Source organism: Pelmatolapia mariae, linkage group LG14 (assembly GCF_036321145.2).
Source record: "Pelmatolapia mariae isolate MD_Pm_ZW linkage group LG14, Pm_UMD_F_2, whole genome shotgun sequence".
In the NCBI taxonomy this organism is placed as follows: Eukaryota; Metazoa; Chordata; class Actinopteri; order Cichliformes; family Cichlidae; genus Pelmatolapia; species Pelmatolapia mariae.
Window position 1 is genome coordinate 17,068,061 of NC_086239.1, and position 260,063 is coordinate 17,328,123.

Sequence of the window (260,063 nt, forward strand, 5' to 3'; positions counted from 1 at the left end):
GTGAGTCCGGAGTTAGCGCAGTTAGCCACGACTCTGTGAAGCACATCAGGCTGCACTCCCTGTAGCTCCTCTGATGTCGGGTAAGAGCCGCCAGTTCGTCTACTTTATTGGGGAGAGATCTCACATTCCCCATAATAATAGATGGAATCGCTGGCCGGTACCTCCTAACTTTACTGCGACGTCCGATCCCGGCCCGAGTACCGCGTCTCTTCCTCCTCACCTCACAGGGGATGTTGGCTTGCTCGGCGGTAGGCAGGGCAGCGGAGGCCCAGAGGGCTAACAGCTGATCCCAGCAGTCCACAATAGAAAAACAAAAACAAGAAACACAAGAACAACAAAGAAGCATATATTAAAGAGAAAAAAGGACTCGGTCAGGTCGGAGCTGCTGATGCCGGCTGCCAGCTCGGAGTGGCGCCGGAAGTTATATTATATATAGTTCTGTAATTTTCTCAGCAGTAAGCAGGAAGTGGTACAGCATATTGCTCTTCATGATCATTGTCAGCCATCTTGTGAGTCTAGTTAAATGTCAGTCAATGCACTAAGTTTTGATTTCAAAATACTTCTTTAAATTTGTAACTTATTATACATAACTTGAGTATTACTTTGGGATTACTGTTACTATATACTTTAGCTATAACAACTTTCATTCTTAATATATGTGTACTTTAACTTGAAGAACTTTGTAAACTTCACTGTAGTTTTACCTTAAACAAACACACAAAACACTTTCGTAAACTACAAAGCATCACTTTGAAGTACAGTAGAAATTAAGTAACCTTTGACAGATGTGTTATAGAAATTCACTGTGGATTTAAACCACTCTTACTCTACTGTACCGTCACTCACTGCTCTTCTTAATGAGCGTCTCACCGGCGCAGGCTGGGGTGAGTTTTCACTGCAACTCCGAAACAACATCACAGGCACAGCTTCTTTTACTTATTGAACACCGTGAAAACTACAAACATAAAACACAAAAGATTTAGGCTCTTTATTCATTTGAAAGTAACACGTGTGCTTTAAGAAAATATTACCTCGTGGCCGCCTTCGGAGGTTCTAGACAAATAATCTTATAGTCTTGTGCGTTCAAAATTAACATATAAAGTAATTTGAACACCATACATTACAAATTTGCAGACTATTACAACACAATTATAACAAATACCTTGTACAGCTAGTGGATGAACCGCAGGCCTCACAGCTTCTTATAATCACGCCCAAACCTCGCGATAATAGCGGGGCAACAAAAATTGTTCTTTGTGCCAAGATAAACACATATCATAAACAAGAGAAAACAGCAATTTACAAACAAAAATATTTTAACTGCAGGAACCTAAATATTAATCTCTTTTATACAAAAGCCATTTCAGTGACAATTACATTAATAATTAATTAAACGTGTTATTAAAAGAGGCTGACAGTATTATATAAGTCACAGAACTGAATAAAATTCTGTTCAACAGGGAACCCTTTTTTTGTGTCTTTGTCCTTCTCAACTTTATGAAGAGCAAGTCTTACAGACAGCAGAGGGTTGAGGCCTTAGAATATGAGAACCAACCCATGAGTATGAGATTTATTTTTTCCTAAATAGAAAGCATAATTAAATTATTTATGTATATCAAAGAATGAGGCATAGGTAACGTCTCTGTTTTGTAAGTCATTTATTGGTCTTAGATGTTTTACCTCAAATACACACGTGCAAAGGTTTGTGTCATGATTGTCAGGTTGTCATTGTCAACACTGAGAATATGTAGAGATTTAAGTTTTTATCACATTATTAAATTAGCACAGAATTGTGTATCAGACAATATAAGAGTTGATCAAAAAGCTCCACAACTCCACTCACAAGTGGAGTGATCACCATCATGACTTCCATGCATCGATCTAAAAATAACAGTATCAAGCCCTAACTGTATGGTTGATCAAAAAGGAAAGCTTTAAGCCTAATCTTAAAATTATACAAGGAGTCTGTCTGTCTAATCCATGCAGGGATCTGGTTCCACAGAAGAGGGGCCTGGAAGCTAAAGGTTCTGCCTCGCATTTTACTTTTAAATACTCTAGGAACCACAAGTAAACCTGCAGTCTGAGAGCAAAATGCTCTAATGGGGTGATATGGTACTATAAGATCATTAGGATAAGATGGGGTCTGGTTATTCAAGACCCTTGGATGTGATGAGAAGGATTTTAAGTTTTAAATTTGATTCAGGATTTAACAGGGAGCCAATGAAGAGAAGCCAATATAGGAGAGATATGCTCTCTCTTTCTAGTTCCTGTTAATAATCTTGTCACAGCATTTTGGATCAACTGAAGACTTTTCAGGTAGGTTTTAGGTTTCCTGTTAATAACAAATTACAGTAGTCCAACCAAGATGTAATGAATGAAGTAATAAGTGTGTCAACTAGTTTTTTATTGTCACTATTTAATATTTATTTGCTGCCCCCTACAGTTTATTCAAGGTGTTCTCTGTTAAATGGCTCCTGGTGGCGCCTCCTGGTCTTTGGATGACATCTGGGCTCCTTAGGTCTGAGGAGCTGAACAATCTGGCTTCTCAGTGCAAGCATGCCCTGCTGCTATTCTTTGATTTAATATTTGTGTTAGTTCAGGAGGTAGAGTTCTTTTATTATTAAATTAAAGTCTTGCTTTACTAGTCTCCTATACAGTGCTTTCCAGTATTCTTTTGAAAAAGATTTACCACTTTTTTAGACACAGCGTTTTTTGTCTTTTGTTGTCAGAAAGCATTATTCAGCTGTGCAACCATTGCTATCTTTTAGGGACAGTGTGCAAGGTCTGAAGAACTTGGAAAGACAAGCATCTGGACTTCTTGAAGTTGCTTGAAGATGTTTCACCTCTCATCTGAGAAGCTTCTTCAGTTCTAGGACTGAAGAACTGAAGAAACTTCTCAGATGAGAGATGAAACATCTTAAATCAACTTCAAGAAGTTCAGACAGTTTTCTTTCCAAGCTTCTTAGACTACGATGACCTGGATGACTGAGAACCTTCACAGAGATACTGTGCAAGCTACAGTTGTGAAGCTGTCCTTTGGTGACATCTGTAGGCAACACTGAGGAGGTGCAAACTAGTGTGTTTTCCACTAATTCAACCAGAGAAATTATGTCTCACTCAGTTTGAGTTTGGGGCCAAAAACCTTAATGTTGTGTTTGTGTTATTACACTCTTGCTTTTAATATTGGCAAAGTATTTAATATTGTTACTCTGACAATTACGTTAACAAAGTTACGTTATCATAGTTATGTTAACATAAGAAGTTTTAGTAGTTGTAATACTATTTACATTATTTACATTATATCCACAATGTTTTAAATTATAAAGGAAAATAGAAATACAAATTCAGATCAAAACATTATTTTCTAAATTGAAATAACACACGCAGATATTAATTTATCATTCATCTATATGAAGTATACATTAAAAATGCACTTCCACAGCTAATGTTTAAAAATTATTTGTTCAGCAGAAAGTTCTTTTTTAAAATCTGATTATTTCAATGATGTCACCATGAATAAATAAAACTATATTAACCTACAGCTGGCTGACTAAATCCCCTATCTGAGAAAAAAAGTAAGGAATGCATTTCACGTTGGCTGTGCTGCAATATTTACACAATCTGTGAACAAGAACTGATCAACTGTCACACAGCATCTGTGCAAGTGTCTTCACTGTGTGTAGATGTGTACATAGGAGCGGTACAAAAGATCACACCCAGGAAGCAACTAAAAGGTATGATAGAAACAACACATAATTTCTTATCAACATCTTTATTTGAAGTTTTTCAAAATCACATAAAGTATGAAAAACAATAGTGTCAGAAGATGACACTGAATGCCCATTTCATACACGAGGTGTCCAATATTTAACAATGAAAATCAAGCACAAACAGACCAACCGTTCTGAATGACTGCAGACTTTCTTTTTTTGCTCAGTTCAGATCAAATATTATATTACAAGCAATTTTTCTTCAAACTTCATGTGTAGCTAGGTTGGCTAAGCATTTGACCTTGACCTTCATTGTTAGTGCCCAAGGTCAAAGTTGACCCAGAAAAATTATAGTATATATTGTTTCAAGGTCAAAGATCAGACATCACTGTGTTGTTATAAAAGCAGGCTGATGTAGCATTTTATAATAAAACCAGCCCAGCGCCAGTGTGATGTAACAGAAACGTCATAAATTACCAAAGTTTTCGTATGACCACTTCCTCTCTGTAGGGATTTGTGCTCTCTGAAGCTCTTGTTCAATTCACTTAAATTCAGTTCAGTTGAAATAAATTCAGTTTAACTATATAATACCAAAACAGAACAACAGCTGCTTCAAGGTACTTAAACTAAAACATACAATGAACATTTAACAGTATTTCTAAAGAACACAGCACAGCACTGGAAAACACTAGATGTCTTTCTGAAGTGATGTAATCAGATTTAAAGAAGTGCTCCCTTCTTTGTTATGCTCTTCAGTGGGATGTGCGAACACAACACAAAGCAGCCCAAGGGCGTAGATTTGGCATGGACATGTCCCCACCAATAATTTGATCTCTTCGAGTAAAGAAAAACAAACCCGATAGAAAGAAAAAAAACCCGATCGGTCAACGTCTTATTCACCCAGCGGTGCAGAAAGAGTTAAATACAAATATGGCCAATGTGATTGGCTGTGCCTTTCAGGGAGCTCTGTTTAGTTTTAGCAGCGGCAAGCCTGCGCTGCGAGAACCTGCAAGGAGGAGAGGAGGATGGCAGCAAAAAGGAAGAACCTGGATATAAGAAAGTATTTTTCAAAGAAACCTGTAAGTCACTTAAAGTCAAGTTCACTCATAAAATGTGTCATAATAACGTTACAGGCTATGCTAGGCCATACATGCCAACCCTCCCGATTTTTCCGGGAGAATCCCGAATTTCACTGCCCCTCCCAAAAATCTCCCATCCAATTTCATTCAGTCGCTCATTTCCAGTCTACCTGGTTTTCGGAGGACCCGGCCCACTTAGTTCGCGAAGGCAATTGGTCCTCAGGTGGACACAGCCTCTGAATTTGGACACCCCCAGCCTGTTTCCGGCCGGACAATAATAACGGTGACATTAAACTTATTTTATCCGATAAATAAATACTGTAAGATTCAAGTTTTTTTGTATATATATGTATACCACTCCCCCCACCAACAGCCCTTTTGAATGTCTTGCTAATTCTGAGGTCTCAATGTTGGCAAGTATGTGCTAGGCTTTGGCCCACACCAGTCTAAAATTGTATGTAACCATGAATAACGTGTTGCCATGTCCACCAGGAGAGACTGGACAGTATAGATGTAAAACAAATATGCCAGCAGTTTATCTCAGTTAACGAGAGGAGAAGGCATGTGTTTGGCTCCTTCACATAGTGGACATTGAGTTGTTGTGTGGGGCACCAGTAGTCCATGTCTGTTGCTGTAACAGTAGTTCATGTTTAGAATAAAAAATCCCAGCTCACTGATTTATAGGGGCAAAAGTGTGTCTAAAATGTTGCATAATTTTGCTGAGAGATCTTTTACTTTGTGGTAATCTTAGATGAGTAGTTTTATGGACAAAAACCACCAGGTCATTCAGTGTTTCCTTAGTGCTAATGTATCAGAGATGTTGGTGTAATATAACTTAACAACATTACTTAAGTCCTTAAAGTTATATTCTTTTATTGTCACAACTGTATTTGAAGCTATTTTTAGTTTTGTATGATACCTGATTTATATGGAATATGGCTGAAGTAAACTAAAGTCCAAAATACTTAGTCATTTGTTTAATAGTAATTTAACATTATATAATTCACATATAAAACTATGAATTGTGATTTTTAAATGGTTTAAAAGCATGTAGAATAGCATATGTAGGCAAGTATATTTCTCCTTTTTTTTTTTTTTAAATCAAGAAGCAAAGACGAAAAGGGAAGAAAAGAAAAAAAAGAAACAGGGCAGGGTTCGTTGGTTGAATCATCCGTCCCCACCAATTCCAAAACCAAATCTACGCCCTTGAAGCAGCCACCTAAAATTTGGTCCCACAGAGGTTGATCTGGTTGGTTATAGTGGTACATGCTCAGTGCAAATTGTTTGTTACTCTATTAAAACAAAAGCCCTCCATGACGCTTGGACATCCTACTGTTCATCACACATTCATGGAGTTCCACAGGGGTCTGTGCTTGTATCAGTGCTTTTTACATTATACATGCTTATACATCGTTAGGCAATTTAAATAAAAATGTAGGACTGCTTTCTTTCATCTAGCTTTCTTATATAGTTTATGCTTGCATTTTTTGTAGGCTGGACTATTAATCCAAAACAGTGGAGCAAGAGCACTGACAGGGACAAGAAAAAGAGATAACAGTCCTAAAATATTAACTTTTTTTCATTGACTCCCTGGTAAATCCAGCATTGTATTTAAAATCCTTCTCACTTATAAAATCTTGAAGAATCTGGCCCCAATCATATCATATCACTACTCACATTCCTTAACTCCCCAAGTGTTTACATATCACTGCAGCATATAATTAGATTTTCGCATTCTCTTTCCCTGTGTGTGTTTGTCCCTTTTGTCCTATGCTGTCTTTTTCTTCTTTTGTCTTTCCTCTCACCCCCAACAGGCCACTGCAGATGGCTGCCCCTACCCAAACCTGGCCCTGCCAGATACCTTTTTCCTTTTAAAAGACAGTTTTCCCTTACGCGTGGTGTTTTCTAGTGCTTTAAGGACCTTGCAGTATAAGGCCATGTCCACACTAATATGTTTTTGTTTGAAAACGCCTCTTTTTCTCTCTGTTTTGGCCTTCCGTCCACACTGAGATGGCGTTTTCTCTGAAGGAAAACGCAGTGTTTTGAAAACGCTCTTCAAAGCGGATACATTTGAAAACGCCGTTTTCACGTCGCAGTGTGGACAGTGAACCCGGAGCCTTTTTGAAAACGATGACACATTTTAGTCATGTGATGCAGTCATGTGACCAATTAAAATAAGATAGCGGAGGGCATTATACAGCATTTGTTTTGTTTGCTCTCAGTTTTGACAGCCCTATTAAAGATTAATATCAGTTTGTACATGATCCAGTTAGCTTTTCTTCAATTTCTTTAATTCTCACTCGCTTTTGCAACTTTGTGCTTTTGTGTTACTCGCAGCAACAACTCCACCTCATTGTTAGTCCATTTAAAAAACTCTGTGCTTTTCCTCAACATTTTTTGCAATGTTTTAAAGAGCCGGAAAGCAATGTTCCCTCTAAGCTGCGCACGTGCGCAATTGCACACTGCTGGCATGGTCTCTGCGCACAGAAAATCTGCTTTGCGCACAAAAAAAATCTAACCTGAATTTAAATTAAAATTAAAACTTTAACAATTCTGTTTTGCAGTGTTAGTCAGTGAATGACTGGCTGCTCCCGTATGGGATTAGAACGATGCCACCTTATTCCATAGTCCAGCCAATAATGCCTATATACGCAGCCAATCAACGTCGTCGGCAGGCTATGACAGCGTCCTTATGCGCCGACACCGGTGTTTTAGCTAGCAAAGCCGCGTGGCTGATCTGGAGTGAAGCCACATTAATGACAACGTGTACAACCATTGGAGATGTGAGCAGGACAGACGGAACAATTGACGGAAAAAGTGTGGACTTTATACCAGTTTTTAAATTGTGTTGGTAGGCCACGTAAAACCAGAGTTGTGATAAAAAAAATATGCAGTGTTTGGTTTTCTTCCTGAATACTGTCGTTGTTTATATTTACTGCAGGAAGAAACCGTAAAAACGGCGTTTTATAAGAAAAAAAGGCTCGAAAGCACTCTCCACCTGTGAGCAAAAACAAATCCCACCCCCGTCTCCCTTTCCTATTCGTCCAAAAATGTACCATGTCGACCAATCAAAAAATGATATGGCAACGTGGCATCTAGTTGTTTTAGGAGTGACGGCGGTGCTTTGAGATGTGAGAGATTTGCGACGTTTAGCGCAAATCTTGTGTAGTTATTGTGTAGTGTAGTCAGTAGTTTTGTTGTGTGTGTCAGAACAATGAGGCGACTGCTGAATGTTACAGGTGTTACAGGAGTGATACATCTCCTGTTGTCAGGCCTGCAGGTATCAGGCTGTTGTTCTCCTTCTGTCCATAGTGGACAGAAATTATTTTTTGGAGTGGCACAAATAATTTGTGTGGCATCAGATTTGATGCAGAACAGCTGATTGTTCTGTAAATAGTTTGAAATGTTTATTTAAAAATGCCTTGGCTGCATTTAAAAAAATAGCTGCAAAAAAACTTTGTTGTTTGCCAAACTGAGTTACTTTGTTGAAGAAGTAACTATATAATTAATTGCCCAGCATTGGTCATTATTTACTGTATTTTGCAGACAGAGAGTAACAGGACTCTCTCCCAGACCACAGAGTCATACTCATAATACAAGTCAAAGCTTTATAAAAAAAAAAAAAGAAAAAGAAAGAAAGTTGTGTTTTCAAAATTGGAGTTCAAGTTATTTTTACTTCCAATAGTGTTAACATACTACACAGGTCAATGACTTGATTTTTTTTTAATTTTCATTGTAAGTGGGCCAAAGCAGTTAATTAAAAGTAGTCTAACATAAATGTAAATGCTGTAGTTTGATTATTTTAATAAACCATGTAACTTGGATGGATTAGATGCTGGTGTGACCACAGTGCACACATCTGATGTTGCTCACAGTGGTCCAAGGGATCGCTCAGGGAGTTTGTGTGTTCGCTCAGACACGTGAAAAATTAGAGGGAACATTGCCGGAAAGTAAATAAATGGCAGACAGATATGAGGTAGGTCAAATCGTTCTGCGTTTCATGTATGCACAGGACTGGAAGTTTTGGCCGTTTCAATGAAGGCACACAACTCTGTGAAAACAACTGAAAACGATAGTGTGGACACGGAGCATTTTCAAATGAAAACGCCATTTTCAAATTTATCCGGGCTAGTGTGGATGTAGCATAAAGCACCTTGAGGTGACTGTTATTGTGAACTGGGGTTATATAAATAACTCTAAATTGAACTGAATAGTGTTAAAAGAAAAAAGAAGTCACAGCCATGAAAGTAAACAGATAAAAGTTCAGTAAACTTGGTTTGTGTTCTTCATAATGATGCTAAAATATTTTATGGTTAAACTTGTGAAATGAGGTTAGGACATGACCTGTGTACACTTAATAGTTGACATGTTACACTATTTTGATTGTCCTTTTCCATTTTGTTCTTCACATCTTTCATGGCACAGTTTCTGCAGATCAGAGATCTGTTGTAACAAATAGTAAAGAAGCGTAAATTAACCACAGATCACACCAGAAATGCATTTTTCTAGTCATAAATGAACATATATCCTTAACTAGAAATCAAAATCCACACAAACACAAACACACATGCACACGCAACAATACAGTCTTTAAAGACGAATGAGAGCAGATTGAAACATACCCCTCTGACAGCCCATTACTGCACGTTTCCTGGACGTTTTCACCTTTCTTCACTTTTTCCTGACTGAAAATTTGTAAAAACTGTATTACTTCAATAGTTAGATAATAATGAATGATGTAGGATCTTTTTATTAACAACAAGTAATAAACCACAATGAAAACACCTCACAACAAATGAAACTGGGAACTTGTAATAAAGTGATTATCAGTGTTGTATGGTTCAGTATAACTCCTGGAAATGTTTAAGGTTAAGCATGTTTTATGTCCTGTGAGGACCATAATAGCTTTTAATTAACCCCAAAACACAAGCTTATGTCTTGATTTTAAATAGCATATGTTATTAGACTCAATTATTAAATCAATCAAACTATTCAAATTATATATCATATTAAATATATGTATTTTAAAAAATCTAAAGTGAAGTTATCCTAGCTCATTATTCTCTATACACACATACTTTGGTCCTTTCAATATGGAAAAAAACCTAAGAAATGTCTACATCTGTACTCGTGTGTTGCTTTTCATACTTTAAGACTTCAAACTTCTGGTCTTTGTAAGACTTCTTCCCCGTAGTTAAATAGAGGAGAACAATGTCGCAGAAGAAGGTTCCCTGTTGAAAAGAATTTTATTCAATTCTGTGATATATTAAAAAAAAATGCTGTTCAATTCATTTAATAACATGTTGATTTAATTATTAATGATACTCACAGCTCCCATCACAGCCAGTCCTGAACCAATATTGACGACCAAGGGGACAATGGCAAACTTTCCAGCCTGTGGAGGAGATCAGAAACCCAAGAGATGTTTTTAAATAGGAGTTTATTACAATTTATTTTTGTTCAAAGAGCAAAGACTGCAGTGCTGTGTCAAATCATTCCTTTTTTCTTTTTTCTTTTTTTTTTGCCTGTCCCATTTGGTTCTTTTGCTATCAGAGTTATTGTCTAAAGGCAAAGAAAGATGCCCAACGGATTTACTTTACCAAATGGACCACCAGCCTTGCCGTAATGGTCTATTTGATTCACCTTTGCTTTTATTGTTTATTTTATTTTATTTTCACTTGCTACACACGAGACAGACATGACTGGGGGAAAGAAAAGGGAAAGAAAAACAGCGGGGAAGAGGAACGGTGAGAAAGGGCAAAAAACAAAAACTAACAAAACAAACAAACAAAAAATACATATATCAATCACCTGGATCACCTGTTGAGAAAGAAAAACGAGAAATCAAGCAAAAAAAAAAGAGAGCAATATAATAAACAACATCATCGCGATGATCTATGTGAATATAAGAGTAAATACTAAATATTGAATATTATTGTGCAGCACGTAGGATCGACAGCGCACAGTGTGCTTTGAGGTTGGAGCCAAAAAGGGTGTAGTTTGTTTGTGTGAGCACCCGTGTGTACACCTGTGAGCATGAGCGCGCTTGTATGTAAAAGGTTCCTTCATGTAATGATCTGCTAGTGGGTGTGGGGAGCCATAGCCCCGTCCTCCAGGGCATGAAGCAGGTATGGAGGAGATCCAGGCTCCAGACATCCAGAGGCCCTCAGAGCACAAGAGACCAAGGAAGACCAACAGAGGAGCAACTGTGCCACTATCCCGGAAAGAGCTGAGGAGAGCCCCAGATGCTCCGCCGGCAGCCAGCTGTGCCAGAGTGACCGAGCCCCAGGCTGAGAGGCCGAGGGCACCCCACCCCCGAAGGGGCCCGAGCGAGCCCCAGGCTCCAGCCACCAGGAGTGAGCCGGTGCGTACCTGGACGCCCATCCCCGGACACAAAGAGCAGCAGGTAAGCGCATAGCCCCTCCTGATAGCCCTCAATGTATACGTGTATTTAAAATTGAGAGGTGGGCAACGACACCAGGGGTGAGGTGTACACCCTGATGGTCTTTTGGATACCGTGTAGCGTGCCCACCCCCAAGATCCTATATGTATGTGTAATGAGAGTGTGAGTAATGTGAATGTCTAAGTTGTGAGATAAAATTGAGGCACAGGCAGCCAGAAGGGGACAGAGGGGGGGATGCCTCCCCTGCACCCTGGTGACACACCTTTACCCCAAGGCCCTGCATGTGTGGGTGATTGTGGTGGAGCGGGAAGAGGGAGGCAGCTGGAGATGGGGAGGGAAGGAAGGGAGGGGCGAGTGGCCGAGTGGCGAGTGGCTCTCCGGGCGAGGGGCCAGCTCCCTCGCTGACCCCAGTAGGCACCCCCATACTCTGCAACCCGCCAGGGAAAGGGGGCCCAGGCCCATCCAGACCGGGGCCCAGTTCAGCAGCACCGCCCGGCCCCACAGAGCCCGAGACAGCCCACCCGACCCCACCACAGAGAAAACTGCACCCGCCCCGTCATCCACTCATCTTCCAGACTACACAAGACAATAGACACCCAGGCTGAGATCTTCCTCCACCTCTCCTATATCTCCCCCACCTGCAGAGTGAGTTCCTGGAGAGAGGAGACCTCCTGCAAGATATAACAGCCTCCCCCACCAGTTGAAGAGCCCCTCAGGCGGCTCGATGTAATGGCGGCACCCCGCACCAGGGCTGAGCCCCCATACACCCACCCACTCACAACCCCGGCCACACACCAACCAGGACCCAAGCCCCCAAGGCCCAGCCAGGGCCCCAGCCCGGAGACGGAGCACCCCCAGAACCCCACGCCCGCCCCGGACCCACCCAGGGGCAGCCAGGCTACCAGGTCAGTAACCCACGTCCGTCAACACAGACCATCCCCTAGCCCTGCTGCGTGCAGCCATGAGGAAACCATCACCTAAGAGCCAACAGAGTCCTTAACAGACCATGACCGCAACCCCGGGTTGAGCCCTCCAAGGAAGACACCCCTGGGGAACCCCCCGACACCCCAAGCCTGTCCCTACCCCCACACCCATCACAACAGCGAAGGTGGGACCAAACTATGACCCCCCACCCCCACTAGGTGATGGAGCTGATCAAAGGAGCCCAGAGCAATTGATCTGATGTGGTGGCAGAGGCTGTATCAAGACTAATGTAATCTAATAGATAATTTCTATATTGGTTAGAATTAAGATTATTTTTATTTTTCCAGTTCATGAGGACTGTTTTCTTGGCTATGCATAGGGCAGTGAAAACCATATGGGCTATATTCTTTTCTGTAGTGACATTATCTAAGCTGCCCAACAAACACACTAAAGGGGAAGTTGGAATGTTACATTTCAGACACTTCGATAATTCTTCACATATCTCGCGCCAAAGCTTCTGAACTGGTGGACAGAACCAAAGAGCGTGGATATAATTGTCCGGTGAATTGGTTTGGCAGTGTGAGCAGTTGTTGGTAGACGTAAAGCCCATCTTGAACATCTGATGACCTGTATAGTGCACTCTATGTAGTATTTTGTATTGAATTAATTGAAGACTGGGATTTCTAATTAAATGAAAGGTTTTTAAGCAAATCTGAGACCAGAAGTTTTGGTCTAAGTTAACTGATAAATCCGCTTCCCATTTTGCAATAGGAAGTGATATTAATTCATCTGTTTTAGAAAGCATTCTGCATATTTTGGAGAGTAATTTGGGGGTTTTAAGAGTAAGAAATTGTACCACACTTGATGGTGTTTGTAGTTCAACTTGACGGGGTTTAAATTTTTTTTTTACTATGGATTTAATTTGTTGATATTCTAAAAATCTTTTCTTGTTGATCCCATATTGTGTAACTAGTCTGTCAAATGGAATAAATTCTGTTCCTTCTAATATATGTTCTAAATATTTGATTCCTTTACCACTCCAATCTGGAAAGTTTATCATATTATTGTTTTGTAATATGTCAGGGTTGTTCCAGATAGGTGTACGTTTGCATGGGATTAATGAAGACACCGTCAATTTTAGAAACTCCCACCATGCTGTCAGAGAAGAGCTGATGCTGACGCTTTTAAAGCATTCATGTTGTTGGATGTTTGAGCTGATAAATGGTAGGTCTGAAATCTCTAGATTATTGCAAAGTGCTTGTTCTACATCTAGCCAAGGTTCATCTAAGAGGGTATGTTTTAGCCATCCTGAGATAAATTGAAGCCTGTTGGCTAAGAAGTAGTGCTGAAAGTTAGGTAGTTCTAATCCTCCTTTATCCTTGGTCTTTTGTAGTGTTTTTAAGCTTATACGTGGGGGCTTATTTTTCCAAAGGAATTTGGACATATATGGATCTAGAGATCTGAACCAATCTTATGGTGGTTTAGTTGGGATCATTGAGAATAAATAATTTATTTTTGGTAAAACCATCATTTTTATAGCGGCAACCCTTCCCATGAGTGATATGGGTAGACATTTCCATCTAGCCAGATCGCCTTCTACTTTCTTTAAAAGTGGGATATGGTTTAATTTGGTTAGATCTGCAAGCTTGGGAGAAACATTAATACCTTAAATATTTTATATTTCCAGATTGCAGAGAGATTGGTTTGTGAGTTTTGGAGAAAAAGTAACACATCATCCGCATAAAGGCTGATTTTATGTTCCACGTTCTTGCATTTTATGCCCTTAATTACTGTATTCTGTCTAATTGTCAAATCATTCCTAATAACTCCTCTCCTAAGAAGATAGGATACTACTACTAATAATAATGGTATTTTTGCATTGGTGTTATATGTATTGGCTTTATTACATAAATTATCTTATTGTAATGCATTGGCACCATTTATGTATTCATTCTGTCTCTGATGCATTTTACATACCTTCCCATATACCAGGATATGAAATCGTATGCCATAAACTTTGTATAGAGATCGATAGCTTTCACCAGCAGCATTTTTAAAGTATCGTGCATGTCTGTTAGAGAAGAAAACAAAAGTATAAAAAATAAAATAAAAATAAACAATAATAACCTTTAGGTAATTTAGAATGGTTATGGTTCTTTATTCCTTTCATAAGTTGTAAAGATGATTACATGTCTGTGCACCATGCCAATAAAGATGCTCTGCAGTGAGCCTCACCTGAAGTTAAATCCTGCTGCGATGCTCTTGTTGGAGACAGTGGCATCCAGGCGAGTGAATTGGTACTCTGGATTACAGTGAGAGGCGCCTTTGTCAAGGTCACAGTCCCACTGTATCACAATGCCAATAGCGCCACCCTAACAAAACAGCCAAAACATGTTTATTCTAAGATTTTTATTTTTATACATGTATTCAAATTTGGATACCTGTATGCATTCCATTAGTGGTGTTTTACCTGCGTTCATTCACAGCTGTATAGAAAACATTTGTTAAACATTAGTTACATCCTGCTAGTACCAGATCAGACCCCTTTAATCCTTCAGAACATGAAGAACTAATTCTTCATGGCACTGAACATTCCACAGAGAGTTTGGTCCACATGACATGATAGAACCACACAGTTGTCATCTCACCACATTCCACAGGTTCTCTGTTAGCTCTTGTGACTGGAGGCCATTATAGTTAAGTGAGCTCATTGTCATCTTCAAAAACAGTTTGAGATCAGGTTTTGTCAGAGTTTTGTGACATGACGCGTTATCCTGCTGGAAGAAGCTATCAGAAAATGGGTACACTGTGACTATCAAGGAATAAAACTGCAGAAAGTAATCTTGATCATGTCTTAATTCCTAAATGCATTGACTTGGTGCATTGTGATTGGCTGATTAGATATTCCACTTAATGATCCCAAATCATTAAGTGGGACAGTTGTACCTAATGAAGTAGGAAACATGAGAAACTTTGTTCAGTGGGACATGTTTCTGTTGTCTCACAATTTCTCCCAAGAACAATGAGCAAAGGTCATGACTAATAACAGTAACTAAAAAAAAACCTTTGAGTCATGGATTCAGTCATCATAATTATTTGGGGGTATAAACTCTGTGAAAAATACAATGTAATACTAACCAGTGTGGCCATGTCTTGGAAGTTGCATCCAGCTCTTCTCGTAATGTCTCCCAGGCGAAGGATGGGGCAGTAGGGGTATTGTTTCTCATCATATCTGCATTTCTTCAAGTAGGATTGATCAGTTGTTTCGAGGATGTTGGACCTCAGAGTTAAGAAAAACACATATTTATGGATGTGAACTGCTTATTGCACACAGAAATTTCCAGCTAGTCATAAAGTACAAGGAGATGTTGTTGTAAATGTTAAAGAGGACTTACTTTGAAAATGAGAATTTAGGAAACTGGATGAAATTCTTGACGTAGATGGTGAAGTTTTCAGCATTTTTGAGCAAAGGCTTTCTGTGAAAACAAAATGTTAAGTAAATATAAATGTTTGTGAATAAATGTATAAGAAAACAATTAAAACAAATCAAAGTCAAACCTTCCTGTAGCAGATATAGAGGGATTGTGATTGAATTGCTGAGTGGGAAATGAACCCATCTATGATCCAGTGCTGTTTAATGTGAGCTGATATAATACTATTATAAGACTGGGTCATGAACCTGAGTGTCTCAGTGTAGGACATCCTCAGTTTAGATTTAGTGCCAAACCTGCTGTGCTGACCTGATAAATGACAACTACACATGATTTGCCTGAATGTTTGTCCATGTTAGTGCAGCGAGAAAGGAGGATCGGTCATTTCAAATTTGTCCTCACTGTGGTTTGATGTTTTTTTCAGTGGGACACCAGCCAAAGATTTCACAGGTCCCATTGGAGTTTTCATTGTTTCTTATGCATTTGCCGCTCATGACTCCTTTAGACAATGGACAAAAAAAGAAAAAAGAAAAGTTTAAAAACATGATCATCTAAATGATCATGTGAAAAGAGTTTCTGATTCAGATGTGTTTCACAATACTGATTTAATATCAGGATGTTTCTTTCTCACCATGACCAGACTCCACCATCTTTCCTGTTTTACAGTCCTCGTCAACACTACAGTGGGCATTAAGCACTTTGTGGCTCTGAGAACAAAAAAAAAGGACAGAGGCAATGTAAAAAACACAAAACACCGAGCCAAGTTTGATATAGTATCGAACTAAATGATAAATAAATATGTAAATATAAGTCAAAAATAAGGGATACAAAGTCAGAATTTACAAATATAACACAAAAAGTAAATTTCAGTAAAGCAGTCAGAGCTTGTTAGCAATCAAGAATATCTTAATATAAAATAGAAGATTTGTGTATTCTAGCAACATGGTGAATATGAAAGTCAAATGAAGTTAAGGGTGTTAAATGGATGCGTGTCTGTGCTTTTTCTATTTTACTAGAACTCGACCGTTAAAAATGGCACATGCTGCATGATACCAAAAGGCTCCCCTGCAGGTGCCAGACCCTGCTCTTGGTTTCAGTCAACATTTATAAGAGCACATTTTTATGGCTGTTTGTTTGGCTCTTCTTCTTAGCTGATGGCTATCAGTCAGGCAACCAAGAGAGTCTTCTGGGTTTACATACTGTATATTGTGAGCTGAAAATAAATCATGAATAGTGACACACACGCACACACTCATATGATGATGATGGAGGTGACAAAATGGGTTAAGAGGTGTGAGGAAAACACTTCTCTGCTACCCTGCAAACAATATGTTACCATGCAGGAGAGGAATTACAGGTCAGCCACAAACCAATGTGTATAAGTTTAAACACATCACGCTGTTGTCAGGTGGGCCATGAAGCACTGGAGGAAGCCTCCACAGTCTGTTACATTCACATGCAGAGTGATAAAGTAGTTTCATAAAATATCATTCTTCCACATTCTGGCACTTCATGGTGTTACTTATCTCATGTAATCACTTATTGAGCAAAAAGGTTTTTCCCTGTAAGTAACAGACAAAATGAAACAAATCCCTAAATAAATAGTGGATACTCTCTTTACAGTTAACATCATTTACTTGCAACACAGTATGACACACTCTATCTGACCCGTACTTGCAAGAGGAAACTGTCTGTGGTGTGGTGCATGCTAGAAAAATTGGGCTGGCAGGTGAAAGGTTAAAGTGAAAGTGAAATCAACAGGAGAGGCAATATTTCCGTTGTCAGTAAAACAAGGGAATGTTAGAAGAATTGTTTTATTTGATGGCAAATGTTTCTTTGGGCCAGAGTCTGTCAAATGACCTCCAATTAAAACTGAGACAATGACCTGATCATCACCGCTGTCATTCATCACATCTGAAAACAATGAAAACACCTCTAAGCGTGCCATTTCATATAGTTAAAGTTAGAAATACCACCACTGTGGTCTAATACACCCAGTCAGTGATTTAAAGTGAAAACAAAATGTTCTCACCTCAGCACAGTAACCCATCTTCTGGTTTGGTGTCTCTAAGAAGCTGGTTACAACAAACAGAACATCTTCACCCTGAATGACAAAAAGAAAATAACAAACAAGATGCCAAAGTCTCATCAGCAGTGCATGGCTTTAATCCAGCGGTCCCCAACCCCCGGGCCATGGACCAGTACCGGTCCGTGAGTCGTTTGGTACCGGGCCGCGAGAGTTGAGGTTCGGGTGTGAAATGTATGGTTTTCAGGGTTTTTATCGGTTTTTAGCGTTATTTTGTTATCGTTTTTGTCGTTTACTCGGTTTTTCTGGGTCGTTTCACGTGTGTTATGAATAAATCTTCTTTTTTCGGTACCGGTATTAGTTTTATTTTGTTGTGTTTATCTGCGACACCTTAATGGCCGGTCCGTAAAAATATTGTCGGGCATAAACCGGTCCGTGGCGCAAAAAAGGTTGGGGACCGCTGCTTTAATATAGTCTGAAATATTAAAAGTGTTCTCACCTGTGGGGGGATGACATACTCCTCAGGTCCCCACACAAGCAGGCCAGATTCACTGGTGTTGGTCACCGCAGTTCCCTTCACCTTAGTTAAGACAGAACTCTGGATGGCATCATCTATCTCCTGGTAGCCTTGCTTGACTATGAAAACCCACCTTTAAATCAAAGCAGAAATACCCAGTGTTCTCGCAGGTCTTTGGTAAAAGCTTTGGTGCAAACCTTATGAAAATATTTTATATGCTTTTGCCTTTTTCAGCTGTCTTTTGTGACATACAGTATGCAGTGAGGGGTGATACTGCTAGTCAGGTGTATCAAAGTGGTTGGCTTAGTGGGACTCTCTAACTTTGCAAGGCCTGGAATGAAGAGTTTGTTTTTTGTTTACATTTTTATTATTATGAATTAAATAGTTCCATAAGTAATCTGCCCAAATGAACTGGCTGTGTGACTGAACTTTGATTTCAACATATTGTGGAGGCTCAGGGGCCCTTTCACCTCTTAAAAAGAACCAAAATTGTTTAGTCCACACTGCGGTTTACATTGTTTGCATAGGCACAATAAAATACTTTAGCATATTTAGCAGATAGGAGCTTATACTGAAAGCTTACAAATACTAACCTCAAGTAAAATTTGGGCTTATTGAATGTGGGACCAGTGGTTCTCAGAGGATGTGCTGTGAAACAATGAGAACGCTCGGAGGACTTTCCGAACATTTCCTGACTCTGTGCTTGCAAGGGGCACTTTAAACCACGGCCAGCTACTGCCTCTGAGATTGTAGCTGTTCTCCAGGGCAATGAACTTGGTGTAGTTTAGTTATCGCTTCTCACGTTCTGCTTTATTTTGATAGTTAATTGTCCCTTGTGCTTTTCATTTAGTTTTGCTTTGCCTTCTCACATCCTCCGTGATTTAGTTCAACTGTCTCTACTTCCCCGATTGCCCTTCGGTGTTTATAGAAAATGCCATCTTCCTGTCTCATCTGTCCCATCAGTCTCCTGGTCCCAGTCTGTTCCCATGCCTCAGTTTAGTTTCTTCTCTTAGGCTTCTGTTTTGCCTTTTGGACTTTTTACAACAGCCAAATAAAACGGATTGTTTTGTTGTTAACCCCTGCCTGTGTTCTCTATTTAGATCACACTCAAAACAGACTCCCAAATCAGCAAACTTTGACAATATACAAGCAGTCTGAGCGACCCTCTTCCATGTTGACCCACATCTCTGACACCTGTTTTAAACGAATAAGTGAGCCAGCGGCTGTACGCGACAATCAGTGGGTATTGTTGGGGTGGCCAGTAATGAGCAGTTCATATGCCATGTTCAATGAAAATCAATGATAAAGGTTTTCCACAAAGTCTGCATAGTTTGAAATCTCCCCACATCTGCAATCCTCAAAAATGATTCCTAATAATACTTTTTAGTTGCCACGATATGATCTCACCTTCTGTCACATCATTTGGAGAAGGACCTGCTGTTTCATTGTGTTCAGCTGTCCTCATTAACACAGTGTCACATCTGATATTAACAGCAGCTCATAGCCAAATCATTTCTTAATCACATTTGTGTGGTTTTCATATTCTTCTTTATTTGAGGTAAGACCACAGTCACAGTGTGCATTAGCAGTAACCTAATATCTTAGCTGTGAAAGTGGTCTAACCCATTTTTCTAATTTTTCTAAGGGATAAAAGCAGCATCAAAGCCTCCACTATTAATACAAACAAAGTTTTGATTAAAGCCCCCCCATCTTTGTGCTGATAACATTAAAGGAATCCCAACAGATCGTGGTTCAATCAATGCAAGTCATAAACCTAATATAATCTGACTCTGTGCATTTTCACACATCAAAACATTTAAACTCAGTTATAAAGATAATTGTTTTGTAAAAATTGTTTTGTGTAGACTTATATGCACGGTTCTCTACGTTCTACCCACATGACCGCTAAAGATTGCTGTGTGCAGTTTTCGGCTGTCATCGGTAAGCCAGGAATAGACCCCTTGTGTTCCGTTTTCCGCCCCTGTTGTGTCCCAGGCAACACCTTTGAATTGTGTCGGGTAAAGCGAGACGCTGAACCACATGCCACAAGTGCGCGTAGGTTCAGGAAAAAAAATAAACAGAGAGAAAGAAAACGTTCATGTGGTATTTGCTCAAACGCACAGGTCAAGATTCTGACATTTTAAGCATTTTATTTTTAATTTTGCTTACTTATTTAAAGTATAAAATAAGCGTGTAACGTGCGAATAGCCTACTATTTAATACAATCAATGAACCGCTCGTTCAAAAATTATTATTTTTTTTGTTTTAGTCTGTTTAAGCCCAAATGTTATTATATTTGTTCAGTGACTTATTTTAAGTTAACCCATTAAGCAATAACATATACAGTGCAGGAAATTATACTTTGTAATAATGCACTTACCCTATTATGTAACCAATGACAGACAACTGAAAAAGTCTGTGCAACACTCCGACTGCCTTGTTTTTTGTATCAATGTATTTTTCTGTTTTGTAGTTCAGTAAGGAGTTAATCGCGACCGTGGCCATCATGCAGCTCTTAGTCTGCAGTTTGATGTCAGTGTTCACACGAAACTTGTAATGGAAAGATTCGATGCGAGCTCTTACAGCAAACACCCCGTGGGAGGCGAAAACACACCTCATTGCACAACCACCGACAAGCGTACATTAGCCACAATATGTATTTAGGTATTACTGTTGGACTTCCGTTGTATCAAAGGCAAGGCAGAATGGAAAAGGTAAAAGAAAATCAACACGCAATAATTAACTGTAAAAGCAGATTAAGCAAGGAAAAACAGGAAAGGGTCTCCTATAAAATGCCTGATTAAAATCTGTATTCATTATTACGTTTGTTAATCCAGTTACTTGTTTTTAAACTGCATGGCAAATGGATTTGTTCTTTTTTTTAATTTACGTATTTATTTTAATATCATATAGGCACTGACGTTGTGTTGTTTTTAAGCCCCCCCTTAACTGCTTTTCTGTTTATTTAATCTGTAATGTAATCACTTATAATCCCGCCTTAATCGCCCATTAAAATATAAAACGGAAATACTTTGGATTGTAAACAGACATTTTTCCGTGATACTAGATTGTAACTACAGATATTTAGTTGGAAATTACTCACAGGTAAAGTTCAAAAATTAAAATTGCATTTAATAAAACCTGTCATTTGTTTTCATCATGACAAATCTGCCTCTGCAATACTGTTCAGATCTATTTAACAAATCCCTGTCTTAATAATAATCAATAAAATGAGAAAAGAAATACATTTTCTAGAAAAGAAATAAAATAAAATCATATCACTGGATGTATGGATGTATAGTAGGGCTACTGTTAAAAAATAACGAGTCATTCATGAAATAATATTGTTGCACTCACATTGTCGTCATGGGCCTGGGTCTGTGAAGTGTGTGTATTTTGTAAATAAACACACTTTTTTTTTCCATTCAGAACATTCTGGATTTTGGTCCTCCTTCAACCAACCCTGACAAAGGTGGTTCCTAAAGACCTGTAAGCAGGAAACTTGGTATATTTGGTTACTGTGTTCTTTTAAACAAATCTGTGGAAGCTGGACAAGTGGGGGGCAAAAGAAGAAGCAACAGGCCCAAAGAACTGTCTAGATCACACTTAAAAAGCCTATGAAAATCCCATGGGGCTCACCCATCTTAAATCTGCACTCTAAGCAAAATATACAGGAAATCAATGTATTTTCTGGAACAGTTTATTCAAAAAACATTAACAGCACAGGCTGTTGGCTATAAATTGACAAGTCACACGCAAAATGGGAAGACCAATGTTTGACCGACCTGCCACTGGGACACAAGTGACTACTTTCTATTACCAGTTTTTATTTATTTATAAAAATATGTAACTCTACCTACCTGTGAGCAATTTCCAACTAAATTTCTGTTGAAAAGCGTATACCGTGACCATTTCACAAGAAGTTGCATTACCAGCAGGGGGAGATAATATGCTTAAAGCAATACAGTCATTGGTTTAAAGCCAAGAACTCGGTAGAGAGCAAAGAAACATATGGGGTGCAATCCAGAGTCATTAGTGTCAGAAACTATTAAGCTAGGCGGCTGATATGTATTTACATTTGAATGTGTTAATAATGTATATTTAAATGCTTTGATTATTTTCATGTTGGCTTGATATAAAATATCTCCCTCTACTGTTACTGCAGTGTACTGCAACATACTGCAATTCTGTATGCATGTCCTCAAATTGAGATGACCAACGTCCTTATTACACGTTTTGCCCTGATTATGGGTTGGTTATTACTGCTGCCCACCTGGAAAACATTCGCAAAAGGCTCCGACCACACTTTGGGAATCAAACTCCCACAGTAAGCCCACCTTTGCAGATCCCAATGCTTATTGTTGGCCCAAACCTGCTGGAGCAAGGATTGTAGCTCTCATGGTGAATGGCATAATGTAACCTAATGGTTAATATTAAGATGCCAATACTTTGTTCACATTTCTAGTTGTTATGGTTTGGTAGGGTCTGTATATCGCCCAAGGTGACAGAAACACAGTACCAACACAGTTCTACACCCTCTGTGGGCTCTGTTTGTCTTTGGTTTAGCCACAGCCCTATTTCAAAACCACCCAAAACCTTGCCATTCATAAACAGCTGGAGTCTCTTTGCCCTGCATCTCACACCACAAAACCAGAGTAGTGGCTTGTCTTCTGGTATCAGCCTTACTTGATGTCTTATTTGATAAAACACGGTTCAGTATTCATTTTGGATGCATCCTTCGTTTTTAGCAGGGGCGTCTCTAAATTACCCGTGACCCACACAGCTTAGCACCTGAAGTAGATCAAGAGTGTCCTTCTGCATTCATGGAGGATACAGAACAAGATCACATGTTTAATCACTGATAATGCACCCAACATGATTACCTGTGCACAACTTTTAAGTGCAACATGAGCATTTTTAAGTTCACCACAAATGGTTTTTTTTAGAAATTGGCAGGGAGCATGGGCATCACTTTCTCCTAAAAGTAAAGTGACCATTCTGTGTGTTCACATGGATTACTTTGTGTGTGTGTTTTCAGAGTCTGTTATTCCTTATAACCTGTTCACATCTGTCTTGGTTTTGATTTTGCATCTCAGTCTCTCAATCTGTCTCCAACACTGTAATAAACGTCCATTTCTTTAATGATAAGGAAGAACAAGGATCCTCTGAGTTGTTGTTCTTATCATCCAATTAGCTTATTAAATTAAATTATTAAAATTATTAAATTGGATTTTAAACACTTGTCTAAACCACTGGCCTTACATTTGAAACCATGTTACTAACAATTATTTCCCCCAATCAGATTTGTAAACAAAAAAATAACAGTCATTCCTTGTTTCTTTTTTTAAAGACAAATGTTTAATATAATTTATCGACCCTCTGAGGCACCTACTCTATTTGTCCTTATATTTGTCCTTGTTGTCATAGGTTGGGCCAATGTCTCTTCCCTCCTGATTAACCTTCCTGCAGACAGAATTTAGGAATTTTGGATACAATTCTTGATGTAGACGGTGTAGCTTTTAGCATTAGTGAGCATTAACATTCTGCCAAAACAAAATGTTAAGTAAATATACTTTCTTGTGAATGAATGTATAAGGTGTAAGACTTCAGTGGAGTATAGAGATAAAATCAAGGGGCTAAGGCACATCAGAAATCAAACCAGATCATCAAGACACGCTATAATGATTGTAAATAGGGCAATTTTCAGCATAACTGTGAAAAATTAATTAAATGTCCAAACATATTTATTTTTATGGAACTGTAACACTGATGTTAGAGTCACTTATTTGATATAATGTCACATTTTGGTTCACTGTCTTGAACAACTGCTGACAGCTAAGCCATTCTTAACTTGTTAGTTGTGCTCTGTTCACCTTTCTTTTAGAAGAAATCAAAATGAGAGAAAACAAACTGTGGGAAGTCAGTTGTTAAAGATCAACATCCTTCAGTTTGCTTTCTCTTTCTTTTCTTCTTTGATGTCCCCATTTTGCTTTCTCTGGGAAATATCAGACTCACAGTGTGCAGTCACTTTATAACTAAAGTGTTTTGCATAATTTGTTTCAGTTGTGGTTTTTTGCATTGAAGTTTTTGACCATTGCTGTCCTGGACAGTCAGTCCCACTTTTCCCACCATTATGACAGAATAATTACATTGTTTACTTTTCTTTATTAGTATCTGGCCTAATGACATCTGAGAATTGAGTTGTCTTGTTCTTGAGTTCTTTGTTCAGAAAAACCAAAAAAGAAACTACCCCACCCAGCTGACTTTCCATCCAGCATTGCATGCTACTTTCTCCTGCTAGCTTTTGTGCTATAGGTGCAACACCTTTGAACTGTGTATATGCGGGAACTAAACTGCAAGCCACAAGTGCACTGTCAGAACAAAAAAAAAAGTAAAAGACTTTTCATGCTGTTTGCTCTTGTGTATAAAACTGTAAATATTTAATTGTTTATTTTAAAGCTACTTATTTAACATTAGTTTCCACCTTTTTAAGACCAACACTGTTTAAAAAATTATTTAGTCGGTTAAGTAGTCAGTAAACCCTCTGGGGTCGATGGACAAGCCGGCATATTTATCAACCCCAGAGAGTTAATTAATCAATTAGTTATTTACCCAGAGTACATATGATAATTTTGACCCTACTTAAATAAACCCATCACCAATGATTTCTACAAACATCATCATAATTATTTGTGGAATGAGTTCTTTACAAAGTTGCCTCATTGAATAATAAGATATACGATGCAGAAATTACACTCCATAACAATGCACTTATCCAGTTATGCAACATATAAAAAACAATTGAAAAGTCTGTGCAAAACTCAGATTTTCTTATTCTTTGTATACATTATTCCGTTCTGTCGTCAAATAACTAGCTCTCCTGGCCATCGTGCAGCTCTTTGTCTACACTCTGATGTCAGAGCTCATACAGGAACCTTCTTAATGGAAAACTTCAATATGACCTTTTACAGTTAACAGTTAGCAGGAGATGAAATCATATCTCACTGCACACTACATCTCCAAGACTCTGCTCAGCACCTACTGCAGCAGCGACATGCATCGCAGGCAAAACAAAGAGATTTTAAAAAAGACTAACAAAACGCAAAAAAAATAACGGAAGCAAGCTAAGAAGTGAAAATAGGAAACAGTCAATTATACAATGTACATATGTCTGTTTTCAAACTGCATTGGTAAATTGATTTTTTGTTACTTTTTATTTACTTATTTGTATTTGATATAACATATGCACTGACTTTGTGTTTTTTATATATGTACACTACCAGTCAAAAGTTTGGAAACACATTCTAATTTAATGGTTTTTCTTTTCTTTCCTCACTATTTACATTATGGATTCTCAATAAAGACAGCAAAACTATGAATGAACATGTATGGAATTATAAAGGAAACAAAAAAATGCAAAGTAACTCAAAACATGTTTTATATTTTAGATTCTCAAAACAGCCACCCTTTGTGTTGATTAATGCTTTGCACACTCTTGGCATTCTCTTGATGAGCTTCATGAGGTAGTCACCTAAAATGGAGTTGCTGAGATGCTGAGCACTTGTTGGCCCTTTTGCCTTCATTCTGCGGTCCATCTCATCCCCTACCTACCCACCCAACCTCCCACTCTCCCCTCTTGCCCCTGCGGGCGGTCTATCCTTCAACCTCGGGTCCTCTACCAGAGGCCTGGCTCTAGCTGTTCCTAGGACTGCACTCTTTGCACTCTTCTGGACAGAGATTACATTTTGTGTCCTGGAGTTTGCATATTGGGTCCTTTTCCTGCCTGCCTGCACACAGCCATGACAGCAGAACAGCAGTAGGGACAGGGCATATTCTTGTTAGATCCCACACTTGATGGTAACCTGTGTTATAGGCTTGAAGTTGGGCTCCAGTGTTGTTTGCCACATCCCCATTAAGTTCCCAATGAGGGCTTTAAGTGCCTGTTGATCTTTTATAGTTCTAGGAATTGCAGGATCCACATGTGGGACATCGAGTCTTAGAGTTTCTTGTAATCAATCCAGGCTGTGAACAGGTTGGTCAGTCTACTCCTGCAGTCACGGACAACTGCTCTGTCTACCAGTAGCTGGTCTTTCGCTCCTCTGGTATTCCTTTCTGTGCCCCACTAATGTATTGAGCCATGTGCCTGTTCATCTTCACTGCTTTGAAGGAGCTTTCATGTGGTACTTAGGCAGGTTATTGGCCAGTAGTTGGATGGAACTGGTCCCTTCTGGGTGCCCTTTGAGATCAGGTCAGTCCGGCCTTCAGTTAGCCATTCTGGGTGTGTCTCAATGGCTAGCAGCTGGTTCATTTGTGCTGCCAGACACTCATGGAGTGCAGTCAGAATCATGTCAGATGTGAATCATGTCAGGGCCTGGTGCTGTCCAACTCTTCTTACTGGAAACCCTTTCTTGGATGTCTGCTTGGATGTCTGCCACTGTGATGGTTACTGGGCCCTGTTCAGGGAAGCTATGGTCTACTCTTAGAGCCACTAGCCACTGAGCGTTGTGGTTATGGGTTGCATCCTTTGCTTGGCAGTTTCCAAAGCTTCAGATATGGACAGCTCACCATACTTCTTAGGCATCTTCTTCATTACACCTTTTTGTAACTCCATTAGTTGGATAACTTCCTCTAGTTTCCTTCTCCATGGAGGGTACTGCTCTTTGTCGCTTCTCTTTTTGTAGCCAAGCATCTCATTAATCACTGCTGCCACAGTGTTGATCAGCTGATAAGTCTCGGGGATGGTCGCAGTAGGAATTGTTCATAGTGCTGTATTCACATCAACAAGTAGACCTTTAGAGGGCACTTCATGCAAACTTGGTAACCGGCTACGGAGGGTCCAGGTTTCAAGTGTCGCCATGATCCTATCTTTCAGGTCAGTTCCTCTCACACTTAACACCCCTTCCACTATTGTATTTGGAGAAGGATAATGTCACAGAAGAAGGTTTCCTGTAAACAGAATTTAATTCAGTGCTGTGACATTTTAACAATCTTGTTCCAATCTTTTAAGAACATTTATAATTATTAATGGCACTCACAGCTCCAATCAAAGCCAGTCCAGAACCAATATTGATGACTGTGGGGACAATGCTAAACTTTCTAGCTTATGGATGTGAGTAGAAATACAATAAACATGTATTTAAATGTGATTTTATGTGAATTTATTTTATCTCTTTTTTAAGAGAGATAAAGAGAGTTGCATTGTAAATCATCTACGTGCATTTTCTTTTAAATTAACCGACCACTTAATTAGTTAAACCTTGTTAATACTTGTCCCTCCCCTAACGAGGATATTAGTTTTTTTTTTCTTTGTGAAATAATGTCTTGTGTTTTGTCTAGGCTTCACCTCCTCTGTCCTGGGTGCTGCTGCCTTAATCAAGTTTTTTTTAACAGTGTGAATGGCCCAAGAGAAGAATCTGTGAGTCTGGAGGTGCACAGGAGTCAATTTAACTAGTGATTTCAAGCCTTTAATGCACTGGACATTTCCTTCTGTGCGTTTATGAAGCAATTGTGAACAATAAAAAGATTATTACTGGCCAGGACCTTTGAGGTTATTAGTTGACTGCAAGACATGAAATTTGTATCGAGGGGAGTTACTGTGGAAGCTAACTGTATCTTTGCATTCCATGTGGTAGGTATCATCCATATGCTAGTGTAGGCAATCTATTAAATGTTCTTGTGTTACCAAGATGAGCCTGTCTAAATGTGTTATTACTTGTTAACATTTACCAGTTCTATTTGCATTGTTGTTGTCATTGTTTAATGAGTAATATGTAAACTACACATATGTTTCTGGGAGAATCAAGAGTGCTTACTAACAGATGCTACTGTTTTCTCTTTTCACAGACCACACACATACACACATGTATATACAACCCCATCAATAGTTGGAAGAGGATTCACAGGAGGATTAGGATTATCAGCAAATTCAAACCCATGAGAGGCTCAACAAATAGAGGCACTAAAGGCCTTAATTAAGCACCTGGCAGGAGTTGTCACGCACAACAGGAAGGTTAAAGGAAGCAGAGGAAGCGTTGAAAGTGGTCAAACTTGTTACTTCTCTCCTCAAACCATCAAATCCAGCGCAATTATATTCCACCCACTGGGGCAGAAATGCTAATTGCTTCTGCTTATGGCATTCCCAGACCTACATTGTCGTTGTTGGTTTTTTTTGAAAGCCATTTCATCAGCCTGAAATGCACTGGCTTCCTCAGAAGGCCTACTGGGCCTCAAAATAACTGAGTTGAGAAACACTGGTCCAACGTACAATAATGATTTTATTTTGGAAAAAATTTAAAAGAAAGAAAGAGAAAGCAAACTAAAAGAAGTCATCTGCTAACGGTCGACATCCTTCGGTTTGCTTTCTCTTTCTTTTCTTCTTTGATACCCCAATTTTACTTTCCTGGGGAAGGATTGGACTCAGTGTACATTAGCAGTCCCCTAATACAGTATTTGTGGTGTAAAAGTGAGTCTGAGGTGGGTTGGACTAAACCCTTTTGTATAATTTGTAAGAGTTGAAAGTGGAATCAGAGAATCTCCGCTTTTTCCATTTTTTGGAATCAAAGTTCAGTCACTTAACCCAATTATTCAAACAATACAGACCTCAACTGCTTTGGGAGTTAAAAAACCCCACTAATATAAGGGCCCCCCTGTCACTGAGGTCCCATGACTATGACAGAACCTTTGTAACATCTCTACATTTTGTAATAGAGAACACAATAAGCAATACTAACAGAAATATCACTATCACTGCATCTTAAAGATGTTCTACGACACTGTGGTGGCATCTGCTATCTTTTATGCTGTGGTCTGCTGGAGTGGTGGAATGGCAGAGAGGGACAGGGGGAAACTTAAACTGGTCAAGACGGCCAGCGTCTAGAGCAGGTTGGGGAGGAGAGGATGTTGTCTAAGCTAACATCCATCATGCACAACACCTCCCACCCCTTGTATAAGACTGTAGGAGTACTGAGCTGCTCGTTCAGCAGGAGACTTTTACACCCACAGTGTAAAAATTACTGCTACTCATTTGCAACACCCCCCCCCCCCCCCCCCCCCCCCACACACACACACACACGTACACATACACATATTTGTGTACATATATTTCTATACATTCTTATCTGTACATGCGAATCTCGGTTTCTTATATGTATAGGACTACTTGTGTTTGTGTTTATTGTGTAACTGTCTAACACCCAAATTTCTCATTCATGGGATAATAAAGCTCTATTCTATTCTATCTCATAAACATCTGAAAGGATTTCAACAGACTGGCTTCAACTAAAGTATTTTAATGTTACAGTTCCATAAACACACAACAGTTATAAGGCGGATTTGACCCAGCGTTCTGTGCTACCTCCTGCTGCTAGCACAGGGGATAGCACTGAACTACAGGTGCTGCACCTCCAAATTGTGACATCAATGCACTGAACCACAAGCCACAGGGGCAACTTCAGGGAAAGATAGAAAGTGAATGAACAACTTTTAGTGGTATTTCCTCTTGTGTAAAGAACTTTAAGATTCTGAAAATTAAACTATGTTTATTTTAAGTCTACTTATTTCAAATTAGCATCCAGACTTTTAAGGCAAGCAGTTCACATTTATTTAGTCAGTCAGTTAGTTACTTAAATAGATTTATAAACAATTATTTGTCCAGTGAATTGTTAACATACAGAAATTACACTCCATAATAATGCACTGACCCTATTATGTAACAGATGATAGATAATTGAAAATTCTGCGCAAAACTTCTTTTTTTTTGTGTCAATGTGTTTTTCCATTTTGTAGTCATAATCAGCTCTCCATCATGCAGCTCTTCAGAGATGTCAGCATTCATAGAGGAACCTGGTTTATGAAAAGCTTGAATTTGAGCTTTTACAGTAAACAGCCTGCAGGAGGTGAAATCACACCTCACTGCACACTATATTATATTATATATTACTATTATTGTACGATCCACCTTACAATATAAAGCGCCTTGGGGCAACTGTTGTTGTGATTTGGCGCTATATAAATAAAATTGATTTGAATTGAATTGAACTATATCTCTGAGATGCTGCTCAGCACCGTCTCAGATAAAAGATAAAAGACTAACCAAACACAAAAACTTAAGATGAAGCAGCAAGGAAGCACAATCAGGAAAGAAGCTGTAATCAAATGTCTCATTAAAATCTTTGCTTGTTTTAACATTTTTACATTACTCATTTCTGTTTTTAAACCGATGGATTTTGTCCAGTTTTTTCACTCATGTGTTTTTCATACAAAGCACACATTGACTTTTTTGTTTTCATAATTCCCTTTTTAATTGTAATAGCTTTTAAATTTAAGCTTTTAACAGTCACCTCAAGGAACGTTATATAACATATGGTAAAGACCCTGCAGTCATACAGGTCTCAACATACAGTTATTAAAGTCTTTCAGTATTCAATCCCTGTTTTTATTAATGAACGTGTTACTCAAATAACAAATAATTTTGGTCCGATATTAAAAAATATAATATCTTGTCAATCACATGGACCACTGAGGTATCAAAGACTCTAAACGTGACAGTAAGCCAACTTTCCATGGAAGATACTTTTCATACTACCATAACCATAAGCTTTGCTCTTTTGCACATCGACAATTTATTTCAGTGCAAACATAATAACACAGCTGCCAGGAAGAGCAAAAAATGCAAAGAACAGTGATATAATTAAAGTAAACACTGAGATTGATCGTTGATACCACATGCTGACAGAAAAATAGAACATACTCAAAATTAACTGAAACACAGAGTCTTAAAAACAGCAGTGAACATTTCCTACAAGCATGCATTGTAGAGATTTTTATGGGGTACTTGTACACTCAACTTAAATAAAGGATGTGACACCTTGACCCGTATAAAGAATTTCCCAACAGTAACCATGCGCTATCACTGAGTATTGCAGAGGTGGGTTTTGAGTGGTGGAAGTATGTGACCTTTAATATATTCGCTAGTTGCAAGGTAACAAAACCACACAAAGTATTACCACATTTGATACAGTGTAAACAAACAAACTATTGTCACGTTATTACACTGTCACATTAAGACTTACATTTTGATGCTCAGTTTACTCTTGAAATATATTTTTTTGATGAAAACTAACATTTAGTCTCAATAAATGGGTGAAATCTGAATAGTACTGAAGTAATGAAGCCTTTTGATTTTTAGCGGAGTTTGTTGTTGAGATATTTTTATTAAACAACTTGCTACAACACCCACAATTAACTTCAGCAGTTTGCCTAGCAACACAGCCATTGTGACTGATGTGGGTAAAATGTGCTACTTGTCTTTTGATTATAGTAGCTAATGATCACTTTATGTATTCATGCGTGCCTTTCATAAGGGGGCCTCTTGCCCAGGAAATATCAGCAAGCTTCCACAGGAAGTGGTCTAAAGACGAATGTCGCAGCAGGTGCTTTCTGCTGTCAGTCAGAAATACAATATCACTCTTTGAAATGTAATTATTTACACATTTCAGTTAAAAATTTAACATTACTAGCATTCAGTTCAGATCACTGATTTTTGTGCTAAACATATAACTCCCGGTAATATAAAGGTAAATATGGCAAACCATTGCTTTAAACAACTGAAACTCGTGGTCTTGCGGTTTCTTTCTGTGATGATGAATAGATTAATATAGCATCGTGCTGCTCACATTGTACGAGATGCTGAGGAAGATGCACGCTGCCAGGTGGCCGCTCCTTTTTACCCTGTGCCTCACGTGTGTGTCTTCAAATAGTAAGTTTTTTTAAAAAAAAATTATCTATCTATCTATCTATCTATCTATCTATCTATCTATCTATCTATCTATCTATCTATCTATCTATCTATCTATCGATAGATAGATAGATAGATAGATAGATAGATAGAAGTCGGCTAATGAAAAGTTAATGAAAAATTTAATGTATTTAGACGGTGATTTTGTAACATTCCAATTTTACTCATATTGATAGAAAAAAGGCATATCACTGAATATATTTTCTAATAAAATAATTTTGTCAATAGTTAAGGAAACATAAACTGTAAATGATGCGAGAAAGGTTAGTTGAATGGCATATTCAGATCACACAAGTTCAGTGAAAAAGTGAAGCACTGTCAGTCTGCATGCACTTTTTTGTGGTCTTCATTTGGTTTTTATCTTCATCTTAATCTGGTCTTCACAGTCAGTATACTTTCAAAAATGTCTAAACTTGTGTGACATGAATGTACACAACGAGAGTAAGTAAGAATAAGATGTTTCTAATTAAATATAATAATCAAGTGATTTAAATGGTAAATGGACTCATTCTTATGTAGTGCTTTTCTACTCTCCTGGAGCACTCAAAGCGTGTTATATGCGCTTTATTTAGAAAGAGTGAAAGTGTGAATTCAGCCTACAGGCATGCGGTGATTAAAATGTTTGTATGATGAACTGCAGCCAGACTTCACAAAAGAGCACAGAGGAGAACCATCTATGCCTCGTTTTTGGTGACAGTGATCTACATGAATCTGTACTAACTGATGGAAGTGTGAGCTCTGAAGTAGGCAGAGGGAAATTGAAAAATAAACAGATAAATAAAAAGACTGACAAACTGCTTAAAAGACAGAATAATTATTCTCTCAGCAGGATCATGATCCAGGGTGTGAGAGCTACCTTTTGAAAGAATATTTTCTCACCTAATGTCTCACTTTTCAAATCAGTACTGTATACTTTGACGTTTTGTTGTCTAATACAGAGAAATGCTTATTCACTCACCGGTCACCTCTTTAGATATATTATTTTTATATTGCGTTGAATCCGGGATTTGCCTTCAGAGCCGCTGTAATGATCTGTGTAATAGATTAAACTCGTTGCTGTAAGAGTTCCCCAGATATTTCACTCTATATTGACATAATAGCATCACACAGTTGCTGCAGATTCATCGCATCCATGATGTGAATCTCCTGTTCGACCATATCCCAAAAATGCTCTAGACTAAGGTCCGGTGACTACTTGACTACAGTGATTCTGTTGGAAGTAGCCATCAAATGACGGTACATAGTGGTCATAAAGGTGCACTGTGGACTTAGTCAGCAACAATACTCAGGTAGGCATTTATGCCATATTCTGACCCTAGCATCCAAATGTTGTGGCTGAAATTAAAACTTATCAGACGTTTTTCCAATTTGCTTTGGTTCAATTCTGGTGACCCTGTGTGACTTTTGGCCACAGTTTCCCATTCTTAGCTGACAAAGTGGCCCACAGTGGGGTGTTTGCTGTTCTAGCCCATCTGTTTAGGGACCAACGCATTGTGCATTCAGAGATGTTCTTCTGTATACTTTGGTTGTAGCAAGGGGTTATTTGAGTTAGCGCTGCCTTTCTGTCAGCTCAAAGCAATCTCTAACGTCTGGCATAAACAAAGCAATGAACACTTGCTCACTGCATATTTTCTTTGAGACCATTCTCTGTAAAACCAGGAAACGGTTGTTTCGAAAAATCACAATATATCAGCATTTTCTGAAATACTCAGACCAGCTGCTCTGTCACCAACAACAATGTCCCATTCAAAGTCATCATTGCTGTTATGTCACTGGTTGATATTTGCATTAATGAAAGGTTGAATTTTACCTAACAAAGTGGTCAGTGTGTGCACATTTCCTTATCAATATTTTTGCACCTAATTTAGACTGACCACAAAGAGTGGTCAGTCTAAATGTTTGTGTGTATGCAGACATTTTATGGGTATGCAGAAACTAAATGAGTTGTTGTGAATAAATCGCAGAGCAGTTGTTTTTTTCTAAAGCATTTCTAGTATCTTTATCCACTATATAATATATGACCCATCAAGTAATAAAAAACTTCCCCTTCATACTCTATATTGTTTTTATGTTGTTTATTAGTGGATTATCTCTTTTATAATATTTATAAGCATTTAGATTTCTTTTGTCGTCAGCTCTCTTCAGCTAATCTTATCGTCATCATAAACATTGTTCGCTCATAACTGAATTTTTATTTTGCTGTGGTAAGACCTATAAAAAAATGTCTGTTCTCATTCCCTATAACAGCTTTTTAAAATATCAATATTTCCGAGAAGACAGTAAGCACACAAAATTATTATGAAAATTGATTTGATGTGACTTTGTTTCACGCTTTGTGGTTTTTGTATCAACAGATCCTTTGCCGCTTCAGTTTTTAACTACTTTTGGTGTAACTGTACATTGGCATAAGATATGGTTACTCTGTTGAAACATTTAAAATTGCTTAAATCATTTTAACATTTTTACTAAAGATCATAAATTTTTACACTGACGTAGTACCACAGGCCAGTTTTAATCAATGTGCAAGGGTTGTATAATATAGTTGTAATTATTGTGGTGACTTTTTGGTCGTTTGAATATGAAATAACTAAACTTGATTGTATTTCATTTTTTCCTTTAAGATGAAAAATCTTGTGGGGATTCAGGAGACTTCTGTGAGAAGATCATTCTGAGAGTTCCACTTGGCTCGTCTAAGCTCCTACCATGTAACCTTCGACCAAACAGCTCCAAATGGGTGACATGGAGACACGCTGCCGCAAAGCAGGCAGAGATGGTCCAGCTTTCATCTGAAGGGCATATTAAGTTCCTGGACCCCAGAAATGGTCGAGTCAAAGTCTTTCCAAACAAGCAAAGAGACGGAAACTACTCCATCAAAATCGAAGGGCTTGAAAAATCTGACCTAGGATGTTACCGCTGTGGATGGCAGTGTGTTCAAGTCATGGAAAGTCGTAAGTGGAGTTTTATTTTAAGCTATGCTAAATATTCAATACTAAACAGCAGCCTGTAGAGTTTCTTCCTTTCCAGGGTCACAAACCTCAAGACCCATTACATGAGAAGGGACAAATGATTAAGCGACTGTTTCCTGTGACACATATTTTGTAAAACCACAACTTTTCATGCAGGTGCAAGTACCGCCGACATGTGGCCAGTCATTTACATCTCTATTGGTGTGGCTGCACTCCTTCTGATGGTTGTTGTTAGCTTCTACATCTACTGGAAATGCATAGGTGAGAACCTGACATGTCAGACACAAAGCTGAAACTGGGTGGTTTAGTAATACACTGTTTGCTTCTGTTTCAGTTTGCAGTAAAAACAAAACACAGGGCATTGCAGCGATTCCCACCAGTGCAGGTACAGAGTCTATGCCATACATTCATATCTGTGTTACATCCTTTGTTTGTGATTTTTTTTCACTTGTTACCATATTTTCTGAACACTAAAAAAAGGGATTCAATTAAATTAAAAGGGAATTTAAATTGGGATTACAAAGATATGTATATATAATATATATACTAAAATAACATTGCTGTTTCACTGGAAAAAGGTAACAGATGCAGGCCGGTTTGTTGTTTCCTACATGCAGCTCAGTGTTTAACATGCTAACCTGCAGTAACTACCTGCTGGCTTCATATTTAGCAGACAAAATGTTAAAAATTTGCCAAGACATGGAATAGCTGTCTTCCCAAAAATCTCTGAATAGACCCTTAAGTTGCTCTGACTAATGTGCCACTGCAGATCCCAGTGCTCCGCCTATGCCAGCAGTCAATGTACCAGTAGGTGTACATGTGCGTGTACAACAGGCAGCAGGAGCCTACGGTAATAATCTCGTCTACGGTGAGTTTACTCATCTTTTCTTCCCTCCTTACTTGCTAAAATACAATAAAGTAACTGTCTCCCACCTGAGAAATAATGATGAGTACATTTTAAACAAATCTTTTTTTGAACAACAGAAAATGATAACCTGCGGCCAGCAAGTGCAGAACCCCCCAGAAATCACTATGACTCACGTGGAGCTGTGCAGTATCTGGACAGCATTCAGCCTCAACAGCCCGGTCACAGCAGCGGTGGGATTTATCCAAACGTGGATCAGTTTCACTTTGAAAGGGTGGAAAGTCAGAGAACCAGACAGAGATTTCATTTAGGTGCTTGGAAAAAGTCAATTTACTTACTGCATTACTGGTGACTTCTAAATTGTAACAGTGTGAAGTAACTGTCTTCTCTCACCCCATTAGAGCTTTTCAGCAGATTACGCCAAGCAAGTCTCAGCCGGCATTATTACGGTAATCTTTAATTATACTTACATTTAAATTATTTTATTATTATGAGTTCAGTTCTATCCAATTTTGACTCATCCACTTTATTTCACAGTTAACCAACGCGATCTCCGCAAGCAACACGCCGCGTCAAAGCAGCCGGACAATCAAAAGAGAGGTAGTTTAAGTTGATGAGAAATGATGAGAATGTCTGACAATAAACACAAAACACAGATTCCTTTATTAACTCACATTTCTTTTCCAGTTGGCCACGCGAGGAAGAAAAACAAAGACAGTAAGTGTTGACTTCATCTGTGGGCATGTTACTAATCAAATAATACTGTGCACTGAACTGCTGTTTCTTCCTTTTCCTTTTTCAGACTGTGAATACAATAACCCGATTTACAACACGAGCACAGACCAGCTCAACCGGCTGTAGAGAATCAAGGACAGAGATTTAAACTCCTTCCACAGTGAGGATTACTGATTTGTTTATTTTATTTCTTTGAAGTGATTCGTGTCTTATTGTATTTGTTTGTAGTATCACTGCACTTATTTCACTCCCTGTACTGTTCTTGTTTCTGAACTGCTGATGTTTGTATGCTCTTCACATATAATATATTTGCAATCTAAATGTACACACATTCAGAGATGTGTGTTACTTAAACTTAATAAAAGAACCTGTATGTACTAAATTTGCTTTGACTTTTATCACTGCATGTTAAAGCAGTTCTACGGTGCTTTCACTGTCAGTGCTTATAATTTCTGTCATAATAACAATGAGATTGCATTGATCTGGATCCCAACTTTTCATTATCTCACCAAGAATTGCTGCATCATTGTGAAAACTATTGCTAACTAAATAAAAGAGTGGCAGATCGTAGAGTTCTTTGCACACACACACAAACAATCACACAAATATTACTGCTGAGTGCCAACCAAATGCCTGATCCTCTAAATCTTCCCAAAAACCGATTCTGGTCGTCAGGACGTAGCATTACGCAGCAGTAGAAACACTATATCACTCTATGTCACTCATCCAAGTGACCTGACACACCATTTGTTTCAATTTTAACAGCACACTTGTGAAGTTTGATGTAGGTCTCTTATGTGGTTACAGTGCTATTACAATGACAAAAATATTTCCTTGTAGACACACAAACTGAAAACTAGGTTTGTGCTAGTTTTTGTCACCAGGACCACATTTTTCCATGATGTCAGCAATCATTACATTTTGTTAAACTTACAGGCTCAGTGCAAAAATACTTTAGAACGTCATATGTCAAACAGCCGTTAATTCATTTATTAACATGACATACTTTAGTACTGAATAAATCCCACTCCTATTTCCATAGGTAACAGAGCTATAATATACAGCCTAACACAGCTGAACAACAACAACTACAGCCACAACTCATCTAAGATGAAAAACGAATTAATATAGTTGACACCTGGTTAATATACGAGCTCAATTCAATTTTATTCTTATGGCACCAAATCAAAACAACAGTAACCTAAAGCATTTGATTTCAGTATAAATTGTATGTAAATGTAAATTATTATTCCCAGATACATTGTTCAGTTTGCAGTCATATGCAGTATTAATGCTGCCTACCAGACTCATATGCCGACAGATAGAGAAATGCTTAAAAGGAGCAGAAGCAAAAACAAGAGAGCAAGAAAAGCATTGTAGGAAACCATGCATATGAATTCATGAGCAAGTTGGTCTTGGCAAAGCATCATCCACATGACTTGATGGCAAAAACAAAAGCCAACACATCACAATCTGAGCAACGCAAAACAGTTGATGCGATGAAGCTAGCTGCTGCTCAGAACAAGAGGGGAATGCTGAAAAAACAGAATGGCAGCTGACCACACCTTCTTTATTTCTGTTAGAGAAAACATAGACAAAAAACATTTTTACAAAGCCCATGAGAGAATTACCCTACCAAACCCAGGAAGCACATAAGTCCTTTCTTAGTTGGGGGGCAATGGATATTCAGTGGCAGCGTCCTTACATGACCCAACACAATGTTATTAAGTAAAGCCAGATCACAAAACCAGCAGGTGATAAATTTCACATAGTTTAACAGCACAGGTCGAATGGGTGATCACACTTGCTCTCAGTTTCACAGATCTGCCTTGGTGTGAAAAAGGTTTTTGCAACCTAACACGGCAGAACTTAGTTTGTGAAATGGTCTCAGCACTTTCTGTAACTTATGATTTAATGGTCCGGTTTGGTTTTGCAGTCACCTGACACATATGAGAGGTTCTAATATTAAGTGAGGTCAAAAATACTTCTGAATATAGCTGCAACTCTTACAGAGCCATGATTGATCAAGGGACATCCTCAGCACTTTAGTGGGTGCAACCACCTGAAACACTGGCCTACCAACAAAATGTTCCCCCGAGCAACTGAAATCAAAGAAACTGTTTTCTTCCTCTCCACTTGCACAGCAATCGATTGATTTTAGTTCGTGTACAAAAGTAGAATCGCTGTAACCATCACTTTAAAGTCTTTTTGTGCTGGCTTACATTATTGTTTTGTGTTGTCGGCTTCTTGCTCATATGTGAACACTAAAAGAAAGATGATATGTGTGATCTCATTAGGATAGTGATTTGTACTAATTTGTGGGCCTATAGCCTAAGGCTTACATTAACTGGTAATAATGTAGCAATGTGTTTAAGGTTATTTTAATAACCTGTAATAATGAAAAAATAATGTAATGAGCAGAGCAATGAATTACTGTCTCCAATAAGTAATTATGTAATGTACTGTATTACTGTGATGTACTTTAAAGAAAAAAAAGTGTATTCTGCAATGCATTACTTTTCTTGAGTAACGACCCCAACACTGGTAACTACACGTGGTGGCTTTAAGACAGATATCTCTGCACTACAGATACCATGACTGCAGGAGGTAGTGAACACAGCATTAGACCTGTCACCAATCTTTAATTTTAGTTTCATGTTTCACATATAAGGATTCTGATGACAAAACTGGGACGAAGATTTCTCCTTAATCAGAAGAAAGTAAAGGCCCAGGAGAAACAGAGACGTGACCATCAGCATCTGTGTTGCTCTTACTTAACGTGCTCATCTCAAGTTGAATTTCATTTCCAACCACAACAACAGTAGTTCCTTCTACTGCTCAAAAGTTAACCTAATTTCACCAGATGCAGATGCAACAATAGCAGCCATAACCAGGAAACAAAAGCACTAACCCCAAATGCACAAACTGACAAAAAAACAAAACAGGCCCAAAACAGCCAGAGCTCAATAACCCATACAACAACAACTCCCCACAGCACAGCCCTGTTCCTCTGCCTAACCCTAATCTAACTGAACCTACCGCTTAGTTTTCAGGTGCTACTTAAGTTGGGTACTTATGTATTTAAAACCACAAAACTGGTAAAATATAAATGGCGAGAAACTGTTGTATCCTTGAATGTGTCTCCAAGGCAACCCTTCTAACCACTTTTAACATTACACTATCAAGACCTTGCAATGAAGTCAAAAGGGAATTCCCTCTCACACCCAACAGCAATTTTCTACAAACCAAGTACAGGCCTTAGCTCAAAACCAGGAAAATCCCCTGCAGAAGAGAGCTTACTGAGCAAACACACAGCAGAACAAATCACATTTTGTTCTTCACTGAAGCTGCTTCAGTTACCTCAGAACTAGAGCCCAACCGATGATCTGCTAATATATCGGTACCTGCATTTACTGTGGCTGATAAATGAAATTGTAAGCATTTTATAAAGAAGAGCTGGACAGGCATCCTTCAAACATGAGTGTTAATTTAGTTTTGATGTTTGTCCACCAGAGGGCAACAGGTATCTGTATCTCCACCAACAACATCCAGCTGAACCAAGGAGAGTTGAGTAGAGCACAAACAAGTAATCCATGACTTGTTGTGACAGTAAAAACAAATACATTTTAACAGCATTGTCATATTGTCTTAATGATGATAAATAACTACACACAAAAATTATGGAAGCCTGTCTATATTTTGTGTGTTTGAAGGAAAAAAGTATTGGCCAGTGTTGATTTTTTTTAAAAAATCACAAAAAAATTGTATCAGTCAGGCTCAGCTTATAAAATCCTGCCTACTGCTCATCAGTCTCCCAAAGAGCTGGATTGTGCTCTTATCCCAAAACAAATCTGCACAAAAACACACACTATCAGCACACTACAATGACTGATCAACCATTGCAGTTATAGAAGTTAACTTATTCCATCCTTCGTCTAGTCTACAGTGCATTTGTCACGGACTCTAACACAAGAGAAGATGGTAATTAGACAATAAAATTCATTCACAAAAACATAATGACATGAAGAAAACCAATGTTTGTCAGTACATTAGTAGTACGGTAGTATATGCACGAATGAGTGGCAGAGTATGCAATGTGTAACAAAGACAACAACAAAAAATCCAAGATATCATGCTGATATCTGCTACAGCAGATGAGTTTTTTATCATTGGTGTTACAATCAGAAAGAGAGATGAAGGGAGTCTACAGGAAGAGTGGAGCTGTGATATACCAGCTCACTGGGCCAAGGTGTAGCTCATGCTCATGCATGATCATCCAGTAAGCTCAGAAAACACCAAAATAGAGTCACAGAGTGCCAAGGAGTAGTCCTAACTACTCTAAATGTTTCTTATGTAGCGTCAATAGAATATACCGTCTTTTGGATCAAAATATCACTGGAGGAAGATGGAAATGCAAGTATTAACATTTGCATTACCTTCTCATTCGTCTTGTCTTTAATTAACCTCTTTAAGTGAAATGCTAAATTTAACAATGATTATGCAATGTAATTTTTATATTTATGTTAAAATCATTTTTGTGCACCCTTTCTGTCAATGGTGTTTCCATCTACAGAAGTAAATGTAATGAAAACTCTTATAAGACAAAAAAAAGACATAAGTTGCACATGTAAACACTTTAAAAATCCATTTACTGGATTTAGACTTTCATATTATATGAGATATGACATCAACGTTCAACATTCTGCTAGAGGCAGCTTTTAAAAAAAATAAATTAAAAAAATAAAAAAAAAAACGTCCCATGATGAAGATTACAGGGACACCAGCGCCATCTTTCTGCAGCTCATTTACAATGAAGTGTTTCTGGTGTCACTCAATCAGCCAGTGACACTGATGGAAATGAAGTACCTGAACTGTTTTGACTATTCAGTGTGCACTCAGTTTTAGTATTCGCAGCCTATGAAAATATGTCCATTACTGGACATCTAATATTGGATTTCATGACAAAGAACAGTAATAAAATTTCTGTAGGAAATTTTAATATATTAGATCTCAATGACATTTAAAAACAGTAATAGTACTAAAGTAAGTCATCTTAATTCCCAACAACATTTCCTCCAGCATTACCAGGATCAAAGAGAGAATGCAGTCACTGGACGCTAATCTCAAAATATAAATAATAACTTTTTATGTAAGAAACCTTACAATCTTTAGTGAATTAAGCAGTTTTATTATTATTAATAATAATGATAATAATAATAATCAGCATTGGGTGCATACAAGTAATGCAATAAGTCAATAACACTGACATGCCTCAACAATTTAGGCTATTAGGTGGTGGCCATTTATGGCACCACCAGTGAAATGAAGAGCCTGAACTCCCAAATCATTGAAAAATTTATTTTAAAAAAATCAAAATACAATTGCAGGTCAAAAAATATCCATTTCTGCAATGCCATTTAAATCGATTAACTGAAAAACATGTACATATAATACAAAGATTAAGAAGCAAAACAAACATGGAAAAAGAATGATGAACTGTTAAAAACAAAGTCCCATTGAACTATTTGTGGCTGAACGGGAGGATGTGGGGGGCTTGACCAGTCTTCAGACTTTCATCCTTCGCATCATCTGTAAGTTTGAAAGAAAAGAAAAAGACAAAGATTAAACCAAAACTCAGCAAAATGCATTTCAGCAACACTGCTACAAAACAAGATTTAATAACATCTGAATACAATAAAATGTTGTTGCACATGTCAGAAATAAAAACCACACACTGTGCTGTTGTCCTTTCATAAACCACTGCAGTGTCAGATATTTACCTTGCGAGCGCTGGCTGTCAATCCAGGAGACTTTGCAGATCTGCTGGCAGCTTGGGGAGATTTCCTCGATCCTTTCGTTACCACCTGAGGTGATTTAAAGTTTCCAGTTCTCCCGGCTTGTCTCACACCACCACGTGAACTCCCTGATGGCATTTTTTCCTGGTACTTGCGTGCACTTGTCTGAGCAGGCGACTTCTTTAAGCTGTTGCCTGGGGATTTTCGTGCAGAGCTGCGCAGCTTGTTCAGATGTTTCTTCAGGTAGTTATTGCTTTTAGGGGTGTTTTCGATGGTAAACATCATTGACTGCCTCCGGTCAGCCTGAGAGTAATGCAAGTGAAACTTAGCAAAGCGCTCAAAAACAAAGTTTTTTTCACAATTTTGTGTGAGCTAAAATTACACTCACTGGGCTGAGGGCAGCACGAAGAGTAGAGCTCGAAGCACCACTGCTCATGGTCCTGTTTTTCGGGGTGAGTGGACGAGGGAAGCAGCTGGCTTTCATCTTTTTCTTCAGGTTGAGATAAAAAGCAAACATGAAGTTACATTTTAAACATTTTTCTACTTATTTTGGATGACTATTCAATAACTATACAATATACTATCCACCAGTAATAGTATACCACAGTTTCCTGTTCATGGTACTGTTCAACCAACCTCAGGTGAAGTTTGGTGTAGGGACAACGTGGATGAAGACTGCTTTGTGCTTTTTGGGCTCCTCAGCTGATAGGAGCTGGCGGTCCTTGAGGGTAGTTGGCCTGGCATCAAGGACAGACGGTCGGAGCGAGTGCCAGCAGCAGCACCCACCTGCCCCAACATGAGTGACTGTCGATGGGAGATGAGCGAATCCCGCAGCTGGCTTGGAACCATGGATGCTCGGCGGATTGTGTCCGACGGGTCACCTGTACGTAACTCTTCGTCTGTGAAAACCAATGGACCGCTCCTTCCAGTCTAGAAGAAGAAAGATGAAAGTGTAGTGTATTAGTGTAGTGTAGTGTATTTAGTATACAGACGTTTAATTAGGAACAAACAGCTATTTGAGAAATTTGGCATCCAAGTGCTTCTCTTATCACCTCAGACTCAACAGGGTAGCTGCTCTTTAGATGAGGCAGACAGGCCTTGTTCCTGGCCTGGAGCTCCGCAATCCTCAGCCAGTCTTCAGGTCCACCATCAGGTTCGTTTTCTGCTCCAACGCAGAAGGTACTGGTGGCTGAAAAGAAACAGATGAAGCAAAACAGTTACACATACACACGAATCTCAGGTTTTACAGTTGTTATTATGAACCTGCAGTTCGCAATTTTAATATCAGCTCCAATTTCAGCTTCCACCAAAAACAGTGATTCCCAAAGTGTGGGCCAGCGTCCCCTTATGGGCCACAAAGGTACTGCAGGTGGGCCACATCAGTAACAGAAATTTAGCTTGAAATCACTCACAAATACGAGCTACATACTTATATAAATTTAGTTATATAAAAAGTGAATTATAACTAGTAAAGGGAGGTGGTTAGTTGAAATAATTTTAATTAAATAATCTTTACAATTGTAATAACTGTAATTATGATTTCTTCCATAATCAAGCAGCCTGAGTTGCTCCAACTATACAGTAATTGAATAATGCAATAACTGCATTATGAATAATGCTGTTTCTCTCTGAAGGCTTATTAGAATTACGATTTAAAAAACTCCAAACTTAAATGAAGTTTCATCATGATTCTGCAACTCTTTCCTTTCAGGAGGGAAAACTGATTCTTTTACTCACGCTGTACATGGATGGTGCTCCGTCTGTACCCTGGAAGCCCAATGAGTTGGTTGCTGGCACAGCTGGTCCTTCTGGCGGGAGTGTCAAACAGCTCCATAGACACGGGCCGGGCGGAGTTTGCATTAGCAAGGTTTGGCTGGGAGCGAGCTGAAGCCAGGCTGTAGAAGGTCTCATCAGCTTCACCGCAGCCCGGGGTCTTCTACAGATCAGACATCAACAGTCACAACTACAGTAATACTTGGATGGAAGTTTTGGGATATTTAGAAGGGGAAACGTTGGACCACTTAAATGTATTGTTAAGGTGCTGCGGTGAATTATTATGTGCTGCCAACAAGCAAGTGATGTACACAGAGATCTATTAGTCAACTACTCTTTTAGTATGATAGTTAAAACTTGAGACAGTGATTCCTTGTTAGAGAAAGGCATCATCAGAGAAATTTTAGAAACTGGTTAAATGAAACAATAATAATAATAATAATAATAATAATAATACTAACAATAATAATAATACTAACAATAACAATAATAATAATAATAATAATAATAATAATAATAGTACACCATCAGCATAATGACTAAATTACATAAAGAGTAAAGTTGAAACACCAGTGATTTTAAAAAGTACAGAGAATATTAAAAATGAACCAATTTTATCCATGTGTATTATTGTGAACATGCAGTAAGCGTGTGTGAGTTTCCTCCACCTTGGTCATAGTGATGTTTATAACCTGTGTGGTTCTGCGGCGTTTGACTGATGAAGTCGGATTTTTTTGGGTTGAATCCATAATTTCCTCTGCACCGGTCCTGGAGGATGAGAAAGAAAAAGAATTTGAAAGCAAATAAATCAGTGTTGTTTCTAATACATGAAATAAAATTTAGACACAATTATCTGTACAATTGTGTCTAATTCAGTTTTATACATTGCAATTACAAATGTACATTTAAGAACAAATGTTAAAGGGTCTGAATAATAAATTATTTTACTACAGTAACCAGGAAATAAAGTACTCACTCCTTAAACAAGTAAAGAGTTTCAAAGTGTTTTGTAATCGCACAATATTAGGGGACAAGATATAATCACTGCTAATTCTTAAATCTTGTCTTGATAATAAAACACGTCTTGGTAACATCACAACCAATCTAGAGCTAAAAAGGTGTAAGGAGTATGACCACAAACTCACCTCTTGACTTGTCTGGTGTTTATAGGAGTAAAGTACAAAGTTTCCAGTGACTCGGCCTTTAGACCCCGGCGTTTGGCTGCCAAGCGTTCTGAACTGCGTACAAGTGGTGTGCTGGATTCATCAGGTGCTGAGAGTTTTCTGAAAAAGTTTGATTTTAAAAAAGAAAGAAAACAGTGTGCATTAATCACTGCCCCAACTAAATCTTTCCAAATCCAATATAACACTTCACCTTCTACACAGTGTCTGCATGTATACAGTTGTTTTTGTGAGAACTACCACAAAGGTGATATTCAGAATTTTGGCAGGTGTTTGTGTGTCTAGTGGGACATATTGTGTTTTGTCAGTACTACAGTAGTCATGAAACATCACAGGTGTGTCGTTGGGATTGAAATGAAGTTTGAGGATGTGTGTAGGAACGCAGAGTGGAGGCATGTCAGAATTTATGGGCCACAGCCCCTGAAACATGGATATCAATTTGTCATCCCATTTGGATTCTTTTCCATTTGTAATGCATTACTGCATCATCGTGTGAGTCATGTAATGCATTTTAGTCCAAGAACACACTGACTTCAGCTGGTGCCATCCTTTACAAGATGGGCTTCAGTTATCTGTTACTCAAGTCACAGCTTTTAAAAGATTTTGCATCTCCTCTTCTTTAGAACACCAATCTTTTAACTTTGTTCTGTGCGTTTAATTTATTTTCCCGTCTGTTTGGTGAGCAAGTCCTACAAAAAGATTCTGAGAAACCTTAACCCAACACTTACCTTGTGGAGTTCAGAGAGTCTTCCAGACTGCTCTGGTCCAGGCTATCTGAGCTCATAGCTCTCTTCACCTGTGCTCTAGTGCAAACCCCCGAGTTTGAGTAAGGCACCTCAAAGAAACACGAGCTTGTTGCACTGCCTCCATTGGCATGAATCTTGTTCTGTACTCTTAAATTCTGGTCAGCACAGGCCAGCTGAAAGCAAAGAGATTGTGACAGAACAGGTTAAAATGCTAAAAAAAAAATTCAGGTGTGGTTTTAATTTCTTCTGTGTTTCTGCTCATTGTGTTCAATCGTCATGCTTTAAACTGCAATACTAACCTGTGCCTCCAAGCTGGCCACCCTGTGTGAAAGTGTCTTCTCATTGGCTTGAGCCTTGTCCAAATCAAGCTGAAGTACTTTCTTTTCCATGATCATAGTGTGCATTTCACGCTCTTTAGCTTCAAGAGAAAGCTTGAGAGCATCCACTTCTTCTTGGCTTTTCTGGAGAAGCTGCTTCTTGCTGTTGTAATGATTTGCAGCCTTCTCCATCTGTGGTATTCAAAACACGCATCTTAATTTTCTAGTCCAGATCATTTATCACACACACAAAAAAATTCACATGAACAAAACAGTTATTATATTAAGAGATAAGCAGAAATAAAAATGATTACATTCTCAAACAAATCCAAACAGATGTTCAGTCACAAGCAGTAAAATATATTTTGTAACAGTTTCTGGTCACACCAACCTGAGCCTTGTAGTGTTCAGCAGCCTCTGATTTAGTGGCAAGCTGTTCCTGCAGATCTCTCTTGATTAGCTCAATTTCTTCTGCTTTCTCTCGCTCTTTCAGCAATTTCTCATTCTGCATTTTCAGTATTTCCAGCTCTTGCTGCAGTACAGACTCAAGCTTCCGTGAGGCTACATTCTCCCTCTCTAGGGCCAGGTTGGCTTGGAGAAGTCTTTCCTTCTCAAAAACTATGGCTTCGTGATCCTTTTCTGCCTGGAGTATTCTAACCAAAAGCACCTGTTTTTCTTGGACAACAGTCTCCTTCTCTTTGAGTGTGGTAACCTGCATCTCCTGCACAGTCTCTTTCAACCTGATGTTAGCAGCTTGTGTTGCTTCATGTTGTGTCAACTCTGCAGTTGCGGATGTAAGTTGTTGCTGAAGGAGGCTTATTTGCTGAGCAGACTCTTGCTGAGTTTCAACTAATTTCTGCTCTTTGGCCAGAAGCCTTTCCACCTCCTCCTTCAAATTCTGGATCTCATTTTGGAGAACATAGGTCTGTTTGGAGCTCTCCTGTTTTATCTCAGCCACAAGTTTCTCACTGGCTTCGGCTTTAGCTTTTGTTTTTTGTATCACGTTAGCTTGAGCATTGACCTCCGCTCTGAGAGTGTTTATAGTTTGGTCTTTATCAGCTGCAAGTGTCTTGACAACTGACAACTCTGCCTGAAGGACTTTAACCTTCTCCTCTGCCTTTGTGAGAGCCTCTCTCATGTCACATACTTGGTTTTTCAGAGTTTCGATCTCTTGTTGTAGCATGTCAGAGTGGATTGAGCCCTCTTTTTTAAGTGTAACCAGTTGTTCTTCTTTGGCCTCGACCTGCTCCCTCAGCCGCTTTACCTCATCTTCTGAGGTCATCATCATGTTTTGTAGAGAGTGCTTTTCCTGAGAAAACTCAAATTCCTTCTGTTTCAGCAGGTTTTCTTTAAGCTGAGCCTGCTCTGTTGCAGTCTTCAGTGATTCATTCAAACACTGTACTTGACCCTGAAGAGTTTGAATCTCATTCTGTAGAGCCTCTGACTCCTTGCAGTTGTCGGTCTTCATCTCATCCACCTCAGCCTCTTTAGTCTGGATTTCCTGCTTCAGTCTATTTACTTCTGCCTCAAGAACTGAAATGTGTTTCCTAAGCTCCTCAATCTGCAAAGTGCTTTCCTCTTGTTGTTTGGCAATTAGAGCTTCTCTGGCTTGAGCCTGGTCCTTGGCCATCTCAAGAGAATGGGTCATGCTTTTTATTTGGTTGTTCAGATCATCAAGCTCTTGTTGCAACAATTCAGAGCGTGTAGAGGCCTCAGTCTCTAGCAGAGCCATCTGTTCCTCTTTTGCCTGGACCTCATTTTTCATTCGCTTCATCTCTTCCTCAGAGGCAAGCAGTTGTCGCTGCAACAGCTCTTTCTGGACGACGCTCTCCTGCTCCTGTTTTTCAAGTGCAACTAGCTGCTTCTGAAACTCCTCCTCTGCCTTTGTGAGAGACTCTCTCATAGTTTTCACGTTGGATTTTAGAGTTTCGATCTCTTGTTGTAACATGTCAGAGTGGATTGAGCCCTCTTTTCTAAGTGTGACCAGTTGTTCTTCTTTGGCCTCGACCTGCTCCCTCAGCCGCTTTACCTCATCTTCTGAGGTCATCATCATGTTTTGTAGAGAGTCCTTTTCCTGAGAAAACTCAAATTCCTTTTGTTTCAGCAGGTTTTCTTTAAGCTGAGCCTGCTCTGTTGCAGTCTTCAGTGATTCATTCAAACACTGTACTTGACCCTGAAGAGTTTGAATCTCATTCTGTAGAGCCTCTGACTCCTTGCAGTTGTCGGTCTTCATCTCATCCACCTCAGACTCTTTAGTCTGGATTTCCTGCTTCAGTCGATTCACTTCTGCTTCAAGAACTGAAATTTGCTTCCTAAGCTCTTCAATCTGCAAAGTGCTTTCCTCTTGTTGTTTGGCCATTAGAGCTTCTCTGGCTTGAGCCTGGTCCTTGGCCATCTCAAGAGAATGGGTCATGCTTTTTATTTGGTTGTTCAGATCATCAAGCTCTTGTTGCAACAATTCAGAGCGTGTAGAGGCCTCAGTCTCTAGCAGAGCCATCTGTTCCTCTTTTGCCTGGACCTCATTTTTCACTCGCTTCATCTCTTCTTCAGAGGCAAGCAGTTGTCGCTGCAGCAGCTCTTTCTGGACGACGCTCTCCTGCTCCTGTTTTTCAAGTGCAACTAGCTGCTTTTGAAACTCCTCCTCTGCTTTTGTGAGAGCCTCTCTCATGTCACATACTTGGTTTTTCAGAGTTTCGATCTCTTGTTGTAACATGTCAGAGTGGATTGAGCCCTCTTTTTTAAGTGTGACCAGTTGTTCTTCTTTGGCCTCGACCTGCTCCCTCAGCCGCTTTACCTCATCTTCTGAGGTCATCATCATGTTTTGTAGAGAGTGCTTTTCCTGAGAAAACTCAAATTCCTTTTGTTTCAGCAGGTTTTCTTTAAGCTGAGCCTGCTCTGTTGCAGTCTTCAGTGATTCATTCAAACACTGTACTTGACCCTGAAGAGTTTGAATCTCATTCTGTAGAGCCTCTGACTCCTTGCAGCTGTCAGTCTTCATCTCATCTACCTCAGCCTCTTTAGTCTGGATTTCCTGCTTCAATCTATTTACTTCTGCCTCAAGAACTGAAATGTGTTTCCTAAGCTCCTCAATCTGCAAAGTGCTTTCCTCTTGTTGTTTGGCAATTAGAGCTTCTCTGGCTTGAGCCTGGTCCTTGGCCATCTCAAGAGAATGGGTCATGCTTTTTATTTGGTTGTTCAGATCATCAAGCTCTTGTTGCAACAATTCAGAGCATGTAGAGGCCTCAGTCTCTAGCAGAGCCATCTGTTCTTCCTTAGCATGAATATCTGCATTTAGCCTCTTCATTTCTTCTCGAGATGCTGTCTTCTGCTTCTCGAGTGCTTCCATATGTTCAGCACTTTGTTGTTGAAGTAGCTCTCTTTGTTGGACATTCTCTTGTGTGTTTTTATCCAGTAGGTCTTGCTTCATGTGAATTTCCTGCTGCGCCTGTTTGAGAGATGAACTAAGGTCTTCCACTTGAGCTGTTAAGATCTGGATTTTGTCACTGAGAGTTTCTTGCACATTAGACTTCTCAAGAAGTAACTTGGCAAGCTCTTCTTCTTTGGCTTGAATTTCATCTTTGTTTTTGTTAGTTTCATCTGTAAGAATGTCAACTTCATCTTTGAGACTGGTAATTTGCTGCTCTTTAACAGCCAACAGAGAAGTAGCAGCAGTTAACTTTGTCTCAAGATCATTCACCTTTTCTTCAGTCTGACGAAGATGATCTTCCTTTGCTTGCTTAATTTCCTGTAGTTTTTTAATTTCTTGTTCACAAGCAGCAATATGCTGTTGTAGCCTGTCTGTCTGCTCATTTTTTTGCTGCTCAACCTGCTCAAGCTGAAGCTTAAGGACTCGGATCTCTTCCTGAAGAACTCCCCTCTGCTCATTTATCTCCTTAATTTCTTGGTGGCATTCCTCCAGTTGCTGAGTTTTAGCATGAATCTCCAGCTCAGCCTTTATCAGGGAGAAATGTGTAGTCTCTAGCTCATTCTTCAAACCCCTGATTTCAGTGTCCAACATTTCTCTCTGGCAATTTAAGAAGAACCAACAATTATAATCAATGAAGTAGAAAATAAAATTTCCAAACTTAAACTGAAAATAAACAATTCAAGATGTTTATCGTTTACCATAATATTTTACACATTTTTTATATTTTATATATTTTTCAATTAAGTTTGATTTTAAAATTGTTAGCTTTTACATATAATTACCTCTACTATGGGTCCCATATTTTCCCCTACTTCGTCCTTACTGGCCTTGCTTATTTCATCCTCCAAACAGGAAATCTTTCCTTGAAGGATTTGAATTTGTTCTGTAAGGAGTTCCTGAGAAATGAGAAAGGGAGCAGCTTACAGTAAATTCATTTGTATAAAACCCAACATTTAATGAGATCAATGGAGAAATAAGATTACTTACAATCAACACAAAACTAATATAACTACTCTTCTTTATTTATAATAAAATAAGCAGACATGAGCATTTAAATGTGCTTTTCTTCTGAGTCTTTAACAGACGTGATGTTTCCAATTCATTGCCCTTTTTGCATTTAGATTTCTCTGAATGACACAGGAATGCATGTTAAACAATATCTCTTGTGACTCTATACCTTTTGAGCAGTTGCTTGGTTGAGCTCAGACTGTAGGTGGTTTGTTTTGTTTCTCCACTCCTCCTGAGCAGACGCCTGATTTTCCGTCAGTGTACCAACTTCTGTCTCAAAGACGGCAAGCTGTGAGCACACAGCTCTCACCTGAGAAATTTTAAAAAATACAAAGGTTTTTCAAATCCAAGTTTTGAGCTCAAAACTGACACACAGAACTCCTCAAGACTTTAAAAGGTTTCTACTAGTGCAACACTCTCCAGAAACATGAAATGCACATGATCTTTACTGAATCCTGTCATGAGTGAGAATTCACTATCACAGATTTGCCTCAAAAGGTTTGGAAGCCATAACAGCAGACACTGTCATTAGATCTTTAGTGTAAATAAGAGACCCTCAAGAAAAAAACAAAACAAACAACTTAAAAAAAAACAAAAACAAAAAAAAAACCCAGAATATTTTGCATGTTATTACCTGAGAAGAAAGCACACCGTTTTCATCTGCAAGCTCATCCACTTTGCGCTCCATGAGTGAAGTGTTTGTCTTGAGGTCTTTATTTTGCTTCAGCATCTCATTAAGACGCTTTTGTAAGCTGGAAAAAAATAAATAAACAAAAATGTTACTTTAAACACTTCTGTACAAAGGTCTTGAAGTACAGACTATTAGTCTGCTGTACAGAATTTAGTCTATTGTTAGGGGGTTGCTAGGCAACATGATGACAAAATATCGTGTAACTTTTGTGGATAGAAATTAGATGTTATGGTTGTGATATTAAAATGATGATTTCATATGGTGTTATAGGTAGGGATGGGAATCGAAAACCGGTTCTTGTTGAGAACCGGTTCCCACTGTTTCAATTAATTGGAAGCCCTAGGCTGTGAATCTCTTAAGATCTCACTGTTGGGTTTGTAAGGCCATGTTACTCCTAAATTTCTATCTTGTTCAAAGAGAAGATATAAAACAAAGTTATCAGCTAATCGACCTGTGTGTTCTTCTTTTTTTAAAACAAGAATCGATATTATAAGTTGTATAGCTCCGATAGTACCAATGATTCTAACCTCCTCTCTGATTTTTTTAGAGACCTAAAGATTCCAACATTGTCCCCAGATGAGGTTTCCACCCTGGATGCACCTCTGCAGCAGCAGGAGATTACAGTCTCGCCGATCGCCAGGCCCTGATGGCTTAACGAGTTTTATGCCGCCTTTGCTGGAAAACTAGCCCCTGTGTTAGCTACATTATATACTGACTCTCTTGCCAAAGGTGTTTTGCCTGAGTCTAAATCAAGCTTGTATAACATTACTTCCCCAAAAAGATAAAAACCCTTTGGAATGTGGATCCTACAGGCCGATTTCACTCCTGAATTCAGACTATAAAATACTAGCGTTTTGGCCAACCGATTGGAAAAAGTTTTACCTAACATAATCTCTTCAGATCAGACTGGTTTTATTAAAAACAGGCACTCCTTTTTTAGTATTCGCCGACTACTTAATATAATGTACACCCCCAGCCAAGCTGCTTCCGAATGCCTTCTCTCCATGGATGCGGAGAAGGATTTCGATAGAGTAGAATGGGAATATCTATTCGAGGCCTTGCAAAGGTTTGGGTTTGGAAGTTCCTTTTTATCCTGGGTGAAATTCCTCTATGCCTGTCCTTCAGCCATGGTACTCACTAATAACCATTATTCTAAACCGTTCCGCTTGCATCGTGGAACCCGTCAGGGCTGCCCCCTCAGCCCCCTCCTTTTCGTATTAGCTATTGAGCCGTTGGCAATAGCTATAAGAAGTAATCCTGCTATTCAAGGCATTTTGCGATATGGCACTGAGCATAAACTATCTCTCTATGCCGATGATCTCCTGCTGTTTGTATCCAAGGCTGAGGTAACAATTCCCTCCATTCTTGAACTTTTTGATACATTTGGGCTTGTGTCAGGCTATAAATTGAATCTACATAAGAGTGAATTACTGCCTCTAAATATGCATCTCTCCACATTAGCAAACATTACTGTTCCCTTCAAGATTGCAACACACAGTTTTGTCTATCTAGGCATAACTGTGACGAAAAACTTCAGTGATCTCTTTAAAGAAAATTCTTACTAAGTTACACCTCAGTATGCAACAAGACTTGTCAAAATGGTCGCCGCTTCCTCTCTCGTTAGTTGGAAGAGTGAATGTAGTTAAAATGTCTGTATTACCCAAATATCTTTATCTGTTTCAAAGCCTTCCTATATACATTCCGAAAGCTTATTTTAAGAAATTGGACTCTGTAATCACATCATACCTTTGGAACAATAAGAAACCACGTTTGCGCAAAGACCATCTGCAAAAGTCAAAGCAAGATGGAGGCCTGGCTCTACCGAATTTCCGTTATTATTACTGGGCCTCCAATTTACGCTGTCTGACCTACTGGCTGCACTATCAGCACGATTGCAGTGGACCCATATGGGTAGAAATGGAGAAGCTTTCTTCTGGTTCTTTCTTGCTATCGTCTGTCGTAGGTGCAGCTATCCCATTACCCAAAAGCCTGACAATTGAGAATCCAGTAGTTAATAATACTATCCAAATTTGCTTTCAGTTTAGAAAACATTTTAATCTTCTGAAGATGTGCTTAGGCAGCCCGGTAGCTTCCAACTATGTTTTTTCACTGTATGATGCCACATTTCAGGGCTGGCAGAGGCGAGGGCTGAGATCTTTAAAAGAACTATTCATTGACGGCACGTTTGCCTCATTTGAACAGCTGACTAATAAATACAACTTACCCCCCTCTCATTTTTTTAGGCATCTACAAATACGACACTTTCTTTCAGGCTCTATTCCAGGGTTCCCGAATAAACCCCCTAGTGATGTAATGGATGACATTATGTGTTTTAACCCGGTTAAGAAAAAGGCCATATCATCAATACTTGTTCTGATTTTGCGCCTGGGTTCTTCTTCTATGTCTGCAATTAAGCGATCCTGGGAAGAGGATCTTAAAATCTGTATTACTGAAGCAGACTGGGGCAATGTTTTAAGTAATATTCACTCGTCCTCCATGTGTGCAAGACATTGCCTTCTACAGTTTAAAATAGTGCATAGGGTACATCTCAGCAAATCAAAATTGGCAAAGATGTATCCTCAGATTGACCCAACGTGCGAAAGATGTAAATTGACAGAGGCCACCTTGATCCATATGTTTTGGTCCTGTCCCAAAATACAAAAGTTCTGGACGGATGTCTGTGAGGCTTTGTCATGCATAATTGGAATGAGATTAACACTCAATTAAGGATGTATTATTTCATCTTAAATTAGAGAAAATTAGGTTCGTTTTGAGAGGCTCTGTAAATAAATTTAATAAAGTCTGGAAACCCTTTTTGATATTTTTTGACCAACCATCTGCACAGATTCGGGAGTGACCTTTATTTATTTATTTATTTTGAATTATATTTGTTTGCTTACTTTTCTTCCTTCTTATTCTGTATGCCTTGGCTGGTGTTATTTTGCACTGATGTGAATTGTTTTTCCTTTTAAACTTTTGATTACTTGGCAGCGAACAGGGGTGCTGTTTGTTAGGGTGGGTTTTTATTTTAATTTTTCTCTCCTCTTTTACTTTTATTTTACACTTTGTATTTTTGTATTTCATTGTGAAAAATAATAAATATATTAAACACTAAAAACAAGAATCGAATTGTTAAACAGAATCGAAAAAGGAATCGGAATCGTGAAAATCTTATCAATTCCCATCCCTAGTTATAGGTTCATAAATCACTGTTCTTGGGTACTTACTCATTGTTCTTGATCTCAAGCTCATTAATTTGTTCTTTGGTAACATGCTCCTGATCACCTTGTTCTTCCTTTAGTTTATCCAGGCGGTACTGCAACTGGTTAATGTGAGACTCTGGGAAAGAGAGAGAAAGAAAACCAAAGCATGAAGCAAAGTCTATTTTGAAAACACGGCAGGTATAAAAAGCTTAAATGACAATGCAGATAATTTTAGACAAAATATGGAGTGGTACTTTAACAAGAAGTTTGCAATTTCTCATACAAGTCTAAGAAAATGCAAACCACACATTCAACAGATGGTACCTCTTTGTTCAATGAGCACAATCTTGCTGGCCAGCTCCCTCTCCAAACTATCTCGGTAGTCTCGCTCCTTGATCATCTGTCGCTGCATTTTCCTCAGCTGAAATTTCGGTGTGTTCATTACATCCTCCAGAGGAGAACTGCTGTGTGAATTAAGCAGATCAGAAAGGTAAAGATTTTCAACGAGATGACAACCTGTGGATTTTCATCATGTATATTATAAGATAATATAAAACGAGGAAGTTTGGATTAACATAACCCATAAAACTGTCTTATATCTTTAAATGAATATTGTAACATAACCTGGAAATATTTAAGTCAAATCTGGTACCTGACTGAAGAAGAAGCCACAGTTTCTATGTCCACAAATTTAATTCTACTGGTTCGGTGGAAGAAAGGAGACTCATCACCCAAGAAGGAAGAGACGCTTGACATGTTGGAACCAGAGGTAGCTGCTGATTGCTCAAATATTTCTTGAGATAAAGTCAAATCTGAGACAAAGATTACACGATAAAGTCAAGCCAGTTAGTTTGTTTTGCTAAAGACTTCTTATTACAGTGTACCCCGGAGGGGAAAAACAAAAGTGACATATTTGTGACTTACGTTTTCCTCTCAGATGAGCATCAAGTTCCTCGCTCAAATAAACACAACCCTCACTCTCCATCACAAAGGAACTAGTTAGGTGTGCTAGTTCCCGCTAGCAGAGTGGGAATAAATAAATACACACAGAATTAAAAATAATAGCACCAAGCAACTCATGATAAATGAGATGAGATGTATAAGTGTGACTGCAACACACCAGCAGCTCCCAGCTTACCTCCACATCGCAGTCCAACATGTTCAGAGTGCAGTGGTCATTCATCATATCATGGTATACAAGCAACAAAAGCACCTAGTGATGTCGCAATAAAAAAGTATGATAAGTGCTCTCTTTGGGCCTTTAAAAAGAAAAATGAAAAACAAAGTGGACGTTTTTTTACCTTTGAAATTTCAGCTGTTAGGCTGATGCCATCTCTAATGTGGTCCCAACGCAGAGAAGAGCTCTTGCTTGCATTAAATCTGCAGTCCCCTAAACAACAAAACACACACAAGCTCAGGTCAGTAATATATTTATCACCCATTATAATAAAAATGATATCAGTGAGGAAGTTTTACAGTGAGGCTCAGGAAGTAAAGTCAATCATCTTTAAACATGAAGGTCAGTTGCTCACATACTGAAGCATCCTTGTGTAAGACACTAAACCCCAAACTAACACTTATCCGCTAGAGTTAATGTGTGCTATATGAATGAGTGAATTCGGCTTGTAGGCTAAAACACGCCCTGTAACAGTAGAAAAGTGTTAAATAAGTAGCAGTCCATCTACCAGGACACAATTTGGATCCCACCCAGGAATGCAGGGTGTGTCCAAAGGTGCAAAATATCTGTTATTTAAGGCAGAGAAAACAATGTGTTTAAAGTAAGGATGAGCTCTAAGTTCCTACATTAACACTTTCTGAAATACAAAGCGCTTTAAGCCCGATCAGACCATGAAATCCCCTTTAATCATATGTACTTCAGTCATTGGTTTAGAACAACATAAGCCTCAATAAGCTAAAGTGCTGTGATTCACCAGCTGGAGCCTTTATTACATATATCTTGTATTAATATCAAACTCATTCAAAAAGACACTCTTAAGAAGTCTCTCCAGAAGGAAACTCACTTTCTAGGAACTCTGCAATTACTCTGAACCGATCCTCAGTTGCATCATTTAGACAGGGGATGGGGTGCTTTTTCCTAAAATGACAAAGAAAAAGAAGAAAAATATAATAAAATAAAAGGTTTGCTGCAAGGAAGTAGGAGCTCTATATTTTCCAAAAGCACACAACCAACACGTTTAACACCCTGTCAGTCGCTGACACTCCCTGTTTACACAGGCTAAACATTACACCGCATTGCCAGCATACTTACAGCATATAAACAAGTCTAAGTACGATCACTCCGTCCTGCAAGTCATCGATGGTCAGCTCTGAGTCACAGAGTTTTAAACTGTTCACCTATAAAATTATAGTTTGGAGAGAAAAAAAAACAAAAAACAAAAAAGGGTGATTAAAACTTTAAACATTAGTGCAATCATTTCACCGTAATGTCCACTAACATAACTCAACTTACCCAGGCAAGTAAAGACTTTACAGCCAAGTTCATCTCCATCTTGGCTGACCCTTTATTCAAAAAAGGGATTTGCACTCAGGAAACTATAAAACAAAAAGCTATGTTAAATACTTGCAAGCTATCCAATTAGCACCGATTAACATTGTTGCACGACATTTTTTAACTACTACTACTTAACAAGTACCTGACAATAATATCTACACCAGGGGTGCCCAATCCCAGTCCTCGAGAGCTACTGTCCTGCAGCTTTTAGATGCGTCCCTACTCCAACACAGCTGAATCAAATGGTTTGATTGCCTCTTCAGCATGCCATCAAGTTTGGCAAATGCCTGATAACAAGCCATTCATTTGATTCAGGTGTGTCGGAACAAGGATCCATCTAAAAGCTGCAGGACGGTAGCTCTCGAGGACTGGGATTGGGCAACCCTGATCTACACTATGTTTCAGCAAAGTTATTTTGACCATAATGTTTTAAAGCACCAGCTGCCGACCTACTGTTGCGCCGAAATAGAGCTGCCAAAGGGTTCAGTAACGTCTATTAAGTCGAACGGTAGTAAAAATCGTGACTCACCTTAAAGGTTAGCAATTCTTGCCACTTTCACAGCAGTAGTCTGTAGTGTAGCTTATTAGTGTCTGAAGATACGCCTGCCTGTCTACAGTACACAGAGTTACTGGTAGAAAATAAACAGTCCCATGTGAACTAACACCAAATTCAAAAAGAGACGAAGAAAATTGAACCAGCCAATCAGTTTACACGTATACACGCGTCTGAAAAATAGGCAAAGTTGATTGGTTCACAAAGCGGAAGTTGTTCTCGATCATGTCCGGGCAACACAGGCACTGCGGAAAAGTTAAATAAATAAATTACATCCTATCTAATTTTTAAACACTTTATATTGACCTCCATGCCAAGTGACATGAGTTACGGAAAACGGCGAAGGAGAATTTGTAAGGGCGTAAGAGAACCGCGGCGTTCGTTCGGCGGCTCATGTTGATGACGTTTGCCAAGGTGAAACTACAATCTTCCGAGGAAGGACTACAAGCGCAGATGTCAAAACGAAATGATGACTTTTTTGGGGGGTCACTATTGTTAAAACGTGGGAAACCCAGTGAAACATAGATCCTTACAGTGGATGGAATAGAAAATAGATATATACACTCAGTGGACACTTTATTAGGTACACTTTGCTAGTTCTGGGTGGAACTACAGAAATACTTAAATGCTACCTGGCAGAAATTTAATTAGATACTGGAGTGTGGGAAAATCCCAGTAGATCAGCAATTTTTAAAATACTCAGAGCTATCATTCAAAGCCATTTAAATTATCTTTCTTTCTTATGGCGATGCTTAAACTTTAAGAAAGAAAGGTAATCATTCATCTTAACCATTTCAGATGCTAAAATGCAATGTGATTGTCTGGTTACATATTTGTATTAGCGAGAAGTTCTAATTTGATCATCTTTGATACCAAGTGAACATTTTTGTCAAAATACAAGACATGTTCCCAAGAAGTATCAGTGGCACTGAAAATACCTGAATTTAAAGGTTAAGAGATGTAGCCCAATAATTTTATCCTTACAGTTTGTGCAAAAGCCCAACTTTTATTTCTTGAATTAATTACATTCTCCATTTTGTAGACAAATTATGACTTGTAGAATAGCTGAGAGCATGCAGGTGGCAGGCTAAACTATGATGACAATGTTCACATGACATTTTCTTTAAATGAGAGATTCGGCACAAGCTTTTACAGTAAACAGCCAGTGGGAGGTGAAAAAACACATTTCTCAGCACTATAGCTATATACTATACTATTTAGTTACTTCTGGTTTTAAACTACACCGTTTGACATTTTATTTTATTTTTTAATCTATTAGCTATATATTTTTAATATTTTTTGGTATGATGTCCAGAGGTACCAAAGAAGTTCAAATGTTTGATAAAAGGGTCTGAAATCCAACTTTCCCTGTGATGAAAGTGACTGTTTTTATGTTAAGGTTGGACTCCTGTGACCCTGTAGGACGTATTTCAGTCAAAAACTAAGGACAGCTGCCAGTGACAGCTAAAGGAAACACACATGGCTTCAGCTGGTTAACCTATGACCTGATAGATGAAGTCCCTTTATTTTGGAATTGTGAATCTCTTGTTTAGCGGCTCTTTAAATTCATACAGACTGATATTTCATACCACACAGTGACAGAAAAACACCTTAGACATATTTAAATATAATCCTAACCCACGAATTCTCAAAACAGAATCAGCAAAATTAGAATTGAGGTGGCACTGAACCTTGACTGACTTGGAAACTTTCCCAACCTTGTGAAACCTTAAACCATGATAAAACACTGCAGAGGCGTGGTTTTGAGTGACAGAGGCAGTGACCTTTAGTTACTTACAGATTACCAAACCACACCAAGTATTAATGTACATTTAAACAATTCTACAAAAGCAACCAATAAAATGTGAACTTACACAATATTATACCATGATAGTTATATTAAAATATACTTTATAATAGATTAATATTAGAATTTTTATATGAAAATTTAAATCTGGATGTAAAGCATGGCCCATCTCAGAGTCTTTGTCTATTGCTGAGTAACTGAAATTTTGATTAACCAATTCACTTTAAAACACAACACCCGGATCTTATGTTGATTAAAAGAAAACCTGCACATGACATTGCACATGACAATGATCACTTCATATATTTATCTTTCTTTGTGTCTCGTACTCCGGAAACATCAACATCATTTCCACAGGAAGTGGTCTGAAGCAGACTTTTGCAGCAGGTCCTTTCTGCTGTCTGTCAAAAGCACATTATCACTGTTTGAAAGATTTGTTTTTAGTCATTTGGGTTCATTTGTTTTTTTCTATGACTGCTGCTCAGTTAAAATAATGGTTGTGTTAATCTGGCTGCAGTTAATATAAAGAATTTCTTCAAAGAAGTGAAACTGGTGGTCTTGTGGTTTTGTTCCGTGATGCTTAAACAGGTTAATATATCATCGTCAGGGTGCTGCTCACATTGTACAAGATGGTGATGAAGATGCACGTTGCCAGGTGGACTCTCCTTTTTGCCCTGTGCTTCACTTGTGTGTCTTCAAATGGTAAGTTTTTTGTTTTTTTAAGAAATCTGAAAATATGATATTTAAAAATGTAAAAAAAAATAATAACCAGTTTTAATGTAATATTTAGAAAAAATGTCTACATAAGTCTGTCAGGTTTTCTTCCAGTCCTTTTTTCTTTTTTTAAATATTTGACTTTACCGAGTGAAGAGCTCAGAATCCGGCCAATGAAAAGTACACTTAATGTATTTAGCCCGTTAAACTATCACTTAACTGTCATGAACTTCATGACATTATTCCCTACCATGTCCAGTTAACTTTGGTTCATAGAGAAACACATTTTGCTGAACATATTTTCTAATAAAATAAGTAAATCAAGTTGTCAGTTGTGAAGTTCAGGGTAAAATCTTCTATAAACTATCTTAGAGCAAGCTGGTTAAAACCAGTTGCAAAACTGGGACATGACACTGGATTTAAAAAAAAGAGACATCTACAGAGTTAAATTAAATAATAAACTTGGTCTGAATGACCACCACGTTCAGATGAGTCAGTTTAAACTCCAGGGATCCAATCACTAAAATGCTTAAATGGAAAAAAGCAGGTGAGGGATTCCAACCAGACCTCAGTGCGGAGGTGGGAACAATGTGGGTTTTTTTCTGATAGTGACACATGGCAACTTGTGTTTATTGGAGAAAGGGTGAACTCTATATCATGCAAAGGTATTTGAAAAGCAAATTCACAAAATAATATTATTATTAAAACTATTCTGAAAATGAAACAAGGTAAACTTTCAGCAGGATTTTGATCTAAAGTCTACCAGCAACCTCTTTCCTAAAGATGAAGTGATCTTAAGATCAGATCACTCATAACACCTGAAGAAAACACAAAGGAAATGTTCAACTTTGGCTTAAACTTAACTAAACTGTTGTTTATCTGCATTTTAAAGAGTATATCTGTTTGATTTTTAACTTTATTTTAACATTTGCATAAAAGATCATACTTTTCTTCTTGATATAGTAACACAGGGTCATTTTTTACCTGTGTGTGGGCAGGCCATGTAAGATTGTTAATGGTTTTAATAAGCATGATTAAGGCTATCACTTATACATTATTAGTCTTTGTCACATTCACTGAGTTACATTTCAGAAATCCACATCCTTTAACGGAGTGACCTAAACTTTCTATTTTGTTTCATTTTTCCCTTTATGATGAAGAATCCTGTGAGCATTTGGGAGTAGGGGCTCCACTTGGTTCATCTGTGCTTCTACCATGCAACATTCAAACAAGCAAATGGGTGACATGGAACTACAGTGGCTCAGGGCAATTGCTCAATCTCTCATCTGAAGGGCACGTTACATTCCTGGACCCCAGAAATGGCCGAGTGAAAGTCTTTCCAAACCAGGGCTCAGAGGGGAACTACTCTATCAGAATTGATGATCTTGAAAAGGCTGACATAGGATTTTATCATTGTATACAGGAGGGAAAATGTGTTCGAGTGGTGCTGTATGAAATAGGTAAGTGGATTTTTACTTGTAGATTTTAAGTTTATTCAATATTAAGCAGCAGCCTGTACTGTTTCTTCCGTCCTTGGATGACAAATGTCAAGGCCCAGCACACACGAAAAGGACAAATAAATAAGTTTCTGTTTCCTGTGATATAGATCTTGTTAAACCACAACTCTTCATGCAGGTACAAAAATCCCATGGCTGGCGATCTACATCTGTGCTGGTGTGACTGCTCTATTTCTGCTGGGTATTGGTGGCTACTACACTTACAAAAAATGCAAAGGTGAGAATTGCCCTGTCTGAAATTTAAAGTCAAAGCTGAGTGTTTTAGTGACTGTTTAGGAGGCTCATTGTATATTGAACTCACTTTTTGATTCTGTTGTAGATATCCATAACAACAAAAGCAACAGCAAAGTAGAGAAGACTACGGTCATTCCCAGTAGTGCAGCTGCTCCGGGTAAGCAACAATTTCAACTCTGTGTCACTCCTGTAATGTTCATTTGTTGGGTGTAAACTAGAAGACATTTGAAATTCGTATTCACACAGAATAACGTTTGCTTTAAAATCATTTAACTATTTTCTTACTGTTTAAAAATTGTATGACAGATGCATAAAATACATTTAATGAAGCATCACTTTCATGGCTATCCATTATGTTTAATGTTCATGTGAATTTGCATTATAATATCAACAATATACATAACACGCTATACAGAGGTAAAACTACAAAACGTGTCTTTATCTATCAAATCATAGACTGTGTACTACTTTTCAGCTGTTCATTTATAGTTTTACAAAATAATTTGATGTTTTTAATCAATATTATTAAGTAACTGTTAGGTCAACTGTTAACCAACGTACTTTAAAGGTGCTATTTCTACTGTTCATTCACTCTTTGACAGTTATTTACATATTTAATTCATCCCTTTTTTGTTTGTGAAGCTGTCCACCTGCTGTCTTCATGTTTAGCAGAACCAAACAGAAGTTACTCTGCTAATGTTTCACTGCAGGTCCCAGTGCCCCACCCGTGACAACAATCAACATACCAGTAGGTGTGCATGTACATGTACCACAGACAGCAAGACCCTACACTCATGATCTTGTTTATGGTGAGTTTAGTCATCTTTTTCTTCTCTTCCTCACTATTAAAAAAACATTTTGAAGTCATTGTATATCAACTGAAAAATGAAAAAAAAAAAAGTTCAATATATAATGTTCTCAAACAATAGAAAATGATGACCAGTTCCCAACCAGTGCTGACCCCACCAGAAGTAATCCACACGGAGCTGTGCAGTATCTGGACAGGACCCAGCCTCAACAGCCCGGTCAAAGCAGCGGTGGAATTTATCCAAATTTGGATCAGTTTCGCTTTGAAAGGGTGGAAAGTCAGAGAACCAGACATAGATTTCATTTAGGTGCTTAGAAAAAGTCAATATACTTACTGCAGTTTGCATTATTGGTGACTTCTAAATTGTAAAAGTGTGAAGTAACCATCTTCTCTTACCCCATTAGAGCTTTTCAGCAGATTACGGCCACCAAGTTTCAGTCAGCATTATTATGGTAGAATGAGCAATTCTAGTCATCTTTTATTTTTATAATGATGCTATCATCATTTCAGTTCTGTCCGATTTTGACTCATCCATTTTATTTCACAGTAAACCAACATGATCTCCGCAAGCAACACGCCAAGTCAAAGCAGGCGGAGAATCAAAAGAGAGGTAGTTTGAGCTCACTGAGTTTTCTCTAAGTGATCAGAATTATTTGTCACTGTGTTACAATAATCACAAAACACTGACTTCTGTTCTTTCCTCACCTGTTTCTTTTCCAGCAGGCCGCGGGAAGAAGAAAAACAAAGACAGTGAGTGCTGACTTCATCTGTGGGCATGTTAGAGATGGAATAATACTGTGCACTGAACTGCTCTCCCGATTTTCCACTCTTTCCCTCTCAGACTGTGAATACAAAAACCCGATTTACAACATGAGCACCGAACAGCTCAGCCACCTGTAGAGAATGAAGGGCACAAATGAAGGAGTTTAAATCTCATTTGAGAATGAGGGCTATGAATTATTTTCTATTTTACTCCTTTAAGGTGATCCATGTCTTCTTGTATTTGTTTGTACTGTAAGTGCGCTGCATTCCACTATTCTCTTGAATGCTGTTAGAATAAAGTTCATCAGTGCCTTCACATATAAACTGATTGCATGATGATGATACTAAAAATGGCTTCTATTGATATGTTTACCATTATGTACAGAGTTGTGTGACTGTAGAGATGTGTGCTGTTTAAACTTACAGATTGTTGTATTGAGTGTGTATGACATTGAAATAAGACTTTCTAAAAAATAAAAACTGCTTTATTGTCTTTCCATTATTTGAAAGAGAAAAATTCAAGATGTTTTTTCTTAAAAACAAAATCCCCCCCCCACACACACGCAGTGACTGTAACTTTAACAAGTTGGGGGGAAACCCATCTTGAAAACCTCACTGTCAACTGGCTGCATCAGTTTGCAGATCACTTTCTGATCTGCTGGGCTGCTTTTACCCTCCTGGTGGGAGAGGTGCCAATTAAAGCTAACAACAACCAGCTGCGCCCTCGCACTCAGTCTCAGCAACCACAAGTGAAGACCAACTTTATTCTGGTGACATTTACTTTCTTTTCACTGCCTATTCTGAAATGTGAAACCCTGGCTGTTTCAAAACGATTTTGAGACACTGCGAAAATCAAAAACGCCACCTTAATTTGCTGTGAGGAGTTCATGTCTCTCTATATATCAAAGATTAAATTCACAGATCTTTTTAATGGCCATTTACGTTTATGGTAAGTCATGCGCTGTCAATATATGTACAGGTATGTAGCTTTCAAAGTGTGTGGAGCTTTGAAATGTTTGTTGTGTCTGTGCTTCTATTTCTATCAATTAACACTCAGATGACCACAGCGGATATTACCAAGTCACTGCTATAGCAAAGCAGTGCCACTACTTCCTGCAAGAAAGTATACAACAGCTTGGTTATCTTAACAGTTGCATCCTGGGGATGTTTTGTGAGAAAGAAAAGTAAGATAAACCCATTGTGTATTCTTCTATAATAGTAAAAGGACTTTTAGTTTCCAAACTTTTCTTTAACTCAACATAAATATACCACAAATCTAACCATTTTCATTGAAGCACGTGCCGGCAGTGGCAGAGTTGAGTCAGAAAAGTGTTGAGTCTTTGCCTCTAATCTGTGAAAGGAAGATGAAAGGTAATGCACAGAAATATCACAATATATTTTAGTTTCTGTTTATCAAATAATTCAAGCATGTTTTCCACAGACGTGTCATCAAAGCAGTTTCTCTGCAGCAAAGATGGCTTCAACATTACCATACACAAGCATGCAACAATGCCCCCTCTGAATCTGGATACAGTCTGGATTCATTCTGGCCAAAATCCCAACTGTAAACCCAAGAAAAGATCAGCTGATGCCATCACTTTCATCTTTCTGACTGTGGCACTCGGTCTATGGTAACCATCAGCCTTTAGAATATAAATAATGCTATATATTTACAGTGTGAGTTATTGCATGTAAATTAAGTACTGCACAGTGGTTGGTCAGATTGCAATATTACCTATTGGATCCCCATTCAAGTGAAACATCACCCCTGGAAAGGCTTCATAATTCATGACCCTCCTTTCCAGTAAGATTTGGACGATGACACACTTCACACCTTTTTTTTTAAAGATAGTTGTCACTCATTCTAGTTTCCTTTTGTCTCACTGTGCAGTGCAGCTTTGCGCTTACTCAAATGACTCAACTAGGCATCAGGGTTCAGCAAAAAAAAAGTCAGAGCGCCCACCAAAAATGAGGAGCAAAGGAACAAGAACTGAACTGAGGATTGCCAAAAGTCAAAGTTTCATTCCTATTTTTGTTTAAAAAAAATTTTTTTGTATTTGTTAATATGATTAAAATGTGGTGGGTCTTACTCAGATATGTTTATCTGCAGATTCCTCATATAGGTCTTTCTATTCCCATTTTGACCATCCAATAGGAGCTGAGCGTGGCCAGCCTGTGTATGTGGAGCTGTTTGTAGTCAAACGTGAGGACAGGGACTTTGTTCTGCTGCCGGAGGACAGCTGGGCTAAACCGACCGAGGACTCAGATGGCCCACAAAGATGGAAACTGCTGCTAGTGATAGCCACAAAACAGTTATGCTGCAAGTTTCCAGTACAGAACTAGGATAATCCTCCATTCACAAGTGGTTTGTGGTTAGACTTTTCTCTTTTGTGAAATCCCCAACAGCTGAAAACCTAGTATGTTAAAGAGAATTTGGAGAGAATTTGTATCATTTTATCGTTAAGCTTTACTACAGTTCTTTTTCTCCTACAGGTGTATTTCCACTGAAATGTCAAGATCTCTAAGGGGCCAGGGTGCCTGCAGCCTTGCAGCAGTGGGAAATCGACTTTTAAACTGTTCATCTTTTGTCTTAGAAATCTAAAAATAACACTGATCTCACACATTAACATGTAACACTGTGAACAAAAGATTGTTTTCTTTGTTTTGGGGGAGTGCATAAATCAGGAAGACGTCCTGGATCACTATATGACAATCAAATCAACCAAGAACTGTACAATTTGTAATGAATATTAAATTGTACCTTGGCTCCCAAAAGATGTTTTCCTTATAATATTTGATCACATATTTAATTCTATAATCCTTCAGTCACTGCACAGCTTTATTGTCACTTTGGGTTCTTTGTGTCAGCAGCAGGGCTGGACTGGAAAAAAAATCAGCCCGGGCATTTTGACTAAAAACAAACACACCAGGTATTATAGGAAAAGCCATAAAGCCTTTAAATGAACACAAACGCTTTTGTGACAGTGATGCACACTGTCTTGTTGGTATATATGTATGATTTCTATATATTTTGCATCAGATGACCACTTTGATTGTAAGATTCTGATAATTATTTATTAAAAGCTAGACATTCTAAATGAGAATAAGAAAGAAGTATTTCTTTGTGCCCCCCTTTCCCTGTTAATGCCCTACCTGACCCAAGGCAAAACTTTCTTAGACCCGCCCCTGTACAGTTACCAGCTGTCAGCAACTGTCAGAAACGGTTCGTAACTTCCCTTCAACTCATTCGTCACCAAAGGTAAACCTGTTTCTCCATCACCTGTCCAGCTCTGATTCAGTAAGGACAGCTCCCGGTTTCATCTTCATGTTTCCCTCTCACCACATATCCAAACCGATATGACCAGCAGCATGTACGGCTGTGGCTCCAGCAAACATCAGCTGATAGAAAGTAATATTAAATAATATCTAACAACAGCTTATCAAGCTTAAACGTGCTACTGTTGTTTAGCGTGACAACAGCTGGTTTCCTCTTTATGGCGCAAAGTGGGCGATAAACAAGAAAGACGGGACTTGCGACAAAAAAGCTCAGTTTCATGATTGAAGTAGCGACAGGAGAGGGAGACGGCGAGCAGAGGCAGCTGCTCAGCGTAAAGACACAGAATAACTCCAGCTTTGTGTCTTTTTTTTATTCTAGCTGAAGTACGGGAGAAATAGCGTTCCTTTTCACCTCAGTACCATTTTCTTTTGTTTGTCTGTGATAAGATTGCTTTCAGAGCCGTTGCCCAAGCAAGGGGACGGTGCATCCGACCTACTCGGTTATAATTGGCCCAGCCCAGAGTCGATCGTGACCAATTGGCCAATCCACCACTTTTCATTGTTTATACCGTTACAAACAAAACAAAACAAACAAAAAAACATCGGCCCATAAAAACGAAAAATCACCATCGGCCCGGGCAAATGCCCTGTATGCCCGATGGTCAGTCCAGCTGTGGTCAACAGGTTGTCTGCTCAGATGCACGCAAGGAACAGATGTTGTGTAAAGGACGGTGTTGTTGTTACGAGTAGTTACGATAAAAGACCAGCAGATGTCGCCCTATGTCAGCTAGCACATTAACATTTTCAGTGTCTGATTGAAACAAATATGGATCTGCAGCTTTTGTTCTGTAAATCTGTTTGACTCATTCAGATTGTATCAGAATCGATCTCTAATGAACTACATCCGCTAACAGCTGACATCACGTGGAACCAAACGAAAAAGTACAATTTGAAAATATCCATTCAAATTCAATAAAAATTGCGAATCTTCACATTTGTGCACGGGTTTAAACAAACAAGCATTTTTTTTTAATAATGGACAAAGTGGCGCTCATAGAGAGAGAGTGATAGTGAGGGGGGAGGGCAGAAAGTAAAAGTCACAGCAAGATACCAGAGACAACATCTGTCAACAGGAATCGACCTCAAAAATCATCTAAACATGGATCCCGGTATACTTGCACTTATACGAACACTTAAACAAAGAAACGATCAGAGACGGAGTAAGACTGAACAAACTACACTCAAGAGCTTCAAAATTAAGAATTTAAGGGTTTAAGATGAGACACTTAATCTTATTTACAAGCATTCAAACTCCCTAAACAACAAATGGTAACCAGAACTCAAATAAAGCAAGAACCCAAACTCCATACCTCACATAGCACAAAAAAAAAAAAGAAAAGAAAAGAAATGAAGCGCAAACCAACACAAAACAAAACACCGGGGGGAAAAACCAACAACTTCGAAATAACTTTTTAAAAATTATGTTGGTTTGATACCATTGATACAGACTCAGTTATCAGCTATATCATGCAGAATGATGATGTGTTATTTTAAACTATAGTTTTAATTGTATTGTGCAGGGTCAGCGCCAGAGCAGATGGACTGGATGGGTAACATTCTTTAACAGGCGGACATTAGATTCAGCACACCTAAAAATGCATAAATAAAAACATTTTAATTTTACTTATAACTGTAAAAGTAGGTCAGTAGAATTCAGCTGAGGGGGAATAGTGACCTTTTTGGACAGCCTGGACCCCTGGAGCCCGTCCATAATGCAGACACTGGTGTAGATTATTATGATAACACTAATTGTTAAGATCTCCCTCACCTTAAATTTAACACCACACATCGCACACTGAACAAAATGACAAACTGATGGTCTTTTCTGTCCTGCTAGCAAAAAGTAATTTAATGATTAATGTGTTTCTTCTGCTTTCTGTTTTGCAAAAGCAAGCTTGGATATGATGCATAATGAGATCATAACAGGATACACAAGAGAAAGTTAAGTTAAAAAAAGAAGTTAAAAATCGCCCACTAAAGGCTACACTGCATAACAAGTACGTCTCTGTTTGGCTGTTTTCTCTGCACACACTGCACCAAGGAAAAAATACCTTTATTTTGAAAGTTGTGTTCGAATTAGGCCCACCCACCCGTTTGTTTTGTCAGTGCCAAATATACTTCCGGATGGACCCTTTAAATAGAACCTGTGGTCTCGCGTGTTGTACCGTGATGCTCAAATAGGTTAATACACCATCACCAGGGTGCTGCTCACATTCTACTAGATGCTGATGAAGATGCACGCAGCTGGGTGGACTTTTGTTTTCTGTCTGTGCTTCAACTGTGCGTCTTCAATTGGTAAGTGACTCTGTGGAAGTCTAAAAAGTATGAAACTAGTCTAATTAATTAAAAAAAATAAAAACAAAATGTGGATTGAAATATTTTGGCTGAATATTTGGACTGCTGACCCAGTGGATAGTTCAGAAAAATATTTTTAATTAGACTTAAGATATATTAATTAAACTAATCAACTAACATTCATGAGGTTGATTATTTTTGCATTTATTATTTATAATTGCATTTATTAAAGGAAGTGTGAACGTCATATGCAAAAGTATTTAAAAAGCAAGTCTAACTCACAGTTTACCATCCAACTGATAAAAGACAATCAAACCTAAATCCAACAGTCACGAACCCTAAAGGAAATACAAAGGAAACTTCTGTGATATGTTTTACTGAAACATAACCAGAGATCTTTCTTGTAAAATACAGTGCTTGTGTCTTTAAAATACCTTTAAAATACCTACTACTTGCTTTGACACTTTCTTGTTTAATGCACTGAAACAGACATATGTTTAATTGTACTTTAGGTCTTTAATTACCTAGATATGATTGTTATACTGTTTAAATATGTTTAAAACTGTATTTTTATCACTGTGTGGCTGGGTTGTATAAGATTGTTAGTGTTAAGGTCTGTGCAGGCAGACCATGATGAGTGGAAAGTAGTGGACCCAAATGCAGATTAACAAAACGTGGAAACGGAACTGGATTATAACAAAAGTTGCACCTTTTATTGAGGCCGAAAAACAGAACATGAACCAAAACACTCCTGCTTCTTCTTCCCTGTCATAATCATTCACTTTTATTGAAGAAATGAACATGTCATGAGCTCTGAATACCTGCAGTATGGAGGAGTAAGAGGTTGTTCTGTTGGCTCTGATCATCTGACCATTAGATGAGTAACCTAAACTTTCTATTTTGTTTCATTTTTCCCTTTTTGATGAAGAATCCTGTGAGAATTTAGGAGAAATTGGTGAAGAGCACAGACTGAAGGCTCCATTTGGTTCATCTGTGCTTCTACCATGCAACATTCAAACAAGCAACTTCAAATGGGTGACGTGGAACTACAGTGGCTCAGGGCAATTGCTCAATCTCTCATCTGAAGGGCACGTCACATTCCTGGACCCCAGAAATGGCAGAGTGAAAGTCTTTCCAAAACAGGGCTCAGAGGGGAACTACTCCATCAGAATTGATGATCTTGAAAAGGCTGATATAGGATTTTACCACTGTATACAGGAGGGAAAATGTGTTCGAGTGGTGCTGGAAGAAATAGGTAAGTGGATTTTTATTTGTAGATTTTAAATTAATTTAATTTTGAGTTGTAGAGTTTCTTCATTTTTGAATAACAAACCGCTGCTCTTCATGCAGGTACACAAAGAATCCCGTGGCTGGTGATTTACATCTGCGCTGGTGTGACTGTTCTATTTGTGGTGGGTGTTGGTGGCCACTATTGCTACCAAAAATGCAAAGGTGAGAACTTGCTGTGTCTGACTGGGTTGTCAAGTGATTGTTTTGGAGGGTGGATTGGTCACAGAAACATTGTACCAGACAAATCATTAAACTGCCAAACTGCAAGATAGCCCATGTTTACAGTCCCGTAGAATTTGTATCACAGAGAAAATGTTTTGTTATTTTTATTTTTTTTGTTTAGTTGTTGTTGTTGTTGTTGTTTTTTAAAGTTGTTTCAAACAGTAATCAATTAGCTAATGATTCCAAAATAAATAGGATCTGTTGTCCCACAGCATGATGCTAAAAGCACCTTTAACACAAACAAATAAAACAATAAATGTCAGACTACTGGAATAACAAATGTGAAATCTAAAATAAAATGTATTGTTTGTATTCGTACAGGAGAAGACAGGTGAGAGGCCACAGAATCTTCCTTCTATAATTAATCCTCAGAAGAGGGAAAAGAGAAGAAGGATCAAGAAGAGCAAAAATGAAAATACTGAAAAGTTACTAAATTACAAAATTCTATAAACAAAATTATTCATTAACTAACTGCAATTAATGACATCTAAAGCCATTTCTAAAGCTTCAGGATTTCAGAGAACCACAGTGAAAGCCATTATCCACACATGGAGAAAACTTGGAAAAGTGGTGAGCCTTCCCAGGAGTGACCGCCTAACAAGAAGACTCCAAGATCGCATTGACCTGATCTAGGAAGTGAAAAAGAAAACAGAACATCATCTCATGAACTGCAGGCCTCACTTGTTTCAGTTAATGTCAGAGGTCATGATTCAATAATAAGAGATATTGCTCCTTATCACAACTGTTTGGTTTGAGAGTTTTGCTGCTGCCGCACAACCAGTTATTAGGTTTAGGAAGCAATTACTTTTTTCACACAGGGCCAGTTAGGTTTGGATCATTTTTTTTCCTTTAATAAATGAAATCATCATTTAAAGACTGCATTTTATACTTACTCAGGTTACCTTTGTGTGATATTGAAGTGTTTGTTGGTCTGAAACAGTTTGACAAACATTCAAAAAGAAATCAAGAAGAGGGAAAAACACTTCTTCACAGCACTGTATGTATATATGCAGATTTTTTTTTCTTTTTTGACACTTCCCTTCCACAACCCACTGTGGCTTATGGTTCTAATTTAAACTCTTACAGAAACCTGACATTTATGCAGTGTGTGCATCCACGTGTAAATTGCATTGGCTTCTAAAAGAGAAGGTTTGCTTATCTGTTGTTTACTAAAATATAGCAAGTGACAGCAACCACCAAATAAAACTAACAAAGAAAAGAAATATGCAAGTTATATATATTTCAAACATATTAATTTTACTTGACACATATATACTCAGTATGCATGTTTTTGGGGGGTTTTTTGGGGTTTTTTTGCAACGGATTATCCAGAACCAAGTTTACTGGGTTCTGTCAAGATCAATAAGTTCAGCTGCTCAGTTCAGTGTTGAAAAAAGGAAAAATAAGTTTTGTACACACCTATTTGCAAACCATCTATTAGCTTCTTAATTTGTAGCGGAAGCGGACATATACCAGAAGAGTTTAATCTGAGACATTCCTTAGCTGCTGCTTTTAACCGTGTTGAATTACAATATGTCTCTCTCCTTTTTCTCATGTACTCCTATTACTATGCAATATTTAGAAAAAAGTGAGAACTGTATAAGTCAGCTGGGTACATTAAAGTTGCAGGTGATGTTTCTGTGTGTGAGTTTCAGCAGCTTCGTGCAAACCACTAGTTTTTATTCATACACTGTATTTTACCATAATGAGGACAGTGGTTTCCATTCTCTTGGCCCTGAGGCATTAGTGCTAGCAACAACCACCATCTGTGACCGAGAGGGCTTCTTACTAGCTGTTGCTGTAAAAAACTCTCTGTTAAAGGTGGAGCTGCTAACATGTGACTTAATTTGACACATTTTGCCTCGATTTCTAGTTACTATTTCTTTTTCTCTGTCAGCTTTATAGGTCTCTCTTGTTTCTCTGTCGATTTCTCGTTGAAGTCATGATTGTGTTGCTTCACCAGCAGTTCCCCTCTGTGATCAATGGAGATTCAGTTAACTAACGGTGGGGTCACTGCTCCCCCCATTCATAGCCTTCTTTTAGTGGTCCATGAACAACTCAGCCCAAAAAGGTTTTAATACCATAAGGACCTTCACCCTTGTTACGTGCCACCTCTTTGGTTCCATTACCTTTGAATCATTTGCTGGAGCAGTGAATACGTGGGATCATTACCCTAACAGCAGTCACTAAGGGTCATCGCTTCCATAGAAGTTGTGAAGTAGAAGATTTGTGAGTAAAACCAGCTTGTCCCTGTGCGCCGGATTGGGAATTTAAAAGACATCCAGTGGTGAGCTGTGTGGTTGTGATTTCTGGGAGAAGGTTGTCATTGGAGAAGGGAGCCGGAGATCGACAGACGGATTGGTGCTGCTGCACCAGTTCGTCGTGGTGAAGAGGGAGCTGGAGAGATTATATCTCTCGGCTGGCCTGGGAACGCCTTGGTGTTAACCCGGATAAGCTGGAGGAGGTGGCTGGGGAGAGGGAGGTCTGGGCTTCTCTGCTTAGGCTGCTGCCCCCGCGACCCGGCCCCGGATAAAGCGGAAGAAGATGGATGGATGTTTGTCATCATCTGAATTAAGTTTTGAGGAGACTGGCCCTTCCTGCTGTTCAGACCTTTTTGAAACTGTGTTTCAGTCTTATTCTCTGTAAATAAAGCACCTTATTCACTTGGAGCCCAGAGTCTTGCCTGTAAATAGGTCTCCATGACAAATGCACACTTGTTTTTGAATGAAATGAATAATATCATTGAAACCAGTTTGGTGATTATATTTTTTTCTGTAACTCATAAGCAGTTTCTCTCTAACTCTCCCTAAACATATCAGGTAACTTTAAGATTATGGCATTCATATTGGATGGCATAGTCATTTCTGAAAGAAAACCAATGGCATTACAACATGCATGTCGAAACAAGACAAAAGCCTGCAAGACTTTAATATGCTCAGGCTTAATTGTCAGCCAACCAAGTGTTTTCTTCATATTTGCAGTGGCTTTTTATGCTCATTTCCAAAATATTCTAAAAGCATCTTTGCTCTTTGATATCCCGTATCAGCTGGCATGTGTTGACAACTCTTGAGAAATTCCTTAAGCTGTCTTCGGGTATATTGCTGCAAGAAATACAAACAATCCACACTGCTTACAGCCGTACCTTCGACACTACTCAAATATTCTGATGAATGTTCTGTACTCAAGAGGTTTTCGTCAAAGATTGGTATGTCTCTGTGCAGCAATGACAATGAAGACTGTTGTTAAAATAACAGAGCTGTAATTCTCATTTTCATGATGTTCATTCATTAAAATTGCTTTGATCAACATTTGGCTGCATAGGCATAGGCATGCTTACGAAGACCCAAGACTGTAACGACAAGCTGACAAACATGTTTTACCAACAACAATGGAAATGCTGTCATTTGGTCCAACATCATCATTACCCACATTTATAGTTGGCAACCTTATTATCACAACATCCATTGTTATCACTATCATGATTATCATAGTCTTTGTACTGGTTTTTGACATCAAATAGCCACTTTCCTATTTTGCGCAATATCACTTTATTACTGTGCATTTGAGTTTCAAACCATTCATTTGTTTCAACATTTTCAGAAAGCTTCAAATGCTTTCTGTTTGGCTGACCTTTACCAGGTTCATTGTCCACTGTGAACAGCAGTTTTCACATTAGTCATTATAATGAATTACTGCCAAATCCTTTTATAAAAGTTGTGATAGGATTTAAATGTCCTTGTTGTAAGAAGGCCAATCTCTTCCAAAGATCTTGAAACAACTTTAATCCTACCGTGACTCCGTGACCTCAACAGAGGTTCTAGGGAGTTACCATGTCGGACAGATCCTTCTCAAAGAATACATTTTTACATTTGTCAGTGACACTTTTTAACTTGATAGATAAAGTTTATACAAAAGTCACTCTGGCAAAAACTGATTGCAGCTTCCATCTTCTCACAGGAATGTTGTTTGTGGCTCATGATGACTTGTTATCATTCATGCATTTGACATATGTTTCGCATATTATGGGCCAACAAATCATTTACAGCTGTTTAAATACTGGAAATCACTTTCTGGCACAACACCTGTTGTATAGAGATTTTGAAACAGTGTAAAACCCATCTTCACAGTGACACCTACTGGGCAATTTGGCAATCGGCACTTTTTTTTTTTTAATTCCTCCAACTTTATTTCAACAGGAACAACAACAATAAGCATAATACATGAAGGAGACATTGTGCTATTGTGCAAAATTATAGTACAGTGGAAGAGTATGTACAATCAAATAAGACAGATATAGATTAAAAGGGAGAAAATAAAGTATTTGTTTTGAAAAAGGAAAAGTAATAAATACAGTGACATTGAATAATTAAATAAAGACAAAAATATTATTAATATTATTATTATTAAAATATTCCCAATATTAATGATTTTTAAAGCTTTCTTGTTGTGAGAGGAACAGATTGTGGTCACCTAGAGTACTATTTCTTTCCTGAAAGTGGAGAAATTTGGTTTCTTGCTTGAGAACTTACATTTATGGATGTGGTATTTGGCGAGGAGTAAAATCAAATTAATGTGGTAAAAAGCATTGCAGTCTTTCTCAGGGGAGTCAGTATAACCAAATAACACGTTTTGGTTTAAAAAGAGAGAGAGAGAGAGATGAAGCTACACAGATTTACATAAAATCTGTGTAAAGGTACAAGATGAAAATAAAAACTAGCAAGTCTCTGGGACGATTTTACCAAAGGGACAAAGGGTATCTATATCGCTCTTATATTTTTGAAAAGAGCTTTTAACAGGGTGAAATCTATGAATTAGTTTAAATGAAATTTCCTCACTTTGTTAGTAAGAAGGAATTTTTGTAAAACTGAACATATTGCATAATGTTCTTCAGATTTCATCACAGGTGTTGATTGTTATACTCTTTAAATGTAATGAAGGTTAAGGTGTCAAAAAAATAAAAATAAGGGAAAGCGAGCAGCATGATGGGTTGGGAAGAACACACATGGAAGTACGAGGGGAACACGGGAACAGAAAAGGGAGACAAGATATGGACATGATGTGACATGACAGACTCAAATAGGAAACAGGGAGTAGCATATCTGCAAAAAACATGGAAACAGAAATATAATTAAACATAGAAGCAAAACCAGGACTAAACTCAATACTAAATGAGAAAAAACTAAAACATTAACACAAAGAAATCACAAAACAGCATAAACTCAAAATGCCGGGTCAGTTTACCCAGAACAATGACATAAGAAGAGAAACTTTAGTTAGGCTTGTATTTTTAACTGATCCACCTCATGTTGTGTAGCCTTCTGAATTTTAAACTTATTGGGCTACATGCTTGTTTATTACATAGGATATACAGTACACAAAATCAACATTCACATTTTTTAACTGAAGTGTTTAATTATTTGAGCTAAAGCCAATAAGAAAGTTACAAACTATGCATATATGAAACGTGTATACTTGCTGCATTTAATGTATTTTAACCATATATAATATATATCACATAACGTAACACCTGGAAGTGTAAAGAAATGCCTCTGATTTCCATGCCACTCTAAGCCTCGGGTACGCACAGAATGTTTTTGTTCACTGTGTGGTTAAACTTGGCGCGGTTCTAAGCTTCGTTTCTATTGGTCACTTGGGTCGCTATTGCGCGGAGCAAGCATTACAAAAGAATGGGTTTCGGAGCGCAGCGCTGCGCATGCCGCGTCCCACGTGAAAGGGCCTTAGGAAGAAATCTGAAGCAAGGAGGAGGTCCAAACCCAAACTTCGTGGTTTTGTTGTCTAAAGACGTTATACCATCACCAGCGGGATGGTTTTATATAACGAGATGCTGATGAAGATGCACGCTGGAAGGTGGATTTTTCTTTTCGCCCTGTGGGTCGTCTGTGTGTCTTCAAATGGTAAGTGCTTCTGTGAAAAGTGTAAAAAAAAAAAAAAGAAAGAAAGAAAAAGGTCTAATCAGTAAACCTTTTTGATCAATACACGCTTTTTAAGTTCTTTTGATTGAATATTTAAACTTAGTGAACAGTTCAGAAATCTGTTGATGAAAGTTACTCTTAATGTATTTACATCGATAAACTATCAACTAACATTCATGAGCTTCGTGACGTTATTTCATAACGTATTAAATTCTCTACCATTTGATTAACAAAAAACTCAGAGCAGAACTCTCAGAGCATAGCTTTCATTGAAATAAAGCACATAACATAAACTCAGTGAGAATTTTCCACCCGCTTCAGATATTGTCACTGATAACATTCGAAGCGGATGAATTTCCAGGATTTTTGCAACCTGTTTATCTTGCGTCTTCCGCAGTTTTGCTTTCAAACATGTCTAAACGTGAATAGAATTTGAACAGACAAAATAAATAGAAACTTTTTGTCCAATATTGTGTGATCGTGTTTTGTTTATTGTAGGAGGAAGCTTGCACTCTGAAGTATGAAGAAGCATTTAGAAAGCAAACTCAAAATCACTATAGTCATGATATCCTGGAGTATCAAACCGAAATCCTACCGATTAGTCACGAAGCTTGAAGAAAATACAGGAGAAACTTTTATCACAGCTCATACCAAACTAATAATAATACAAATATTTTCTCTGCATTTTTAACTATATATCCGTACTACCTTTCAAGATTTTTTTTTAATACTGAGCAATACAGAGAAATAAGATTTATATTTCATAGATTCACATCCTTTAATGCTTACTTGAAGATATAAAGTCTGGATTTCTACTGTAAGGAGGAGAAACAGGTTCTTCTGCTTGCTCTTTAGTCATTTGAATATGAAATGAGTAACCTGAACTTATTCTCGTATTTAATTTTCCCTTTCAGATGAAGAATCATGTGAAGATTTAGGAGAATTTTGCAGCATGAGCAGACTGAGCATTTCACTTGGCTCATCTGTGTTCCTACCATGCACTGCTCGACCAACCAGTTCCAACTGGGTGACATGGAGCCACATTCCCAAAGGGGAGGTGGTCAACCTGTCACCTTTAGGACATGTTAAGTACCAGGACCCCAGAAATGACAGAGTTAAAACCTTTCCATTTTGGGGCTTGGAGGGAAACTACTCCATCAGAATTGATGATCTTGGGTTAACAGACCTCGGATGTTACTCCTGTATACAGGGTGAAAACTGTTTTCAAGTGGTGATGGTTGAAGTAGGTAAGTGGATTTTTATTTGTTTAAGTTAAGTTAAGCAGCAACCTGTACAGTTTCTTCCTTTTTATGGTCACAAACCTCAGGCTCAACATACACAAAAGGACAAAAGAATAAGCTACCGTTTCCTGTGATTAATATGTTGTAGAACCACCTGCAGGTACAAGAAGGGACATGCAGACGATTTACATTTGTGTTAGTGTGGCTGCTCTCCTTCTGCTGTGTGTTGGCGCCTACACCTGCAAGAAATGCATAGGTGAGAACCTGACATGTCTGACATTTTCATTCAGTAGAGATGGTAAAAGAATCTGGGTGGTTGAATTACTAAGTGGGTCAAAGTTACCTTACAACGTTGCTTATAAAGCAATATTGTATGCTTCCTGTATATAATGATGTGACTGTCAACATTTTTATGTGTATTTTCAATAAACTGTGTGACTCAGGCAGAAACATAATGATAATGATTTTGTTTGGGAAGTGTAAAATAAAATCTTTTCTTTGTTTGTGTACAGGAACAATACAGTAAAGTGCCACGGAATTTTACTCCTACTCATGTTCATCTTCAGCAGAGGGGGGAAAACAAACAAAAACTAAAAAAAAGCAAAAAAGCCTAAAAAGAGCGCAAAGAAATACTAATGATTAAATTCTACAAATAAGTAAATTATTCACATCTAAAAATAAAAAAATCATTGTTAATTCTGCTCTATTACTTTTTTAGTTTTGTATATAATCCAACTTAATTTCTTGTGGTTGTTTTTTCCTTGAAAATTTCTTGGTGAACTGTGTGTTCCATCATTGTAACACAGGTCTATGCCTTACTTTCTGGTTGTATCATTATTTTGTTCTGTGAACTGTTTTGTACTATTATCAAATAAATCAAAGAAGAAAATTGCAGGATGATGATCAATGGAATTGCAACATCTATTAAACCTTAATCATATTTGTATATAGTCTATAGTGTAGCTTTGACACCCTCGAGCTCAGGAGGAAAATTAATGAGGGCACGCTGTTGAACAAAACATGCTACAGAATTATTTCCATATATCACCTGTACTCGCTGGTTAACGGGACACACAACAACAGTCCAAAAAATAAAGAACTAAATTCACACCTCTTTTGTTACACAGCATTTTGAGATCCCACTCTACTTTCTAGTCTGTCACTTTGGACTGTCTTCAGGTTTTTCTTTATTCAAGGATTAAAATGGGGTTTTGGCAGGCAAACACAGTCCAAACATCAGTGATAGAACTAATCAAACGCTATTTTATTTTTTATTTTCTCTCTGTACTTGTTGTAAAAAAAAAAATAAATAAATAAAAAAAGTACTGCCTGAACTTACTTAGACATTTGGCAGCTGTTGTGTGAAAGTTAATAGAGCAAAGCATTCTGTTAAATGCACGAAGCTGTCGGTTTTGTGGTTTTCTTCTGTGAAGCTTAAAGGGTTTACTAAAGCATTGCAGGTAGCAGCTTACATTGTTAGAGATGCTGATGAAGATGCACGCTGCCGGGTGGAGTTTCGTTTTTGCCCTGTGTTTCATCTGTGTGTCTCCAAATGGTAAGTGCTTTTTTCAAACCTTTAAAAAGTGTGAATACATGCTAATAAAATTTCATGTCACAAAAATCAGTTTTGCTAAAAAATGAAAGAAAAAAAAATACTACAAAACATCAGCTTTTAAACAATATATATTGTACATTATTCTTTTGATTGCATATTTTTGGTTATATGTTTCATGAGCTTCATAGCATGGTCTAACATATATTTAGAATTTGAATATATGTTGTCAAAATTCATGAAGACAACCAAGATCCTTTCAAATTGTAGTTCAAAGCAATAGCAAAATAGAGAACCGCATCTGCTTTCTCTGGTTTTTAATCTGATTTCCATCTTCATTTTCATCTTCATCCTGTATTCCCAGCTGATATACTTTTAAAATTGTCTAAACTTGATAGGAAGAATAAACATGTAGATAGACCAGTGTTTACAATTAGTCTGAAATTAAACTTAAAGTCATTTGTGTAAATAAGTGATTAAAACAGTAATTAAAACATTTATATTGAGATAGCAGGAGTGTGTGACTTAATTCATATTATTTAACCTATTAATGTATTTTTTACAGTAGTGGATGCAAAGTTTTCTTTATTCGGTGCAACGGCTGTCTTTATTAGTGTGAGCTCTGAGGTGTGCAGAAATGATTAGCAAATATTGTAAACTCTATACATATTTCAACATTTTTACTCAAAAAAAAAAAAACAATGAACAAAAAATGCATTTTTTATATATATAGTATCACAGGGCTTTTTTGTTGTTGTTATGTAAGCAGCTCATATAAATGACCTAAATCAGCTTTATCATTGAAACATTTCATTTTAACTCACCTGCTGAATTCTGTCATAATAATTAAATTACATTTTAAAAATGTACTCTTTTAAAGTTTATTTGAAAATATAAGAGTCGTGAATAGCTGCTGTGGGGATGAAAAATAGTCTTGTTGTGGCTTTTTGGTCATCTGAATATGAAATGACCAAACTTGACTGTATTTCATTTTTCCCTTTAAGATGAAAAATCTTGTGGGGATTCAGAAGACTTCTGTGAGAAGATCATTCTGAGAGTTTCACTTGGCTCGTCTGTGCTCCTACCATGTAACCTTCGACCAACCATCCCCAATTGGGTGACATGGAGCCACGCTGCCACAAAGCAGGCAAAGATGGTCCAGCTTTCATCTGAAGGGCATGTTAAGTTTCTGGACCCCAGAAAAGGCCGAGTCAAAGCCTTTCCACTTCAGGGCTGGGCTGGGAACTACTCCATCAGAATAGTTGAGCTTGAAATATCAGACCTAGGATGTTACCGCTGTGGGTGGCAGTGTGTTCAAGTGCAATTGCCAGAAACAGGCCAAAGTAAGTTCATGTCTGTTTGTTTTTTTAAACTATTCAACATGAAGGAGCAGCCGCGGTCACAAACTTCATGGCCCCACACAGGACAAATGCTGTTTCCTGTTGATGACAACTTATAAAACCACAACTTATCATGCAGGTTCAAGCGAATTGGTGATTTCCGTTGTTACTCGTGTGGCTGCTCTCCTTCTGCTGTGTGTTGGTGGCTACTGCTGCTACAAATGCATTTGTAAGGAGACACTACGTCTGACATTCTCTATCAATAAAGATGTAAAAGAATCTGGTTAGTCAGGGCTTGATTAGTAATTTAAAACACTTTTCATTTATATTTCAGCTCACTGTAACAATAAAACAAAGGACAGTGCAAACAGTCCCACAACTGCAGGTACTGAGGGTAAGAATTCATTTCAGATCTTGTAATTTAATGTTCTTTTGTCTGGTCTGCTCTACAGAGAGAAAATTGTATCTTTTTTTTCCTGTCAGAATTTTGTACAACAGATACTTAATAATTCATAATATAAATGTATTTTCAAATGAACCCCAGCCAGTCTAAAATTTTAATTTTATATTGTCCAATAGCCTGATGTAAAAAAAAGAAAAAAAAAGAAAAGAAAAGAAAAAACGCAGGTGCATCAGGGAAGAAAATAGATTAGACTACTGAAATAATTTGGCTTACACTGTGGTTTCTTGGGCAACATTGTAAGCCTCATATATGTAATAGTACTTTTGCTGTAAATTTCAAATAATCTATAATTATCAGTCAGGCAAGAAGATATAATATGCACCATATCTGGGAAATCTATTATTAAAAAAACAACTTTTTTTATGTACAGGAGCAGAAAAATGAAGAGCCACTGAAACTTTCCTCCTCTTCATTTTCATCTTCAAAAGAAGAAAAAACCCCAAAAAGAAGAAATAGAAGACAACAGACAAGCACAAAGAATTTTTTAGCTAATTATGCAGATAAAAAAAAGACAATTACCGTAGATTGTTAATTCTGTTGTAGCATTAAACTACCCTGATCTAATTTCTTGCAGTTTGTTTCTTTACAAACGTCGTTATGCTTATAAAAGAAATAGAAAATAAATCAGTGTAAATTTGCACAGGCATTTGTCTTCCTTTTTCCCTGTATAATTATAAAGTAGGTAAAGGTGAACAGCTCTTAATGTCATTTCTTTCTATACATGTGTAGCAAGTAACGTCTAGTACTTTTCACCTCTGAAAAGAGATATGGGAGTTGATCTTTTGTTTCACACATCACTGTGGTTTATGCATAGCTCTAACTCTTTGATATTATATTGAGACCCAACTTTCTTGCATTGTGCATGCGTATGTGTAAACTGATTGCAGTGCTTTCAAAAGAGAAGGACTGTAGTAAAAATACAGCAATTATAGTTGACACTACAACTACAAAAAGACTAAGATAAATAGTAGAAATGTATATGTTACATTCAATTTAAACATACACAGACCTTATTAACTTCACTATTCATTCCCAAAAAGACCTAATCAAATTTGCAGTCTAGTGACATCTTTTCACTTTTAGTTTTAAAGACCTCAGCTGCAGCTTGGAAATTGGAGGAGCATATACAGACGTGGACAAAATTGTTGGTACCCTTTAGTCAATAAAAGAAAAACTCATAATGGTCACAGAAATAACTTTAATCTGACAAAAGTAATGAGCCACAAAGCTTCTGGGAGAATGTCCTGTGGACAGATGAGACAAAAATGGAACTTTTTGCCAAGGCACATCAGCTCTATGTTCACAGATGGAAAAAATGAAAAATGAAGCATATCAAGAAAAGAACACTGTCCCAACTGTGAAACATGAGGGAGACTCGGTTATGTTCTGGGGCTGCTTTGCTGCATCTGGCACAGGGTGTCTTGAATCTGTGCAGGGTACAATGAAATCTCAGGACTATCGAGGGATTCTAGAGAGAAATGTGCAGGCCAGTGTCAGAAAGCTTGGTCTCAGTCGCAGGTCATGGGTCTTACAACAGGACAATGACCCAATACACAGAAACACCCAAGAGTGGCTAAGAGGAAAACACTGGACTATTCTAAAGTGGCCTTCTATAAGCCCTGACCTCAACCCTATTGAGCATCTTTGGAAAGAGCTAAAACGTGCTGTGTGGAAAAGGCGCCCTTCAAACCAGAAACAACTAGAGCAGTTTGCTCATGAGGAGTGGGCCAAAATACCCGCTGAAAGGTGCAGAAGTTGCAGTGATTGCCTCAAAAGGTTGTGCAACATAATATTAAGTTGTGGGTACCATCATTTTTGTCCAGGCCTGTTCCATGCATTTATTTTATTTTTTTTAATAATTCTGTTGAAGCATGGTTGAATGGTGGATTTTGATTATCAGTTCTATCTTGGATAAAGTGATATCGATTCATTAAAATCCTGAATCGATTTTTTAATATAAATTTATTTTGCCCAAAACGCCAGAATCTCAGGTTAAAGCTCACTAAATTTCAACAACTACCAAACAGCTAAAACAGTAAATAAGAGCAGGTACACGGATTCTGCACAAAGATGTAAACACAAAGCGCGGACCGCCGACGGATCAAAATCAGTGAGATGTCGCCTTTCTCACCTGAGGGCACGGTCGGGGCTGAAAGCCGACTGCTCACTGATTCTGGTGTTTCGGCGGGTCCGCGCTTTGTGTTTATGTCCTTTTTGCGCTGATTCGGAAGCTGCAGGTTTTATCTCTCTCCAAACAATATTGACTGAACCAGCAGCAAAAGAAGATCCAAACTACGCTTCACATAAACATCGTCATGAATTCCCTCTGACTTTTACTGTTTTGCTTCCACCACGATAAAATCACACTTCATGCACAGCTCTCTCTCTCTCTCTCTCATTCTCGGTATACTTCAAGAACAGTTTCCCATCTAAAAATCTGTTTTCTGCATTATTCGCTTGCTTGTTTCACAAGTCTACCATTGTTTACAGCGCTGTCGGCCGCTGTTTTTTTCCTTTTACTTACTTCCGAAAAGAACGCCTCATTTCTGCTGTTCAATACTGAACAAATTTAAACTTTAAATTATGCAAAATTGCAAAACGCTTAGCTGTGTCTCTAAAACCTCTGTAACTTTGCTCTGCTTCAGCATAATCAGGTAATGTTCATATGTTGATTAATGGTTTTCTTTCGTTTTTGATCTACTGTAGAATATTTAATAAAATCCCAGACCAGTAAAATCGCCTTCATGTTTTTCTGTGTTTTATCCTCAGTTACTTTGACACAAAGGCATCTGCTGTGATGCTTACACCTTTGATAAAGTCTGGCAAGTGTCAGTTTTCTTTTTATAGATATAAAAATATGGAAATGTACTGATGCATGATCTGAATTATAATATTTCTGACTGTCTCTGGCAAAATTTCCCCGATTCGAATCGAATCGAATCGATTCTAGAAATCAGTGACGATACCCAGCCCTAGTGTGTAAGACATCCCGTTACTGCTTTTATAAAGAGTAAAGAGAAAATATTTTCATGCATGATGAGGTTAAGGTTTTATAAAGATTTATGGTTGGATTGGCAGCTTTCCCTCTCAGTAAGTTTTAATTTCAATAAAAGTAAAAAAAAGGAATAAAAAAATTCAACTACTTTTATTGTGAAGGTGCCTAGGTCATGAGTCCAAAAAAGGACCAATAGAAATGGAGAATGACTTTAGTTTGCGGAAGTCGCGGAAGTAGCGTGTCGCCTTCGAAACGAGAGGATCAAATTTTTAAATAAGCTGATGCTCTGTAAATTTTTATAAAGACTCTGGCCACAAAGATTAATTTAAGTGTGCTCGGCACTGTTAAGGTCAGTGTTTCACGTGTTTAACTGCTCACACGGCTCAACACATTCAGCTTTGTCGGTTATGTCCAAATCAGCGAAATGGAGCCCAAAAGAAGACGGGTCAAAACGTCTGCCCATCTATCAGCACAAAAGCAAACTAATTCAAGCTGTCAGAGACTGCAGCTTCCTGGTGGTCACCGGTGAGACTGGCAGCGGGAAAACCACACAACTCCCACAGTACCTGCGTGAAGCAGGTAAGCTGACTTTTACTGTCAAACACACAGACATGCTCTAATTCTGCACGTAAAGTCACCATATAAGTGCAGTGTACCTGAACTGAACCGTCTGAATAGTGCGAAGTTAGTGTGGCGACCATTAAATGAAAACGATGACCAACTTTTGTCTGTTTGTTTTTTTTCCAGGTTTTTGTAAAGATGGCAAAATTGGCATCACTCAGCCGCGCAGGGTAGCTGCCATCACTGTGGCCCAGAGGGTAGCCCAGGAGATGCAGTGCACTCTGGGAAAGGAAGTTGGCTATCAGGTCCGCTTTGATGACTGCACGTCACAGGTAAAAATAAAAAAATATTTAAATAAGTATAATACTACTACTACTACTACCTCTAATAATAATAATAATAATAATAATAATAATAATAATTTATCACCTGCAGAAAATATGTGTTTTCAGTATTTTTTTGACACACACTTGTTTGTGCCTGAGCCAGGACACGGTGGTGAAGTACATGACAGACGGCTGTTTGCTGAGGGAGGTCCTGGCAGACCCTGCACTCTCTCAGTACAGTGTTATAATCTTGGATGAAGTCCATGAACGCAGCCTTAACACAGTGAGTCACCCTCCTCACCCAGAGTAATTAAAATCATGTTGTTGAGACACTGACACACAACAAAGCTTATCAACTCCCTTAAACCAAAACCTCCAGTCCTCAAACACAAACAAACAAACGAAACAACTAAATTACAGCCTTTAAAAAAAAAAAACAAATTCTGTGACGTCATATGGGCCAAGGTTTACATGCACCCATCATGGGCGCTTCACGAAAAGCTGTTTTTAATTTGGTCCAGTGAGTCAGTGTGTCACCCAGACTGCCCCGATACTAACATGGGATGATTATTTAAATTAGTGTCACCTCAGCATTTCCACAGAAGTCCTGCTACAATCGTACTCTGCAAATGTTTTGGTAGTTAGAGGAGCATGCACTATGTAGTCTTTAAAACAACATAGAAACATTAGATTAGTTAGAACTCATCTTCCAAGATAGCAAATATACAAAATGATTTAAAAACAACATAGGAGACTGAAACGCTGAATGGGGTAAACAACTGCACTAAAGTTATCCATTCAAACACTGCCACCTTTTGGTGAAAGTTTTTTTTCCCCCTTTTAAGTTTGTTTCTCTGTGTGTTTTATTACAAGGACATTCTCCTGGGTTTAATAAAGAAAGTCTTCACTAACCCAGCCAAGGCCACCAAGGGCCGATCCTTCCCTCTGAAGGTGGTGGTGATGTCGGCCACTTTGGAAACGGACAAACTATCAGCTTTTCTTAGTAACTGCCCCGTCTTCGCTATTCCTGGGAGGACATTTCCTGTAACCTGCACGTTTGGATCGGCTGTTGGACCTAAAGATCTGGAAAGCACTGGTTATGTAAAAGAGGTACTCAGGGTCATCTGGAAATCAGGCACTGCTTTCCCTGCATATTTCTGCAATTGTTATATAGCCAATAATAATTATTAGGGATTAGGTAAGCTTAGATATGTTGTAGATTGATGTGTTTGGCTGGCGTTTATCAGATTTTACACCTTCTGCTCCACAGGTTGTGAAAGTGGCTCTGGACATTCACACTAGTGAAATGGCTGGGGATATTCTGGTGTTTTTGACAGGCAAATAATGATTAGTCTTCATCAAATATCAAGACTGCAACATACCCATTAATATTAATAACAATAATAATAATAATCAGACACATTATTTCCTTTTATTTTGACAGGTCAGTCTGAGATTGAACACGCCTGTGACATGTTGTTTGAGAAAGCTGAGTGTATAGACTATCGCTATGATGTAACAGACCAATCAGTGGATGGCCTTCTCATTTTGCCCCTTTATGGATCCATGCCTACTGGTAAACACACAAAGCTACCGTGTCAGATTGAAGCCAGTGTCAGCTTTGTGTGTGGTGTACCTGTGATGTCATCTTCTTTTCTTTCTTTCTTTTTCCTTTCTTAGATCAACAACGGCAGATCTTTCAGCCACCACCTCCAGGAATAAGAAAGTGTGTCGTGGCCACAAACATTGCTGCAACCTCTCTCACCATTAATGGCATAAAGTGAGTAAAGACCGTGGGTCCAGTGGTTTAACAGTTTCTCTCACACCTTTTTGCAAACACATCGTCACACCATTCTCGTCCACATTTAGGTACATTGTGGACAGCGGCTTTGTGAAGCAGCTCAACCACAATTCGAGGGTGGGCATGGACATCTTGGAGGTTGTGCCCATTTCAAAGTGAGTTTCTGAAAAAATTAAGTAATTTTAGACCTGCATACAGCTTTAACAGAAACTTGATGTATCTTTTTTGTAATCAGGAGTGAGGCGCAGCAGAGAGCGGGTCGAGCTGGAAGAACTTCAGCTGGGAAATGTTTCAGGATCTATACCAAGGAATTCTGGGAGAAGTGTATGCCTGAATACACAATTCCAGAGATCCAGAGGACGAGTCTGACCGCTGTGATACTCACGCTGAAGTGCCTGGGAATTCATGATGTCATCAGGTATGTTTTTACCTCATTCTGTCTCAGTTTCTTATTCAGTGTAGTTTAACTAACTTTGCCTTCCTGTTGTCACCGATTTATTCATTAACAAGGTTGATTTGTTTTAAAGGTTTCCTTATCTGGACTGTCCAGAGGAAAGGTTCATATTAGAAGCACTAAAGCAGCTCTACCAGTTTGATGCCATCGACAGGTGAGTACAGTGGATTTAAAAGTCTACACACCTCTATAAAAATGACATTTTTTGCAATGTAAAATAATGACAGCAAGATAAATCACTTCTAAACTTTAATGTTAACTATAAGATGTGCCACCCAATTAAAAAAACAAACATGAATGCATAAGTGTGTACACCCTTTTATAATAAGTGATATGATTATGGTCAAAACACACCAATCACCAATCTGCCATCAGTTAAAGTTCAGCTGTTCTTGTAGGATTTTGCTTGCATACACTTTAGTTGCATCTTACAAGCTGGTCCACAAAGAGCTTACAAAGCATCATCGTTGGAAGGACAAAACTTTAGGTCATTAAATACACCACAAAACACAGCAAAGATTATCATCAACAAGTGGAGAAAATATTGTTCTATAAATTTCTACTCAGTTGAGCACTCAAAGTGCTTTCTACCACAAGTTTCATTCATCCAGTCACACGCATTCATACAGTGATTTTATGTATTACCTAAGTGCTTTATAACACTCACATACACTTTACGGATGCACTGAGGGCAACTGAGGGTTAGACATCTTGCCCATGGATACTTCGACATCAGGATTCGAGGAGTCGGAGCAATCCACCAACCATCTGATTGGTAGATAACCCACTCTACTGCCTGAGCCACAGTGACATTACTGTGAACAGGACTACAGGAGCATTAAAGGAGCTGCTGGGACTTCTGGCAAGAAATGGTTGTGCACTACATGTGACAGCAGTCCCTGTGGTTAAGGATGGCAAGACGGAAGCCTTTTCTTATAGAGAAAAACATCTGATCCCAGCTAAATTTTGCATACATTGAACAAACATGAAGTCTTCCAAAAGTGTGTTGGAAAATATGTTATAGTGTGATGTGGCCAAGGCTGAACGTTTTGGTCATAATTCCAAAAGGTTTGTTTGAAAAAACAGCATTGCACATCACCAAACGAGCACCATACCCATGGTGAACCATGGTGGTGGCAGGAACATGCTTTAGAGGCTGTTTTTCTTAAGCTGAGACTGGAATTTTAGTCATTGGGAGGAAATTACAAACCGTTCCAAATATCAGTCATTTTTGTCATAAAGTCTTCAGGTGTCTGCTAGAAAGATGAAGAGGAATTTCACCTTTCACCACAACAATCCAAAGTATACACCCAAATCATCAAAGTAATGGCTTCACCAGTAGAAGATTGAAGTTTTAGAATGGCCCAGCACGAGCCCAGACCTAAATTCAATGAAAAATCTTTGAAGTGACCCAAAGAGGGCTGTGCACAGGATACGCTCTTGCAATCGGACAGCTTTGGAGCGCTTTTGCAAGGAAGAGTGGGCAAGTTACCAAGTTAACAATTGCTGTGCTGACTCCTACCCAAAAAGGACTCAATTTTGTATTAAAATCAAAAACGTCAACAAAGTGTTAGAGTGTTCATATTTATGCAACTAGATTATTGTACTTTTTTTTTTATCTAAGTTTATATTGTTTATCAGTTGAATTATGTGTTCTAGATGACATTAACCATGGAAACAATTCTGAAATGATTTATCTTGGTCTTGTGTGTTTTTTACATCACAAAACTATGGCATTTTATCAAGGATGTGTAGACTTTTTAAATCCAGTGTATTGTTGTTTTTCCAGGGGCACTAGTGGCAGTCTTGTGTAAATTTCATGAGCTCTTATCCTCTTATCTCTTTGATGTTTGGGCTGTAGAAGAGGAAATGTGACAAAGCTTGGGGAGCTGATGGTGGAGTTCCCCCTACACCCAGGCCTCACCAGGGCCCTGCTCAAGGCTGCCTCCCTCGGCTGCCAAGACCTGTTGCTTCCTGTGGCGGCCATGCTGTCGGTGGAGAACATCTTCATCAGGCCAGGTCCGCAGTAAAGTTTGATGTTGATGATTTAAAGGAAATGTCTTCTAACAGAGACAATAAGCTATACATACAATACAGTCCATTTATTTACTGATATGCTAGTTTATTTGTGTATGTATTTCACATTCTACCAAATGGGGAAGGCAGGTGACATGGTATGAAATAAAGCTTTCGGCTCACAAAGTGTTGGCTGATCTCTTGTTCCCCTCAGGCCACCCTGATAAGCAGAAAGAGGCCGATAAGAAGCACCGAGCGCTGGCTGCAAAGACTGGCAGTATGAACGACTTTGCCACACTTCTCAATGTCTTTCAGTCCTGCAAATCCAGGTGAAGAAAATAATCAATTAGTACTACAAGATGCATTTCTATTTTCCACTTCTTCCTCTAGAACTTCACATTGCATGACTTTATCTGTGAGCCGCTGTGTGAGCCTCTTATTTGCTCTATAGTGATCGACCTTCAGCGTGGTGTAAAGAGAACTGGATCCACTGGAGGGCGCTGAAGTCAGCCTTTAGTGTGGAGAGTCAGCTACGAGACATCCTCCACCGACTCCAGCAGGTAAAGCTTTTTGACATCACTGCGACACTCTTCTAATTTGTTCATATTGCTTCTCATTGTTTGTGCTTGCTTTCTGCTTGCCTTCTAGAAAAAAGATTTCCCTGTAGAAACATTTGATGGCAACAAGAGTGAACTCTTTAGGCGATGCCTCTGCACAGGATACTTCACTAACGTTGCAAGAAGGTATCTGCAATGATGCTATGCGGCCTCATTTAGGGATTCATTATATATAAAAGATAATAAATTCATGGTGGTTGTTGATGTATTGCTTTATCCCATCCCACATAGGTCTATTGGAAAGGTGTTTTGTACAATGGATGGCCATGGATCAATGGTTCACATTCATCCATCCTCATCTGTAAATGATTTTTAAAAATGTTTTTGGTTTAAATAATTCTCTATATTCAAACTGCAACATAAACTTACTCTGAGTTTTTCTTGTGGCTTCAAGCTATTTGACCAGGAGGCAGAGCTGAACTGGGTCATCTTCCATGATGTGCTGGCAACATCACGGGTGTACATCCGGACTGTTTGTCCTATTCGATATGAGTGGGTGAAAGATTTATTACCCAAGCTCCATGAAGTGGACGCCTATGAACTGAGCAGTGTGGCGAGAGAAGAAGTTACAGCCGAGGAGATGACAAAATGGGAGTCCAGAGAAGCCGCCAAAAGACAATCAGGTTGTTAAAAGTAGAATCTGAGGCATAGCCATCAGCTTTCAGGCCCCTCTTCTGTGAAACCAACTCCCAGTTTGGATTTGACTTCTCTCACCTCTTTTCACCATTTGTTATACACCACTCTAAATGTAATCATTCTGGTTCTGCAAGAGATTTATTCCTCTTAAAAGGGAGTTTTTTCTTTCCACTATGACCAAGTGCTTGCTTATAAGGGGTCCTGGGATTTTCTCTGTATTTGTGTAGGGTCCTTACCTTACAATATAAAGCACCTTGAGGCAACTGTTGGTGTGATTTGGTACTATATTAAATTGAAGAGGATAAAACTGAATTGTCAGAATATGTATTTATGATGTATGTATTTATTGTTATAAATATCGTGGTTCTTGGTCTGTACTCACATTACTGACAGATACCATCAAAAATAGCTCAAAGAGGGTGAATTTAAAAGGGTGCTTTCCTGTTTGTTTTTTTTTATCTTCCAGAGGTTTCTAATGAGGATGCAATGAAGAAGTTGGAGAAGCGAAACAACGAAACCACAGTGAGCGACGCTCGTGCTCGCTACCTGCAGCGAAAGCAGCAAAGGCAGCAGAGTAAAGCTCTCTAATGTTTTTAAGGAAGTGATTCATACGCTGGAATACAAAGGAGCAGTTTTAGAATACATTTGAATAATAAAATATGTAGTGGTCATAAAATCGCCTCTGTCTTCTTTAATCCCTCCACTTTACAGGCTACACTGCAACTGTGACTCTGTGCTTGCTTTTTAAACTCCTAGCTGACTGACTTGAGAGCCATTAACATTAATTTGGCTTGTTTCACACGACCGCCTCCCTGTCACTCAGTCCAGCTCTTTCAGGGTAAGGTTACAGCAAAGCACTTGATGTACTTTCACACTGACCGTTCAGGTGCAGTGGACCCCTCTCTGGTCTCGTACGTCACTTCCTTTTAGTGTGAGTCTGCGGGGCCACTGTACTGTCTGGCTGGGACGGAGGGCTTCAGTGCTAACCTTATTAAACTCCAAAGAGGCGTTTTCTTTTCTCCTGGATTGCTCTTTTTAATTACTTGTCATCGCATTTACCTGCCCGGCACTTCGCACCTTAGTGGAATCTGTTCCCTGGTCTGTTCGCACACGTTTCAACAGAGCACTGCAGCAGCGACCTGAGCAAGCACGCCGCCGCTACCGCTGTTGTTGTCAGAGAAGAAAACAAGCTCGGCGAGCAGTCCGCTAAGCTGTGTGATCATTGACAGAGTTCAATACACACACGCTTCCAGTGATAACTGAGGGTAGCTCTGCGATAGCGTAGCTCCGAGCCTTTTCAAAGAAGCGTCGGCTGGGACTTCTTCGTTGTCACCGAAGCCGAGGTAAGAACAACCAGAGTAACGAGAAATACCGCAAACGGCTAACTAACATGCTAACTAGCTGTTAGCTTGAGGGATATTTTGGCTAGCTGCCTTGTTTGGTCGTAATGCGGTCACGGTCAGTGTCCTCGCTGCTACCTGACGCGCCACTTGGCCTAGCTGCACATCGGCTATAATGTTAGCTGGGAGTGTTGTAACTACTCTACTCATAAGCTAGAGAAGCTTTGAGCCCGCTTTGGACTTGGAGGGGTAGCATTTGTTGACTTTGTTTCAGTTAGCTAGCTACACCACTGGAGGATGTGGACGTGTTAACGTTTACGGTAATGTTTACGTTTGGCAGCTTGTGGTCGCGCTGAGTACGGTGCTTAGTTTTAAATTTGAATTAAATGATATTTTCCGACAGAGTAGCAGCATATGTGTCGGCTTGCCTCCGTTTCTTTAAGAGTTGTTGCATTTTAGGGCAAAAAACAACCTTAACGCTTGGCTGGTAGTGTTGGGAGGAGAGGTCACGTCTGTAAAAACAAAGGGGTGTAAGTTTACAAGGAAATGTCCTCCTTGTTTATTATCTCAGAGAGCAATTACCTATTATTCTGGCCAAGCTGTGATAACTAAGGATAGTCATAAAAAAAGAAAGTCTGAAGTCGAGGGGAGCCTTATCTGCTTCATCTTTGTAAACAAGGCAGTTCAAACAGTCTTTGTGACTGTACGCACTGTAATATTCAACCCCATCATTTTCACCGAAACGCTGCGAAATTCCGGTAAACCTATTATCTAACATAAGCTGTTGATTCAGGACTGACCCTGGATCACCAAGGCCTCTCCACAAACATTTAACAAGAGCCGTTGTTGCTTTTTGACATTACACAGCTTTTCAGCCATTTCACTGTTAGATGAGCGGCATTGATTTCCTGATCACTTTCACTTGGCCATTGCTCGAATACGAGGATCTACTACGTTTGGCTATAACGTGACAGTAAAAAAAGAAAAAAAAAAACCACCGGGGGTGGTAAAGATTTGTCAGAGAGATTTGCATGAGATAATGATGACGGCACCCGGAGTGGTCATGATAATGATGTGCAAATTGCAGCAGTTTTCTTTTGTTGTTGAGTTGCTTTTCAAAGCGGCAGAAGGTGGAGAGTTTACTCAGGCACATTGCTGCAATGACAGCAGTCAGATAGGCATCAAGAGCAACACTTTTTTTTTCTTCTTTGTGCATGTGTGTCAGTTTCAGTTTATGTCTTCACCGTTTTGCTTCCTTTAGGCACCTTCTCGTATTCATTTTCGTTCCCCTGCACCTTAGTGAACATTAAAAACAATTACTTGAGGCTATGTGTTCCTATTCAAAGTGAGGAACCAAATTGTCCATTCAGGGAACATTTTTAGTAGTTATCGACAACTAACATTACACTCTTTCCATAATCCTGTGCAGCTCTGAGTGTTTATTGCACTTCTTATTTAAATGAATGTAGATAACCTATTTAACTTGGCTTTTTAACTGGCTTTGTTGTATTTTACCTTTCATGCTCTTCTTGGTTATTCTCAATTTAACTGGCGTGCTTGGTTCTTTCCTCCAGGTATTTCTTTCTTTTCTTTTTTTTGTTATCTGAGCCACAGTGAGGCACTTGACCAATAAGAACAGCTTGCACAATTTCCACCAACCTGTCTGCAGCCCCCTCCCTACCCAGACAGTCTTCTGCCCCAGCATGAATGAAGTCAGTGTTGTGAGAGAGGGATGGCTCCACAAGAGAGGTAAGGGGACCTTTGTGTTCAACATCCATCACCTGAGTCTGCATTAAATGACATAATTTTATATTTTAAGTATTAGCTACTTCTCGTGAGCTTGTCAGGGGTTCCTTTATTGACAGAGAACAGCTGTGACAGCCTTATTGGATTCCCAGTGTAATGATGTTCGAGTACATCTATAGGAAAGTCAGACATCACTGGCTTCTCTCTTTAAAAAAGTTAATAAATAAATAATCTGTTTTTCAGGTGAATATATTAAAACATGGCGTCCTCGTTACTTCATCTTAAAGAGCAATGGCTCCTTCATTGGCTACAAAGAGAAGCCTGAGGTGTCCAGTGACCACAACCTCCCACCACTCAACAACTTCTCTGTCGCAGGTCAGCTTTCCCTTCTGGCTGACAAACTTGAGTCGGTGCAATATCTAAACTCTGTTTTATTGTTGGTGCCTTCAGCTGAAGTGTCTGTGCTTTTGCAGAGTGCCAGCTGATGAAGACGGAGCGCCCCAAGCCCAACACGTTTGTCATTCGGTGTCTGCAGTGGACCTCCGTTATTGAGCGGACTTTCCATGTAGACAGCAATGAGGAGAGGTAAGACTTATGCTCTCTGTGGGAAAAGTGTCGATCACAGTGGCTTTAGGCTGGTGCATCTTAAAATTCAGATTACTTGTGAAAATAGCTTTTGTCTGTAATTTGTCTCTCCATACTACATAAATATCCTAAAAATGAACTTAAATATTGTTCAGAGATGACATAAACTCTGCTTGAGCTCAATAAACCTTGTTTTCTTTATCATCATTTGCAGAGCGCTGTTTCACTAGAGCCAGACTCCAGTTATTTATTTATTATTTATATCCAGTTATTATTTAATTGCTCTGAATAGGATTTTGCCCTTTCTTTTGTTTCAGATACATAACAAGTTTAAATAAGTGAACTGATCATACATGTGCGGTCTTGGTGTCCACTACGATAGAGATTACAGATTTAAAAGAACTGGAGAGTTTTATATAGCGTTGCCATGGTATCCCAATGTTGGCAATATGTTTTTAAATTTATATGATACAAAATCCTTTGTGTAACCAAGTTGATTTTAGTATGTAGTTTTGATCACATCTTAAAACGGCTTTAAACGAATAAAAACGGAAAGACACAGAATGGACCAGAATTAATCCAGAGTCGATAAATGGGTCATTGTTAACCACACTCACTGAAAGCCATTTAGTTTCCAAGTATGAGCAGCCATCATAATCTAAAGAGAATTCAGGGCCAGATTAGGCCTGATTATTCACCTCTAACCCAAGCATTCGTCATTGGGTTTTGTTTACATCGTCTCTGCCAAGTAGCAAATCCCAGCAGCCCCTAGATGACTAGTACATGGATTATTCTCTACCTTCTAAACTTAGCATGCTAGACTAGAGATTTTCCCACTGAGATTTATTTAAATTTTGACTACTTTGATGCGTGTGTGTTGCTCCAATCAGGGAGGAATGGATGCGATCGATCCAGGCAGTAGCAAACAGCCTGAAGAGTCAGCAGCAGGATGAGGAGCCCATGGAGATCAAATTTGGCTCCCCGAGTGACAGCAGTGGCATGGAGGACATGGAGATTGCTGTGTCCAAATCCCGCACAAAAGTGGTCAGTATTTGCACAAGCAGTGCCTGGCAGCTGAGTGTATGCTGTGTTTGTCCAGCTAAGCTCATCTTTATTGAGCAAGTTGTTCAAACTTTAAGCCTCTTTCTCAAAGCTTTTTTTTCCCTTCGGTTTTGGTGAAGCAATCTTTAAAGGAGTTCAGGGTAACATTTCATTATATATTTTATCCAGTGCTAAGTCACTTCAATTGATTTTGAAGATTGTTGAAAATAACAACCAGTGAGGTTGTTATTGAGTATTAAAAACATATAAAATGTATAGCTGTTAATGTGTACTGATCAAATACAAGTTTGTTGTTCTGTAAAGAAGTCTTAATTTATGGGGTAAGAGTGTTCCTATCATTTTATGGTCTTATCCCAGCTGAAGTGTTCTGCTTTACTTTGTGTTTGTGCGATATAATTCAAATTGTGATCTGCCTCCTTGTCACCTCCCTTACATGCTGTACACCAGAGGCCTGCACAAGTCTTTGAAGTAATTCTTTGAAATGAATATGAGTCCATCTTGTTGCTTTTGTTTCTCATGCAATATGAAAAATTAGCAATATTTTGAACTACATCATGGCATAACATATTGCCTGTCATTAACACAAGAAATCAACATGCTAGGATACATCACTAGAATGGCTGTTACTTTACATTTTAGATAGAGGTAGTTCTGATGTATTTATACATAAGAACACATCCTTCAGTCTGATCAGAGTTCGAAGATGAAACATTGGTGGCATCTTTGAGAGTTGAGTTTCGTTCAAGAGCACTCGTAGACCTATTAATTTGTCTCGGCTTATCTTTGACCTCTGTTTTCTCAGACTATGAGTGACTTTGACTACCTGAAGCTTCTGGGCAAAGGGACATTTGGTAAAGTGATCCTGGTGAAGGAGAAGGCCACAGGGATGTACTATGCCATGAAAATCCTGCGCAAAGAAGTCATCATTGCTAAAGTGAGTCCTGTCACATCAATATGTGTAGTAGCAGAATTCTGAGCAGTTAGTTAGGTGTTGTTTACACTCCAAGTACTGAATGTGTGTTTGTATTTAGGATGAGGTGGCACACACAGTTACAGAAAGCCGAGTTCTCCAAAACACACGGCATCCTTTTCTAACGGTGGGTAACGGTGCATCTATTGTTGTTTCAGTTTCTGCTTTTCTACAATAACTGGACTTTCATCAGCATAACACAGTCAGTAATTCATCTTCCCTCTTTTACAGACACTAAAATATGCATTTCAAACACACGACCGGCTATGCTTCGTGATGGAGTATGCAAATGGAGGAGAAGTAAGTCTTCCTCTTTCTCTTACTGTTGTGTCATTTCTTTGCATGACCTTTTGGAAGATGGCTAGTTGCAGAAGGGCAAAAACATAGAGGACACTGCAGTATTGGGTCACATTAATAAATAAAAAAGAATAGGTTTGATTTGAGAAATGTATTCCAATGTGCATTTTTTTTCAGGAAATCAAATGTCTTGAGAGGACTTAAGAATATTTTTTTGAGCTCATTCCTGTTTTTAATTCTCTTGCAGCTCTTCTTTCACTTATCCCGGGACAGAGTATTCACAGAAGACAGGGCTCGATTCTACGGTGCAGAAATAGTGTCAGCACTGGAGTATCTTCATTCACGCAATGTAGTTTACAGGGACCTGAAGGTAGGATGATTTCTGGCTTTGACTGTATAACAGTAATGTATACATATATTAAGGAGGGATGGGAGGGATATATAGGGATGAGCTAGTAAGGGAGTAATGACTTGATAGCATCATTACTCCATGCAGCATCTCTGATGCAACACATCAAAACATCCAAGTTTTGCGGTCACACTGCAACAGGACAACAAATAAGGACTTTTAATATGTACAATAAGTATGCGATTTTAAATTATTTTCCCAGCATGGCTGTGGGCTGATTTGCCTCTAATTTGAATTTCTCCCCGCACAGCTGGAGAACCTCATGTTAGACAAGGACGGCCATATAAAGATAACAGACTTCGGCTTGTGTAAAGAAGGGATCACAGACGGCGCCACCATGAAAACCTTCTGTGGAACCCCGGAGTACTTGGCACCAGAGGTAATTCAGTGGTTGCTTTTATTGTCATGAGGGTGGTTTGTGGACAGTATGATGTAAAAAGGCACCAGTGACACAGAGCTGGATGAGACAAGTGGGATAGATGATAAACAATATTACCTTGATAAAAGGACCAGTCACAGTATTCAAAGTGGCCATTTTACCAGAGGATGTCTGTTGCCACCTTGTTCCCAATTTTCTTTTGTGATTGAAAAAATGTTTACTGATATTCCTGCACCGCTATTTCCATTGTTTGGTTTCTTTCTCAACACTTTTCATTTCTACCCTGTCAGGTGCTGGAGGACAACGATTATGGTCGAGCAGTGGACTGGTGGGGATTGGGTGTAGTGATGTATGAGATGATGTGTGGCCGATTGCCTTTTTACAACCAGGACCACGAGCGCCTCTTTGAGCTTATCCTAATGGAGGAGATCCGCTTCCCCAAGAACCTGGCTCCTGAGGCCAAGGCCCTGCTGGCAGGCCTGCTTAAAAAAGATCCCAAACAGAGGCAAGTTGTCCCATCACAATAAGCACTACTTTATGAATATTATGAAGAATAATTAGAGAGAGAATTAAATGGCCAAAAGCAAAGTTAATCCTTAAAGATTTTTACAGCCACTTAACCAAAAATAAACCGCCTAAAATATGTTTTTGATTAAAGCTTAAAATTCTTGAACACATGAATATTTATTCATTGTTTTGAACTTTATCTGCAGCATAATGGATACATGGCAGCAGTACAGCTGCACTTGTTGCACTCGGTTAGTTTTCTGAATCTTCCACTGTGCTCAGGGGCACCATGTATTCAGCTATAAAAGGAGTAACCATGTTATTTAAGCCCATGTTCTTTCTTGATTTGTTTTGGCTCAGGATAATGGTCATAAACAGGAACGTAATTAATTGTTGTTTTGACCAAGCGCTGCGTTTCTGGTAATAGTCGGAGAACTGCTAATATTAGCACATTAAGGACTGCCTGCAGGCTTACTAACACATTGTAAATGGTAAGGAAATGAAAAATAAATTTGTCTACAAATTGGTAAATATAAGTCAGTGGACACCAACACAACAAGTGCTTGTTGTGCCCATCTAATGACTGTGTTTTGTACATTTATTTGTAGCTGGTGAGTGTGTGGGTGGTGGTGACGATGATGGTGTTTTTGTTGTGTTTACAGGCTTGGAGGTGGTCCAGACGATGCCAAAGAAGTGATGAGCCACAAGTTCTTCACCTCCATTAACTGGCAGGATGTCATTGACAAAAAGGTGAGATGAAAACAAACGATGGGGGAAACTGGATGACCGGCATGCGAACTGACTGATTTCCTTCCTCTTCTCAGCTTATTCCACCCTTCAAGCCACACGTAACGTCCGAGACGGACACGCGCTACTTTGACGACGAGTTCACAGCACAATCTATTACAATAACTCCTCCAGACAAGTGTAAGTGCACTTAAGTGGCTGCTTTTCTTTGTGCTTGGATTTATTTTTCTAAGCAGCTCTGAGGTTTTTTTTTTTGTTTGTTTTTTTGTTTGTTTTTTTTTACGTCTAGTTTCATCTTTGTATCATCTTCTTCTCTCCCCTCCAGATGACAGTTTAGACGTAGAGGATTCAGATCAGCGTACTCACTTCCCTCAGTTCTCCTACTCTGCCAGCATACGGGAATGATCCCTCAGACTTTTGAATGAGCAGGCAGGCTGACACACGATCACAATCCCACATACACACTTGCACTGCTGAGGAAATTTGAACGACACCAACAATTTAAAAAAAAAAAAAAAAAGTAACAAAAAAAAAAAAGGAAAAAGAAAGTGGCACAAGACACATTTTCATTCTGTTTTTAACGCACACGCACACATACTGGCAAATCAGACAAGACACAGATCATAGTAGTAGGGAATGAACACACACAGACCCCGAATGACTGACCTCAGCAGGTTGGTGTGGATAGACTGGCAGCTTTGTCTCTAAGTCCTCTCAGGGCTTGCGTTAGGCTTCCCTGCGGGACCTCTGCTGCAACACATCAGAGCCTTGACACTTTGAAAACCAGGTTATGCCAGCAAGTAACACCTCTTTACCAGCTGTTCCATGCTTCACACACACAAATAAACACACACCAAAATCTACCAACTCATGCACAGACTGCATAAATGTACTTGATAGAGTTTTACAAAACCAGTATAATCAAGATTGGGAAAATCACAGCAATTTGATGATGGGGGAGACAAATTTTGATTTCATCACTTGTTACGGTTTTAAATGTAAAGCCATATTTCTGCATTTTTTTTTTTTTTTTAACAAGTGCTCTTTCTGGAACTTGCTGTTACAAATCAAGAGTGGGATTTTCCCTACAGTTGGGTTAAAGGGGGCAATAAGGAAGAGGAGAAGGGTAAGGAGGGGTTGTCATTACTGTTTGCACTGCTTGTGTGTGTGTGTGTGTGTATGCAAATGGTCGAGCAGATGTGTGAACGTATGTGCATATAGGGTGCAAGAGAATGTATGAACAACCATTTTGAGTCTCAGCCATCCATTCGTGTCTGTTTTTATGCACGATGTTTTGTTTTTTTAACTCTGAACTTTTGCTGGAATATGGACAAGAGAGGACGCCACAGAGCACACTAAACAGGCTGGGTGTTTTGTTTTTGGTTTTTTTTTCTTAAGGGAACAGGCATGTTATTTATGATTGGCTGGCTTACTGCTAAATTGAATCAGTCTGGATTACAAACTGGGATCGTGTGTATGGCTCACATTTGCTTTAAAATACTGCATTAAATTTATCTTGATGCAGCAGACAAGCTCTTAGCATCCAAAGTGTGCGACCAGCTTGTAGCCAGTTGAAAGTCTAAGCAAGTTTTCCTTCAGGCTAGCCGAACTTCCATGTTGAAGCAGTAGGAATAGAAAGGAATCCCCCCCCAACCTGTCTACAGAGACCAATCTAGAGGAGAACAGACATCCACTGCTCTCACTGCCTCACTGGAGAATTTGGCACCAATCTTTTATTTTCAATCTGTATTATCATTTTTTTTGTGTGCTGTTTTGTTTTTTTAATTTAGCCCATGGGTGTCTCCCCTGTATTTAGAGAATGAGCGTTCAATCATTGGTAAGAGGCCAAAATTTGACTGAGTTGTTAAACACTTCACATGATTCCACCTTTGATGTTTAGTCTTTGTGTTTTTAGGGATTTTTTTTTTTTCTTAAATTCTGTGTTGAAGCACTTAAATCTGTGTAGCTGTACGTCTGGAGCAACAGTCTGCAGGTTTACAATCAGACTAAAAGCTGCGTGAGCTGTTTGACCGACCTTCAGCCTGCGAAAGAGGAGGAACTGATGGAAACGCGAGCGCTGATGTTGAAATGATAAAAGCCCTGAACATGATATTGAAAGAGTACTCAAATTGATGAACGTGTATTCCATAATGCTGGAAGAGGATGCTGGTTGCTCTTTGAACTTAACTAAAAGAACATCGAAACTATTTTTTTTTTTTTTTTTTTGTATGTCATCATTTTTTTGTTTTTGTTGTTGTTTTTTTTTTTTCATCCTCCCCCCCATCTATTTCTCAAACCTTTGAAGACACATTGTCTTGTTTGAGTATACGTTATATAAGATATATATTAAACTTTTTTTAAAACCACTTTCTTTTAAGTTCTTCATTTCAAGGGGATTCCACGTGAGGATTGCTTATGTAGCAATTTGACTTGCATTGTCACATCAGACACATCAAAAAATGAATTTAATCGTTTTATTAAGCATAATAAGCTGATATTAGAATAGCTTTATTGAGGGGAGGGGGAAATGGAAGTTTGATTGTCACTTTTTACTAAAGAGACATTTGCCCCAAAATGGGTTAATTGTGAGCAAGCCAAGAGCAGCACTTGACTGAACTTACTGTGTATATAAATATTTTCTGCAACAAATCAGCATTCTCTGGGACATCCCTCGTGTCATGTCACATCTTTATTTCTTCAATTTTAAGTTTGTGTGAATGTTGTGGTGTGACAGAGCGTGCCTGTGAGTGAAAGTGGTGAAATGGACACGAGAATCTAAAGGCCCCTGCTCCTCAAATGATGATGATTATGTGGTGATCAAATGGCTTTGATTTACAGTTCACAACTCCAGCACCTCTTCTCACTGGCTCAGGCACAGCCATCATACTCTAGCCTAGCGTCCTGCGTTTTGGAAACAGCAGGACCAGATATCAGAACCATTGCACTGATGGACTCCACTGTGGACTTGCCTTCATTGCTATCACGGCCATAAGGGGGTGCTGCTGGACTTCTTTTGATATTGGTTGTGAAGCCATACACTGAACCTCGCTGCTGGCCACGCTTTAAGCAATGCTTCAATGCTAAACATGCAAGTTAATACCCCTGACCTCTCCTGTAGGCGTACACGGGCACAACAAGTGCCTCTTTATTATTTTGTAAATACCAAAAAAAAAGAAGCAGCTAGATGGGGAATGCAGCATTAGTAGAAGGGGAGGCCTGCAGCTTCGTAGTGTTTGATTTGCAGCTTTACTATGGTTATCTTGCTTCTTTGTATATTTGAATGTGATCAGCAATCAGGAATGTTACACCTGATGCCGGTATAAAAGATCCCCCCCCCCTTTGTTTTTTTTTATATAGATTTTTTTTTTTGCTTGTTGCTGTTAGTTAAGGCTCAGAGGGCAATGAAAAAAAAAGCAATCTCTAAGGGGAGGACTTTGTCCTGGAAGGCATTTCCAGCCCCCTTTTGCAAGACTTTACAATGTAACGGGTGATACCTGCTACAGTATGGTAGCTTATAACATTTGCAACTATAATGTGCCAGTAAACATTTTTACTGAAGAAATCTGTGTGTGTTTTTCTTTCATGAACTTGGTCAGTGTAAGCTACATATACATGCACTCCATCTCCTAGATAAGGCTGTCAACTAAAGGGACTGTACGATTTAGTGATGCGCGAATCATGAACGAATCGTTCAATACTCGAGAATCACTTTACTGACTCATGAATCATGATTCACAAGCCCAACTGACTCACTGACTCATCCCCGTTGCTGTTAGCAGCAATATATCTAGCTTATAATTAAAATTGTGGAGAAAAACACAACATCCAGTATCTTAACAAAAACATTTCTGCTCTGAACTGGAAGAAAAAACCCTGAGTAGAAGCTCACATCAAGACAATAGCTCCTCGGTTCACAGTAGCATCGCTCTGCTAACATGCTAACAGCACATTTGAGCTACTCACCCCCTCCTTTCCTGTGCTGAATCGTAGAGCCAGCGAGTCACTCAGGACTCGCTAACCCCCTCCCTCCTGTGCTGAATCGTAGAGACAGCGAGTCACTCAGGACTCGCTAACCCCCTCCCTCCTGTGCTGAATCGTAGAGCCAGCGAGTCACTCAGGACTCGCTCACCCCCTCCCTCCTGTGCTGAATCGTAGAGCCAGCGAGTCACTCAGGACTCGCTAACCCCCTCCCTCCTGTGCTGAATCATAGAGCGAACGAATCACTCACTCACTCACCCCCTCCCTCCGGGCTCACAGCTTCTTCTTCTTGGTTGGCAACCAATGTTAAGGCGCATTACCGCCCCCTGGCTCACGGCTCAGTGGACATTTAGATGAGAAAATATATACTTGACACATTTAAGGAAAATACTAATAAAATAAAAATAAACAAGATAAATGTTCCCTTTAGAAATTTTTTTGCTCTTTTTTGCTTTATAAAATAGTTGTTTTCTTTTAGAATCACTCATCTTAGCAGTAGGATTTACATGAAAAGAGAAAAGAAATTAAGTTTGAGTGAAAATGTACATTTTTTGCACTCTCTGGTCAACTGACTCAGTGAATCAAATGACTCAAAAAACCCGATTCACTTTGGTGAGTGACTCATTAAAACTCGATTCAGTAAAAAGAATCAAATTTACCATCACTAGTACGATTAGATTAATGTTACACAATGAGTGTTATTTATTAGAATTTAAATATAGATGCATATTAGGCCAGAAATCAATTTAACCCAGACCTAGTTGAAGCTATAAGAGGCTTTGAAATAGCATTTGAGCAATTATTTGAGAAAGGACATTTCCTACAAGCCAATTCTAGCAACTCAATTATTACATCATTTTGTAATTCGACGATTGCACTGTGATAGCTTTGTTTGTATTATAAAACTAGTGAAGGAACACGGCTTCGCGTTGACCTTCGTGGGGTTGCATAAAATGCCCCAATTATGAGAGTATAATATAACCGTTAGCATTGTTCGGTCTCACTAAAACGTAAGTCGCGGTGGACAAAACATTTTAAGACTTAAAGTTCATCTTTTTCCTTGAACTACGCAGATGAATTTTATGAGCTTTTAAGGACCCATGAATGTCTCACGGTTTGACGTTTACGCTACAATGTGCATTTTTGCGCAATTTGTTTATTTATCCATCTATCTGGCTATCCACCGGAAGTTCTAACCTGCCCATCACACCATTGACCCCGCCCCAATCAGTGAGCTCACCTGTCTTTATTAATGGCTCTTCTGGCTGCACGGCTCTGCTCCAGGTCTCCGCCGAAAACCCGTGGATAAGTAGCTGCAGCGGCCGTGCAAGAGACCTCTGTCTTCGGCTGTGACCATGGCCAGGACTGGGTTCTGCGACACCAAGCCTCTGCTGGACTTACACAAGAAGGTTTGCTCGGTGTGCTCCAGAGACCCAGTCTTAAACAAATGTGATATACTTCTAAAACCAACTGCTAAAATGAAGCATGGAAACTTCTTCAGTTTCCATACTTCATTTTTTTTTTCCTGCCTTGAACCTTGTTGTGCTTGCTCAAATGCGGTGAGAATTTGGGCAAGCTGATGGAGAAATGAAAAAGGAAAAGTAACTTTTACCTCATTAATCACATTCCTTTGTTATTGCACCCCTTTATCATCTCACAGCAATATAATTAGATGAGTCTGAAACTTTGTTTACTGCACTGCAGTCACCTTTCTCAAAGTCTACAAGTTTCTGTTATTAGACTGATTGTGTTCACCTGCCGTGAGTCCATGTGGCTGTAACAGGACCTTGATGTGAGACACACTTTTTGAACAAATCATTGCAGAGATATACTGTCAGCAGATTGTCTCACAAACTGCACTGTAGATGCTTACCTCCTAAAGTGAAGGAGGAAGAGGGGGGGGGGAATGCATAGGCATTCAATTTTAATGTCAGAATCAGAAAGTGTCAGTTAGTTACCGTCTGTGATCCCTCCAGGCGGATGAAAGGCGAGCCCCACTAAGAACCTGGGCTAATGCCTCTGGGCCTATAGATCGCTGGCAGCCTGTAGAAGCAGACGAGTCCAGGATGAACCTGCTTAAAATGGAACCAGAACGCAGATGGGTATGCTTTTTGTCTCCCAACACTAACATGACTTCATGTACTTAAAGTGACTTGATGTATTCTTTTGCCAGCTAAGTGTAGAATGGTTGCAGGAATTCTGTGTGGATGTAAAGTTCCTCTCCTTTGGAGTAATACAAGTCTGGGTTAGAATTGGTGCTTTTATTTTCCTTGCCATGATCATAAGAGTTGCATATTGAGCAGCATTTTTGCAATGATCAAATGTGTTCTCTGCAGGAAAGGAGGCTGTCCTTGCAAACCAGTGAAGGCATCATCATGGGGTTTCATGAGGACAGTAGGGCATGGTCACCTGGTAAATTAATTGGTATGTTTTTTATTTGTTTTGTTTTGTTTTTTTTAAAGATCAGAGCCATAAAACCATGTGGTGCCAACATGTAGGATGAGTGGTTAATAAAATTGAATTATCAGTGCTCATAAGAGTGAATATTGTTTTAAACCTGCTCAAAGTTTATAAACTTGTGCTTCTCTTGCTGTCCTGTATAGCAGAAGGGTGTGTAGAAGATCCTGTGCTGCTTTATCCTTGTGGCCTGCAGGGTCTTCCTAGCCTACAAGTGCTGGTTCCTAGTTTGTTGCGCCATGAAATAGAGAAGGCATTAGAGAAATTAGATCTCATATGGGACCGGACATATGCCTGGGAGATGTTTCTAGACATGATGGTGAGACACCATTAAACCCCTTCATGTCTCATCTGAGTTAACCTTGTCTTTCAAGCGGGCTGTGTGCACATGTCACTTGTAATGTGACTTCACACACTTATTATTGCACTCTCATCCTTTATTTAGTGTGCCTTCTGTCTTCTATTTTCACCCTTTAGCGAACCCAAACACAGAACTCTCTTCCCAGTGCTGACCTCCCCAGGTATTTTACTGATGCCACTCAAGGTATTCTGGTGGATTGGCTCATTCAGGTTCATGTAAGTCCCCTTTAAAGTAGATTAATTTTCAGCTAATCAAAGACTGTATCCCTTCGTTGGGTTGTTTGTAAAAAGTAAAATGGGTAATGGGCACACAGGACGCACATAAAAACACATCAAAGTGGATAATGTTGGGTTACTCTATATCTAAAAAGCTATGAGCATATATATTGTAAGTTGTAAATAGTGTTATTTATATACAGTTCAGGTTATTGCACATAGAATTTGGTATTGCACAGTGGTGGTTTATAGAGGGAAATGGAAAAGTTGGGGGGTGGGATTGGGACTGTTATCGGTGCGTGTAGGAGTTGAAGAAAACTGTTTTTGAGTCTGTGGGTCTTTGTGCTGAAGCATCTTTAGCACTTCCCTGAGGGAAGCAGGCTTGATACAGTTTGCTAGCATTAGCTGATAAACCTGCACTTCATGTTCAACTTCAAAAAAGCCAAGATGAAAATATGTGAAAAGCTAAACAGCAATGCTTTTAAAATGGTAGTCCACAAATCAATGGATGGCATCACTATGGTTATGTATGTACATCTTCCATATAGAGTATGAAGGTCCTGTTTTGTTTTGGGGTTTTTTTCCCAGGAAATGATGCACTTTCAAGATGAGACCCTTTATCTGGCTATACACCTCCTCAACCGCTCACTGCGATTAATCAAGGTGACCACAGCCAACCTGCAGCTCCTTGGCATGGTTTGTCTCTTCATTGCTGCCAAGAAAGAAGAGTGTCTTCTCCCTGAGGTATGCTGCCTCAGCACTCCATGTCTGAACAGATACAGCATCCTTGGATCTCTAAATAAGCCATGAGCATGTTCAATACAGTGTAATTTGGCATGCCTTCATAAATATATTTTGTTATATCCTCTTGTTTTTTGTGATTAATTGGCCAGCCTATTCATCTGGCCTGAAGCTCACAGAGAATCTGGTTTTGTTTGTTTGTTTTTTGTAAGAGAAAGGTGAAAACAAACTACCTAAAGATGACACCCTACCCAAAAACATAGATGACCTGAAAGCGGCCATAAAAGCAGCTTGGCTTCAGTAACATTTCAGCAGTGTCACAAGCTGATCACCCACATGCCATCCAGCACTGATGCATTAGTTTGTGCTAAATAATCCTTATCAAAGTGCTGAGTGTATAAACATACTCTTCAGAAGCTCAACAATTTTTTTTTTTAATTCTTTTTTTGTATTCCTCTTAAGAAATATTATTTTGAGATACTGGAATTCTGATTTTTCATGAGCTATATGCTGTAACAATAAAAATGAAAAGTGTATGAAATATTTCACATTTTGTAATGAATATATGAAAGTTTACCTTTTGAGTTGAATACAAAAAAAAATTCACCTTATGATCTTTTGAGATTCACTACTATTTTTAATCTTGCAAGTTAAGACGACAAACTTTATTTCTAAAGCTGTTCTATCTTGTGGTGATTGCTCCAGGTGTCTGGACTCTGCTCCCTGATGGATCACACCTATACTAAGCATCAGTTTCTGCGAATGGAACGCAAAGTCCTCTCTGGCCTCAAGTTTGAGCTGTCCTACTCTCCACCTCTTCATTTCCTGCTTATTTTTGCCTCTGTTGCTCGCTGCAGTGCCATGGTAGATGGACAACATTTTTGTCAAGATATTTTGTGCGCATTGATCAGAAAGATCCAGTGTCACCCCATCCGGTTATTTGTGGCACTAGGTGGTGTGGATGGCTCGTTATCTGCTGGAGCTGTCGCTCCCGGAGGGCCAGTGTGTGGTGTTTCTGCCCGCTCAGCTCGCTGGAGCCGCACTCTGTTTGGCCCGCCAAGTTGTGCAGGAGCCTACAACAACAGAGGGAGAGGCTGCCTGGTGTTTAGTCTCCAGCATTCATGTTGGCAGGTCAGCAACACATTTATTCGTCACAAATGAATTGGTTACCACATTTACATCTATACAAAGCTTTGTTACTTTCGTAGTGGTCAGTTTAATGTCTGTGCTGCTATGTTTTTGTTTTTTTTTTTTCTTTCTTTTCAGTGAAGCTACTCTTATGAAGATCATGCATATTCTAGCCAGTGCTGCTGCCAAGGCTCACCCCTGTGCTACTTTTCTTAAATTTTCATCTCCAGAAACTATGCATGTCAGTAGACACCCAGGACTGAAAAATGCCTCCAGTCTACTGGGTGTATGCAGTTGACATACCTGATTTGAAACAACTTAATTACATTCTTGAGCTTCAAAGGTGCTAAACTAGTACAAACTAGTTTAAACTAGTTATATTACACTAGTATAACTCAAGAATGTTATTCCTTTGACAAAAAAACTTCCAACCAAAGCATTATCATCTTGACTATAGATCATGAAGTGTTGACATGTAATTGGGTAAAGAAACAAGTAAGATTTGTTGCCAGACATATGTACTGACCAACTTTGCAGCACACCTGTTTTATGAACTTATCTTGTAGCCGATTTAAAAAGATATATATATTTGAACTGTATTGATGTGTCCTTGTCTTGCCATTTTGTGGAGAGGATGTGGTCTGAATCCAAGTTATTTGAGAAAGTTTTAATGTAAAAAATAAAGTGTCTGGTGCTGAGTATTGACATCTGGCCTATTCATTTTTGCATAAATGTGGAATACATTTAAGTCCAGTGGCACCTGGAAAGTGTTTCTTTTCAATGGCACTGGAATGTTTACTAAAAAGTGTGAAAGTCTGAAGCCACCTCTAATTTCTTTATATTTTTGCTAGAAAAAGTGGAAATGGGTGCATAGATGTATCGAGCCATGTGCCAATGTACAGGAAACTGGGACTTGTCTGTCAATATTTGCTTTGACTGCATTTATTCTTAAGCACAACCTGAACACTCTTAATTTCTTTGAGTCTTCAGGAATGGTTTAGTGATGGATATGCAGCGATCTTTGGATATTGTTGTCTTTTTGTTCTGGTCTGTCAAGATGATACCAAACTCTAGGAAGACCAAAAAAACCCCAACACACACAATGGAGCACTTTCAATGCTTTCACTGCATTAGCAGAGTGTTTGGGATCATCTGACTGAGGTACTCTGGGTTCATTATTCCATAAATTAAACACTTACTGTTGAATTACTATCCTGACCACATCTGTATATATGGATGACCATTTGAGCCATGAATGTTTAATTTGCATGCATCACTCCATAGAACTGGTTACTAATGTTCAATGCAGTGTAATTTGGCATGCCTTAGCCTTTCTTCCTCTTTCCCTTAATGTCTTCTTCACAGCCACCCTACCCCTGAGACCATTTTTGATGACTCGATGAAGCGAGTACATTGATAAACAGAGTTCCTTCTTTAGGAATCACCTTGTTGGTGGAAAAAAATATTTTTATACCAGTCAAAATCATGTTATCTTTGGCATTTTCATCAATTTAACTACAGAAATTGCTTTTGTAAAAGGCTTCCAGTAACTAAGTGAACAGAGATGGAAATTCGGCCCTTTGTTATCATCCTTCTCGTAAGTGAGGTGCCTTTTATATGCTTAAAGGATTCATATCTCAGTCTTAAACATTTTTTACTTTAAGTTTCCCACATTAGTTTATTCTTTCTCACTTTTTGTAATGTTTAGACAAGTGTCACCTTTCGCAAATGTGTCTTTTGACCCTCTTGGTTTCCTGCACAAGCGCTGCCTTCCTGCGCACGTGCTTCCTATGATTGGCTCTTGGAGTTGTGTCACGGACCAATAGGAGCTTAGCTGGCGGAGAGAGCTCGTTTTGTGTGTGTGGTAGGTGGTCCAACAGGCAGCTGTGGGTTCAGTTAAGGTAAAAAAGGCCGAACACATGTTTAATTGTGTCGCCGCTGGGCTGTCCTCCCACAGTGTTGTTCATACTTACAGGATCGAGTGACAGCGTGCGGACACTGGTTATGGTTTTTTTTCACTTTTTCGGATCGTTTCTGGGATCGGCGACGTCAAGCTAGGAAAAATTTAGCCACTATAATTTCAAAACAAAAGCGTCGCAGTTTGTCCGGTTGGATAAAAGTATAGGTAAGTAGTGACTGAAGAACCTAAAGTCAACAACTATATATTGCACTGAGTAGTGTATGAAATATGTGATATTATTCACAGAACCGCGTCTTTTTATTCTTTTTGTTTTTTTTAGCTGTGCGTTTTATTTTGAAATTTGTCGCATATGGCGTTCAACTTAAACAGTTTGATGGACGTTGCCTAATTTCAAACCGTTTTAACCCTAGTTTTTTAAAACCGCAAATTTGACAAAGCGCATATAATAAAATATTTTTGCTACATACTGGATATACAACAGCTATAACATTTGAGCGTTTATGGACGGCATTTAAAAAAAAAAAAAAAGCAGAGAATCTAGAAAACAAGCCTTAGAATGGTATAATTGGCTGTTTACGTACAGAGGTTTTACGTTTAGCTTATGTCAACAGATAATCTACACACAGCGTTTATATTGCTACCACCGTGGATACTAAATGTCTTTTTTATGTTTTTGTTTGTGTGAGAGGAAGTGTATGTAAGCAGAGGGCCGGACTTAAAGTTGAGTGTTACATAACACGGGGTGGGGGGAAGTGTGGTGTTGTTCAGCTGACAGCGGGCTGTGGTGCCTTCATGGAACCAGCCCGATAATATCATAAATGCTGTGATGATGTCATCAGTCGAGCTCACCCGATTGGTAGGATAATATCTTTAAATTCTTAAAGAGCAGCCATTAAAGTTAAAAGTCCTTCAACTGCACAACCATACATGCTGCTGTAGTTACATCGTTATCGTCTCAACTCATCTTTGAGACAGAGAAATCACAGTAGAGAGCACAGAGGGATAATATCAGATTGTAGCTACAGTTTGTGGGCAACATGAGGAGTTCTGTGTATTATAGCCTAATTGTGAGTCATTTTAGTATCTTCATTAGAGCCGAGCAATGGTTGTCCGGTTTTATCATGTCCGTTTATTTATATCAGTGCCTGCGTTGTACAGTATGAATTGATATGATCACTTGTTTTGTCCTTTACTTTTTTGTTTTACAGAACATAATGCAGGGTGACATGCTTGGGGCAATTTAGAAATGGTGCTGGCACATAGTTTTTCCCAGGTGAGTGACTGTCTGCAGCACATGAAGCAGAGTACACATCACAGCTGAGCAGACAGTGGTGTGAGGTCAAGCAGGTAAGCTGCAAACTTGTGTGTGAAATGTGTTGTTGGAAAGTTAGAAAACCAGAAACCTATTTTTCTTTAACTTCCTAATATAATTATATGTATTTGTGTGCTGATACATGGTACAGTTGAGTCCTAATTGAATAACAAGATCAGATATTTTGGTCATGCTGGTATGTAATTCTGTTGTCTGTCCTATAATCTTGAACTATTGTTTACACTTATACTGCTCTGTCAGCAAGTGTCGTACAAACAAACGTATTTTTATTTATTTAGCAAAGATCCATCAACTAACATTCATGTCTGTTTGCTGGCATTTCCCACAGGCCTTTGGCAGAAATTTTTGTTGTTTGCACCATGGAGTACTGTGGTGCAAACAACAGTACTTTTTTGTAGACTAACTCCAAAGGCTTTGGGCTTTATACAGTTAGGTCAGCAATTTACTGGGTAAAGAAAATTTCTGTAATTTTCCCTCTGTACAAGTTTGTTATAAATCAAACTGTCAATATGTGGTTGAAGTAAGCTGAAGACATACAAAAATGAAATGCAATTTGCATTTACTATTTAGGAATTACAACTATTACAAGAGACTTACAAATAATTTGACAAACAATTTTAAATATAAGAATTGTTATTTGTGTTATTTATTTACCAAAGTCCTTCACACTAAATGACTACCTGAAGTCTAGAACCCATGGACGTCACCAAATGCTGTGTTTCCTTCATTGAGAAGCTCTTCCAGGCCTTTACTGCAGCCATTTTCAGCCACTGCTTGTTTGGGGGCCGTTCTGTATTCAGTTTTGCATTAAATGATCGAACATTGCTTTGTTGAGCTGAGCTCAAGCGACAGACTTGGATATTGAAGAAAATATTTCTTTGCCATTAGAAACTGTTGAGTTGCTTTTGCAGTAGGCTTTGGGTACATATCCATTTGCACTGTGAGGCGCAGAATCTGGACAGATGTTTCCTCTTGCCACTTCTATCAGCAAACATCTCATCAAGAAATCCTAGTGACCCAGTTCCACTGGAATAATGCTCCCTCCACCATATTTGACAGATGATGTAGTATGCTTTTGTCTTTGAGAATGCTTTTCTCAACATTGTGGTGCAGACTAACTTTGGTATATTCTTGTAAAGTCTTATCTGGTTTTCCTGTTCTTGAGTGTAATTAGCTCTGTATTTCCATTCTTAAATTTGTCTTTTGATTGTTACCTTGACAATGATTGCCTCACCTGTTTCCTCTGTTCTTCACCTGGTTAGATGTTGTCAAGTTGTTCTTATCAACCAAGGAAATTCTGTCATCATGCACTTTAGTCGTCTTCTTTTAGCCTTAGTTGTCTTCTGACCCGTGCAGAATCTACCAAATTGTTGGTAAACAGTTTTTGCTATCCTTCTAATAGTTTTTTTTTAATTTGATTTCATTTTTTCCAGCCAACACTCTCTCTTTGGACCTTCATTCCAGTGAAAGGACACCCTGTGAAAAACAGCTCTTGCAATTAACCATGGATCTTTTTATCTGTTTAATTTCTCAAGAAAAAAAAAACACACGGCTGCGACGCACTTGGCATCAGGGATTTGTCCAATTACTTCTGAGCCTCTGAATCTGAATTTGTGCAACATTTTTGTTAAGTTGAGAGTATGTTTTTTAATTAATTAATTTATTAATTTATTTTTTCAGAGGCAGAACTGCAAAAACATATGGGCCTGTACATGGCTTAATAGAGTCCTAAATGTATGTCAAGATCTGGTTCATGGTTAGGATTTAAAAAGTATCTGTCTAACTGTGTCTTAGTGAGTGATGTTAGGAACATCTGTTCAACACTGTGGTTAATGTTGCTGTCTAAGGAATTTTAACCATACATCTATTGAAACAGAGTATTACATTTTACAAACTAAACTGAAACAGTTACCCTCCGATAGTATGAAGTATGAGGATATTGTTGTTTATTTGTGGATTATATATATGGTAAACCTGTTTAGGGTTACTATTTCCTACATCTTAGCACAGAGGAGCTATCTAAATTTCTCTGATTTTCTTGATAGGGTCCAGTATGCCAAAGGAACAGCCTTCATTGGATCAGCACAGTCCTTGTGCTGCACCCAGCAAGAAAGTTAAAGATAAGAGCAACAATACAGCTCTACTGGCTATACGTGACACTAAAGACAAAGATGACTCAAGCAGGAGGGGCTCCCACTGCAGCTCGGAGAAGGACTCTGGCTTCTCTGGTGAGTCCAAGTCGATATAGCAAACGCTTCATATTTTATTTCATAGCTATTCACCATGCTTTTTAGATTTATATACAAGCCAGTGCAGGCATTTGTACCTTCACTTCAACTTTGCTGGAATAATGTCTAAAGCATCTCCTTGAATTCAAAGTGAAAAGGTTATTACAAATATATAGTTTTAGCTTTTGGGGTTAGCTTTTCATCTATGTGAAATAAAGGGTGTAGAAATCTGTGTGACATTCCTAAGGGACACGGTGAAAGTTGATTAGAAGAAAATAATGGAATGAGTATTGTTGGACATTCTTGTGTGGCTTGAGTCATTTAAGAGCATCTAACGCACAATTTTTATTTCAAATACAAATAAGAAAATAAATAAAACAGAAATATGAACACTGTGTTACTGATACCACAAAAGAAGTGTTGACTGTAGGAGAGCATGCATGTCCCTCCTGTCTTCCCTTTTGTGAGAATAAAGCAAATGTTTGCCTAGTTTGATTTGGTACTGCCTGATAAGGTAGTGAGGGGAAGAAAAAACATCTTTCTGCTGCTTTGTGTCACAAAAAGTTCAACTATCCTCTTGAATGTGGTGTTCAGCTGTTAGCATTTCTTCCTGTAATAACTTTTCTGCAGATGGTTCAGACTGGCAACAGGCAGATGTGGAGGACCAGGAGAGAAACAAAAGCCAGTTCAGAGCCAGTGAACATGCAGAAACGTCACAAAACCAAGAACGTATGCAAAGGAATCTTGGAAAGCATTCTGTGATGCCTGATGGTCATGACCAGCCACCCGTTTACATGATCAAGGACACGATGCTTAACCAGGTAAAGAAGGATACAACCAACACAGGATAGTCTTTCAGAAAGAAAAATAATGTTACCATCAGATGTACTGTGGAGCTCCTCACCAGTGTGTCATATTGACTTTTCTCTTCCTGTTTTGTTCCAGCAGTCAGACGTGACACAGAAAAGAGGCCAGCTTCTCTGGAGAAACAGCGTCACTGACATCAACCATTCGGGTTCTCGTCAAATGATCCTTCTCCAGCAGCCAGGATTGTTGCCTGCTACGTTCCAGCTATCAAAGCCCTTGTCCCGAAAGTTAAGTGCCTCAGAAAGGAAAATACCTGGTTCCTACTTACCCATTCTGAACTCCTACCCACGCATAGCACCACATCCCAGCAAGAAGCCACCGGATAAATATTTGATCCACGAATCCCAGAGTCTCAGCAAGAGGGTGTGCTCAGAACAAAAGAGTGATGGCCCGTCTGTGACCCGAAATCTGCCAGAGCAGCACCTTCATAAACAACCTAAGTTGGCACTCTCAGCGACTGGCATGCCGTGTTCTTCTCCACCCCAAGATCAACTGTCTGCCTCAAGTCCCACCCCTACTTCCATGAGCCAGAGATCCCCATCTGTATCCAGTCAGGACACCAGCTACTCGTTATTCACAACCAGTTCGGCTGGACTTAACAGAGATGTCACCACCAGTATTCGCCACCGACGTTTTCTCAACACAGTAAAAATCCTCAGACAGTCCGGTCTGCTGGACATTACATTGTGCACAAAGGAGTTGATGCGTCAGAGCAATGCCACAGAGCGGGACCTCTCCCAGCTGCGGCAGCACACAGAGCTGCTGTGCCAGGCTGCCAGCAACCCCAGCCTCAATCTAAATGGTATCACTATTTGGGAGCACCTCCATCAAGCTATGGCTGAGTCAGGAAATTATCCCAACCTTAAAATCCTGCAGAATATCCAAATCTCAACTGTGCCAGGTTCTGCCAGTCCATCAGAAAGGATTTCCAAAGGGGACACCAACAGGCCACAAGCTGCTGAGACCACACAAGCCCTGCCAACGTGCCTTCTCAGCACCATGCTAGCGCAACACTGTGGTGCACAACAGCAGCCACAGTCAAAACAAGACAGGAAGCTCAAGGCCAGTGAGACATCCTTAGACAAAGGCAGCTTTACGCCTCCTGACAGTTCTACTGGTTAGCCCAGTTGGCAGTGCCTTTTGAAGGGTGAGTTTTAGTTGTGGACATTTAGTTTTATGAATATTTTAAACCCAGTGTTACAGGAGTCATGCAGAAAATCTCTGTAGGTCCATGGAAATCAAACAAAGACATAGCTTTAGTCCTTACTGTGCATGTCACAGTTTTCGGACTTAATTAATGGCTTAATGCACTTGAGTGCAATCAAAGACCAGATTCACTATCTGATGACAGATGATGGTATGATGTCTGCTTGAGATGCACTTAAAGAAGAGAAAAAAACGTGTTTCCCTGGGAGAAGGGAAGGGGAGTGGCACTTCATGCAGTGGTGACATCTGCAGTATATATTATCAAGTTTGGTTGTTTTGCTGTTGTTTCAAACCAACCACATTCAGGGAAAGATGAATAGAAACAGTTCTTTTATACCTGTATCACCAACATCAGGGTGATTATTCTGTGCCTTTGATAGCACAGCTGAAGCTAAAGACTCAAAATATAAACTGCACAACACTACACTGGACATGTGGATTTCTGTCCAATCTCTTTTCCACAAAGCCTTAAAGCTTTTTTTTCTTTTTTTTTAACATCACAGGCTGTTGTTGTTGTTGTTGTTGTTGGTTATAACAATTTTCTTTCTTTTACAAACACAGCACACATCTCATGATAATGGAAGCAATTCTGCAACGAGCTCTATGTATCCAGTCATACCACATCCTCTCATGTAGCCGCTTTATTTTTTACTTTCGTCTTACTTTTTTTTTTTTTTTGATCAAGCCACTAATTGTTGCTTTTATATGGTGATTTGTTTTGCTCGTAGAAAAGCACACTTTGCTTTATAAATTTAAAAATTTGAGTATAAACATATGCTGTTGTTTTTGTTTTGTGTTTTTAATGCATGGGGTATGTGCAAGATTATTCTCTCTTTCTGCATATGAACACATTTGTGAAACTTAAGGTGGTTTTAAATGCTAAGTTTTCATAATTAAGCTATTTAAATAAAACTATGGGAAAATGGTCTTTATTTCAGTGTGGAGCTTTTCAAGGTGAGTCTCATATTATTGTTGTGTTTTTGTGCCACATGTTTACTTAACCTTGAGTTATTCTAGCTGCTGCTATGGAAACTGACAGGGTGCTACATGTGGTAGAAGTACAGCACTGTCTCTGGTTCCTGAAAGCCATGGAAATAGTTTCCTTTCCATTTGCTGGATTGTGTGGATTGTAACCCTTTTCTACACTGTGTTCTTTTCCTAATGAAATAACATGCTGACATATGAAAAGTACACTATGTACAGAGGCTGTTGGAAAGAGTGAGCAATTTATACTATTGGTCCTTGATATTTAATCAAAGTATAGGCCAGATGTGGCACCATCTTCAATTATTTTACTCCTCTAGGGTCTAAGCACTGTACCAGAATGGGATTTTAGGCATATGCATGGCACTTTCATAAAGCTTAAAATGTTCTTTATGTGGCCTGAATGTTTTAGTTACTTAATCATTTACAAATTATATGAAAACGATATTTACCATCTTATCATAACACATGAAGTCTATCTCTGTGTGTGATGATTTTTTTGTTTTGTTTTGTTTGACTGCCAGCTCCTACACAGTCTGGAGTTCAGCGATCATACTTGGCACACAGGAATGGCTTAGACCCCTTAAGGTTCTTATCTATATTAAATGGGTGGTTGCTAGGCATCATACTAAAAATGGTTTTTATGGTAGTTTTATTGTAATGGAGAGAAAATATAGGCTGGATCCTATCGAAACCACCATTTGACGAGAGGCAGGCTACATCCTGAACAAGTCACAAGTCTGTTGCTGGGCTAACACAGAGAGACATGTAGGAGCTATTTAGAATCACCAGTTAACTTAACCCTACTAAAAGATAAAGTATAAGTAACCTAAATTGATTTGCATGTCCTCCATTTTGTGCGTGTGAGATGTGTGAGACATCTTCACGAGCTTGGGTCCTCTACCAGAGACTTGGGAATTTGACTGTTGTCCACAGAGACCTTTGATTTCGTGCCTGGAATGTGTTGGAGTCTGTCTTCCAGTTTTGGGGTTACAACTCCTAGTGCTCTTAATACCATTGCAACCACTTTGGAATTAAAAATAGCAGCTCGATAGTGTAGTGGCAACACTACAGTCTTTCGAACAGTTGGTCAGGGGTTTTGGCCAGAGCATGGATCCAGTAAGGGTCCCCAGGTTGTGCCCCCCATGCTGCCCCAACGTATGAGTGAGGATCATGAGTGAGATATTTACGGACGTCACCTGGCTTAACAAGGTTCATGTCAATATCTCTCATCGAAGATAAATTGGATACTGGAACAAGGCATACATGATATAGGACTGATATATAAAAATGAAAACTTAAATTTCTTTATAGGGTCCACATCTGTGGGCCTTTATAAAGTATAGTAAAGCGCTATACAAATACAGGCCATTTTTATGTTTTGTTGATTTGTTGCTCTAAGTGCTTCAGACAGAACTAAAGTTGTAACTCAATCAGCTCTTTGTATTTTTTACACATTTCGTGGTGGATACCATTAAATCAATCTCATTTGCAATTCCAATTTTGTTTTTACGAGACAAAATTTTAACATTTTATGTTTTATACAATCAGTTGTGTAAAGGTAAACAGAGAAAGCCACATCACATTCAGCTCCAAATTGTAGCAAAAACCAAAGGACCAGATGACCTTTTTCTATCAGTTGAGTTTGAACTACAGCAGAAGTTCTTCTTTGATGCTCTGCTCCCCAGTTTCTTTCCTTTGGTTCTCTGAGTTTTCAAGATTTGGCTGGCAAAGATGATGGAAACGCTAAAAAATGTAGGAAGTATGCATAAACAAGTTTGTTTGTGACAGTATCATACTTAAAATTTTAAAAACAATTCTGAAAGGCTACAACATAAGCTGGGATGTGAGTCATTAAAATCTTGTCATAGGAAGCTACATTTAGTTAGCTGGGTGGCTGCATATTGTGGTTAAAACAGTGCAGGCACGTAAGCTATACATTTTTGTTTAACAATATACAGTGGGGGTACATAATTATTTGAATTTTAAAAATTTGCTCACAAAGAAATAAACAGTAAGGTAGGTTATAGGATGACTTCACAGTATTGAGGGGACAATGGCTGGAGCCATGTATCATAAAATCATGGACGGCAACCTCCTTCGTTCAGCCAGAACACTGAAGATGGGTCTTTCAACATGACAGTCACTCAAAACATACTTCCAAGGCAACAAAGCAGCGCCTAAATAAGCACATTTTAAATCTAAACGAATTAGAGAGTTTCTGTAAAGAAGAGTGGATCAAAATCCCTCCTGGCAAGTGTGCAAATCTGGTGACTACCAACAAGAAATGTCCAATCACTGTGCTTGCCACGAACAGTCTACTCCCATTTTTGCTTTGGGATCAAAGACTTATTTAAAACAGTGAGATACAAATCATTTATAACTTTCACGTAATGCGTTATTTTATTAATTTTGGGGTTGATATTCTGTGTCTTTATTAAAATGAAACAACCATAAAAAATAAAGCCTATTCATTTCTTTCTAAGTGAACAAACTTTCAAATTCAGAAGGGGATAAAATAATTATTTCCCACACTGTGTTTAATCTTATACCACAATCATCCCACCTCCCATCCCAGTCCCAGTGCCCAGCTTATACAGGGCCCATCCTGGAACAAGCAGGATGGAGGAGAGGGCCAGTATCCACCCCAGCACATATGCCCAGGATGGGTAGATGTACCACCGATTAAAGGTCAGAGGCTGGTACTCGATTAAAGAATATATAAAAGAGCCCTGAGAAATCAAAAGGAGATGGTTTAGTTGGTGGAGAATTTTGTGTTAACATCTTAACACTTAAAGCCCAACTCACCAGTGAGACCAGTGGTGTGAGGTAGAGCCAGCAGAGTTTAAAGAAGTAGTTGGCTTGTGTCCCTGTCATGTCCTTTATTATGTCATACAACTTATCTACACCTTAATAGGAGAACAAACAAGATAAACAACATATATTGATCACACTTGGTGTTAAACGGCACTATAATGTCTATAGTGTCCACAAGATAAATCTGTGAAAATTTCCCTGATCATATATCCAGCCCAGTGCCAGAGTTTTAAACACACATAGGAAGAGGATGCAGGCTCCATTACAAGCATAGTAATCCAACAACTGGAACACAAACATTCCTCCCTAGAGACAATAACACAGATGTTTATTTCATATGCGTTTAGTTTTAAATCTAAAATCAGGAACTTAGGATATATAATTTTTAAATATTTTCTTTCAGACCCACACACACATTTCTAAAACACTTTTTGGCAGTGATACATTACATACAGACCTCAGTAACCATGACAAGCTGAGAGAAGAAGCATATTAGGCAGAAGAAAAGGAGAAAAATCTCCCTTCGGCCAGGTCTGCGCAACACTTTGGGAAACATATCGATGAAGGACGTCATCAAAACCTCCATGTTAACAAACTGTGCAGAGAATGGACAAAACGCACTGAGTAAATTTCAAAGCATAAATGCAATGTTTCAAAGTTGTGTGTGTCTTACTTGTGTATCCAGACCCAAGAGAATGAGCATAACAAAGAAACAGATGGACCACAGTTGAGGCAGGGGCATCATGGCTACAGCCTGAGGGTATGCAATGAACGCCAGGCCTGGACCTGAAACACAACAGCATGATGCCAGAACATATAAAACATGCCAGCCAGTGTCGAATGTTTGTGTTTTAGTTTGGACAGTTTGTGGTGTGTAATGGCATAAATATGACAGCAGGAATGCAGTAAATTGAACAGCCACCTGTGCCTGCTCATATTAACAAATATTACTTTGCTACTCATGTTTGACTGTCCACAAGATGGCGCAAGAGGCTGAGATTTGATTTGTACGGAAGTTTGTTTTCACCATTTAGGGGGGGGGGGGGGGGGGGGGGAACAAGGACACCGTTAACCAGTTCCTAAAATCATCTTTAAAAAAGAAAAGTAAACATGTCATGTTCATTGTTTCTGCTCTTACTGTCCTTCTTTAATGACAGTGAAACAAAATCAATATATTTATTTAAACATGAAAGGGACACAGATTTATATATGATGTGTGTTTTGGCTAAACAAGAGTTAAGTTTTTCCAAGTGTTGATGAAATCTGATGAGAGCCTATTGTTTTATTCCACTCCTCTTGTTTAAGCTCTAGGCAGTTCTTCTCCCTCAGCGCCAGCTCCCGTATTTTCAGTCTCTTGCTTTCTACAGCCGAGCAGAGCAGACGGGCTAAAACTTTTTTATTGGTAAGCTGGAGAAAATAACCTCTAACGAGTGAAATACCATTTAAACTGATATTGTTCACCAAGTATGGTTTTGCATTGGTTGTTGTAGAGGACGGAGTGAAAACGGGGGGGTTTACTGAGCCATGGCGTCACGCAGTAGCGGTTTTTGATACGGGCGGTTGCCCGGGGCGGCATCACGGGCATCGGCAAAAAAAAAAAAAAAAAAAAAAAATTGCTCGTGCGTCATGCCAGCGCATATCGGGAATGGCATAGGCACCGATCGGTTTTCTATCGCCCATTTGCTGGGAGTAAGGGCGCCCTCCGTTTGCGAGGTGCGCCTGCTGCTTGCGGCACAGGGAGGAGAGGGCGGGGCGGCGGGGGGATTCACTGGCTGGCTTGAGCAGCCTTTAATAACCCACCCCCAAAATAAAACAAAATAAAAACAAACCAACAAACACGAAAACACCATTTGCACCGATGTTTTTTCGAAATTCTATAAGCGAAAAGTGAGCGCGAGAGCCCTCAGTGTGCCTTGCTGCTGAAGTCAAAGTAAACTTTATTGTCATCTCCGCTACATACAGTCCAGAGAGACGAGAGGACGAGGCTCCAGTTACAGCAGTGCAAGTAAACAAACAATAAATTTAAGAAGAGTAAGAAAATAAATATACACTTTAGGACCAGGGGTAAAGGGACCAATAACAATTTAAAATTTATAATTTACAGTTTGATGATTTAAAGTCTCACACACAACACATCGAAAGGTGTGGGGGGTGGCTGCTTCCAAATAGAGCACATTTCATTCATAATGATGTAAATCCAAGCCCATTATGTATTCATGATTTGAATCCTGGGTTGTGTGAAATCCCAGAAATAAACCCTAGACAAAGTGAATCTGTGAACTAAGGTGTAGGTTTATTAGGTTATGTTGTGGTGATCCAAGAGTTGGGGGATTTGTGTTCATACTGGAGTGCAAAATTACAAGACAAGAACAGTTCAAAGTCATCAGGTGCTCAGTTTAGAAAAAAAGAGAAAAGAAGTGGAGGAGAAACGAAAGATACAGGTAAGCAGATGTGTCATTGGATAATGGCGGGTTATGTATCCTGAAACAATCAGAATACTTTTTTAATCTCTAAGGAAATTATGTGGGTTACAGTTGCTCTAAGAAGAGGGAGAGTAGGAGTGTTTGCCCGGGGCGCCAAGCAGGCTAGGACCGCCACTGGCGTCACGTAAACACTGAGCATCCCACTCGGCAGCGGTAAGCTAAATGTGGCTAATTAGACACGTGAGTGGTGCTTGCTACAATATGAATGTGGTTACAGTTGGTAAGTGTCTCTAGAGCTATGTCCCAATTCACAGGCTGCATCCTTCGGAGGCCGCATTTGAAGGCCGATTATGTCACAGCCAGATGACAAAGGCTGTCCCAATTCGAAGGCTTCTTCAAATGCGGCCAACAAATGCAGCCTTCATTTCCCCATATCTGAAGGATGGGTCGGGTGTATCCTTCGTGGCCCAACCTATCCCAGAATTCATAGCGCGACCCAGCCAATTCCAGTTTCAAACAATGGCGGCAGCTACTTAGTTTTAAGATTACTCTTATTACTCTTTCTGGTTCATAAAATAAACTCTTAACATATTTTCAGGCGAGAATGTAGGTGTGTAAACTTCAAATATCTGCTCGGTTTATCAAGACACACATATTTGCAAAAGTGCTCCGATGTTTTCAAAGACGTCTATTACCCACCAGGTGGATAGCTAACTGGGAGGTCGAGGCTCACTGGAGCCGGCGAGAACAGTGAACTCCCGGCTAGGGCTGGGCCATATAATACCGTTCACGGTAATACCGGTATAATGTTGGGGAACGAAAAGAAAATGAAATATCGCGATAGAATATGGGTAAAACGCGCATGCGCAGTGCCTTTGTTTTCATATGCATATGGCGGAAAAAGCATGGTGGCGACGGAGAATGAGAAGGGCGAAAGCGGATCATTGAATGAAATGGATGAACCAGAATTGGTTTGTAAAAATGCTGCAACTTCAGTGGTGTGGAACTGGTTTAGCTTTCGTCCGTCAGATACACAACAAAGCACTATTTTTGGTGGAGCATGTTAGCAGGCCGTCGTTATTACCGTGTTTTTTGGAAAATACGGCACACTTAAAATCAATCCTTTGATTTTTCTGAAAATCGACAGTGCCCCTTATAATCCCGTGTGCCTTATGTATGAATTCTGGTTGTGTTTACTGACCTCGAAACGATTTTATGTGGCACATGGCGCTCGAAAATCTGTCAAATGTTTTAGTACGACTTTGCTAAGCTACAAACCCGCACCGCTTGATGGATTGGAGCATTACGGCTATCATAGGCAGGAGCCTCTCGGAGTGATACGTACTGTGCTTCAACATAGTATTACGGTACTGTGTGTGTATAACCTCTTTTTAAGTTTTGTGGATATTATACATGGTTATGCTGAGGATATGTCAGCCAATTTCCACTGGAAATGCCTTTTGGTTAAACTATCAGCAAGGAATTTGCATTTGCACTGTTACATTTTTATATAACTTTAATGCACATAAAAAACAGCTGCTTGTTTAAGTGAAAATACATTGATGGGGTTTTTTTTGCACTAATAAAGTTGTGGAGTTGTAAAGTATTTTGTCTAGTGTCAATTATATCGTCAGTTATATTGTTATCGCAAATTTTCAAATGTATATCGTGATAAATATTTTTGGTCATATCGCCCTGCTCTACTCCCGGCACATCGTTTTCAAACCCCCGTGGTCTTTCGCTACTCAGGTTAAACGTGATATATAAGTCACTTAGATAACTTAAAAATGTTACAATTTGGCTTTTTTCAGTGTTTTATTTGTTCCTGAGTAAATCGGTTTGGCTGTGATTAAAGTTCAACTTTTCACACAGCTGAATAAACGTCAAACAGAAAACTGATTAAACAGAAGTGTGAGATGGTCGAGAATTTACTCCAATGTCCTGTTATATATTAGCGAGTGAAGACCAGACGGCTGAGTTACTCCACCGAGACAGCTGGTGATGCAAATCTGAAGGCTAGACCGTCCCATTTCACAGCCTCGCACTTCCGGCCTTCTCAGTCTTCGAAGGACCCGGCCCACATAGACCGCGAAGGCTGGGTCCTCCGAAGGATGCGGCCTATGAATTAGGACATAGCTTCTGAAATGCACTATAGTTATGCTAATTAGATCGCTAACCAAGTCATTACCCTGTGAAAAGCTGTAGATGGTTAGAGCAGCTGAAAATAATAGTTTTATGGGAGATAATTGTAAGGAGATTTTATGCTGCTTCCTGATACTGTTATGATGTCAATCGAGTATTTTACCATGTTCAGTGATAAATTTGTGTGGGTAATTTTTAGTGTATTTCCACTTGTACTGTTAGGCCTACGGTACAAGTGGGATTAAGCACATCTGTTTTAATGCTCCTATGCATAGACTGAGTTCTTGCACTTATTTGCACTTTGTTCAGTTTCTGATAAGCATTTGCGTGTAACTCCATTTCTTAAAAGGGGTAACACACTTATTTCTTTGTGATTGATTATATATACAGTGAGTTATTTGTGATGGATGTAATGAATGTTTACCATAAAAATGAATTATACGGTGACTATAGTTACTGAATATTTGAAGCCTTGTGGAAAATCTTTAATATTACTGCAGGTTACAACTGAATTTTGAACCTTGATACTGTGAATTTTGAACCTTGACATTTGATGTTGTACAACTTGACTGAATTGATGATAGCTTTTCTGAATAGTAGTTACTGCAGTGTGACACTACTTTAGTTTAATTCATGAGGGTTATCCTTAAATTGGTCGTGACATATATTTGATCTTGTTTATAGGTCAGGTTTTTATATGGGATGAACCTAAGGACCAGTTCAGCGAGTCTGGATCTCATACTGTTCCAGTGTTCACTGGATGGCGTGCTAACCCAAGATCCTAGGAGACAATATACATATACACACACACTTATTCGCACATTGATGGACTACAACCCTCTGCTGTACAAACAGTGCGGTAGGACAGACAATCACAAACACTTCTCATTGGACAGAGTCTGTTGCGATGTTGGAACAAGAAGGCAAGAGACAACAAGTGGTCAAGAGACAACATGGCACTGTTGGAATGCTACTAAGCAAGTAACCCCAGCAGAAGCGGTTACATGAATAGGATGTGAGACGTATGGGGTCTTTGATACACAGAATCCAGATTGACAACTTGTAGCTTAGTGTTACAACATTCGGAAGAAGGAACTGCTTTAATATGGCTAGAGGTTGACAAGGTAAAACACAAATACTATGGCAAGGGGGAGCCAGCACGACAGGTCAGGGGGGAGATATTGTCATCACCCCTCCCACCCGAGATTGGGTACCAAGCCCCAAGTACGACAGAAGGAGTCTTGAGTACAACAGGAACTGACCTTAAAGATAAGATCATGGTGAAGCTTAGAAGCTTGGAACCTTGAAACCTATGGTTTGCCAAGATTATGGTTACCAAAATTACGTGAAGTACCCTCTGATGTGAATGCAGCACTACAGCCAATACCTACTGCCACCATTACCGAGACTAACCAGCTGATCTACACCACGGCAGAAGTGATTAGTGAGACGCTTGGCTACAAGATGAACAGCCACAAAGAGCTGTATCCTCCATGGAGAAATAGACTAGAGGCTAAGATCAAGGTAACATGGAAGTAAGTTAGGCACCTTCTTAATTGTACCTTTCTGCAGCTCTGATAGTTGGCTAAGAAGTACAGCAAGTAACTTTTCAAGTAACTGTACATTCCTGAGGTCTTGAAAACTGCCAAGACTCACAGCCTTGGCCAGCTGAGAGGTATACCAGAGAAATAGAAGGCGGGAGAATAAACCAGCTGTTCACCACAGAACCATCCAAGGTGTACTCTCAGTGGCAGAGGAACAATATGAGAACAGCACAACCAAGGCTGCAGACTGAGCAACACATAATGGCAATGGTCAGTGGCTAGTGGATCTAAGAGCAGTACACATCAACCTGCCTGAACAGGGACGAGTAACCATCACAGTAGCAGACATCCAAGAAAGGGACTCCAGTATGAAGGGTTGGATAGCACAGGACCCGACATGATTCATGCCTACTGGTTGAAGAAACTGACTGCACTCTGTGAGCATCTGGCAGTGCAAATGAACCAGATTCTAATCACCCAGAATGGCTAACTGAAGGCCGGACAGACCTGATCCTCAAGGATCCCCAGAAGGGATCATCCAACTACCAGCCAATAACTTGCCTCAGACATCATAGTGGCTAAGATGCATAGGCACGTGGCTCAGTACATGAGCAGGGCACAAAAAGGAATTGGCAGGAATACCAGAGGAGCAAAACACCATCTATTGGTAGACAGAACAGTCACCCAAGACAGCAAGACCAGACTGACCAACCTGTGCAGTGCCTGGATTGACAACAAGAAGGCCTGTGACTCAATGCCCCACACCTGGATCCTGAAATGTCTAGAACTATACAAGATCAACAGGACCCTAAGAGCCTTCATCAGGAACTCAGTGGGGATGGGGCATACAACACTAGCGGCCAACTTCAACCCCATAGCACAAGTCACCATCAAGTGCGGGATCTACCAAGGAGATCCTCTGTCCCCACTGCTGTTATGCATAGGCCTGAATCCCCTCAGTCAGATCACTGACAAAACTGGCTATGGATACCGACAAATGACATTTGTGACTATTATAAACATTATATTTTACAATATAATCAGCAAAAGCTGTCCAAAAGATTAAAAGCAAAATAACAACAAAAAAACAAAAACAGCGAGACCGGATATAAATATTTTAGATAGTAACTAGACTTAAAAGGGATGAGATTAAATTAGTGCTTTTACAAAATTTTAACCCAAACACATTGGATTAATATAATTATTGGCATTTCTAAATTACTCTAACTTATGAAGGTCCTCCGTTAGAGTTGTTTGGGTTTTGAATGAAATAATCATTCAGTGTGTTCCATATTAAGCTGTTAAATTTACATCATAATGTACTTAGGTCTATGCAACACTCCAGCTATCATTATCATTTTAAAAGTACTCAGGGGCAGACTTGTTTTTTATGGTTTTGTGTATTCCTCTAAAAGCTAGTTAAGCACAGCAAAAGGGGAGTCCATACTCCATATTTATGAAATTGGCTCTGTGTGAAATAGTTTTTTGCCTAATGGATCCCTGCATGGGTGCTCTGTCTGATACCTCAGCTTAAACTTATTGGTACCAGAGTGACATTAAGGACACAGAAACAGAACAGGAAGAGGGACAGATTAAAAAACAACCAAGACATAAAGTTTAAAAGTTTTGTAAAAATAGCATAACTATATTCCAGCTTTATTCTAAAGAACTTTCTACAGCTTCAGTGCAACTATTGAACCTTGTTTTTAATGTTTGTTTGTTTGTTTAAATTTTATTTATTTTAACTCTTTCCTGCCTGGCAGCTTCTGCAATCACAATTGCGATCTGAATGCATGGTGGTGCCAAACACATTTTGCTTTTTCAAGACAGCTATATAGAATCTCTATAGACTCCTTTTGTTCATGTGAATATTTTCTGTTTATTTATTTGTTTCTTTTGTGCTATTTCAGATATTACAATATATGTGGAAAAGCATTTATCCAATTTTAACTTAAAGTCCACTGCAAAAAAACAAAAACATTATTCTCTTTAATATTGGCTAAAACGGCATAAACTTATAAATATGCAAGCAACAAACTGTGACAATTGTAACCTCGCTTATATGTTTACAACACCTAAAACTCCTAATGTATTGGTAGATCACCTGGGCAGACCTAAGTCAAGTCAAACTGACTCAAATTTCTACATTTAGATTTTGAGATACCTAACCTGAAAGTTTGAGTTATCCTCCTAAGACCCAAACTCTTCCATGGCATTCATTTTATATTTCTCTTTGATATTTGGGCATATTGGGACCCGATGAATGTAAAAACAAAGAATTACCAGATTTTTTTTTTTTTACTGGATTTTTGTTTCTGAGAAAAATGAGCCGCCACATATGGGGATATTCGTCTAAAATTTAGATCAAACAGTGGCAGTATAATGTCCTTGTAAGTGGATATCGGGCCCTTGTAGAGCAAAATGTAGTATTTTGTCCTAGACAACCGAATGTGTGATGTCCACATATGTGGACGCCAGGTCCTAGGAGGTTAAGGATAGAAAAAAATTTGTCAAATGCACTCGAATTTAATGAAACGCACACAAATAGAAAAATGCCACAAAAGCAAACAAAACACAAACAAAGGTTTTTTGGGGGAGACAATAACTTTACAGTAAAGGTGTGACAGAAGTGACAGAAACTGAAATGAAGGAAGGATTGCACTGGGCCATGCTTAAAAGACACAGAGGATATATTGGTGTTGTGAGGTACTTAATCACATGATTCATATAATGCTGAAGATACACTTTTACTACTATTAGCTTGTCACTTCAGCAGGTGGTCTCTAATGTTTTTTCCCAAAGACTTTTATTGTTTTTGTGAATTTATTTATTTATTTTTGCTGCATTTTCTTCTTTTTCCATTGGGTTTTATGTCACTTCCATTTGTTGCTTTTGCAACAGTTTTCTATTGCTGTGTTTTCTTGAGTTGCAGTGCATTTGACCTCTCAGGGCCACCATAATATTTGCCATACAAAATTTCTAAGTTCAACTTAGAAATTTGAGTCTGTAAAATTTTGAGTGTTTGCAACAAATTGTTGTTGTTTTTTTCACTTCTGGAAACAAGCGTCCATAAACTAAGTATAAGTCTACTAATGAAGAATGAAATGTATGGGCAACCCCCCCGCTTCTAGGAGAATGTGGCTGCATGTTTGTGATATATACCTGACTCGGCCACTTCTGCAATAGGAACACCTTGCTCATGAGCCATGAATCCCAGCACTGAGAACACAGCAAAACCAGCTACAAAACTGGTACCACTGTTCAGCAAACACAGCATCAGAGAGTCTCTGCAAATCACAAAAACAAAGTGCAATGTGAAGTCACTGCGTTTAGTAATATGGGGATTTTAATATGCCTAAATTAGACTTAATTAACTATCAGCATTAATGATCAGCATACTTAGAGCAGTTGTTGTTGTATTTGTTGTAGCTTCCCAGCACAGTTAGGGTACCCACTCCGATACTGTAGAAGAAGAAGATCTGACTCCCAGCCTCCATCCACACCTGTTCCAATAAAGCAACAGTATTACACTTGTCCACCTGTACTAGACACTGTTATAGATTGGAGCTCGTACCTGAGGGTCTATCAGTCGTGAGGGTTCAGGCAGAAGATAAAACATCACTCCTTCTAATGCTCCAGGAAGAGAGAGGCCACGAATCAACAGAATTAACAACATCACATAGGGGAAGGTAGCTGTGACATATACCACCTGTGGTGAAAAAAGCAACATTTGAGGGCATTAAAATGTTTACTCCATATGCACCATATATATCTACTGTATATATAGTCATTGACCACAATTCTGCAGCTTGTGCAAAGACCTTTCCTGTAGACCTGACTCCTTTCCAGATACAAAAGTAGCAGATGATCCACATAGCGATGAGGCAAAACAGCAACTCCCATCGGATGCTACCTATTTCCTCAATGCCCCCTGAGATCGCCAGCACTCGTCGTCTAGAAGTCAATTAAATGCAGAAGGCATATGTATATATATATATATATATATATATATATATATATATATATATATATATATATATATCATGCAGACTCCACTCTCCTATAAAAAGAGATTTCAGTAATTAAGTGGGTAATTACAGTGAGACCTGGAGGGGCATGACTGTGAGGAACAGTATTTCTGATCTAAACTTTGTTCTTTTATTGAATTCATGTGCTGCAATGGTATGTCTATAACAAACACTATGTTTGAACAACACTATGTTTGTTATGGATTCTGTTAATAATATCCATGGACAGAATTTCATGGTGGATCCAAGTGTTGGAAAGCTTTCACTTTGTTAACCTCAGGTTCTATGCCTTTTTTGAGAATTATTATGGTTCTGCTGGCATTTGGCTGATTTGCAGCCAAATGTGAATTGGTGGGAGAGAATGAGAATCAGAATGAGAATCGGCATCACCAAATCTGAGATGATGGTTCTCAGCTGCAAAAGGGTGGAGTGTTCACTGTGCGCCTGTGATAAGTTGCTGCCCTAAGTGGAGGATTTGTGGGGGGGAGAGTTGTGAGCATAAAAGTGAAGCTGTCGATTTAGAGGTCAATCGACATTCCTGATCACAGATTTGATATTTGATTTTTATTTATTCATTCAGTCATAACATATTACACAAACTGTACAAAACAGTAATATAAGATCCATGTCTATACAAATAATGACTGAACAGGGTCAGGCTGAAGCAGTGCTTATATTTATGCCTAGCCTATGTTATCATTCAAGGTACCCTACCTTCCAAGTAGAAAGAAATAAAATTTGCAAACACAATAACAACATTTTTCTTGAATATAACACTCAAAAATATATCTGTAGAGCATACTTTGTAGACCGCAAATGAATTGCACATTTTTTTATGCACATATCAACATCATTTCACAATTTAATCCCAACAACAGACAAACATGTTCATTTAATCTCTTTCTTTTCTTTTCTTTTCTTTTCTTTTCTTTTTTTTTTTTTTTACAGTAAAATTACAGAAACCTCTCAGGTCATACTTACTCTGCAGTACTGAGAAAAATCTTTCACCAGTTTGGGTGTAACTTAGATTTAGCTTTAAACATTATTACATTTTCATTTTTATAACATTAAATTTCATTATATTACCTGTTTTACTCTTTTTTGTGATTTTTTTGCTAACTATTGGATTTATTATTGTGTTAAAAATCAATCCCCACAATACAGCACAATAAGTGTAAGTGAACAGTAAAACAGATGTAGGGGATTATAATCTACTACATCCTTGTTTTTATACAGAACTCCTAATGACTTTGACACTTTACCTATACAATATCAAAAGTGAGCTTTGGATAGTGAAAGAAGGAGATCACAAATAGAAGCAGTGGAAATGAACCGGTGGGTGGCTCGTTTCTCAATTACAGTAAGGAGAAGGGTAAGAAGTTCAGTCATACGGGAGGGCCCTAGAGTAGAGCCACTACTGCTCCACACTGAAAAGAGACAGCGGAGGTTTTACGGGCATTTGACTGCCTCAAGAGAACTTCCTGGGTAAGGTGCTCTGAGCATGTCGTACTCAAGTCTCTTGGCTGGTAAGGGAATTCCACCAGATAAGCCTGAGGCAGTGGCTGAACCCTGATAAGGTTACTCATAAAAATGTTATCAGTAACCTGTTTTTGTTTTCAGCTGTGGCATCAACTGTTAACTTCATTGTTAGGATAACTACAGAATGGATTTAGAATTAACTAATGATCTTGTGCAATTCTGTGACTTAACATTGTCATTTCTAGAAAAGGGCTGCATGTTGTTTTCTTGTTATAATAAAGACCTGCACAGCTTCCTCCAGCATGTAATGCCACCCTCCTGGGTGAACTGTCCTATAGTTGTCTCCAGCAGGAACAGGGGTACACCACAGGTTACCACAAATACCAGATATGGCACCAGAAATGCACCTGAATTTATAACACAATACAGAAAAAACACACCTGATGTCCAGTTTCTAGGTAACAGCAACAATCTAAAACAATAAACATTGACCTGATATATAGTTTTAGCACGTGTTAACCAATGATACAAAGATTCTTTATTGACATTATTTAGTCACATTGCCAGAGTTGTTGTTTTCTTCCATGTGAATCAAAAGGATCCTGGTGCAAGCAAACAAGCTGCCCAGGAACTCAGTGGAGCAGAGTTCATACATCTTCCTTCCGATTTAAAGGAATCAAGGTGCTGCAAAATCCAGAATTGAAGAAAAATTGGAGGAGAGAATGACTACACCAAGTCTGAAGTTATCTCTTAACCTAAAATGTTAAGGATTTTGTTCTTTTTTTTTTTTCAATGTGGGTACCAGCTGAAATTTATTTATTTTTTCTTTTAATTGAGTACCACTGACTCAATCTTTGACAGATAAATTGAGAAGCCCTTAATAAAATATAACAGGTCTTGTTATCTTCCTCTTCTTCAAATCCTCGCCATCTAAACAATTCAGAGAATGCCGTCTGTTTGAAAGCGTTTAACTTTAATTAATGTTAAGTGAAGAGCTCATCAAATACTTTTTTTTGATGAGCTTTTTTGGGATTTGTTGACACCGTGAAATTTTGAATCAACATATTTTTCCTTTAAAATGATACATTTTCTCGGATTAAACTTTTGATCTGTCATCTACATTCTATTCTGAATAAAATACTGACATTTGCCATCTCCACATCATTGCATTCAGTTTTTATTCACAATTTGTTTAGTGTCCCAACTTTTTTGGAATCCAGTTTGTATAAAAATGTATGGAACGACCAGACAACATTATGTGTGTGTTATGATTTGTTTTAATTATATAATTAGAATTGTTATATATTTGTATTGTAAATTGGTATTTAAAATTTGTGTTTACCGTTGTAAACAAATAAATAGATAAATCAGAATTGTTCTCATAACATTGATAAAGTAAAGACTGGACAGCTACTGCAGCAGCTCTTTCAGAAAGACTGTTCCTTACTTTTCTCTCTCCCTTTCTGGTGATGAAATTCATACTTTGTTACTTGTTTAACACATAAAGAAATATCAAAGTCATTTTAAGGAAAGACATTTAATTTCCTGTTATTATTTTTAAAATGGCTGCATTTCAGGGCACTTACATAATAAAGATTTATATGGTTTATTGCTCTGGGTTTATGGCAGCTTATAGACAAAAAATGTGAAATTGTATGTGAGACTCCATATAGACAGGTGGATCCATAGAGTGTAGTCGGGGAGGGGCGGATATTGTGGTGGTAAATCTTGCTACACTATAAAAAAAAAAAAAAGTAATATAAAAGTATTTTACTGTGTATTTTACAGTTTTGTACTGTTTTTCTAGAATATCATTCAATTTACATAAATAGACTGTGATTTTACATTTCAAATGTAAAATGGTCTGTATTTGTACAGCGCTTTAATAAAATAAAACATAATTTTCTTGTTTTTTAAATATGTTTGTCTGTACATATGCATATTTAGATTGTTAAAATACATTCACAAATGTATCATAATTTCACAAATATTTGTCCGTTATTTGAAAGATTGAACTGTTAAATTCAAATGTAATACTATGGAAAAATATATAAAATGATTCTTATAAACTTTTTTTTTACATCAAATAATGTTATTTAGGGCGTTCGTGGCTCAAGAGTTGGCAGTTCGTCTTGTAATTGGAAGGTTGCCGGTTCGAGCCCCGGCTCGGACAGTCTCGGTCGTTGTGTCCTTGGGCACAAGGTGTTGTGTTCACCATGCACAACACTTCACCTACTGCCTACTGGTGATGGCCAGAGGGGCCGATGGTGCGATATGGCAGCCTCACTTCTGTCAGTCTGCCCCAGGGCAGCTGTGGCTACAACTGTAGCTTGCCTCCACCAGTGTGTGAATGTGAGAGTGAATGAATAGTGGAACTGTAAAGCGCTTTGAGGGTCTCGAAAAGCGCTATATAAATGCAATCCATTATTATTATTATTTAAACCAACTGTTAACTGTATATTTCTGTACTATTCATATTGCCGCATTCATTCATTCATTGACCTTGTTTATAGGTAATTTCATTGTTTAATCACATTAAAATGTTCCTAATTTAATGTTTAAAAGCACTTGAAAAAGGCAAAATCCCATGTAAAATTAGGGCAAGCTCTCCTCGTAGCCTTTTATTCTCGTGACAGTTACAGTTTACACAACACAAGCACCTTCCCTCGTAAAACCCCCCTATGGTTACAAAAGACAAGGCACCGTGTGTGTGTATGTGTGTGCACGTGTGTGTGTGTGTGTGTGTGTGTCTCTGTGTGCGTGACTTCCTGATCACAACTGTTTTAACAACATCCTTGGTCAAAAGAGGGTAATCTCCCCTACACCTAATATATGGCTCAATTCCTCTATTGGTTCACCATGCACAACACAGGTGAAGCCATAAAAGGGCAGGAAGTTTACCAAGCAACAAACAGAACCTTCACATGGGATGTGTCTGTGATAAAACACTACAGCCTCCCCCACAACCTCGACAGGCTGGGGAGGGGGACAAAGGAATGTCTTTGATCACACAGTTTGAAACAATGTAGAGATGGTAAGCATAAAAATGACAACATTTAATAATTCACTTTAATAGAGGAAAGTTTGGGTAAGTTTGTAGGTCCGTCATATGTAGACATAACAGTGAACACCATCCCCACAAATACCATGGCCATGGAAGCAGAAGTACAGTGGCTTGCAAAAGTATTCGGCCCCCTTGAACTTTTCCACATTTTGTCACATAACATGAATCAATTTTATTGGAATTCCACGTGAAAGACCAATACAAAGTGGTGTACATGTGAGAAGTGGAACGAAAATCATACATGATTCCAAACATTTTTTACAAATAAATAACTGAAAAGTGGGGAGTGCGTAATTATTCAGCCCCCTGAGTCAATACTTTGTAGAACCACCTTTTGCTGCAATTACAGCTGCCAGTCTTTTAGGGTATGTCTCTACCAGCTTTGCACATCTAGAGACTGAAATTCTTGCCCATTCTTCTTTGCAAAACAGCTCCAGCTCAGTCAGATTAGATGGACAGTGTTTGTGAACAGCAGTTTTCAGATCTTGCCACAGATTTTCGATTGGATTTAGATCTGGACTTTGACTGGGCCATTCTAACACATGGATATGTTTTGTTTTAAACCATTCCATTGTTGCCCTGGCTTTATGTTTCGGGTGGTTGTCCTGCTGGAAGGTGAACCTCCGCCCCAGTCTCAAGTCTTTTGCAGACTCCAAGAGGTTTTCTTCCAAGATTGCCCTGTATTTGGCTCCATCCATCTTCCCATCAACTCTGACCAGCTTCCCTGTCCCTGCTGAAGAGAAGCACCCCCAGAGCATGATGCTGCCACCACCATATTTGACAGTGGGGATGGTGTGTTCAGAGTGATGTGCAGTGTTAGTTTTCCGCCACACATAGCGTTTTGCATTTTGGCCAAAAAGTTCCATTTTGGTCTCATCTGACCAGAGCACCTTCTTCCACATGTTTGCTGTGTCCCCCACATGGCTTATGGCAAACTGCAAACGGGACTTTTGCACGACTAATAGTTGTCCTATGGACAGATTCCCCCACCTGAGCTGTAGATCTCTGCAGCTCGTCCAGAGTCACCATGGGCCTCTTGGCTGCATTTCTGATCAGCGCTCTCCTTGTTCGGCCTGTGAGTTTAGGTGGACGGCCTTGTCTTGGTAGGTTTACAGTTGTGCCATACTCCTTCCATTTCTGAATGATCGCTTGAACAGTGCTCCGTGGGATGTTCAAGGCTTAGGAAATCTTTTTGTAGCCTAAGCCTGCTTTAAATTTCTCAATAACTTTATCCCTGACCTGTCTGGTGTGTTCTTTGGACTTCATGGCGTTGTTGCTCCCAGTATTCTCTTAGACAACCTCTGAGGCAGTGGCCCCCCACACCCTCTAGCAGATCATTACATGAAGGAACCTTTTTAAAAAAAACAAGCGCGTCCATGCTCACAGGTGTACACACAGGTGATCACACACACAAACTACACCCTTTTTGGCTCCTACCTCAAAGCACACTGTGCGCTGTCGATCTCACGTGCTGTACAATAATGTTTAATATTTAGTATTTACTGTCATATTCCCATATATCATTGTGATGTTGTTTATTATTCTCGTTTTCTTCTGCTTGCTTTCTTTTTTCTTTCTCAACAGGTGATCCAGGTGATCGATATATGTATTTTTTGTCTGCTTATTCTGTTGGTTTTTGTTTTTTGCCCTTTTCCCCCGTCCCTCTTCTCAGTTTTTTTTCTTTCCCTCTTTCTTTCTCCCCTTTCTTTCCACCAGTCAAGTCTGTCCCGTATTCAGCAAGTGAAAATAAAATAAACAATAAAAGGTGAATCAAATGGACCATTACGGCAAGGCTGGGATGGTCCATTTGGTAAAGTAAATCCGTTGGGTATCTTTCTTCGCCTTTAGACAATAATTCTAATGGCAAAAGAACCAAACGGGACAGGTTAAAAAAAAAAAAAAAAGACAACCTCTGAGGCCGTTATAGAGCAGCTGTATTTGTACTGACATTAGATTACACACAGGTACACTCTATTTAGTCATTAGCACTCATCAGGCAATGTCTATGGGCAACTGACTGCACTCAGACCAAAGGGGGCTGAATAATTACGCACACCCCACTTTTCAGTTATTTATTTGTAAAAAATGTTTGGAATCATGTATGATTTTCATTCCACTTGTCACATGTACACCACTTTGTATTGGTCTTTCACGTGGAATTCCAATAAAATTGATTCATGTTTGTGGCTGTAATGTGACAAAATGTGGGAAAGTTCAAGGGGGCCGAATACTTTTGCAAACCACTGTACATCCTATCAAGAAGGGCCTGAGTAAATCTCGTTATCTCAGCTGGACATTTGTCAAAGCTGAGAAGTCACCTAAAGAAAGCTCCAGGCGATCCAGAAGACAAGAAGGACTACTGCTGCTTAAGCAAAAACCCTCAGTGATCCCTTGTGTGTCAGGAGTATTCGAACCGTTCAGACACATTTTCTCTAAACACTGCATCTCTGTGACTTTCAAACCCCAAAACACGCTGCTCCAAAAATTGGTTTACCCCAAGGATCCCCTGGCACAAAAAGTAATATAGTGTACGCTGGTCAATGTACGTAGAAAATGTGTACTTGATAGGCTATACGTTATAGGTAATTGCTCAAAGATGGCAGAGGTGTTCTCAGTGTATAGTTCCCTTATGCTACCTATACCTCTGATTCGTCAGGCCTCAAATTTAGTATCCAACAAAGATGATATAAAAATGTGGTTATTACTTATTGGAGAATAGGTAAAAATATTTTGAATGCCCAAGCATTTTTTTAAATTGCTTTATAATGTGCAGAGATTGACTGATGATTATATTCCTCTTCACATTGTTAACTATAGTCAGGATGCACATAGTAAGGCAGGGAGAGAATGTGGCCTACTTGTATTAAATTAAATCTGAAGATACGTTGGGGGTGAGCCATTTCAGTTTTTTAACCACAGAGAAGTGGCATTTAGGTTGGCAGCCCAGTAGTATGAGTGGAGGTTCAACAGAGACAGTCCACCAAGCTTTTTTGGTCTTTCTAGAAATTCTCTTCATGCACTGGCTTTTTGTTCCGTATAAATGGGGAGAAAAAATGATTAAATATTTTAAAAAAGGATACTGGTATAAAGACAGAAAATCTGACAAACTATCCCTGTTGGAATGGTCTATGTCCTTGCTGGTAATCTTAGGCCTTAGTCACCAGCACCTTCCTGTGGCCATGAAAAACTGATGGCTGCAGAGTGACTTTACTGAATGTTTTTGAGGTGCGGAACCAATTATAGACAGCTGATTATCAACGTGTCGTTGTTTAGTTCATTATTGGAAGTCCAGGAAGACCACAATATGTGAATTTTTAACACTGTGTGTCTGACAAGGAGATCAGCAACACGGACACCACAAGGGACCGTTCTCTCCCCTTTATCTTCACCCTCTACACCACAGACTTTAGCCACTGCACAGAGACCTGCCATCTTCAGATGTTTTCTGATGATTCTGCTGTGATTGGATGCATCAGTGAGGGTGATGAGACAGAGTACCGGGCTGTGGTTGACTCCTTTGTTATGTTGTGTGAGCAGAATCATCTGTAGCTCAACGTGACAAAGACCAAAGAATTGATTGTGGACTTCAGGAGGACCAGGAAACCTTTAACCCCTGTTTCAATCCAGGGGGTTGATGTGGACATTGTGGAGAACTATAAATACCTCGGAGTACACATACTGGACAGGGTTAAAAACACTTGTACATCATTGCAAGGCCATTGCAAAGGTCGGAATGAAATGAGAGATGTTATTAGAAGACTGGTGTAACTGGATGGCTTAAAGTTGTGGGTGCAGTGCCAAAACTTGCTCTTTTGACTAATATTCTTATTCTAGGATTATTTGGGGGGTTTATTGATATGGAGCAGAACTGAAGATTAGAAAGAGGGGTTAACTAGAGAATCCACACCCAAGTCCCATAAGTAATAATAACCAGTGTTCCAGGGTTTTAGTCAAACTTCTACACAGATCAGACACAATGAAAACTTCTCTCCCCATGTTTTCTCAGCAGTGTGCAAACAGAGCATTCATGTTTATTGCATGTATTTCTCTTGATAGGTGCCATTACATAACATGTCTGTCAAAATACAATTATCAGTTGTGTTGATGTTAAGGTTAATTAAATTAACTTGTGGAATATTCCCAGGTTTGCGCTTTCCTCTACACACACTCAAAGTAAAAATTAACAATACAAACATATCAGAAATAATTCTCTGTCCACTTAGTGTGATGTTTAATATGATATCAAAATGCAATAGCATTTTCATTTTTTAATGACTCAGATCAATAACACAAACATAGGTTTTCTTCTCCATTGGCCCAACAGCAGTTGTGGCATCAGTTTCAAATGCAGATCACATTATTGTGGAGGAATTTTGGTCCACTTTTCTTTACAACATTGCCTCAGTTCATTGACATTTGCAGACATCTGTTTATGGACAGCTGTCTTATATTTTCGCTGCATTAATTCAGTTGGGTTGATATCAGGACTTCGTCCAGGCCATTGTAACACTTTGATTCTTTTATTGTTCAGCTTTCAGCTGGAGATTTCCTGTTGTGCTTGAGATCACTCTCCTTTTGCATGAATCAGCATGTGCCAGGAAGAGGAATTCATGGCTGAGTCAAGCACTGCAATGTGCTCATGTCGTGTAACTGCAAAATAAGCTCAAATCATCATCTCTCCACCACTGGACAGTTGGTATGAGGTGTGTGTGCTGCTATATTGTTTGGTTTTCTCCGAATTCTCCACTCTCCACTTTGAGCTCATCTGTCTAAAAACTATGGAACTCCAAAGTGTTCAAAATTAAATAAATAAATAGCACATGATGAAATAAATAACTATGTGAATAAATAAGACACAGATATGTAATGCGAGAATGATATTGTGAAATAATGGAACACATTTTGAAAAAAAAAGCTCATTATTGTGAAATATATTGCATTCTGCTATATAAATTTACTTATTATTGTGAAATATTATTTCATGGTCATTATTTTTCACAATAACAGAGATTATTCCTGAGGCATTTTATTTATTTCCAGCCGTTTTTAATCCAAAATGGCCTTTTTTCAAAGTCAGTCTTTATTTCAAAATCCCGTTTTCCCCCAATGGCCTATTTATTTCATAATGCGACTTTTCAGCAGAATGACTTTGTCTGTCAATCAGTGTGAGTGGGCTGGACCTTTGCGCCTATTGGCTTATCTTTTACTTTCGACTAGTTTTCCTGGATACCTGCTCCACGGACGGCTGCCACAGCTAGCAAAAACATGCTAGGTCAAAAGTCACGGAGGATGGCGGACTGGTGTGAACTTCAGTCAATTCTGCTCATTTTAGCAGATCAGATAGAGAGGGATAATTTACCAGTAGATATTGTTTTGAGTCGTTTAGATGATGTTTCTGAAATGCTTGGGATGATAATTGCTCTTCAAGATGTTAGCATCGATGACAACATTGTCGAAAGTTTAAGATCAATTCAGCACCGTGTTCGTTTGGAATACGCCGAGGAAGAACTGTCTTCAAATGTTGGTCGTCCACGTCTTGAAATCCCGGCTGCAGCACTCAGGACTTTAGTGCTGTCCGGGATAACCATCGGGGTAATTGCCGATATGTTTTCTGTGTCTCCGAGCACAATTAGGAGGAGAATGACGGAGGAACGTCTAAGGTAAGTTTACGCTGTAATTTAACACCTGTGTGAGTCTGTACACAGCATTATTTAGATGTTGACCTTAATTATGACGTTTGACATTGAAATATTATCGCTTACTTTTTTATTGTGACTGTCTAAAATAAGTGGGGCAGCTACGGCTAAAGCTATCGGCGCCATCTCGGCGTTGATACACGTTTAGCCGGCGCAGTGTTAGCTGTTAGTGTGTTAACTCGGAGACTGGGGGCAGTGGAGCCTGTAGGAACCTTTTACACAGAGAGTAGACCCACCAGCTTTCCACAATCTACTTACTTATCACATCTTGGTAGACAGCAGGCTCATTAGTGCTTTAAATAGTACATAGTTGAATGTTTCATTGCTGTTTGCAGCTGATTGTTCTCTGATAACACATAAATAGCGATGTTAAATAGCGAGTTTATTGAAATGGTTTTGTCTATTACAGCAGCGTTTTAAATATCATACTTTCTCTGGTGTCTTCAGTCAAGCTAAAACAAGAATACATTTACGTCCTTGGTTCTTTCAGGAAAACGTTTTGTTGAGATTTGCTGTTATACTAAAAAAAAATTTATGTGCAGAAAATCTGATAGGTATTCTTCTATTGGAGATGAGGACTTGGATGCAAAAGTGCTGGACATTCAGCGTCATCACCCAAATGCCGGCTGCAGAATGATGATCGGACATCTACGATCCAGAGGCATACACATTCAAAGTAAGCTGATATTGTTTGAATATCCAAACACCAGGAAAGCATGTGTCAGTGTGGCCATGATGTGATATTTTAATGTTTCCATCAAAAATGAATAGGCATGTTCTCATCACTGTTATGCAGTTATGTTCCTGTTTGAACCAGTTTGTACACAATTCTCTCTCCTCAGTAAATCTGTACAGCACTTGGATACTTACCTGAAGCAATGAAGATCTGTCCCATAAGCATTACAGTGTTTACAATACAGTCTTTTTGTAGTTGGTAGTACTAAGACATGATCTGTTTGTTAATCAGGATTTCGACTGATTTATTCAATGAGGCGGTCATGATGTGACGGTTATCTATTCAGACTGCAAGGCGTCGTCAGTACAGTGTACCAGCACCAAATCACCTTTGGCATATCGATGGAAATCATAAACTAATTCAGTCAGTACTTGCATCACCTTTTCCCTATTCCATTGAAGTAACAGGATGCATGTATAAAATTGTAAAATGAAGCCTTGAGTTTGTAAATGTCATCTTAAATGCTGTCATATAAGGCAATTTACAGGATTAGCTATAGTCATGTCTGAGGCTTTACATTATGCATGTGATTCCTTGCACTACAGATCTTTCTGTAAAGTGTTTAAGTTTCCCTTCTATTATTTCTTTTACATTCCTGTTATAACATGTTGTCACTTAATATGGAACTGAAATATTGGTCTTGCTTTTTCCTTTAAAGGTAGTATTCTTCTGTAAAAATGTAACTGGCGACATGACAATGTTTTTTCTTGTTTTGTTTTTTTTAATTCTGCCTTGTCAGATGGAGATTTGTTGTCCATGGTGGGATAGATGGTTTTTCTAGGTTAATTGTCTACCTTAAAGCTGCCACCAACAACAAAGCTACAACAGTTATTGATGGTTTCTTGTCAGCAATCAGACAATATGGCATACCGTCAAGAGTCCGGTAAGAGGTGTTTAACAAATACAGTATGCCAAAAAACTCTGTATTGGACAGCAGTTATATTCAGATTGTTACTCTCACTGACTCGGATCAAAACTTCTCTACTTTTTTTCCAGGTCAGACAAAGGAGGGGAAAATGTGAAGGTTGCACATTTCATGGTGCAGACAATGGGGGAGAACAGGAACTCTCACATTACAGGCAGAAGTGTTCACAACCAGCGGTAAGGACAAGTAAATTGATGGCCTGTCTTACATTTTTTTCCACACATGCAATTGTAATAAAACAAATGGTTTCTGAGAATAATTGACTGGTTTCACAGCACATTAACACTACACTAATAATTGACTTGGAAGGCTGTTGATGTAGGAAAGCCTGAAAAACCATAAATGAACAATTTCCCTCACTGTGTCTTACAGCATTGAGCGCCTGTGGAGGGATGTATATGAAAACGTCCTTGACCTTTTCTACACAATCTTCACCCAGCTGGAGATTCAAGGACTGCTCAACCCTGGTGAAGAAATTGACTTGTTTGCACTGCACAGATGCTTTTTGCATCACATTCAACATCATCTTCAGTCATTCCAGGAAGCATGGAATCAGCACGGACTCAGAACAGCAAACAACCATTCACCTCTGCAACTCTGGTTGCTGCACAGAAAGGAGGGACAAGATTTGTCACAGGTACATGACTATTTGATCCGTATTTGTTCTTATATGTAACAGATAGCAACTCTGCTATCTGTAGTGGAGATGAGTTTATTTCTACTGTGCAAGTTGGTGTACCAAATATTTCTCCTGTAAGTGAAAATGTCTCCCAAGCCATTCTCTCCTTTTATTCCATCTGTCAGGTATAGATGGCAATACTTTAAACAAAGTTAAATTTGTTATACCTGAAAAGAACCAATCCTGACCTAGAATGGGTGAATGAATAATTATGCCTTAGAAACTCACATAGGCCCTGACAGACTCAATAAGTCCATCTAGGAACAGCTGCAGGAATCACCACTTCAGTTTAGATTTAAGACATGTGCATGCTCTTTCAGGTTGATGAGGATTATGGTGTGGGCTGGACAGGACCACATAATCACCGCCCATCAAATGAGATCATTCCTGAGATTCAGCTCCCTCGTGCACTGAGTGAACGAGAGCTTGCTGTGCTACCAAACAACAACGTTTCACTCAGTCAAGCTTTGGATACCTACTGTGAAACTGTTCAGTCACTCAAACTTATGTTTGATACCACACCTTAACTGAATAATTTCTTCAACAGATTTGATTCAGCCATGAGGCAGTCTCCAACATCGGCTGCAGACTCACCCACCCCCACTGCTGCTGTTCCACCTCTGACACCTCAGACACTTCACACCTCCTCTATTCACCCTGCTCACTCCTCCCCACCCCCAACAACAGCATCCAATACACACTCAACACAAGGCTCCAGCCTGTCTCTCTCAACCACCCAGGTTAGGAGGGAACTGAGGAGGATTAATGGCAAGAAGGCAGCGGGCCCAGATGGCATCAGCTCGAGGGTCGTCAGGTCCTGCGCGGACCAACTGTGTGGTGTGATGGAGCACCTCTTCAACCTGAGCCTGAGGCTGGGAAGAGTCCCACAGCTCTGGAAAACCTCCTGTGTTGTACCAGTGCCAAAGACTTCACGCCCCAAGGACCTCAACAGCTACAGGCCGGTGGCTCTGACATCCCACCTGATGAAGACCCTGGAGCGGTTGGTCCTGGCTCAGCTTCGGCGCCTTGTGAGCTCATCACTGGACCCACTTCAGTTTGCCTACCAGCCTGGCATTGGAGCGGATGATGCCGTCATTCACCTCCTACATCGCTCCCTCGCTCACCTGGAGACCGCTGGAAGCACTGTGAGAATCATGTTCTTTGATTTCTCCAGTGCCTTCAACACTATTCTTCCCTCGGTTCTGAAGGACAAGCTGGAGAACTCTGGAGTGGACCATCACCTCACTACCTGGATTTTGGACTAACTCACCGACCGACCACAGTATGTGAGGACTCAGGGCTGTGTGTCGGACAGGGTCGTCTGCAGTACGGGGGCCCCACAGGGAAAGGTTCTGGCTCCGTTCCTCTTCACCATCTACACTGCAGACTTCTCCCACAACTCCACCCAGTGCTTCCTGCAGAAGTTCTCTGATGACTCTGCTATAGTCGGCCTCATCACTGATGGGGACGACAAGGAGTACAGAGGACTGACTCAGGACTTTGTGGACTGGTGCCAGCTGAACTACCTCCAGATCAATGCCAGTAAAACCAAGGAGCTGGTGGTAGACTTCCGCAGGCACAAACATCCTCCACTGCAACCACTGAACATCCAAGGTATGGACATCGAGGCTGTGGACAGCTACAGGTACCTTGGTGTTCATCTGAACAACAAACTGGACTGGACTCATAACTCAGACGCCCTCTACAGGAAAGGGCAGAGAGGACTGTACCTGCTGCGGAGACTCAGGTCGTTTGGAGTGGAGGGCCCACTCCTGAAGACCTTCTATGACTCTGTGGTGGCCTCAGCCATCTTTTATGGTGTGGTCTGCTGGGGCGGCAGCATCTCTGCTGGGGACAGGAAGAGACTGAACAGGCTGATCTGAAGGGCCAGCTCTGTTCTAGGATGCCCTCTGGACCCAGTGGAGGTGGTGAGTGACAGGAGAATGGCGGCTAAGCTGTCATCCCTGTTGGACATCATCTCCCACCCCATGCATGAGACTGTGACAGCACTGAGCAGCTCCTTCAGTGGGAGACTGCGGCACCCACGGTGTGGGACGGAGAGATTTCGCAGGTCTTTCCTCCCCACTGCTGTCAGACTCCACAACAAAGACTTTAACTGATCAAACACACACATCCACAAATGTGCAATAACACAAATGTGCAATAATCTTTTCTGGCATCGTTGTATTTTTACTCAGTTGTATATAGCATTTGTATTCTATTTTTATCTTATTGTATATTTTATTCTATTTTATTCTACTGTATATAGTATTTTATTTTATTCTATTCTGTACAGTTGTGTACTGTATTTATTTTATTTTATTCTAATTTTTGTTTCATAACTTTTGCACTGTCCACTTCCTGCTGTGACAAAACAAATTTCCCACGTGTGGGACTAAAAGGTTATCTGATCTTATCTTAACTCTTCAAAGTAAGCAGGTGCAATATGTTCACACCCCTTTTTTAAGTTTCTACATCTATGGCTTTGTAGCTAATACTGACTCATTCAACATAACCAATTTCATTTTGAACAAAACAGTGAGTGGCTATAAAACAGGATTTGTTTTACACAGCTGTCACTTACAATAAAATAAAAGTGATTTGATATTAGGGCTGCTCAATTAATCGAATTTTAATTGTGATTACGATCTGGGCTTTCAACGATCATTAAAAATGACTGAGCCGATTATTAGCTCCTCCTCTCGCGCTGCTCCGTGTGGCAAATCGAGCACACCTCTCTGCGTTTCGAACAAGCGTCACAACAATTAAGAGGACCCGAGGGAAGCTCGGAAAGCTAAGCAGAAGTTATTTGGTGAGGAGAGGATAATGGCTGCTGAAGAAAGAATGCCGTTGGTTGAAAAGAGAGGTAAAACGACTTAAGTGGTGTGGAAACATTATGGGTTCGCGGAGTCAGACGTGGATCAAGTAGACATAGTGTGGAAACTTTGCTACGGTGTCGTAGCTGCACCACAGAGCAACACTACAAATTTATTCAATCATTTGAAGACCGCTCACAAAGTGACATACGATTAAACAATGAAGGAACATAAAGAAAAAACTCTTGACAACAGCTGCTTCATCCTCACAGACTTCCATTCACGTTACCCTGTACAACGCGACTAAATATCCCACCAGCTCCCAGAGACACAAGGAGATAACAAACGTGGTAACGTTTTCCTCGCCAAAGACCACTGCTCAATTAACACAGTGAACAACCAGTATTATGCAGTATTTTGAAGTTCACTAAACATAGATGTTTACATTTTTCATTTATTTTTTATATTGCAAACTAGGGCTGCCACGATTAGTCGACTAGTCACGATTACGTCGACTATCAAAATCGTCGACGACTGATTTAATAGTCGACGCGTCGTTTGAAGCTTTGTAAGATCACAAAAGATGCAGGAATAAGTAGTAGGATTTAAGAGTGTAATAACGGACTGAAACAGAAGATGGCAGCACTGCATGTACAAGGATGCCAGCTGCCGTTAAACCCCGAAGAAGAAGAAGTAGCTCTGTCCCAGAATTCATGGCGCAGCCCAGCTCAGTTTCCAACAATGGCGGCAGCTAGGTAGTTTTAATATTACTCTTATTATTCTTTCTGGGTCACAAAATAAACGTTTAACATGTTTTCAGGCGAGAATGTAACTGTATAAACCTCAAATATCTGCTCAGTTTATCAAGACACCACATATTTTCAAAAGCGCTCCGACGTTTTCGGAGACGTCTGTTAACCACTAGCTCGATAGCTAGCCGGGGGAAAGGCTCACTAGAGCCCGTGAGAACACCGGACTCCCGGCAAATCGTTTTCAAACCCACCGCCGTCTTTCGCTACTCAGGTTAAACATGATATATAAGTCACTTAGATAACTTAAAAATGTTATTGTTTGGCTTTTTTTTAGTATTTTATTTGTTCCTGAGTAAATCGGTTTGCCTGAGATTAAAGTTATAGTTTTTACATAGCTGAATAAACGTCAAGCAGACGACTGGTTATCAGAAGTGTGAGATGCTCGAGAATATACTCCGGTGTCCCGTTATATTTTAGATAGCAAGGAGTTTGTTAAACTTCACCGAAACAATCTGCAAATTTCATTAAAATTTAATAAACTATCGTCTTGTCTTTATTTTTAGTTAGCACATACTTTAAACACTTAAAGCTGTAAGCTAATGATCGTTATATAAGAGCAGATGCATGCTGGTGCAATAAGCTGTACGTTTTACGTCCAATGGATGCATGACCTGATTAGTCGACTAATCGCAAAAATAATCGGTGACTAGTCGACTATCAAAATAATCGTTTGTGGCAGCCCTATTGCAAACATTTGCACTGTTATCAGTATTTGCACACTATTTTATATTATTTTTTGACATCTTTAAAGCCATTATTGAATACATTGTTATTGTTAAATTAATATCGTCAAATAATTGAGATCTCAATTTCAGTGAAAATAATCGTGATTATCATTTTTGCCATAATCGAGCAGCCCTATTTGATATTCATTTCTTGGATGTACAGTACATGTCAACTCTGAGCAGATTTAATACAATGCACACAGTACAGTAGTATAACATCTTAATGCAAATAATTTTTCCAGTAGCGAGAATAAACTAAACATACTGTGTAATTTATAATGTACAGTGAACAACTGATTGTGTTTTCTGAACTCTTTGTAATATAAACTGACAAGCCATAAATGCTCACCTGTACTGTGTATTTTTCACTGTCAAGTGTATTAAAGGAACTAGAACTTACTAGATTGTCAGTTTCTTTGAACACTGAGTACAGTAATGTGATGCAAGAAAGAAAAAAATGGTCTAATCTTACCATGTGGTTATGGAATCAATCCTAAACCAGACCAAAACCTGAGTCAGTAGAGTTGAGACACACCTCAATGTCCATCAGAAATGACTCATAGGTACAGTAGTGTGCAGGAAGACGTAGAACTTCAAAACAGGTGGAAGACTTTGGAAGACTGCTGTTGACCACTTCCAGTCATTTCTCTCGGCAAGACTTCCCATCCTGTCCAAAACTTGATGAGGGCTTTTCGTTGTGCACAAGACGCTGCAATGGAACATTGTTTTGAGCTATAATGACATCCTATATCCATTATTTTGAATCTTTTATGGAGAAATACCATAAAAGATGAACAATTACATAAAGAGCACGAGACATTTTTGCCCCACTCAAATTGCTGTTGTAGCTGTCATAGATATTTTTATGGTAACAAAGCTAAAAGTAGTTACATACAATTATAATGCAACTGACAATGCCACCACTCTGTTTTTTATGTATTGCATGGAGGCAGTATGGAGCAAATAAGAAAACAAAATTATACTATAGTGTACTTTGTTAATGACCCGAGATCACTGGACTGTATATAATTTACCAAAGTATAATCAGAGAAAACCAATAGCAAAATACCTATCGCAGCATACTTACCATTTTCAATGAAGGACCGAAGGTAGCCTGCCACTCTGCATTTATCCTCAAGAGAGCATTCCTCTCCCTCCTCAGCTTCATCTTCTGTGGCAGGCCACACTATCCTTTCTAGAATAGACTGCATAAAATAGTTCACCTTGGTTAATTTTTTCTCTTAAATGCTACAAGATAAAATAAGCTTAATTTGTCATTTTATATCTTTACTTATCTTGTAGTCTTAAGAGCGTCAGCAACATTAGGTGTATTTTTATTAAATGTAACCCAGCTGTTCAACTTGCCCAAGCATACAAAATAGTATATTGATGTTTTGTGTCAACAATTAATGTGCATCCTTCATAAATTAACCAAATACCTTTACTATTCAGATGTTAAAAGATGTGACCTGACTTTACCTCACAACAGGGAGCAGTCTCTGATTCCCTTGGTAAGAAAAGAGGAATGATGTCTGATCTTTCTGTCAGAAGCGGCCATACCATGGTCTCCTTAAGCCCTTTCCTCAGCTGCTTGACTTGACGGCTTGTTCGTGTTATGACCTACAACAGTGAGACCAAACCAAAACTGAAGTGTGAGTCCGTAAAGTAAAACACACTTTAAATGTTAAATACTTAAAGAACATCCACTGTACTGGTAAAACCATTTCAAATGGCCTCCAAAGAGATTTTTTTTAATGTATATGAAAAATGTACTTATTCACATCCGAAGGTTTGATTTGCTTTTCTATTTAAAATTTACATTTATTGGGGAGAGTAAGTCCGTACTCACAGCGTGGAATAGCAGACGTTTATACAGCCACTTTCTATTGGTTTGTGTGACACCTGGCAGGTCCCAAGCCAGGGCTAGCTCGAGAACATTTCTTCGTTCCAGTTCTGTTAATTCAGCAGCGTCATCAAGCTAGGACAGAGGAAAAAAAATTAGTAGTCAGTAGTAGGTACTGATGGCTATTCAATCTTGTCTCTAAATTTAATATTTAGTGAAATAGTAATTCTTTAAAATAATGGTACAAAAATACAAACCAGCTGAATAGTGCTGCGGATATCAATATCAGGGCAATCCTCAATCTGAACTATAGCTGTTTCAGGTGAGCCACCAAAAAGGACATGGATGATTGCAGGACTTATACCAGACACACATGGTCCACCATGAATGAATGAATGTCCCATTATTCTTCCTAAGATCAAACATAATAAATTCACTTAGCCTAACATTGCATGGGGGTAAAAACAAACAGTTTTGTAACTGTATTCAATCTATTTTTCATCTTTATGGTTACAGTTAGGATAATGTAACACAAGTAATGCTGTTTCCTTTAGTGCTGCACATGTATTATTTTAAATTACTCTTCCTCTTATTTCTGTACATAACTTTCTTCCCTGCCACCAAAAACATGTCACTCTCAAGCAATGTCTGAGAAGTGGAAGTGTTCTGGCTCACCGTCAAACAGTCTTGTAAGATCTGTGTTCCCTGAAAAGAGTACAGCTAGGTTATGTTGAGTATGAGAAATCCAGGCAGTAATTGTAACACAATTAACTCATTTACATAACAAACACATTTTCTTTACATGATGAAATATTCTCTTATTTAATCCACTATACATGTTCCCAGTCTAAATATAACATACATACCAAAATTCAAATGCAAACCAGACTGTACTAGAGAAACTGCCTTTGAGAAGAAGAATCTCTTCACCCCTTCTCCAACAGCAACATCCCCTAAAAGGAAGAAGAAAAAAAACTTCAGATTAGTCAGTCACTGGATTTCTAATGTTTTCCCAATACCTTCCAGTTTGCAGATGACAGGGCCCGCCCACTCTACCTTTGGGGCTTTGTAGAGGGAAATAAGTGATCTCTGTTGATCCACAATACTTTCCCGCAAGTCCATTTGCAGGACTACTGCCTTTCTGGTCTCATACTTTGAAAGTAACTCAGACTTGTAGAGCCAGGCTGCTCTGGTTGCATCTTGTTCACATTTCCACTCTGAAAGGTACACATTTGTATGGCTCAATCAAAAGAAATAAAATATATGTATTTTTTGCCATTTGTCTGGTATCTTCCTAACTTAATTCCTGTCACTACCTGGTTTTTCCACTAGAAGTGACTTTTCCTCATCTTGATGAGATGCATCTTCCTGCACTACCATATCACCTGACGATTGCTCTGCTCTTGCTGAGGTTATGGTGGATTCCAAGATGATACCATCTGGTTCCTCTACCCCGCAGGACAGATTCCAGGCATCACTGTTGCTACAGGATGGGACCTCTGACCTTGCTGTTGTACTACGAGTCTGCCTAGCCTGACTTTCAGTAACAGACTGAGGTTCAGCACCACTCAATGAACTGTGAGAGGGATTGGCAGAGATTTCAGCATCCATCACCAATATATATAAAGTGGACTTACTTAGTTTCCACACTGTATACTAAAATATATAGAAAATCAAAGATGTTCCTTACCTTGTGCATTTAGTGATGTGGTTTTTCATTTTATTTAAAGGAATGTTAATGTCACAATTCAGGCATTTTGTGGGGGGTCCTTGTTGCTGGAGGGTTGTCAGGCTCTACAGAGAATATGGAGATAAAAAAAATATATATACATTTGGTGCATACTATGATAAAAAATATTTTGACAGTTCTGCAATCGCATTTGCCAACGTGAGAAGCAGAAACAAATTGTAAACACAAAATGACATCTCCTTCTAAACCTTTTCTAACAATTGCTTACATACACAATCAGAACCATTATTACTCATATGCAGTCATGTTTCTAACCAGCTGACAGCTAAAGTGATTTGACACATAGCTGAGCTTAGCTAGCCATTTAAACTAGTTTATTAATACATGCAAATAAAATATTCTGACCCTAGTCATTACTCACGTCTTCCAAATCAATACTTTTCTGCAGTGGCCTTATATAGATCAAAGCTTGTCCAATTCCACTCAATGGACTGCGGAGATATCGCACTGTATATCCAGTGTCTGGGCTTGGGATTGTGCACAGGTTACGGCTTCGTGTTGTACCCGAGATTCTCAGCAGTTCAAACCCTCCTGTGTCTTTTAGCTGAGGGAAGGTATCCTCAATCTTTGCCTTGACCACTTCTGGGTCATCATCACTTCCTGTAAAACACATTACTTACTGTACATTACTACAAAAATGGTACATATAAGAGTAAAAAAGTAGTTAAACTAAATCTTGAAATATTAACAAGTGACATGTAGCATCACCTTGGAATGAAATCCGTTTCTCTCCAAGTCCAGCTGCTGCTAGGTCAAATTTGACTGCTTTAGCTGGCACTGTGTCTGACATATGATCATGTAAACAGAAGAAGGTGTGTGTGTAAATGGAGCGGCATGCTTTCTTGGAAGAACGCGGGGTCAGAGATGAAAGTGGCGCTGAGGAAGGCCTCACTCTGTAAGGGGCAAACAGTCTTGCGACTTCAGCTTTAAAAAGGGAAAAACAATATTAAAGAAAAAATTCTAAAAGCTTAGATTAATTGCTACTTAATTTGCAAGTATTATACCCGCTTACAAAATCACTACATTGAACTAAAATTGCTTTATTTTCGTTCACATAGATTACTTGACTTCCATATTAGCAGAGAAGATAAGACACTTTAAAACGTCATGATTTAACTATTACCTACAACAATGTAAATAGTGATACAGACATTAACCCAGAAGACGATTATCTTCTCTTACCTAATTTATTGAGTTCTTTGCTATGATAAAAACAGTATAAAAAATCTGTGACTGAACTGATTAAAAAGCTCATTTTTGGCAGACAGACTAACCAAGCAGTAATAACATATCGTTACTTACCCTGAACAGCGTTTCGTGGAGTGGAGCTAGCTGTGATAGCATTAGCATTTGCTAACGTTAAAACTGTGCTGTTTTGATGAGAACTTGGACAAGGGACCGCTTCATCTCCAGTACACTGCTGCAATACTCTCTCAGACTGAGGCGAAGACGTACAATCTAAGCGGTTAGCAACTTCTCTGAGTAACTCAGAAACGGACTTGTCTCCTGCAGCCATGCCCTTCACAAGCACCTGTAACGTTATTCGCGCCCAGTGTTTTACATTTGTCGGTGTCTTAACTTTATTTCGAGCTGCACAATGCCGCCGTCTGCGTAGGAGACGCACTGCACCATTAGACCTAAATCGACACTTCATGTGCTATTACTTATGTCTGAGCAAAGGAGCAACCAATCACACAACTGGCTCCGCCCTGTCTTTCTTGATTGACAGACAAAGTCATTCTGCTGAAAAGTCGCATTATGAAATAAATAGGCCATTGGGAAAAACGGGATTTTGAAATTAAGACTGACTTTGAAAAAAGGTTTAAAAGGATTAAAAAGGGCTGGAAATAAATAAAATGCCTCAGGAATAATCTCTGTTATTGTGAAAAATAATGACCATGAAATAATATTTCACAATAATAAGTACATTTATATAGCAGAATGCAATATATTTCACAATAATGAGCTTTTTTTTCAAAATGTGTTCCATTATTTCACAATATCATTCTCGCATTACATATCTGTGTCTTATTTATTCACATAGTTATTTATTTCATCATGTCCTATTTATTTATTTAATTTTGAACACTTTGGAGTTCCATAAAAAACAACAACTAAAATGTGTAGAAAAGTGGAAAAAGGAGAAAGAATGTAAAGGAAAACAGAGAAAGTGACATCATTTTCAGCTCCAACTCGTAGGTGTTTTCGGGATCAGATGACCTTGTGTATCAGTTGTGTGTGTACTACTGTAGAAGTTCTCTGATGATCTATAACTCAGTTTCCCTCTTTTGGTTCTCTAAATTTTCAAGATTAGGCTGGCACAGATGCTGGAAACGCTACAAAATGGAGAAAAATATTTGGTCATTATTTAAAACTTTTATAACAATTCTAAAAAGCTATTATCTTTATTATGATTTCTATTGTGTTAAAAATTACCCAGTAAACATGAAAACCATACATTTTTATTTAACTATATATTTAATGTCAAAACACAAATAAAGCCTGTTCATTTCTTTCTAAGTGAACAAACTTTCAAATTCAGAAGGGGATAAAATAATTATTTCCCACACTGTATTTAATCTTATACCACAATCATCCCACCTGGCTTAGGGTCCCAGTCCCAGTGCCCAACCTATACAGGGCCCATCCTGGAACAAGCAGGATGGAGGAGAGGGCCAGTATCCACCCCAGCACATATGCCCAGGATGGGTAGATGTACCACCGATTAAAGGTCAGAGGCTGGTACTCGATTAAAGAACATATAAAAGAGCCCTGAGAAATCAAAAGGAGATGGTTTAGTTGGTGGAGAATTTTGTGTTAACATCTTAGCATTTAAAGCCCAACTCACCAGTGAGACCAGTGGTGTGAGGTAGAGCCAGCAGAGTTTAAAGAAGTAGTTGGCTTGTGTCCCTGTCATGTCCTTTATTATGTCATACAACTTATCTACCCCTTAATAGGAGAAGAAACAAGATAAACAACGTATAAAGATCACACTTGGTGTCAACGGAACGCCATAGATGTATTTTTTTTCACATAAACGTCAAATGACAGCCAAAGGAGTCATAATCAGTCATGTAAAGACTCCATTATAATGTCCTCACAAGTGTCTGCAAGATTTGCTTCTATACATGAGAACATTTCCCTGATCATGTCATCATCACAAAATCCTTAGTGTGAGATATAAAAGGAAAGACTACACCTACCAAATATCCAACCCAGTGCCAGAGTTTCAAACACACATAGGAAGAGGATGCAGGCTCCATTACAAGCATAGTAGTCCAACAACTGGAACACAAACATCCCTCCCTAGAGACAATGACACAGATATTTATTTTGTAAGCATTTAGTTTTGTCACTAAAATCTGAAAATTAGGATATGTAATGTTTAATATTTTCTTTCAGACCCACACATACATTTCTAAAACATTTTTTGGCAGTGATACATTACATACAGACCTCAGTAACCATGACAAGCTGAGAGAAGAAACATATCAGGCAGAAGAGAAGGAGAAAAATCTCCCTTCGGCCAGCTCTGCGCAACACTTTGGGAAACATATCGATGAAGGACGTCATCAACACCTCCATAGTAACAAACTGTGCAGAGAATGGACAAAACACACTGAGTAAATTTCAAAGCATAAATGCAATGTTCCAATGGTTTGTGCGTCTTACTTGTGTATCCAGACCCAAGAGAATGAGCATAACAAAGAAACAGATGGACCACAGTTGAGGTAGGGGCATCATGGCTACAGCCTGAGGATATGCAATGAATACCAGGCCTGGACCTGAAACACAACATGACGGAACACTAAGCTCCTTCTAGACAAAACATGCAAGCCAGAGTCGAGTGGTTCTGTTTTAGTTTGTACAGGTTGTACCATGTAATACGACAGTGGGAAGGCACAAAATTAAACATTTACCTGTGCCTGCTCATGTTGAGCAGTCAACTGACTGTGACAGGAAGATGGCGCCTTTGCTCGGCTTGACTTCTACCTGCCTGTGTTGTATTGTATTTTATGCTATTATATCAGCCCTGATGTTTAATATATGGAGCTATGCTGCTGTGATTTATGACCGTTCTTCCATCAAAGAGTCTATGGAACATCTTTATGATGATTGGTACAGTTATAGGAAAACTTCCCCCCACCATTTGTGTGCTCGTCTACCTCACCGGATTACTTTTTGCTACCTACGAAACATGCCCTAGGCAATTCCAAGAAGAAATCGAGGAAAAGAGGCTGTAGGGCCGGCATCCAGGTACACATTAGACGAGCATACAGATTGGAGATTTCCCGACTGGTCTGGAGTTGCCCTGGTTTCTGCTGCCAGTTACCCTTCTGAATTTGGTTGGAAACACGGACTTGCAGCCTGGATCCTGCTCATCTGATGCTCTGGATTTTGTCGATTACCTCTCTACTGCTGTGTCCTCGCAGCCTGCATCGCAAAACCGGTAGTTGGTCCCACCGGTTCCGTGGCGCTGCTGGAGACCATGCATTCGGACACTGTGTTTGCTGTCAGTTCCACTCTGACAAGCTTATGTGAAACCTGCGCTGCCAGCATTTAGTCAGATTGCGCTCTTGAACACCCGCTCCAGCGCCAACAAATCCTTCTCTCTGAATGAGCTCTCCACAGGAAAAAACCTGGATTTACTATTTCTCACTGAAACATGGCAGAGGGATAGTGAGTTTATTGACCTAAACGAACGTGCTCATACTTGGGCGCCCACCGGTTAGGTCACCGAATCTCAAGATGGCGCGGCCACGTCCAGATGCCTTCCTGACCGCTCCGCTCCGACTATGCACCTTTTTAGTTTTTTTACTTATTTTTTGGTTTGGTTTACATTCCGAAATCCTCTATTTTTATAGTATACAACAGCAGATCACTTGTAAACATCGGTGACAAAGTTGCACATTTAATCTTGGACATTTTTATACCTGACCCATCCTGGCCGCCAGAGATATTACGCGGCGCGGAGAACAACAAAGGACGGGCTGCTCATCCGAGGCGTAGAACAAAGAAGCGCTGGGGGAAAAGCGCTGGCGTTCGGAACAGACTGAGACAGCAGGCGCATGGCGCACCACTGCCCAGCATCCTACTGGCCAACGTACAATCCCTGGAGAACAAGCTCGATGACCTAAGAGCAAGAGTATATCTGATTCTTTTAACTTTGTCCAACATGTCTCTGGTCCAACCCATTTAAAAGGCCATACCTTGGACCTTGTCTTTTCCTTGGGCCTCAACATTGGCAATGTGTTTGTTGAGGATGTACATTTGAGTGATCATAATTGTGTATTTTTTAAACTCAATTTTAGCTCTAAACAAACGCCTGTGAAGTTAAAAACTCATAGACGCATAACAACTGAGACTACTGCTGAGAGGTCCTTGAGTCCTTGGGTTGTGAACCTATTTAATGTTTCTCTTCAGACTGGGGTGTTCCCCAGCTTTTTTAAAAATGCCATTCTGGAACCAAGGCTCAAAAAACCCAATCTGGATCCAACACTACTTCAACATTTTAGAAACTCCCAAACTCCCATTTATGCCAAAACTCTTTGAGAAGGCAGTTGCTGTCCACTTTACAGCATACTTGGAGAAACACAACATCTTTGACCGTTTTCAATCTGGGTTCCGTAAATTGCATTCCACTGAGAAAGCACTACTGAAAGTCACTAATGATATTATGATGTCAGCAGACTCCGGAGAATACACAGTCCTAGTCTTGTTAGACCTTACCTCAGCCTTTGATACAGTCAATCATACCATCCTGATAAATAGACAGAGAGACCCGGATGGAATGTCTGGCTCTGTTCTAGACTGGTTTTCATCTTATATATCTGAAAGGAGTTTTAGTGTGTCTGCAAACCAGATCATGTCGGAATCTACAGAGTTGCTGTGTGGAGTTCCTCAGGGCTCCCTGCTGGGACCTATTCTGTTTTTAATATACATTCTTCCTTTGGGCCAGATAAAACAGCAGTTTCCTGAAGTATTTTATCATCTTTTTGTTGACGATATTCAGCTATACTATTCATTTAAGCCTGCTGAAGTTCATAAGCTCTCTGATCTGAGTGACTGTTTAACCAACATTAAACAATGGTTGAACAATAATTGCTTACAGCTAAACCCAGCCAAAACAGAAACTTTGATTATTATACCAGACAGTGCAATACCTGATACTAAATGGCGACTGGGTGATTTAGGTACCTCACAGAAACATATCCTTAGAAATCTGGGTGTTATTTTTGATGAAGCTTTTTCTTTGGAGGGACATTTAAATCAGATAGAAAGAACCTGCTTTTTTCACTTAAGGAACATTTCAAAACTTAGATCCATTGTGTAAACAAGTGAAATCGAGATGATAATACATGCTTTTGTCTCTACAAGACTCGACTACTGTAACAGCCTGTTTACTTGTCTAAACAAGAAAGGGCTGGCTTGTCTACAGGTTGTTCAAAACTCTGCAGCGAGGCTACTGACCTGCTTGAATATCCTGCCTCAGTACCACATGGAAGCTCCTATCAGGCATCAAATTGCCTAAGATGAACAGGTCCATGGTCTATATTTGAGTGGGGCAAAGATGGTAAATGGACTGATTCTTATATAGCGCTTTTCTACTCTCCCGGAGTACTCAAAGTGTACTTGCCACATTCACCCAATCACACAAGCACTTTTTCTATACTTAGTGCTTTCTAACTACATTCACACACATCTGAAGTATGATGGCAGCGCGCACAGACGCAGCGGCCCGGAGCTCCTACATTTTTGCACTTTTGGTGGCACTGTGTATCATTTCACACAGTCTGGGTTTACTTCAGTACAACAGAGATGATCTACTACAACTATTACAGCTAAGCCGTGGAGATCTTCAACTAACATCCGAGTATCTCATCCCCCCGGAGATCGTCAAGCAACCCCCGGGGCTACCCGCAACAGCGAGCCGCAGGAGGAGACGCTGCGAGCGGAGGCAGAAGAGAGGCAGGCGGGGAGGCCTGTGGGCACGGCTAAAGGCTAGTCCGTTCAAACCACCACTCCCGACCATATTCCTCTCCAATGCTCGTTCAATCCGTTACAAACTGGATGAAATACGACTGCAGATCGCCACTCGACGGACTTTCAACAACTGTTCGTGCATGATTTTCACTGAAACCTGGCTGGACAGCGCCATTCCCGACACGGCTATTGAGCTAGCAGGCCGCACCGCCTACCGAGCCGACAGGTCTGCGGACTCTGGTAAGAAGACCGGCGGGGGGCTGTGCATCTATATCAACAACTTTTGGTGCACGAACGTCACGGTAACGGACAGACTGTGCAGTACAGAGGCAGAACTGTTGGTGTTAAAGTGCCGTCCATTCTATCTCCCTCGGGAATTTTCTGCCGTTTACATCTGCGCTGTTTACATTCCACCAGATGCTAATGCTAAGCTAGCGTTAGCACAACTGAGCAGCAGCATCAATAACAGCCTGGTAGCACACCCGGACAGTGTCTTTATTGCGGCTGGGGATTTTAACCACGCGGACCTGAAATCTGTACTTCACAATTTCCACCGAAATGTGAAGTGTGCTACCAGAGGAGATAGAATTTTGGACCAGGTGTACACCAACATGGCGAACGCATACAGAGCCCAGGCCTGTCCCCACCTGGGCCTGTCAGACCATCTCTCTCTTCTGCTACACCCAATATACACACCAAAGATCAAGAGCACTGGGATTACAACCAAAACCGTGAGAACATGGCCGCAGGATGCTATTCCGATGCTCCAGGACTGTTTCCACCGCACAGACTGGGAGGTATTCAAGGAGCAGGACACTGACAATCGTGTCGCATTGGACAGTTACACCTCCACTGTCTTGGACTACATCTGTTTCTGTGTGGACAATGTAACAACTTGGAAACGACTCAGTGTGTTCCCTAATAATCCACCCTGGATGACACACGGAGTTCAACAACTTATCCGAACGAGGAACAACGCTTTCCATTCCGGGGACCTGGAGGCATACAGTGCTGCCAGGGCTAACCTGAGAAGAGGCATCAAGACTGCCAAGCAGCAGCACAGGAGGCGCATCGAGGCCAGGTTTGAGAACATCACAAACCCAAGACAGGTCTGGGAGAGCATCAGGGCCATCACGGACTACAAGAGGAGAACACCATCACCCTCAGCCGACAGTCCTACTCTGGCTGAGGACCTAAACCTCTTTTATGCCCGTTTTGATAGGGATAACACCGACCCTGTCCTGTCCCCACTCCCCTCAACCGACCCTGCTCCAGTCCTGAGCACTCATGAGCTGAGGCGTGTGTTCCGCAGCATTAACATCAGGAAGGCGGCCGGACCAGATGGAGTGCTGGGCCGGGTGCTAAAAGACTGTGCTGCGGACCTGGCGGACGTCTTCACCTCTATATATAACACCTCGCTGTCCTGTTCACTGGTACCATCCTGTTTAGAAAGCAGCAACCATTGTTCCCATCCCCAAACAGTCAAATGTCACATGTCTGAACGATTTCAGACCTGTGGCACTCACCCCCATTCCTGCCAAATGCCTGGAGAGACTGGTCATTAAACACATCAGAGCTGCCCTTCCACCATCTCTGGACCCGCACCAGTTTGCATACAGGGAGAACCGGTCAACTGAGGACGCGATTGCCACAGTGCTGCACACACTACTGGAGCACCTGGAGCACAAGAACACCTATGCACGGCTCCTCTTTGTAGACTACAGCTCGGCCTTTAATACCATCCGGCCATACAAACTCCGTCCCAAACTCCATCAACTGGGACTCAACTCCTCCCTGTGCAACTGGATTGTGGACTTCCTCACTAACCGTAGACAGAGTGTCAGAGTGGGTAAGAACACCTCTTCCACCCTTGTGGTCAACACCGGTGCCCCTCAGGGGTGTGTTCTGAGCCCTCTGCTATACACTCTCTTCACTCATGACTGTATTTCCTCCTGCGCGTCCAATCTCATTGTTAAGTTTGCCGACGACCCCACAGTGCTCGGACTCATATCCAACAACGATGAGACAAACTACAGGACAGAGGTGCAACAACTAGAGTCATGGTGCCGCGACAATAACTTGGTCTTAAACACCAAAAAGACCAAGGAGATTATTGTAGATTTCCGGAGGAAAGGTCATAACAACTACCGGCCTCTCTTCATTGGCAGTGAGGCGGTGGAGAGGGTGAGCAGTTTTAAATTCTTGCGGGTAACTGTGACTGAGGACTTGTCCTGGGGCAACCACATCACCTCAGCTGTACGGAAGGCCCAACAGCGCCTCTACTACCTGAGGAGACTGCGGAGCGCACACATTCCCAGACCTCTGATGTTGAACTTCTACAACTGTGCCATCAGCAGCGTTCTGACGTATGGATTTCTAGTGTGGTTCCCCAGCTGCACCAAGGCCGACCAGCAAGCACTCCAGCGGGTGGTGAAAGAAGCTGGCAGAATTATTGGAACGATTCTGCCAGAGATTAGCAACATCTTCCCCACTCGCTGTCTGAGGAGGGTGCACAGTATTCTGCGGGACCAACATCACCCTGCGCACCACCTTTTCCACCTGCTGCCCTCAGGGAGAAGGTACAGGTCCATACAGGCCAGAACGTCCAGATTGGCCAACAGCCTGTATCCACAGGCTGTGAGGCTCCTGAACTCTGCCCCCCCCCCCCCCCCCCCCCCCTCTGCCCCCCCCTCTCACGGACAATAACCATATCCAACTTATTGATAGCAGTGAACTGGTCTGAAAAATAGACAATTATCATATCTCACAGTACAATAATTGAATGGGTTGCACTGTTGCACTTTGTCATATTTCTCAGGTCTTTGTCTGAATGTCCCATGAACACTACCTGTCATATTTTTCATGTTTTTTTTCCTAAGGATCGTCTCATTACACTGAAGTCACATTGGGTTAAATGGTTACACTTGGGTCTAAGGGGAATTTAGTATTTATTATTATTTGTTGTAGAAGCTCCAAACACAATTTCATTGTTCTTGACAATGACAATAAATAAATACTACTTAATTCATACTCCGATGGATGCATCGGAGAGCAACTTGGGGTTAGTATCTTGCCCAAGGTCTCCAGTCTGACAGTACCCTCTTAGGATCTACTAGATGATGTGAATGCAGCACTGCGTACAACACCTACTGTGGCCAGAGATGAGCAGTAATGTGTTAAAAGTAACACGTTATTGTAATCCGATTACTTTTTCAAGTAATGAGTAATGTAAATGATTACTATTGCAAAAAAGTAATTAGATTACTGTTACTTTCCCGTAAGCACGCTGTGTCACTAAACCGTGATTTTGTTTGTGGGAATGTTTCATGACAATGATGTACAAGCGTGCAATGTCCGCGGCAGCAACTGATGTGTCCAGATCAACAATGGATAATATGGAGTGTTGGACAGAGTTCGACCATGCAGCTTTTAAAGCTTGGAAGTACTGACATTACTTTGAATTTGATTCCATAAAAAGTGACAAAAACATTAATGTCCGCTGTACACTCTGTGTGGGAAAAAAAAACTTATTTTACAAAAAAAATGTAAACTTCATATCTGAGCAAGCACCTAGCACGCTGCCACAGAAACCTACACTGACCCCACTCCTGCTAAATGGGTGAAAATAGATTTAAGAGTGTCAGGAGTTGGTGCTGCTGAATCTTTGATTTTATTTATTTTTTTACTTTTTTTTACTTGCATCTATTTGAAAGAGTGAGTATAAACAAAAATATTATTCTATTTTATATGCTGGAATATGCAGAACATAGGTTTAAATGTTAAACAAACACTGTTGCATATATTTTAATTTTTGCTTGATGAATTATGCATAAAGTTAAAAGATTAAAACTAATGAAACAATTTTTAAAAAGAGACTTTTTCATTTGATTTAATTTCATATAATGGATTATGCAGAAAAAATAGAATTGGCCTGAAGGGTCTATTGCTTTATTACATATTCAGGTTGTGTATCATGCTTTTAAAAAGTAATTAAGTAAAAACTAATATATTACTTTTGAAAATAAGTAATCAGTAAAGTAACAGGATTACTTTCTTGGACAAATAATCAGTAATTAGTAACTAATTACTATTTTCAAGTAACTTGACCAACACTGGCTACGGGCATTACCGAGACTAACCAGCTGATCTACACTACGGCAGCAGTGATCAGTGACATGCTTGGCTACAAGTTGAACAGCCCCAAGGAGCAGTACCCTACATGGAGAAGGAGACTACAGGTCAAGATCAAGCTAGCACAGAGGGAGGTTAGCCAACCATCGGAGCTCCAGAAAGGTGCAATGAAGAAGGTGCCTAAGAAGGTGCCATTGCAGAAGTACAGCAAGCTGTCCATACCTGAGGCCTTGAAAACTGCCAAGCAAAGACACAGCCTTGGCCAGCTGAGAGGTATACCAGAAAAATAGAAGTCAGGAGAATAAACCAGCTGTTCTCCACAGAACCATTCAAGGTGTACTGGCAGGGGAACAATTTGAGAACAGCACCACCAAGGCTGGAGACGGCGCAACACATAATGGCAAGGCTCAGTGGCTAGTGGATCTAAGAGCAGTACACAGCAACCTCCATGAGCAGGCTCCAGTAACTATCACAGTGGCAGACATCCAAGAAAGGGTCTCTAGTATGAAGAGTTGGAGAGCATCATGTTCACACCTACTGCCTGAACAAGCTGACTGCACTCCATGAACGCCTGGCTGTACAAATGAACCAGCTGTTAGTCGATGTGAGACACCCGGAATAGCTAACTGAACACCGGACAGTCCTAATCACAATGCACAAGATCAACAGGACCCTAAGAACCTTCATCAGGAACTCAGTGGGGATGTGGTGTACAACACTGAAGGCCAACTTCAACCCCATAGCACAAGTCACCATTAAGTGCGGGATCTACAAAGGAGATCCTCTGTCCCCACTACTGTTGTGCATAGGTTTGAACCCCCTCAGTTAGATCATTGACAAGACTGGTTATGGATACTGACTACAGAATGAAGCAATCGTCAGCCACCTCCTCTACATGGATGACGTCAAACCGTATGCCAAGAGTGAACAAGACATCGATTCACTGATCCAGGACATTAAAATGTCATTCGGATTGGAGATGTGTAGTTGGATGGTAACTAAGAGAGGGAAGGTAGTCTGAACTGAGGTGATTGAACTTCTAGAATGCAATATTGCAGAAATCAAGGACAGCTACAAGTACCTGGGAATCCAATAGTCAAATGGGAACCATGAAGAAGAAAGCTGGAACCACCAGTGTCAGGCAAATCCCGAGGAGTCAGCTATATGTAAGAACAAGATTCGGGCTATCAACACCTATGCCCTGCCCTTGATCAGGTACCCTACTGGGATAATAAGCTGGACAAAGGAGGAGATAGGTGGGTAGAGGACCTGAGCTTGAAGGATAAAGACCGCCCGCAGGCGTGAGAGGGGAATTTTTTTTTCTACCAGTCAAAAGTTTGGACACACCTTCTCATTTAATGGTTTTTCTTCATTGTGACTACTTTCTACATTGTACATACAAACTGAAGAAATCAAATATATGAAGCAAGATAAATGGAATTATGTAGCAAAAAATAGGTAGATAACTCTATAATGTTTTATATTTTAGATTCTTCGTGATTTGAAATAGGAAAGTTGAGTGAGTGAAATTATGGCTGTTTTTCAGTGCTAGAAACAAGCTTCAATTGATTAGGTATAAGCCTACTAATAGACAGTGTTGGTCAAGTTACTTGAAAAAGTAATCAGTAACTAATTACTAATTACTAATCAGTAACTAATTACTGATTACTTCCCAAAAAAGTAATCCCGTTACTTTACTGATTACTTATTTTCAAAAGTAATTAGTTACTTAGTTACTTTTTAAAAACATGATTTACAACCTGAATAGGTGATAAAGCAATAGATCTTCCAGCCCAATTCTACTTTCTACCTAATCCATCATATAAAATGTAGTCAAATGGAAAAGTCTCTTTTTAAAATTTGTTTTATTAGTTTTAATCTTTAAACCTTATGCATCAAGCAAAAATGTAATTATATGCAACATTCTCTGACTGGAAGAAATTTGTTTAACATTTAAACCTATTTTCTGCACATTCCCGCACATAAAATAAAATAGGTTTTTGTGTTTACACTCAGTCTTTCAAATAGATGCAAGTAAAACACAACAGAAAATAAATAAAATCAAAGACTAGCGGTCCTGTTGCTCTATTTTCACCTGTATAGCAGGAGTGGGGCAAGCGGAGGTTTGCCCTGGTGCAGGTGTGCCAAGCAGACAGTGGAAAAATCCACGAGTTTGTCTTTGAATTTCCCATTCCGTGGCAGCGTACTTGGTGCTTGCTCTGAAGTTTAGGGGTTTTTTCGCTGTAAAAAGAAGTTTTCTTCCCACGCAGTGTGTTAAAAGTCCGCTTGTTCACTGTAACTGTTTAGACTACGTTACCCATGATGCACCTCGGTATCTGTACTTCCGGTTGGGAATGTGTTCAGCGCAGTTCTGCACAGATGAGAGGTGTGTCGGAGGATTAACGTATTTACTTGCATTCCTGTGTGAGTTAACCCTGTGTGCATGCTTTTCATATGACCACACACACATATACACACTCACACTCCCTTTACCTGCATGTGAATACTGTGAATCAATCACCTCCCTACCAACGCTGTTCATCCTGTTGATGCCATCTGCCACCTCCTTATTAAAGTTATTTGACCTACATCACTGTGGAGTACCATTCCTTCTGACCGAGGACGACTCAGTTGAAGCGTGATCGGCAATTAGTGCAAACATATATTACAAGTGGTCCTTCGAGCCGTATTCGCCTTGGCTGAGTTAATGAGATGGCACACCCTCAGGACAGAGGTGCATCGAGTAGCCCCCGTCCAAAGCGGGAGAAGAAACTTCCGGGACATCTGGTGGACTATGAGCACAATCTAACTGAGCCACCCGTGCCATCTAGAGCTCCAAGTAGTTCAAGCAGCTCCGACTATGAAGAGGAAGAGAGATGGCAGAAGATGGAATCAGTTTGGAACAGTGTCCTCCAACACATGACTCAACTGCAAGTATCTATGGAGGAAACTCGTGGTACGTTACTAAAGCGAGTGGAGCGTTTGGAGCAAGCTTCTAAACCTGGCAGTCCTCTTCCCCCAGAAGCAGGAGCGTTAGAACAACCCCAACATATTTCCTCCATAACAGAAGTTGCACCACCACAACCTAGCAGTGAGGTGTTACATGATACCACAGAGCCACTAACTGTGCCAGTAATACCCTCAGAGCAGGACACCACAACACCTGTGAACATGCTGACGCCAGTGGAAACATCTGCTCCATCACCTCCTCGTAAAGTGAGCCTTCACACTCAGCCAGTGCTGCACCCTGCCACTTATGTAGCCGCATCGACACCACTCAGGAGACCTGAACGATGCACTGCTGAACCCTTCTCATATCAGCGATCGGAACAACAGCTCCTTATAGACAGGCCAGACCAGGTGCAGCTATTACATCCTGCAGCCCCTGCTGATCAGCCACTACAACCTGCTCATCTTTCAGTGCACCAGCTATCACAGGCTGTGGACCCAGTGAGTCTGCAGCAGACGTCACATCCCGCTGCTCCCGTCTTCCAAGCCAGACATCCAGCTAATCCTGTGTACTTGCAGCAACCACCACGTCCTGCTGATCCTACCTACCAACCTTCACGTCCACCAGAACCTGTGACTCAGCCATCACAGTGGGCAGAAGCTCATCGCCCTGTGCCCAACATACTGCATCCTGAAGCTTTGCCTGATCCAGCTGGCAAATACTATGTTCCTTATCCCTCAGGAAGTAACTATTCATCATCTTCCTCTGCTGAACACCGTAATCCACGGGTTGCCACAACTTACCCAGCAGGAACGCCTCTACCAAACCTGATGGAGATGATGGTGGTGTCTTCATATGGCATTCCAAAGCCTAAGCTGGTGATCTTCCGGTCAGGCAGAGAGAGTGACTTCGCCTTATTAAAGAAAGGGCTGGACAGCACCTTAGGGCCACATTCTCATCTGGGAGAAGATTACAAGTATCAGGACCTACTAGATCATCTAGAGCATCCCAGCGCCCTACAGGTAGCCAAGCGCTACATTCATGACCGCACTCCCTACACTAGTGCAATGAGGGCGCTAGAGCAGAGGTATGGACAGCCAAGGCAGTTAGTCCAAAGTGAGCTTAGCACTATATTAAACTGCCCCCGTATTAGAACCGGAGACTCTCAAGCTATTGAAGATTTCTCCCTGTCGGTGTCCAACCTGGTCGGGCTTCTCAGTACCATGGATGAAGTAGCAGCCAGTGAGCTCCATTGTGGTTCACATGTGGACAGACTGCTTACCAAGCTCCCTTTGAACTACAGGGACAACTTCATCGAGTACTGTATCACCCGGGGGATCATCCGCACTGGCAGCAGCCGAACGTACAATATGTACGACTTCTCAGAATGGTTCAAACGGAAATCCCAAGTCCTTCAGCTATCCAGGCAAGCCTCTCAAATGCCCCCGGACAAGCCACGTCCAGAGAAGAACCTCCTTAAAGCCTCAGCAGGGCCCAAGCCACATAACAAATCTGCTTCCATCTACTACGGCCCAAATCCAGCCCAAGCCAAGCTAAAACAGGAGGTAGAATCTACAGCTCCAGATCCAACAGTCCAACCTAAGAAGAGACAGAAGTTCAAACCTTATTGTCCATACTGCGAAGGGACAGAGCATTATCTTAATGGCTGTGATGGATTTAAAAGGCTAGACCTCAAAGCTATGGCTACCTGGATTACCGAGAAGGCCAAATGCTGGCGCTGTGGCCGTAAACATTCTCCAGAGCAGTGTACTCTGAAGAAGCCGTGCAGCACCTGTGGTGACCAGCATTTGTCTGTGCTCCATGACCTGGTTGAGGACAAGAAGCGGGACCCTAACGTACTAACTGTGAGTACTAGTATGGTCTACCTAGACTATTCAAGTCACTCAGGTCGTGTTATGCTTAAGGTAGTACCCATCCAACTGCATCATGGTGGCAAATCTCTGGACACATTCGCCGTACTCGATGACGGTTCAGAGAAGACTGTTGTGCTTCCTGTGGCAGTTAAATCTCTAGGTTTGGAACAGGAGGAAGCAACACTCTCACTGCGAACTGTCGAGATGTAATCCAGATGAAGGGAGGCTTTGTCTCATTTCAGGTGTCACCAAGGGCTAAGCCCAAAGTAAGGTACAAAGTAACACATGCCTTCACAGCCCAACAACTGAGCCTAGCTACTCAGTCATGTCCAGCTGAACAGCTAAAGAAGAAGTATCTTCACTTACAGAAAGTCCAGATTGAAGGATTTAACCAGGTCCAACCTTTGGTGCTGATTGGATCAGATAACGCTCATCTCATCACCCCTGTCCGTCCTGTCCTTCGGGGGTCATCCAAAGGGCCAGTAGCCATCTGCACCAAGCTCGGATGGGCCATCCAGGGGCCGGCCAGTAGTATGCCTACATCTGAGGGGGACCTGCAGTGCCTGAACATGTGCCTTTCTCCTGCAGAGGCCCTGCATCAAGATGTGAAGCGTTTGTGGCAACTAGATGCTCCCCCCTACAGGACAGAGAAGGGGGTCACACGGTCAAAGGAGGACAGAGAGGCGGTAGCTATGTTGGAAACAAAGACCATCAGAGTCCCAGTAGACGGTGTCGAGAGATACGCCACTCTGCTGCTGAGGAGAAGGGACTTTCCACGGATGTGCGTCTCTCCTGAAGCAGTAAAAGGCCTCCTCAGATCTACTGAACGTAAGCTGGCCAAGAATCCTGATCTGACTCTCACATACAGGAGGAGATCCACAGGTTAGTAGATTCTGGTTATGTTGTTAAGCTGAGCCCAGATGAGACACATAGCTCTTCCGAGTCATGGTATGTACCCCACCACATGGTACATCACAATAATAAGGCTAGGGTGGTCTTCAACTGTTCGTTTGAGTTTCAGGGGGCCGTCCTGAACCACTACCTCTTACCAGGACCTCCCTTGGGGCCCACTCTGCTGGGGGTATTACTCCGCTTCCGCCAACACCCTGTAGCCGTGAGTGGAGATATCAAAGCCATGTTTCATCAGATTCGGCTGCTCCCAGAGGATTGTCCTCTGCTACGGTTTCTGTGGAGGGATTGTGAAACTGACCGGCCCCCAGATGTATATGAGTGGAGAGTTTTGCCCTTCGGAACGACGTGTAGCCCCTGTTGTGCTATTTTCGCCCTACAGAGACATGCAAGGGAGCACGAAGACACCCACAAGGACATCTGCGACTCTGTCCACACAGCCTTCTATGTGGATAACTGTTTACAGTCCCTGTCCAATCCAGAAGAGGCGAAGCAGCTCATCGACCGAATGAGAGATTTACTCATTCAAGGAGGATTTGAGATACGTCAGTGGGCGAGCAACGTGCCCGAAGTAGTTGCTCACCTGCCCGCTTCAGCTAGATCAGAGAACTGTGAGCTTTGGTTGAACTTTAAAAGTCTCGACCCACAAGAGTCAACATTAGGACTCAGCTGGCACTGCCCGACAGATGTCCTGGGATATAAGCACCACCCTATAACCTACTCCACGGTCACGCTGCGCAATGTGTACAAGGTACTAGCTACCCAGTATGACCCACTAGGTTATATTTGTCCCTACACTACAAGGGCCAAGCTGATTGTACAGGCCCTGTGGAGCACTGAGAGAGGATGGGATGAGCCCGTCGAAGGGAATCTACTTCAGTCCTGGCTTGAGTGGGAAGGTGAACTGTCACACCTTCAGCACGTCACCATTCCCCGCTGCTACGCTCCTCCTCACAACTCCAGCAATGCGACATATGAGGCTCATATATTCTGCGACGCATCAGAAAAGGCGTATGGGGCTGTGGCTTATCTCCGAGTAATCGAACAACAACTGCCCATCGCCACATCATTCCTGATGGCTCGCTCCAGGGTGGCCCCACGCAAACAGGTGTCAATGCCCCGATTGGAGCTTTGCGCAGCACTCACAGGAGCCCAATTGGCCAAATTACTCCAGACAGAGCTCACCATTCTCCTGCAGTCGATCTACCTGTGGACAGACTCTACAACGGTGCTGCAGTGGATCCAGTCTAGTTCCTGTCGCTATAAGGTATTTGTGGGGACTAGAATCTGTGAAATACAGGAGCTGACATCACCTGAACAGTGGCGGTATGTGACCTCTGACCTTAACCCCACTGATGACATCACCAGAGGGAAACATCTCGCCGACCTAACTGTCCCCAATCGTTGGTCACATGGTCCACCCTTCCTGTCACAAACTGCTGACACTTGGCCTAAGTTGCCAACAGAGTTCCCGGCATGCAGCGAGGAGGAGCTCAGGAAGACTGCATTCTGTGGGCACGCTTCTGTATCCCCGACTTTATCGGATCCATCACAGTATGCCACACTAGATGAGCTGATTGCTGCTACATACCAGACCCTACACGGGGCGGCTGACACTCCTATTACAGCAGCAGAGCAACTAGAAACCAAGACCATGCTGCTTCGCTCGGCTCAGGCTGACAGCTTCCCGGAGGAGGCCTGAGCCCTCCAGATCGGTCACGCAGTCCGCTCAGACAGCCGTCTTAGCGTGCTGTCCCCTGAATATGACAGTCTTACCGGTCTCATTAGAGTCGGAGGCCGCCTCCGTCGAGCCGCCGACTTAGATCCAGACAGTATTCATCCCATCATATTGGCAGCTGAACATCCCCTGACCACGCTCATCATAAAAACTTATGATGACCAGCTCCTTCATCCAGGTGCAGAGAGGCTGTTTGCGGAAATACGGCACACCTATTGGATTCTCAGAGGACGTCAAGCCATTAAGAAACATCAGCACCAGTGTGTGGACTGTAGGAGATGGCGCGCCTCACCTTCTACACCCAAAATGGAGGTCCAAAATGGACTTACCTTCATCACGGCTGAGACTCTATAAGCCCCCGTTCTGGTCAAGGGGCGTAGACTGTTTTGGGCCGTACAGGATAAAGATAGGTCGTAGAAGAGAGAAACGCTGGGGAATTATCTACAAGTGTCTTACAACCAGATGCGTGCACCTTGATCTCCTCCCTAGTCTTGACACCGATTCCTTCCTTATGTCATTGCGCAGATTTATCGCACGCCGAGGAAAGCCATACGAGATGTGGTCTGATCGAGGGACCAATTTCAGAGGTGGTCACAGAGAACTCCAAACGGCGTTTGAAAACATGGAGCCTGACCTCAAGCAGCAACTAGCCAAGCAGACTATCAACTTCTGCCCACACTCTCCTCATTTCGGCGGAGCCTGGGAAAGGGAAATCAGAGCAGTGAAGTCAGCTCTGCAAGTAGTCCTGAAGGACCAAGTTGTAGCAGAAGAAGTCCTACTCACAGCCCTCATAGAGGTTGAGGGCATTTTGAACTCAAAACCGCTCGGCTCGCATCGGCTGACATAGCTGACCCAGATCCCATCACACCAAATCTTCTCTTGATGGGGCGGCATGATTCGGCACTACCCCAGGCAGTTTACGGCCCCTCAGGCACTCTTTCGACCAGAAGATGGAGACACAGTCAGGTCATCAGCGACCACTTCTGGAAGCGGTTCATACAGAACTACCTCCCAGGACTGCAACTCCGACAGAAATGGAGGAAGTCCACTGACAACATGGCCGTGGGACAAGCTGTTATGATTGTGGACTCCAATCTGCCTAGAGGCCTTTGGCCTGTGGGTACCATTTCCCAAGTTTTCCCAGGGACTGATGGCATTGTTCGAGCTGCTGAGGTCAAGGTTAAAGACAGTACCTATGTTCGCCCGGTAACTAAGCTGGTGGAACTTCCCAAAGTTCCTGAGGGCTCAAATAATACTGTTTCAAAATAGACGGACTTTAGCATGAGTGTATTTGCATACAAATACAGGGGCGGCTGTTAAAAGTCCGCTTGTTCACTGTAACTGTTTAGACTACATTACCCATGATGCACCTCGGTATCTGTACTTCCGGTTGGGAATGTGTTCAGTGCAGTTCTGCACAGATGAGAGGTGTGTCGGAGGATTAACGTATTTACTTGCATTCCTGTGTGAGTTAACCCTGTGTGCGTGCTTATCATATGACTCACACACACATATACACACTCACACTCCCTTTACCTGCATGTGAATACTGTAAATCAATCGCCTCCCTACCAACGCTGTTCATCCTGTTGATGCCATCTGCCACCTCCTTATTAAAGTTATTTGACCTACATCACTGTGGAGTACCATTCCTTCTGACCGAGGACGACTCAGTTGAAGCGTGATCGGCAATCAGTGCAAACATATATTACACAGTGAACAGAGGACGCTAATGTTTTTGTCACTTTTTACGGAATCAAACTCAAAGTAATGTCAGTACTTCTACGCTTTAAACGCTGCATGGTCATACTTTCTCCCGCACTTGATATATTATCCATTTTTGTTCTGCACACAGCTGTTGCCACGAACGTCACACTCGCTTACGTCATTGTCATGAGACACTCACAAAAAAAATCACGGTTTTAGTAACGCAGTAACGCAGCGTGCTTACGGGAAAGTAACGGCAATCTAATTACCTTTTTGCAATAGTAATCCCTTTTTTTACTTGATACTTGATAGTAATTGGATTACATGAAATGTTAATAAGCAAAAAAATTCATTCAATATAGTTTATTATTATTCTTCAAAATGAAGTGTAAAACTTCAAATAAAGTGTTGAAGTTATGTAAAAATGTTTTCAGAAGGATGTGATTGCATGTTTAAGATATATACCTGACTCGGCCACTTCTGCAATAGGAACACCTTGCTCATGAGCCATGAATCCCAGCACTGAGAACACAGCAAAACCAGCTACAAAACTGGTACCACCGTTCAGCAAACACAGCATCAGAGAGTCTCTGCAAATCACAAAAACAAAGTGCAATGTGAAGTCACTGCATTTAGTAATATGGGGATTTTAATATGCATACTGAAATTAGGCTTAACTAACTATCAGCATTAATGATCAGCATACTTATAGCAGTTGTTGTTGTATTTGTTGTAGCTTCCCAGCACAGTTAGGGTACCCACTCCGATACCGTAGGAGAAGAAGATCTGACTCCCAGCATCCATCCACACCTGTTCCAACAAAGCAACAGTATTACACTTGTCCACCTGTATTAGGCACTGTTATAGATTGGAGCTCGTACCTGAGGGTCTATCAGTCGTGAGGGTTCAGGCAGAAGATAAAACATCACTCCTTCTAATGCTCCAGGAAGAGAGAGGCCACGAATCAAAAGAATTAACAACATTACATAGGGGAAGGTAGCTGTGACATATACCACCTGTGGGAAAAAACAAAATTTGAGGGTATTAAAAAGTTTACTCCATATTCACTATATAAATCTCCTGAATATAGTTATTGACCACAATTCTTCAGCTTTCACAAACACCTTTCCTGTAGACCTGACTCCTTTCCAGATACAAAAGTAGCAGATGATCCACATAGCGATGAGGCAAAACAGCAACTCCCATCGAATGTTACCTATTACCTCAATGCCCCCTGAGATCGCCAGCACTCGTCGTCTAGAAGTCAATTAAATGCAGAAGGTAAAATTTAAAAAAAAGAATTTTGTGTGTGTGTGTGTGTATACAGTGTTGGGAAAGTTACTTTTAAAATGTATTCCACTACAGATTACAGAATACATGCCCCAAAATGTGTTTTGTAACGTATTCCATTACGTTACTCAATGAGAGTAACGTATTCTGAATACCTTGGATTACTTAATATATTGTCAAGCTTTTTACAACTACATTCTTTAGGGCTATGCCTGTAACACTCTGCCTATTGCTTTCATATTAAATAATTTTTTGAATAATATATTTTTTTAAATATTTCTTCACGTTATTATTCGGGCTGCAAATAGGTGTGACATGGGCCGTGTGTTTTGTTTGGGTTTCCACTGGCATGGAATTACCAAAAATAGAGAGGGGGCAGCCTAACATATGAAACAGGAAAAGACCACCGTGTAATCACTTTATTTCAACAAAGTAACTGTATTCTGAATACCACCATTTTAAACAGTAACTGTAACGGAATACAGTTACTCATATTTTGTATTTTAAATACGTAACACCAGTACATGTATTCCGTTACTCCCCAACACTGTGTATATATCTATATAAATGTAAAACTTGGTATGTTCGGTTAATCTACAGAGACATACTCCCAAAATTCAGTGGCTGCTGAAGTCCAGTTAGTCTGGTTGGTCCAGTGGGGAGTTTCATTTTTTGTTGAAACGTCCACACAGTCATCTGAAAGGATGATGGGGAAAGTGGCCAGACAATAGTATAACATTTTTAAAAGTTATGACTATGAGACAAAGATGGAAAACCTATATAAGTACTATAAACCACAGAAATATTAGCATGCTATATAATCTTTATATTTTACCTGTGTTCCAGTCGTTGTTGCAGGAGGCCCAGGGGAGCTGAGAGCTGAAGGAGAACACGAGGTAGAGCAAAGCCCAGGAGAGAATAATGATGTAGGTCATACAGGTGTAGACGAGGATCAGTTGTCCACCATAGCCAATGCCTGAAAGGCCACATTTATAGTCAAATTATGTATGACTCAGACTGTTTGTTGTTTCCTTTCTTTCTGATTTTCACTTTCACCAGTTCCTTTTGACCATGGCTAAATGCGTAAATGCAGTGAGGTGCTACCATAATGCTCTGATTAAATATTTGTATTAACGAGCAGTTGAATGGGTGAACCTAACAAAGGGTCTGAAAAGTATATTTTTTGTGTAATTTATTAATTGGGCTCACATTAACATATGCTGATAAGGGGCAAGACGGAGCAGAGTCATAGAGATGTGCAGTCAGCACTGGAGCATTTTCTTGTGACAATATCAGACTTGATAGTTTTATAATAAACATAGTTGCTGAGTGCTGGAGGGTGCCCCTCATGCAGACTCCACTCTCCTATAAAAGGAGATTTCAGTAATTAAGTGGGTAATTACAGTGAGACCTGTAGGGGCATGACTGTGAGGAACATTACTCCTGATCTAAACTTTGTTCTTTTATTGGATTCATGTGCTGCAACAGTATGTCCATAACAAAGACTATGTTTGAACAAAAGAATGTTCATAAGTGCACATGACACCAGGACACCCATAATTGTTTTTGTAATTGTATCATCAGATGTTCTGGGCACTCAAGTAAAGACAGAAGCTGAGCTGTCAATTGACCACCTGGTGGTAAGTTGGATCAGTTGGTGGTGTAGTGCTGCAGTGGAGGACTTATAAGGGCGATGGTCAAAAATCGCTTATTTTGTTCAGCTGCTTTGTGATCGGGCATTAAAATTGGCTCAAGCTGCACTAAGTTAACCCTGATATTTACTAGTTTAGAAATGTTTTCAATAAGAGTTGTAGTGCTGCTGCAGCTGCTCACCGCTTACTGAATCTGAAACAAGGTAAGCGAAGCATTGCAGATTATTCAATAGACTTTTGGATTCTGGCAGAGGAGACTGGCTGGGTAGCAGGATGCGCTTAAAGGAACTTTATTGAATAATCTGTGTGTTGAACTAAAAGACTAATTAGTTATGAGAGAATTGCCTGCCTACCTGGATGGCCCACACTAGCATGAATATGTGTCTGCCTGCACTACCTGTGCTCAAAACAAATAACAAAATCAGCCACTAGCTGGTCTACTCCGGCCTTTGCCCACACTGCCCCTGGACACACATAGTGCTGGACTTTGGCCTACGTCCCTCAGCAGGTAACACTGTAATTCTAAAAATAATAGATTGAACAATACCAATCTTCCTACTGCTCTAGACACCAACCACCTACTTACTGCACACATCTTCCACCTCCATGGGATCCCTGAAGACATCATCTGCGACCAGGGCCCACAATTTCCTTTGTGGGTCTGGAAGGAGTTCTTTTCTGCCCTCGGCACTAAGGTCAGTTTATCATCAGGTTTTCACTCACAACCTAACGGTCAGATGGAGCGAACCAATATGGAGCCTGAGGCCATTCTCCGGTGTGTCACGTCCACCGATCAGACTACCCCTGAACAAGCAACTCCCCCTGGATAGCGCATATCCCCTGGATATGCACCAAGGTGCATAACAAACCCCTGGCTGACTGGCATCCGATCGCAGCTCCTACCTACAAGCCTGGACAGAAGATATGGCTATCCACAAGGTTTGTCCCTGTCTGTTTCGAGTCCAGAGATTATCCGCAAAGTTTCATTGGACCGTTTGAAATTGAGGCTCTTGTCATCCAGGGAAGAAGGATTTTTCTTACCTAGTTGTTGCATGCTTTGTTGTGTTCAATGTTGAGTGTATTTTTCCTTTTTGCATGATTTTACTGTATTTACAGGGACTTCTTCCAGAGAGACTCCTCCCCCCTGGCTTCCCTAATTAGATACACCTAGAAGGCACAGGGGACAGCTTGATGACTTCAGCTCGCTGACTGAGGACTACTTGACTTTTATTGTGCTTAGTTTTAAGTTTTGTTTTAATTATTCCTTTCCCTAGTCAGGGTATTTTTTTATGCTGTAAATAAAGTGTATTTATTTTTATTAACTATTTTAATCGGGTTTCCACATCTTTCTGTTTCCGTGATCATCCCCTGCTGCTCTTCCCGTTTAGAAGGGTTTCCCATCTAGCATACACCCATGACACTCTAGTTAGCTTAGTATCGGTCCCTAACCCCAAAGCTACCACGTAACATGCGAATACACAATGTTTTCCATGTCTTACAAATCAAATAAATCCACTCACCTGCTGCTCATTATCTCCATGTTGCTGCCACTGCTTAAGGCAGGGGCTCTGGGTTACTTGTTCCTGGATCGTTGTGGTACTTACCAAGATCTCTACTAGATCTTGTGTTATCACCTTGGGTCACGCATGATGGTGCCTGTGTTTGGCTTTGTTTCTCTCTCTCTCTCTCTCTCTCTCGCCGTCACTCCTAAAACTTCCCCTTTTTTGTTTTGGTTTTTTGCTCATAAGCAGAGAGTGCTTGCTAGCGCTAACGTGGCAAAACTATTGAGGAAAAAACGCTGCGTATATCTTGTTTATCATGACTCTGGTTTTACGTGGCCTATCAACACAATTTATAAACTGGTATATATCACCTTGTTGCTTTGTCTTTAAGTGGTCATGTGACTGACTTACCACGACTACTTTATTCTTCCTCAGTCAAACAGCAGCACTCATGTGATTGTTTTGCCCCCTTAGCTGCAGGTGTTGTGCTAGACAGTGCTCGTGATTACCGTCCGCGGGAGCGCGCAGCTGCTTAAAGCTGTAGCACCCAGATTACTTACAGCTACTTCCTGCAGCTGATATAAGATGCGGTAAGCTGAACACAGCTTCAACCGTCTGTTTGTTGAAAAATAGTAACGGACCGCGTTTCCTTGTTAGTAACTGTAACGGCGTTGTAACGATAGGAATAGTAATTAGTTAGATTACTCGTTACTGAAAAAAGTAACGCCGTTAGTAACGCTGTTACTTGTAACGCCGTTATTCCCATCACTGGAATCAAGTGATGTCTGAAACAACAGTTTTGCCTTGTGGGATACCTCAAGGATCTGTTTTAGGTCAGATTCTCTTTTTGCTCTATATTTACCCCCTGGGCCAAATAATTAGGTGTTACAATAATATTTTCTATAATCTCTATGCTGATGACATTCAGTTATCCTGTTCTTTGAAAGAACAGGATAACTGAAGTGAGTCTGAGTCTTATAAATTTTTGAGTTTAAGTAATTGCCTGACAGATATCAAGCAATGGTTAAACAATAACTTCCTCCAGTTAAATTCCCCCCCCTACTCAAATTCCCGTAGCCCAGGGCTGGGCCACTCCAGGCCTCAAGGGCCAGTGTCCTGCAGGTTTTAGATATCACCCTGTGTCAACACACCTGAATCAAATGATTATTTCATTACCAGGCCTCTGGAGAACTTGAAGACATGCTGAGTAGGCCATTTAGCCATTTAAATCAGTTGTATTGGATCAAGGACACATCTAAAACCTGCCGGACACCGGCCCTCGAGACCTGGAGTTGCCTACCCCTGCCGTAGCCCCTTCTCCCTGTGCATTTTATATATCACTTGGTGTTTGTGTAAATAAACTCAGACATCTCAGACTCCTGCACACCAGTCTGCTGGTTCATCTTGACAGAACTAACTAATGCTCTTGTGCAACTCTGTGACTCAAACTGGCCATTTGTAAAAAAAAAAAAGAAAAAAAAAAGGTGGTGGTGGTGGTGGGGGGGGGGGGGGGGGGGGGGGTACATGCTGTTTACTTGTTATAATAAAGACCTATACAGCTTACCTTCTGCTAGTGGGCACAACGTCCTCCAGCATGTAATGGCACCCTCCTGGGTGAACTGCCCTATAGTTGTCTCCAGCAGGAACAGGGGTACACCACAGGTTACCACAAATACCAGATATGGCACTAGGAATGCACCTGAATTTATAACACAATACAGAAAAAACACACCTGCTGTCCAGTTTCTAGGTAACAGCAACAATCTAAAAAAAAAAACATTGACCTGATATATGGTTTTAGCACAAGTTAACCAATGATACAACAATTCTTTAGTGTCATTATTCAGTCACATAGCCAACGTTAAGAACATTGTTTTCTTCATGTGAATCACAAAATGATCCTGGTGCAAGCAAACAAGCTGCCCAGGAACTCAATAGAGCAGAGGTCATACATCTTCCTTTCTTTCCCTTAAATCTGATTCTGACAGATTTGAGGTAATCAAGCTGTTGCAAGATCAAATATTGGAGAAAACCTGGAGGAGAGAATAACTACACCAAGTCTGAAGTCATCTCTTAACCTAAAATGTTAAAGATTGTGAGTTTTATTTTCAATGTGGGTACTGGCTGAAATTAATTTACTTTTCTTTTAACTGAGTACCATTGAGTCCATCTTTGACAGATAAATTGAGAACACCTTGATAAATATAACAGATCTTGTTAACTTCATCTTCTTTGAATCCTTACCATCTAAACAATTCAGATCCTGTTTGAAAGGGTTAGACCTTAGTGTTAAGTAAAAAGCTCATCAAATACTTTTACTTGAAATATATATGAAATACATAAGCATTAACACATCTTTTGTTGATCAGTTAATACATTTTCAATGAAAATATTAACATACTCCAGACTGAAAATGAATTTCAAAAGCATAACAATAAAAAAACGAACAAACAATGGTTTCATGTACAACTTTGTTTCACCTTTAACCAAGCAACACTATGGCAAGGAGCAAGTGTCTTGCTCTCAGGCCCTGATTTAAATAACTCCCTTCTAGGAGTGCTACTCAGGTTCAGAAAGGAGCTTATTCCTGTGACAAGGGAAATCCAGCAGATGATCTATGGTTTTATAATGAGAGAGGACCACAGAAACTACTTAAGATTTATCTTGCACCAAGACCATGACTGTCAGGCTCCGTAGTCAGTTGACTCCGTGGTTAGGTTTTGCTTATTCTTTGTTTTGATTCTTTATCATGGTTTTGGGTTTTGTATTTCATGTTTCTTAGTAATTCTTTTGCACCTTGGTGATTTTCCACCCTTTAGGTGTTTTGTTGTGTTAGTTCCTGTTTTACTTTACTGTCTCCCTTAGCAAGCTCGTTAGGTATAGCTGCCGTGCTCAAGTAGCTTAGTAGGCTGTGCTCCCCTGGCGTATTGCCCACGGTTTGCCGGTTTACGTGCCATTTGGACCTCACTGTGTCTGATGTGTCAGCCAGCGAGTGAGAGTTCTCTAACCTATTTTAGCCAGGTTTCTGTCTTGCGTATGGCAACCCATACCTCCCAAAATTTTTTGGATTGTAGCATTCCATACCCTTAGAGGACGGGCATGATCTGTGTGTGTTATGTTTGTGCCCAGAACAATGTTTTATTGGCCAGAGAAACCCCTGCATCCTGCATGGATTGTTTTTTTGTTGTTTTTTTTTAGTGAGGCCCATGCTCGGGTGTTTTCCTCTAAGCGTGTACTTTTGAAAATAAAGTGCCAGTAAAGTGCCTGGATTACTTTCTTGGAGAAGTAATCAGTAATTAGTAACTAATTGCTATTTTCAAGTAACCTGACCAAAACTGGTTGCTATATATATACTCCAAAGAGTGCCCCAAGAGGGCGAGCAAAAACGTGGACCTGATTCACACCACTTTTTTTGAGAGACACTTTTATTTGGATGACAGACTAATCTCTTTCCCAATAGAAGCAGAGGCTTACTGACTTCCTCAAATGCACTCAGGTATCACTGGCAGAATCTAATCCTAAACCTAATAAGATTGCCTCCAACAGCATCACAGCGATGCAAGTTTTCGCTCCAGAAGAACTGGCCACTGGGTTAAAAGCCTTGGTACCAATTGAAGGTAAATTATCTGAATTTCAGGAGTGGGACCACGCCTCCAAACATGTCTATATGACACCTTTATATTTAAAGTTGCAGCTAACAATAAACCCTCCACTTGGCAAGGAGTGCTGCAACTGTAACATGAACCTTGATCTGGTTACTTGTGAAAATGTTACCAGTAATATGTTTTTGTTTTCAGTTGTGGCATCAACTGTTAACTTCGTTGTTGGGATAACAGAATGGATTTAGAATTAACTAATGCTCTTGTGAAATTCAGTGACTCAAATTGGCTCTTTGAAGAAAAGGGCTGCATGTTGTTTTCTTGTTATAATAAAGACCTGAACAGCTTACTTTCTGCCAGTGGGCACAGCTTCCTCCAGCATGTAATGCCACCCTGCTGGGTGAACTGCCCTATAGTTGTTTCCAGCAGGAATGCAGGTATGCCACAGGTTACTACAAATATCAGATATGGCACCAGGAATGCACCTGAATTTATAACACAATACAGAAAAAACACACCTGCTGCCCAATTTCTGGCTAACAGCAACAATCTAAAACAATAAACATGGACCTGATATATAGTTTTTGTAGATGTTAACTAACAATAACATAACCAGAGTTGTAGTTTTCTTCATTTGAATGAAAATGATCCTGGTAAAAGCAAACCAGCTTTTGCAGCACCTTGAGTCCCTCAAATTTGATGCTAGCAGATTTGAGGTAATAAAGGTGCTGCAAAATCCAGAATGATGCAAATAGATGAAGGGCCCTGCTTGGCTTCACCTACAGTTGTCATGTGAGTTACCTAATTTATAAAGGAGAATTTCGTAGAGTACTGAAAGACACACTTTTGGTAACATCTCAGCGAATCTCTGTAAACTGAGCAATAATAGGGTTTGGAGAAGATGGAGAAGAGAATGACTACACCAAGTCTGAAGTCATATCTTAACCTAGTTTTTATAAAATGTGGGTACTGAAATTTCTTTACTCTTTCTTTTAACTGAGTACCATTGAGTCCAACAGGTCTTGTTAACGTCATCTTCTTTGAATCCTCTCCATCTAAACAATTCAGATTTAGTGTGTTTGAAAGGGTTTGACTTTAATGAGTGTTAAGTGGAAAGCTTATGAAATGTTTTTTCTTTTCACCTGCCAGTGTTTTATTGCGTAGCACTTTAATGTGGATGAAATACACAAGCATTAACACATCTTTTGGTTAGTGCATGTAAAATAAATATATTAAATGAATTAAACATAAGTGTTAGGAACGCTTACCCCCTCCATTTTTGTAACAGAGATAGGGAAACCTCCACACGTTCCCCAGGCCGACAACATTTCCTGCCACAGCAAGGAGAAATTCCAATTTATTTCCCCAGTGTCCTCGCTCCTCCACCTCTGGCTGTGTGTCTCTTTGTGCAGATATTCTTGTCATCATATCAAGGCAGTTCAGGATGAAAACGATGATACCTCTGTGCTTTGTGCTCTGGTCATCACTGCCTTTATATTCTCTGCCAATTCTGTGTTGAGGAATGAGCAACTGCGCCATCAGTTAATAAGTTTTCAATGAAAACATTGACTGACTCCAGACTGAAAATGAGTTTAAAAAGAATGACAGAAAAAAAACAAGCAAACAATGGCTTCATGTACAACTTTGTTTCATTTTTGACCAAGCAACTCTGGAGATGTCCTGTTCTATTCTATGTTTTTTATGGCTGTCCCTCAGATATAATGGACACAAATTTGCATTGAAGTATGGGATCATTTACATATGCTGAATTAATTGCTACAACTGGCCTGTCTATGTTAACCTATCTGTTAATCTTTAACAGTGGTCAACGTAAAGCTTTGAAAGAGACCGGGTGGGGTCATGAGAAAGAGTTAAATTGTAATTTAAAACCCTGTGCTGAAGTAGAAAAGGAGAGTTTTCCAATGCATTCATGTGACATTCATGATGGCGCATGTAAGAGCTGTTGAAACGCTAGTGTTTCACCACTAGGTGGAGCTCTTGTAATGCTAATGCCATTAAGAGACACACACACACACACACACACATATATTTATGTATGTGTGTGTGTGTGTGTGTGTGTGTGTGTGTGTATACACACATAAAACGCATTTGATTTTTGTATGGCGTCAGAGTGAGATTTCAGGATTGTCATTTGTACTTAGAAACATATAATCATTTATGCTTAGAGGTCTAGGTCTGCTAAGACTCTGTGTATCATAAAAAGGGGAGTACGTTCACTCCTTTTCCAGAGTGTTCTGGCATACCTCACACACATCCTAAGGTCATATGAGAGGTTGTATCTTCTCTTTCTGATATATGGTATGGCAAATACATCTGTATCTGTTCAGTATATCTCCAAGATGGCGCCGAGTATGGCAGCCTCGTCGCGAGCTCCCCCAAGCAACAGCTGTTTTTTGTGTTTAATTTTACTTTTTCTCTATTTTTTCACGAGTAGCACATGTCTCCTTGTGTACGACCGACAAACCTTACTGGACATAAAAGATGGACTTTCTCATCACTTTCCAGAGTTCAAGTTTTGCAACACGGACCCTCCGTTTGCAGACCCCCCATTCATTTCACCTGAGACGCCTTTGTTCTGGGCCCGTGGAGGCCGCAAACGCCGACGCAGAGGGAGAAGATCTGGCGTTCTGGTTCGACTGAGACGGCGCACTAACAGACCACCGTTACCCAGTTTATTACTGGCTAATGTGCAGTCTCTGGAGAACAAGCTGTGCGAGCTTCGGGCACGGATCTCATTCCAGCGAGAGATGCGGGACTGCTGCGTGACCTGCCTCACAGAAACCTGGCTATCGGACAAGGTACCGGACTCCGCAATACAACTACCGGGGTTCTCTGTGCACCGCGCGGACAGGTCACAGGAGCTTACTGGGAAAAGCAGAGGCGGTGGTGTATGTTTCATGATCAACAACAGCTGGTGTGATTATGCGAACGTGCACCCGGTCAAATCTTTCTGCTCACCGGACCTGGAGTACCTGATGATTAAGTGCCGGCCATTCTGGCTACCGAGGGAATTCACAGCAGTGATTATTACGGCGGTTTACATTCCCCCACAAGCCGACACTGACCGAGCACTCAGGGAACTGTACAGCGCGATCAGCAGTGAGGAAACCGCACACCCAGAGGCGGCGTTTATCACGACCGGGGACTTTAATAAGGGTAACCTGAAGAAAGTCTCACAAAAACTCCACCAACACATCCATTTCAGCACTCGTGGAGACCGGCTTCTTGACCACTGCTACACCTCTTTCCGGGATGCATACAAAGCCCTCCCCCGCGCCCCATTCGGCCAATCAGATCACCGCTCCATCCTGCTCCTGCCCGCCTACAGGCAGAAGCTGAAACAGGAAGCTCCAACCCTGAGGGCGGTGCACCGTTGGTCGGACCAATCGGAGTCTACGCTGCGGGACTGTTTTGATCACGCGGACTGGGAAATGTTTCACGTGGCTGCTAAAGACATTGATGAGTACACAGACTCAGTCTGCGGATTTATCAGAAAATGCGTGGAAGATGTCGTCCCATCCAGAACAGTTAAATCCTTCCCAAATCAAAAACCCTGGATTAACGGAGATGTTCGCACAGCACTGGCGGCACGGAGCACCGCTTTTGCCTCCGCGAACACATCGGACTACAAACACGCACATTACCAACTCCGGAAGACGATCAAAGCAGCCAAACGTGAGTACAGGGACAGGGTGGAGCAACATTTTGACAACCCTCGGAGTATGTGGCAGGGACTAAACACGATCACAGACTTTAGAGGGAAAACCAGCACACCGCAGACCACGGCATCTCTGTGTGAGGATCTAAACGTATTCTACGCTAGATTCGACACAGCGAACACCACGAGACCGGACAGTGTGCGCACCGCGGATGACGTCAGTGCGCACACTGTGTCTGAGGAGGATGTGCGGAAGTGCTTCAGGAGGGTGAACGCACGCAAAGCTACTGGTCCGGACGGGATTCCCGGCCGCGTCCTCAAGTCATGCGCGGCTCAGCTGGCTGGAGTGTTTACACACATCTTCAACCTTTCCCTCTCTCTGTCTGTAGTCCCAGCCTGCTTCAAAATGGCCACCATCGTCCCTGTACCCAAATCCTCCAAGAGCACCTGGCTGCAGCCACTGGGGAGCGCCATGTTGCGACCTCCACAGTAACCGGAAACACGTGACCTCCACAGTGACCGGAAACACGTGACCTCCACAGTAACCGGAAACACGTAACTTCATTTAGATCGACTTTGACAGCGAAAACTAAATTGTATTTTTGTTACTATTGATGCTGCTGATAAATAAATTTGATTCTAAGTGTTTTAAACCAGATTGTTTAAAAATAAATTATTTATCAGCACTTTTCGCGGACAACTGTTTCCGCTGAATCAGCTGTTTCGCTGATTTTTTCTTTTTTTTTCTTAACCGCACATTGTTTTGTGCGTTCTGCTTGCTGTAGACCATTGTCAATTAATCTAGTGCCGTGTCTTCTGCACAGCAGCGGTCCCCAACACCCGGGCCCGTTTGATACCGGGCCGCGAGAGTTGAGGCTCATGTGTGAAATTTATGCTTTTCAGGGTTTTTAATCGTTAAGTCGGGTTCCCTGGGTCTTTTCCCGTGTTGTAGTCGTGTGTCTTATTTTGAAAGAACTATTTACGCGTTACCATAGCGACCAGAGAGCGTCAAGAAGCAGAGAGGAGGATGTTGCTCTCAATGTTGTTGGTGCATTTCATGAGCACTCTGCTAATAAAGTTACACAATCACACAATGAATTCACGTTTATTATTATATTTACAAAATACCACAGTTTTTGTCTTTGTCTGTATCATTTTATTTTGTTGTATTTATCCGTGACACCTTAAAGGCCGGTCCGTGAAAATATTTTCTGACATTAAACTGGACCATGGTGCAAAAAAGGTTGGAGACCGCTGCTGTACACTACAGAATGAGTTTAGTTTGTCGAATTTATATAAATATTTGATCGCTAACAGTGTAACTCTGAAGTGCTGTACTGTATGTTTGTAAGTTTTCTCCCCGACAAACACAACAATGCCGACGAAACGTTTTGCACGGTTTCATTTTATAATGGACTTATGTTTCTACGAAGGTTTGAACTTGTGTGTTTAAACAAAAGAAAAAAGTGTGAAAATGTTCGTGCCTGTCTGAGGACAGTGTATAAAGCATGTAGTGAGGGGTTTTACAGTCTTAAAACATGTGTAATAATTGTAAAAAATAAAGTTGGCTACTTCGCAGATTTCACCTACCTACTGCGGGTTATTTTTAGAACGTAACTCCTGCGATTAACGAGGGACTGCTATATTATTAATAGTAGAGTCTGGGGCATCTAATTGATTCCTTCCTACCATCTTTCCAGAAATATAAGTGATCTGGAAGCTGTTTGGCTTACTTACAGCAGTAGCACTTTTTGTACCTGCAGAAACTCCAGGACACATTTACTAAGTGTTCGTTGCTGTATGTGCTGCAGCTGCAGCTTTGAAATTTTTTTGAGAGTTAATACTTTGGCTATAGTGTCTTGTTATGAAATGTACAAGAGTAAAAGTGTTTTTAGCATGTGCTTCAAAGATAAGTTTGACTGGGAACCTCAAAGCTCAATAACCTGTATCAACAAAAATTCACTGCAGCCTGTGTGATATTTGATGCGTCATAATTTATTCCAGTCTATCTTGCAAATACATATTTTCATTGCAATGTCATGCACAAACACACACAACTATTAGATCCTTAAGATCAAACCTGTGTCATTCTTTTGGTCCACTGCAGTGTAGTAGTCAAACAAGAAGAAGTGAAGTGGCCACAAATGGCCAGCACAGAGCCCAGAGGGTTAATGCGTAAAATGTGTAACAATATTATTGATTACCGGGTAATACATTAATGTTAATATCAAAAATCAGCTTTTTACTCTAAAGTTACAAGTATAAACAATGCTGTTACATTTACACTTAAATTTTTGACTATAAGTATGGACATAAAACAAGTGAACAACATTTTATAATAAGTTTAACTGGAATTCTGTACACTGAAAAACAAATAACACATAAAAAACACAAACAGCAGGGCCTTCATCTGTCCATTAAATGTCAAACGTGGCATTGACCTGTAGTCTCTGCTTGTCAGCACATGCTTTTAAAAAGAGCTCCATGTCCTCTGCAAACTGAAAAACAAAGAGGAAGAAGTCCCTCTACACAAAAACACTGCAGATAACAGGCCAGCAAACATCTATTGATCTGTTTGAATGCCTCCTCATCATGTGAGCCTTAAAGTTTTTTTTGTAAGAAGACTAAGATCACACTGAGGGCGTTTGATTTTCATGGACTTTCTACAAGCCACAGTTTCATTTAGCACAGAGGGTAGAGCACATGAATGTTCTACTGAAGATTCAGAATGTTGTAGATGCTGGAGACAAGACATGGAGAGGGAGATGGGGCTTCTCGGAGAGTTCGGTGGGGAGCAGTCCTAAACGCTGACATGACAATAATTGCCTTGCCATATCCCCACGCTGTATGACTGTCATGTTACAGACAGGGCAGTGAAAGTGCACCGGCATATCATTTTGTCTGTAAGAGAGGACAAAAAAAAGAAAAAAAACAACAACATGTAATTTAAATGTAGTTGTATAGAATGCAATCAGTTTATCTAACAATCAGATTGTACATATTAACAAAAATATCCAAGCCATCCTCAATAATTAAAGCAAAATGGTGTGGATCACAAGAGCTGTCAGGAATGCGGTGAACAGAAAAAAAATACTATTTAATAAAAACACACAATGTGAAAAGCAACTTTTAAGTCAACAGAGAGACTGCAGCAGTGCTGAAAAGAAGTGCATATTTATAACTTTAACTATGAGGTATATTTAATACCAACATACCTTTGAAGGCAAAGCATTTTTAATGTGTCCATTTATATGCTCCTCAATCTTTGCCTTCACAGTAGGGCTGAAAGTGGGGCACAGAGGGCAGTGAAACAGCCAACACGTGGTGCATTCCTGCAATTCTGGCTTGGTGGCAGAATTCCAATTTGATATGAGCATCTAAAACAGAGAGAAAAACAGATAAACACCATATACACATTTAAGTTCAGGTTTAAGCAGAAATAACACGTTACAGTTAGCATGTAAGAGATTTGGGGAGAAAATTCTTTACAAAAACATAATTTACAAGAAACTTTTATTTGTGACATACGTATCTATTGACATATAACAGACAATTTAACAAAGGCTAAATAAAGTCTGGGCAATAAAAAAGCAGAACAGAATGGAATAGACAATATTAGTATTTATAAATGTATAAATCTCTTTGTGACGAACTTTACAATGCTCATTCGAAAGACATGAATAAAGCGCAATATGCAGTAAATGGAACAATGTGCATTGATGTCAGATAGTGAAAAGCAGTGAAGCGAATTTGTTCATAACAAACAAAAATCTAATACGTCCGAAACTGACCACTAAATGCTAACCAGAGGTGTCAAAAGTACACACATTCCTCACTTAACTTTAGATACCTCGGGGGTCTGACCGTTGTTGTAACGCTAACAAAGTGCCGACGTAATCGGTGTAAGCAAAGTAGATGATTCCTAGAAGTATATAATTATTAACGGCAAATTTATACATGGAAGACTCTGTACCAACCTTTACGATCAATTTGCAATGTTAATGATCCATGCAGGAACGAGACAAAAAAAAAGAAAAAAAATCCATGCAGGAACGTATTTCCGCCTACTGTGGAGGTCACGTGCTTCCGGTTACTGTGGAGGTCCCAATATGGCGCTCCCCAGTGGCTGCAGCCAGACCCTTCTCAAATCCTCCACCATCTCCTCATTGAATGACTGGCGACCCGTAGCCCTGACCCCCATCGTGAGCAAATGCTTCGAGAAGCTGGTCAGGGACTTCATCTGCTCTGCACTACCCGACTCACTGGACCCTCTACAGTTCGCATACCGCCACAACAGGTCCACTGATGATGCCATAGCCCTGACACTCCATGCTGCCCTGTCACACCTGGAGAAGAGAGACACGTATGTGAGAATGCTGTTTGTAGATTACAGCTCAGCATTCAACACCATCGTTCCCTCGAAGCTGGACAGGAAACTGCAGGATCTAGGACTGAGCAGCTCCCTCTGCAGCTGGATCCTTAACTTCCTGTCTGACAGACGCCAAGTGGTCAGACTGGGCAGCACCACCTCATCCCCCATCACACTGAACACTGGTGCTCCACAGGGGTGTGTACTGAGCCCTCTCCTGTACTCACTCTACACCTACGACTGCACGGCCACTAGAAACTCCAACATCATTGTGAAGTTTGCGGACGACACTACAGTGGTGGGTCTTATTACCAACGGTGATGAGACGGCCTACAGGGAGGAGGTCAGCGCCCTGACCCACTGGTGTCAAGACAACCATCTCACCCTCAACGTCGCAAAGACAAAGGAGTTGATAGTGGACTTCCGGAGGTGCAGAGGAGTACACACCCCCATCACCATCAACGGCGCCGCTGTGGAGAGAGTGAGCAGCTTCCGCTTCCTTGGTGTACATCTGGCTGAGGATCTTACGTGGTCAGTACACATAAACAAAACAGTGAAGAAGGCGCAGCAGCGCCTCTTCTTTCTCAGGAGACTGAAAAGATTCGGCATGAGCCCCCGCATCCTCAGGACCTTCTATCGCTGTGCCATTGAGAGCATCCTCACTGGATGCATCACCACCTGGTACGGCAACAGCACCGCTCACAACCGCAAAGCTCTCCAGAGAGTAGTGCGGTGTGCTGAACGGATAATTGGAGGTGAGCTTCCCTCCCTCCAAGACATCTACAGGAAGCGGTGCCTGAGGAAAGCGGGGAGGATCATCAAGGACTCCAGTCACCCCAGCCATAAACTGTTCAGACTACTACCATCAGGAAGGAGGTTCTGCAGCATCCGGTCCCGTACCAGCAGACTGAGAGACAGCTTTTTCCATCAGGCCATCAGACTGCTGAACACTTCATAGACACCTCACCCTCACTACTGGAACTTCAACATTATGCACTCCATACTGTATATAAATACCACTGTTTTGCACATACCAACCTCTGTATATTTTATATATCTTATTTTATTGTTTACTTTATTTCATTTGTAAAACATGTATATACATACTATATACACACTCAAACACACACACGTAGAAAAACATATTTAGTATACACATTCAGTAATGTATATACCTTTACATATTGTACATATATTTATTACTTTTTAGATTAGCCATTTTTATATTTTGCTTGTTTTACATTATTGTATTTTGCACAACTCTGTTGCTTGTGAAGCTCGCACACAAGTATTTCACTCACATGTACTGTACCAGTGTACCTGCACATGTGATGTGACAATAAAAGTGATTTGATTTGATTTGAGTTATAAGAGCCTTTGTTTAGGTGAACTGCTGGACTCCCTGGCCCAGCTATCTCGGGAGTCATTCACAGGTACTAGGTGTAGAGGTACACCTAGTCACGGAAAGACCCTTGTTCTGTTACAGGGAACATGAAATGAAATGTAAAATGTACAAATATACACGTGTCCTAATGAAACATTAAGCCACCGCCAATCAGGGCTTGGACAATTTGTATCTTTACATTGCAGCTCTGAGTGAAGATATAAGGATTCTGTAGGTCTGCTTTAAAAACCAATAGTGGCAGTAAAATTGTGGTTTATCACAGCAATAAATCCCCAGTTCACTTGTGAGGAAACAGATCATGTCTCAGCTGTCCATGACACCACAAGTTTGAACCCATTCCCCTTCACCATTAGGTGAGATAGTTGTTATTAGATACTACTGCCATTCTCTCCGTTGTATGTGCAGCCCTTGCAAAAGTCTAGTCACACTTACTAGAGCTGCAAAGTTAACTTCAGCAATGTTTAATCTAAGTTTACCATAATGTTACTTCTCTGCTATTGAGAAAAATGTTGTAAATGTTTATAAACCTGTCATGAAAAAAAAAAACAAAAAAACCCGCTAAATAATAATGATTTTAATTATGACAAGCAAGTATTCACAACTATGACTTCTTTGAGTTTTTGATATAATCAAGCAGCTGTAATACTTCATAAACTGTGATGTTGGAATTCTGTATTCTCTTTAAGTTGCAACCAGTGAGTTATCCAAAAAAAAAATTCTGTTCCTTAAAGCATGGATGTATGCTGTGTAACCTGATCTCAGTGTTGTTTTGTATGTATGTGTGTGTGTAAGTCAGCAACATAACACTTTGGAGTAAAGCTAATAATTAAGTTATTTATTTATTAAATTTTAAGTTGACATGCTGGGAATTAAATCTAAAGCAATCCGAACTTCTAATTTGAATAGACTTATTAGGCTGATCTGACTTGGCAACTTAATTTAAAAAAAAAAACAACAGCTAATTAAATCATGTTTTTGTTTTGTTAGACCAGAGTGGTTCAAGACTTTCACACACTACTGTATCATTCGATAACAGCTCAAAGGAGCAAAGGAGGCAAAAGAAACAGCATGGCAACGTCCTTTGTTGTTCACTCTGGACCTGAGTAAGATGTATTTATCTGATTCAACAGTTGTTATTCATTATCTGCACAAACATGAAAACACAACAAAACAAACAAAAACAAAACAAAGGGAATCACATACATTTAAAGTCATTACATACATGCGTACTTACATACATACATTTACAATTACACATATGGGGAAAAGAGGAGAGAGAGAAAAGAAAAAAAGGTATTTACCATGTATACACCCACAGAATTAAAAAAGAAACTTCAAGAATTAACTCTCATCCTTTGTGCTCACTTCCTAATTACCTGGGGGCACCGTAAAAAACAACCGCCCATCTCAACAGTTGCAAGAGATCATTTGGCAAATAAGTAAGCAATGGGAACAAACACTGAGGAACAAGTCCTCATTTTCTCCTAAGACAGCAGCAACTCTTTCATGAGGAATAATTTAAAAGAAATCCCTGTACCACAAAGTAACAGTGGGATGTTTATCCTTAGAACTCCAAAATCTTTTAAATAGTTTGCATTCCCAAAAGTAATGGAAAAAGGTACTAGTTTCCTTTTGACATTTGATACAGAAGGGGGAAACAGGCGGTGCAATCCTTTGCAAAACATTAGGAGCTATATATAGGCAGTGTAAAATTTTGTATTGGATTTCTCGCAAGCGGTTGCAAGTAAAAGTAGAACTAGCAATGTTAATGGCTCGTTTCCAATCCTCCTCTGTATATTGATTATTAAGATCTCTCTTCCATTTTGAACATCACTCAATGTGCTGCTACTATTAGCATATAGTAAAGAATAAAAGGCAGAAATAAAATGTGTTCTGTCTTTTCGCTTGATAAGAAATGTCTCCAAATCAATATACATAGCTGTTTCTGCAGAATGTGAAATTTTGTAATGAACAAAATTGCGAACCTGGAGAAAGCCAAAAAATGGTCTCTAGGAATATAAAAATTTGACTGCACTTGCTGAAAGTTCATCAATGTGTTGTTTTGATACAAGTCGCCAGTTACCAATAGCCCATTGTTATGCCACATATAAAACAGACTGCAAGACATTCCTGGAATAAAGTCTTTGTTTCTCAATAAAGGAGTCAAGAATGAAGTGCAGTCTTCTCTACCCAACCTTTTACGCATTTTCCTCCAAACCCTTATTGTATTATAAATAATTTGTTTATTCTTAATCTCTGTTTGTAATTTCTTTTCGTCACAGACCAAGATCCACTCCTATGGGTGTGGCATGCCCAGTTATAGAAAATTAAATTTGGCAACCCTATGCCTCCCCTATCTGTAGGCAGTTGCATAGAGGTAGCATTTGTAGGGGATATTATTAATGAGGGAGAATTTTCATTTTAATTAGGCTCACATGCCCCAAACGAGAAAGTGGCAATTTTTGCCATCTATTCACATTTTTTTTATTAGAACTGGGGATATGTTCAGTTTCCATAGTTAACCTGGTCACCCAGTGGCAAAACCTCTGCCCACATAGCAAAATTGGTATGGTCTGGATCTGGCCCACACAGTGTGCTTACACATGGCCCACATACCACAAAGACTGACGGCCCTTTGGTGGCCCAAATCTGCTTTGCCCACACATGGGCCAGCACAAGGCCAGTTACAGACACACTGCTGGCCCAGAACAGTTTCAGCTCTGGCCCCAGATGTCAGCCTAATGTGTACCTTAATCAAGCCATGTAATAACAACATGTGCTGGAACATAATAGTGCAAAAGTAACATGACAAAACTCTATTCAGACAGTGAATGGAATGATTCTTATATAGCGCTTTTCTACTCTCCCAGATTACTCAAAGTGCTCTACACAACATGCCATATTCACCCAATCACACACTTTGTCTAAACTGAGTGCTTCCTAACTACATTCATGCACATTTACACTCTTACAGACTGGAGGAACCAGGAATCAAACCACTAGCCTTCCGATCAGTAGATGACCTGCTCTACCTCCTGAGCTACAGCCACCCAGTGATCAACATGAGTAGGTTACTAGGATTTGGATAAAGTGTACACTCACAAACCTGTCAAACCTTTGAAACATTGGCTACCATAGCAGTATAGTATTGCAACATGGCATTTGGGTCTTCTAACTAAAATAGGAAAATAGGAACATAAATAGTGCCATCATTGCCAGACCTGGCCCACATCTGGTAGACATACACTCTGTCTTGACACCAGTCAGTCAGAAGTGCTAGCTTGATGCCAGATCTGGGCCAGACCTGTTTTCTATGACCCTGGGCCACATAACCCAAACCACAATCGAGCCAGATATGGCATGCCATCACATAGACAGTGCCATCTATGCCAGGCCTGGCCCATATCTGGATGACATATGCCTTATCATGCCAGAAGTTAGCCAGCAGTGCCGGCTAGACACCAGATCCGGGCAAGACCTGTCTGCTTTGTGGGTGATTTCCCAAAATTAATTCTGTAACCAGAGAATGAGTAAAACTCACATATAATAGACACAATGGCTGATATTGATAGTTCTGGTTTTGATAAATACAACAAAATATCATCAGCATACAATGCTATTTTATGATTTGTTCCACCCACTGTTATACCATGCAAATCCTGGTGCTGCCAAATGGCGTCAGGTAGAAGTTCAAGTGCTAATGCAGAGGAGGAGAGGGGAGAAAGGACAGCCTTGCCTTGTACCTCTTTGCAGTAGGAAGGCTGATGATTGTACACCATTTGTTATAACACAGGCTTCTGGAAGTTTGTAGATAGTTTTAATCCATCCAATAATTCAGTCCTTTAACGTTTAAGGAAATTATTATGAGGTCAGTCATATCAACACAAAAGCATTTTTTTTTCCTTTTGTAACATGTGGTGTAAAACCTCATTTTTGGGAGTGCACTACACAAACACAGCAAACACATGTTTCCATTAAAGGAAATGTGTGTGGATTTAGATACACTGATATATTGTATAAACAAAAAAAAAAGAAAAAAAAAAAGAAAAAAAAAAAGAAAAAGAAAAGCAACCCCTGATACCCCCTTCCCTCCCCAAATAAGCTGATCCTGTGATCCATACGGGAAAAAAAAACTGGGTCTCGTGAAAAGGAGAAGAAAAAAAACCCCAAAACGAAAATTCCCCTCCATACTCCAGCACACTACAGGGAAACCAACTCAACCTTATTATTGAATTATATTTCTAACTTAAACTCGTTTTACTTTCTAAAGTCCATAACAAAAAGATAGATAAAAGCGGGGGAACAATTAAGTCATTCCTTATTAATTATACATCGTTAAGTTCCATTACACCTTAGCATCAGCAAGGTATCCTTAATTTGGGAATGTATAGAGTACTTGCCATAAGAATACTAGTCTTATTTGCTGAATTGCTGTCAGTGTACTTCGTTTTAACTCAAGCTGTCCAAAAAGGCAAGATCATCTTCAGGTGTAAAGAAAGAATAATTTTTTTCCTCCGTGGAAAATGTTCATTATTGCAGAGTAACGCATAGAAAAGCGCATATTTTTTTTGGGATAAACTTTTGGCATGCTCTGTTAAACGCGTGTCGCATCTCTTTAACTTCTGTTGCCAAATCTTGTCATATGTAAATGATCTGTCCATTATAACACAGAGGGCCTTTGCCTTTGACTGCAATAACGATCCTCATCTAGTCCTCCAGATTATGCAACTTAATAATCATTGCATGAGGATGATTAGGTCTTGATAATCCAATAGACCGATGGGCTGTGTCAATTTTCCCCTGTTTAGTTTGTAGACACAAAAAAAGCTGCTAGCCAGCTTTCAAGGAATCTCAACCTTCAGTACCTTCTTTTAAAATCAGGATTACAATGTTATCTCTTTGGCTCTGGCCCTGCAAATCGAGACATTTTTCCATAAGCATGTGCATTTTAGTCTCCATACCAGCAAGTCTAATTCTCATACCTGACATGGAGTCTTCGGCAGTTGATAGGCGATTCTCAGTGTCAGAGATCCATTTAGAATTTAATTCCAATTGTCCTGATATATTCTTTAGTTATTGGGAGCTCGTCGAATTTATTCTCCATCATAGTACATATTTTGTCCACAACATTCTTTGATATCTCCACAGCGAGGGCGTCAGCGTCCACAGGTGCAATTGGCGTGGTAGTTGTACTCATTAATATGCCCTCCTTCGCTTCTGACTTTTCAAGAGGTTTGTTGGATGCAGATTTTGCAGCTCTTGTGGGAGGCATTTTAACGGAGTTGTATTGCAACGTTTTTTTTAAGGTTGTGCAGAAGGTAACGATAGGAATTGCCCAGCCTCAGTTCTCTTTGTTGTAGCTGGGATCTTCAGTAAGGAGAAAATTCACCTGAGGTAAAATCAGCATGAGGGACACGTGAGCTGTAAGTACACTGAAATACAGTTTGCTTTACTGCAGTCCCCACAATTTATATCCAAATTAAATGCTGTTAGGATATAAATATATATATATTCTTAATGCTTATTTGCTGATTATATTGTTTTATGTATTTTAATAAGAGAGGGCCAGCTCTGAGTAGAGTCTGAGCCAAAAGTACTGACAGGAAACTGCATGCTTTTGCAGAGCACAGGAGGTTCAGACAGAAAGTGAAACTAAGCAGAGTGTTTTGATCGAAACTTAGAGTGTGTGACGTGCTGCAGAAATATATATATAACCATGTTGGCTGCGGCTGCTTTCAGACCTGAGCTTGTGTCTTTGTGTGTTCAGGTCTCCATTCCCGGAAATGTAAAATAAAGATCATTTTTTGAGTTTTGACCACTCTGAGCCCAGTCTTTCTTTGCCGCCAAAAGAATTAAAAAGAACGGGAATTTAATAATGCACAATGAGGAAGGAGGCAAACAAGAGGGGTTCTCTCAATAGTGTGACTGCATGTTATTTTTTTGCTTTTTTTAAATATGATTGCTCCATTAATTATTTTCTTTTTTAACAAAAGATTAACAACTAGATGAAATCACTAATGTTTCAATAACTGCAAATGTGCTCTGCAGTCTATGAAGTGAAACTTTTCAGACAGTTGGTCGTAGGTAACACAAGTCCTGTAGCTGCTACTGCCTGCTGGTCACATCAGGCTGGTAATTTCCAGCAGCTTTCAGCAGTCACGTCATAATCTCTCCAGAAATTCTGATTTCCTTTAATCAAGTGTCTGCGTTTTTAGTGAAATCAGCTGAAAAATTTTCTTTTTTCTTTTAGGATAAATTTCAAATGCAAGGTCTTTATCTGAAAATTTAACAAAATATCCCCATTGAAATGGTTTGCATCTTAGCTGGCAATCCTAGCCCTCAGTCACCCACCCACCCACCACTCTGTCCTGTCGCTCTTTACTCAGTGATTACTCTGAATCTTTAGACCATATTCCTATTCCAGAATTATTTGGGGATTTTATTGACATGGAACAGAACTGAAGATTAGAAAGAGAATCCACACACAAGTACACATCTTGTTTTCTTTTTAAAGGTGTTGAGAGTGGGTTCCAGTGTTTCAGGCTTTTAGTCACACTTCAACATAGATCAGGCACAATGAAAACTTCTCTCCCCATCTTTTCTCAGCAGTGTGCACACAGAGCAACATTCATGTTTATTGTGTGTATTTTGTTTGATAGGTACCATGTCAGAAATAATCCTCTGTCCACTTAGTGCTATGTTTAATATGATATCAAATTGCAACAGCATTTTCTCTGTGTCGTTCTGTAACACAAACATATGTGTTCCTCTCCATCGGCCCATAACAGCAGTTGTGGCATCGGTTGCAAAAGGAGATCACATTATTGTGGAGGAATTTTAGTCCACTTTTCTTGACAAAATAGCCTCAGTTTGTAGACATTTGCAGACGTTTGTTTATGAACAGTTGTCTTGAGTTCTTACTAGAGTAACTGGTGTTTGTGCTGCTATGCTGTTTGGTTTTCTCTCAATGTGCCGCTCTCCACTTTGGTCTCATCTGCCCAAAAACAATGCTCAAGAAGTCTTGTAGATTTTTCAGATCCAACTCTGTAAACATCTCTTAGAGAGAGAGAGAGGGCATTCACCTGGTAACAACTCCAAACTAGCCAAACACAAACTTGTTCACTGTTTTAGTAACTGAGCCGCATTTAACTTTAAAATTGAATATGCTATTTTTATTTTTGCAAAAATAATGAAGAAAGAACAAATGGCCAAATTAAGTGATATTTTTCTTTGCACGTTCAGTATCCAAAATTGCTATGATGCAGCTAAAATGGGTACAAAAGTGAAAAAAAACCCCCAGAAAAAATGTCATGGAAAACAGAGAAAGTGACATCACATTCAACTCCAAATCGTAGGTGTTACAAAGACTTCGGGATCAGATGACCTTTTGTATCAGTTGAGTGTGAACTACTGCAGAAGTTCTCTTATGGTCTCTAGCTCAGTTTCACTCTTTTGGTTCTCTAAATTTTCAAGATTAGGCTGGCACAGATGATGGAAACGCTACAAAATGGAGAAAAATGGAGAAAAACTTAATTTAAAAGTTTCATAACAATTCTAAAAAAGCTATTATTATCATGATTTTTGTTATGTTAAAAATCACCCAGTAAACATGAAAGTCTTACATTTTTGTTTAACTATATATTTTATGTTATAACACAGTCATCCCACCTGACTTAGAGTCCCAGTCCCAGTGCCCAGCTTATACAGGGCGCATCCTGGAACTAGCAGGATGGAGGAGAGGGCCAGTATCCACCCCAGCACATATGCCCAGGATGGGTAGATGTACCACCGATTAAAGGTCAGAGGCTGGTACTCAATTAAAGAACATATAAAAGAGCCCTGAGAAAACAAAAGGTGATGGATTAGTTGGTGAAGCATTGAGTGTTGACATCTTAACACGTAAGCCTAACTCACCAGTGAGACCAGTGGTGTGAGGTAGAGCCAGCAGAGTTTAAAGAAGTAGTTGGCTCGTGTTCCTGTCATGTCCTTTATTATGTCATACAACTTATCTACCCCTTAATAGGAGAAGAAACAAGATAAACAACGTATAAAGATCACACTTGGGTTCACATAAAGGTTAAATGACAGCCAAAGGAGTCATAATCAGTCATGTAAAGACTCCATTATAATGTCCTCACAAGTGTCTGCAGGATTTGCTCCTACATCTGAGAAACTTTCCCTGATCATGTCATCATCACGACATCATTAGTGTGAGATATAAAAAGAAGAGCACACCTACCAAATATCCAACCCAGTGCCAGAGTTTCAAACAGCAAAATAATCAAGATAATAAGGAAACTTTCACACAATGTTTGGATGCCAATTTTCTTATTGAGATATCGTAAATTTTGACTTTTCGATGGCAAAAATGCTTTGTTGTTCTTCTTCCAGTGCTGGAAACAAGTTTCCATAGATTAGGTATAAACTCACTACTGAGAAATTAAGCTTTTGTAAACAAAAAATGTTGAAATCATTCAAAAAATACTGTTCCCCAAGATCAAGCTTAACAATTAAAACAGAGCCCTGAAAAATTTAAAATCTTTCTCTTTCTGTTACCAAGTCTGTGACCAGTTGAGACATGCTGCCATAATATTGTTATGTAAGATTGAGTCCATTTATAGATCATTGTTATGTCATATTTATGGGTCCAGGAGAATGTGGTCGCATGTTTGTGATATATACCTGACTTCTGCAATGGGAACGCCTTGCTCATGAGCCATGAATCCCAGCACTGAGAACACAGCAAAACCAGCTACAACACTGGTACCACTGTTCAGCAAACACAGCATCAGAGAGTCTCTGCAAATCACAAAAACAAAGTGCAAAGTGCAATCACTGCATGTGGCAAAATATAAGATTTTTAATATTTAAATATTTACTTAAAATTAAGCTTAAATAACTACTGATCATCATGTACTTATAGCAGTTGTTGTTGTATTTGTTGTAGCTTCCCAGCACAGTTAGGGAGCCCACACCGATACTGTAGGAGAAGAAGATCTGACTCGCAGCCTCCATCCACACCTGTTCCAACAAAGCAACAGTATTACACTTGTCCACCTGTGTTAGACTCTGTTATAGATTTGAGCTCGTACCTGAGGGTCTATCAGTCGTGAGGGTTCAGGCAGAAGATAAAACATCACTCCTTCGAATGCTCCAGGAAGAGAGAGGCCACGAATCAAAAGAATTAACAACATCACATAGGGGAAGGTAGCTGTGACATATACCACCTGTGGGAAAAAAACATTTCAGAGCATTTAAGTGTTTACTCAATATGTACTATGTATACGTACTCTATATATAGCTATAGTGAGGAAAAATAATTATTTGATCTCCAGCTGATTTTGTAAGTTTGATTGCTTATGAAGAAGTGAACAGTCTCTAATGTTTGTGGTAATTTAATTTTAATGGAAAACACATTAAATAAAAGTTATAAACTGATTTCCATGTCACTGAATGAAATAAGTATTTGAGCCCTTACAAATTAGCCAGAATTCTGGTTCCCATAGATTGGCTGTTGTGGTCTATGTGGCACACAGATTGCAATCCATCAATGAATTAATCAGTTACAGATGCTCCTGTCACAGTTCTGGTTCTTAGGGCCAGCTTCTGAGTTTATTATGGGGTTTTGTTTTGTTTTTTGAGTGTTTTGTGTTATCATTATGACTTAAGTTTCAACAGTCAGTCCTGAATTTATTCTTATTATTGCTTCAGAGTTTTCTTGTGATCTCAGTTTAATTCCTTGTTTATTAGGTTTCCCTTGTTCCCCCCTTTGTCCTGTGTCCCTCGCTCCCTCGTTGCATGTGGTTGTGTGTGTGTGTCACTGCGTCTTTGTTTCACTTTTCTTTTTACATGTTCCTCTTCTTGTTTTTCATTCCATATTCCTCCTGTCTCTCGTGTGCATTCATGTCTGTTCTCCACAGCACATTTTGCCTCTTGTTTCAACAAAAACAAACAAAAACAAAATGTTTTATGTCTATTTGTCCTGTGTGTTGCCCTGAGTTTAGTTTCTCACATTTTAGATTAGTTACTGGCTTTTGATTTTTCTTATTTTTGTACCTTTGTGTTTTTTGCCTAAATAAAAGGCTAGCCTTTTGTTATTGAGTTCCTTTTTCCCTCTGCCATCTTCACAGGGGTCCTCCCATTGCCACACACAATCTGCATCCACAGATCGTTGTCAACAATTTTCTATATTTTGTCCACAAAATATGGAAAATCTGTGGAGGTAGCTAACACTTCAAGTTAAATACTTATTTCATTCAATGACATACAAATCAATTAATTCCATAACTTTCATGTCACATTCTGCCTCACTCCATTGAAATTAATCTAGCATTTAAATTAGAGATTCATTAGAGAGTCATGTAATTGGACAAACGTACAACTTCTGCAGGGGATCAAATAATTATTCCCCCATTGCATTTACCAGCAAAACTACCTTTCCTGTAGATCTGACTCCTTTCCAGATACAAAAGTAGCAGACGATCCACATAGCAATGAGGCACAACAGCACCTCCCACTGGATGCTGCCTATTTCCTCAATGCCCCCTGAGATCATCAGCACTCGTCGTCTAGAAGTCAATTAAATGCAGAAGGTAAAAAAAAAAAAATAGATAGATTGATAGACAGACAGACAGACAGATCGATAGGTAGAAGGATATAGATATATATAGCTGCAAAAGGTACAAAATGTTTTATTGGGCTTTAAATAACTTGGTATGTAGGCTTTTTCAGTCCATCTACATAGACATACTCCCAAAATTCGGTGGCTGCAGAGGTCGAGTTTGTCTGGTTGGTCCAGTGGACGGTGTTATTTTTTGTTGAAAAGTCTACACAGCCCTCTGAGAGGAGAGTGTGAAAAGTGTCAGAACAACAGTTTAAATACTTAAACATACTTCGACAATCTTTTATTGGAAATTGGAAATAATCTTTGCATTTTACCTGTGTTCCAGTCGTTGTTGCAGGAGGCCCAGGGGAGCTGAGAGCTGAAGGAGAACACGAGGTAGAGCAAAGCCCAGGACAGAATAATAATGTAGGTCATACAGCTATAGAAGAGGATTAGTTGTCCACCAAAGCCAATCCCTGAAAGGCATTTACAGATAATAATTACAAAAATCTCCATTTATCAATTACTCAGACTCCTTGTTGTTTTAGGGTTACTAAACAGTTTTGGCTTGAGGTCTGTGACTGTGGTGGCCATTTGAATGAACTCATTGTCATGTTCAAGAAACCAGTTTAAGATGATTTTGTGATATAACAGGATAATATGACATTAAACTGCTCAAAGTAGCCATCAGAAGACGGGTACACTCTGGTCATAAGGTGATGGACAAGGTCATCCGCAATACTTAGGTAGGCTCTGGCATTTAAACGATGTGCAGCTGGTACTAAGGGGCATACGGTGTACCAAGAAAATATCCTCCACATTATTACATCAGCACCACCACCACCAGCCTGAACCAATGATCCAAGGCAGTGTGGACTCATGCTTCTATGCCAAACCTACCACCAGACAAAAGGTTTGCTCTCTTCTCCAGTTTTGGTGAGCTTCTGTGAATCACAGTCTCAGTTTCCTGTTCCTGATCTGAGTGGCACTTGGTGTGATTACAGCTGAAGCCCATCTGCTTCAAGGTTGTTGTGCATTGAGAGAGCCTATTCTTCCCGGGATATATTGGATGTCTGTATGTGTGTGTGTGCGTGTGTGTGTGTGTATTTCATTTTGCATGTGGATATTTGATTTGTGTGTGGGTACTGAAATCCATGTGTGCGTATTCAGATTTTTGCTACAATAATATGTCGAGATACTGTAGCAGGTTACATGTGAAAAGGAAGCCTAGTGAAAAGTTGGGTGAGCTGTAATTGCCTGTATTTTCAATGCTTTCAGCAAAAGTGTTGGGTCTGTTCCCACAAACCCCGCTAGTTCTAGAGACTTATTCATCATGAAAGAAAACAAGGCAACAGCGTTCGATCGATTACTTGCGCAAGGGAGGCCTTTGGTCAAGAACCAGCTCTTGGAGCTCACGCTCCTAACCTGTCTCCAGCCCAAAGTCCTTCAAAGAGCAGCTTCCCTCGCAGCTATTTATTGAGAGACAGTTCACACAATAGTTTACAACACGTACCTCCCCTCTTAACCCCCCTTGGTTACAAAGATGAGGCACTGTATGTATATGTGTGTGTGTGTGTGTGTGTGTGTGTGTATATGTGTGTGTGTGTGTGTGTGTGTGTGTGTATGTAGGTAGGTGTGTGTGTGTGTGTGTGTAGGTGCCCTCCTGCTGATCAAAGGGTCATAAACCCTAAAAGCAGGGGGAACATCCTTGGTCATAAAGAGGGTAGTCTCCCCCACACCCAATGTATGGTTTACCATAGGTAACACAGTGAAACCATACAAAGGGCAGGAAGCTCTACCAAACATCAAACAGACCTCCACAAGGATGTTCCCTGTGATAAAACACTTCAGCCTCACAGTTAAACAATGTAGAAATGGATGGCAAGCATAAAAATGACAAACATTTAAGAATCCACTCTAACAAAAAGGTTAAGACTTTTCAGGCCAAAATCCTAATAATAATAATAATACATCCTAATAATATGCAACTTTAAAGTCCACTTTTTTAGGCTGCTTGCATTCTGTTGCTAATTGCTATCTTAAAATGAAATGAGTCCAATAACTTGCAGCTACAGTAGCTACTTTTATGTGCAGAATTCAGTTGTGGGATAGTCCAGTGCCTATTATTCATGGTCAGAAGATTCTTTAAAAAAAAAAAAAAAGAGTGTCACAAACACTGTTTTATACATTAGCAGGGTAGCAGGGTCTGAAGTAAAGGGGACAAATACATTCCAATATTTGATAAAATTGAATATTTCTAATTTGAACATCATGGGAAACGTTTGAGATAATGTAGAAAAGTGAACCACACACATAATATTAGTCTTAACATATTAAATTTAAATGCATAGAAATTACATCTTATTCCTTTAGAACTGCCTAGTAGCAAATCACTGAGGTGTTGGCTGTCCGATGGGCCTCCCTGCTGCCGCGGAGCCTGGGGCGGTCTGCTTGCCTCCACCCCGGGGGAAAGGGTCACATCTCTTGGGTCTGGGTGCCGTTTCCCCCTCTGGGGGTGAGGGTACCTGGACCCGGGGTATAGAGTATGTTTGGGGAGTGTGATTGTGTGTACATGTCCATGTATGTCTATTACTACGTTGGGTGAGTGCTGAGTGTTTGTATATGTGTGCATGAGGGTGGGAATGCATGTTTGTGTCTGTGTGTGCCTGTTTGTCTGTGTCTATATGTCAGGTCGGGTCTTAGACTCCACCTCTCTGGGAACACCCAGGCCCTCCAAAGTGTGGAGGTCTATCTCCCCTCACCACACTCCCTGCCGGTAACTGATGCCCTCAGGGGTTGGTGCATTGGTGGTTCTTGGTGTCCGGGGCTGGGCGCTCAGGTATGCACCAGCTCACTCCCGGTGGCTACTTGGCGGGGCCTGGTGCCTGTCGCTCGGTCAGGCCTCTTCCGGGGCAAAGGGGACCCCCCGGGCCTCCGGCCTCGGGGTCTGCGGCTCGGTTCATTCTGGCACAGCTGGCTGCCGGCAGAGCCGGCGGGCACGCCAGTGCAGCCCCCTCTGGCTTCTGCTCCGTGGCTACTGGGTGACCCCTCGTCTGGGGATCTCCTCAGCCCTTCCCAGGAGGGTGGCACGGATGCCCCTCCGGTGGTCCACCTTGGGCTCTCGCACTCTGGGGCCTCTGGATGTCTGAAGCCTGGATCTTCTCCATGCCTGCTTCATGCCCTGGGGGACGGGGCTATGGCCCCCCACACCCTCTAGCAGACCGTTACATGGAGAAACCTTTTGTATACAAGCGCGCTGATCCACACAGGTGTGCACACGGGTGTTCACTGTTCGTAGACATAAACTACACCTTTCTTAGCTGCTACTTCAAAGCACATTGTGCGCTGTCTGTCCTGCGTGCTGCACAACAACATTCAATATTTAGTATTTACTGCTGTTCACACTTAGCTAGATTAACGTGATGGTGTTGTGTTTAGTATGTTGCTTTGTTTTTTTTTGCTTGTTTTCTCTTTTTCTCTCAACAGGTGATCCAGGAGATTTTTTTTTTCTTTTTCTCTTTGTCTTTGTAAGTGCCCTTTCTCACTGTCCCTCTTCCCTTCTGTTTTTCTTTTCCTTCCTCTCTTTCCTATCCCCCAGTCATGTCTGTCCCATCTGTAACAACTGAAAATAAAATAAATAATAACAACAAAGGTTGATCAAATGGACCAATACGGCAATGCCATGATGATCCATTTGGCAAAATAAATCCATTTGGTATCCTTGTTGGTCTTCAGACAACAATTCTGATGGCTAAAGATCCAAATGGGACAGACAAAAAAAAAAAAAAAAAAAAAAAAAAAAGAGAGAGCCTATTCTTCCCGGGATATATTGGATGTCTGTATGTGTGTGTGTATTTCATTTTGCATGTGGATATTTGATTTGTGTGTGGGTACTGAAATCCATGTGTGCGTATTCAGATTTTTGCTACAATAATATGTCGAGATACTGTAGCAGGTTACATGTGAAAAGGAAGCCTAGTGAAAAGTTGGGTGAGCTGTAATTGCCTGTATTTTCAATGCTTTCAGCAAAAGGTTAAGACTTTTCAGGCCAAAATCCTAATAATAATAATACATCCTAATAATATGCAACTTTAAAGTCCACTTTTTTAGACTGCTTGCATTCTGTTGCTAATTGCTATCTTAAAATGAAATGAGTCCAATAACTTGCAGCTACAGTAGCTACTTTTATGTGCAGAATTCAGTTGTGGGATAGTCCAGTGCCTATTATTCATGGTCAGAAGATTCTTTAAAAAAAAAAAAAAAGAGTGTCACAAACACTGTTTTATACATTAGCAGGGTAGCAGGGTCTGAAGTAAAGGGGACAAATACATTCCAATATTTAATAAAATTGAGTATTTCTAATTTGAACATCATGGGAAACGTTTGAGATAATGTAGAAAAGTGAACCACACACATAATATTAGTCTTAACATATTAAATTTAAATGCATAGAAATTACATCTTATTCCTTTAGAACTGCCTAGTAGCAAATCACTGAGAATGACTTGCAAAACACAATGTTGCCAGTTCTCAGTTAAGGCTTGAACTCTTAACTTGAGGATTGTGATAAGTACAGAATTGGTTTAACTTTAAATACTTATTAACTTGTTCACTACAGTTTGAGACACAGTTGTGCAAGACTGTGAATAAATGGCCATTGAAGAGAAGGATAACATGATGTTTTCTTGTTATTATCAATCCCTGAACAGCTTACCTTCTGCTAGTGGGCACAGCTTCCTCCAGCAGGTAATGCCACCCTCCTGGGTGAATTGCCCTATAGTTGTCTCCAGCAGGAACAGGGGTACACCACAGGTTACCACAAATACCAGATATGGCACTAGGAATGCACCTGAATTAAAAACATACACAGCAAACATACCTGTTGTGCAGCTTCTGAGTAACAAGCTTACTCCATTACATACGGACCAGGTAAATGCTTTTAAAACAAAACATATATCAGTTGTTTAAACATACTACCAGAATTAAGATAACATATTGGGAAGTTGTCAAATGAAATTTTTACTAATGAATTGTTTGACTAGTACTTTTACTACTACTACTTTTTACTAGAACTTGAATTCACAAAAAAAACTACAAGAGGCAAATTTTTATAAACTAATAATATAGTTTTCTTCTTTTTTAATTATAATGATTCTATTGCAAACAATCAAGCTGCCTGAGGACTGGATACTATTGAATTCAATGGAGCAGAGTCTCCACTTTGGATGCTGGCATCAGATTTGAGGGAATCAACCTGCTGCCAAATCCAAAATGCTTCAAACAGATAGAGAGCCCTGCTTGGCTTCACCTACAGATGTCATGGGAGCTACCTCAAGTGATAAAATTAATATTTCCTAGAGTACCAATGGAGTTTGAAGTCACACTTTCACTCTCATTTCACTGACTGTGAACTAGTAATAATAGACCTTGAACTAGTATTTTTTTGTAATTTATTTTGCTCATGCTTTGCACAATCAATATAATCCAACAAGATTAATACACCTTTTGGTTAGTTAATGTAAAATAAATATATTAAATGAATTAAACATAAGTGTTAGGAACGCAGTGAGTTTCTTATTTGCTTACCCCCTCCATTTTTGTAACAGAGGTAGGGAAACCTCCACACGTTCCCCAGGCCGACAACATTTCCTGCCACAGCAAGGAGAAATTCCACCTTATTTCCCCAGTGTCCTCGCTCCTCCACCTCTGGCTGCATGTCTCTCCGTGTAGATTTTCTTTTCATCATATCCAAAAGTTCAGGGTGCGGACAATGAAGCCTCTCCGCTTGGTGCTCTAATCGTCACTGCCTTTATATTCTCTGCCAATTCTGTGTTGAGGAATGAGCTAATAAGTTTTCAGTAGAAATATTAAGTAACTCCAGGAGAATAACTGGGTGAAACAAAAAAAAAAGGTTTCAAAGATTTCACTTTTAACTTGTTGGGGTCTATGTTTTTCAAGATGCATCTCAGATATAGGAGGGATTAAAATGTATATGTGCTGCATCACTATGTCACAACTGCCGTTCGTTAAGCTATACTTGCCAGTCTTTTTTGTTGGTCAAAGTAAAAGTTTGAAGGAAACCATTTAAGGCCATGAGAAGATTGTAGAAGTAACTGTGAGAAGTAAAAAATCTTGGGGTTGGAGAGGAAGAGGAGGTGCACTTAAAAGGGGGGTCTCCTGTCTCCAATTTATTAACTGTGAGTAGCTTCTGTTGGTTCTCTAAGGCTGGCCCAGAAGGTGGGGAGAGCCAAATTTCAAATGAATAACTGAGTAACAGGTTTTAGCAAGGGTGGTAGGAAAGTAGTTAAATATTTAATTTTAGTTTAAATATTTAACTTAAAGTCCTACAGCTGAAGCACAAAGGAAGGTTTCTCAGTACATTTGTGTGGGATGTGGGATTTTTCAGTTAAATATAAACAAGGTGCATGACTCTGCATTACTCTTTGTTTCCAGCTTACTTACCTTTGCTAGATTGTATTTAAGGTCTAAAGACACTAAGAGTGTTCAATACTTTCTTTTTCTAGATAAATGGACATCAGAGAAGAAAAGTGAAAACCATCAGTCAATTCTTATCATGGGCCACTCTTTAATATTACTCTGAATAGTGGTATACAGATACTGCTTTGTAAATTTGTCAGATGATGATATCATCTTAAAACAACTTCAAAAAAAAAAAAAGTGTTAAGAAATGCATTATTTCATCTCGGCCATTAAATGATGATGGTCTGTGAAAACAATCCAGAGTTATTTACCCACTGCTTTATTTGATTTCTACTTCTTTTTTTTTCCACATTGGAAAATTCCTGGATCCAAGTTCCAGGATTTTGAGTTTTTCTGTGAGTTATTAGTTCTTCTGGGTTTTTAGAAGTGATTTATGTTTTTTTTGTATCATTTCATGGTTTTCTATTGTAGTGTTATTTTGCAATTCCTAGTTCTGAGTTTTGTTATAAAAATTTTAATTTTATTTATTTAACGGACAATTCACAACAACAGTTGCCTCAAGGTAATGTATATAGTAAGGTAAAGACACTACAATAATATAAGAAAACAGAAAACCCCAACAATCATATGACCCCCTATGAGCAAGTGCTTTGGTGACAGTGGGAAGGAAAAACTCCTGTTTAACAGAAAAAAACCTCCAGCAGAACCAGGCTCAGAGAGGGGCAACAATCTGGCACGACTGGTTGGGGGTGAGGGTAGAAGGACAGGACAAAGACATGCTGTGGAATAGAGCCAGAGATTAGTAATAACTAATAAGATAAGATAACCTTTATTAGTCCCACACGTGGGAAATTTGTTTTGTCACAGCAGGAAGTGGACAGTGCAAAAGTTATGAAGGACACTTAGAATAAAATAAAATAAGAATAAATACAGTACACAACTGTACAGAATAGAATAAAAATAGATTACTATATACACTAGAATAAAATATACAATAGGATAAAAATAGAATACAAATGCTATATACAACAGAGTGAAAAATACAACGGTGCCAGAAAGATTATTGCACATTTGTGTTATTGCACATGTGTGGATGTGTGTGTATGATCAGTTAAAGTCTTTGTTGTGGAGTCTGACAGCAGTGGGGAGGAAAGACCTGCGAAATCTCTCCGTCCCACACCGTGGGTGCCGCAGTCTCCCACTGAAGGAGCTGCTCAGTGCTGTCACAGTCTCATGCATGGGGTGGGAGATGTTGTCCAGCAGGGATGACAGCTTAGCCGCCATTCTCCTGTCACTCACAACCTCCACTGGGTCCAGAGGGCATCCTAGAACAGAGCTGGCCCTTCGGATCAGCCTGTTCAGTCTCTTCCTGTCCCCAGCAGAGATGCTGCCACCCCAGCAGACCACACCATAAAAGATGGCTGAGGCCACCACAGAGTCATAGAAGGTCTTCAGGAGTGGGCCCTCCACTCCAAACGACCTGAGTCTCCGCAGCAGGTACAGTCTGCTCTGCCCTTTCCTGTAGAGGGCGTCTGAGTTATGAGTCCAGTCCAGTTTGCTGTTCAGATGAACACCAAGGTACCTGTAGCTGTCCACAGCCTCGATGTCCATACCTTGGATGTTCAGTGGTTGCAGTGGAGGATGTTTGTGCCTGCGGAAGTCTACCACCAGCTCCTTGGTTTTACTGGCATTGATCTGGAGGTAGTTCAGCTGGCACCAGTCCACAAAGTCCTGAGTCAGTCCTCTGTACTCCTTGTCGTCCCCATCAGTGATGAGGCCGACTATAGCAGAGTCATCAGAGAACTTCTGCAGGAAGCACTGGGTGGAGTTGTGGGAGAAGTCTGCAGTGTAGATGGTGAAGAGGAACGTAGCCAGAACCGTTCCCTGTGGGGCCCCCGTACTGCAGACGACCCTGTCCGACACACAGCCCTGAGTCCTCACATACTGTGGTCGGTCGGTGAGTTAGTCCAAAATCCAGGTAGTGAGGTGATGGTCCACTCCAGAGTTCTCCAGCTTGTCCTTCAGAACCGAGGGAAGAATAGTGTTGAAGGCACTGGAGAAATCAAAGAACATGATTCTCACAGTGCTCCCAGCGGTCTCCAGGTGAGCGAGGGAGCGATGTAGGAGGTGAATGACGGCATCATCCGCTCCAATGCCAGGCTGGTAGGCAAACTGAAGTGGGTCCAGTGATGAGCTCACAAGGCGCCGAAGCTGAGCCAGGACCAGCCGCTCCAGGGTCTTCATCAGGTGGGATGTCAGAGCCACCGGCCTGTAGCTGTTGAGGTCCTTGGGGCGTGAAGTCTTTGGCACTGGTACAACACAGGAGGTTTTCCAGAGCTGTGGGACTCTTCCCAGCCTCAGGCTCAGGTTGAAGAGGTGCTCCATCACACCACACAGTTGGTCCGCGCAGGACCTGACGACCCTCAAGCTGATGCCATCTGGACCCGCTGCCTTCTTGCCATTAATCCTCCTCAGTTCCCTCCTAACCTGGGTGGTTGAGAGAGACAGGCTGGAGCCTTGTGTTGATTGTGTATTGGATGCTGTTGGTGGGGGTGGGGAGGAGTGAGCAGGGTGAATAGAGGAGGTGTGAAGTGTCTGAGGTGTCAGAGGTGGAACAGCAGCAGTGGGGGTGGTTGAGTCAGCACCCGATGTTGGAGACTGCCTCATGGCTGAATCAAATCTGTTGAAGAAATGATTCAGTTCATTTGCCCACCTCACATCCCTCCCAGGCAGAGAGTTCTGATGTTTGTGGCCTGAGATGGTTCTGAGGCCTCTCCAGACTTCACCAACATTATTTTGCTGAAGCTGGTTCTCCATCTTCTGCCTGTAGCTGTCCTTCCCATTCCTTATCAGTCCCCTCAACTCTCTCTGCACCCTTTTCAACTCCTCTTTGTCTTTGGATTTGAAGGCCCTCCTCTTCTGCTTGAGGACGGCTTTAATTTCCGGGGTAATCCAAGGTTTGTTGTTGGAGAAACACCGTACAGTCCTGGTAGGTACGGTGTTATCCACACAGAAATTAATATAGTCCGTAATGCATGTAGTAAGGCTGTCGATGTCCTCTCCGTGGTCGTCACAGATCACCTCCCACACAGTCGACTCAAAACAATCCTTAAGAGCCTCCTCGCTCTCCTGCGACCATCTCTGTACTGTGCGGGTGGCTGGTGGCTCCCTGCGCACTAAGGGCTCATACACAGGGACAAGGTGCACCAGGTTGTGATCAGATCTGCCCAGGGGAGGGAGAGGTGATGAACTGTATGCCTCTTCAGCATTGGCATACAGTAAGTCCAGTGTTTTATTGTCTCTGGTTGGGCAGGTCACATACTGGGTGAAGGTGGGCAGTGTGGAGTCCAGTGAGGCATGATTGAAGTCCCCTGATATTATGAGGAGGGCTCTCGGAGATTGTGTTTGCAGTCTGCTGACCACTGAGTGGAGAGTGTCACAGGCTGCATCCGCGTTGGCCGAGGGGGGGACATATGCTGTTATCGCGATAACATGCAAGAATTCCCGGGGCAGGTAGTACGGACGCATGCTAACGGCTAACAGCTCAATGTCTCTGCTGCAGAGTTGTTCTTTTACAGTGATGTGCCCAGGGTTACACCATCTGTCATTCACAAACACTGCCAGTCCCCCTCCTTTCCTCTTACCGCTGTCTCTTGTCCTGTCCGCTCGAAGCAGCTGGAATCCCGGTAGTGTCACACTCGTGTCCGGAGTTAGCGGTGTTAGCCACGACTCCGTTAGCATCATGATGCTACATTGCCGGTACTCCCTCTGTGACCAGGTTAGTGACGTGAGCTCATCCAATTTATTGGGCAAAGACCGTACATTTCCAATAATTACAGAAGGAAGAGATGGTCGATAACGTCTCCTTCTCGGGCGACGGCGCTCCTTCCCAGCACGACACCCCCGTCTTTTCCTCCTCAGCTCGCTGGGAATGTCGGGTCTGTCCGCCGGCAGTACTGCTGTGGGACGCAGCGCTAACAGCTGATCCTTACTGTAAACAAAGGATCCATGTTCTGGGTCTCCACACACGGGTGAAAAAAGTAGAAAAAAAACTAAGAAAAACGACCAGAACTAGCACAAAACGGTAGAACATGGTTGCAGAGTCTAATTACTAACACGTTAGTTATAGAAAAATTACGAGAAGAAAAGATAAGAAAGAAAGAAACTCGGAATGAGCAGAGCTGCTGTAACAGGCTGCCGCACACGGGGGGGGGGGGGGGGGGGGGCGCCGGAAGTAACAGATAATAGTGAAATGCATAGAGGTTTTGGTTGTTTATGGTTTGTAATTTGTGCCTTTATAGTTTGGTTATAGATAACTTCATGTTCCTTCAGCCTTGTCTCTTTTTTGGTCTTTTTTTTTTTCCCCCACGTGTCAAGTTAATCTTGTGTGCACATTCAGTTGTGTCTCTCTTCCCGTTTTCTTTTGGCAAGTGTTGTTTCTTCCATCTCATTTGTTTAGTTGTCTACAGCTTGGTTTCACACTCCCCTCATTACCTTGTCTTTATATTGTCTGTGCATTCTGTGTGTTTGTGGAGTCCTGTATCCTAACTAATCTCTGATTTTTATATCTTCTGTTTTTGTAAGTATTTTCTTAGATTCTGGACTTTGTTTATGTCTTGATCTATCAGCATTAAAGCTCGCATTGGTGTTATTGGTGGTACTCACCAACTACAAACGAATCGACCTCTCACACAGCCTTAAACATGACAGGCATACAAATCTAGTTGTAGCAAAAATAAAAGGAAGTGCAATAAAAGATTCTATTTTTTGTAAATTTGCATTTTATATCAATACGAAAAAAATATTGGTTTTTCAGATTTTGCCCTTGAAAATACGGTAGAACAAGCTTTGTACTAAGTGATCGACAGATAATTTTGACCAGCAAAACATTTGTAATCACACGGGGCTAAAGCAGAGGAAAGCACAGCAGGCCTAACAGCAAGAAAAAGAAGCCTGTGGGCATTTTCTGTCCAGTCCCACTGGTTTCTGTACTCTTGTTTTGTAGCTGCCTCTTCTGACCAGGTGTTAGATGGCAGCGTTTCATGTTTCCAGCTTTGTCCCAAATCAGCATCTCTGCCTGAGTAGAGCAGCAGCTGGATGTGTAGCTCACAAACAGTGGCTGAGATACATCCAGCGACCATTCTGAAATATTCAAAGGGGGGCCTCCTGTCTCTAATCTGGCCTTGTGGCTGTGTTGCTCTTGGTGGTGATGGTAGTCTCCATTTGTTGATTTATCCCTCTGTGTCTGTTGCAGCTCAAGGCCAGGCTCTCCAAGGCTGTCCTCTGAGGTTGGGGTACTGTGAAACAAAGTCAGAATACCTTCACCTCCCTGTAGCTGCAGAGCATCAAGGCCAGAGTGTCCGATATCTGATACAGACAGAGACACTCCAGCTAGTTGCGTTGCAAATTGCAGAACAGTTAGATTGGACTCGTGCTGCAGAGCAGGATGGTGGGGACGTGTCTGAATCCTGTAGGCAAGAGAAAATCATCATACACACAATAAACCAAAAGGCATAAGTTGTGTTTTAGTAATACTTTGCCTGCAGGTGGCCGGCGTTTTCCTGACATACCCTGAGGTTTTGGAGGAAAAGTGCTGAAATATCCAGTTGTGAGCAGCTGAGAGTTTTCCTGTGTCGTTTTCAGTCTTGGCAGAAGGTTATTTTGACAGGTGGTACTGAAGCACTCCATACAGGTAGGTGTGTCTTCTGAAAGCAGAAATGACGAAGGCTTTAGTTTTTACATTTAAACTTTTTTTGTAATGTAATAATGAATATATTATATTGACATATGTACAGCCAGGTTTCCAAAAACATTGGGAGTCTGTTAAATGCATGACCAATAGAAATGATAGCTGATTTCCACTGAACCATTTAAAAGCCACATTTAAAACAATGTTAAACATTAGTTTGGCTGGTCAAGTTAATTAGTAAAGATGGGGAGTGCTTTACGAGTTTCACCCTCAGTTCATCCTGTATGTCTAGCTCTGTAGATCTGTTTGATCACGCAGCACAGCATCAAGAGTACAGAGAAACGCCACAACACAGGCTTGTCAGTGGTGAAGCAAATCACAACATTTCCGTCTTTGAAACAAAATAACAAAGTCTTCACATTTGTGCGTCCTTGGGTGGCAAAAACAGAACAGACAAAACCTAAACTGGGAAAACTAAGCAAAAACAAACCTTGAAACGGAGATGCAGAGAAAGAACACAGATGAACCAGCAACAGGCAGGAGAACATACAGGGCTTAAATACACACAGCAGTAATCAAGAGATGGGAGACAGGAGGGGAACACACCTGAGAGAAATCAAATCTGATGAGAAAGGGGAAACGTAAACTGAACACACTCACATGAGACAGAGATCTTCAGAATAAAACAGGAAACTCACAGATACAGAGAACCAGACAAAACACAGAACTTAACAGACGGATTCACGAGCAAAAAGTGTGACACCATGGACAGACAGAGGGAACACAGACAAGTGGGTGCAATTAACACTGGGAAACCAAATAACAAAACCTAAAAACAAGAACTCAGAAAGTACTACCAAAACTAGGGAGCTAGAAATACTAGGACAGAAACCATAACATAAACAGTCATACTTTATAATAAAATCAAAAGTAAAAGTACAAAACCAAAAACACTGGGTCACCGACCCAGGACCGTGACACAAGTAATTTTTACAAAAGCTTTTTTCTGTACTGAACAGTACAGTTTGTGTCTTATTATTTTTTATAATTCATGCAACTGGAGAGTCTTCTTCACAGACAAAGTTTAATATTGGAGTTCCACAGGGTTCAGTACCAGGACCAGTTCTGTTTACATTATACATGCTTCCCTTAGGCAGTATCATCAGAAGGCATAGCATACATTTTCATTGCTGACACCCAACTTTATCTATCCATGAAGCCAGATTACACACACCAATTAGTGAAACTGCAGAAATGTCTTAAAGACATTTTTCATTATCTATACCAAGGCCTCATCTTATCTTAAGGACCTTATAGTACCATATCAGCAATTAGAGCTCTTCACTCTCAGACTGCAGCTTACTTGTGGTTCCCAGAATATTTAAAAGCAGAATATGAGGCAGAGTCTTCTGTGGAACCAGGTTCCAGTTTGGATTCAGGAGATAGACATTATTTAGTGTTATTTGTGAAAAATCAAAGACTTTCAGAATTGTTCTGAATGCTTCTTTAGCTTAATTCTAATTGTTTTACTTGTATGTATCTTTCTGTTGGAGGCAATTAAAAAATAAACTCAGTGCTTTGGATGAAATGAGCTCCATTCCTTTAATTATTGAATTTGCATGTTTTCTGTTCATAGTGTTGTGCAAACTATGTAACACATTTATGAACACTCTCTTCTAAATTTAAGAATTGACTACTTTTAAAAAATGCTCACATCTCTAACCTAAAGTTTAACAATTTACTCTTTGTTTAGGTCTTGGTATGCTGATATTAAGAAAATGAATGATAGCTGTCTACTTTTTTTTCAATAATACTTACAAAATATTACAACAAACTTGAAATGTCAGCATAGATTTAATATCTACAGCATCTACCTATACACTCCACTTCAGTGCACTTCAGAACTTCTTTCAATTTCTACTTCCTGTGCCATTGATATGGCTTAAGCCAATCACCTTGGACATGTGAATGGTTGTATTCACAAGATGCAAGTGAACAAAACAAAATAAATTCTATCTTAGAAACTGAGATCCCTACCTCTGAGCATAAAAAGGTTTCTGGAGAGCTTAAACCCCTACATCCTGAAAGATTTGCCTGGGGTGCAAAACTACATTCATAACATTGTAGTCTATGGAGACTCCAAGAATGCCCATGATCCACACCTGTAGGCAGACCTCAAACGCCTCCAGATAAATGCAACAAAAAAAAAAGTTTGTTCAGCCAACCCAGCATCCCATTTCTGATAGATGTGATTTCCAGAGATGTGCCCGTGCGCTAAGTTTTTGCCTGACTATACAACAGTGATGAGGCATTCCGGTAAATAATACACAGACTGATATGCAGTGGAATGTGATGGCAGAAGAAAGCTTCAGGGAGACTAAAACCTATCACAAGTGCTAGGTTACTGGAAAACCTAGCACTTGTGATTTATGACCCTGGATTACACACCTTTGTTACCACAGATTTCTCAGACTGAGACACCATACTAGCTCAGCTTCACAAAAACAACATTGAATGTGTAATTGCACTTGTATCCTGCATCCTATCACCAATTGAAAGAAAATTCTCCATAATCGAAAAGTACAGATTGGCTTGTGTCTGGTGTGTGAAGCAGTGGAGAACCTGTGTATGGGGACTCAGATTTACAGAGATAAAGCTCAGGTAAGCAAACACATGGGAAAGGGAGAGCCGAGGTTCTCGACCACCATTTTGGTCCATCAGCAGACAGGGCCCAAGCACAGTCATCCTCAGTGACACGAAACACTGGAAGATAGAAAGACTTTCTCCCTGTTCACAGTGGTCTAAAGGGTCACCGCAGAATGACTTTTAAGAGTGAGCAGGCAAGGTTCACCTAGCAGGTAACAGAAAGAGAGACACCTTCCTGTTTGGTGTAAACATTGTGTGATAAAGTATCCCTCACATGGAGGATTAAAAAAATGTAAATGGTGTAGGTGGGTCTCTTCACTTAAAAATGAAAATAAATGAATAAAAAATGTATCAAGAAAAATAAGGCTAAAGTAAAGTTTTACTTTCAGAACTTCAGCTGACTGCATTATATTTTGTTTTTAAACTTTCTATTATTTTGACATAGGTTTAATAAACCTGAGGTGTATTGCATGAAAGAGATTTTTAACCAGAGTTTGTTGATTCCAAGTTCTTTGCAGAAACATAGACATGCTATTTGGCTGGTAAATGGTACAAGACCTTACACGTGTTCAGCTAAACCATTATGTGAGGAAGGCAAGAGTTGGCTTTTATTACTGCTGCAGCTTTTTCATATGGAGAAAATGTCTTTTGGATAATGGAGATGTTGGCCACCAGGCGGCAGGCAAAATGTATTTTGGAGACTTCATAATCACATAGAATTGGCAGGTATTATTACTCCATGTATATTGTTATAAACAGTGTTTGGGGACTGACTCAGGAACATTATTGTTGTGCCTGAGAAACAAACATATAACAGGAGGGTTAAAACACTGGCTGTTTACAAACTGCTTTTGAAGATGTATTAAGAACGCTGTATTAAAACGCTTTAAGAATTTAATCCTAAATGCAGATGTTTATATTTCAAAATACTTAGCTTGTATGGTGCTCTTTGGTCTTCAAATAACAGACCAGACTATTTTAACAACGGTGGTGGAAGCGCTCCTAGGGTAAGTTTTGTATAATAATAATAAAAACAAATTTAAGGTCCACCCACTTGACTCTGACGCGTTCTCACTGAAGGGTTCCCACGGATACAGGAAAGTGTTTCAGTTCGTTATAGAAAACTGGCGTGGGGGCATTTAAGCCACATTTCACACACTGAAGAACGAAAGTACTTTGAGGAGACAAAAAAATTTCTTTTCAAAGGTTGGCATTTCTCTGAAAACCATTCCCGCACACTGAACGCGTTGCGTGTGTTTTTCGGAAAATTCTGTTATTTTTCTTTTCACAAAAAACGGGCTGTAAAAAAAATACAAAGAAAAACTGAAAAACAGCTTCGATCTGTGATCACCCTGGCTTCACATGACTTATTATCAAATATTCAGCTGCTCTGCTGTTTTGATCAGTTTGAGAGTGTGTGTTTTGATCGGCTGGAGGAACTATGTAATGGCATGAAGACATCATAGTGTCTAAATGATGTTGTTTTAACACATTTAAAAAAAAGATTTTAACATTATCGGTACTGACATTTTAAGGATTTTTAACAGCAGTCTTAGTTCAGGTGTTGTGCCAGCCCGTTTCAAACATGCTGTTGTACAGCCTATACTTTATAAAAAATCACCTCGATTCCTCTGTCCTCTCAAATTTTAGGCCTATTTCAAAGCTTCCTTTCCAGTCAAAATTTTTGGAAAAGTTTGTATTTGTTCAGCCACAATCTTTTTTTTTTTAATGTACACGGTGCTCTTGAGAGGTTTCAGTCTGGTTTTAAAGCTCTTGGCAGCACTGAAACTGCAAAGTTTTTAACCATCTTTTATTAGCCACTGACTCAGGAGACTCGGCTTCTATACTGTTGACCACAGCATCTTGATCTCGCATTGGGGCATTGCAGCATCAGATTGGTTCAGGTCTGACAGGACTTTCTCTGTGAGCTTTGGAGATTTTATCTCTTCCTCAGCTCCCTGTAACCCACATAATTTCCTTAGGGATTAATAAAGTATGCTGATTCTCATTCTGATTACTTGTGTTGCCCAGGGATCTATACTGGGACCAATTTTATTCTCTATTTTTATCTAGGTCTAATTTTTTTTTTAGAAAATATAACATTTGTTTCCATTCATACACCGATGATACTCAGATCTATCTAGGACTGAAGACAAGCTGCCCTGGTGTCTTGGTGAAGTTAAAGCCTGGATGGTCTCTAACTTCCTTAACTTTAATGAGAACAAAACCAAAGGGATAATTTTTGGACCAAGTGGCAATCCCAGCACCTCTCATTTTAACCTGCAAAGTCTTGAGCCTTTTATCAAGTTATTAAGTTATTAATTTGGGGGTTATATTTGACAGCAATTTTAACTTTGAAAAACAGATTAGCTCAGTTGTACAGCGGTCTATTTTCAAACTGAGGCTTTTATCTAAGGTAAAATCATTTTTAATTTTTAAAAACTTTGATCGGGCGAGCCATGCTTTTATTACATCCCAGCTGGACTACTGTTACTGTTACTCCTTATATGTTGGAGTTATCCAGATCTGCCTTGTAAGTCTGCAGTTGGTCCAAAATCCCGCAGCCTGTCTTCTGACACAAACCAAAAGACGCAAACATATTTCCCTGGTGCTTCCCAATCTTCACTGGAGTTGATTTTAAAATGTTGACTTATAAAGCCCTGAATGGAAAGGCTCCTGGGTATTTGTCTGACCTCTTGCAGCCTTATGCGCCCTCTAGATCCATGAGATGAAATGATCTTCTACTTTTATCCATACCAAGGTCGAGGCTGGTTCACAGAGACGATCAAGCATTTTGGGTTGCAGCGCCTAAACTATGGAACAAACCCCTACACGTCAGACAGGCTCCTACTGTGAAACTTTTTAAATCTCATCTTAAAAGACATCTGTATTCACTGGCTTTTAATACAGTATGAGAGTTATTTGGTATTTATCTGTTGTTTGGTACTAATATTATAAGTTATTTGGTATTAGTTATTTTGTATTTTTGTACAGCACTTTGGTCAACATTGTTGTTGTAATCAAATGTGCAGTATAAATAAATACACAATAAATGATAACGAAACTATTAGGGTTTGATCGAGGAGGTAATCAGGATGTCAGTGGGACAGTTTGAACTCTTGTTAGAGATGGGACAACACCTGAGGACCGACAGGGCTGGAGCCACGTTAGGTGAGGTTATCTCTTCTCTCTTTCGGGTATTTTTGAAAATTGAGATTTTCTGATTTCGTTTAAAAGAAAAATCCCGTCCACATGTGCAGTTTTGAAAAAACATCTCAGTTCAAATGTAAACGCAAAAAACGAAGTAAAATAAAACCCCTAACCCCCTAAAGCTGTCAAGAACATCCCAAATCCTAACCGTGTAGAAATGTTGGCCAATCAGAAGTCTAGAAACCTGGGAAGGAAAGAGTAAACAGGGTTTTATGCCCTCACAAAACCTTAAGTACTTCTGAAAAATTTTTGTGTTTTTCTGGAATGGCAGCTAATTTTGTGTTACTTTTCAAGTGCCTTCGTTATTTCAAATGTTAATAAATAAAGACAGTATTTTGGCTGGTGTAGACTCACAATTTAGGAATGAACAAAATGCATACAGCATACATAAGTTTATTTATTTAATTTTTTTTTTATTCAAAACCGACGTCGGGATTTGGGTTATGAGTGCGTTTGTGTTGAATGTAGAAGCCACGTCCGAAGTTCACTCTGACCTCTCTGTCTTTCTAAATGGGGGGACAGCAACTGCGTGTGTATATGTAAGCGTGTAAAAACTGGAGATAGTAAGATTAACAGCATCAGTATTTTGTCTATATCCACCATTGTACAAATTCATCTCATGTAAACAATAACGTGGCGCACAGCGTGACGTCAAAAATGGCGCACACATTTGACGTTGGGTGAAAAATAAATGTTTTCCCTCGACCACACCTAAGCGCAAAACGGAGGTTTTGAAAATCTCCACACTGGCAGGAGTTTTTAAAAGTCTCAGTTTTCAGTGATCCAAAATGGTGTTTACGTGTGGACGCAAGGTGCAAAGGCATAGAAAAAGTTGCCATTTAAAAAAAAAAAAATACCAGTGAACATGTGACTGCGGTCAAGTGAGCTCTCACATGAGAAATCACAGTCAAGCTAGCCGCAACCCCAGCTGCACCTGCTATCTTGTTGCCCTTTTCTTACGCATATTACTCCGTTCTCAGCTCCTGTTGTGGGGGTTGATATTCAGCATCCCCCACGGGATTGTCAATGTCTGACAAATCTTCCACCTCTGAGTTGTCTCCATCAATTAACCCCAGTAACTCCATTGCTCTTGTGAGAGAATAATGCTCATCAAGGACTCCAGTCACCCCAGCCATAAACTGTTCAGACTACTTCCATCGGGAAGGAGGTTCTGCAGCATCCGGTCCCGTACCAGCAGACTGAGAGACAGCTTTTTCCACTAGGCCATCAGACTGCTGAACACGTCATAGACACCTCACCTTCACTACTGGAACTTCAACATTATGCACTCCATACTGTACATTAATGCCACTGTTTTGCACATGTCCAACTACCAACCTCTGTATATTTTATATATTTTATTTTATTGTTTACTCTATTTAATTTGTAAAATATGTATACACACACACACACACATAGAAAAACATATTTAGTATACACATCCAGTAATGCATATACTCTTATATATTGTACATATATTTATTACTTTCAGATTTAGCCATTCTTATATTTTGCTTGTTTTACGTTATTGTATTTTTGCACAACTCTGTTGCTTGTGAAGCTCGCACACAAGAATTTCACTCGCATGTACTGTACCAGTGTACCTGCACATGTGATGTGACAATAAAAGTGATTTGATTTGATTTAATGCTCTGGAAAAAACATCATGAGAAAAATCAAATACAAAACTATAGAGATTTATTTATAAAGCATGCTATATCTGCTTGTACCGTAGTAAACTATCGTTTTCTACCTAAATCATCCAAAAATACAATTTCATTATCACATTTTGTTTGCATATGTTGCTAACCCTAACCCACTTTTATACATATCTGAACAAGAATCAGCCATGAAATGTGAATGAATTTTTTACCTGGTCGAAGTTCGGCTTGGGAGTTGCCATGTGAACTTCTGGGTGTGTTGTCGGCCATCTTGAATCAAACGTGTAATGAGAAATACTCTTCTGCCACCACCATGTGGCAGTATAATGTCCTCGTAAGTGGATATCAGGCCCTTGTAGAGCAAAGTTTAGTGCTGTGGTCTAGACAACCCAAAATGTGATGTCTGCATATCTATGTATGCATATGCCAGGTCCTAGGAGGTTAAACCTATTTACTGCATATTCTAGCATATTTTTTTTTTCATTTTAAATAAGTTTACACTCACTCTTTTAAATAGATGCAAGTAAAACACAGCAAAAATAAATGAAATCAGATTCAGTAGCGCAAAGTCCTGTCGCTCTTAAATCTATTTTCACTTGTTTAGTAGGAGTAAGGCCATCTGAGTTTTGCCCGGTGCCATAGCGGTCATGTCAGTGGGGGGATCCGGGGGTTTCTCTGAATTTCACATTACCATGCTGGCTTGCTTGGTGCTTGCTCAGATTTAAAGTTTAATTTTTTGCTGTAAAAAGTTTTCTTACCACGCAGAGTGTACAGCGTTACGTTAATGTTTTCTTTACTTTTTACGGAATCAAACTTAAAGTAATGTCAGTACTTCCAAGCTTTAAATGATGCATGGTCGCACTCTCTCCCGCACTCCATATTATCCATATTATCTGCTGTCCCCCTTCTCTTTCCTGGTGAACAGGGAATGACATACCTTCACAGAGCTTCTTAATTGACAGAGGCCATTTGTCATTTTAAGATATTTTCTCAAAATTGAGTTTTCTTGAAATAATTTTGACTTCCAACAGGATCTTAGTGGCCACTTGGTTATGGCGTTCCATGTATGCCCTGAATGCTAGCATCTTGCACCCTGCTGTTATGTACTGGATTGTCTCAGAGCATCTTTACGCAGCCTGCACCAGGGGTCTTGCCTGGTGTAATAGACCTCAGCCTCTATGGATCTTGTTCTCAGAGCTTGCTCCTGTGCTGCCATGATTAGTGCCTCTGTGCTGTCTTTCAGCCCAGTTTTGTCCAGCGACTGGTAGGATTTCTGGATATCAGCCACCTCCTCTATCTGCCGGTGGTACATACCGTGCAGGGGCCTGTCCTTCCATGATGGTTCCTTCTCTCTTCCTTCTCTTTTTTTGGGTTTCTGCTGCCTGAGGTATTCATTGAGCACGCTGTCAGTTGGGGCCATCTTCGTAATGTTTTCGTGAATGTTCATTGTCTCATCCTGGACTGTGGTGCTGACACTCACCAGTCCCGGGCCTGCTTCCTTCTGCTTAGCATACAGCCTCAGGGTGCTGGACTTGGGGTGAAACCCTCCATGCATGGTAAGGAGCTTCCTTGTCTTGATGTCAGTGGCGTCTAACTCCTCCTTTGGCCAGCTTATTATCCCAGAAGGGTACCTGATCACACGCAGGGTGTAGGTGTTGATGGCCCGGCTCTTGCTCTTACCGTTCAGCTGACTCCTCAGGACTTGCCTGACCCTCTGCAGGTACTTGGTGGTTGCAGCTTTCCCAGCGGCCTCTTCATGGTTTCCATCTCCCTTTCCTGTCTTCATATATATATGAAGAGAGGAATATATATATATATATATATATATACATATATATATATATATATATATATATATATATATATACATATAGAGAGAGAGAGAGAGAGAGAGAGAGAGAGAGAGATGTATATATATAAGCATTTTATTTTTGTATGGTTTTATTGTTTTCATTTTCCTATTTGTGTAAAGGATTAGTATACTGCTAATTTGACATTTAGATAAATTATCGATTAATGTATCAAGTTTAAGGTAAGGGCAGAGGTCACTTAATGTTTAGAAAAAGGTCAGAGAAGCTGCTCATGGTGACGGTCTAGCCATGTGAATATCAAGCTAAGAAAGAAATAAGTAGTGCTAAGTTTCCAAATACACCAGTTTGTCCACTTGCGGGCCAAAGTGGTATGTTTGTTTGTATTTCGTGAATTGTATATTGTAAAATATTTTAATGTTGAAATATAATTTTATTGTACATTTGTGTTCACCTGTTTTACACTGTACCTGTGTACATTAAGAGGAGCACAGTAAACATCAGTAAAGATGAACTCTCGTGTCTCTCGTGTAGCTGGCTCTATTGACTGATTTGTCACTCTGTGTCTGTTATTGCTCAAGACGAGGCTCTCCAAGGCTGTCATATAAGGGTTAGGGGACTGGAACAAAGTAAGAATGCCTCCAATGTGTGGCTTTCTCTTGTAAGCCTTTCTGTTGTTTTGTATATATTTCTCTTTTTTGTTATTATTCCTTTTGTCTTAGTATTTGTATTTTATTCCTGCACAGTTTGTGTAGAGCGCCCATAATTTCATTGTACGTGTACAATGACAATAAAGGTCTATTCTATTCTATTCTATTTCAGGGCTCGCAAAATTTCAAAATCCCTGGTAGCCCTTCGGGCAGGCACTCTTCAGTTTTTGGTAGCCCAAAATAAATTTAAGTAGCCCGAATAAAAAAAAAGAGGACAATTTTTTGATTGATGTTTTGTTTCCTTTACAATATTATACTTTAATGTATAATATTGTAAAGGAAACAAAACATCAGTCTAAAAATATTTAAAACACAAATTACAACAACAAATTACAATCATCAACTCAAATATTTGGTTCTAATTGAACGAACTTGCAAGAACTGTGTACAACATGAATCAGTCTGTGTCAGATCCTGAATTTGAAATTTCCACTGAAATCACGGGTAAGAGGCAAGTGGAACCAAGCAGTGGTAGTTCACTCTTTGCAACATAGTACCCTATTCTAAACAGATTTTTCAGGACTTCTTGTTATGCTTGGTTTACTTTTAGTATGCTTTTTGCAATTGGTGTTTGTTCTGGGAAAGATACTGCAGACTGAGCAATAATGTATTTCTTGCATTTCTCATGGGTTCTGATGGGGTCTTTCTGAAAATGACTGGTCCCAGTAACAAAGGCGCTTGTCGACTCAGAAATCGAGGGAAACTCACAACACACCCGGCAGAACATTATGTTATTTAGCTCGTCATATTCCAGCCACATAAATTCTTTTGTCCATGAAACCAAAAAAGCTGCGCTTTCTTTTTCCCTCATTGTCTGATTTGTCATAACTTTTCCGTTTTGTGGTCGGCTTTTCTTTGGCTGCCCCTTCTTCACCCTGACCTCTCTAGTTTGGCTCTGCAGAACTAAAATACCTGCCTAAAGCCATCTGCTCTTGCACACATACTTACCTAACGATCAGCAATTCTCTGCGCAATCAACCTCTATCACATGTTTAAGCATGCTGCAGGAGATTTCACTTGTCGTGTTTGATAGTAAGCTAACAATTGATAAGACGATGTCAGAGGAATTGGTGCGCAGTTAATCTGTGACTTACCAATTAGTGGTGCCGCTCTCTACACACAGTTCGCGCGATCGCAAAGTGAAAGTGAAAGCAAAAAACAAGCGCAAATTCAAACGCGATTTCAATGTGTCACATATTGACAGTGGCTCATCGATGCCGATGACATAATTACTCATCTACATTTGTGAAAGAATGCAAAAGCATTGACATATCTTTCATTCCTATGATAGCCCGACGGGCAGGGCTGAGATGGATTTTGGTAGCCCGACTGGAAAAATCGCTAGCCCCGGGACGTCGGGCTAGCGATTTTGCGAGCCCTGTATTTGCACTGCAAATCATAGAACACTTAGAGTGGACTCGTGCAGCAGAGCAGGATGGTGGGGATGTGTCTGAATGCTGTAGAAAATAGAAAATTATCAGACACATAAAAAAACAAAGTAAGAGAAATGTAGGCATAAAAAGCAAAATATCCTGCGGTTTCTTTTCTTGCTCACCCAAGGGCCACAGTCAATAAGGCCACTGCATAATTTGACTCAGGAGAGACAAGATCCGTTAGTGTAAGCCTAAACGCTGCCCCTGGCTGTGTTGTGGAAGAAATGTTGAGTCATGGAAAGAACCTTGTTCTGTTACAGGGAACCTAAAATGAAATGTAAAATGTACAAATATACACGTGTCCTAATGAAAAATTAAGCCACCGCCAATCAGGGCTTGGACAATTTGTATCTTTACATTGCAGCTCTGAGTGAAGATATAAGGATTCTGTAGGTCTGCTTTAAAAACCAATAGTGGCAGTAAAATTGTGGTTTATCACAGCAATAAATCCCCAGTTCACTTGTGAGGAAACAGATCATGTCTCAGCTGTCCATGACACCACAAGTTTGAGCCCATTCCCCTTCACCATTAGGTGAGATAGTTGTTATTTGACACTATTGCCATTCTCTCACTTTTATGTGCAGCCCTTACAAAATTCTAGTCACACTTACTAGAGCTGCAAAGTTAACTCAACAATGTTTAATCTAAGTTTACCATAATGTTACTTCTCTGCTATTGAGAAAAATGTTGTAAAGGTTCAAAAATCTGTCCCTACAAAAAATGCTAAATAATAATGATTTTATTTCTGACAAACAAGTATTCACAATTATGACTTCTTTAATTTTTTTTGACATAATCAAGCAGCCGTAATACTTAGCACTTCATAAACTGTGATGTTGGAATTTAGTATTCTCTTTAAGATGCAACCAGTGAGTTATCAAAAAAAAATTCTGTTCCCTACTGATCTCAGTGTTGTTTTGTATATATGTGTGTGTGTGAGTGAGTAACATAACACTTTGGAGTAAAGCTAATAATTAAGTTATTTATTTATGAAATTTTAAGTTGACTTGCTGGGAATTAAATTTAACTCTTTGATGAGGAATAACTTTAAACAAATCCCTGTACCACAAAGTAACAGTGGGAGGTTTATCCTTAACCTTAATAAGAATACATTTCCGAGCTAACAGTAATAGTTTATCACATAGTTTATGCTGCGAGTAAGTTGATTTTAATTCTTTTGAAGGTAAACCAAGAAGAAAGTATCCAGAGTCCCTTTGGATCCGATTCTTAAAGATATTACTCAGTTCTTGAGCTATAGAACTCCAAAATCTTTTAATTAGTTTGCATTCCCAAAAGTAATGGAAAAAGGTACTAGTTTCCTTTTGACGTTTGATACAGAAGGGGGAAACAGGAGGTGCACTCTTATGCAAAACATTAGGAGCTATATATAGGCAGTGTAAAATTTTGTATTGGATTTCTCGCAAGTGGTTGCAAGTAAAACTTGATCTAGCTATGTAAATGGCTCGTTTCCAATCCTCCTCTGTATATTGATTATTAAGATCTCTCTCCCATTTTGAACATCACTCAATGTGCTGCTACTATGAGCATATAGTATTGAATAAAAGGCAGAAATAAAATGTGTTCTGTCTTTTCGCTTGATAAGAAATGTCTCCAAATCATCATACATACCTGTTTTTGCAGAATGTGAAATTTTGTAATGAACAAAATTGCGAACCTGGAGAAAGCCAAAAAATGGTCTCTAGGAATATGAAAATTTGACTGCACTTGCTGAAAGTTCATCAAGGTGTTGTTTTGATACAAGTCGCCACTTACCAATAGCCCATTGTTATGCCACATATAAAACAGACTGCAAGACATTCCTGGAACAAAGTCTTTGTTTCTCAATAAAGGAGTCAAGAATGAAGTGCAGTCTTCTCTGCCCAACCTTTTACGCATTTCCCTCCAAACCCTTATTGCATTATAAATAACGGAACTATTCTTAATCTCTGTTTGTAATTTCTTTTCGTCACAGACAACTAGGCTCTAAAGTGAAGAAGGTGAAACAGACCAAGAGTCTAGGTGGGAATAAGAATTGAGATAAGCATGTAACCACTCCCATAAAAAACGGATATGGCAATTATAGAGAATTAAATTTGGCAACCCTATGCCTTCCCTATCTGTAGGGAGGTGTAAGATTCTAATTCCTAATCTAGGTTTCTTGACATGCCAGATAAATTTTGAAAAAACTTTCTGGGTGGAGGTAGCAAATGCATAGAGGTAGCATTTGTAGGAGATATAATAAATGAGGGAGAATATTCAATTTAATTAGGCTCACATGCCCCAAAAGAGAAAGCAGCAATTTTTGCCATCTATCCAAATCTTTTTTAAAATTTTTATTAGAACTGAGGAAATGTCCAGTTTCCATAGGTGTCAGAAGATAATTATGTTTTGATCAGTTACATGAAATGCATTCTTTATATTTATCAGTGAAGCACATGTCTACGTGACTTTTCACCTAATAACTTTTGACATGAACTCTTCTGTGATAAACAACTTACAGCTTCCTCTTTTTATTCTAGAACATACAGATTTAGAAAAGGGGAACCTCAGCTCTGAGTTCTGAGAATAACGTTGTTATCTTTGTACACACACACACATAAACACACACACACATACACACAGAACAATCTTGTATAAATAAAGAACGCAGACGGTGACAAAGCGCGAGTCCATGAGTGTCTCCTGTGCGAGCGCTTCTGTGACCATCCCTGCGAGTAAAAGAAACTGCAGTGTTGTGTTTTCTGACTCAGACGTCTCAGCTGAAGAACGGCAGGGTAATTTAAAGAAATCCCCTGTCAATAGGTCTTTACGATCTGGTGGAATCTTTAGCCTGAGGTATGTGAAACAACTGGAGGACCATTGAAAGGGATTGCAAATATCTGGAGGAGAGTTAACCTGGTCACCCAGTGGCAAAACCTCTGATTTCCCAAAATTAATTCTGTAACCAGAGAATGAGCAAAACTCACATATAATAGACACAATGGCTGACATTGATAGTTCTGGTTTTGATAAAAACAACAAAATATCATCAGCATACAATGCTATTTTATGTTTTGTTCCACCCACTGTTATACCATGCACATCTTGGTGCTGCCAAATGGCTAGAAGTTCAAGTGCAGAGGAGGAGATGGGAGAAAGGACAGCCTTGCCTTGAACCTCTTTGTAGTGGGAAGGCTGATGATTGTAGTGGGAAGCCTGTGTTATAACACAGGCTTCTGGAAGTTTGTTGATAAGTTTGTTAATCCATGCAATAAAACCCTCAGCTAAGCCAAATCTTCCTACAACGGTAAATAAGTATGCCCACTCAATTCTATCAAATGTCTTTTTGGCATCTAAAGATGTAATATAAGCTTTATAATTTGTCTGATTCAAATATTGTATAATATTTAATAATCGTCTAATATTTGTAAATGAGAAACGATTATGGATAAAGCCTTTTTGATCAGGGTTTATAAGCAATGGGAGAATGTCCTCCAGTCTCATCACTAATAACTTAGAAAGTAAGTTCTTCAATATAGTTTTGGACCTAGTGATTTTGAACTGTACTTCCAGTTTTGTATTGTGTGCTCTAAATCGAGTTGTGCTTTCATTGACGTCTTTTTCTGTGTTGTGATATATGAAATAATACTACCCCTAAGATAGGCTTTGGCAGTTTCCCACAGTAAAGATGGGTTTTGTTAGTGGCCATAAAAACATTCCACTGTTTAGTGATATACTCAATAAATACAGGGCTACTCATTAAGTATGGATTCATTCTCCATTGGCATGAATAAGGGTCAAAATAAGTTGGGTGAATAATTATACTTACTAATGAATGATCGGATAATGGACAAGTACTTATTGAGCACTCTTCCATCCTATCCAGCACCGTCCTGGATGACAGGAGCAAATCTATTCTTGAGAAAGTCACTGACAGAGAGGTAAAAGGAGAAGAAAAAAAAAACCCAAAACAAAAATCCCCCTCCATATTCCTGCACGCAACAGGGAAAACAAGCCAACCTCATTATCGAATTATACTTTTAATTTGAACTCGTTTTACTTTCTAAAGTCCATAACAAAAAAAAAAAAAAAAAAAAAAAATCTGAGTCTTTAGACCATATTCCTATTCCAGAATTATTTTGGGATTTTATTGATATGGAGCAGAACTGAAGATTAGAAAGAGAATCCACACACAAGTACACATCTTGGTTTTTTTTCAAAGGTGTGGAGAGTGGGTTCCAGTGTTTCAGGCTTTTAGTCACACTTCAACATAGATCAGGCACAATGAAAACTTCTTTCCCCATCTTTTCTCAGCAGTGTGCACACAGAGCAACATTCATGTTTATTGTGTGTATTTTGTTTGATAGGGACCATGTCAGAAATAATCCTCTGTCCACTTAGTGCTATGTTTAATATGATATCAAATTGCAACAGCATTTTCTCTGTGTCATTCTGTAACACAAACATATGTGTTCCTCTCCATCGGCCCATAACAGCAGTTGTGGCATCGGTTGCAAAAGGAGATCACATTATTGTGGAGGAATTTTAGTCCACTTTTCTTCACAAAATAGCCTCAGTTTGTAGACATTTGCAGACGTTTGTTTATGAACAGTTGTCTTGAGTTCTTACTAGAGTAACTGGTGTTTGTGCTGCTATGCTGTTTGGTTTTCTCTAAATGTGCCGCTCTCCACTTTGGTCTCATCTGCCCAAAAACAATGCTCAAGAAGTCTTGTAGATTTTTCAGATCCAACTTTGTAAACGTCTCTTAGAGACCTGGTAACAACTCCAAACTAGCCAAACACAAACTTGTTCACTGTTTTAGTAACTGAGCCGCATTTAACTTTAAAATTGAATATGCTAACCAAGCCTCATTATTTTTTCTATTTTTGCAAAATAATGAAGAAAGAACGAATGGCCAAATTAAGTGATATTTTTCTTTGCACGTTCAGTATCCAAAATTGCTATGATGCAGCTAAAATGGGTACAAAAGTGGAAAAAAACCCAGAAAAAATGTCATGGAAAACAGAGAAAGTGACATCACATTCAACTCCAAATCGTAGGTTTTACAAAGACTTCGGGATCAGATGACCTTTTGTATCAGTTGAGTGTGAACTACTGCAGAAGTTCTCTGATGGTCTCTAGCTCAGTTTCACTCTTTTGGTTCTCTAAATTTTCAAGATTAGGCTGGCACAGATGATGGAAACGCTACAAAATGGAGAAAAATGGAGAAAAACTTAATTTAAAAGTTTCATAACAATTCTAAAAAAGCTATTATTATCATGATTTTTGTTATGTTAAAAATCACCCAGTAAACATGAAAGTCTTACATTTTTGTTTAACTATATATTTTATGTTATAACACAGTCATCCCACCTGACTTAGAGTCCCAGTCCCAGTGCCCAGCTTATACAGGGCGCATCCTGGAACTAGCAGGATGGAGGAGAGGGCCAGTATCCACCCCAGCACATATGCCCAGGATGGGTAGATGTACCACCGATTAAAGGTCAGAGGCTGGTACTCAATTAAAGAACATATAAAAGAGCCCTGAGAAATCAAAAGGAGATGGTTTAGTTGGTGAAGCATTGAGTGTTGACATCTTAACACGTAAGCCCAACTCACCAGTGAGACCAGTGGTGTGAGGTAGAGCCAGCAGAGTTTAAAGAAGTAGTTGGCTCGTGTTCCTGTCATGTCCTTTATTATGTCATACAACTTATCTACCCCTTAACAGGAGAAGAAACAAGATAAACGTATAAAGATCACACTTGGGTTCACATAAAGGTTAAATGACAGCCAAAGGAGTCATAAACAGTCATGTAAAGACTCCATTATAATGTCCTCACAAGTGTCTGCAGGATTTGCTCCTACATCTGAGAAACTTTCCCTGATCATGTCATCATCACGACATCATTAGTGTGAGATATAAAAAGAAGAGCACACCTACCAAATATCCAACCCAGTGCCAGAGTTTCAAACACACATAGGAAGAGGATGCAGGCTCCATTACAAGCATAGTAGTCAAACAACTGGAACACAAACATCCCTCCCTAGAGACAATGACACAGATATTTATTTTGCATTCATTTATTTTTCTCACTAAAATCAGGATTACAATTAGGATATGTAATGTTTATTTTTTTCTTTCAGACCCACACACACATTTCCAAAACATTTTTTGGCAGTGATACATTACATACAGACCTCAGTAACCATGACAAGCTGAGAGAAGAAGCATATTAGGCAGAAGAAAAGGAGAAAAATCTCCCTTCGGCCAGCTCTGCGCAACACTTTGGGAAACATATCGATGAAGGACGTCATCACTACTTCCATGGCAACAAACTGTGCAGAAAATGGACAGAACACACTGAGTAAATTTCAAAGCATAAATGCAATGTTCCAAAGTTGTGTGTGTCTTACTTGTGTATCCAGACCCAAGAGAATGAGCATAACAAAGAAACAGATGGACCACAGTTGAGGCAGGGGCATCATGGCTACAGCCTGAGGGTATGCAATGAACGCCAGGCCTGGACCTGAAACACAACAGTATGATGCCAGAACATATAAAACATGCCAGCCAGTGTCGAATGTTTGTGTTTTAGTTTTTTACAGTTTGTGGTGTGTAATGGCATAAATATGACAGCAGGAATGCAGAAAATTGAACAATCACCTGTGCCTGTTCATATTAAGAGGGAAAAATTAAATGACACCAGGTTTCCACCATTACTCATGTGTTTGACTGTGATGGCACAATGGCACTGCCTGATTTAGCCCACATAATATAGTCTGACTATTGGAACTCGAAGGATGCTGACATCTGATTAGTATGGCAGTTTGTTTCCATGGCTGTAAAAATAATTTTTTGCCAGTGAGACCTAAGTCTTAATTTCAAGCATCACAAAATGTCAACTTCCTGACTCAAACATTTAACAAAGCATTCTGTTTTCCTGTAGAAATGTGAATACCACAGAAAAACCTATCCTTCTGTTCCACATTCCTCCTCTTCCTATAATCAAGATAATAAGGAAACTTTCACACAATGTTTGGATGCCAATTTTCTTATTGAGATATCGTAAATTTTGACTTTTCGATGGCAAAAATGCTTTGTTGTTCTTCTTCCAGTGCTGGAAACAAGTTTCCATAGATTAGGTATAAACTCACTACTGAGAAATTAAGCTTTTGTAAACAAAAAATGTTGAAATCATTCAAAAAATACTGTTCCCCAAGATCAAGCTTAACAATTAAAACAGAGCCCTGAAAAATTTAAAATCTTTCTCTTTCTGTTACCAAGTCTGTGACCAGTTGAGACATGCTGCCATAATATTGTTATGTAAGATTGAGTCCATTTATAGATCATTGTTATGTCATATTTATGGGTCCAGGAGAATGTGGTCGCATGTTTGTGATATATACCTGACTCGGCCACTTCTGCAATGGGAACGCCTTGCTCATGAGCCATGAATCCCAGCACTGAGAACACAGCAAAACCAGCTACAACACTGGTACCACTGTTCAGCAAACACAGCATCAGAGAGTCTCTGCAAATCACAAAAACAAAGTGCAAAGTGCAATCACTGCATGTGGCAAAATATGAGGTTTTTAATATTTGAATATTTATTTAAAATTAAGGTAAATAACTACTGATCATCATGTACTTATAGCAGTTGTTGTTGTATTTGTTGTAGCTTCCCAGCACAGTTAGGGAGCCCACACCGATACTGTAGGAGAAGAAGATCTGACTCACAGCCTCCATCCACACCTGTTCCAACAAAGCAACAGTATTACACTTGTCCACCTGTGTTAGACTCTGTTAGAGATTTGAGCTCGTACCTGAGGGTCTATCAGTCGTGAGGGTTCAGGCAGAAGATAAAACATCACTCCTTCGAATGCTCCAGGAAGAGAGAGGCCACGAATCAACAGAATTAACAACATCACATAGGGGAAGGTAGCTGTGACATATACCACCTGTGGGAAAAAACATTTCAGAGCATTTAAGTGTTTACTCAATATGTACTATGTATACGTACTCTATATATAGCTACAGTGAGGAAAAATAATTATTTGATCTCCAGCTGATTTTGTAAGTTTGATTGCTTATGAAGAAGTGAACAGTCTCTAATGTTTGTGGTAATTTAATTTTAATGGAGGGAGACAGGATATCCCCAAAAAGAACACATTAAATAAAAGTTATAAACTGATTTCCATGTCACTGAATGAAATAAGTATTTGAGCCCTTACAACCTAGCCAGAACTCTGGTTCCCATAGATTGGCCGTTGTGGCCTATGTGTGTCAGGGGTGTCGTGTGTGGAGGCGAGGAAGTGACCCAAACGCAGGACTCGTGGATAGTGAAGAACTGAAGGTGGTTTATTATCAAGCGTGGATGAACAGGGCAGGAACGAAAGACTGACTGACTGGCTGAAAGACTGGATGGATGGCTGACTGACTGAACTGAACATACATACGGAGAGACAACATCAACATCACAGGAACATCAATGACACGACAGTGAACAAGTGGAAACAGAGGACTTAAATACACAGACTGATGAGGATGATGATGAGAGACCGGTGAGTACACAGCTGAACATAATCTGGCTAATGACACGAGCTGACATGGGAAAAAACAGGAAGTGGGAACATTAGTGTGGCAAACTAAAGGAGGCAGGCAGGGCCAGGAGGCGCGGAGGCCTCTGGCTGGAGGCAGGCAGGGCCAGGAGGCGCGGAGGCCTCTGGCTGGAGGCAGGCAGGGCCAGGAGGCGCGGAGGCCTCTGGCTGGAGGCAGGCAGGGCCAGGAGGCGCGGAGGCCTCTGGCTGGAGGCAGGCAGGGCCAGGAGGCGCGGAGGCCTCTGGCTGGAGGCGCGGCAGGGCCAGCGGGCGCGGAAACCCCTGGCTGGAGGCGCGGCAGGGCCAGCGGGCGCGGAAACCCCTGGCTGGAGGCGCGGCAGGGCCAGCGGGCGCGGAAACCCCTGGCTGGAGGCGCGGCAGGGCCAGCGGGCGCGGAAACCCCTGGCTGGAGGCGCGGCAGGGCCAGCGGGCGCGGAAACCCCTGGCTGGAGGCGCGGCAGGGCCAGCGGGCGCGGAAACCCCTGGCTGGAGGCGCGGCAGGGCCAGCGGGCGCGGAAACCCCTGGCTGGAGGCGCGCAGGGCCAGCGGGCGCGGAAACCCCTGGCTGGAGGCGCGGCAGGGCCAGCGGGCGCGGAAACCCCTGGCTGGAGGCGCGGCAGGGCCAGCGGGCGCGGAAACCCCTGGCTGAGGACCAGGAGAGCTCACAGCTGGCTCTGGATGCTGTGGCTGCAGGTCCGGGAACAGAACAGGTTGGTGGATGAGTGATTGAGCGACAGAAGGCTGTGCTACAGGAGGCTGAGCTACAGACTGAACTGGCTGGGCTACGTAAGGCCGGAGGACAGACTGGACAGGCTGGAGGATGGGCGACTGGGGAACAGAAAAAGACTGGAGAGGACGAGACTGGGGGACAGGAGACGGAGCTATAGGGGCCTGAGGAACAGGACACTGGGCTACGGGAGACTGGAGGACGGGAGGAGACTGGGCTACGGGAGACTGGAGGACGGGAGGAGACTGGGCTACGGGAGACTGGAGGACGGGAGGAGACTGGGCTACGGGAGACTGGAGGACGGGAGGAGACTGGGCTACGGGAGACTGGAGGACGGGAGGAGACTGGGCTACGGGAGACTGGAGGACGGGAGGAGACTGGGCTACGGGAGACTGGAGGAGACTGGGCTACGGGAGACTGGAGGAGACTGGGCTACGGGAGACTGGAGGAGACTGGGCTACGGGAGACTGGAGGAGACTGGGCTACGGGAGACTGGAGGAGACTGGGCTACGGGAGACTGGAGGAGACTGGGCTACGGGAGACTGGAGGAGACTGGGCTACGGGAGACTGGAGGAGACTGGGCTACGGGAGACTGGAGGAGACTGGGCTACGGGAGACTGGAGGAGACTGGGCTACGGGAGACTGGAGGACGGGAGGAGACTGGGCTACGGGAGACTGGAGGACGGGAGGAGACTGGGCTACGGGAGACTGGAGGACGGGAGGAGACTGGGCTACGGGAGACTGGAGGACGGGAGGGGACTGGACTTCTGACTGGACAGGAGAGGACTGGACTACTGACTGGACAGGAGAGGACTGGACTACTGACTGGACAGGAGAGGACTGGAGTGGGGCTGACTGGACAGGGGCTGACTGGAGCGGGGCTGACTGGAGCGGGGCTGACTGGAGCGGGGCTGACTGGAGCGGGGCTGACTGGAGCAGGCTGGACAGCAGGTGAGTGAACTGACTGGACCGGGAGCTGAACAGCAGGAGAGTGAACTGGCTGGACCGGGAGCTGAACAGCAGGAGAGGGAGCTGACGGGACCGGGAGCTGAACAGCAGGAGAGGGAGCTGACGGGACCGGGAGCTGAACAGCAGGAGAGGGAGCTGACGGGACCGGGAGCTGAACAGCAGGAGAGGGAGCTGACGGGACCGGGAGCTGAACAGCAGGAGAGGGAGCTGACGGGACCGGGAGCTGAACAGCAGGAGAGGGAGCTGACGGGACCGGGAGCTGAACAGCAGGAGAGGGAGCTGACGGGACCGGGAGCTGAACAGCAGGAGAGGGAGCTGACGGGACCGGGAGCTGAACAGCAGGAGAGGGAGCTGACTGGACCGGGGATGCTAAGGAATGAACAGAGGTGGGTGTGGCTAACGACGGAGCTGAGGTGAGCGTGGCTAATGGCTGAGCTACAGACTGAGCTAGTGACGGAGATAAAGCTACAGCCTGGGCTAGTAAAGCTGGTGCCTGAGCAGGAGAAACCTCAGCTAGCCTAACCAGTGATAATGCGAGGGCGTGAAAGGCTGGATCAGGAGGTGGATGAAGAGGTGAAGTAGCAGGTGGACCGGTTAGCTCTTCCAAGCCTCTAGGGAAGTCAGGCTGTGTTCTGGCTGCCCTCAGCCTGGGCGCTGGGACAGGCACGGGAGGTGGCTGGACACCAGTCACCCCCACCCGAGAGACAGGAGCGGGTGTGGAGGTAGACTGGATCGCAGCTGCCCTCCTCCTGGGAGCTGGCACTGGTGTGGGTGTAGGCTGGGCCCTAGTCATCTGAGGAGGTGAAACGGCTGAAGCGGAAGGCCGAATTCGGGACACCGTGCTGGTAGGAAAGGGCTGAGTGAAGGGTGTGGAAATAGTGACTGGGTGTGTGATACTGGCAGTTGTATCAGGGATTGTTCTTGTCTTTCTGCCACCACTATTTACAGTCTTTGACTGAACAGTCTCTGGGGGAGCAGAGCAGAAAAGATATTCCCAGTCTACATCATCATCCAGAAGGGAAACTCCCCATGAATCGGAGGTGAGTCTGTTATTTGTTTTATGTGAGGAATCAGATGAAGAGTGCGAAAAATAGTCACTGGAACACCTCACCGGGAGTTGTTTAAAATGGTCCACATTATGGCGGCGTGTGCGCCGCTTTCTCCGGGAGGAGGAAGCGGGCGGTGTACACATCCGAGCCTCTGGCGCGGGAGCCTCTGTTGAGCCGAGGTGGGAGGCGGAGCCGCTGTGCCGTGGCGAGGTTGAAGGTCCGGTGAATGAGGCAGATGGCATGTGAGCGAGGAGCGGACCCGCGAGAGAGGGAACGGCTCTCCGCGGCGTGAAACGTCCACTCTCCGCGGCGAATGCTCCGGTGCAGGTGAGGCAGCAGGTGGGGGAACGCGGCGTCTCCGAGGCCCGCCCAGAGCCAGGCGAGTTCCCTCGAAGATGTGCTCTTGCTCCGCGAAGAGCCGCTGTTTCCCCTTGAGCTTCTCCGTCCAAATGGAGAGCGCTGCCTCCTGCCGCTCAAAAAGGTCCGAGTCCGCTGGGTCAAAAGCGGGTCGTGTCATTCTGTCAGGGGTGTCGTGTGTGGAGGCGAGGAAGTGACCCAAACGCAGGACTCGTGGATAGTGAAGAACTGAAGGTGGTTTATTATCAAGCGTGGATGAACAGGGCAGGAACGAAAGACTGACTGACTGGCTGAAAGACTGGATGGATGGCTGACTGACTGACTGAACTGAACATACATACGGAGAGACAACATCAACATCACAGGAACATCAATGACACGACAGTGAACAAGTGGAAACAGAGGACTTAAATACACAGACTGATGAGGATGATGACGAGAGACCGGTGAGTACACAGCTGAACATAATCTGGCTAATGACACGAGCTGACATGGGAAAAAACAGGAAGTGGGAACATTAGTGTGGCAAACTAAACTGAAAATGAACAGAACTGAAAACACTGGGTCACCGACCCAGGAACCCTGACAATGTGGCACACAGATTGCAATCAATCAATGAATTAATCAGTTACAGATGCTCCTGTCACAGTTCTGGATCTTAGATCCAGGTTTTGAGTTTATTATGGTTTTTTGAGTGTTTTGTGTTGTCATTATGACTTAAGTTTCAACAGTCAGTCCTGAATTTATTCTTATTATTGCTTCAGATTTTTCTTGTGATCTCAGTTTAATTCCTTGTTTATTAAGTCCCTTTGTTTCCCCCCTTTGTCCTGTGTCCCTCGCTCCCTAGGTGCATGTGGGTGTGGGTGTGTCACTGCGTCTTGATTCCCTTTTCTTTTTACATGTTCCTCTCCTTGTTTTTCATTCCATATTCCTCCTGTCTCTCGTGTGCATTCATGTCTGTTCTCCACAGCCCATTTTGCCTCTTGTTGCAACATAAACAAAAACAAACAAACAAAAAAATAGCAACACAGATTCCCCTGTGCATTATGTCTATTTGTCCTATTGTTGCTCTGAGTTTAGTTTCTCACATTTTAGATTAGTTATTGGCTTTTGGTTTTTCTTATTTTTGCACTCTTGTGTTTTTCGCCTAAATAAAAGGCTAGCCTTTTGTTATTAGGTATCCTTTTCCCTCTGCCATCTTCACAGGGGTCCTCCCATTGCCACACATGATCTGCATCTACAGATCGTTGACAACAGTTTTCTATATTTTGTCCACAAAATACGGAAAATCTGTGGAGGTAGCTAACACTTCAAGTTAAATACTTATTTCATTCAATGACATACAAATCAATTCATTACATAACTTTTATGTCACATTCTGCCTCACTCCATTGAAATTAATCTACCATTTAAATTAGAGACTCATTAGAGAGTCATGTAAGTGGGCAAACGTACAACTTCTGCAGGGGATCAAATAATTATTCCCCCATTGCATTTACCAGCAAAACTACCTTTCCTGTAGATCTGACTCCTTTCCAGACACAAAAGTAGCAGACGATCCACATAGCGATGAGGCACAACAGCACCTCCCACTGGATGCTGCCTATTTCCTCAATGCCCCCTGAGATCATCAGCACTCGTCGTCTAGAAGTCAATTAAATGCAGAAGGTAAAAAAAAAAAATAGATAGATTGATAGACAGACAGACAGACAGATCGATAGGTAGAAGGGTATAGATATATATAGCTGCAAAAGGTACAAAATGTTTTATTGGGCTTTAAATAACTTGGTATGTAGGCTTTTTCAGTCCATCTACATAGACATACTCCCAAAATTCGGTGGCTGCAGAGGTCGAGTTTGTCTGGTTGGTCCAGTGGACGGTGTTATTTTTTGTTGAAAAGTCTACACAGCCCTCTGAGAGGAGAGTGTGAAAAGTGTCAGAACAAAAGTTTAAATACTTCGACAATTTTTTATTGGAAATTGGAAATAATCTTTGCATTTTACCTGTGTTCCAGTCGTTGTTGCAGGAGGCCCAGGGGAGCTGAGAGCTGAAGGAGAACACGAGGTAGAGCAAAGCCCAGGACAGAATAATGATGTAGGTCATACAGGTGTAGAGGATGATCAGTTGTCCACCAAAGCCAATCCCTGAAAGGCATTTACAGGTAATGATTACAAAAATCTCCATTTATCAATTACTCAGACTCCTTGTTGTTTTAGGGTTACTAAACAGTTTTGGCTTGAGGTCTGTGACTGTGGTGGCCATTTGAATGAACTCATTGTCATGTTCAAGAAACCAGTTTAAGATGATTTTGTGATATAACAGGATAATATGACATTATCCGGCTCAAAGTAGCCATCAGAAGATGGGTACACTCTGGTCATAAGGTGATGGACAAGGTCAGCAACAATACTTAGGTAGGCTCTGGCATTTAAACGATGTGCAGCTGGTACTAAGGGGCATACGGTGTACCAAGAAAATATCCTCCACATTACACCAACATCGCCACCACCACCAGCCTGAACCACTGCAAGGCAGTGTGGACTTATGCTTCTATGCCAAACCTACCATCAGACAAAAGTTTGCTCTCTTCTCCAGTTTTGGTGAGCGTCTGTGAATCACAGTCTCAGTTTTCTGTTCCTTATCTGAGTGGCACTTGGTGTGATTACAGCTGAAGTCCATCTGCTTCAAGGTTGTTGTGCATTGAGAGATCCTATTCTTCCCGGGATATATTGGATGTGTGTGTGTGTGTGTGTGTGTGTGTGTGTGTGTGTGTGTGTGTGTGTACGTGTGTGTACGTGTGTGTGTGTGTGTATTTCATTTTGCATGTGGATATTTGATTTGTGTGTGGGTACTGAAATCCATGTGTGCGTATTCAGATTTTTGCTACAATAATATGTCGAGATACTGTAGCAGGTTACATGTGAAAAGGAAGCCTAGTGAAAAGTTGGGTGAGCTGTAATTGCCTGTATTTTCAATGCTTTCAGCAAAAGGTTAAGACTTTTCAGGCCAAAATCCTAATAATAATAATACATCCTAATAATATGCAACTTTAAAGTCCACTTTTTTTTAGGCTGCTTGCATTCTGTTGCTAATTGCTATCTTAAAATTAAATGAGTCCAATAACTTGAAGCTACAGTAGCTACTTTTATGTGCAGAATTCAGTTGTAGGATTGTCCAGTGCCTATTATTCATGGTCAGAAGAATCCTTTAAAAAAATAAATAAATAAAGAGTGCCACAAACACTGTTTTAGCCATTAGCAGGGTAGCAGGGTCTGAAGTAGGGTTGCCAACCGTCCCTTAAAAAACGGAATTGTCCCATATTTAGAAACAAAAGTACACGTCCCGTATTGAGCACTGCACTGTGTGCCGGCGCACTTTTTCCATAGGCATGCTTCTAATGGTGGGCACATGAAGAACATGAGGGGCGTGAAAGCTCGGGGAACCCTTAACCAATTTTCTGTCCACCAGGCCACGGCAGAAGCAGATATGGTATGTAAACACTGGTTTGTTTGTTTTTTAAACCCTCTGGTTAAGGTTAATATGGGCATGTGCAGTGAATATCAGCGCTATGTGGCCAGAAGTGTGATAATATAATTTATTTTGTGTAATAAACAACTGCAAGGATAGATGATTATAACAAATAGATGACTAATACATAAAAGTAATACATAGATGAATAATAATGTTGAGTTATGATGCGTAATCATGGGAACAAGCGGGTTTACAAATGGCAGCAGCTGATTAGCATTAGAAAAGCTGAAATAATACCTCTAGCCAATTGCACTAAAAGCACTATATGTGCACCGTTACAAGAATGTTTTTCGTTCTATTGTTTTCTATTAATTTATATAATTTTAAGTTAAGCAGGACAGAGTTCTTTTAAAGAAAGATTTACTTATATTCTCAAAAGTTAAGCATGACAGGCGTCTGTTTAAGAAAGAGACCTGTTTTGTTGTGTTAATGTTGTCATTTTGAGCTAAAAATAAATGGCTAAATGATCATTTGTTTCCCATATGGTCATATCACAAAGAATATGCATCTACTTAAATCAAATTCAAGTCAAATGGTTAAAAAAATAATTTCACACACAAAAAAAAAGAGCTACAAAATTCACCACACTGGGAAGGGTGAAGACAACTGGGTTGCCCGGCCCTGGCCACGAGGTGTCCCTTATTTATTTTTCAGGGAGTTGGCAACCCTAGTCTGAAGTAAAGGGGACAAATACATGTCAATACTTAATAAAATTAATAAAATTGAGTATTTCGCATTTGACCATCATGGGAAATATTTGAGATAATGTAGAAAAGACCAAACGACACATTGGTGTCAGAAGTGGGATAGCTCACCCTCGCCGGAATGGAGCGAGAGATTCAGAGGCTGGAGCAAGCCGTCGAGGAGAGCACTCGCTGCTTGGGGAGCTGGCGATTGAAGTGAGAGGAAGCGACCGGCCATGTAAGTCCCCCGACAGGTCCCGACGGAGCGAGCGCACTGCGGCGACGTCAGCCCGCCGCAGCTGGGAGAGCGGGGGAGCAGCAACCCCCCCGCGACAGATGCTAGGACAATGCTTCATGGGCTGCCTCTGTTGACAGATGTGCGCCGAGCCCCTGAAAGTGTGCAGTGATGCCTACAATGCCAGTTAATGTACCAAAATATAACGGGCTAACCCCGCTAGAGCCCTACCTCTCACAAGTCCGGCTGGCAGTGAGGCATAGTGGCTGGAGCGACAAACAGGCTGCTACGCACCTAGCGCTAGCTTTGGAAGGAGATCCGCTGCTGGTACTCCTTGACCTAGCCCTGGCAGAGCAGCATGAGCTCCAGGCCCTCACAATGGCACTTGAGAGGCAATTTGGGCAGCAGCACTCCTCTGATCAGAGCAGGGAGCAGCTGACCAACCGAAGCTGTTGGGCAGGAAAGAGCCTGGGCACCTTTGCGGTGGATGTGTTGCTGTATGCTCGTCGTGGCTACCCGGAGTTCCCAGCAGCAGCTTGGGAGGAGCTAAGCCTGCATGCCTTTCTGCGAGGACTTGCTCTGGAGCAACTGCACCAACACGTCCACCTGCACATGCCTCGAACTCTCCATGAGGCGCTCCTTGAGGCTGAAAGGGCCAAGCTGGTGCTCGCCTCTCGACCTAACCAGCAGGTGAACCCCCCAAACTACCCCCAAATCAGAGCCGCAAACTGCGACAGGGAGGGGGAGGTCGCGGAGATATCCCTACGCAGCCTCAGGGAAACAGGGGGGAGCGGTGTAGTGAGGGGATCACCGCTCCAGCTTCCTGCCCCCCTCCAAGGAGGATGCACAATGGTGGGCCAAGTCGGGCACATCAAAGGACCAATACGACCTGGTGTGCTCCCCGAAACATCCGGGACGCTTGCGATGGGTCGGTCACCCAACAACTGATGACGGGGGAGAGGACTGACATGCGGGGGAAGAAACCGTTGCAGATAAGAGTGAAGGATCTGGAGCTGGTGCATGACTTCTTTCTTGCTGACTTCGGGCGCCGGTGGCTCTGGATCATCTCTATTCGCCTCAGCCCCAGCCTCTAGGCCTGATAAACCCCCCTTAACCGAGACAACCCAAGCTGTTGATGACCTGTGGCTGCGTAGCAGCGTAGGTCTCACCGTTGACCAGCGCCAGTGGTTGATGTGCGTCCTGGACGAAAACGTAGACTTCTTTGCCGCTAGTGACCAAGACTGCAGGCAGACGGGGCTGGTTCAGCACACCATCGACACCGGCTCTGCTCAACCCATCCATCTGTGCCCACACCGGCTGCCCCTCTCGAAACGGCAGGTGGCGGAGAAAAAGATCCGTGAGATGGCTGCGGCTGGGCTGATTGAGCCGTCGGACAGCCCATGGGCCATAGCCCCCTATGCAAGGCCTAAGACTGCTTCACCATCGGACAGAGGCTGTGGCAGTTCAGAGTCATGCCATTTGGGCTCTGCAATGCGCCAGTGACGTTTGAGAGGCTGATGGAGAGAGTGCATGTGAATATCCCTCGCAGCCGCTGCGTTGTGTAACTGGATGACCTGTTGGTGCACGGTGGTGACTTCCACAGTGCACTGTCCCACCTGAGCGAGGTCTTCAGTGCCATCCGAGAAGCTGGGCTGTGGCTCAACCCAATGAAGTACCAGCTGTTGGCGAGAGAGACCACGTTCCTGGGCCATGTGGTCAGCGCTCAAGGCATCGCCTTCATCGACCCAGCGAAGGTGGCTGTGGTCTGGAACTGGCCGACTCACTCGAACGTCAAAGAACTGCAGAGCTTCCTGGGCCTAGCCTCCTACTACTGCTGGTTCATCAAGGGGTTCGCGGCGATAGCCAGCCCTCGTCACTGCCTGACTTATAAGGGCCAGCCGTTTGGCTGGGGTGATGCCTGCGCTGCAGCTTTCACACAGCTGAAGGAGGCCCTCACTAGAGCTCCAGTCCTGGCCTACCCCAAAGCTCGGCAACCTTTCATTGTGGACACTGACGCTAGCAATGTAGGAGTCGGGGCGGTCCTTTCTCGACAGGATGAGGCCGGCGAGCTGAGAGGAACTACTGCGCAACTCGGCAGGAGCTGCTCGCCGTAGTATTGGTGGTGCGGCACTTCCGGCTGTACCTACACGGCTGCTGTTTCCTCCTGCGCACTGACCATGCGTCTCTCACTTGGCTCCTGAACTTCAAACACCCAGAAGGTCAGGTGGCCTGCTGGCTGGAGGTTCTTCAGGGCTACGACTTAAAGACCCAGCATTGGGCAGGTCGGCAGCATGGCAACGCTGATGCCCTCTCCAGACGGCCCGGCATGGCCCTCGAGTGCCACTACTGTCAGCGGCAGGAGGAGCGGGCCCAGGTGGCATTGGGCGTGGCTACTGCTCAGGCCACAGCCAGCGGAGGGGGATGGCTCCCGTTGACCATGCAGCAGCTGAAGCAGGAGCAGGGGGCTGATGCGACGTTGGTTCAGGTGGGGGCCTGGCTGGAGGCGGCGCAACCCCTGGACTGGACGGGGGTGTCAGGGAAGGGGCCCGAAGTGAAGGCCTATCACTCTCAGTACAACAATCTGGAGACCCCCAACGGCCTCCTATACCGGAGATGGCGGGCCCCCGGTCAGGGCAAAGATCTCCTGCAGCTGTTGGTGCCTCAGTCGCTGCGGTCGCAGGTGCTGAGCTTGTCCACGGCTCGGTGGGGGCCGGCCACTATGGGAATCCCAAAACTCTCCGCCATCTCAGGGGACGGTTCTACTGGCCTGGCTGTTGATGGGATGTGGAACTTCATATGCACTGCTGTGACACCTGCATGGCACAGAAGAGCCCAACTCAACGCTCCACTGCCCCCCTGCAGCAGTACTTGGTGGGGGCCCCGATGGAGCGAGTGGGAGTGGACGTCCTAGGGCCTTTCCCCATTACCGAGTCAGGGAACCGGTATCTGTTGGTGGCCATGGACTGTTTCACGATGGTGGGCCAGAGATCGACTACTATAGGAGGCTGAGGGAGCAGCACATGTGGTTAATGACTACACCCGCCAGGCCCAGACCAGCGCTGGAGTACGACAGAAAAGAGCCTACGACACCAGGTGCCGAGGGGTTGCTTTCGTGCCTGGCGACAAGGTTAGGGTGTACTGCCCTGTTCGTAAGAGCAGAGTGTCCCCCAAGCTGTGCAGTCACTGGCAGGGGCCGGCGGAGGTCGTGGAGCGGCTAACAAAAGTGGTGTACCGGATCCGCATGCCGGGCCCGGGGCGCATGGTGGTGTTGTATCAGGACAGACTGTCACCATACTGACCGCTCGCTCTAGCAGCCGCTCTAGCAGGGGATGCTGGTGGTACCCCATGTTCGCATCAGAGTGACTCTCCCCCCACCGGTCGAGATCGGCCTGTGCGTCGAAAGAAGACACCTGGACATTTGCAGGACTTTGTGTTGGGTAATAGGGTTGTCGGGGACGACTGACCCCTTAGGTGGGGGCTATGTAGCGGGTCAGGGCTGTTTTGGGCTTTGACAGTTATGTTCTGTTGTTCCAGGCGGCAGCGTTATGTTGCCATAGTTACAGTGTGACGCTCTCTCTCTCTGCGACTGTGTGTTTTCTGGGTGGAGAGAGTGCCTTTGCTGTTATTATGCTAAGCTACGCCGAGCAGTTGGATTAGCGGCGGTGTGTTCAGTGTTGAGAAAATAAACAACTGTGCTCCCTGGCAATTCGGGGAAGCAAGACCAAACAACACCTCTGTCCCCTCCTTGTCTGTGCTCACCATAGTATGTTCTCAGTTAAGGCTTGAACTTTTAACTTGAGGATTGTGATAAGTACAGAACTGGCTTAACTTTAAATACTTATTAACTTGTTCACTACAGTTTAAGACACAGTTGTGCAAGACTGTGAATAAATGGCCATTGAAGAGAAGGATAACGTGATGTTTTCTTGTTATTATCAATCCCTGAACAGCTTACCTTCTGCTAGTGGGCACAGCTTCCTCCAGCAGGTAATGCCACCCTCCTGGGTGAATTGCCCTATAGTTGTCTCCAGCAGGAACACAGGTACACCACAGGTTACCGCAAATACCAGATATGGCACTAGGAATGCACCTGAATTAAAAACATACACAGCAAACATACCTGTTGTGCAGCTTCTGAGTAACAAGCTTACTCCATTACATACGGACCAGGTATATGCTTTTATAACAAAACATATATCAGTTGTTTAAACATACTACCAGAATTAAGACAACATATTGGGAAGTTATCAAATGAAATGTTTACTAATTAATTATTTGATTGGTACGTTTACTACTACTACTACTACTACTACTTTTTACTAGAACTTTACTTCATTTGTGAAAGTTGATTTCACAATTAAAATTACAAGAGGCAAATTTTTATAAACTAATAATATTGTTTTCCTCTTCTTTTTATTATAATTATCCTGTTGCGAGGAATCAAGCTGCCTGAGGACTGGATACTTTTGAATTCAATGGAGCAGAGTCTCCACTTTGGATGCTGGCATCAGATTTGCGGGAATCAACCTGCTGCCAAATCCAAAATGCTTCAAACAGATAGAGAGCCCTGCTTGGCTTCACCTACAGTTGTCATGTGAGCTACAGTGGCTTGCAAAAGTATTCGGCCCCCTTGAACTTTTCCACATTTTGTCACATTACAGCAACAAACATGAATCAATTTTATTGGAATTCCACGTGAAAGACCAATACAAAGTGGTGAGAAGTACACATGAGAAGTGGAATGAAAATCATAAATGATTCCAAACATTTTTTACAAATAAATAACTGAAAAGTGGGGTGTGCGTAATTATTCAGCCCCCTGAGTCAATACTTTGTGGAACCGCCTTTTGCTGCAATTACAGCTGCCAGTCTTCTAGGGTATGTCTCTACCAGCTTTGCACATCTAGAGACTGAAATTCTTGCCCATTCTTCTTTGCAAAACAGCTCCAGCTCAGTCAGAGTAGATGGACAGCGTTTGTGAACAGCAGTTTTGAGATCTTGCCACAGATTCTCGATTGGATTTAGATCTGGACTTTGACTGGGCCATTCTAACACATGGATATGTTTTGTTTTAAACTATTCCATTGTTGCCCTGGCTTTATGTTTCGGGTTGTTGTCCTTCTGGAAGGTGAACCTCCGCCCCAGTCTCAAGTCTTTTGCAGACTCCAAGAGGTTTTCTTCCAAGATTGTCCTGTATTGGGCTCCATCCATCTTCCCATCAACTCTGACCAGCTTCCCTGTCCCTGCTGAAGAGAAGCACCCCCAGAACATGATGCTGCCAACACCATATTTGACAGTGGGAATGGTGTGTTCAGAGTGATGTGCAGTGTTATTTTTCCACCACACATAGCGTTTTGCATTTTGGCCAAAAAGTTCCATTTTGGTCTCATCTGACCAGAGCACCTTCTTCCACATGTTTGCTGTGTCCCCCACATGGGTTGTGGCAAACTGCAAACGGGACTTCTTATGGTTTTCTTTTAACAATGACTTTCTTCTTGCCACTCTTCCATAAAGGCCAACTTTGTGCAGTGCACGACTAATAGTTGTCCTATGGACAGATTCCCCCACCTGAGCTGTAGATCTCTGCAGCTCGTCCAGAGTCACCATGGGCCTCTTGGCTGCATTTCTGATCAGCGCTCTCCTTGTTCGGCCTGTGAGTTTAGGTGGACGGCCTTGTCTTGGTAGGTTTACAATTGTGCCATACTCCTTCCATTTCTGAATGATCGCTTGAACAGTGCTCCGTGGGATGTTCAAGGCTTGGGAAATCTTTTTGTAGCCTAAGCCTGCTTTAAATTTCTCAATAACTTTATCCCTGACCTGTCTGGTGTATTCTTTGGACTTCATGGTGTTGTTGCTCCCAATATTCTCTCAGACAACCTCTGAGGCCATCACAGAGGAGCTGTATTTGTACTGACATTAGATTACACACAGGTGCACTCTATTTAGTCATTAGCACTCATCAGGCAATGTCTATGGGCAACTGACTGCACTCAGACCAAAGGGGGCTGAATAATTACGCACACCCCACTTTTCAGTTATTTATTTGTAAAAAATGTTTGGAATCATTTATGATTTTCATTCCACTTCTCATGTGTACTTCTCACCACTTTGTATTGGTCTTTCACGTGGAATTCCAATAAAATTGATTCATGTTTGTGGCTGTAATGTGACAAAATGTGGAAAAGTTCAAGGGGGCCGAATACTTTTACAAGCCACTGTACCTCAAGTGATAAAATTAACATTTCCTAGAGTACCAATGGAGTTTGAAGTCACACTTTCAGTCTCATTTCAGTGACTGTGAACTAGTAATAATAGACCTTGAACTAGCAATTTATTTTGCTCATGCTTTGCCAATCAGTATAATCCAACAAGATTATTACACCTTTTGGTTAGTTAATGTAAAATAAATATATTAAATGAATTAAACATAAGTGTTAGGAACGCAGTGAGTTTCTCATTTGCTTACCCCCTCCATTTTTGTAACAGAGGTAGGGAAACCTCCACACATTCCCCACGCCGACAACATTTCCTGCCACAGCAAGGAGAAATTCCACCTTATTTCCCCAGTGTCCTCGCTCCTCCACCTCTGGCTGCATGTCTCTCCGTGTAGATTTTCTTTTAATCATATCCAAAAGTTCAGGGTGCGGACAATGAAGCCTCTCCGCTTGGTGCTCTAATCGTCACTGCCTTTATATTCTCTGCCAATTCTGTGTTGAGGAATGAGTTAATAAGTTTTCAGTAGAAACATTAATTAACTCCATTAGAATAACTGGGTGAAACAAACAAAAAAATGTTTCAAGATTTTAAAGCTTTCACTTTTAACTTGTTGGGGTCTATGTTTTTCAAGATGCATCTCAGATATAGGAGGGGTTAAAATTTAGTCGTGCTGCATGACTATGTCACAACTGCCGTTCGTTAAGCTATACTTGCCAGTCTTTTTTGTTGGTCAAAGTAAAAGTTTGAAGGAAACCATCATGAGGAGATTGTGAGTAAAAATCTTGGGGTTGGAGCAGAAGAGGAGGTGCACTTAAAAGTGGGGTCTCCTGTCTCCATTTTGACTTTGGGTTTGTGTTGGTGGTTGCAGTAGCTTCTGTTGGTTCTCTAAGGCTGTCAATGAAGGTGGGGGGAGCTGAATTTCAAATGAATAACTGAGTAATAGGCTTTAGTAAGGGTTGTTTGAAAGTAGTTAAATGTGTAATTTTTGTTTAATTATTTAAGTTAAAATCCTACAGCTGAAGCACAAAGGAAGGTTTCTCAGTACATTTGTGTGATGTGTGATTTTTCAGTTAAATATAAACAAGGTGCATGACTCTGCATAATTCTTTGCTTCCAACTTTCTTACCTTTGCCAGATTGTATTTAAGGTCTAAAGACACTAAGAGTGTTCAGTACTTGCTTTGTCTAGATAAATGGACCTCAGAGGAGAAAAGTGAAGACCCATCAGTCAATTATGGGATACTCTTTAAAATTACTCTGAACAGTGGTGTACATACACTGCTTCTTAAACTTGTCAGGTGTCTGCATGATGTCATCGTAAAACAACTTTTTAAAAATCTGTTAAGAATTGCTTTTCTCATCTTTCCCATTAAACGGTAATGGTTTGTGAACACAATACAGACTTATTTACCAATACTTTGTTTCTACTTTTTTTAAAATTTAAGATTGAGAAATAAAAATTGCAAAGATGTGTGCGTGAATAATAAGTGAGTATTAACCTGTGTTGCATTTTGCCTTTGTTTGTGTTGATACTGTAATATGTTCACTTTTTAGGAGCCAATGTAGTTCATAGCAGGAGCGATAGGCCACGCATGCAACGCGTGAGTTCCCCCTCATTTCATATGCTATTTGATCTTAGTTAGCTTATCTTGATTTAGCTTTAGTTGTACGGTCTCTCATATGTCCATAACTTCATTCCTGTGTTATCAGAGCTTCTCTGTATGTATGTGGTGCCCGTGATTGTTTACTTTATACGGAGTTTGTAGCGGACAATTTGTTATAAGGATCATTAAAATGCCGATCGTAGTTCGACCGGAAGTATCACGTTCCCGCTTGCTCTTCATAATGAGAGCATTTCGGCGGATTATAATATAGAAGCCTTTATTTTGTACAACAACCGGAAGTAGTCCCTATGTACTGATGGTAACTTAACCTCGCAGTAATGCCGTTCAGTTGCACCGTTTAAGTAGAAGTATACTACATTGCTCTGATCTTTATATATAGTTATGTTAACAATATTGTATTATGTCTATATCTGATTATGTCACTTATCTATTCTCTTTATTTATCATTTATTTGTATTGTGTATTTCCCTTGTAGGAAACCACACACACACACAGACACCTGTGTTTATAGCCACAGGAATTGAATTGTGAAAATAAAGTGCCTCAAACCAAACCTCAAGCTCCTTCTTCCATAGTCTGGGACAATTTGGCCTTAAGTGGTGTTCTGGCTAACACACCGGGGTGACCGTAGTGCTAAAGACTGAAGTGCTTCAGTGACAGTGGGAAGGAAAAACTCCCATTTAAGAGGAAAAAAACTCCTGCAGAACCAGTCTCAGAGAGGGGCAACAATCTGGCACGACTGATTGGGGGTGAGGGTAGAAGGACAGGACAAAGACATGGTGTGGAATAGAGATGAATAATAACTAATAATTAAATGCAGAGAAGTGATGCTTGGTTTTGGTTGTTTGTGGTTTTGTAATTTGTGCCTATATAGTTTATAGTTTGGTTATAGATAACTTCATGTTCCTTCAGCCTTGTCTCTCTTTTGGTGTGTCAAGTTAATCTTGTGTGCACATTCAGCTGTGTCTCTCTTCCCGTTTTCTTTTGGCAAGTGTTGTTTCTTCCATCTCATTTGTTTAGTTGTCTCCAGCTTGGTTTCCCACCAGTTCCCACTCCCCTCATTACCTTGTCTTTATATTGTCTGTGCATTCTGTGTGTTTGTGGAGTCCTGTATCCTAACTAATCTCTGATTTTTATATCTTCTGTTTTTGTAAGTATTTTCTTAGATTCTGGACTTTGTTTATGTTTTGATCTATCAGCATTAAAGCTCGCCTTGGTGTTATTGGTGCTGCTCACCAACTACAAACTACAAATGAATCGACCTCTCACACAGCCTTAAACATGACAGGCATACAAATCTAGTTGTAGCAAAAATAAAAGGAAGTGCAATAAAAGATTTTTTATTCTTTGCAAATTTGCATTTTTTGAATATCAATACGAAAAAAAATTATTGGTGCTTCAGATTTTGCCTTTGAAAATACAGTAGAACAAGCTCTGTATCAAGTCATCAACAGATAATTTTGACCAGCAAAACATTTGTAATCACACGGGGCTAAAGCAGAGGAAAGCACAGCAGGCCTAACAGCAAGAAAAAGAAGCCTGTGGGCATTTTCTGTCCAGTCCCACTGGTTTCTGTACTCTTGTTTTGTAGCTGCCTCTTCTGACCAGGTGTTAGATGGCAGCGTTTCATGTTTCCAGCTTTGTCCCAAACCAGCATCTCTGCCTGAGTAGAGCAGCAGCTGGATGTGTAGCTCACAAACAGTGGCTGAGCTACATCCAGCGACCATTCTGAAATATTCAAAGGGGGGCCTCCTGTCTCTAATCTGGCCTTGTGGCTGTGTTGCTCTTGGTGGTGATGGTAGTCTCCATTTGTTGATTTATCCCTCTGTGTCTGTTGCAGCTCAAGGCCAGGCTCTCCAAGGCTGTCCTCTGAGTTTGGGGTACTGTGAAACAAAGTCAGAATACCTTCACCTCCCTGTAGCTGCAGAGCATCAAGGCCAGAGTGTCCGATATCTGATACAGACAGAGACACACTCCAGCTAGTCGCGTTGCAAATTGCAGAACAGTTAGATTGGACTCGTGCTGCAGAGCAGGATGGTGGGGACGTGTCTGAATCCTGTAGGCAAGAGAAAATCATCATACACACAATAAACCAAAAAGCAAGTTTTCGGCAGAATATCCTGCAGTTGTTCTTATTGCTCACCTGAGGGACCACAGTCAAGTAGGCCACTGCATAATTTGAGTCAGCAGAATGAAGATCATTTACAGTCAGTGTAAGGGTGACTGTCACCCCTGCCTGAGCTGTGGCTGGAGTCTGGAGGTACACCTGGTCACGAAAAGACCTTTGTTCTGCTACAAGAAAGCTGAAGGGAAAAAACATGAATTGTTTTTCAATTAAATGATGGCTGGTTCAAAACTCTGTGCCAGAGTTTTGAACCAGCCATCATTTAATTTATATTTTTCTTAAAATGCGAAATAGATGCAAGGTTTATTCTCCTTTCTTTTAGTAGTCTTCAGGAATAGGTTTCCAGGCTTCTTAAAAGACATTCAAAGGTCTTCTTTGAATGCCAGCTGCCTTTTGTTCCACCCTCTGTCAAGATGATCCCACACTGCTTCAATAATGTTGAGGTCCAGGCTCTGGGGAGGCCAATCCATGACTAATAGTGTTCTACTTTGTGTTTTTCTATCCAGGTATGCTTTTAATGCACTGGCAGTGTGTTTGGGATCATTGTCATGAAAAATTAAGCCACTGCCAATCAGGCCCAAAATGGAATCATACGTTTCTGTGTTCTTGCATCAATTTTAACAAGATTCCCAACACCAATGGCTGAAATGCAGCCCAAACCATGACTGTAGACACTGACTGTTGTCATTCCATAAGACCTGTTACCACAGATTTTCAGTCCATAATTTGGCATATCTAAGCTTTTTCCTGTTTCCCTTCTTTGGGGATGGCTTCATGACGGCCTTTATAGGCATCTTTATCTGCTATGGATAGTTAAGTGGGCATGCCACTTCTTCTTTTGTCCTCAATTGGTCTAGTTTCCTCACACTTTTTAATGACACACTGCACAGCATGGTGCTAAGTTTTCAGCTAATAGTTCTTTTGAATCATCTTGTTGGTACATTTTTGTTGCTGTTTCACAGTGTTATCTTTGAAATTTTCATTAGAAAGAAATGGGAACAGATGATGTGTTTTAATAACAAAGTGCATAAAGTTATAATTTAAAATTGGTTCTTTTCCCCATCTAAAGCACAAGTGCACACTGCAATAGATGCACACCCTTAATATCATATCCACTAGAAAAAAGAAAATTAGAAAGCCAATCTGATAAGAAGGGCAGAATTGAGGGGTGACTCAAGACTTTTGTACATAACTGTATAATTTAATAACTGCTCTAAAAATAATTTTGCATTACTTAGTTTAAATAGTTTGCAAAGGTGAGAGAATGCCAGTGAAGGTGACAAAAGAAGCAGGATGGCAGTCTAAGTTCTTTGTAGTTTGCTTTGCACCTGAGCAAGATGTATTTTCATTTTGATCTACCTGTGGGGCCCTGTCATATGAAGATATCCACAGTCATCATCGGCTGTCAAACTGAAGTTCCGTGCTGCACCGTGGTTTTGGATCTCAAAGTTCACCACGGCACTCTGACCAGGCACGAGGTCAGGAAGAGAAAGCACCTGAATAATGTGTGAAACAGACTGTGTCAAAAGTGCACGGACCACTGGTCAAAGAAAGGTCATCACCTGACACCTCTACATAGATACTGTAGGTAATCAATAACTTATAAGTCTGCCATCTGGCCCTGCAGAATTTAACGAAGCAAGACAATAGAGTTTTACAGAGAAAACTGTAAATCCAGAAAGTATTCACAGTGCTATACTTGTTCTACAGTTTGCCATGTTACAGCCTTTTCATCTCAGAATTCGACACAAAACATCCCATACTGACATTTTGGGGTTGTTTTCATTTTTCTCATTCTTCTTTGCAGAACCTCTCAACCTCCATTAGGATGGATGGGAAGCATCAATGCACAGTCATTTTCAAATCTCTCTAGACATGTTCAATCCGGTTCTAATCTGGTCTCTGGCTGGGACACTCCAGGATTTAACAAAGGAGTGGTCTTAGAGAGTCTTTATATGGTCTTCATATGGTCCACAGCATGAAGCTACCACCAGCATGCTTCACTGTAGGGATGGTATCAGTCAGGTAATAAGCAGTGATGAGAAAAGTCAGATTTTTTAACCAGAGTATTTCGTTTCTCATGGTCTGAACACTTTTCTGGTGCCTTTTGGCAAATTCCAGGTGGGCTGTCATGTGCTTTTTACAGAGGAATGGCTTCTGTCTGGTCACGTTACCATACAGGCTTGATTGGTGGATTGCTTCAGAAATGGTTTCCTTCTAGAACGTCCTCATCTCTCCACAGAGCAATGCTGAAGCTCTGTCAGAGTAACCGTTGGGTTTTGATCACTCCCCTGACTAAGACCCTTGTACCCTAATCACTCTGGTTGGGCAGGCAACCAGCTCTAGGAAGAGGCCTGGTGGTTCAAAACTGCTACCATTTACGGATGACGGAGCACACTGTGCTCACTGGAAACTTCAATGCTGTAGAAGTTTTTCTGTAACCTTTCCCAGATCTGTGGGTCAGAGGTCTTGGACTTCATGGCTTGGTTTGTGCTCTGACATACAGTCTCAAATATGAGACCTTATATAGATACGTGTGTGCCTTTCTAAATCATGTTTAATCAGCTTAGATCAGTTTTGCAATTATAATTAGTCATAATTAGTTATAGAAATATCTGACAAATGATCAGTGGAAACAGGATGTGTCAGAAGGCTGCAAATGCTTATGTACACGTTATGTGTATGTGTATATATGTACATGTATATATAAAAAAAATATAAAAAATATACACCCATCTCGCCCCTGCGGGCAGTTTATCCTTCAAGCTCGGGTCCTCTACCAGAGGCCTGGGAGCTTGAGGGTCCTGCGCAGTATCTTAGCTGTTCCCAGGACTGCGCTCTTCTGGACAGAGATCTCCGATGTTGTTCCCGGGATCTGCTGGAGCCACTCGCCTAGCTTGGGAGTCACCGCACCTAGTGCTCCAACTACCACTGGGACCACCGTTACCTTCACCCTCCACATCCTCTCGAGCTCTTCTCTGAGCCCTTGGTATTTCTCCAGCTTCTCGTGTTCCTTCTTTCTGATATTGCTGTCATTCGGAACCGCTACATCGATCACTACAGCCGTCTTCTTCTGTTTGTCTACCACCACTATGTCCGGTTGGTTAGTCACCACCATTTTGTCCGTCTGTATCTGGAAGTCCCACAGGATCTTAGCTCGGTCATTCTCCATCACCCTTGGGGGCATCTCCCATTTTGACCTCAGAACTTCCAGGCCATACTCGGCACAGATGTTTCTGTACACTATGCCGGTCACTTGGTTATGGCGCTCCATGTATGCCCTGCCTGCTAGCATCTTGCACCCTGCTGTTATGTGCTGGATTGTCTCAGGGGCATCTTTACACAGCCTGCACCTGGGGTCTTGCCTGGTGTGATAGACCCCAGCCTCTATGGATCTTGTACTCAGAGCTTGTTCTTGTGCTGCCATGATTAGTGCCTCTGTGCTGTCTTTCAGTCCAGCTTTGTCCAGCCACTGGTAGGATTTCTGGATATCAGCCAGCTCCTCTATCTGCCGGTGGTACATATCGTGCAGGGGCCTGTCCTTCCATGATGGTTCCTCGCCTCCCTCCTCTTTCTTGGGTTTCTGCTGCCTGAGGTATTCACTGAGCACGCTGTCAGTTGGGGCCATCTTCGTGATGTATTCGTGGATGTTTCTTGTCTCATCCTGGACTGTGGTGCTGACACTCACCAGTCCCCAGCCCCCTTCCTTCCGCTTAGCGTACAGCCTCAGGGTGCTGGACTTGGGGTGAAACCCTCCATGCATGGTCAGGAGCTTTCTTGTCTTTATGTCAGTGGCTTCTATCTCCTCCTTTGGCCAGCCTATTACCCCAGCAGGGTACCTGATCACGGGCAGGGCGTAGGTGTTGATGGCCCGGATCTTGTTCTTACCGTTCAGCTGACTCCTCAGGACTTGCCTGACCCTCTGCAGGTACTTGGTGGTTGCAGCTTTCCTAGCGGCCTCTTCATGGTTCCCATTCGCCTGCAGGATCCCCAGGTACTTGTAACTGTCCTCTATGTCTGCAATGTTGCCTTCTGGTAGCTCGATCCCCTCAGTTCTGACTACCTTCCCTCTCTTTGTTACCATCCGACTACACTTCTCCAGTCCGAACGACATTCCAATGTCATTGCTGTATAGCCTGGTAGTGTGTATCAGTGAATCAATGTCTCGTTCACTCTTGGCATACAGCTTGATGTCATCCATGTACAGGAGGTGGCTGACAACCGCTCCGTTTCGTAGTCGGTATCCGTAGCCAGTCTTGTTAATGATCTCACTGAGGGGGTTCAGGCCTATGCAGAACAGCAGTGGGGACAGAGCATCTCCTTGGTAGATCCCGCACTTGATGGTGACTTGTGCTATGGGCTTGGAGTTGGCCTCTAGTGTTGTACGCCACATCCCCATTGAGTTCCTGATGAAGGTTCTTAGGGTCCTGTTGATCTTGTACAATTCTAGGCATTCCAGTATCCAGCTGTGGGGCATTGAGTCGTAGGCCTTCTTGTAATCAATCCAGGCTGTGCACAGGTTGGTCAGCCTGGTCTTGCAGTCTCGGCTGACTGTTCTGTCTACCAGTAGCTGGTGTTTTGAGCCTCTGGTATTCTTGCCAATCCCTTTCTGTGCCCCGCTCATGTATTGACCCATGTGCCTGTTCATCTTAGCCGATATGATGCCTGACAGGAGCTTCCATGTAGTACTGAGGCAGGTTATTGGTCGGTAGTTGGATGGGACCGGTCCCTTCTTGGGGTCCTTGGGGTTCAGGACCGTCCGACCTTCGGTTAACCATTCCGGGTGTCTCCTCCGAGAGACACCTGGAATATATATGTATGTATATATATATATATATATATATATATATATATATATATATATATATATATATATATATATATATATATATATATTGGAATAAGGCAGGCATGACAATGTTGTGTAACAAGTGAACTGATGTGAATACTTTCCTGATACACTGTAAGAGTGCAAGAGTGCTTTACGTTTATTGTGCAGTGAAATAACCGAACCAAAACAATTTCCATTTAAAATATAGGAAAAATTGAAAAATAGATGTACATAACAGAGTAACGGAGATGAACTATAGTAAACTTGGAGTAGAAAGCAGCCTCTGTCCTCTTCAGCATTATTGCTAATGATTACCTGTATCTGAATGTGAGTGGGCTCCACCATCTCTGTGGAAACCCTCTCCAGTTTGTTTCCTCTGCTGTCCTGGCCTGAAAGTCTAATGCAGAAGGGAACTCTGGGAACAGGATCCACCAAGCCCACCAGCTCCTCCAAGGAATAGATAGATGAAGAGGAGGAGTTGAGCTTCACCTGCTGAAGACTCTCTCCTTCAGCCCCCAGCAGTGTTGCATGACTAAAAGATGCCTCTTCATCTGAACCCAGGCCTGTAACAGCCACCACTAGAAAGGCAGGAACACCTGAAAATTAGAAAGGTATATTCTTAAACATATTGTTTACTTACAAATCCTCATTATTGTGTAAATTTATCAAAATCCCTCACCTGCTGTAGGATTACCATCAACTCTGGCCAGACCCGGGTGTGTCTCATTGGTTACAATTGCAAAATAATACAGGAAGTCTACACCGCTGTCACCTGGTGGTGTAGATCAAAAGACAAATCAATTTTGAAAAATGTTTAAAAAAAAAAACCTCATACCACAGTAAAGCTGCATTTGAATTGAAAATGAATATCTGCCAGGTGATCTGCTTGATGTACTCGATATTATTTCTTTTACCTATGACATTGAACGTAAGATGCCCATCGCTCTTGGCTTGCAGTTTCCATGGGCCTGGCTGTAAAGGAGGAAACAGGTTGATACGGTACAGTCCCTGAAATTGCTGTAGCACTGCTAGGGGACCTTCTTCATTCAACAGTGACTGACTCTGGTCTGAGAAGAGAAGCATAAACAGCTGAGCTTATTTTACCCTCAAATCACAAAGAAAAAAAAGTTAAAGAATGATCTTTGCAAGGTAGCACTTTAAAGTATGTGTGATAAATCAAGGGCGTAATTCCCCTGTAACTAAACTGAATTTCAGTGTAGTGTAAATACCTTTCAATATTTACATGTAAATATAATTATACTGCTATTTAAAAGAAAATATGCTGAAATTCAATTTAATTACAGGGAAATTGCACCCTGTATATGATATTTCAAGCAAATGCAAAGTACAGTACAAAGTGCAGTGTCGTGATGGAAAAAAAAGCTAACCCTGACTTCATAGCTGATGTTAATATGATGTGAGAATTACCTGATGGACTGGTAAGGATACACTCCGTCATAGTGCCAGAGACATGTAGGGTGACATTTTTTACCGAGCTGTCAACTCTAAATGTATGAACGGACATCAGGTCTTTGTGACTTTCCACATGGAGGAGGGTCACCTGAGGTAGGAGAAGAAAAATAAATTCTGATAGGTAATGAAGGTAATGAAGAGTAATTATAAGTGATATCATTATGAAATTAAAGGTATAAAAGAGAAATTAGTCAGCTTGCTGGAGAAGAAACTTATAAAAAAATATATTAGAAATACACTTCGTGATATAACTTTTTATAAAATCTGACACATTTCTGCTCGTCAAAAAGCTGCAGCTCACATAGACTGCTTGATTAAAAAAGATTTACATGTGCTAACTGTCATGTAGAAAATGAAATTGTATTGTTTCTTTCAACGCTTTATAAGCAGCAGTTGCCATGTTTGTTCTCTGTGAAAATTAAAGCATTAGGTCAATGGAAAATTTCATATTTAATTGAAACTGTCTAATATTAAATGGTTGATGAATTATGAAGGTGGGAAATTAAGAACACTAGAATGAGTGAAGTTAACACCTGCTGTGAGCTAATGTACTACCTCAGTTCCTTAAATAACTTGCTAAATTTGTTTGGAGTGAATTTCCAGTAAAGAAACTTATTTTGGCACCTTGTCAGCTGCTGTGTTGTCCTCCACTATTGTGGAGACCCTGTGTATGTCAGAGTTGGTGGTGAATATTGTTAGTCCTCCTGACAGGGAGGACAGTGAAGAGTAGAGATTAAAACGATCAGGAGATAAAGGTTCTCTACTTCTCCTCTTCCTCCTCATTAACCTGCCTCGTCTCTCTTTGGTGTAGTTGGGATCTTCAGTAAGGAGAAAAGTCACCTGTAGCGAAAATCAGCATGAGCTATAAGTACACTGACATACAGGTTGCTTTACTGCAGTCCCCCTGTCCAAAGTAATTTCACAGTGAGCAAGAGAAGGCAAACAAGAGGGGTTCTTCCAATCTTTCAATCTGACTGCATGTTATTTTTGCTCCTTATTAGTATAACTGCTGGATGAATTATTTTCTTTGTTAACAAAACTGTCTTTGGTTAAAAGGTCTCATGGTACAATAGCACCACTATGTGGCCAGTCACAAAAACTACAATTCCATTAAACTTTTAATTTTCAACTAGTGTAGCTGCTTCCACCTGCCGGCCACATAAGGCAGGTAATCTCCACCAGCTTTCAGCAGGCACAGTTTCTCCAGGAAATTCTTATTTCCTTTAAAACCCTTCTGAAAATGCAATTCACGCAGAGCTTTCTTTATAAATATACATACAAACAGAGCTCTATAACCAGTAGCACTCACATCAGATGAAGGCTTTTATTGTAAATTTTTGAAAATCTGAGAACAGGTTCTTAAACAGCAGCTCTCGATTGGTGTTTGTCTTCGCTTTCAACCTTAAAGCAGCTCTGATTTTTGCTAAACACAATGCTATGTGACAAATGAAAAAAAAAAGACTTCCCTTCAACGGTGCATATACCTTGCTCTGTTTCTCGAGGGAGAGGGCCTTCACCACATCGAATAAATGGGCGTCTTTAGGGGAAGCGTCAGTGAACACGAAGATCTCGGACAGAGGTGGACTGTGAGTGAGTGCCAGCTAATAACAAGAAGAGAGCAAGTTAGTGGTGGCATGTCCAATCTATACAACTGTATACACACACACATGCACGCACACACACAACATCACTTATTCTCTCTGAGTGTTTAGCGTCTAAATGTACCTGAATAGCAGAGAGGCACATCTCTGGTTCATCTCCTCCTCCAAGAGCCATCAGGTCCTCCATGTGCTGCATGAACTGGCCTGGATCATCAGTCTCATATACCGGTCCTACTCCTGCACAGTACAGTAAATATAAATGCAGACTGTGATAAGGAACAGCTTGTTTGCAGTCTTTATAGACCCTTATTGTCTATTTAAAAAATATTAACAGTGCCATAAGACTTTAAGCTATCAAGAGGCTCTGTTTATAAGTTATTATATTAATATATTATTTCTCATTTCATTGGTTTCATGGAAGTCACAGAAGTTCATACAGTCATTCTTTGAACTGAGGGAAACATATGGCACAAATCTGGAGGCTCACTGTTGATAGAACATACAGTAGGCATGAAATATATATAATCAGAACTATACCCTCTACAGAAGTATATATGTGTATAATGGGAAACACAATCACACATTAACAGGGGGCAAAAACCTCTACAGGTTTATCTGTTATGACCTGCAGGTACTTTTTACCACCAGCTGTCACCTGGATCATGGAAGGGGACGAGCACGAAGGTGCCGAGTTGCCCCGGGCTGTTGGCTCGGCTCTGTATGATGGATTGAGCCCGAAGACGAGCAGCGTGGATCTCCTCAAACATGCTGCCTGTGGTGTCCATGACAAAAACCAGTGCAGGAACTTGCTTCACACTAAAGAGTCTTCAAAGAGAGTTCATCAGCATTTAAAGACAGTCATTTCATGCAGCACAGGCATCACCTGAATCTTGTAACAAGTCTACAGTTCAGGGAGCTTTAACAGTGGTTTAAACTTACTTGAGAAAGTTTCTGTGGCCCACAGAGTCTCTGAGGTCTCTCAGCACAGTCAGGGTGGCCTCAGTAGCCAAAGTGGCAGCTTTGAGATGGAGGTAATGATGAGGAGAGAAGAGAGGTGAGGTGCTGTCCTTGTTGATGCCCCCTTTGGCGCCCAAGTAGCGGCTGCTGTCTAGAATACCTCCATGACTGCATTTGCCTGAAAACAACAACAACGACAACGTATTTACAGCTTTGTAGATTGAAAAGTAGTTGAAAAAGAAAAGTCTTTAAAATATTTTAAAAACCAAATGTGTTTATTTATTGCGCTTTTGTAACACTTTGCCTACAGGCGGCCGAGGTTTACCCTGAGGTTTTGGAGGAAAAGTGCTGAAATATCCAGTGGTGAGCAGCTGAGAGTTTTCCTGTGTGGTTTTCAGTCTTGGCAGAAGGTTGTTTCGACAGGTGGTACTGAAGCACTCCATACAGGTAGGTGTGTCTTCTGAAAGCAGAAATGACGAAGGCTTTAGTTTTTACATTTAAACTTTTTTTGCAATGTAATAATGAATATATTATATTGACATATGTACAGCCAGGTTTCCAAAACATTAGGAGTCTGTGTTAAATGCATGACCAATAGAAATGATAGCTGATTTCCACTGAACCATTTAAAGCCACATTTGAAAGAATGTTAAACATTAGTTTGGCTGGTCAAGTTAATTAGTAAAGATGTGGAGTGCTTTATGAGACTTGATGGGTCAATAGTTAAATAACGTGGATAATTATATATGTGTGTGTGTGTGTGTGTGTATGTAGTGTATATGTGTGTATATACATATTCACACTGAGTGACACATTGAGTTTTGAAAAAAAAAAACCACATTATATAAATATTATATTCTTTTAAATGAAACATTATGCACCCTGCCTTCCTCGGTGCTCCAGCTACTGCTTTATTTTTTACATCACTTCCATTTTCCTGGCAAACTAAACACTGACATAATTGCTCCGATCCAATCATTTTCCTTATTTTGTTGAGTCAGTCAGCCTCTGTTCTGCCTAGTTTAAATCTCAGCACTCAGTCATTTTGCCTTTCAGATTCTCATTCATGAAACCCACTTCCTTTTCATCTCTGCCTCCCCCTTGTCACTAATAGCATATTAATCGAATTGTTAAATAATAACTGAATGATCTATATATGATGAAATACATACTATACAGTAACATATTAAAAACAGATTAGACCACAATAGAATGACATCTGAAGAAGCAGCAAAATCAGTAGTAGGAAAACTGTGGAAGAGCTGTAACTTTAACATGTGAAGCTATGCAGTATGATGAAATGATGCAAAATGAAAAAATTCTGTAAAGCTGGTACGTCAGTAACTAGTCTTTTCAAGAGGACCTTTACAATAATATGTAGATACAACTAAATTTGTTTTTTGTGATTAAATGGGCCTGTAATGTTACATTCATGAATCACCTTTAGCTACAGGCACGGCAGGCTCCTCTGGCTGAAGCAGATGGAGGTAAATAGAACGCTGGCCCATCTCCACCCAGTTACTGTGGCTGTAGAAGTCCTGACATAGCAGATGTTCAAAACAAGAACATAGCCAAAACATTTCACTTCATGAAATATCTCTAAGGTTAAGCTAACCCTCCCTCTATTATTAAAATTCAGCTCTGTGTGGCAGATTACCTGCAGTGAATGAAATAGCTGACCCAGGCTATGACGGGCACTTTGGTACTCTTTGGCCCGCACTGAGAGCACAGTGTGGGTCCAGAACCGTCGTAGCATGACCGTGGCACTTTCAATATGCTCTGAATCAAAGTGGTAAACTGGGTTAGACCTTGTGGAGCTCCGGAAGTCCGTGGCTGCATTGGATTTCACCACCTCTCCCACAGCTCTCCAAAATCCACGGCCCAGTCTGATCTGCAATCGTTAGACCAGGACTCATAATTTGAAAGAAATGCAATACGTCTGTGTTCAAATATCACCATAGGGAGAAAGAGCGATTCAGTTAAATTTGCATACTTATTTAAAGCGGTAATTCAAACACTTTGTGAACCACTGATGCTGCATTACTCAGTAAATCTCCTGACTGCAAACATGACCTCACCTCCTCTTTATCATGGTTTCCATGGTGTTTTTTTAGTCCCCTCAGAGTCTCCAGGGTAACATTTAGAATGGCCCGCTCTGTAATGTACTGGTGAGTGTGTGAGTCCCAGGACAGAGTCAGCACTCTAGACCAAAAGTCAGGGAGGAAACCCTCGCATGGTAAAGCCAGGAGAAGAAGGTAAGGGAGGGTAAACAGGTGCACTTGCCTCCCCCAGATTCCTCTGTGCTGTGACATTGTGCTCTGGAGGAAAGAGTGAGCAGGCCACGTCCTACCTGCATGAAATAAAAACTAAATGTCATTTGCCTGATATCAGTCTTGTTAAGCTTCATGATTTTGTCTTTTAACTGAAAGCATTTGAACTGACCCGACTTCTATTGTTCAGTAAAGTTTTGTGCTAATTTGATCAAGCTGTGCCACTCAACCATGCGTACTATTCTGTCATCACCCGGTCCTTACCACCACCCCCGACAGCTCCTCTCAGATTTTTCTCAGCCTTGCCTGTACAGAGCCTCCTATTGTTTTTTTCATCTTAATTCAGATACATTCTTTGGGATTGTTCTCACAGTCTGTGCTTTCACGAGGAGAGAGTGCAACAAAGCACAAGGCCTATAAAAACAACCAGTTCCTTTTACTCTGTCACGGTCTCAATTAAAACTCTCCTCCTTTCACAGGATTGATTCAAAGACAGTCATTCACTTTAACATTTCACAACACAAAAACTTTGGTAGTGTTGGTCAGTTTAAGCAATCGCTTGCCATTTAACAACACAACTAATCTATTTTTAACACTAGCCTAATACGTTAACTGACTCCAGTGCAAAAATGAGCACTAGATGAGCATGAAGTATGAGTTACTTCATACCATACTGGTTATTTTTATTAGCTTCCACATTAGCAGACAAATGCAAATATTTCTTTAGAGCTGTAATCAGAACCAAAGAACTTGGTAAAAACAGTCTCACCTCAGTTCATCCTGTATGTCTAGCTCTGTAGATCTGTTTGATCACGTAGCACAGCATCAAGAGTACAGAGAAACGCCACAACACAGGCTTGTCAGTGGTGAAGCAAATCACAACATTTCCGTCTTTGAAACAAAATAACAAAGTTTTCACATTTGTGCGTCCTTGAGCTCTTGTCTCTTATGTGCTACTCAGGGATATAGAAACCCTCCCACCCCCCACAAAAAAAAAACAGGACCTGAATATTAGAGGCACTTTCTTCAGATGAGAGTTTAGGTGATACTGCACAGTCTTGGGTGTGCTTCTTAGCTTTAGGGGTGCACTGTGGGGCAAAAGATATCTCATCATAGCTCCCCATTGCCCCTCCTTATCTCCCCATTAAAGGACGGTGCATTGATTCACTACAATAGGGCTGAATATATTACCAGTCAGGGTGTTCAACTAAGGCCTACCCCAACCCCCTCTTTGCAATGTATCACACTCTGTGTCCCTCACAAAACAAAACAAAAAGCACTTTGCAAAGGCGTTGCAAAGAGGGGAATCAGTTGCTAGACAACTCCAAAGA

The 260,063-nt window shown here is 40.6% G+C and overlaps 13 protein-coding genes and 2 long non-coding RNA genes across 18 annotated transcripts; 8 read left to right on the plus strand and 7 right to left on the minus strand.

Moving 5' to 3' along the window:
* Window positions 1-9,894: 9,894 nt before the first annotated feature.
* LOC134641648 (P2X purinoceptor 5-like) lies at window positions 9,895-21,458 on the minus strand. The gene is made up of 13 exons (XM_063494140.1): window positions 21,448-21,458; window positions 21,252-21,282; window positions 20,471-20,574; window positions 18,073-18,223; window positions 17,580-17,651; window positions 16,179-16,254; window positions 15,950-16,046; window positions 15,512-15,592; window positions 15,255-15,396; window positions 14,352-14,488; window positions 14,094-14,187; window positions 10,119-10,184; window positions 9,895-10,020 (listed from the first exon to the last, which is right to left on the minus strand). The coding sequence occupies exons 1-13, from the start codon at window positions 21,456-21,458 to the stop codon at window positions 9,895-9,897; spliced, it is 1,188 nt and encodes a 395-aa protein (XP_063350210.1).
* A 13,563-nt stretch (window positions 21,459-35,021) lies between these two features.
* On the plus strand, window positions 35,022-36,623 carry LOC134640525 (uncharacterized). Its single transcript, XM_063492384.1, has 8 exons — window positions 35,022-35,112; window positions 35,186-35,236; window positions 35,621-35,719; window positions 35,836-36,027; window positions 36,118-36,165; window positions 36,254-36,316; window positions 36,404-36,433; window positions 36,519-36,623. Exons 1-8 carry the CDS (start codon window positions 35,025-35,027, stop codon window positions 36,575-36,577), a joined length of 630 nt encoding a protein of 209 aa, XP_063348454.1. The 5' UTR covers window positions 35,022-35,024; the 3' UTR covers window positions 36,578-36,623.
* Window positions 36,624-41,867: 5,244 nt separating this feature from the next.
* On the minus strand, window positions 41,868-57,147 carry numa1 (nuclear mitotic apparatus protein 1). The gene is made up of 23 exons (XM_063493555.1): window positions 57,063-57,147; window positions 56,862-56,947; window positions 56,614-56,687; window positions 55,894-55,982; window positions 55,731-55,805; window positions 55,517-55,610; window positions 55,245-55,404; window positions 54,917-55,056; window positions 54,617-54,728; window positions 51,333-51,450; window positions 50,868-51,008; window positions 50,473-50,586; window positions 46,655-50,287; window positions 46,246-46,455; window positions 45,929-46,119; window positions 45,165-45,302; window positions 44,688-44,787; window positions 43,984-44,182; window positions 43,299-43,435; window positions 42,883-43,176; window positions 42,635-42,736; window positions 42,232-42,549; window positions 41,868-42,040 (listed from the first exon to the last, which is right to left on the minus strand). The coding sequence occupies exons 1-23, from the start codon at window positions 57,099-57,101 to the stop codon at window positions 42,017-42,019; spliced, it is 6,588 nt and encodes a 2,195-aa protein (XP_063349625.1). The 5' UTR covers window positions 57,102-57,147; the 3' UTR covers window positions 41,868-42,016.
* A 2,924-nt stretch (window positions 57,148-60,071) lies between these two features.
* On the plus strand, window positions 60,072-63,804 carry LOC134641691 (uncharacterized). Its single transcript, XM_063494200.1, has 10 exons — window positions 60,072-60,166; window positions 61,339-61,638; window positions 61,814-61,912; window positions 62,015-62,086; window positions 62,640-62,738; window positions 62,859-63,044; window positions 63,142-63,189; window positions 63,285-63,347; window positions 63,458-63,487; window positions 63,579-63,804. The coding sequence occupies exons 1-10, from the start codon at window positions 60,094-60,096 to the stop codon at window positions 63,635-63,637; spliced, it is 1,029 nt and encodes a 342-aa protein (XP_063350270.1). The 5' UTR covers window positions 60,072-60,093; the 3' UTR covers window positions 63,638-63,804.
* A 17,025-nt stretch (window positions 63,805-80,829) lies between these two features.
* Window positions 80,830-81,644, plus strand: LOC135933763 (uncharacterized). The gene is made up of 3 exons (XR_010573929.1): window positions 80,830-80,937; window positions 81,043-81,102; window positions 81,542-81,644. It is a non-coding gene; the product is annotated as an uncharacterized LOC135933763 (long non-coding RNA).
* Window positions 81,645-84,398: 2,754 nt separating this feature from the next.
* On the plus strand, window positions 84,399-91,239 carry dhx40 (DEAH (Asp-Glu-Ala-His) box polypeptide 40). The gene is made up of 17 exons (XM_063493120.1): window positions 84,399-84,745; window positions 84,914-85,059; window positions 85,217-85,336; window positions 85,927-86,163; window positions 86,324-86,390; window positions 86,498-86,629; window positions 86,734-86,833; window positions 86,923-87,009; window positions 87,090-87,272; window positions 87,382-87,462; window positions 89,170-89,327; window positions 89,539-89,653; window positions 89,776-89,884; window positions 89,973-90,067; window positions 90,173-90,242; window positions 90,336-90,564; window positions 91,044-91,239. Exons 1-17 carry the CDS (start codon window positions 84,574-84,576, stop codon window positions 91,163-91,165), a joined length of 2,223 nt encoding a protein of 740 aa, XP_063349190.1. The 5' UTR covers window positions 84,399-84,573; the 3' UTR covers window positions 91,166-91,239.
* A 278-nt stretch (window positions 91,240-91,517) lies between these two features.
* LOC134640827 (RAC-beta serine/threonine-protein kinase) lies at window positions 91,518-100,985 on the plus strand. Its single transcript, XM_063492801.1, has 14 exons — window positions 91,518-91,920; window positions 93,492-93,666; window positions 93,907-94,038; window positions 94,137-94,248; window positions 95,139-95,292; window positions 96,113-96,244; window positions 96,342-96,407; window positions 96,512-96,580; window positions 96,825-96,947; window positions 97,237-97,365; window positions 97,656-97,870; window positions 98,535-98,622; window positions 98,697-98,799; window positions 98,945-100,985. Exons 2-14 carry the CDS (start codon window positions 93,621-93,623, stop codon window positions 99,022-99,024), a joined length of 1,449 nt encoding a protein of 482 aa, XP_063348871.1. The 5' UTR covers window positions 91,518-91,920; window positions 93,492-93,620; the 3' UTR covers window positions 99,025-100,985.
* Window positions 100,986-103,897: 2,912 nt separating this feature from the next.
* On the plus strand, window positions 103,898-107,550 carry ccnp (cyclin P). The gene is made up of 7 exons (XM_065471961.1): window positions 103,898-104,006; window positions 104,574-104,699; window positions 104,934-105,021; window positions 105,201-105,373; window positions 105,532-105,630; window positions 106,219-106,374; window positions 107,077-107,550. Exons 1-7 carry the CDS (start codon window positions 103,953-103,955, stop codon window positions 107,530-107,532), a joined length of 1,152 nt encoding a protein of 383 aa, XP_065328033.1. The 5' UTR covers window positions 103,898-103,952; the 3' UTR covers window positions 107,533-107,550.
* A 1,818-nt stretch (window positions 107,551-109,368) lies between these two features.
* Window positions 109,369-115,955, plus strand: LOC134641717 (CLOCK-interacting pacemaker-like). 3 transcript variants are annotated; one of them, XM_063494235.1, is made up of 5 exons: window positions 109,369-109,624; window positions 110,629-112,126; window positions 112,799-112,981; window positions 113,612-113,802; window positions 113,927-115,955. In XM_063494235.1, the coding sequence occupies exons 3-5, from the start codon at window positions 112,807-112,809 to the stop codon at window positions 114,968-114,970; spliced, it is 1,410 nt and encodes a 469-aa protein (XP_063350305.1). In that variant the 5' UTR covers window positions 109,369-109,624; window positions 110,629-112,126; window positions 112,799-112,806; the 3' UTR covers window positions 114,971-115,955. The 3 variants fall into 3 exon arrangements, with proteins under 3 accessions (XP_063350305.1, XP_063350304.1, XP_063350306.1); XM_063494234.1 differs by having other exon boundaries at window positions 110,629-110,767; XM_063494236.1 differs by lacking the exon at window positions 109,369-109,624 and adding an exon at window positions 110,209-110,276 and having other exon boundaries at window positions 110,629-110,767.
* A 2,629-nt stretch (window positions 115,956-118,584) lies between these two features.
* On the minus strand, window positions 118,585-131,126 carry LOC134641649 (sodium- and chloride-dependent GABA transporter 2-like). Its single transcript, XM_063494141.1, has 11 exons — window positions 131,036-131,126; window positions 130,755-130,878; window positions 128,786-128,918; window positions 128,539-128,673; window positions 128,364-128,467; window positions 128,127-128,251; window positions 119,529-119,641; window positions 119,313-119,450; window positions 119,060-119,161; window positions 118,847-118,948; window positions 118,585-118,770 (listed from the first exon to the last, which is right to left on the minus strand). The coding sequence occupies exons 1-11, from the start codon at window positions 131,124-131,126 to the stop codon at window positions 118,585-118,587; spliced, it is 1,353 nt and encodes a 450-aa protein (XP_063350211.1).
* Window positions 131,127-140,977: 9,851 nt separating this feature from the next.
* LOC134641670 (uncharacterized) lies at window positions 140,978-141,489 on the plus strand. Its single transcript, XR_010095556.1, has 3 exons — window positions 140,978-141,068; window positions 141,265-141,359; window positions 141,434-141,489. It is a non-coding gene; the product is annotated as an uncharacterized LOC134641670 (long non-coding RNA).
* A 10,295-nt stretch (window positions 141,490-151,784) lies between these two features.
* LOC134641652 (sodium- and chloride-dependent GABA transporter 2-like) lies at window positions 151,785-179,239 on the minus strand. The gene is made up of 14 exons (XM_063494143.1): window positions 179,122-179,239; window positions 175,819-175,953; window positions 171,936-172,076; window positions 171,709-171,796; window positions 170,935-171,067; window positions 170,692-170,826; window positions 170,517-170,620; window positions 170,276-170,400; window positions 153,190-153,302; window positions 152,974-153,111; window positions 152,721-152,823; window positions 152,366-152,466; window positions 152,119-152,289; window positions 151,785-151,853 (listed from the first exon to the last, which is right to left on the minus strand). Exons 3-14 carry the CDS (start codon window positions 172,033-172,035, stop codon window positions 151,785-151,787), a joined length of 1,380 nt encoding a protein of 459 aa, XP_063350213.1. The 5' UTR covers window positions 172,036-172,076; window positions 175,819-175,953; window positions 179,122-179,239.
* A 15,474-nt stretch (window positions 179,240-194,713) lies between these two features.
* On the minus strand, window positions 194,714-203,655 carry LOC134641653 (sodium- and chloride-dependent GABA transporter 2-like). Its single transcript, XM_063494144.2, has 12 exons — window positions 203,496-203,655; window positions 202,624-202,758; window positions 198,245-198,385; window positions 198,057-198,144; window positions 197,742-197,874; window positions 196,399-196,533; window positions 196,224-196,327; window positions 195,989-196,105; window positions 195,546-195,604; window positions 195,221-195,321; window positions 194,975-195,145; window positions 194,714-194,806 (listed from the first exon to the last, which is right to left on the minus strand). The coding sequence occupies exons 1-12, from the start codon at window positions 203,653-203,655 to the stop codon at window positions 194,714-194,716; spliced, it is 1,437 nt and encodes a 478-aa protein (XP_063350214.2).
* A 22,943-nt stretch (window positions 203,656-226,598) lies between these two features.
* Window positions 226,599-244,261, minus strand: LOC134641655 (sodium- and chloride-dependent GABA transporter 2-like). The gene is made up of 14 exons (XM_063494148.1): window positions 244,102-244,261; window positions 241,591-241,725; window positions 235,190-235,330; window positions 235,012-235,099; window positions 234,698-234,830; window positions 229,311-229,445; window positions 229,136-229,239; window positions 228,894-229,018; window positions 227,901-228,013; window positions 227,685-227,822; window positions 227,428-227,530; window positions 227,106-227,206; window positions 226,860-227,030; window positions 226,599-226,691 (listed from the first exon to the last, which is right to left on the minus strand). Exons 1-14 carry the CDS (start codon window positions 244,259-244,261, stop codon window positions 226,599-226,601), a joined length of 1,740 nt encoding a protein of 579 aa, XP_063350218.1.
* A 2,611-nt stretch (window positions 244,262-246,872) lies between these two features.
* vwa7 (von Willebrand factor A domain containing 7) lies at window positions 246,873-259,788 on the minus strand. 2 transcript variants are annotated; one of them, XM_063492856.1, is made up of 17 exons: window positions 259,502-259,788; window positions 258,541-258,808; window positions 258,120-258,353; window positions 257,904-258,000; window positions 256,788-256,922; window positions 256,445-256,640; window positions 256,161-256,330; window positions 255,630-255,742; window positions 255,389-255,505; window positions 254,529-254,744; window positions 253,860-253,992; window positions 253,346-253,498; window positions 253,111-253,203; window positions 252,747-253,027; window positions 248,960-249,096; window positions 247,619-247,778; window positions 246,873-247,531 (listed from the first exon to the last, which is right to left on the minus strand). In XM_063492856.1, the coding sequence occupies exons 2-17, from the start codon at window positions 258,772-258,774 to the stop codon at window positions 246,968-246,970; spliced, it is 3,033 nt and encodes a 1,010-aa protein (XP_063348926.1). In that variant the 5' UTR covers window positions 258,775-258,808; window positions 259,502-259,788; the 3' UTR covers window positions 246,873-246,967. The 2 variants fall into 2 exon arrangements, with proteins under 2 accessions (XP_063348926.1, XP_063348924.1); XM_063492854.1 differs by having other exon boundaries at window positions 258,541-258,812.
* Between the last annotated feature and the right edge of the window lie 275 nt (window positions 259,789-260,063).

Coding starts and splice junctions, on each gene's coding strand:
- dhx40 (XM_063493120.1), top strand. CDS start 84,574: ATGTCCAAATCAGCGAAATGGAGCCCAAAAGAAGACGGGTCAAAACGT. Junction 87,010..87,089: donor GAGGTTGTGCCCATTTCAAA/GTGAGTTTCTGA, acceptor TTTTGTAATCAG/GAGTGAGGCGCAGCAGAGAG. Junction 89,328..89,538: donor GAACATCTTCATCAGGCCAG/GTCCGCAGTAAA, acceptor TGTTCCCCTCAG/GCCACCCTGATAAGCAGAAA.
- LOC134641648 (XM_063494140.1), bottom strand. Junction 16,047..16,178: donor GATGGTGGAGTCTGGTCATG/GTGAGAAAGAAA, acceptor CATTGTCTAAAG/GAGTCATGAGCGGCAAATGC. Junction 10,185..14,093: donor ATATCCTGGTATATGGGAAG/GTATGTAAAATG, acceptor TCTCCTCCACAG/GCTGGAAAGTTTGCCATTGT.
- numa1 (XM_063493555.1), bottom strand. CDS start 57,101: ATGGAGATGAACTTGGCTGTAAAGTCTTTACTTGCCTGG. Junction 51,009..51,332: donor ACGGTGTGCTTTCTTCTCAG/GTAATAACATGC, acceptor AAAATTTCTCAG/GTGAGAGCTGTGTGCTCACA. Junction 46,456..46,654: donor CTGAACACTACAAGGCTCAG/GTTGGTGTGACC, acceptor TGAATACCACAG/ATGGAGAAGGCTGCAAATCA.
- LOC134641653 (XM_063494144.2), bottom strand. CDS start 203,655: ATGATGAAAAGAAAATCTACACGGAGAGACATGCAGCCAGAGGTGGAG. Junction 195,322..195,545: donor GGCACTGGGTTGGATATTTG/GTAGGTGTGCTC, acceptor TCTCCTATTAAG/GGGTAGATAAGTTGTATGAC. Junction 194,807..194,974: donor GGACTGGGACTCTAAGTCAG/GTGGGATGACTG, acceptor TCCATTTTGTAG/CGTTTCCATCATCTGTGCCA.
- LOC134641717 (XM_063494235.1), top strand. CDS start 112,807: ATGCCAAAGGAACAGCCTTCATTGGATCAGCACAGTCCTTGTGCTGCA. Junction 112,982..113,611: donor GAAGGACTCTGGCTTCTCTG/GTGAGTCCAAGT, acceptor ACTTTTCTGCAG/ATGGTTCAGACTGGCAACAG. Junction 113,803..113,926: donor AGGACACGATGCTTAACCAG/GTAAAGAAGGAT, acceptor GTTTTGTTCCAG/CAGTCAGACGTGACACAGAA.
- LOC134640525 (XM_063492384.1), top strand. CDS start 35,025: ATGTGGCCAGTCATTTACATCTCTATTGGTGTGGCTGCACTCCTTCTG. Junction 35,237..35,620: donor AGCGATTCCCACCAGTGCAG/GTACAGAGTCTA, acceptor GTGCCACTGCAG/ATCCCAGTGCTCCGCCTATG. Junction 36,317..36,403: donor GCCGGACAATCAAAAGAGAG/GTAGTTTAAGTT, acceptor TTTCTTTTCCAG/TTGGCCACGCGAGGAAGAAA.
- vwa7 (XM_063492856.1), bottom strand. CDS start 258,774: ATGTCACAGCACAGAGGAATCTGGGGGAGGCAAGTGCACCTGTTTACC. Junction 255,743..256,160: donor CGTCCCCTTCCATGATCCAG/GTGACAGCTGGT, acceptor TGTACTGTGCAG/GAGTAGGACCGGTATATGAG. Junction 253,204..253,345: donor TCTTACGTTCAATGTCATAG/GTAAAAGAAATA, acceptor CTACACCACCAG/GTGACAGCGGTGTAGACTTC.
- LOC134641655 (XM_063494148.1), bottom strand. CDS start 244,261: ATGATTAAAAGAAAATCTACACGGAGAGACATGCAGCCAGAGGTGGAG. Junction 229,240..229,310: donor CACGACTGATAGACCCTCAG/GTACGAGCTCAA, acceptor TTGTTGGAACAG/GTGTGGATGGAGGCTGTGAG. Junction 227,031..227,105: donor TCACACCACTGGTCTCACTG/GTGAGTTGGGCT, acceptor TTGATTTCTCAG/GGCTCTTTTATATGTTCTTT.
- LOC134640827 (XM_063492801.1), top strand. CDS start 93,621: ATGAATGAAGTCAGTGTTGTGAGAGAGGGATGGCTCCACAAGAGAG. Junction 94,249..95,138: donor GTAGACAGCAATGAGGAGAG/GTAAGACTTATG, acceptor TGCTCCAATCAG/GGAGGAATGGATGCGATCGA. Junction 96,245..96,341: donor AAGAAGTCATCATTGCTAAA/GTGAGTCCTGTC, acceptor GTTTGTATTTAG/GATGAGGTGGCACACACAGT.
- ccnp (XM_065471961.1), top strand. CDS start 103,953: ATGGCCAGGACTGGGTTCTGCGACACCAAGCCTCTGCTGGACTTACAC. Junction 105,374..105,531: donor AGATGTTTCTAGACATGATG/GTGAGACACCAT, acceptor TTCACCCTTTAG/CGAACCCAAACACAGAACTC. Junction 105,631..106,218: donor ATTGGCTCATTCAGGTTCAT/GTAAGTCCCCTT, acceptor TTTTTTTCCCAG/GAAATGATGCACTTTCAAGA.
- LOC134641652 (XM_063494143.1), bottom strand. CDS start 172,035: ATGACCTACATCATTATTCTCTCCTGGGCTTTGCTCTACCTCGTGTTC. Junction 171,797..171,935: donor CAACAACGACTGGAACACAG/GTAAAATATAAA, acceptor TCATCCTTTCAG/ATGACTGTGTGGACGTTTCA. Junction 152,824..152,973: donor AGCTTGTCATGGTTACTGAG/GTCTGTATGTAA, acceptor CATTGTCTCTAG/GGAGGGATGTTTGTGTTCCA.
- LOC134641649 (XM_063494141.1), bottom strand. CDS start 131,126: ATGTATGAACTCTGCTCCACTGAGTTCCTGGGCAGCTTGTTTGCTTGC. Junction 119,642..128,126: donor TGCAGAAGTGGCCGAGTCAG/GTATATATCACA, acceptor GTTGTGTTTCAG/GTCCAGGCCTGGCGTTCATT. Junction 119,451..119,528: donor TCTTGGGTCTGGATACACAA/GTAAGACACACA, acceptor TTCTCTGCACAG/TTTGTTAACATGGAGGTTTT.
- LOC134641691 (XM_063494200.1), top strand. CDS start 60,094: ATGGTGATGAAGATGCACGTTGCCAGGTGGACTCTCCTTTTTGCCCTG. Junction 61,639..61,813: donor AGTGGTGCTGTATGAAATAG/GTAAGTGGATTT, acceptor CTCTTCATGCAG/GTACAAAAATCCCATGGCTG. Junction 61,913..62,014: donor CACTTACAAAAAATGCAAAG/GTGAGAATTGCC, acceptor ATTCTGTTGTAG/ATATCCATAACAACAAAAGC.